A 288358-nucleotide genomic window follows, 5' to 3' on the forward strand; every position below is an offset into this window, starting at 1 on the left:
TTCATTCAACATCTGTATCCTACAACATGCATGTGTGTGTGATTGTAATGCAAGTCAGGTATCATGCAAACATACAATTGAAGCCCCTCAAGGCTTTGCCTTAGGGCAACTACATCTAGGGTGCACAGAGATGAGAAAAACAGATCGACTGTAGACTCACATTGACAGCAGAGGGACTCAACACCAGCTTACAGCCAAACCACACCAGGCAAGTGGTCGTCACAGCGAAGGTGGACACAAATACCACCTGGAAATCTGACACCTGTCAATCACAGATGTAAAATATATTATTAGCACCTGCATCAGGGACATGTTGACAGTATTAAGGGGACATTTTGACAGTATTACGGGGACATGTTAACAGTATTACGGGGACATGCTAACAGTATTAAGGGGACATGTTGACAGTATTACGGGGACATGTTAACAGTATTACGGGGACATTTTAACAGTATTAAGGGGACACGTTTACAGTATTAAGGGGACATTCTGACAGTATTAAGGGGACACGTTGACAGTATTAAGGGGACATTCTGACATTATTACGGGGACATGTTTACAGTATTAAGGGGACATTCTGACAATATTAAGGGGACATTCTGACAGTATTAAGGGGACATTCTGGCAGTATTAAGGGGACATTCTGACATTATTACAGGGACATGTTTACAGTATTAAGGGGACACGTTGCGCTTCCACAGCCCAGTACGTCCTGTGCCTCCTCCTCGCACTCTCCCTGAAGTGCGTGTCCCCAGTCCGGTACGTCCCGTGCCTGCTCCTCGCACTCTCCCTCAAGTGCGCCTTCCCAGTCAGGTACGTCCTGTGCCTGCTCCCCACACTTGCCCTGAAGTGTGTGTCACCAGTCCGGTGCCACCTGTGCTGGCCCCACGCATCAGGCCTCCAGTGCGCCCCCCCAGTCCAGAGCGTCAGGTGACGGTCCCCAGTCCAGAGCTTCAGGCGGCGGTCCCCAGTCCAGAGCTTCAGGCGACGGTCCCCAGTCCAGAGCTTCCGGCCACGTTTCACAGTCCGGAAACTCCTGAGACGGTCCACAGTCCGGAACCTCCTGAGACGGTTCACAGTCCGGAACCCCCTTGAGACGATCCACGGTCCGGAACCGCCTGCGACGGTACATGGTCCGGAACCTCTTGCGACGGTCCACGGTCCGGAACCTCCTGCGGCGGTCCACGGTCCAGAACCTCCAGCTCCAGGGCAGGAGCCTTCCTCTGCGCCAATGCCCAGTCCGAACACGGCGTCCAGTCCAGCTCCATGGCAGGAGACCCTCTCTGCGCCGATGCCCCGTCCAGGCACGGCGTCCAGTCCCGCTCCATGGCAGGAGCCTTCCTCTGCGCCGATGCCCAGTCCAGGCACGGTGTCCAGTCCCGCTCCATGGCAGGAGACCCTCTCTGCGCCGATGCCCCGTCCAAGCACGGCGTCCAGTCCCGCTCCATGGCAGGAGACCCTCTCTGCGCCGATGCCCAGTCCAGGCACGGTATCCAGTCCCGCTCCATGGCAGGAGACCCTCTCTGCGCCGATGCCCAGTCCAGGCACGGTGTCCAGTCCCGCTCCATGGCCGGAGTCTTCCTCTGCGCCGATGCCCAGTCCAGGCCTGGTGTCCAGTCCCGCTCCATCGCAGGAGCCTTCCTCTGCGCCGATGCCCAGTCCAGGCACGGTGTCCAGTCCCGCTCCAGGGCAGGAGCCTTCCTCTGCGCCGATGCCCAGTCCAGGCACGGTGTCCAGTCCCGCTCCAGGGCAGGAGCCTTCCTCTGCGCCGATGCCCAGTCCAGGCACGGTGTCCAGTCCCGCTCCATGGCAGGAGCCTTCCTCTGCGCCGATGCCCAGTCCAGGCACGGTGTCCAGTCCCGCTCCAGGGCAGGAGCCTTCCTCTGCGCCGATGCCCAGTCCAGGCACGGTATCCAGTCCCGCTCCAGAGCAGGAGCCTTCCTCTGCGCCGATGCCCAGTCCAGGCACGGTGTCCAGTCCCGCTCCATGGCCGGAGTCTTCCTTTTCGCCGGTGCCCAGTCCAGGCACGGCGGCCAACTCAGCTCCATGGCCGGAGTCTTCTTCGGCGCTGAGGCCCAGTCCGAGCGATGGCGTTCTACCCGGCTCCATGGCCAGACCCGTGGTCTGAGTGGGTACTTCGCCCCGCACCGGAGCCGCCACCGACGCTAGATGCCCACCCGGACCCTCCCCTATAGAGTCAGGTTTGGGGGGAATACCGTCACGCCCTGACAATAGAGAGCCTTTTATTCTCTATGTTGGTTAGGTCAGGGTGTGACTAGGGTGGGTTATCTAGGTTGTTTTATGTTTATGTTGGCCTGGTATGGTTCCCAATCAGAGGCAGATGTTTATCATTGTCTCTGATTGGGGATCATATATAGGCAGCCATTTCCCCACTGGGTTTTTGTGAGATCTTGTTTTGAGTCAGTGCATGTGGCACCTCAGTACTGCACGGTCATTGTTGGCTTCTTTTTTTCTTTTTAAGTTTTGCAAAATAAAAGATTTGGAACTCAGAGCATGCTGCGCCTTGGTCCGTTTATTCTACAGACAATCGTGACACATGTTGACAGTATTATGGGGACATGTTTACAGTATTAAGGTTAAGGGGACACGTTGACATTATTACGGGGACATGTTTACAGTATTAAGAGGACATTCTGACAGCATTAAGCACTATCTCAGTGGCCCCTGGACAACATTCCTGCAACAAATACACATTTGCTCAATGAGTAGCGTAAGCCTATTTGTTTTGTACTCACTGCAACATGATGGTTCTTGGCAATGGCAAAGCTGACAACTGCTGCCGGGACACTCTGAAACAAAGACACACACAAATACTAATCTCACAAGATGAAAGTTTCTCATAATACTTCATATACTACTCTGTAGCTCTCAAGCCTGGCACGCAAGATTACACAACTATAGTACATACTCTCAATATTTGCTTGCCTGCAGTGCTATGCTGTTTCATAGGCACCAGGTGTTAAACGTTTTTGTAACTGGGCAGATTTGTCTTTATTATAATGAACATGATTAGAAGCACGTGTCTCTGCTCTTGTAAGGGTTCTATTTTGAAGCTACTATAGTATCAAGTAATGATGATTATCATAATAATAACAACTATCATGAGGATCAGCCTGTTTTCAGACTCTGGTCAGCTGAGAGCCACTCACCGAGCCTGCAGCACAGCGCAGATAGTCCATAGCAGCAGGAAACACATTGCCCAAGTAGAGAGAGAAGCCTGCTGTGACCAACAGACTGCTCTGTGAACCACACACACACAACACACACACACACACACACACACACACACACACACACACACACACACACACACACACACACACACACACACACACACACACACACACACACACACGCACACGCACACGCACACACACACACACACACACACACCGCACAATGGTTAGCATGTAAACTGCCAAGAGGAGAGTTCACCAAAAAGTTGTCCCCCCCACCCCTGTTCTCTTTTCTCTCACCCCTGTGAGGAGGTTGTAAATTCCCCCCTTTGAGGGATGATTTTCTGCTCTAGTTTTTCTGTTTTCAAATCCGAATGTGAATGGAATAACCAGATGTGTGGGCTCTCTCTAACCAATCAATGGCATTGAGTAATCAATTACAGCAGCACTGGGTTTTTTGAATACCCCATTTGTCCATCCCTTTAACTCTTGATGTCCCGACCACTCACCCCAATGAGAACGCTGTAGAGCCAGGTCCTGTAGCTGAGGCAGGGGTGCATGGGCTTCTCAGAGTGGGCAAGCTGCAGGTCACTGGCCCTCACGTCCACCGTGTAGCTCTCCGGCCGCTCCCTCTCCGCACACCCCCGCCGGCCCACCGTACCCCCGCCACCCCCCCTCTCCAGCGTGGGCATCTGGGTGTAGCTGAACTCCTCCATGGCAGACAGATCGTCCCGCTGCATCATAGTGAGAGATGAGTGACAGCGCCCCCAGATAGTCCAATGGGACGGTCACACTGGGTCTGAGGAACCTGTGTGTGTCTGGCAGAGAGGACATGAACATTTTAATGCAGTGGGTTAAATCAGGGTCACACAAAATGTTTCTTGGTAGTCTTAAATAAATCTACTTTGAAACAAAAGTATCCACCTCACACACATGGTTATGGGCTTAAAAAAAAGAAGACACCTGTACAATGTCAGATATAGAGTGGAAATGTATTCCACTTTGAGTTAGCATCCCAATATTACACTTTATATACATCACCAAAGACTGAAATATAGCTAAACTTGTCTGTCATTTTTTAATTTTTTTAGGGATTCTCATTACTCTACTCTTCCTGGGGTCCGAACACATTAAGGCATTTACATGACATATAAAACAAAAGATAAAACAGTACATCATATAACATTATTACACCTCTACATATCTACAATACAAAATGGATAATACCACCATACAGTGTTATTTCAATGTAGGTGTGTGTAGAGTACTAGCGTTTGTGTGCATATTCACGTGTCTGTACCTGTGTGTGTGTCTTTTCCCAGTCCCCGCTGCTCCATGAGGGGTATTTTTATCTATTTTTAAAATCTGATTCTACTGCTTGGATCAGTTACCTGATGAGGAATAGAGTTCCATGTAGTCATGTCTCTATGTAGTACTGTGTGCCTCCCATAGTCTATTCTTGATTGGGGATTGTGAAGAGACCTCTGGTGGCATGTCTTGTGGGGTATGTATGGGTGTCTGAGCTGTGTGCTAGTAGTTTAAACAGACAGCTCGGTACATTCAGCTTGTCAACACTTTTTACAAAACAAGTAGTGATGAAGTCAATCTCTCCTCCACTTTGAGCCATGAGAGATTGACATGCATATCATTAATGTTAGCTCCTCGTGTACATTTAAGGGCCAGCCGTGCTACCCTGTTCTGAGCCAATTGTAATTTTCCTAAGTCCCTCTTTGTGGCACCTGACCACACGACTGAACAGTAGTCCAGGTGTGACAAAACTAGGGCCTGTAGGACCTGCCTTGTTGATAGTGTTGATAAGAAGGCAGAGCAGAGCTTTATTATGGACAGACTTCTCCCCATCTTAGTTACCGTTGTATCAACATGTTTTGACTATGACAGATTACAATCCAGGGTTACTCCAAGCAGTTTTGTCATCTCAATTTGCTCAATTTCCACATTATTCATTACAAGATTTAGTTGAGGTTTAGGGATTAGTGAATGATTTTTCCCAAATACAATTATTTTAGTTTTTGAAATATTTAAGATTAACTTATTCCTTGCCACCCATTCTGGTACTAACTGCAGCTCTTTGTTAAGTGTTGCAGTCATTTCAGTAGCTGTAGACACATTGGCTTTACTTAAAGCCAGTGGCATGTCATTAGTAAAGATTGCAAAAATGTGTAAGGGGCCTAGACAGCTGCCCTGGGGAATTCCTGATTCTACCTGGATTATGTTGGAGAAGCTTCCATTAAAGAACACCCTCTGTGTTCTGTTCGACAGGTAACTCTTTATCCACATTATAGCAGGACGTGTAAAGCCATAATACATACATTTTTCCAGCAGCAGACTATGAGCGATAATGTCAAAAGTCACACTGAAGTCTAACAAAACAGCCCCCACAATCTTTTCATCATCAATTTCTCTCAACCAATCATCAGTCATTTGAGTAAGTGCTGTGCTTGCTGAATGTCCTTCCCTATAAGCGTGCTAAAAGTCTGTTGCCAATTTGTTTACTGTAAAATAGCATTGTATCTGGTCAAACACAATTAAAAAAAAAAGTTTACTCAGGGTTGGTAACAGGCTGATTGGTCAGCTATTTGAGCCAGTAAAGGGGGCTTTACTATTCTTAGGTAGCGGAATTACTTTTGCTTCCCTCCAGGCCCGAGGGCACACACTTTCTAGTTGGCTTAGATTGAAGATATGGCAAATAGGAGTGGCAATATCATGCGCTATTATCCTCAGTAATTTTCCATTCAAGTTGTCAGACCCTGGTGGCTTATCATTGTTGATAGAACAATTTAAAGGGTTCCAAAAGGGTTTTTCAGCTGTCCCCATAAGAGAACCCATTTTGGTACCCAAAGAATCCAAAAGGGTTTTACTTGGAATCAAAAGGGTTCTACCTGCAACCAAAAATGGTTCTTCAAAGGGTTCTCCTATGGGGACAGCCAATGACGGACTGGCCACCTGGAGCACCGTGAGTTTTCCCAGTGGGCCGCTTGACAATTGGGGCCCATGCAACACAAAATATAAATTACCCCAGCCACTGCTTAAATAAAAATAACCAAGTGCTGTGTGTCTGACTGGCCCATGCGAGTGGGCTGCCGGCCCACTGTGTTACGGCTCTCGTTGGTAGAATGACCGGACCAAGGTGCAGCATGGTAGGCGTCCATTTTCTCTAGTAATGTTCCATCAAAAACAATAAACAATACAACGAACGTAAAGCTTCGTAGTGCAAAACATGCAACAAACAAAGACAAGATCCCACAAAACACAAACTTATATCTGATTCCCAATCAGAGACAACGATAGACAGCTGCCTCCGATTGGGAATCAAACACACCAACATAGAAACAGAAAACCTATAATGCCCACCCTAATCACACCCTGACCTAACCAAATAGAGAAATAAAAAGGCTCTCTAAGGTCAGGGCTTGACAGTACCGCCCCCCCCGTCCCCTCCCCAAAGGTGCGGACTCCGGCCGCAAAACCTGACTCTATAGGTAAGGGTCCAGGTGGGTATCTCTCCTCGCTGGCAGCTCCGGTTCGGGATGTAGCCCCGCTCCACACGCTGATCCCTCCGCTTCCGTGGAACCGGACCGTGGAACGTCGCCGGAGACTCCAGACCGCGAATCGTCGCCGGAGGAACCGGACCGCGGATCATCGCTGGAGGCTCCGGACTGCGGACCGCCGCTGGAGACTCCGGACTGCGGACCGCCGCTGGAGGCTCCGGACTGGGGACCGTCGCTGGAGGCTCCGGACTGGGGACCGTCGCTGGAGGCTCCGGACTGGGGACCGTCGCTAGAGGCTCCGGACTGGGGCCCGTCGCTGGAGGCTTCGGACTGGGGACCGTCGCTGGAGGCTCCGGACTGGGGACCGTCGCTACAGGCTCCGGACTGGGAACCGTCGCTACAGGCTCCGGGCCATGGATCGTCGCTGGAGGCTTCGTGCCATGGATTATCACGGCAGGCTCCGGGCCATGGATCATCACTGGAGGCTTCGTGCCATGGATCATCACTGGAGGCTCCGGGCCATGGATCATCACTGGAGGCTTCGTGCCATGGATCATCACTGGAGGCTTCGTACCATGGATTATCACTGGAGGCTCCGGGCCATGGATTATCACTGGAGGTTTCGTGCCATGGATCATCACTACAGGCTCCGGGCCATGGATCATCACTGGAGGCTTCGTGCCATGGATCATCACTGGAGGCTTCGTTCGTGGATCCTTTGCCGTCCAGGATGTCCTCCCATGTCCAGTCTTCCTGGCCACGCTGCTTGGTCCGTTTTTGGAAGGATCTTCTGTTATGGCTCTTGTTGGTAGAATGACCGGACCAAGGTGCAGCGTGGTAGGCGTCCATTTTCTTTATTAATGTTCCACCAAAAACAATAAACAATATAAAAAACGTATAGCTTCGTAGTGCAAAACATGCAACAAACAAAGACCTCACAAAACCCAAACGGAAACTAACAACTTATATCTGATTCCCAATCAGAGACAACGATAGACAGCTGCCTCCGATTGGGAATCAAACACACCAACATAGAAACAGAAAACCTACAATGCCCACCCTAATCACACCCTGACCTAACCAAATAGAGAAATAAAAAGGCTCTCTAAGGTCAGGGCTTGACAGTACCCCCCCCCGCCCCCACCCCAAAGGTGCGGACTCCGGCCGCAAAACCTGACTCTATAGGTAAGGGTCCAGGTGGGTATCTCTCCTCGCTGGCAGCTCCGGTTCGGGATGTAGCCCCGCTCCACACGCTGATCCCTCCGCTTCCGTGGAACCGGACCGTGGAACGTCGCCGGAGACTCCAGACCGCGAATCGTTGCCGGAGGAACCGGACCGCGGATCATCGCTGGAGGCTCCGGACTGCGGACCGCCGCTGGAGACTCCGGACTGCGGACCGCCGCTGGAGGCTCCGGACTGGGGACCGTCGCTGGAGGCTCCGGACTGGGGACCGTCGCTGGAGGCTCCGGACTGGGGACCGTCGCTGGAGGCTCCGGACTGGGGCCCGTCGCTGGAGGCTTCGGACTGGGGACCGTCGCTGGAGGCTCCGGACTGGGGACCGTCGCTACAGGCTCCGGACTGGGAACCGTCACTACAGGCTCCGGGCCATGGATCGTCGCTGGAGGCTTCGTGCCATGGATTATCACGGCAGGCTCCGGGCCATGGATCATCACTGGAGGCTTCGTGCCATGGATCATCACTGGAGGCTCCGGGCCATGGTTCATCACTGGAGGCTTCGTGCCATGGATCATCACTGGAGGCTTCGTACCATGGATTATCACTGGAGGCTCCGGGCCATGGATTATCACTGGAGGTTTCGTGCCATGGATCATCACTACAGGCTCCGGGCCATGGATCATCACTGGAGGCTTCGTGCCATGGATCATCACTGGAGGCTTCGTTCGTGGATCCTTTGCCGTCCAGGATGTCCTCCCATGTCCAGTCTTCCTGGCCACGCTGCTTGGTCCGTTTTTGGAAGGATCTTCTGTTATGGCTCTTGTTGGTAGAATGACCGGACCAAGGTGCAGCGTGGTAGGCGTCCATTTTCTTTATTAATGTTCCACCAAAAACAATAAACAATACAAAAAACGTAAAGCTTCGTAGTGCAAAACATGCAACAAACAAAGACCTCACAAAACCCAAACGGAAACTAACAACTTATATCTGATTCCCAATCAGAGACAACGATAGACAGCTGCCTCCGATTGGGAATCAAACACACCAACATAGAAACAGAAAACCTATAATGCCCACCCTAATCACACCCTGACCTAACCAAATAGAGAAATAAAAAGGCTCTCTAAGGTCAGGGCGTGACACACTGCCACTGCGGTTGGGTTTTACATCTGTCAGCCTCTCTCTCCCAGCCGATTACTTTTGGTCCAGTCCATTCTACCTGGGCACCGCCCCTTTCCCATCTCTGTTAAGTGGTGACATTTGGATAAATAGTGGAGTGGAGCAAGATGGACAAACAAAAAGAGAAAAATGTAAAGGTGGTGCTGATAAGCAGAGAGAGAAGAGGTTGAAGTCCCTTGAGGCTGATGCAGCCAAATGTTTTAAAATAACAAATTATTAATTTGTCGCCGTTACCAGTCAATCATCCCAGCCTAGTGAGCCTGAAGGCACTGGCAGCAGAGAGGAGAGAGAGAGCAGAGAGAGCAGTCCATTGAGCCCAGCAATAGTCAAGGTTTTGCAGCTGAAGCGGTAAGACAGAAAACAATAGGGAGAAGATAAGCAATGTTTGGGTTTAGCTAGCTGGCTATTTAGCTATATCGGGTGCCATTTGTTGAAACAAGCGCTTGTCAATGTCACTTTTTGTGAACAGACCAGTCACAGCCTGGATGGGGCAGGACATTAAAAAAGGTTGACGTACTGCACCAAACTTTCGAAATGTTGAAGTCATTGTTATGCATGAATGGTTATGATTATTGACAAGTTAGTACTTAGCATTAACAAATTAGAGACTAACCATTAGAGACTAACCACCGATGTACAGTGTCCAAAAGTTTTGAGAATGACACAAATATTAATTTCCACAAAGTTTGCTGCTTCAGTGTCTTTAGAAATTTTTATCAGATGTTACTATGGAATACTGAAGTATAATTACAAGCATTTCATAAGTGTCAAAGGCTTTAATTGACAATTACATGAAGTTGATGCAAAGAGTCAATATTTGCAGTGTTGACCCTTCTTTTCCAAGACCTCTGCAATCCGCCCTGGCATGCTGTCAATTAACTTCTGGGCCGCATCCTGACTGATGGCAGCCCATTCTTGCATAATCAATGCTTGGAGTTTGTCAGAATTTGTGGGTTTTTGTTTGTCCACCCGCCTCTTGAGGATTGACCACAAGTTTTCAATGGGATTAAAGGTCTGGGGAGTTTCCTGGCCATGGACCCAAAATATCGATGTTTTGTTCCCGGAGCCACTTAGTTATCCCTTTTGCCTTATGGCAAGGTGCTCCATCATGCTGGAAAAGGCATTGTTCGTCACCAAACTGTTCCTGGATGGTTGGGAGAAGTTGCTCGCAGAGGATGTGTTGGTACCATTCTTTATTCATGGCTGTGTTCTTAGGCAAAATTGTGAGTGAGCCCACTCCCTTGGCTGAGAAGCAACCCCACACATGAATGGTCTCAGGATGCTTTACTGTTGGCATGACAAAGGACTGATGGTAGCGCTCACCTTGTCTTCTCCGGACAAGCTTTTTACCGGATGCCCCAAACAATCGGAAAGGGGATTCATCAGAGAAAAATACTTTACCCCAGTCCTCAGCAGTCCAATCCCTGTACCTTTTGGAGAATATCAGTCTGTCCCTGATGTATTTCTTGGAGAGAAGTGGCTTCTTTGCTGCCCTTCTTGACACCAGGCCATCCTCCAAAAGTCTTCGCCTCACTGTGCGTGCAGATGCACTCACACCTACCTGCTGTCATTCCTGAGCAAGCTCTGTACTGGTGGTGCCCCGATCCCACAGCTGAATCAACTATAGGAGACGGTCCTGGCGCTTGCTGGACTTTCTTGGGCGCCCTGAAGCCTTCTTCACAACAATTGAACCGCTCTCCTTGAAGATCTTGATGATCCGATAAATGGTTGATTTAAGTGCAATCTTACTGGCAGCAATATCCTTGCCTGTGAATCCCTTTTGTGCAAAGCAATGATGATGGTACATGTTTCCTTGCAGGTAACCATGGTTGACAGAGGAAGAACAATGATTCCAAGCACCACCCTCCTTTAGAAGCTTCCAGTCTGTTATTCGAACTCAATCAGCATGACAGAGTGATCTCCAGCCTTGTCCTCGTCAGCACTCACACCTGTGTTAACGAGAGAATCACTGACATGATGTCAGCTGGTCCTTTTGTGGAAGGGCTGAAATGCAGTGGAAATGTTTTTTGGGAATTCAGTTAATTTGCATGGCAAAGAGGGACTTTGCAATTAATTCCAATTCATCTGATCACTCTTCATAACATTCTGGAGTATATGCAAATGACCATTTTACAAACTGAGGCAGCAGACTTTGTGAATATTAATATTTGTGTCATTCTCAAAACTTTTGGCCTTGACTGTGGACCATTTTTCTTTCACAAGGCTTTAACGACGGAACAAAATCTAAAAAAAATCTAAATGTTGGTTGTGTATTTCTTAACCTGTCTGGCTCTGGCGTTCCGCTAGCGGAACTCCTCCCACTTTCCACTGAAAAGGCAGAGCGCGAAATTCAAAAGATATTTTTTAGAAATATTTAACTTTCACACATTAACAAGTCCAATACAGCAAATGAAAGATACACATCTTGTGAATCTAGTCAACATGTCCGATTTTTTAAATGTTTTACAGCAAAAACACCACATATATTTATGTTAGCTCACCACCAAATACAAAAAAGGACTGACATTTTTCACAGCACAGGTAGCATGCACAAAGCCAACCTAACTAACCAAACTAACCAAGAAACAACTTCATCAGATGACAGTCTTATAACATGTTATAGAATAAATCTGTTTTGTTCGAAAAATGTGCATATTTGAGGTATAAATCAGTTTTACATTGCAGCTACCATCACAGCTACCGTCACAAATAGGACCGAAGCAGCCAGAGTAATTACAGACACCAACGTCAAATACCTAAATACTCACCATAAAACATTTCTGAAAAATCGATGGTGTACAGCAAATTAAAGAAAAACATCTTGTGAATCCAGCCAATATTTCCGATTTTTTAAGTGTTTTACAGCGAAAACACAATATAGCATTATATTAGCTTACTACAATAGCCTACCACACTACCGCATTCATTCATCAAGGCACGTTAGCGATAGCAATAGGCACGTTAGCGATAGCGAATAAACCAGCAAAAGATATATAATTTTTGACTAACCTTGATAAGCTTCATCAGATGACAGTCCTATAACATCAGGTTATACATACACTTATGTTTTGTTCGAAAATGTGCATATTTAGAGCTGAAATCAGTGGTTATACATTGTGCTAACGTAGCAGCTTTTTCCCACAACATCCGGATATTTTTCTGACACACATATGCTGACCAAATAACTATTCATAAACATAACAAAAAAATACATGTTGTATAGGAAATGATAGATACACTAGTTCTTAATGCAATCGCCGTGTTAGAATTAAAAAAAATAACTTCATTACGACATCCAGCTTAGGTATAGCGAGAGAGTACCCAAAATCTGGGCGCAAACGACTATTTCACATGTACGACAGATACATGAAATAACATCATAAAATGGGTCCTACTTTTGCTGATCTTCCATCAGAATGTTGTAAAAGGGGTCCTTTGTCCAGAACAATCGTTGTTTGGTTTTAGAACAGCCTTTTTCCCTCTCGATTTAGCAAGCACACTTGCCACTACTTCCGGCGCCGACCAAGATGGCCGCCTCGCTTCGCGTTCCTTGGAAAATATGCAGTATTTTGTTTTTTATGTGTTATTCCTTACATTGGTACTCCAGGAAATCTTAGGTTTCATTACATACAGTCGGGAGGAACTACTGAATATAAGAGCAACGTCAACTCATCATCGTTCCAACCAGGAATATGACTTTCCCGAAACGGATCCAGTGTTTTGCCTTCCACCCAATACAACGGATCTGATCCCAGCCGGCGACCCTATGCGACGCCGTAAAAGGGGCAAACGTAGCGGTCTCCTGGTCAGGCTTCGGAGACGGGCACATCTCGCTCCACTCCCTAGCATACTACTCGCCAATGTCCAGTCTCTTGACAATAAGGTTGATGAAATCCGAGCACGGGTAACATTCCAGAGGGACATCAGAGATTGTAACGTTCTCTGCTTCACGGAAACATGGCTAACTCAAGAGACGCTAACGGAGTCGGTGCAGCCAGCTGGTTTCTTCACGCATCGCGCCGACAGAAATATACATCTTTCTGGTAAGAAGAGGGGCGGGAGGGTATGCCTTATGATTAACGAGACGTGGTGTGATCATAACAACATACAGGAACTCAAGTCATTCTGTTCACCTGATCTAGAACTCCTCACAATCAAATGTCGACCGCATTATCTACCAAGGGAATTCTCTTCGATTATAATCACAGCCGTATATATCCCCCCCCAAGCAGACACAACGATGGCCCTGAACGAACTTTATCTGACTCTTTGTAAACTGGAAACCACACACCCTGAGGCTGCATTCATCGTAGCTGGGGATTTTAACAAGGCCAATCTGAAAACAAAACTCCCTAAATTCTATCAGCATATCGATTGTGCTACCAGGGCTGGTAAAACCTTGGATCATTGTTACACTAATTTCCGCGACGCATATAAGGCCCTCCCCCGCCCTCCTTTCGGAAAAGCTGACCACGACTCCATTTTGTTGCTTCCAGCCTACAAACAGAAACTAAAACAACAAGCTCCCGCGCTCAGGTCTGTTCAACGCTGGTCCGACCAATCTGATTCCACGCTTCAAGACTGCTTCGATCACGCGGATTGGAATATGTTCCGCATTGCGTCCAACAACAACATTGACGAATATGCTGATTCGGTGAGCGAGTTCATTAGAAAGTGCATTGACGATGTCGTACCCACAGCAACGATTAAAACATTCCCAAACCAGAAACCGTGGATTGACGGCAGCATTCGCGTGAAGCTGAAAGTGCGAACCACTGCTTTTAACCAGAGCAAGGTGACCGGAAACATGACCGAATACAAACAGTGTAGCTATTCTCTCCGCAAGGCAATCAAACTAGCTAAGTCCCAGTACAGAGACAAAATTGAGTCGCAATTCAACAGCTCAGACACAAGAGGTATGTGGCAGGGTCTACAGTCAATCACGGAATACAAAAAGAAAACCAGTCCCGTCGTGGACCAGGATGTCTTGCTCCCAGACAGGCTTAATTACTTTTTTGCTCGCTTTGAGGACAATACAGGGCCCTGACACGGCCCGCTACCAAAACCTGCGGGCTCTCCTTCACTGCAGTCGAGGTGAGTAAAACATTTAAACGTGTTAACCCTCGCAAGGCTGCAGGCCCAGACGGCATTGCCAGCCGCGTCCTCAGAGCATGCGCAGACCAGCTGGCTGGTGTGTTTACGGACATATTCAATCAATCCTTATCCCAGTCTGCTGTTCCCACATGCTTCAAGAGGGCAACCATTGTTCCTGTTCCCAAGAAAGCTAAGGTAACTGAGCTAAACGACTACCGCCCCGTAGCACTCACTTCCGTCATCATGAAGTGCTTTGAGAGACTAGTCAAGGACCATATCACCTCCACCCTACCGGACACCCTAGACCCACTCCAATTTGCTTACCGACCCAATAGGTCCACAGACGACGCAATCGCAACCACACTGCACACTGCCCTAACCCATCTGGACAAGAGGAATACCTATGTGAGAATGCTGTTCATCGACTACAGCTCAGCATTTAACACAGTAGTACCCTCCAAACTCGTCATCAAGCTCGAGACACTGGGTCTCGACCCCGCCCTGTGCAACTGGGTCCTGGACTTCCTGACGGGCCGCCCCCAGGTGGTGAGGGTAGGTAACAACATCTCCACCCCGCTGATCCTCAACACTGGGGCCCCACAAGGGTGCGTTCTGAGCCCTCTCCTGTACTCCCTGTTCACCCACGACTGCGTGGCCATGCACGCCTCCAACTCAATCATCAAGTTTGCGGATGACACTACAGTGGTAGGCTTGATTACCAACAACGACGAGACGGCCTACAGGGAGGAGGTGAGGGCCCTCGGAGTGTGGTGTCAGGAAAATAACCTCACACTCAACGTCAACAAAACAAAGGAGATGATTGTGGACTTCAGGATACAGCAGAGGGAGCACCCCCCTATCCACATCGACGGGTCAGTAGTGGAGAAGGTGGAAAGTTTTAAGTTCCTCGGTGTACACATCACGGACAAACTGAAATGGTCCACCCACACAGACAGCGTTGTGAAGAAGGCGCAGCAGCGCCTCTTCAACCTCAGGAGGCTGAAGAAATTTGGCTTGTCACCAAAAGCACTCACAAACTTCTACAGATGCACAATCGAGAGCATCCTGTCGGGCTGTATCACCGCCTGGTACGGCAACTGCTCCGCCCACAACCGTAAGGCTCTCCAGAGGGTAGTGAGGTCTGCACAACGCATCACCGGGGGCAAACTACCTGCCCTCCAGGACACCTACACCACCCGATGTCACATGAAGGCCATAAAGATCATCAAGGACAACAACCACCCAAGCCACTGCCTGTTCACCCCGCTATCATCCAGAAGGCTAGGTCAGTACAGGTGCATCAAAGCAGGGACCGAGAGACTGAAAAACAGATTCTATCTCAAGGCCATCAGACTGTTAAACAGCCACCACTAACATTTAGCGGCCGCTGCCAACATACTGACTCAACTCCAGCCACTTTAATAATGGGAATTGATGGAAATTATGTAAAAATGTACCACTAGCCACTTTAAACAATGCCACTTAATTTAATGTTTACATACCCTACATTACTCATCTCATATGTACACTGCTCAAAAAAATAAAGGGAACACTTAAACAACACAATGTAACTCCAAGTCAATCACACTTCTATGAAATCAAACTGTCAACTTAGGAAGCAACACTGATTGACAATAAATTTCACATGCTGTTGTGCAAATGGAATAGACAAAAGGTGGAAATTATAGGCAATTAGCAAGACACCCCCAAAAAAGGAGTGATTCTGCAGGTGGTGACCACAGACCACTTCTCAGTTCCTATGCTTCCTGGCTAATGTTTTGGTCACTTTTGAATGCTGGCGGTGATCTCACTCTAGTGGTAGCATGAGACGGAGTCTACAACCCACACAAGTGGCTCAGGTAGTGCAGTTCATCCAGGATGGCACATCAATGCGAGCTGTGGCAAAAAGGTTTGCTGTGTCTGTCAGCGTAGTGTCCAGAGCATGGAGGCGCTACCAGGAGACAGGCCAGTACATCAGGAGACGTGGATGAGGCCGTAGGAGGGCAACAACCCAGCAGCAGGACCGCTACCTCCGCCTTTGTGCAAGGAGGTGCACTGCCAGAGCCCTGCAAAATGACCTCCAGCAGGCCACAAATGTGCATGTGTCAGCATATGGTCTCACAAGGGGTCTGAGGATCTCATCTCGGTACCTAATGGCAGTCAGGCTACCTCTGGCGAGCACATGGAGGGCTGTGCGGCCCCACAAAGAAATGCCACCCCACACCATGACTGACCCACCGCCAAACCGGTCATGCTGGAGGATGTTGCAGGCAGCAGAACGTTCTCCACGGCGTCTCCAGACTCTGTCACGTCTGTCACATGTGCTCATGTGCTCAGTGTGAACCTGCTGTCATCTGTGAAGAGCACAGGGCGCCAGTGGCGAATTTGCCAATCTTGGTGTTCTCTGGCAAATGCCAAATTTTTTATTTTTATTTTTTTATTTAACCTTTATTTAACCAGGTAGGCAAATTGAGAACACGTTCTCATTTACAATTACAATTTACAATGTCCTGCACGGTGCTGGGCTGTAAACACAACCCCCACCTGTGGACGTCGGGCCCTCAAACCACCCTCATGGAGTCTGTTTCTGACCGTTTGAGCAGGCACATGCACATTTGTGGCCTGCTGGAGGTCATTTTGCAGGGCTCTGGCAGTGCACCTCCTTGCACAAAGGCGGAGGTAGCGGTCCTGATGCTGGGTTGTTGCCCTCCTACGGCCTCATCCACGTCTCCTGATGTACTGGCCTGTCTCCTGGTAGCACCTCCATGCTCTGGACACTACGCTGACAGACACAGCAAACCTTTTTGCCACAGCTCGCATTGATGTGCCATCCTGGATTAACTGCACTACCTGAGCCACTTGTGTGGGTTGTAGACTCCGTCTCATGCTACCACTAGAGTGAGAGCACCGCCAGCATTCAAAAGTGACCAAAACATCAGCCAGGAAGCATAGGAACTGAGAAGTGGTCTGTGGTCACCACCTGCAATATCACTCCTTTTTTGGGGGTGTCTTGCTAATTGCCTATAATTTCCACCTTTTGTCTATTCCATTTGCACAACAGCATGTGAAATTTATTGTCAATCAGTGTTACTTCCTAAGTGGACAGTTTGATTTCACAGAAGTGTGATTGACTTGGAGTTACATTGTGTTGTTTAAGTGTTCCCTTTATTTTTTTGAGCAGTGTATATACTGTACTATATACCATCTACTGCATCTTGCCTATGCCGTCATGTATACATCACTCATTCATATATCTTTATGTACATATTCTTTATCCCTTTACACTTGTGTGTATAAGGTAGTAGTTGTGGAATTGTTAGGTTAGATTACTTGTTGGTTATTACTGCATTGTCGGAACTAGAAGCACAAGCATTTCGCTACACTCGCATTAACATCTGCTAACCATGTGTATGTGACAAATAAAATTTGATTTGATTTTGATTTATAAAAAACAAGTGGCGCGAATCTCTCCATCGTCAACAAACTCAGAGAACAGAACACGGCAAAACTCCCGAAAAAATTTCAATAATCTGATTAAACTATATTGAAAAAACATACTTTACGATGATATTGTCACATGTATCAAATAAAATCGAAGCCGGAGATATTAGTCGTCCATAACGACAGCTTATCAGAAGGCAAATCCAGGTCCCTTCTGGCGCTCTCCAGAAAACAGGAAACTGGTGACACGTCATGCCAAGAGCTATTATTCAACCCCAGATCAAGTTACACACTCAATTTCTTCTCTCACTGCTTGTCGACATCTAGTGGAAGACGTATGAAGTGCATCTAAACTAATAATTATCAAGGACTTTAATAGGCAGGCCCTGCATCGATTTCAGATTTTCCACTTCCTGTCAGGAAGTTTGCTGCAAAAGGAGTTCTCTCCAATTGGAGAACTCCAATTGGAGAGACACGCTGGTGGGATAAAGACAGTGCCTTAAAGAAGGTCTCTGGAGCTTTTGGAAATCCAGATGAGGGTCTGTATGTTGATGTCCTTCTCACTCTTTCAACCATACAAGATCAGAAAAACATCAACACCATTGCATGGGTCAAGGCACAAGGATACATTGAGGGGTTGCTGAAGTATGAAACAATACTTACAGCTCAGATATTCCTCAGAATTATTCAGGTCACCTCACCAGTCTCAAAATATCTTCAAACAAGTGGAATGGAAATTCTGTCTGCGCATTGTATGGTTGTGTCTACAGAGGAGCAGCTGAAAGGAACGGCAAGAGATTTTGAAAAAGTCAAGGCAGCTGCAGACACATTTGTTCAGTGGGCCAACAGAAAGTTATAGAAACGGGATGATTAAACAGAGCTGGAGTTAGAGACCACACTGCCAACGAAAAGGGCCAGAAAGAAGAAAACCATGCCCGGAGAGATGGCACAAGATGAGACTGGGGCAGAGAGTGCATACAGGATTGGTGTCCATAATCAAATTCTGGATACAGTTATAGATGGCATCCATCGACAATTTCTGAGTAATGGCACTTTGTATGTCGACATGGCTCTTCTGGACCCTAAAAACTATAGTCAGCTAACATCCAGTGCCAGTGGCCTTCCACAGACAGCCCTTCAAGAACTAAGCAAATGTTTGACAGCAGAGCAACGGTGGCCAATTTACGGGGTGAGCTCATGAGTCTGGCAGAACAGTGGACTAGGTTAAAGCAATCGGGATTAGAAGAATACACAACCAGGACTATGGAGGATCATGGATCTGAAGGAAATTAAGACGAGGTGGAGATGGTGAACAAGAGCTGTTCATCTTGCGAGGACTGTCCAGTGTGTTGCTACCGTATTCTTAGTCAGTACAACCTATTGACCGACGCATACCACATCCTGGGCCTTGCTTACAAGTTCCTACTTACCCTGTCAGTAACCCATGTAGCTTGCGAGCGGAGCCCCTCTACTCTGAAATTCATCAAGAGTAGGCTCAGGAGCACTCTCAACAGCACCTGGAGGCTTTTATGCTCATGGCTACTGAGCGAGATGTTTTAATGGCCCTAGACTGTGACCTGGTTATAGATGGCACTGCTGAGAGAAGTGAGCTGCTGCAGAAATTGCTAATTTAACAAGCTAGGAAATATGTTTATTTAAATTTTATTCTATGACTTGCCTACTCACCAGTCTTTTCACCAACAAATTTCTTCCTGTATTATTTATTTTACAGGTCAGATGGTTCCATGTATCCTTGCCATCTTGCTGCCAGTGCCATTGTGCCAATACGTGCTCCTTCCAGCCAGCCTCCCTCTAGAGCAACACATCACCCTTGTTCTATTTTACATATATTTTACTAAAGTCATTGTTATAAATATTGTTCAGTAATCTTGTTTTTCTTTAAGTGTGGCGTGGGTTGTGTGGATGGTTGTGTATCGCTGGGGGGTTTTGGTGGGCCGGTCTGAGTCAAAAAGTCCAGGGCCATTTTTCATTCCCAGTTCGTCCCTGGGGACAGCCGAAGAACCCTTTAAGGTTCTAGATAGCATCTTTTTTTCTAAGTGTAGAAACACTGGCTTTTAGGCAGGTTTTTTGTTGTTGAATAATGATGATTAATTATGAAACTATGAAAAATATGAATAACATTCCACCATGAGACCGGTAGGTCATTTGACTGCAGGGAAGGGCTCCAACACTTTGTGAGATGTACAGAATCAGTATCTGAATCAATCATTTATTCAATCAATCATTTATTGTGTGACATTCAGACACTTTGAGAAATCAGAATTGGGATCAAACGATAACGTCATTATCTAATGGTTCTTTAGGGAGATAAAATGGCTGCACAAATGGAAATAATAAGTTATTTCGATAAATTATCAGTTGATAAATAAGGATTTAGCACATAGTGTCATAAGACAAAATTGTTTTATTTACCATTAATCTTGATTTCTTGAAACTTCTTTCCAATAAAATATAGAAGATCAACAAGATGTATTATGAGTTATATTCATCAAACTATTTCAGACTAATCAACATCTGAGAGCATTATATACCTCTGAGTGAAAATGGTGTGTAGTAAAAATAGGTATATCTTTGAGCGGATAGAGGATAAAAAGGGGATATCAAGGAACAAGAATAATACAAATGGAAGTACACGCAAATAAATGTTCACACATCAATGAATCCTACACAACTTCAAAAACAACACCCACTCTCCTACAGGTCTCATCTGACTCAAACACCCCCCTTTCCATCGTCTCCTTCCCCTCCTCTCCTCTCCCATTCCCTTGTCTTCCTCTCCCACTCACCTGTTTAGATGTCCGTCTTGTAGTATCTCCCCAACTTATCTACCCACAAGTTCTCTCTCAATGGACACACAGCAATTTTATAATCCCATATAGAAGACACTTGTTTTTGTCGGTTGGAAAGAAGTTTCTTCCCTCTCCCCCTCTCTCTCCCACTCTCACCCTCCCTCTCTTTAGAAGAGAGAACAAAATTCTGGAGCTAGCTGTTTTCAAAGAGGGGAACAAAAACCCATGCCTCTCAGGCTGCCAGCGCGTTCTGTGCCAGAGGCATACAGCCTGTGAATGACAAAGAGGGGAGAGGAGAGGCGGAAAGGAGAGGAGGAGGGGAGAGAAACAAGGGGAGAAGGGGCTCGCGCTATGGGGCAGAGATAGATAGGGCAGACCACCTTTCCCTTCTGTCCTTCCACCCATCTGCCCACACACTGAGAACATACAAACACACTTTAGCTAATACACACAGTCAGGCCCAGATACTTGGTCAAACACACGGACACACACAAATTCCATAAGGTATAGGGACAAACACACACACACACACACACACACACACACACACACACACACACACACACACACACACACACACACACACACACACACACACACACACACACACACACACACACACACACACACATAGCGAGAATAATCTCATTGTTTCAGTTAAATAACTCTGGGTTCTCCCCTCTAGAAGTTCCCCCTGCTCCTTGCCATTGCCTGACCAACAGTTGCTAGCTACACTTCACAGTCCAGTAAATCAAATTGTCCGGCAGGGCTTTAGAAAACAGGAGACACAGAGGCATTTGGTTCACGTGATTTCATGCCACATCTGCAACAGCTAATCTGATGGAAATTCATTCCAGTGTCTCACATCAGTTTCCCCATAATACTTTTCCCTGAATTACATCCTTTTGAATATAATTAGTGTGTGTTTAAAGTGTTTGTGTGTGTGTTTAAAGTGTGTGTGTGTGTGTGTGTGTGTGAGAGAGAGTGTGTGTTCCCGCAAGCAGGGATTCCATTCAGACTCTGAACAAAGCAGTATACTCTTGGTTTAAAATTGTTCCTGGACAGTCGTTTCCATGGATACTCTTCAACTCCTCCACCCCTCCACCTTCCTCCGTCCCCTCTACACACACTGGACAATTCAACAAACGCTAGACACGGAATGGCTGCTCCGTCTCAGTAAAGCATAGGCCTTTAGTTCAACACAGTACCATTCTGTGTCTAAGGTTATAGCAGAGCATAGAGTTGTTGATCTATCATGTCTGTGTTTTGAAGAAGTTTGAAGCAGTGGAGAGTAGAATAGAATATCATGTAATAGAATCCTTAAATGCCCCATAGGTGAATTTGCATGGCAACATAAGTAGGTCTACATACATATTGTGGGAGAGGACTAGTTCCTCTTAAAAACCTATATATCCTGCAAATAGAAAAACAAACAGAGGAAGCTAACCTGGGGTGTCCTTATAGTCCTGCCTTGTTGTACACATGAGGAGTAATGGTTTTATTTTGATTCATTATGTTGTTTGGCAGGCCAGATACTTGGCTGCTGCTACTGACAGACAGACAGACAGACAGACAGACAGACAGACAGACAGACAGACAGACAGACAGACAGACTGACTGACTGACTGACTGGCAGCCAGCATGGTGGCCTCAATTTGATAATAAATAACATCAACTGCACAATGAATCTAAACAATCTGTCACATAAACAGCCAAGGGAGAAAACACTGTGGAGACGGAAAAGAGTAGAGTTGGGAGTCCATTATGCAGCAGTTCATTGATGCTATAGCACTGTTCCGTAAAGTAGAACCACAGATTCTTGACTAGAGAAGAGAAGAGCGAAGTACAATGACATGCCTGTTTTCTCTGCACTGCTGTTACAATGGCACTGATTCTCTCTTCTCCCTTTTAAACTCCATCTCTCTTCTCGGCTGCCTCTCTCTCTCTCTTCTCTGTCCTTCTCGAATGCTGACTACTTATCTCTGACCACTTTTATTCTCTCCCTCTAGACACAGAGTTACTTTGCTAATAATATCACAATCCTGTTTGTATACTGCCTTATTTACACTGTGCATTGTATGTTCCCAGCATTGAATCCTGTCTATTGGGCTCCAGCAGTGCTCTGCAGACATTCTAGCCCAGAATCCAAACTGATACGCCCCCTTTCGTGGAGTGAGACGATAGTGAAACGGATCATATCACGTTGGAGACCAGGCTAAAGGCATTCACATCTAATGATCACAGATGGGTTGAACAGTAGCACAAGACAACGTTGTCAGGATTGTATTCTAAGGCTACATCCCGATTTTCCAAGCGTCTCCCAAAGTGTGCACTTGCACACTCACTGTCATGGATTTAAAACCATTGGATTGGCATAAGCATTGGCTGGAGGCAGTTTCCGCCACTTTTAAATCCATGACTGGAAGACTGCAAGTGCACACTGAGAGAAGGGTGGAGAATTGGGATGCAGCCAAAAAATAACTCATTCTCTGTAGAACAGCTTGCTAAGTGTGTGGTTGTATCACAGAACCAACTCCCTGGCTGGGATCGAAGACAACCATCCAAACCTTCCACCATGGGGGATCCAGCTAATGACAGAAGACCAGAGGGCAAATCCACAGGTTCCAACAACAACTGGAAAACATTTACTTAGGTTTGAAGGTTTCACAGCAGGAAAAATAGTTGAGATTGTTGTCGAGCCAAGAATTGTACCAGTCGAGAGAGGATTCATATAACTCTTTATATTAATCTTTATAGAGGAAACAGATATTAAGTCACACATTTACATGTGGTTTCACAATGTCTGGAAAACACAAAAGACGCTTCTCCGGTTTAAGATTTAAGACCGGTTTAAGACCCTGGTAATATTTTGAACCAGGCCCCTAACCATAAAATGTCTCAGAGTACGTGTGCTGATCTAGGGCCTGTTTTAGCCTTTTAGGTCATAATGAATAAGACAAAACAGACAGGAGGGCTTGATCCTAGATCAGCACTACCACTCTGAGACACTTTTTGAATACAGATCCAGGCCCTTCGTCGTTCTCCCCTGAAATGAAGACACCAGTACACTTCTACACAATTAGAGATGCATGCTGACAGTATCACTCCTATACCCATCCCACTCACTCCTACAGTCTCATGCCACTCTTAAACCAAACTGAACACAAACAAAACAGTCATTCTCGTGACATGCAACTTGAAACATACAGAACAATAACACATTGAAAAGAAGAGCGTTTTTTTTTTACAGCAATATTCAATGGTGAGACGCATGAGAAGAAACATCTGTAGGATATATACATTAACTTACAGGAAGAGCCAAAGCTCTGTGTTTTATTCACAATATTTACACAGTTCTAACAGCGGACGAAGGAAGGAAATGTGTTCCTGCTCTCCCAAACGTAGCTTGAAGAATTTCCCAATACCTCTCTCCTTTGCATGACTCCCTTGAAACATATGAACACATGACAAACAGTATGTCCATATATCACCGTTACATTTAACAGACCTAGGTTCAAATACTATTTGAAATCCTTTTAAATCCTTTTAAGTACTGGGCGATTGAGCTTCCCTGTCGCAATGGAACCAATAGATTAGTCGCAAAAGTGCAAAGCCCACCCATTTGACACTCCTGGCAGACTAGATTTCAAATGGTATTTGAACCCAGGTCTGCTCTTATGTTTAGTTTGGCTAGGTCCAGTCATAAATAGACTACAAAGCTATGTAGGATTGCAGAACAATGCTAAGAAAAGTACCAACAACGATTCTGTCCAGAATACAAGTGGACAATGGCAGGTTTGACTGCAGTCTGGAGACTAATGTCAAGGAGCGAAGCAATGTTGACTGGAGCTTTACAAATGATCCCAGACACACACACTCTTCTCACTGGGTCTCAGCGATATAGTCCCACTATTGCTTTGATCAATCAGCTTTACTACAGCTCTACGGACATTTCTGAGGTTCCAGAGCTGTCCACTTTGCCTAACTGCTCGGACCTAGGCTCAGTAGGCTGCAGGGGAATGGCAATGACGTGAGTCAGCACAGCAAGTGATTCAATAGCGTTACTGTCGATTGTGGTTCAGTACAGGTATGTATTGTACTGGGGACAATGGTGACAGACAGTTCCAGTCCCAGTAGCAGCTCAATCAATCAATCAATCAACCAACCAACCAATCAATCAACCAATCAGACGATGGAGCCCTTGGAGGAGGACAGGTGGATGGACTGGATGCGGATGCCCAGGGTCTTCTCCAGGTCCAGCAGTACGTTGGTGGCGGGGCTGCCTGGGGGCGTGTCGTACAGCAGCGTTTTGAAGGGCTCCAGCTCGATCAGCACCACCATGTTCTTCAGGAAGTAGCCCTCAATGTAGGCAGCCAACTCTGGGGCATCCAGGAACTGATAGAGCCAAAGGTTGGAGAACAGATGAGTGTTGCCTAGTTTGAGATGTATGCCAAACCTATTCATTTTTTCTCACACGCACACACATGCCTACAGTGCGTACTGCAGCAGCACAGACAAACACAGAGACACCTAGCAGGCAGGCAACCACAGGCAAAGATTGTTTACACATGATCACACACACACACGCACACCTACGGCCTCACACACACACATACATGGATAGACAGTAGACATGCACATGGCGACCCCCAAACCCAACCATCCACATATACATCCATTCTCAACTCAACTCGACCCTCTCACCTTGGTGTGGCTGTAGATCTCCACACAGGTTTCTGTGTTGATGTTCTTAGAGCAGATGACCTCACAGTGCCTCTGCAGCGCCTCCAGCTGGAAGAACTTGGCCGCTGACAGCAGCTGCACACACCAGAAAAGAGGAGTTATAGCCTGGTGGCATCTATTTGTGCTGCCTTAACTCCTGACCTATGGTCACAACGACATAGATCTGGGTCCAGGCTAGGTAAAGTATTACATATTGTTGGACATATATTGTATTACTGCTTCTAACGAACTGTGACAAATAGAATATTAATCTTCTCATATCAGGTATCTACATTGATGCATCCATATCAGTCTAGGATTCACTGCATCGTAGAGGTTATGACTCAGCATGACTGAAAATGTCCAGAAGTGAGCTACTGTACCAGTTTTACCTCCATAATCTCTGTGTTTCTAATGTGCAGATGCTCCGTCCCACCGCAGTACAGGTATTGCATCACCAGCTGTAACAGTAGTGAGAACTGACGTTTACACAACGTTCATAAAACCTAGACTCAGTCGACCTGGAAATGGATTTATCATGGGAAATAATGTGGGTTCTTTTTTTTTGTATGAACAGTCCATTTTGACAACGTATCACAACATTGTATGATCTATGCAGGGCCGTGCACAGACCTTTTAAGGGGCAGGTACAAAAAAAAAAAAAAGGGCACCCAAAATAAAATAATTTCTGCACGAACCGGATACAGACACAGCAATTATGACTTTGATTATTAAGTTACATAAAAGCAATAGATGGCCAAATCTTCATGGCTAATTAAATGACCTGTGTTGAGTCGTGAACTATATGTAGTTCAGATAGTAATTGAACTACATTTGACAGTAGCTTGGTGGTAGTTCATCTAAATTCAAATCAAGCTAGTGTTTTCAGTAGATAATTACTTTTTTGCCATGTAGCGATGTAGCAAACTACAGGAACTAAACAAGAGAATATGGGTAAAGTAGGTAAGAATTTACTTTCTTTTTCAGCATCAGACCTGCCTAATTCTCCCTTGAAACAGAGTTGTTGTGTTGATTAGGCTAAATGGACACATTCTGTTACCATCTGACCCAGAAATGATCTGTTCATGCAATTTGTAGTCTACGACATTTCAGATTTACATATTGAACATTTAAGTAGTTTGGATGTAGTGAACTACTTTTTCAAAGTAACTTTAGTTAAGTCAACTATGTGTTTCTTAAGTGTAGCTGTAGTGTAGCTTAACTTCTTCCAGGGTGAAGTGATTGGTAGCTTGGTAAACTACATTTTTAGAGTAGCTTCCCCAACACTGTAAATTACACATATTTAACAACGACTTGCGGGCAGTGGGTTCAGAGCAACAATAAAAGGGCACTTTAGAAACTGGAAGGGGAAAGGGGCATGTGGTCTGCACAGGTAGAGCCCGATCTGTGCACGTGTCTGGATGGTTTCTGGATCTATGTATAGATATGATCAGATTGTAAGGGGAAAACAGATATCTAAGTAAACAGAACAGTTGTTTTCTCTTTGAACATACCAGGAATATGTTGTATTTGACATGGCTGATTTCAATACATGTGTTTTCAGCAGCTGGTCTGTTCGCCAGAAGAGACTTAAACCTTGAGGAGAGGAGAGAGAAAGACAGAGATAAATACAACCCAGATAGAGAAAATGAGGAATTAGAAACCTTATCTTGGTGGACATTACCGTAATAAACCTTGATTCACAATCGTTTCAATCATGGTCTTCACACTTGACCAATGAAAACCGTAATCACTGTTGTGATCAAGTCATACACTGTATTCTATGTCACAGAGTAAAACACACTGACTGAAAAAACGGTGTATTTTACGGTATAGATAAGGTAATGGTTCCCATCCATTAAAATATGATCCAGGTTTTTACAAGGCCCCTCACACATACCACCATATCTCCAGAACACATCAACAGAGCATTGTCAAGGACATCAACCATCTTGTGACAAGCCCTCACTCACTGTATGACCTATCGGGTCAATCATCCTTAATGACATGTGACAGGATCTGAAGTGAGAGTATTCTTAGGGTCCCAAAGGCCAGAGAAAATGACATTATGGATCAACGCACTGACAATATAGATACAGTCTCTACACATATCTGCAGTCAGTCATATTTTTCATCATTGTGTAGCCAATGTGCAATCGCTGTGTGTGTGTGTGTGTGTGTGTGTGTGTGTGTGTGTGTGTGTGTGTGTGTGTGTGTCAATGGTGTAAGCAGAGTACAGACGGCGCAAGTATCCAGATCTATATGGTGAAACACAAGCACATTTGAAATATAGGGATCAAATGACCTCGGCATTAATGATTTTGAGTTATGTCTGGGTAGTTGGGGACAGGAGTTTTTAGTGACCTGATCAGTAAAAGCTCTGACTTTCCCTCAGATAGATTGAGGGGAATTTATACCATTTCACTTACACTTATCCAATCATTTCAGATCTAGGGGCAAGGGGAAATGTAGAAATATGCCCAGATGCAGTTTAAGCCTATCCAAGATTAGAAATCATGATTGGAGAATCTCCGTTGAAAGTGTGTTTTAGTCTGTGTCCGGAAAACTTGTCCTGTGTGTCTGTGTCTGTGTGAGAGAGTGCAGTGCAGCGTTCTGACCTGCCGGAGGCGGTGAAGAGCAGGACTTTGTGGGCGTAGAAGGGCTTGCCCTCCACCAGGAAGGTCACATCTGACATATCCTTGTTGTTCAGGAAGTGAGGGTCTGGAAGGCACACAGATTCATCATGTATTGCAAGTCACTTCTGAATACCCAGTTTAGTACTATCTTTAGCCACCAGATGGCACATGTCTCTATGTTCATGTGAATCTGTGCAGTGTGATACACTATATATACAAAAGTATGTGGACACCCCTTCAAATTAGTATAAAATTGAGCACACAGCCATGCAATCTCCATAGACAAATATTAGCAGTAGAATGGCCTTACTGAAGAGCTCAGTGACTTTCAACGTGGTACCCTTTCAAACAAGTCAGTTCGTCAAATTTCTGCACTGCTAGAACTGCCCCGGTCAACTGTAAGTGCTGTTATTGTGAAGCGGAAATGTCTAGGAGCAACAATGGTTCAGCCGCGAAGTGGTAGGACATACAAGTTCATAGACAGGACTGCCGAGTGCTGAAGCGCATAGCGTGTAAAAATCGTCTGTCCTCGGTTACAACACTCACTACCGAGTTCCAAATTGCCTCTGGAAGAAACCTCAGCACAAGAACTGTTCATCGGGAGCTTCATGAAATGGGATTCCATGGCCGGGCAGCCTAAGATCATCATGCGCAATGCCAAGTGTCGCCTGGAGTAGTGTAAAGCTCACCGCCATTGGACTCTGGAGCAGTGGAAACACCTTCTCTGGAGTGATGAATCACGCTTCACCATCTGGCAGTCCGATGGACGAATTCGGGTTTCGCGGATGCCAGGAGAACGCTACCTGCCCGAATGCCTTGTGGCAACTGTAAAGTGTGAGCTTGGCCCCTTAATTCCAGTGAAGGGAAATCTTAACGCTACAGCATACAATGAATGACATTCTAGACGATTCGGTGCTTCCAATTTTGTGCCAACATTTTGGGGAAGGCCCTTTCCTGTTTTAGCATGACAATGCCCCCATGCACAAAGCGAGGTCCATACAGAAATAGTTTGTCGAGATCGGTGTGAGCACAGAGCCCTGACCTCAACACAATTGAACACCTTTGGGATGAATTGGAACGTCAACTGCCAGGCCTAATCGCACAACTTCAGTGCTCGACCTCACTAATGCTCTTGTGGCTGAATGGAAGCAAGTCCCCGCAGCAATGTTTCAACATCTAGTGGAAAGCCTTCCCAGAAGAGCGGAGGCTGTTATAGCAGTGAAGGGGGGACCAACTCCATATTAATACCCAGGATTTTGGAATGAGATGTTCGATGAGCAGGTGTCCACATACTCTTGGTCATGTAGTGTATATGTAGAAGTCTAGCTATTGCTGCAAAGTGTCAAAATCCTAATTCTAGTGCTCACCCAGGCGTGAGGTCTGTTTCCTCTTGATCTCTGTGAGTTTGGGGATGGGGTATGGCCCGTAGCACTGGGTGAAGATCACTGACAGCTGCTGGCTGATTACCTCATTCTGGAACATAACAGACAGTAGGGGTTAGACATCAGACTGGTTTTATACACTCCATACCCACAATACATGTGTATTTAGATACAACACTCCATACCCAGTCTCTCCCAACACCCGCAATCCATTAGCAGGTCGGAGGTCAGCGTTTATGCGAGAATTTAGATCTGGGTTCCGAGATTACTCCATACCCATCATTTAAAAGGCATATTCATGTAGAGATATCCACTTCCACATTCACTAACAAATCTTCAAATATCCCAAGTCACAAAGGCGACTAACTGATCAAGCACAGTAGCTCACAGTCAACCATTAGTAAAGGCCACTTGCAGACATCAGGTGACCCACCCTTTATCCGTGGATGGGGTGAGTATCACACTGATGTACAGTAGCTATACTGCTGTTGTCTGTGCTGTATATCCACGCGACGATGATAAACATAATGTGTCGGGCTTGAGCGTGAGACGTCTCCAGGGACAGAATGGGCTTCTCCTGTCGGAGGGTGTGTCTGAGTCACTGCGTGTGGTACTAGAGCCTACGGCAGAGAAGGTAGAGGGGTAGTAGCATGCACACACTCGCATGCACACACACACACGCACGCACATACACGCACGCATACACAACGGACCGGTGCGCTTTATAGAACAATTCCCCTGTGTATTCAACAAATCTGCCTCCCTGCACCACGCTAGCATGACGCCTCCAACATCAATTACCAGCCACTTCACTCCACAAGGAGGTTCATGTGTTTTTTTAACTTTCCAGGCAGAGGCTGAGCTCGCGTAGTTGTACAAACAAAAGCTATTAAAATGTGTCACACGGATACCTGATGTATACTCTCCTGAGAGACACAGTAGAACTACTGAAACATAACACAGGCAAATTCTCATATCACATCGTGAACAGAAAAACAAATGTACAAATGTTCTCTGTGTCACTCCCTCTCTGTTGTGCATCAGCCTTCCCTTGTGTGTGTTAAACAAGGAGAACAAGGAGGTGTGAATAGACTGGCACACACTCAGTCTGGCTAGAGGAAGATGAATGTATTCTACCTTGAAGTCACACATCATTAGCAGGGATATGACAGGACAAACAGTGACGGGGTCCCTGGGGTGTCAGAGAGATGGGGTCACTGCCTCCGCCATAGATCAACCCTGACAGGGACAAGGGCGGCTGCTGGAATGGGACAGGAGAGGGCAATGTGTGTCCATGTGTGTGTGTTTGTGTGTGTGTGTGTGTGTGTGTGTGTGTGTGTGTGTGTGTGTGTGTGTGTGTGTGTGTGTGTGTGTGTGTGTGTGTGTGTGTGTGTGAGAGAGAGAGAGAGAGAGAGAGAGAGAGAGAGAGAGAGAGAGAGAACAAGAGAGAGAGAGAGAGAGAGAGAGAGAGAGAACGAGAGAGAGAGAGAACGAGAGAGAGAGAGAACGAGAGAGAACGAGAGAGAACGAGAGAGAACGAGAGAGAACGAGAGAGAGAGAGAGAGAGAGAACGAGAGAGAACGAGAGAGAACGAGAGAGAACGAGAGAGAGAGAGAGAGAGAGAGAGAGAGAGAGAGAGAGAGAGAGAGAGAGAGAACGAGAGAGAGAGAGAGAAAGAGAGAGAACGAGAGAGAACGAGAGAGAGAGAGAGAGAGAGAGAGAGAGAGAACGAGAGAGAGAGAGAGAGAGAACGAGAGAGAACGAGAGAACGAGAGAGAGAGAGAACGAGAGAGAACGAGAGAGAGAACGAGAGAGAACGAGAGAGAGAACGAGAGAGAGAGAGAGAGAACGAGAGAGAACGAGAGAGAACGAGAGAGAACGAGAGAGAGAGAGAGAGAGAGAGAGAGAGAGAACGAGAGAGAGAACGAGAGAGAGAGAGAGAACGAGAGAGAGAGAGAGAAAGAGAGAGAGAGAGAGAACGAGAGAGAGAGAGAGAGAGACCAAAATAATACCAAAATATACGCTTGCTTTATCGACTTCCAAAAAGCATTTGATTCTATTTGGCACACAGGACTGTTCTACAAAGTTATTGAAAGTGGTGTAGGGGGTAAAACATATGACATAATTAAATCAATGTATACTGGCAATACGTGCAGCATTAAAATTGGCAAGAAAAGAACAGAATTCTTTAACCAGGGGCGGGGCCTTCGTCAGGGTTGTAATCTGAGCCCTGCACTCTTCAATATTTACATCAACGAATTGGCCACTATTCTAGATAAATCCTCAGCCCCTGGTGTTAGTCTCCATAATTCAGAGGTTAAATGCCTACTCTTCGCAGATGACCTATGCCTGTTGTCACCCACAGCACATGGCCTACAGCAGAGCCTGGATCTGCTAGAGCAGTACTGCCAGACCTGGGCCCTGGCAGTAAACCCCAAAAAGACTAAAATAATGATTTTCCAGAGAAGATCCAGATCTCAGGGAATTAGACCAAAGTTCTCAATTGGTACAAAATATATAGAGTACTGCACACACTACAATTACTTAGGTTTAAAAATAAGCTCAACTGGACACCTTAATGAGGCAGTGAATGAACTGAGAGAGAAAGCACGCAGGGCATTCTACGCAATTAAAAAGCAAATTCAAATTGAAATACCTATTAAAATTTGGCTAAAACTAATTGAATATGTCATTGAACCAATTGCACTTTATGGCAGCGAGGTGTGGGGTCCACTTGCAAAACAAGATTTCATCAAATGGGACAAACATCCCATTGAAACCCTGCATGCAGAGTTCTGTAAGATTCTCCTACATGTCCAGAGGAAAACTACAAACAATGCATGCAGGGCAGAATTAGGCAAATATCCACTAATAATAAAAACTCAAAAAAGAGCAATTAAGTTTTGGAAACATCTAAAATACAGTGACCCCCTCTCATATCACTACCAAGCCCTGCAATACCAAGAGCTAAGCAAAGAAAAGAGTCCCCTCATCCAGCTGGTCCTGGGGCTGAGTTCACAAACCTGTTCTACTAACACACTGAAGCCTCAGGACCAGAACATCCAATCAATCAGAATAAACCAAATTACAACACAGTCAAAACAAAACTACATTGCTTATTGGGAAACACAAGCACAAGCACAGAGCAAAATGCAGTGCTATCTGGCCCTAAATCGACAGTACACCGTGGCTAACTATTTGACTATGGTTACTGATCAAAACCTTAGAAAAACCTTGACAAAGTACAGGCTCAGTGAGCACAGCCTTGCCATTGAGAAGGGTAGACACAGGAAAACCTGGCTCCCTGTAGAGGAAAGGCTGTGCAACCACTGCACAACAGCAGAACCTGAGACGGAGCTGCATTTCCTGACAAAATGTCAAAAACGAGAGAGAGAGAACGAGAGAGAGAGAGAGAGAGAGAGAGAACGAGAGAGAGAGAGAGAGAGAACGAGAGAGAGAGAGAACGAGAGAGAGAGAGAACGAGAGAACGAGAGAGAGAGAGAACGAGAGAGAGAGAGAACGAGAGAGAACGAGAGAGAACGAGAGAGAGAACGAGAGAGAACGAGAGAGAACGAGAGAGAGAGAGAGAGAGAGAGAGAACGAGAGAGAACGAGAGAGAACGAGAGAGAACGAGAGAGAACGAGAGAGAGAGAGAGAGAGAGAGAGAACGAGAGAGAGAGAGAGAGAGAGAGAGAACGAGAGAGAGAGAGAGAGAGAGAGAGAACGAGAGAGAGAGAGAGAACGAGAGAGAGAGAGAGAGAGAGAGAGAGAGAGAGAGAGAGAGAGAGAGAACGAGAGAGAGAGAGAGAGAGAGAACGAGAGAGAGAGAGAGAGAGAGAGAGAGAGAACGAGAGAGAGAGAGAGAGAGAGAGAACGAGAGAGAGAACGAGAGAGAGAGAGAACGAGAGAGAGAGAGAACGAGAGAGAGAGAGAACGAGAGAGAGAGAGAACGAGAGAGAACGAGAGAGAACGAGAGAGAACGAGAGAGAGAGAGAGAGAGAGAGAGAACGAGAGAGAACGAGAGAGAACGAGAGAGAACGAGAGAGAGAGAGAGAACGAGAGAGAGAGAGAGAGAGAGAGAGAGAACGAGAGAGAGAGAGAGAGAGAGAGAACGAGAGAGAGAAAGAGAACGAGAGAGAGAGAGAGAACGAGAGAGAGAGAACGAGAGAGAGAGAGAGAGAGAGAGAGAGAGAGAGAGAACGAGAGAGAGAGAGAGAGAGAGAGAGAGAGAGAGAGAGAGAGAGAGAGAGAGAGAGAGAGAGAGAGAGAGAGAGAGAGAGAGAGAACGAGAGAGAGAGAGAGAACGAGAGAGAGAACGAGAGAGAGAGAACGAGAGAGAGAGAGAACGAGAGAGAGAGAGAACGAGAGAGAGAGAGAACGAGAGAGAGAGAGAGAGAGAGAGAGAGAGAGAGAGAGAGAGAGAGAGAGAGAGAGAGAGAGAGTGAATAAGTGTGTGTGTGCTTAAGTGTGTTTGTGTATGTGTGTGTTTGTCTGTGAGTGCCCATGTGCATGTGTGTGTTCATCTGTTCTCTCTCCCAGCAATAATGCACACACCCTACTACATGACAGGCCAAAAGTTAGATTGGAAATGAAAGGCATTATATTGTGAGACTCAAAATAGGAGATTCTAGTTCTAATATATTACTGAGATAGTCTGTTGGATCTAATGCTGCAGTGAATCTTGAGGAGAAAAAGAGAGAAGGTGGGTTTTTCAAGAATGGGTACGTAAGTTAGAACCGGAGGGCATAAATCATAAATCAAGGCACTAATTGAAATGGATTGGGCCTCTGGGTGATTCTGTCAGTCACTGTGAAGCTACGGGCTGTATTATATAATCACAGGAAGACAAATAGGTTGAGTTCCAAATGGAACCCTATTCCGTATTTAGTGCACCATGTATCACCAGTGCCCATAGGAGGAAATTAGAACAACTATAGGTTATCTCTTCAGGGTCTGGCTGTGAGGCAGAGAGAAGACATTATTATCTTCACTATCAGGAGAGAAAAGGAGACAAAGAGGGGCACATGGAGATGGAGACACGGGACAGAGAGGGATTGTGTGTTGGGATCTGATGACAACCTTCACATTGTGAATTGCCCTTCGAAATTCCTCTAATGTGTGTATTTTTTGTATGATCTTCCTGCAAAGCTAATTTCCCTACGCAACAAATATGGTTGAAAGTTGACAGAAAGTGGAATGTGGATATGGAGAAAAGCAGTGACATGCGCCCGACTCAGATCATAATGAATAAGAGGTGGGATCTGATTCTAGATCAGCAATCGCCTGAGACACTTTTTGAATAGAGGCCTTGATATCCAGTCACCTTGCTGGCTCGTAGGATCTGAAACAAGAGTGGCAGGCCGTGGGTGATGAGCTCCTGTGTGTACTCCTCCTCCTCGATACAGCTGAACTCCTTGAGCAGGCCCTGGATCAGTGGTCTCCGGTGCTGCAGGAAACATGTCCGGAGAGACTCCAGCCAGGTGTGCAGTGTCCAGGGGACTCCTGAGACACACCAAGAGGCAATATGTATAAAAAAAAGGTTCCAAATGGGTTCTTCGGCTGTCCCCATAGGAGAACCCTTTTTGGTTCCAGGAAGAACCATTTTTGGGTTCCAGGTAGAACCCATTTGTAGAAAGGGTTCTACAGAACTCATTTGTAGAAAGGATTCTACATGGAAGGCAAAAGGGTTCTACCTGCAACCAAAAACAGTTATTCAAATGGTTCTATGGGGACAGGCGAAGAACCCTGTAGCCCTTTCCTGCTGCCAATGACCAAAAGCGCCATTTTTAGCCTCATGGGTGGAATGTTTAATAATTCAATAATAACATTTTTTTTTTTTTTTTAAACTGGACGAATATCCGGTGTTTCTATGTCAAACAGTTTTGTTCTATTTCTGTCTTCTGTGAATTACAGTACCAATCAAAAGTACTCATCCACGGGCTTTTCTTTGTTTTTACTATTTTCTACATTGTAGAATAATAGTGATGACATCAAAACTAGGAAGTAACACATATGGAATCATGTAGTAACCAAAAAAGTGTTAAACAAATTAAAATATTTGTAATATTTTCAGATTCTTTGAAGTAGCCACCCTTTGCCTTGATGACAGCTTTGCACACTCTTGGCATTCTCTCAAACAGTTTCACCTGGAATGCTGTTCCAACAGTCTTGAAGGAGTTCCCACATATGCTAAGCACTTGTTGGCTGCTTTTCCTTCACTCTGCAGTCCAACTCATCCCAAACCACCTTGATTGGGTTGAGGTCAGGTGATTGTGGAGGCCAGGTCATCTGATGCAGCACTCCATCAATCTCCTTCTTGGTCAAATAGCCCTTACACAGCCTGGAGGTGTGTTGGGTCATTGTCCTGTTAAAAAACAAATGATAGTCCAACTAAGCCCAAACCAGATAGGATGGCGATTCGCTGCAGAATGCTGTGGTAGCCATGCTGGTTGTGTGCCTTGAATTCTAAATAAATCACAGACAGTGTCACCAGCAAAACATCCCCACACCATCACACCTCCTCCATGCTTTACAGTGGGAACCACACATGCAGAGATCATCCATTCACCTACTCTGCGTCTCACAAAGACACAGTGGTTGGAACCAAAAATCTCAAATTTGGTCTCATCAGACCAAAGGATAGATTTACACCAGTCTAATGTCAATTGCTCGTGTTTCTTGGCCCAATCAAGTCTCTTCATATTATTGGTGTCCTTTAGTAGTGGTTTCTTTGCAGCAATTTGACCATGAAGTCCTGATTCACACAGTCTCCTCTGAACAGTTGATGTTGAGATGTGTCTGTTACTTGAACTCTGTGAAGCATTTATTTGAGCTGCAATTTCAGAGGCTGGTAACTCTAATGAACGTATCCTCTGCAGCAGAGATAACTCTGGGTCTTCCTTTCCTGAGGCGGTCCTCATGAGAGGCAGTTTCATCATAGCGCTTGATGGTTTTTGCGACTGCACTTGAAGAAACTTTAAAAGTTCTTGACATTTTCAGAGTTTTGACTGACCTTCATGTCTTAAAGTAATAATGGACTGTCGTTTCTCTTTGCTTATTTGAGTTGTTCTTGCCATAATATGGACTTGGTATTTTTCCAAATATCTTCTGTATACCACCCCTACCTTGTCACAACACACCTGATTGGGTCAAACGCACGAAGGAAAGAAATTCTACAAATTAACTTATTTGCACACCAGTTAATTGAAATGCATTCCAGGTGACTACCTCATGAAGCTGGCTGAGAGAATGCCAAGAGTGTGCAAAGCTCTCATCAAGGCAAAGGGTGGCTACTTTGAAAAATTTGTTTAACACTTTTTGGTTAATATATGATTCCATATTTGTTATTTCATAGTTTTGATGTCTTCACTATTATTCTACAATGCAGAAAAAATAAAAATTAAGAAAAACCCTTGAATGAGTAGGTGTCCAAACTTTTGACTGGTACTGTATCTTGTCAATAAACTACAAGATCTTTGCTTAACATTATAGGCTTTAAGTGGCTGAAGTGTGAGTGATTGAAGTGAGAACACACTAACAGAGCTCAGTGCAACTAGGAGACAAAAGGGAAACAAAACACAAGGTTGTTACACAAACAGCCAGGCCTTCATTCCAGTGGGAAAACGACAACAACACAGGCAGAAAATCTTTAGCTAACCTCATGTGACTGGGATGCAATGACCCTAGATTATTAGATATCTTAGATTACAATGTATAGGGTGAGAATGTATATCTAGTATACTGACAAAGGCTGCACGTATCTATACTGTAATTACTGTGAAGGCCTACAGAATGTATATGTTGTTTACAAATATGCAGTTGATTTGAAACTAAGTCCATGGGTGAAAAGTCAAACATCTGTAGATCATTTCCTGTTGCAAGGTCACAGACATGCATGACATGTTACTGATCTGGTCTATTGATTGTTTATTGAGCCTCTATACCGGAGGAGGCTGGTGAGGGGAGGATGGCTCATAATTATGGTCTTAATGGAGTGAATGGAATGGAAACCATTTGTTTGATACCATTCAGTCCGTTCCAGCCATTAGCCTGTCCTCCGACTTAAAGTGCCACTAGCCACCACTGATCTATACCATATAGATGGACTATCCCAATAAAGTGTTACCAAGTATGCACTCACCCAGGCTGCGTATGTCGATGGTGATATCCACATGTCCGTGTTCAGAGCTGTGGTACATGGCCTCTCTCAGGGCCTTGAGCTTGGCCTTGCCTGTCCGGACCAGGTCCAGCTGGGAGGGGCTCCTCTCCTCCAGGCCTCTCTCCTCCTCTGTCCCCTCAGCCAGGATCTCCTCCAGGGACAGCACGTCCCCCTTCCCCTTCTCCGTCTGGGACAGCAGCTTACGGAACACGTTCCTGTACGTGGAGGATAGCAGACAGAAATATTTGTTAGTAGTGATAGTTGTGAAAATGTAGTGATAATGCAAGGTATGATGATGTCAACACAAGACGATGCAATGTGAGTGTGTGGGGGGAGGGGGGTGTCTGGTGTGTGTGTGTGTGTGTGTGTGTGTGTGTGTGTGTGTGTGTGTGTGTGTGTACACATGCGAAAGAAAGGCAGAGAGACAGAGGCGCAGAAAGAGAGAGAGCAGTGAGAGAAAGACGTGTTTTCTCTGTAAAGTGTTTTGATCATACTATGGAAGTGTTACCTGTGTCCATGTGCTGCTGCTAGACTGTAGGAGTTCAAATCTCCCTGAGGGGCTGTAGAGATGCCGTTACGGTACAGAGTTCCCACCATGGGGTCTGCTCCCCGCTCCAACAGCAGACTGACCAGCTCAAAGTTACCTAGGGGGAATAGAATGTTGCATGTCAAGTTCCGGGTAAAGTTGAGCTGAGAATGTGTGTATGAGGATGGTTTGTTGCCGATGTTGTGTGCGTGTGTCAATCCATGCATGTGTACATGAGGCTGTAGGTGTGCGCTTGTGTGTGTGAACATTTTCGCTAGTGTGCCTACAGATGTCAAATCTTAATTTGACCACCTTTTTGTTGCTGAGAAGTGTGCAGGAAATGCAAACTTGCAGTGTATTCAAGGTTAAAAAGGCTTCAAAATGTTGTAATGTCCACTTAAATATCACAATTGAGTTTCCCAAATGAAAAATGTATCAACCCCTACCAAAAATGTCCATTAATTCGAATCCACATAATAATTCACATTTTTTGTTGCTTCAGGATTATTTTCCTACTGTAGCAAACTGACTCAAACTAAGATCCTACATCTGTATACCTGCAAGGTGTCTGTGTGTGTGTGCGCATGAGTACGCTAGATCTCCCAGAAAAAGGAAACCTATAACAGTGCTGAATTATTTCCCCAATGTGGGGCCCTGAGATTTCTCTGGGCAGGTGGTCAGCCCAAACCCCAGGACCTATTCATAACATCCCACTGCATCTTGTGGTTATTATCAGCAGGGCCGTCATGATGTTGGCCACATTGGTTGTGCAAGGTCGGCTGGAGGCTGTCAGACGCATGCTGTTCCAGCAGTGTACCTGCAGCGGAGGCCAGCTGTAGCGGGGTCTCTGTGTAGTTCTCCATGCCATCCTGTAGGGAGCCCTCTACGTTGGCCCGAGCATCCAGTAGCAGCTGTGGAGGGCAGTGGGTGAGGCAGGGTTAAGGCAGGGGGGAGAAACGGGGAGTCAGACTTATCCTCACTCTCTGAAGGGTTGGTATGAGCATCAGTGGCCCATCACCAAGATAGACTCAGACAGCACAACCTGAACCACATACTGGATAGTACAATTTTACAGCCTGGCAGAACAGATGGCTTGGGAAATGGAGTGTGAAATTATGAAACTGAAAAGCCCCCAACCAAATCTGAGTGAACATTACAGGTGCTTAGGGAAAGTTCTACCCCAAAGAGCCTGAACACTAAATCTGCATTTATTCAACCACAAATGCTGTTTTTCTTCTTTCTGCCCATGTGATTTCCATGTACTACAGAAACCCCTCGATGAGGCTGTGGGAAAAGTCCTGCTACACCTTTTCATTGAACGAGTAGAGCTAATTAGTTTTAGCTGTTCAGTGGAAAGATCGTTGAGATGTTGGTCCATTGTGTTTAATAACCATTAGCAATGTGGACAAACAGATTGTCCTGTTTCCATTAAGTTAATGCAGTGTGTGCCACGTGCACTTCACCAGGAGGAAGTAGAGAATCACACAATCGTTCAAACTAGTACATTTCATTTCAACCCGTTTCCATTGGGTTTTCAAGCTCAGGTCACTCAGCATTCAATGACATTCAACAGACATTACATACATAGGATTAGGAGAAAACACATTTTAGCTGTTATTATCACCATTTATGTCATGATAATAATAACCATGACACCAAGATTGGGGTCAATTCCATTTAAATTCAGTCAATTCAGGAAGTAAACCAAACCTCTAATTCCAAATTTTCTCAATGCTTTTCAATTAAGATAAAAAATAAAATAATATTCCTGAATAATTTAAATCTGAAATGGAATTTACCCCCACCCTTCATGACACTATATGATGCACAATGAGAGGAGAACAGACAGAAAACACAATGAGGTGAGAAAGGATGACATCACTACCTGCACAACAGGGACATGTCCGTGTAACACGGCGAAAGTGAGAGGTGTCCCCTGGCGCGTTTCGGGGTAGACTGAGGGGTGCTTGTGCACTGTGTTTGGCACCTGGGAAGTCATCAGGGAGGTTCAGGGGAGAGAGATATAAAGCCATTACAATTCTAGTCTATGCAGCAAAGACAAGCAGCTAAAGGAGGGAGTCTAAAGGAAGGAGAGCTGGGTCGTATTCATTAGGCACCAAACGGGGGGAGGGGGGGTGATTGAAACAGGGAGGGTCTACTTGGACTTACAGACAATAAAAAAAGCTAATTCTTGTTTTCTGTTCGCTTTTAAAACTTTTTCCATTGCATGCTCTAATGAATACGACCCTGAGGTAATTAGCTAGTTAGCCTGCGGCAAAAGCCGACATCCTGCAGATTTTGTTGCTAAACCAACTCAGTCGATTCTGTCTAGTTCTGCTTAACAGTGTAGTACTCAGATACTTTCCACTTTTCAATCTTTTCCAGCCTTGGTCTGTCTGTCTGGAGTCCAAGGCTGACCTAAGTTGACCTAACCTCAGTAACTAGACCACATTTCCTCTCAGGCAGACAGTCAATCAGGGGTTGAGACAACAACTGGGAGCACATGAATGTGAGGCTGTGAGCAGAGACCCGTGAACGAAGCACACACAATTCCCTCGAGCAACTCTCAGAGTCTCTGAAGCGGACACTCATTTTGAGCTTTTCTCTAATTGACTTTCTCAAATTTGCTTTGCTTTAATTTACTTTTCCTGACCTTAATTACTCTGAGGATACACAGAGGCAGAAGTAACACATGTTTATTCTATTTGACCTGGTGTGTGCAGTTCTTCAGAAATACCGGAAGCAACAAACAGTGTCCTGTTGCCTAATCAATCAAAACAGTCACGTGCTCCATTTAACTTTATTTAGATGAATCATTATGACCTCATTGTGATGATAACGAGCGTTCAAAATAACCAATGACATAAACCATCCTCAGCCTACTGGAGTGTTGTGTTGAGTGCTTTGTTCTGGGGTTACCACTATCATGACCGACATGAATTCTGACGTGATGGCTGGTGGGTTACACAGTCATGAGGTGACTCAACAAGACTAGGACTAACAGGCATAGGCCACCATTACATGTACATAACTAGGCTACAACCAAAGATCCCCCAAAGCTTCCATGAGAAATGCCTCAAACATAATAATATAGTATTTAATGTTCTCTTTTCATTCTTTGTACCAAAGGAATAGCTAAAAGGTGAGTTTACAGTTATGTCTGTGTAATTCAACTGTAAACAGTGTGTCATTAAATTGTGTACAGTAAACAGCATGGCGGCCCGTGCCTCATGATTATGACCGTACCCTCTTTTCACTATACATACAGCATGGCAACAGGAGAGGAGTGGGGACAGATGAGGGACAACACAATCTGGGTTTTCTCCTGTCTCACAACACATAAATTAGAATGATCACGCCAAACGAGACAATGAGCATAGGAGTTTGCAAGACAACACAAACAGATCTGGGAACAGGCTACATACAAATCATTCTACACAACATGGTGTTGTCATCATCACTGACCTCACTGTTGATGTCTGCTCCAGCGTCCAACAGCATCTGGACCATGGCCTCGTCCCCTCTCACACAGGCGTACATCAGAGGGGTCATTCCCTGTACATCAGAGGGGTCAGGGGTCGGAAGATACATTGGTCACATTACAGTTAGGGTTTTGTTTGACAGATAGTCCAGATGTTCAGGGTTATGTGAGATAATTAGGGCAGATATGAAGCAGATGTCAAGGACATCATTTTTGTATTGTATGACAGTGGATGGCTGCTTTACATCTGGGTTAGAATACGTACAGTATCTCCTGTGCCCCACAATACTGTGTGGGCTCGCGGAGCTAAAGCCTAGGCAACACCTCGGTGAGCGAACATAATTCTTCAGGTCTTAGACAAGGTTACTACTCATCATGCGAGCGTGGTTCACCAAACTACCGCAGTTACATGAGCACAAGTCAAAGCCATCAACACATGGCAATAATCCTCAGCTTGACCTGTATCTGACTTCTTGGATATGCTTACAGCACAATTGGACTCCATGTTTGAAATTTCCCCCTCCAGCCACTTTGATTAACTACAGTAGCGTGTGGCGTTGATCATGGAAAACTCAGAGTAATGTTCTGCAGCTCCCTAAGACACTGGGAACAGTGTGTTTCCACTGGGCTCCTCAGTCAGTCTAAACATCAAAGACAGGAGGCAGTCTGGAGGGAATGAGTTGCGTTCCTCAGCTCAGAACAGCCCCAGTTCTTAACAGCCCCAGGTTAAGGTTGGAATTAGTTGTCTCATTTGCAATGGTGCCCTGAGGACTAAAATTCCATCAACACAACAACAAAAATAAATAAAAATATTGACAGATATACAGCTGAAGTCGGAAGTTGACATACACCTCAGCCAAATACATTTAACTTAGTTTTTCACAATTCCTGACATTTAATCCAAGTAAAAAATCCCTGTTTTAGGTCAGTTAGGATCATCACTTTATTTTAAGAATGTGAAATGTCAGAATAATAGTAGAGAGAATTATTTATTTAAGCTTTTATTTCTTTCATCACATTCCCAGTGGGTCAGAAGTTTACATACACTCAATTTGGTAGCATTGCCTTTAAATTGTTTAACTTGGGTCAAATGTTTCGGATAGCCTTCCACAAGCTTCCCACAATAAGTTGGGTGAATTTTGGCCCATTCCTCCTGACAGTGCTGGTGTAACTGAGTCAGGTTTGTAGGCCTCCTTGCTCGCACACGCTTTTTCAGTTCTGCCCACAGTTCTGTTCTGCCCAGTTGTGTCCTCATTATGCCATCTATTTTGTGAAGTACACCAGTCCCTCCTTTTTTAAAAAATTATTATTATTATTATTTATTTTTTGGGGGGGGGAGTGGATCAGCTTAATATTGCGGAAAGAATGTTGCTTCCAATGTAATTGTCTGCATCATTTCCAATCCCCCATATTTTTTGGGGTAAATATATATATCCATTCACGTATGCATACATATACACATATATACATACACATACCTACATAGACATACATACTTTTTTTAAAGAGTATACCTTTATTATTATTCCCCGCAAACCCTACCACCGATCCCCCAATTGGAGTAAACTGATAAACATTTCTGTTTTTACCTTCAATTTATACATCTTATACACATTTTACAGACACAGTCTACTTTATAATAGTTCTCTCTTGTTTGTTCTTAGTCCTTCCTCTATTTCTGTTGTCCATCCAGTTTGATTTCCACTTGTAACTGTGCTATTTCACAATAGCTCCGCACCTATACACATTTCACAGATCCCGTATGCCCTACATTGTTTATCTTGTTATTAGTCCCACCCTTCAGCTCCACTCAACCTTTCCCATCTATCTTCCACCATCATCCATTTCGGATTTTTATTTGCCATATATTTTTCAACTGTGCTGTGATGCTTCACAAAAGATTTGAATCTTCCTATTCTCATAGCTTCCACGGATTGTAAATTAAAAATAAACATTTTTGCTAAAATAATTATTATATTATTGATTGATTGACTATGGCTTTTCAAATCCCCCAGTATTCCTATCTGTAGCGTTAGTTCTACGCAAATGTTGCAATTCTTCAACCATTCCTGGACCTGTGACCAAAAACGAGCTACATGCGGACAATACCAAAATAAATGGTCTAATGACTCTGCCTCCTCACAGCAGAATCTACAGAGCTGGGAAGATTGTATCCCCCATATATATAACATTCTATTAGTTGCAAGAATTTTGTACAATAATTTAAATTGAAAAATTCGAAGTTTTGAATCCGGCGTTGTTTTGCGTATCAATTCATAAACCATGTGCCATGGAATGGGTACATCGAAAATCTCTTCCCAACTATTTTGCAATTTATATGGCACAGCTGTAAGTTTTTTGGTCCTTAAATGAAATTGGTATATGTTTTTATTTATCACACTTTTATTTAACCATTTATGTTCTTTAATATAAGGCCGACATACAAGTTCCTTACTTTTATCCCCTTCCACCTGCCTCTTCCATTTTTGTGGTAATGCTGCAATTAATTGGTTGTAATTTTGGGTAGAGCAGACATTTCCATATGTCTGTGTTAGCTGCATGTGTGACATTACTCCACCAGTCCTATGTATGATATCATTCACAAAAATTATACCTTTTTTAAACATTTCTTCGATAAATACAGTTTTTTTTATCAATTACTATATTTGAATTTAACCACAAGATTTGTTGTACTATTTGTTCCGTCCTTTCAGGTGGATTAAACTGAAATTGCAACCAACTTTCTAAGGCTTGTTTAAAAAATAAAGATATTTTGGAGATTATTTCCTTTTCAAGCAACCGAAAGTGAGAAGGTGTAATCTGAATAAAGGGAAAAAGGCCCTTCTTGAACATAGGATGAGACATTCGTACCAATCTGCTAGAGAACCAGTTTGGATTTAAGTATAACTTTTGTATGACTGATGCCTTTAGTGAGAGGTCTAATGCTTTAATATTTAATAATTTCTGCCCTCCGAATTCATATTCGTTATATAAATAGGCCCTTTTAATTTTATCTGGCTTGCCGTTCCAAATAAAATTGAATATTTTTTGTTCATATAATTTAAAAAGCAGGTCACTAGGTGTAGGCAAAACCATAAGCAAATAGGTAAACTGTGATATGATTAAAGAGTTAATCAGGGTGATTTTCCCACAAATAGACAGGTATTTTCCTTTCCATGGTAGCAAGATCTTATCTATTTTTGCTAACTTTCTATAAAAATTTATTGGAGTGAGATCATTTCTTTCTTTTGGGATTTGTATACCGAGTATGTCCACATCACCGTCAGACCATTTAATTGGGTAAACTACATGGCAATGTAAAATGTGTATTTTTTAGTGATCCAATACGTAATATGGTACATTTATCCTAATTTGGTTTTAATCCAGAGAGGATAGCAAATGTATCTAGATCCTCTAAGAGGCCGTGGAGAGATTCTAGTTGTGGTTTTAAAAGAAAACATGAATCATCAGCGTACAATGACACCTTAGTTTTTAGGCCCTGGATTTCTAATCCCTTAATATTAATGTTTGATCTAATTTTAACAGCTAACATTTTGATGGCAATAATAAATAGATATGCCGATAGTGGACAACCTTGTTTTACTCCTCTAGATAGTTTAAAACTTTCTGAGATGTAGCCATTATTTACTTTTTTACACCTAGGGTTACTATACATACTTTTTACCCATTTTATAAGAGATTCCCCAAAATTGAAATATTCTAGGCATTTATATATAAACTCCAGTCGTACTTTATCAAAAGCCTTTTCAAAATCAGCTATGAAAACCAGGCCCGGTGTCCCCGATATTTCATAGTGTTCTATTGTTTCCAGTACTTGCCTTATATTATCTCCAATGTATCGTCCATGTAAAAAACCTGTCTGATTAGGATGACACCAGTCCCTACACCAGTCCCTCCTGCACTAAAGCACCCCCACAACATAATGCTGCCACCCCCGTGCTTCACGGTTGGGATGGTGTTCTTCGGCATGCAAACCTCCCCCTTTTTCCTCCAAACATAACAATGGTCATTGTGGCCAAACAGTTTTATTTTTGTTTCATCAGACCAGAGGACATTTCTCCAAAAAGTACAATCTTTGTCCCCATGTGCAGTTGCAAACCGTAGTCTGGCATTTTTTATGGCGGTTTTGGAGCAGTGGATTCTTCCTTGCTGAGCGGATTCTTCCTTGCTGAGCGGATTCTTCCTTTCAGGTTATGTTGATATAGGATACATTTTACTGTGGATATAGATACTTTGTGCCTGTTTCCTCCATCATCTTCACAAGGTCCTTTGCTGTTGTTCTGGGATTGATTTGCACTTTTTGCACCAAAGTACGTTCATCTCTAGGAGACAGAACGCGTCTCCTTCCTGAGCGGTATGATGGCTGCGTGGTCCCATGGTGTTTATACTTGCGTACTATTATTTGTACAGATGAACGTGGTACCTTCAGGCGTTTTGAAATTGCTCCCAAGGATGAACCAGACTTGTGGAGGTCTACAATTTTTTTTCTGAGGTCTTGGCTGATTTCTTTTGATTTTCCCATGATGTCAAGCAAAGAGGCACTGAGTTCGAAGGTAGGACTGGAAATACATCCACAGGTACACCTCCAATTGATTAAAATGATGTAAATTAGCCTATCAGAAGCTTCTAAAGCCATGACATCATTTTCTGGGATTTTCCAAGCTGTTTGAAGGCACAATCAATTTAGTGTATGTAAACTTCTGACGGAATTGTGATACAGGGAATTATAAGTGAAATAATTTGTCTGTAAACAATTGTTGGAAAAATTACTTGTGTCATGCACAAAGTACATGTCCTAACCGACTTGCCAAAAATATAGTTTGTTAACAAGACATTTGTGGAGTGGATCGAGTTGTAATGACTCCAACCTAAGTGTATGTAAACTTCCGACATCAACTGTAAATATATTATATCAAGTTATTACAACAAGTAATAATTGTCAATTGAAACAATTGCATACTTCAATTAAATGTAACAACAGAGTTTAAAACTGCCCTATCGGCACCGGGAATCCCGGTGTCATTTGTTTTGTAAAGTATTCCATAACTGCGGTGCCTTAAAACTAAAGGCGGATTGACCAACTTTGGGGAGACAAGCGAGATCTCAAGAGTTAACCAACCCTGCAAACATATTTTTATATTTCAACAGCGAAGTGAGATACACTACATAACCAAAAGTATGTGGACACCTTCGCGTTGAACATCTCATTTCAAAATCATGGGTATTAATATGGAGTTTGTCCCCCCTTTGCTGCTATAACAGCCTCCACTCTTCCGTGAAGGCTTTCCACTAGATGTTGGAACATTGCTGCGGGGACTTGCTTCCATTCAGCCACAAGAGCATTAGTGAGATCGGCACTGATGTTGGGCGCTTAGGCCTGGCTCGCAGTTGGCGTTCCAATTCATCCCAAAGTTATTTGATGGGCTTGAGGTCAGGGCTCTGTGCAGGCCAGTCAAATTCTTCCTCACCGATCTCGACAAACCATTTCTGTATGGACCTCGCTTTGTGCATGGGGGCATTGTCATGCTGAAACAGGAAAGGGCCTTCCCCAAACTGTTGCCACAAAGTTGGAAGCACAGATTTGTCTAAAATCGAATTATTTGCTGTAGCGTTAAGATTTCCCTTTACGGGCCTCCCAAGTGGCGGTCTAAGGCACTGCATCACAGTGCTAGAGGCGTCACTATAGATCCGGGTTCGATCCAGGGCTGTGTCACAGCCGGCCGTAACCGGGAGACCCATGGGGCGGCACACAATTGGCCCAGCGTCGTTCGGGTTAGGGGAGGGTTTTGCCGGCAGGGATGTTCCTGTCCCATCGTGTCCCATCACGGTCGCCAGTTGGACGGTGTTTCCTCCGACACATTGGTGCGGGTGGCTTCTGGGTTAAGCAAGCAGTGTGTCAAGAAGAAGTGTGGCTTGGCAGGGTCATGTTTCAGAGGATGTATGGCTCTCGAACTTGGCCTCTCCTAAGTCCGTACGGGGTTGGCAGCGATTGGACAAGATTGTAACTACCAATTGGATATCACACAATTGGGGAGAAAAAAGGGGCTACAAAAAATAAATCTAAATAAATTCCCTTCACTGGAACTAAGGGGCCTCACCTGAACCATGAAAAACAGCCCAATACCATTATTCCTCCTCCACCAAACTTTACAGTTGGCACTATGCAGTCGGGCAGGTAGCGTTCTCCTGGCATCCCCCAAACCCAGATTCGTCCGTTGGACTGCCAGATGGTGAAGCGTGATTCATCACTCCAGAGAACGCGTTTCCACTGCTCCAGAATCCAATGGCGGCGAGCTTTACACCACTCCAGCCAACACTTAGCATTGTGTCTGGTAATCTTAGGCTTGTGTGCGGGTGCTCGGCCATGGAAACCCATTTCATGGAGCTCCTGACAAACAGTTCTTGTGCTGACATTGCTTCCAGAGGCAGTTTGGAACTCGATAGTGAGTGTTGCAACCGAGGACAGACGATTTTTGCTCTCTACGCGCTTCAGCACTCAGCAGTCCCATTCTGTAAGCTTGTGTGGCCTACCACTTCGCGGCTGAGCCGTTGTTGCTCCTAGATATTTCCACTTCACAATAACAGCACTTATAGTTGACCAGGGCTGCTCTAGCAGGACAGAAATTTTACAAACTGACTTGTTGGAAAGGTAGCATCCTATGACGGTGCCACGTTGAAAGTCCCTGAGGTCTTCAGTAAAGCCATTCTACTGCCAATGTTTGTCTATGGAGATTGCGAGGCTGTGTGCTCAATTGTATACACCTGTCAGCAACAGCTGTGGCTAAAATAGCCAAATCCACTAATTTGAAGGGGTGTCCACATACTTTTCTATATATAATGTATGTTGGAAGCTTGTAGAGCAGAGCTTTGTAAACAAGAATCGAGTAATGAAGTGTTCTACGGGACTTTAGCGAGGTCCAGCTCCTCTTCTGATACAGGATGCAGTGATATGTATTAAAACTTATTCCTGCTGTTCATGGTGAGGCAAGATCTGTTGTTAAAGCAGAAGCCCACTTTATATCTTTTTAACTCGCTCATCAGCATGTTTTTTAAATGTTAAATCTTTATCAATCCAGACACCAAGATATTTTTAGGCGGGAAAACACTCGTCGAGAGTGCCATGAATTAGAGAACAATATTTAGTTTTGCCCGCATTAAGTAGGGATTTCTGTAACGCAATAAAATCAGATTGCAGCTCTAACAACGCCTGGTCTACAGTTGGAACAATGGTATAGATAAACGTTCCGTCTGCATACAGATAAATATTACAGGATTTAATACATAGACCAATATTATTTATATAAATAATAAAGAGACCCGGTCCCAATACCGACCCCTGCGGTACACTTTTCGTAATATTGAGGAAATTAGAATTGATCCCATCAGAAATCACACTTTGTGTCCTGTCTGTTAGATAGCTCTTAAACCATTTGCACGATTCCTTGTCCAGGCCCATTTCAAACAGTTTTTGAATGAGTAGGGAATCGTCAACGGTGTCGAATGCCTTGGAAAGGTCTATAAATAGGGCAGCACAATGTTTTTTATGATCTAGCCAATTCAACACATAATTTAAAACCAGACTAGCGCATATTTAGAATAGAGTGAGAAGGTAAAACATTTCTTAGCTGGGAGTTGGTCAGGGATTCTAGTACCTTGGCTAAGCAAGATAACTTTGAGCAGTAATTATGTAAATCAGAAGGATCTCTGGCCTTTATTCAGGGGGAGGACATGTGCCGCTTTCCAAATCTTAGAGAAAACACCAGCAGCAAAAATACAGGTTAAAGGTTCAACAATGAGTGGGGCAGGATTAGGGTTACATTTAGAGTTAGGGATTAGGGAAAATAGGATTTTGAATGGGAATCAATTCTAGGTCCACAAAAAGTCCTCACAAGTATAGTAAGACATAGCTCTCTGTGTGTGTGTTGTCTCAATGGACTGATGTGTGTAGGAGAGAGTGGGCAATACTGAGTTTCACACGTTTACCACAGAGCAGAAAAAAAGTGGCAGGTCAAATTGAGTTGAGAACATGGGTGGGTGGTTGTGGGCGTGGGCATCCATCCATGTGTACATGAGGCCGAAGGGGTGCGTGCGTTTGTGTGTGTAAGCATCTTTGCCAGTGCTTGCCTGCCTGCAAGGTGTCTGCTTTATTTTGCGTTATGTCAGCTCTATGTTCTGTTCCCCAGGCAGTGTGTGTGTATGTGTGCGTGCAGGCGCGTGCATGCATTTATGCATGTGTATGTATGCATGTGTGCCTATGAATGTGTGTGTGTGTGTGTGTCTGCATGTGTGTGTGTGTGTGTGTGTGTGTGTGTGTGTGTATGTGTGTGTCTAACTAACCTGTTCACTCATGCTGTTGATGCCGTCAGGCCCCAGCAGATTGACAGCCTGTTTCACCAGGTCGGTCCGGCCACAGTTGAGCATACGGAAGCCCAGGTCCTGGAGGAACTTAGCCTCTGTAGAGGCTGCATCCAGCTTGCGGGAAGCACAGAAACAGTCATCCGTCCTGATAGGGAAATCACAGGCAATGAAATCAATGAGCTGAATTTAGAGTGTGACACTGATTCTGGACAGAAATGATTTGTGTGTTAAATTACTTGTGTCAATGTGAGGACAAATAACAACTGTATAAGAGGTGTGTGTGTGTGTGTGCGTTCAAGTGTGTGTGTTTGAGTGCGCGCGTGTATGTGTGTGTGTGTGTGTGTGCATGAGCGTGCACATGGGTCCATCCGTGGTAGTCTGTGTGTGTTTGAGTTCATATTGTTGAGTGTGGGTGTATCGAGCCTGCGTGCCATGTGTGTGTGTTTCTATGCCGTACTTGAGCTGGCGTGGTTCACAGTCCACCCCTGGCAGTAGCAGCCTGGCGGCCTGCCGGATGTCGTCACTGTCCACTGAGAAGCTGCGGCGGTGCTCCGCGTGAGCCACCGACACCCTGATCCACTCCATCAGGGGAGGCAGCACTAGGAAAGGCCTGCACACACACGCGCACACGCACGCACGCACACACACACACACCCACACCCACACCCACACACACACACACACACACACACACACACACACACACACACACACACACACACACACAGGAGTCATCAATATCAGCTATGGGCTGACTGGTACAGGTAAAAGTTGTCCTGGTTTAGGTACAGATCTTGGATCAGCTTAGCTTACACAAATCTGACATTCTAACCATTGTCATTTAAAAGTGACTTGAGATCAGTGTCTTGGAGCACAGTTGTGCTACTCCTTTATTCAGAGACCCTAACAGCTGGTTCCCATTTAACTGTATTTATTCTTTAGAGGATGGAGAAACATATTAATATGTATATGCACCTGTCAGTCATAGACATTTTTACTATTAATATGAATATACATGTAATGTTAATATTGAATAATACTGATGTGACTCTAGATCACTGCATATTATCTCACACAAGATAGCTCAATGCCTTGAATGTCCAGCCCCAGCTTCGCTCCTACATGTACAGTGCCTTCGGGAAAGTATTCAGACACCTTGACTTTTCCCATATATTGGTAGGTTACAGCCTTATTTAAAATTGATTCAATTTGTTGTTTTTTCCCCCTCATAAATCTATATACAATACCCTATAATGACAAAGCAACAACAGGATTTTAGAAATTTTAATAATCAAATTTTAATAATCACTAATTAATGGAAACAGGAAGCATCTGAGCTCAATTTTGAGTCTCATAGCAAAGGGTCTGAATACTTATGTAAATAAGGTATTTCTGTTTTTTTTTTTTTACAAATTAGCAAAACATTCAAAAAACTATTTTTATTTTTGCTTAGTCATTATGGGGTATTGTGTGTAGATTGCTGAGGATTTTTATTTAGTTAATCCATTTTAGAATAAGGCTGTGGAAAAAGTGAAGGGGTCTGAATACTTTCCGAATGGCACTGTACATCTGTCATATATTTGTCACCTACAATCAATCTGTCATTCATCAGTATAGTGTTCTAGCCTGAGGGAGAATCCTGCTATTTAATTATTCAAATTTTCATCACTGCACACATGCAAATATAAATGACTCCCTTCAAAGTCCTGGGAAACATGTGACCTTGAGGCACTATGACACAATTTGTACCAGCGTTTCAAAAGACACAACACCACATCATGAAGTAGTGTATATTTTATCGGCCAATATATTCCACTACAAAACCAACAGAAAAGCTCAGACATAGTTCACGGGCTAGCTTTACGACGTGTTTCCGACCATTCTCTTTGAAGATTTCCAATTAAGTGTAGACCTAGGCAAGGTTTTAAAACACGATTGGAATCACGCAGCTTTCCCAATTCTCCTCTACAAATCTGTTCATTAGGAACATTTCTTTGTGGTGCTCAGAGCTGACTGGGGATGGAGACCTGGAAGACACATTAGCAGTTAGTTCTCCATTACAGGGCTGTAAAGTGTAGAGCCCCGGAGGAGGCCTGCTCTGCATCAACTGTCAGCTTATTCCCCCATTTCCCCTTCCCCTGACAGAGGTTTCCTCATATCCTCAGGACATTCTGGTCCTGTGAGGTTATAGAATGTATAGGAGCGTTTCCTCACCAGGTGACCTGGCCAGGAAAAACTCCATGCCAGTGTAAATATGAACAGTGTAGATAGATAGCTATAGATAGCAGTTTCGCAGTTTTAAGAGTAGACCAAATTCTAAGGTATAGGAGGGATCTCAGAATCGACATCATGGCAATGTTGGGTAACACATAATACCATTCTATAACATGGACTCCATACAGCCTATAACTTGTATTGAAATGTAATGACTATGTCAGAGAAAGCAATTTAGTAAAGCCATACGTGTTTCAATAATCATTTCCTGCTGATTCCCCCTGCATGTGATTGTTAGGGCTTAATGTACATTAACAAGCTGTCAATTGTCTCTATTTAAATATTTTCCTCGATAGGAAAACATCTGGTTAAGGGACGTGTGGGAGACTTGAGGCTCACTGTGAAAGCTAAATGCAGGAGGTGAGAGTCGCGTACTTCAGTATGCTTTGGTTCACGACAGAATGGAAGTACTGCCATGACATTTGTGTCTTACCCGTCTGATGAATGTCAATCCTAACGGTCTATCTACACCATCAACATAACAGCCCTTGTACAGTGCATTCGGAAAGTATTCAGATCCCTTGACTTTTTCCACATTTTGTTACGTTACTCCTTATTCTAAAATGGATTAAATCATTTGACAAAGCAAAAACAGGATTTTAGAAATGTTTTCTAATTTATTAAAAATAAAAACTGAAATACCACATTTACATAAACATTCAGACCCTTTACTTAGTACTTTGGTTGAAGCACCTTTGGCAGCGATTACAGCCTCGAGTCTTCTTGGGTATGACGCTACAAGCTTGGTACACCTGTGTTTGGGAAGTTTCTCCCATTCTTCTCTGCAGATCCTCTCAAGCTCTGTCAGGTTGGATGGGGAGTGTTGATGCACAGCTATTTTCAGGTCTCTCCAGAGATGTTCAATCGGGTTCAAGTCCGTGCTCTGTCTGGGCCATTCAAGGACATTCAGAGACTTGTCCCGAAGCGACTCCTGCGTTGTCTTGGCTGTGTGCTTAGGGTCGTTGTCCTGTTGGAAGGTGAACCGTCGCCCCCGTCTGAGATCCTGAGTGCTCTGGAGCAGGTTTTCAACGGGGATCGCTCTGTACTTTGCTCTGTTCTTTGTCTTGATCCTGACTAGTCTCCCAGTCCCTACCGCTGAAAAACATTCCCACAGCATGATGCTGCCACCACCATGCTTCACCGTAGGGATGGTGCCATGTTTCCTCCAGACGTGATGCTTAGCATTCAGGCCAAAGAGTTTAATCTTGGTTTCATTAGACCAAAGAATCTTGTTTCTCATGAGAGTCTTTAGGTGGCTTTTGGCAAACTCCAAGTCATGTGCCTTTTACTGAGGAGTGGCTTCCGTCTGGCCACTCTACCATAAAGGCCTGATTGGTAGAGTGCTGCAGAGATGGTTGTCCTTCTGGAAGGTTCTCCCATCTCCACAGAGGAACTCTCGAGCTCTGTCAGAGTGACCATCAGATTCTTGATCATTGCATTGACAAAGGCCCTTCTCCCCCAATTGCTCTGTTTGGCCAGGTGGCCAGTTCTAGGAAGAGTATTGGTGGTTCCAAACTTCTTCCATTTAGGAATGATGGAAGCCACTGTGTTCTTGGGGACCTTCAATGCTGCAGAATCGTTTTGGTACCCTTCCCCAGATCTGTGCCTCGAAACAATCCTGTCTCTGAGCACTACGGACACTTCCTTCGACCTCATGGCTTCGTTTTTGCTCTGACATGCCCTGTCAACTGTGGGACCTTGTATAGACAGGTGTGTGCCTTTCCAAATCATGTCCAATCAATTGAATTTACCACAGGTGGACTCCAATCAAGTTGTAGAAACATCTCAAGGAGGATCAATGTAAACAGGATGCACCTGAGCTCAATTACGAGTATCATAGCAAAGGTTCTGAATACTTATGTAAATAAGGTATTTCTGTTGTTTATGCATTTGCATAATTTGCCATTGTGGGGTATTGTGTGTAGATTGCTGAAGACATTTTAAATTTATTTAATCAATTTTAGAGTAAGGCTATAACGTAAGAAAATGTGAATACTTTGAATACTGTATATCCCATGAGGTGTGTGAGTGTGTCCGTCACTGTGTTCTTGCTTGTTTGTGTTTGTTTCTGTGTGTGCGTGTTACCTCTCTGTCTGCAGGGTAACCTTGGAAGGTTCTACGTTGGGGTTCTCCCACTCCATCTGGGGACAGTGCATGAAGTAGCAGAGGGTATAGAGCGCCTCAGGCTCCCAGTGTACTGAGCTGCTCTTCTGGTGGATGGGCGTCCCGTTGCTGTGGTTCTTCACATGCAGCGGCTGGAGGTGATGCATGGCCCGGGAGACCAGGTCACCTGCAGTGCACAATGAAAGGATGGGGGGGTTACGCACATCCAAATGAATATCAGGAGCGGGACAAAAAGAAGGTCATCAAGAAATGGAGGGAATGTCCACCTACACACACACAAGCATGCATACACATATACATACATATACTGTAAGGGGCGATAGATTATACTGGGAATGTCTAGACCCCATGGTGAAGAAACACCCTAAAAACAGACAGACAGACAGGGTTCATAACTATCTTCTCTAAAGGAGCTTTCGTCGAGTAAAAGCGTAGCCACGAATGGTTTCTATGAAATATGAATATTTATATACATAATACTCTCCTTGCTATTTACTCATGCTCTGCATAATCCTCCTGTACTTTAAGGGCCTGCAGTGGCAGTCAAACTCTCTGCTTAAAAAGATTTCCTCATAAAATTAGAATATTCTCCAGACGCTTAGTATGCAAACACTCTTAGCCAAAAACTGTTTCCCACAAACTTTTTTCCTGGGCTGAAGGGACACGACATATTGCCTTCTAATGCCACGCAGACGTGGAAGCCAGACAACGAGACAGCTGGGCCCAGATACAATCCCACTGAGAATCAGTAAAACTGAACGTGGGTTTCAAAGGCTGCAGTATTTAACTCATTGACACAACAGGTATTAGTCCTCACCCTTTTGCTACTGTATAGGGCAGAAACACACATTTTATATATTACTCTGCATTAGAAACATACTGTAGGCTATATACTTCTACATCTCTATCATGGCAGGACATTCTGAAACACCTGGGCCCTATCACGCCGTACACTTCTGTTACTATATATATATATATATATACAGTTCCAGTCAAAAGTTTGGACACACCTACTCATTCAAGGGTTTTTCTTTATTTTTTATTATTTTCTACATTGTAGAATAATAGTGAAGACATCAAAACTATGAAATAACACATATGCAATCATGTAGTAACCAAAAAAGTGTTTAACAAATCAAAATATACTTTATATGTGAGATTCTTAAAGTAGCCACCTTTTGCCTTGACGACAGATTTGCACACTCTTGGCATTCTCTCAACCAGCTTCATGAGGTGGTCACCTGGAATGCATTTCAATTAACAGGTGTGCCTTGTTAAAAGTTAATTTGTGGAATTTCTTTCCTTCTTTATGCGTTTGAGCCAATCAGTTGTGTTGTGACAAGGTAGGGGTGGTATACAGAAGATAGCTCTGTTTGGTAAAAGACCAAGTCCATATTATGGCAAGAACAGCTCAAATAAGCAAAGAGAAACGAAGGTCCATCACTACTTTAAGACATGAAGGTCAGTCAATCCGGAAAATTCCAAGAACTTTGATAGTTTCTTCAAGTGCAGTCACAAAAACCATCAAGCGCTGTGATGAAACTGGTTCTCATGAGGACCGCCACAGGAAAGGAAAACCCAGAGGTACCTCTGCTGTAGAGGATAAGTTCATTAGAGTTGCTTCTCAGATTGCAGCCCAAATAAATGCTTCACAGAGTTCAAGTAATATGACACATCTCAACATCAACTGTTCAGAGCAGACTGTGTGAATCAGGCCTTCATGGTAAAATTGCTGAAAAGAAACCACTCCTAAAGGACACCAATAAGAAGAAGAGACTTGCTTGGGCCAAGAAACACGAGCGATGGGCATTAGACCGGTGGAAATCTGTCCTTTGGTCTGATGAGTCCAAATTTTAGATTTTTGGTTCCAACCATTGTGTCTTTGTGAGACGCAGAGTAGGTGAACGGATGATCTCTGCATGTGTGGTTCTCACCCTGAAGCATAGAGGAGGAGGTGTGATGGTGTGTGATTTATTTTGAATTCAAGGAACACTTAACCAGCATGGCTACCACACTCTGCAGCGATACACCATCCCATCTGGTTTGCGCTTAGCGGGACTATCATTTGTTTTTCAACAGGACAATGACCCAAAACACACCTCCAGGCTGTGTAAGGGCTATTTGACCAAGAAGGAGAGTGATGGAGTGCTGCATCAGATGACCTGGCCTCCACAATCACCTGACCTCAACCCAATCGAGATGGTTTGGGATGAGTTGGATTGCAGAGGGAAGGAAAAGCAGCCAACAAGTGCTCAGCACATGTGGGAACTCATTCAAGACTGTTGGAAAAGCAATCCTCATGAAGCTGGTTGAGAGAATGCCAAGAGTGTGCAAATCTGTCGTCAAGGCAAAAGGTGGCTACTTTGAAGAATCTCACATATAAAGTATATTTTGATTTGTTAAACACTTTTTTGGTTACTACATGATTGCATATGTGTTATTTCATAGTTTTGATGTCTTCACTATTATTCTACAATGTAGAAAAAAATAAAAAATAAAGAAAAACCCTTGAATGAGTAGGTGTGTCCAAACTTTTGACTGGTACTGTATATAACAGAAAAACACATCTTATGTATATAATATTATTATGCATCAGACAAACATACTGTATATTTTCCTGACATAGAATGACATGGTGCTAGTCTTTGTCAACCAAGTAATACTGTAATGGCACATTCCATTGGTTTCACATTCACACATAAGGGTCTGTTCCACAATCACAACACATTGCATTCAATTAAATACTAAAGAGTGTTCTTTCAGAAGGATCTATTTCTCACCACTCATTCAGTGGCAACAACAACTAGCAGTTGTACCAATAAAGGGATGCTTCTATGGGGACAGTCATTCAAAAAGACAAAAACGGCTTGTTTAGCATCATAATTCTGCGGCTTGACTTCTGCCAAGATTCCATTTTGCCGTGACAATGAGAGATGTGGAGGCATCACTAAAAGAAGGGAATTGGATGGATCAACAGTCTATCTTCCAGCCAGCAGACCTGGGAGATGTCAGTGCTCGACTGATAAGAGAAACAGTGCAGCATTGTATGGAACAGTATGATGACATTGCACATGCATGCATGAAAGCCTGCACACACACACTAATTGTACAAATGGGAATACAGTGTAATAGTGCCCTAATCTTGGTACCAGTCTTTTTAGCTAACATTTCACTACTTGACAAATGACAGGAGTGGCAAGGAGTGGAATGTAATAGCTGAACAGAGATGGCAACCAGGCTAATAGTGCCCTCATGAGCAGTGGAAGGAGCGGGGAATGAGTTGGGCAGCTCAGGGCGATGGGGTAATAGCCATTCTCATCTCTTATTGACGCTGGCATGTGACATTTCCTGGAGTGGGGTGGCGGGCAGGCAGGCAGGCAGCCGTCGGGCTGAGGAGTGAGATTACCTAACCCAACAACCCAACAGCAATATTGTCTGGCACAGCACAGTGCCATAGGCTTCACAGACAATGAGCTTCTTCTAGAAGTGCAGTAAAACAACCACCCATCTGCTACAGATGGCTGAAAGTGGAGGAGAGATTGACTTCATCACTACTTGTTTTTGTAAGAAGTGTTGACAAGCTGAATGCACCGAGCTGTCTATTTAAACTACGAACACTCATGCATACCACACAAAACATGACACCAGCTCGGTACACCCATGCATACCCCACAAAACATCTTCACAATCCCCAAGTCCAGAGCAGACTATGGGAGGCACACAGTATTACATAGAGCCATGCCTACATGGAACTCTATTCCACATGAGATAACTGATGCAAGCAGTAGAATCAGATTTAAAAAACAGATAAAAATACCCCTTACGGAACAGCGGGGACTGTGAAGAGACACATACAAAGTACAGACACGTGCATACGCACACAAGCACTAGCGTACACATTCTATACACACGTACATTGCAATATTGTTGTATGGTGGTATTATCCATTTTGTATTGTAGATATGTAGTGGTGTAATAATGTTATATGACGTACTGTTTTATCTTTTGTTTTATATGTCATGTAAGTGCCTTAATGTGTTCGGACCCCAGGAAGAGTAGCTGCTGCCTTGGCGTTAGCTAATGAGGATCCCTAATAAATACAAATACAGATGGAAATACTGAAACTAGGAGAATCTGCTAGCTTTGTCAGGTCCTCTAATAAAAGAGCTACCATTTCACCATGAACACTGGACTGTCCTTTGTGTCAGCCTCAAGAGCTAGTCTACTCATGGGATTCAAGCCATTGCTAGTAATCAATATCTCATCCAACCAAGCTCACTCTTTACATCAACAATGAGTACCGAAGTAGGAGACAGACAGGCTAGAGATAGCTCTAGTCTATTCATAATGCTTTTTTCAAGTGTTCTACGGGGCCCCATACCCTTTATCGACAGGCTGAGGCTCTCTCATCAAAAGATAACTTCTCAGGAGTACAATCGCACTGCTTATATTTACAAGTGGGATTTATGAGTGTTGGCATCTGAGGGGTCAGTTACCAGCTATTCAGTGCCCACATAACAGCCAAGCACTCATTCAAGCGTGATGTGTAATGACTATTTAATGGGGTAGAGGCTGAGAACGTCTCACTGGAGCCATGACTAAACTATTAATTTACCAGTACTAGCTAGATAAAAATTTGAAATGGCATTGGCTATAGTTTGTCTACAACTTCTAATCAGGTCTTTGCAGTTGGAGAATGTGTAGTGTAGTCTACAAATTTGTGCAGGTGAAATCACAGCTATTTTTGGAGGATTTGCTGTCAATCAGCTATGATCGTGTTTAATTGTGAGTGGCCTGTGTAAGTCCAGCACGCTTCTCTCCAAGGCTCTGACAGAAGCACAGGAACATAGCAGGTTAAACTGTGGGTTTGATTTACCAGAATCAAGAAAACATTGCAGTACAGTAAATCAGAGCTCATCATCATAAATGATCCTAGTCATCCTGGGCACCACTACATCACAGACTACAGTCCTTCCTTAAATGCTCTTGGGCTGAGGAGGGCTGAGGAGTCATACTGCAGGCTCTGAGAAGGGAACAGAGTGGGCCTGTCTGTGAATCCCTCAGCGCTGGGCCTGTCTGTGAATCCCTCAGAGACCTAAAATCACCATGCCACAGCACTATAGATTATATAGATTATAGATAGATTATAGATGAACACAGCGCTATAGATTATAGATGAACACATTTCCATTTCACACAAGCTTACACTACACACTTGTGTGAAACAAGGGAAATATATGCACCTACCAAATGATTGTTATTATTTTATTAGTGCATGCAGCTGAATGCAGATACAGACACACCAACATGTTGTTGCAGGAGAGTGGATAGAAGCACACACAGTGCATTGAGTGCAAGCAGAGGGACCCAGGACATAAATTCCTACATGTGATTAACCAACAGATGGTTCTGCCTATTAGAGATCAAAATAAGATTAAAAGAAAAGAGAGGAGTGATTGCTTTCTTGACAGTACAGCTGACAAACATAATGATATTATCAAGATGAGAATGTTTCTGCTTATCTGTGCCTGTGTGTACAGTACAGGAAGAATGCCAAAACATTCTCAGTCAGAGCAACCTTCAGTGCTCATGTGCACAGATAAAGAATCCTACAGTGCAATGACACTCTGCTGCCAAGACGATTTCCTTCAGGGATCTACGCGTAGTACTAAGGTCCACTGCTGACTGCTAAGGTCTTGGCTTTACATTCACATTCAGCACCCTACTGCAAGAAGATGACCAATGTCCTGGTATGACTCATAACACCCAACATAATACTTGCTCTCTCAATTCAATTTGATTCAAGGGGCTTTTTTTGGAATGGGAAACATATGTCAACATTGCCAAAGCAAGTGAAATAAATAACGAACAAAAGTGAAATAAATCATGAAAAATGAACAGTAAACATTACACTCACAAAAGTTCCAAAATACTAAAGACATTTCAAATACAGTGGTGTAAAGATGTGCAAATAGTTGAAGTACAAAAGGAAAAATAAAGAAATATGGGTTGCCCTTCTCGCTCTCTCTCTTCTCTCTCTCTGTGAAAGGCCATTAGCAGTGTGAACTGTAGACAACCTGCACTTAGGCAGAGCTCTGCTAAATCAATGCTTGGAAGACAGAGAGGACCAACATACTGATTACATCAACTGTGACATCAGGACAAAGAAAAATGATAGAAAAAGGCCTGGGATTGACATTGACGTATCTGTATGTCCGGTGATGAATTTTAAAATGCCAAACATGACAATTCCATAAGGTGTCGCAAGAGAACAGAAACAGACTGGAACCCAAGCTAGGGCAGTACAGTATATTGATTGTAAACGCCACTGCCTGTTGGTTCTGGGTGGCAAACATACAATAACATTTGAATTTGATGTCATCCCAATACAATCTAGTCACTGTACTCCATGGTCAATGTTTTTTTATTATATGACTGCTTGAAATTACAACTATATTAAAACATGATGACATCACACAATCAAACCAAACAGGTAGGATGTTGGAATTAGAATGTTTGGTTGATAAGAGCCAGTGTTTATTGAAACCCATTGCCATAGTGATACTAAATTATAAAAACACATTTACTTTTGAATATGATGACATCACAATTGAATACAGCATGTTTTGAATGTAGAATGCCTGGTTGGAACTCAGTTTTGGTGGCAACTTGTGGCGGTAAAAACTTTTGCCAGCCGGTGAGCGCCTACAAGCCACTGATGCAGACCTTTGGAACATCTATATTTTAAAAAGTCTAATAAATCCATGTAATATAGCCTACACCTTCACAATAAATGCATTTATTTTAGACAGGTCTAAATAAACATGACATGAAGAAAATGTAGTCTATTTCAGAAGAACAGAATAGCATCCTCTGAGTTGTCCTTATGTTAGGTCCTGATCTGGCTATGCCATATGGCTGTGGGCTACACTAGTTCATTTAGCAGACAAGATTTGCTTAGAATTACATGGGATTGTTTTTATATTATTTTATAGTATTAAGAATACAATTGAACAAAGCTGAATAAAATAGAAAGGATATTTTCTCCAAACGATGTGAGGAAGTGTTCACATGCTACTATTTTGTGTTGAGCGGTTAACAAAGAAACAGGACCTCCTATATGCTTAATTTAGAGTTATATTATGTAACTTTTGTCATTCTACCAATATTGGGCTATATGCTTATATTTTTAATACATTCTAAGGCGGCATGATGCAACTCTAATGATCATTTGAAAGGCATGAGCGCTGCTTTGTTTTTTTGCGCAGGCTGCACACAATCAGTCTCTCATTCAACATTTGACAAGCACTTGATAATACCTAAAATTTCCCAGCAGCATCCCCTTTGTGTGGTCGTAATTCCCCTTTAAAAAAATCCATGACTTTTGCGGCCAGTGGCCGTTGTGCCCTGGGGCTGAATATACTAATTATACTTCCCTTCTCCAGGCTGCCTGCTCCGAAGCCCCTCTCACTCGCATGGCTCTCTCAGATAGCTACATTTTTATTAGCCATTTTTATTAGCCAATTCCCATCACGTGATCAGGTCTTTCTCACAGGCTACGAGTGAAGACAGACACATTGGGGACGTAACTGCGCCCGTCCTTATCCAATTCTGAGGCGCATTTTTAAGATACTGGAAGAACTGTCCACATTTACTTTTCGTCAGCCAACAAGATGAGTAGGCTTACAGCAAAAGCACTAGCCTATGTCAATCTACTATCCCCCACAGTACAAAAGTTGACCTATTGTATTCTGTGCAAAAAATAAATATTCCAAACATAGTCTGGGACAGTTGTGGGATGCGATAGATCCCAAATGAATACAACCACAAGCATCCCCGACGCAACAAATCAAAACGTTAAGCTTAAAATGTTGCTAAACTATTAGGCTAGTTCTTCACATTATAAGCGCAGCAATGCACACACGGCAGTAGGCTATAAGTGGGAATGTTCAAAAATGCAATTAGCGGGAAAACACCATTCTCAAAAGTGATTGCAAATGCGATTATGCATATAATGCTTTCATTATGAAAGTTAATTTTATGGTGAAAATGATGTTCCCCAAACTTGAAACACGCGCTGCGTATGTTTGCCAGTTAGGCTCTACACCCATTGTAAAGCGGATTAATGTGCTTAATTTTAAGAAGTTATTTGGCCACTTTAGTTGTGATACAAACCTTATCAAAACATATAGGCCTATAGGCTAGGCTACATAAGGTGTGCGACTATGAAGTTGCCTTACTGCACACAAGCTGGGCATTATTCATATATATATCGTTCACAAGTGATAGGCTAATATTGTCACCCCTCAGACTGTTGATTTAATCTTTACATATAATAATATAATAATAATATATGTGTGAAATTTGTTTTGATTTAGAATGGACCATAATCATGCACAAAAAATACATGTCATCTATGCACTTAAACACTGTTCCCGTGGTTCATTTTCATGCCAGCCAGATAGGCTATACTCCTGTTGTAAAGAGAAGCAATGTGCTTAGTATTAGGAAAATAGGCCTAGCCTATAGAAAGCTGATGGGATCCTCCTCTTTTTAATAGAAGCCATCACTCTTTTTTTCACTCAATTGCATAGCCTATAGAAATGTTGCGCAACATGAGCTTATGGGTTCTCATACATTTTTTATTAGATTTGCGATCACATTTGCATTGATGTCAGAGTGATTTGAATGCCAATAGAGTACTGAGTACCAGGCAGGTTTGGTAGGCTACTAATGACCATCAAAAGCATCAGAGTTTGGAGAAGCCTAATTACCGTGACTAAATGGTCAAATGGAATTTGACTGCCCTAGTGGCAACAACCCTAAGACTAGCTGTGCTCTGCTATCCAAAATAATAAATTTGAGAGAATCGACCATGGAGGGGACAGGGACACCAGTACCTTCTTCGCGTGGAGGTCTCACCCCCACATAAGCCCACCTCAACCCCGCTGAGCCCACTCTCTCAGGCCTTTGCTACAGTTTATTACTCACACAGTAAGAGCCCCTTTCTACCTAACTGACTATCCTACAATATTAAATCTGTCACTGTCTAAATAACAAATATTTTCATGACTTAATGTTTTTCCAGCCTGCTGCCTCTATCTGGCGTGATGCCTCACTGCAGGTGGCGGCCCAGTCACACTCTGAGGTCTCCAGTTGTGAGAAGTACTGGGAGTGCCAGTGCATACAGCTAGCTGGGATTCAGTACTACTACATCCATGTGGCTTTTGGCTTCCTGCCTCTTTCTTTTGGTGGTGGAAAAAGCAATCACTGAGGTCATAATTTTGACATTTTTTCATGAGGTACTTTTCACCTAGTGGTTGTATCTATAGATTTCCATATGAAAATAGCTTGTGTGCTGAGTATAGGATATCCTCAGCTGTCCACTATTGACATTTTCAAGAATAGGAGGCCATTGCTGTTTAATGTACAGAATTATATGATACATTTCTCTTCAGAGGAGGATTCAGAGGAGGAACTTTACCTCATTTTATCAATGATTGATAGATGATTCTCTGTGTTATTTTTGAATCATGTCAGAGACGAATGCCCGTTTTGTGGGCACTTTGACAGACTGCCATTTCAAATACACTAATGTGGATTTAACACAAAATAAATAAGACAGTACTAAGAAAGAGGACAATCAATACCTCTTAAATGGACATTAAATACCATTGGAAAAACACTGTACCTGGGATATGCAAATTGGCTTTGCTGCCGCTTAGCTACATTTAAGCTAATCTGAGATGTTATCATCTGTCTTTCTTCTCTCCCGTTTCCTCCCTCTCTCTCTCTCTCTGAAAATCTGATACCTAGTCTGCTGACATTTCTGCTTTTCTCCATGATTCATTTGGCAGATTGAACTTTGCAAATACTGTATGCTTTACAGTCATCCGGTCTATTTACAAGATAAACATCCTGCGCTAATATTATCTTTGGAAACAAGCTCGAGACGCATCGAGAGGCATCCTTAGCCTGCCGCGGATGCATCACTGTATTTGTAGTGTCAACAGAGCTGAATGAGTCCCGGAGTGAACCCATCAATACTCCATGTACAGAGCACTGCTGATGTGGCTTAGCGCTCTGTACGCTGGGGACTGGGACTCCATTCTGATCCAGAAGAGATTTGGATCAGTGTTAATTTTGATGATATGTTGACGCTGGACACACATGGTGCTTTGGGTCTCTCATTGTGTCATATGCAATAACAACGTCGACAAAACGTCGACCGAACGTCTGAAAGAGACTGCATTAGAGCCTTTCTGCATGTGTTCTTTGAATGACATGGCTCTATATATCTACACTGACTCGCACTTCTGGACATCACAGATCGTTTCTCGGTTAAGTCAGCTGAAATTCGCTGAGGACAAGCATTCAACAACACTCTCAGACTGAACGGTGTGTCTCTTCAAATTAAGGGTCCACTCACTCACCCCCAAAAATGGCAGAATGACTACAGTATTTTGAAATGCCAGGGGAAGAGATACAGTACTGTGTATGGGCCTAAGATCATTATACAAGAGCTCACTACTCTCAAGTGGAAAAGGTTTTCACAAAAAACATATACAGTGCCTTCGGAAAGTATTCAGAACCCTTGACCTTTTCCACATTTTGTTACATTACAGCCTTATTCTAAAATGGATTAAATAAAACAGAAATACCTTATTTACATAAGTATTCAGACCCTTTGCTATGGCACTCGAAATTGAGCTCGGGTGCATCCTGTTTCCATTGATCATCCTTGAGATGTTTCTACAACTTGATTGGAGTCCACCTGTGGTAAATTCAATTGATTGGACATGATTTGGAAAGGCACAAACCTGTCTAAATAAGGTCCCAAAGTGGACAGTGTATGTCAGAGCAAATACCAATCCATGAGGTTGAAGGAATTGTCCGTAGAGCTCCGAGACAGGATTGTGTCGAGGCACAGATCTGGGGAAGGATACCAAAACATTTCTGCAGCATTGAAGGTTCCCAAGAACACAGTGGCCTCCATCATTCTTAAATGGAAGAAGTTCAGAACCACCAAGACTCTTCCTAGAGCTGGCCGCCCGGCCAAACTGAGCAATCGCGGGAGAACGGCCTTGGTCAGGGAGGTGACCAAGAACCCAATGATCACTCTGACAGAGCTCCAGAGTTCCTCTGTGCAGATGGGAGAACCTTCCAGAAGAACAACCATCTCTGCAGCACTCCACCAATCAGGTCTTTACGGTAGAGTGGCCAGATGGAAGCCACTCCTCAGTAAAAGGCATATGAAGGCCCACTTGGAGTTTGCCAAAAGGCACCTAAAGACTCTCAGACCATGAGAAACACGATTCTCTGGTCTGATGAAACCAAGATTGAACTCTTTGGTCTGAATGCCAAGCATCACGTCTGGAGGAAACATGGCACCATCCCTACGGTAGGGACTGGGATACTAGTCAGGATCGAGGCAAAGGTGAACGGAGCAAAGTAGAGAGAGATCCTCGACGAAAAACCGCTCCAGAGCGCTCAGGACCTCAGACTGGGGCAAAGGTTCACCTTCCAACAGGACAACGACCCTAAGCACACAGCCAAGACAACGCAGGTGTGGCTTCGGGACAAGTCACTGAATATCCTTGAGTGACCCAGCCAGAGCCCAAATTTGAACCCGATCGAACATCTCTGAAGAGACCTGAAAATAGCTCTGCAGCAACATTCCCCAACCAACCTGACAGACCTTGAGAGGATCTGCAGAGAAGAATGGGAGAAACTCCCCAAATACAGGTGTGCCAAGCTTGTAGCGTGATACCCAAGAAGACTTGAGCCTGTAATTTCTGCCAAAGGTGGTTCAACAAAGCACTAAATAAAGGGTCTGACTACTTATGTAAATGTGATATTAAAAATAAAACAATTCAAACATTTTTAAAAACCTGTTTTTGATTTGTCATTATGGGGAATTGTGTGTAGATTGACGAGGGATTTTTACATTTTTAAAAATACATTTTAGAATAAGGTTGTAATGTAACAAAGCCTGAATACCTTCCGAAGGCACTAAAATAATATAGAAATGTAAAATGTCAAATGTTGGTCCCGTGTTTCATGAGCTGAAATAAAAGATCCCAGAAAATGTACATATTTTTCTCAAATTTTGTTCACAAGTTTGTTTACATCCCTGTAGTGAGCATTTCTCCTTTGCCAAGGTAATCCATCCACCTGACAGGTGTGGCATATCAAGAAACTGATTAAATAGCATGATCATTACACAGGTGCACCTTGCGCTAGGGACAATAAAAGGCCACTCTAAAATGTGCAGTTTTGTCACACAACACAATGCCACAGATGTCTCATGTTTTGAGGGAGTGTGCAATTGTTATGCTGACTGCAGGAATGTCCACTTGAGCGGTTTTTAGAGAATTGGCAGTAAGTCCAACCAGCCTCACAACCGCAGACCACATGTAACCACGCCAGCCCAGGACCTCCACATCCGGCTTCTTCACCTTCGGGGTCGTCCGGGACCAGCCACCTGGACAGCTGATGAAACTGGGTGTTTGCACAACTGAAGAATTTCTGCACAAACTGTCAGAAACCATCTCAGGGAAGCTCATCTGTGTGCTTGTCGACCTCACTAGGGTCTTGACCTGACTGCAGTTCAGCGTTGTAACCGACTTCGGTCGGCAAATGCTCACTTTCGATGGCCAATGGCACGCTGGAGCAGTGTGCTCTTCACGGATGAATCCCAGTTTCAGCTGTACCGGGCAGATGGCAGACAGCTTGTATGGCGTCGTGTGGGCGAGGGGTTTGCTGATGTCAACGTTATGAACAGAGTGCACCATGGTGGAGGTGGGGTTATTGTATGAGCAGGCATAAGCTATGGACAACAAACACAACAGCTTTTTATCAATGGCAATTTGAATGCACATCACCTCATGTTTCAGCACGATAATGCCTGGCCCCATGTCGCAAGAATCTGTACACAATTCCTGGAAGCTGAAAATGTCCCAGTTCTTCATGCTCACTAGACATGTCAATCATTAAGCATGTTTGGGAAGCTCTGAATCGACGTGTACGACAGTGTGTTCCAGTTCCCGCCAATATCCAGCAACTTCGCACAGCCATTGAAGAGGAGTGGGACAATACTCCACAATTAACAGCCTGATCAACTCAAAGGAGATGCTTCGCACTGCATGAGGCAAGTGGTGATCACACCAGATACTGACTGGTTTTCTGATCCACGCCTCTACTTTAAAAAAGAAGAAGATTTTTTTCCTAATTAATGAATTTAAATTGACTGGTCCTGTGTGGCTCAGTTGGTAGAGCATGGTGCTTGCAATGCCAGGGTTGTGGGTTCAATTCCCATGGGAGACCAGTATGAAAATGTATGCACTGGAAGTTGCCCTGGAAAAGAGCATCTGCTAAATGTAAGTTATTTCCTTATATGAACTGCAACTCAGTAAAATCATTGAAAATGTTGCGATCATATATTTGTTCAGTGTATTAATTTGATGAGGTTTGTTGACTGAGAAAAACATTCTCATTTACAGCAGGGACCTGGGGAACAGTTGCTGTACATCTTCACATACAGTACAGTATACAGTTCAATAGATTTAATGAACACGGGTCACTTTAATAATGTTTACATACTCTTTCACCCACTTTATACGTATACTCAGTGATCAGTTTATTTATTAGGTACACCCATCTAGTACTGGATATGACCGCCCTTTGCCTCCAGAACAGCTTGAATTCTTCAGGCCATGAATATTGCTCCATTGGTATCGAAGGATCTAAAGCCAGGAAAACATTTCTCACACCATTATACCACCGCCACAAGCATGTACCGTTGACACCAGGCAGGATGGGCCATGGACTCATGCTTCTTATGCCAAATCCTGACTCTGCCAACAGCATGACGCAACAGGAACCTGGATTCAAGGCAAGGTTCTTTCGGTGTGGTCGTCTGCTCCAATAGCCCATCCGTGAGAAGAACCGACGAGATGTGCGTTCCGAGATGCCATTCTTCACACTCCTGTTTGTAGCGTGCCTGGTAGCTTGCACAATTCTTGCCATTCTCCTTTGACCTCTCATCAACGAGCTGTTTTCGTCCACAGGACTACCGCTGATGTCACGTTCGTCGTTTGGATGAAGAGAGGAGGACCAAGGCGCAGCGTGATATAAATACATTCTTCTATTTATTATAACGAAACGAAGAATACTTAAACAGACTTACAAAAACAACAAACATGAAGCTATATAATGACAAGTGCAGCCACAGGCAACTTACACATAGACAATCACCCACGAACTACCTAATGAATATGGCTGCCTAAATATGGTTCCCAATCAGAGACAACGATAGACAGCTGTCTCTAATTGAGAACCAATCTAGGCAACCATAGACATACAAACACCTAGACATGACAACGCCCCATAAACATACAAAACCCCTAGACAATACAAAAACACATACATCCCCCATGTCACACCCTGACCTAACTAAATTAATAAAGAAAACAAAGAATAACTAAAGCCAGGGCGTGACAGCTGACTGGATGTTTTTTGTTTGTTGCACAATTCTCTAGACACTCTCATGCGTGAAAAGCTCAGGAGGCCAGCCGTTTCTGAGATACTGGAACTGGCACCGACGATCATACGATGCTCAAAGTCGCTTAGGTCACTCGTTTTGCCCATTTGAACGTTCAATTGAAAGGTAACTGAATGCCTCGATGCCTGTCTGCCTGCTTTATATAGCAAGCCACGGCCACGTGAATCACTGTCTGTAGGAGCAAACCATTTTCGTGAACGAGGTGGCCAATGAGTGTATACAGTGAACGGAAAAATGCCTCGATTTTCTCTATCTTTACATATTTTTATACTGAATGTTATCAGATCTTCAACCAAAACCTAATATTAGATAAAGAAAACCTGAGTTGAGAAATGACAAAAAAATATATACTTATTTTATTTATTTAATTAACAAAGTTATGCAACACCCAATTCCCCTGTGTGAAAAAGTAATTGCCCCCTCAATAACTGGTTGTACCACCTTTAGCTGCAATGACTGCAACCAAATGCTTCCTGTAGTTGTTGGCCAGTCTCTCCCATCACTGTGGAAGAAATTAAGCCCACTCTTGCATGCAAAAATGTTTTAACTCAGTGACATTTGTGGGTTTTTAAGCATGAACTGCTCGTTTCAAGTCCTGCCACAACATTTCAATTGGGATTAGGTCTGTACTTTGACTAGGCCATTCCAAAACTTAAAATGTGATGCTTTTTTAGCCATTTTCATGTAGACTTGATTGTGTGTTTTGGATCATTGTCTTGCTGCATGAAGGGTGACCTGACATTCTCCTGTAGAATTCTCTGATACAGAGCAGAATTCATGGTTCCTTCTATGCATCAAGTTGTCCAGGTCCTGATGTAGCAAAGCATTGCAAACCATCACACTAGCCATCACACAACCATGCTTGACCGTTGGTTTAAGGTTCTTACTGTGGAATGCAGTGTTTGGTTTTCGCAGACATAATGGGACCCATGTCGTCTGTGAGCTGAAGCACAGCTGGGTCATGCAGCAAGACAATGATCCAAAACATACAATGAAGTCTACATGGAAATGGTTAAAAAGCAACACAAGTTTTGGAATGGCCTAATCAAAGTCCAGACCTAATCCCAATTGAGATGTTGTGGCAGGACTTGAAACGAGCTGTTCAAGCCTGAATACCCACAAATGTCGCTGAGTTAAAGCAGTTCTGCATGCAAGAGTGGCCCAAAATTCCTCCACAGTGATGTGAGAGACTGATCAACAACTACAGGAAGCATTTGGGTGCAGTCATTGCAGCTAAAGTTGGCACTGGCCACTGAGTGTATATGCTGTATTCTAGTCATGGCTCATCCTATATCACTTCTGGATTATGTGTGTTCATTTAAAAAATATATATTTCTAGGTATTACTGTACTGTTGGATCTAGAAACACAAGCGTTTCTCTGCAAACTTGTGTACGCAACCAATAAGCTTTGATTTGATACCTACATCTTATTTTTTATTTCAAAAAAATATTTATTTTGACAGGGAAGACATATTGAGACCTAGGTCTCTTTTCCAAATGTGCCCTGTATAATACAATATAAAATATATATACATAATACATATATACACATTAGAATTCAAAAACACTTACAACAGATTTCATGGGGAAAGAAGACAGATGTTTCATAGTATTCCTGAAAGCATATGTGTATCTCCTTAAATAGTTTGAATAATGGACCGATTTTGAATACTCTGACATTGACTTCGTTATCAGGACTTCTGTGGTACATCTTGAAAGGCAAATCATTTTTTCATGGATGCTTCATGTGTAATTTCTCTGCTGGGGTAAAGTGAGACCTGAGTGGGCTAACTCTAATATGCTAACTCTACCCCCCACCCCCCCCCCCCACACACACATAAACACATAAACACAACATATGTAAAAGGTAGTGTAAAAACCCAATCTAAGTCTGAGTGTACTCACTGAGTTCTGAGATGCTGCCTACGCGTGTGGCTAGCAGGCACTGCTCGATGGAGCGTAGCTCCGACTGACTGTAGGCGTGGCCCTCCCCACTCTTCCCTGACCGATGCAGAGTCAGGCTCTCTGGTAGGCTTAGCACACCTGGAGGAGGGAGAGAGGGAAAGTAAGGGGAGAGACAGAGAGAGAGAGAGAGAGAGAGAGAGAGAGAGAGAGAGAGAGAGAGAGAGGGAGAGAGACAGGTGGTTAAGAGCAGACAAATGCGTAAAAACAGTAGACACTCATGATGGATCAATCCTTTTTGTATCACAAAATGTAAACTAAGCTAAAAGTAGAAAATTACAATAATCCTATGCAGGGAGAATAATACAACACAAGTGGGTACTTTTGTATTGAGGAGAAGAGACTTTTCCATTGCAGGAAAGCCTAATGTTCATGAAATATGTCAGTTTGTACTGCACTGCAACAGGTGAACGGTTTGGCCCAAAGCTCATGGTCAGCCATCTTTGTGGAGGGGACATTGAGGAGTGCATATCTTGTACTGTATTGTGTTTCTGTCTACGCAAGCAGTCACTGTGTGTGAGGAACAACACCTGGCAGTCTCTGTCGATGAGCTAGGGTGTAATTGTTTGTTGTTTACAACTCGAGGCATTGGAGCAGGGAGAGGATAGACTTCATCCCCTCAATTTCAGAAATGTCCCATTTGACTGCCTGTGCTTCATAAGAGTATTATTGCTTAGAGATTTAAAAAAGAAAATGTTATAAGATGATTTGTTATGATGTGGGATGGTGCCTGCTTTGATTTGACTGTCTACCAGGTAAACTCTGCCTGTTGCCGAATTTATGTCCAAACATTTGCTATTATGCTGCGTACGCGCTGGATTGGGTGCCGATTCATATCTAGTTTAAAGGCGCCAATTAGGGCACAGGGGTTTACTTTCTTCCTATTTTGTTACTTTGATAATATGCTGTACATGTAAGAGCTGTTTTATTTTAAGATGATTAATTGTACGGCAGTTGGATTTGGAATGCCATCGCATTTATTACGGCTACTGGGATGTATTTTAGAGAGATAATGTCTCCTCTCTAGTTAAGGGAGTTGGTATGACCCAATCCAGGTGAGACGGTTACCAACTGGTATTTATGTCTGTCTGTTTCAGGAAGGGGGTAGACTGCTGCTGATAGTAATCTCCCTGTCTCCGTCCGCCATTTTCAATACAAGATGCTTGTTGTGAGGCATTCCTAAGTGCAGCTCAGCGGTGAATAGCTGTAATATAATGTATAGAGTGTTTGCTAAACAGTTTAATAATCTAGCTTTTCTTGTTTTTGTGGATCCATTCTGGATATTCATGTCGACTTCCATCATGGAAGACACCTTACTTTATCACGATTCCACACCTGCTTATTGTGTTCTTTATTAAGATTTGAACCATCAGGTGGCCATGTTAAATTATAGTTCATTTAAAATACGTCTATTTAGCTCTGCAGATATCAGGGTATGTGCTTATATTTCTATGTTGTAACTATACCTCTCAGTTTGGCTCAGATGGAGTGTTCTACCTAAACTAATATCGTGGAGGCAGTTTCATCATGGCTGCTGCCACAAAGCACATTAGTCATTCTCTCCTGCTCAGGGGATGATGAGGCAGATTGCTTTCCGTCACATTTCAGACTTCCACATTTAATATTTTTCCACAGCAGCGCAGTGCTGCTACTGCTTCCCCCCACTCACCACTCACACCTGCAGTGTGTCAAATAAAAAAAATGGCTGTAACCAATGGCTCTATTCTCTCCAGGCAGAGGGGAAACACTTCCTCATTCTCAATATGCAGCTAATTCAATTGACTTGCTGCCTAGCCCTGCAGTATACAGTACACTAGTCAGCAGTCTCCAAGGAATAAACAGGCTTTAAGGGAATTTAGTAATCCTCGTCTGACCCATTGGACATGATTAGACTAATGTGTTACACATATTAAATGATCTGAGGCCTCTGTTTTGAGAGTACAAACATTTCTTCTTTTTTTGCTTTTCTCCTTCAGGGTCGCGATGGTCAGAATATTGAACTGATGAAACTCAGTCACCATGGAGATAGATGGAGGGCCGTGACGCAGGTAGAACAGGTGTTGTGTGATGCAGACCCACAGTGCACTGCTCAGTGTCCGTGACCCCTCACATTGTACACCTCAGTCAGGTACACTACCTTGGATCACGTACAAACACATGTCCGTCTAACAAAGGACACTAGACCCAGTCATCTGCTATATTAGCATAAGGTCAGATGTCTGATGCTGCACCAACCAAACCTAACTTTACAGTACCAACCAATGCCTTGGGGAAAGACCCTTACAGGTAGCCCGGTCCCAGATCTGTTTGTGCAAATCATGACAATGACTGTAGGTGTTGGCAATAGAGCACAACCAGATCTGGGATCAGGCTACCTTACAGTAGACCAATGGCAAAGAAACCAATTTTCCTTCAACAACCACCTGGGCATATCATGGAGGTCTCTGAAATACATTCTGTAATATCGTTCTCGATGACAATGTGGGCCCTTTAACTGCAGCGTGTGCGAAGCTCCAGGTAATCCAGCTTCAAGCACTTAAAGCAGTGTGGGGCTGTCCTGGCATCTCTCCCCGCGCCCTCGCCTGCCAGCACTTTCACACCATTATATACAGTACCTAGCTAAATGGGGATCTGTTAGGCTACCACATGTTCCTCCAACTTTGACATGCAGTGATTTATCAAAACACCAATCATTTGTGTGGGGAGTAACAACAGCCGCATTTTTCTGGGGGTAAGTTTCTAGTATCGTGCACTAAAACCTAGAAAAGGCAACGCCAAGAGGACTCAGGGGGATGCTATGAGTTCCAAAAACACTAAAGTGTGGGGGCAGCAGTCTAAGGCACTGCATCGCAGTGTGAGATGTGTTACTACAGACCCAGGTTCATTCCCGGGCTGTGTCACAACCAGCCATGGTCGGGAGGTCCATAGGACGGTGCACAATTGGCCCAGTGTCATCTGTCTTAGGGGTGGGTTTGGCCATGGGGGCTTTACTTGGCTCATCGTGCCCTAGCAATTCCTTGTGTTGGGCCAGGTGCCTGCAGGCTGACCCCAGTCGCCAGTTGAATGGTGTTTCCTCTGACACATTGGTTAAGCTGGCGGGTGGTTAGGCGGGTCATGTTTCGGCAGACTCATGACCACCTTCGCCTCTCCCGAGCCCTTCGGGGAGTTGCAGCGATGAGACAAGATTGAAAGATAAACAATTTAAAAAGGGGGGGAGGGGTAAAGTACAAAAAATATAAATAAATAAATAAAAACACTGAAGTGTCACCTTGATTCCCCATAACCTTTATTTAACTAGGCAAGTCATAAGCTTGGCTGTGCTGGCTGGCACCCTTTTCCCAGAGGACCACAACATGCAGGACATGACCTGAACATCCACTTAGCCCATTGGTGTCCAACAGCCTGTGCCAGACCTGAGACTGGAGGGAAGAAGAGAAGGAGAGAAAAGGGCCAGACATACTGATGAGCGAGTTAAGACTCCTTCCTGTTCTCTCTCGGCTCCCTCTGTCTATCTCTCCATCCCTTGGCCGTCCTTCAGTCAGACCAACACAGTTCTGCTGGAGCTGGACAGGCTTTACTCAGAAGATCATTGAAAAGTCAGGATTACCGAGGGGCTCTAGAGAGTTGTTTACTGTGAAACTTGGCCAAAGTAAAGACCTGTATCAATGTCCTGAAGCAAAAAAATGTGGTTTCCTCCGTTTTTGAGCCTGTAATTTTCCAATGTCCTCAAAATGTATTAATTGATTTATATGTAGGAGTGTTTGCTTGAAAAACACCTTGCAAATGTGCAAATTAGCTTTTGGCAGTAACTTCCCTGACGTTACTATGACGCAGGGTGCAGAATCATGCAGTGATGGTGCAGCACCAGCTGACAGTGAAGTGCAGGATGCTCACAGGCTTGGCTGTGGCAAGGTGACTCACTGCATTCTAATGCAAACCAGTGAAGCAACAGCCCGCAGTGAAGAACTGCTCGAGTTCTTACACACACACCAGCCACAACCACAATACAGTACCCACTTTCTCTCTCTCTGTGCGTGACAAAAAGCCATGCCAGCACTCCTCTCCTGATGATGTCCCTGTCGCTGTGCTGTGGATTTAACCTGACAATATTCAGCTATCGGAGAGCAGATGATTAACTTGTATTGTCTGAAGTTGTTGTTTTAGAAATGACAGAGGAATCTGTTTTGCAATGACAGAGGTCCCTCTGACATTTGGTGGCAGCAGTGGGATCCAGTAACTGCAGGGTATCACCTGTCCAGCCATTGAGTGTTATTGGTTTGAAAAACCAGGCATTTGAAAAATAAATTTCAGCCTTTGCATCTATTTGCCTTTAACTACACTCTTACAAAAAAAGGTTCCCAAAAGGGTTCTTCGGCTGTCCCCATAGGAGAACCCTTTTTGGTTCTAGGTAGAACCCTTTTTGGTTTGAGTTAGAACCCTTTTGGGTTCCATGTAGAACCCTCTGTGGAAAGGGTTCTACCTGGAACCAAAAAGGGTTCTTCAAAGGGTTTAATATATATATATATATATATATATATTAACCTTTATTTAACTAGACAAGTCAGTTAAGAACAAATTGTTATTTACAATGACGGCCTACACCGGCCAAACCCAGACGACACTGGGCCAATTGTGCGCCGCCCTATGGCACTCCCAATCACAGCCGGATGTGATACAGCCTGGAATCAAACCAGGGACTGTAGTGACACATCTTGCACAGAGATGCAGTGCCTTAGACCACTGCCCCACTTGGGAGCTATGGTAACAGCTGAAGAACCCTTTTAGGTACTAGATAGCAAAAAAAAATCTAACAGTGTACCTGTGCCAAGTGACTGCTATTGCTATTCAAATTATCCACATGTGTGAGCAACTGAGTTATAAGGTTTAATGCATGAGAGAGAGAGAGAGAGAGAGAGAGAGAGAGAGAGAGAGAAAGAGAGAGAGAGAGAGAGAGAGAGAGAGAGAGAGAGAGAGAGAGAGCGATAGAGAGAGAGAGAGATCCTCCAGGCAAGCCACTCTTTACTGAAGGATGAATACATTTATGTGTACAGGAGCCCCCCATCTCTCTATGATGAATCCTTAGTACTCAATAATAGGGATGTTTTAAAGTGGACAGTCTCATACAGCCTCATAGAAAAGATCTGGGACATTAAAAGCAATGGTTTGGAACACTGAGCCTGTTCTACTGCAACTGGGAGTACATAGTAGTTACAGTAACTTTTAAATGTAAAAAAACTATTACTGTTTACTTTGCCGATCTCACTAAAACATTGACTATGAACTCATTGCTGAAGTAATCAATGTTATGAGCACACGTCCATCTGAGCTACTATATAGGCTTAATAGAAGAAAAACAACAAGCAAAATGTAGGGAGAAAAGCGGGAACAGAGCACGGTTACTACAGTAGGCTGAGGTGCACCACTGCAGTATGCAGTCTCACTTTCCCCATCATTTGAAGAAGTAATATCACATGCCAATGCGGTCATAACTGTCCTAGCTGTGTTGTCTATCTCTACCGCCCCCTGTCTGTAGGGCTGAATGCCTAGCATGCAGGGGCAGGGACAGGCCCTGCCTCTCTGACTTTCCCAGACTTGACTGTTGGAGTTGTGACTTCGATGTTGCTTTACCCTGCACTTAAATCTATTTTAGAGGGATGCACGGAGCCTGGTTCTCCCCCAGAAAACTCTGCACGTCCATGGGACTAGTTTCCCTAGGTTTCTCCACAGAGCAGGGACGACACTGAAATAGAGAACTCTCTGTCTGCTAAGTCACTTTGTCCTCTGTGTACTGTGCGCAATGTTGCAGGGGATATTGAAGATGAATAATGTAACTTGTAATAATGTGAATTGTTCATGTGTCTTGAACAAAATAAAAAGAGATCGAGAGAAAGAGAGAGAGTGAGCGAAAGAAAAATGTCTATATGTAAAAACACATGAAAAAAGAAGAATAAGGTAGAGAGAGAGAAAGACAGAGAAAACAGAGAAAGAGACAGAGAGAGAGTATTTCCTATTCTACCTTTACATCTTTGCAGATTCAGGGCCCTAAAAAATCCTTGACGCTGAGAACGCGGACGAAATCACGGAATCCAGACATTAAAACGTAATTCAACAATATTCAAAAATGTTTTGAACTTAGTAGGAAATCTACTAAACGTATTGAATTTAATATTATAAAAAAATTATACTAATAATAATAATTTGCCCAAGATTATGATAAGATTTTAACAAAATGGATAAGTGTTTTCCTTAAACTTTCTGAAGAGGCAATGGCGCAGGAATGGCCCTGTCTGTGTATGCACGTTTGTCTACCACTTTGTGTAGCCGTTAGCGATGATGCTTATGTGATGACTGGTAGATGGAAAGGCACTCCCAAAAACCTTCTCAAGTCAATGTTAACTAGCTACAAAGTACCCTATGCCTACCTAGCAGAATGATATCATGATTATTTGCATCCATCCAGTGGCGATTTCTTTAGCCAATTCTGCAATCACGTGTGCTTCAGAAACACCTCTAACCAAGCAAGTCTCGTCAAGGGTATCTACACCCCAAAATTGACATTTCGTAGAGTTTTTACACAGACCTCAAAAGTAGTTTTCTGATATGGTTTAATCATTGTTGTGGACATAGAAAAACAACAAAATTGGATGTTCTATTAGAAATGTGTGATTCAAACCGGGAAAAAACCCCAGAGAAAACTGAATTCAGGAAAAAACTAAACGTAATCAGGCAAAAAAATGTAACAGATTTTATATGGCCCTACAGATTGTACTGTATCAAGTATGTGGACACCTGCTCGTCGAACATCTCATTCCAAAATCATGGGCATTAATATGGAGTTGGTCCCCCCTTTGCTCCTATGACAGCCTCCACTCTACTGGGAAGGCTTTCCACTAGATGTTGGAACATTGCTGCGGGGATTTGCTTCCATTCGCCCAAGAGCCTTAGTGAGGTCGGGCACTCATGTTGGGCGATTAGGCCTGGCTCGCAGTTGGCGTTCCAATTCATCCCAAAGGTGTTCGATGGGGTTGAGGACAGGGCTCTGTTCAGGCCAATCAAGTTCTTTCACACCGAACTTGACAAACCATTTCTGTACGGACCTCGTTTTGTGCATGAGGGCATTGTCGTGCTGAAACAGGAAAGGGCAGCCCCAGACCATTATTCCTCCTCCAGTTGGCACTATGCATTCATCTGTTGAACTGCCAGATGGTGAAGCGTGATACATCACTCCAGAGAACGCGTTTCCACTGCTCCAGAGTCCAATGGCGGCGAGCTTCACACCACTCCAGCCGACACATGGCATTGCGTATGGTGACCTTAGGTTTGTGACGTTGCTTCCAGAGGCAGTTTGGAACTCAGTAGTGAGTGTTGCAACCGAGGACAGACAATTTCTAGACGCTACGTGCTCCTAGACGTTTCCACTTCACAATAACAGCACTTACAGATGACCGGGGCAGCTCGAGCAGGGCAGAAATTTGACGAACTGACTTGTTGGAAAGGTAGTATCCTATGACGGTGCCACGTTGAAAGTCACTGAGCTCTTCAGTAAGGCCATTCTGCTGCCAATGTTTGTCTATGGAGATGGCTGTGTGCTTGATTTTATACACCTGTCAGCAACGGGTGTGGCTGAAATAGCCAAATCCACTAATTTGAAGGGGTGTCCACATACATGTATATATCTAGTGTATGTCTGTAAGGGGTTAACCCTGATACTGCGCATTGTCTCCAGTGGGATATGGAGCTGGCCCACTCTGGGCTCTAACATCGCCCTGCCAGAACAGATGGTGGCCATATGTATACAGAGAGGGATCAGACATGATGGAGCTAGCCTGAGAAACAGTGATGTAGAAAGTAAGAGAGGAGGGAAAACAGAACATACAGTGCAGTAGATGACAGCTTTATTCTCTCTCATGCGTTGATATTTGTAGTGGTAGAAATACAGCTGTGAGTGAAATGTCTAGAGTTGGATCTGAGTTAGAGGAGAGGGACACATGCCTGGGATGACTGTACAAGTGCTGGAGTATGGTCTTCGCCTGGGATACCCAGCAACCACAGTACGGTCTATGACGGCCACCGACCACAAATCTTTAATGGGTTAGTACTGTACCAGCCACAGGAATGTGTTTGGAGTTGGAGGTTACAACCACTCTGACGGAGTTAGATCACACATGCCCTGGGAGAAAAGATCTCTACACATACACGTGTCTGCTTGGATAAGTAATAGAACACGGTCTAGGGAGAGAGCATTTCAACACGCTATCAGCCACACACATATTGTAAACACGCACATACTGTACATACACATTCACACGCAAGCACACACACATATGTATGCACATGCACAAACGCATGCACACCACACGCACGAAGAAACATAGACTACGACACAGAAATAAGTATGCATCAAACTGTGCATAGTAGTAGTCTATACATCCCAGTAAGGAGAATAATGTGACATTTTTGCTTACAGTAACGCGTTCATTTGAAACTTCCATTTAAATTTCAACCAACCAGGATCTCACACAGACACACACAAAGGGTACTATCTGCACATGCACAAACAGACAGCAACAAAACTCATGAATTCCACCTGTCAAGCATTCAAAGCTTTCTGCCTCTTTCAACCTTGTTGCACTGGAAGAGTGGGTTGCCACCTGGAGAGAGCCATGCGAATGAAGAATACATTCAGTCCTTTGTACCCGTTTGCAAGCCAGTACAATTTCCATTACATCTGAAAACTCCCCTACTGCTCAGTGTATAAAGGGCCAGGAAAGAAACAGAATTTGGGGGAATTGTGTAGCACTGAAAAAAGGAACTTCCAATATGCCCTTGTGGCGACATAAATGGCAAAGGAAATGAGAGTGCATACATGTGTAACAATTTATATTCCAAAGGAATATATAGACAGTCATTTGACAATACACCAACCATTTGATTCCAATAGTTATGGCGTCACGAACCATTGACTTAGATGGAAAGCCTCTCTATACTTCCATACTGTCTGATCCTAGTACACCATTCACACAAAGTTAATCTAGTCTCCTCTCTCATCTTGACTAGCCTGTTTCCTAATCTGGTTGTGCTTTCTTGCCAACTCCCATGGTCATTGTTACACCAAACAACGGCCATAGGAGTTGGCAAGATGGAGTAAACAGATCTGGGGGGCCAGACTACCTCTTGACAGCATGTTGATGAGATATCCTGTCTGTTTCAATGAACAACATTCTGCGAGAAGGTTATCTAATGACTTTTCTGTGAGAAATCAATACGTCATTGCATCTTCTGTAATTAGCTATTCATCTTCAAAATGAGAACACAAAACAAACAAGTTGTATCTATATTAAATGACTGGGCCTGGGTGTGTGTGTGCATGCGTAAATAACTGTGCCTGACTGAAGGATAACTGACGGGTATAGCGATAGAGAGGCTGACAGATAGAATGAACAGAGCAATCCCAGGTCCCAGAGCAGATTGGCCACAGCCCCGGGTGGATGGCATCACACAGAGACAGCTGACAGCCTGAGATAAACCATGAGCGTCATGATACTGACACACACACACACACACACACACGAAATGAGGTCTGATTGACACACAACAGGGACACAACCCAACCTGCATTACACAATTGCCTCCAATCTGAGAAAAAACAGTTTTCTGTAAGCCCTGTTATTTTATCCTGAGGTAATAGCTAAATTGCCTTCTGTTATTCACCTCTTTTTATACCATTTCTTCTGTCAAGGGTAATACCCCTGCGTGTAATATACATGAGTTGCATGCTCCCCGCAGGATGCTTTGCAGACAATGCTAGCAATCAGAGGCAGCAGAGAGAGAACAAGAAGGAAGTCACTGAGCGGGTACTATGCTCTGATCATTCCTCTGTGACTGTATCTATCCCAAAGCATGCAGATACAGCTAGACCTGTCCTGGATATTCCTTCACTTGACATCAACCCCAACTGTTTTATCAGAGTGGACAAAGGGCAGGATGTGTGTGTGTCCGTGCCTGTGCGTGTGTGGTTAAAGCGTTGTTATATAAAATCACAGTCCCGATGACTAGAACAAATGTCTTTGAGAGGACAAATTAATCGTTGAGAAATGTACTTTGCAACCCATTTTACAATATTTAACACAACACTGTGCTATAGTAATTGCTCATATTGCTCCAGAGGCTCTGGTGCAATAAAAAATATGACTAATATCATAAAATGAGATTTGCTGCAGGGGGATATTTTCCTCTAGGTCATTGTACACGGAAGACATCATATCCAGACGCTTGTTAACATTGGGATCATTCAAGTCCCACTTGAATCCATGCTGTATATGAGAATAAAATATGAATGTGAAACAAAAAAGTTAATTTTAACTCAGTAGGTCTACTCATCCAACCCAGCATGAAAAGAAACCAGGGCAGTAACTACAGCATGATACTAAAATATGAATGATCCTGCTGGATTTTCTCCTAGGACCTAAAGGAGAAACTCCTAAAGGAACAGTATAATTTCAAATCAAATCTAATTTTATTGGTCGCATACACATATTTAGCAGATGTTATTGAGGGTGTAGCGAAATGCTTGTGTTCCTAGCTCCAACAGTGCAGTAATATCTAACAGTAAACACATCTCATAGTAAAGAATTGAATGAAGAAATATAGAAATATTAGGATGAGCAATGTCGGAGTCAGGAGTATATATACATATGTGTGATGGGATGTGTAGACATTATGTGGATTGAATATGCAGTATATCTGAAGAATACGTAGGATAGAATAGTATATGTACAGCAATAGTTGAATAGGATGGCTTTGACTAAAATACTGTATTATACATTTGTAATGAGTAAAAGAGTATGTAAACATTACTACAGTGACCAGTGTTCCATCATTCAAGTGACCAGTGTTCCATGTCTATGTACATAGGGCAGCAGTCTCTGAGATGCAGGGTTGAGTCGGTTAGTGACAGTGACTAAGTTCAGGGCAGGGTACTGGGCGGAGGCCAGCTAGTGATGGCTATTTAACAGTCTGATATCATGACAGATGTCCAACCTCTTGATTATTCCTCTTCTATGCCGTGTTGCTATTGACTAAATGTCAGAGCAGATAACTCAGGGTCGACAATGGAGAGGAACCCTGCCAGGAGGAGATAGCAATCAGAGGGGATGGTCCGGTGACTCACTAGAAAGACCACCATGTACTGAAATGTGAGATTGGGACGAGCACGACAGGAAGAGATTCATTTGTTTGGTGTCAGATGCTCCTATGTGATAGTGGCAGTGGCAGAAAATAGGCAGTATGGTGTTCTCTCTCTCCCTCCCTCCCCTCTCTCTCCTCCTCTCATGTCTCTTTTCATCTCCTTCTCTCTACCTCTCCCCTCTATCATGCACAGGCGTCAAAGGTTAATGGAGTTGAAAATGAGAACTGGATAGAGGCACAATAAAAAAGTAATTCTCTCACAGTTTCTTTATACTCTAGGCATATCCCTCTACCTCTCATGGATATGGTAAGAGAACATATAAACCCTATTCACACACTGCAATCTACATAAATCTACATCAGAATAAGCCCCTTTCATCCTCCTGCACTTATTTTGTATTCTCTCTCACACACACATCCGCCCCTCTCTTTTTCTCATAGACACACACACAAGCACATACCACGCTCCATAACATAACACCTTGCTGTGCAAGGGATATCGATAGGGCTGGCACAATTACTGTATAACCATGTAAGCAACGTGTTTAGGATGAAAACGTCATGAAAATAAAATAACCGTTATAACCATACAAAAAAAACTACCAGGTAACGTTATTCGTGCGGTTGAGTCCATTTCGGCGATAACGTGTACATTTAACAACGTGATGAATCTTTGTTGCCCCTTGCTGAAACAGTCATTTTCAATATTCTTAGCAATGATTTAGGAACCCGTGTAAGTATTAGCTAGGTAGCCACTTGTTGTTCTCCTAATGCAATAACTAGCTAGCCAGCTACCAAAACTAAGGTTCCAAGCAGCCAGCTAGCTTCATCTGGCTAGTATGGTTTGACCGGACGGGGTTATGTGTTGTGAAGCTAGCCACAATAGTTGAATTTGCGGTTCGCCTTCAAAATAAAGGTCGCTCTTTGAAAGTGATGCAGAAGGTTACAATTGGTGGAATGATGTTAAACAAGGTTGGAGTGTTGGAATGTGGAGCAATGAAATGGGGTTTCAGTTTACTCAGGCTGTGTAGTGAAATACGTATGCCTCCAATGCAATTCTAAAGTCCAATATGTCCAGTGTGTCCAGTAGGGTCTCCCGGGTGGGGCAGTAGTCTAGGGCACTGCATCACAGTGCTAGCTGCGCCACCAGAGTCTCTGGGTTCGCGCCCAGGCTGGGTTCGCGCCCAGGCTCTGTCGCAGCCGGCCGCAACCGGGAGGTCCGTGGGGCGACGTACAATTGGCATAGCGTCGTCCGGGTTAGGGAGGGTTTGGCCGGTAGGGATATCCTTGTCTCAGTATGTAAAAAATGTAATAAAATGTATGCACTCTACTGTAAGTCACTCTGGATAAGAGCGTCTGGTAAAAATGTAAATGTAAATGATTTCAACAGATTTTTGTCAAATTAACAAATTATTGTCTTTTGTTGAATTTATAGAAGAACATTCCAAACTCGTTTAGCACGATCTATTCCATTATGGCATGATTCCACTATTTGTATTCATTTGCATGACTTTCATTGAGAGACTTTATTTTTAAGGTAAACCGCAAATTCGCTATTGTGGCTAATCCTTATTGTGGCTAGCTTCACATAGGTGGGTCCGACCACCATTATTCAAATAAGAACTGTCTTATAAATTAGGGGTATTTTAGATGATGACAGTTAGCTAGATAGTTAGCTAGCTAACTATAGCTACAGAAACAGATTATGTCGTTTTGCTTTGTTTTGGGGGAAGATCATTGTTTGCATCAAGTGGCGCAGCGGTCTAAGGCACTGCATCTCAGTGCAAGAGGCATCACTACAGTCCCTGGTTTGAATCCAGGCTGTGTCACATCTGGCAGTGATTAGTAGTCCCATAGGGCGACGCACAATTGTCCCAGCGTCATCCGGGTTTGGCCGGGGTAGGTCATCATTGTAAATAAGAATTTGTTCTCAACTGGCTTGCCTAGTTAAATTTTAAAAATCCATCAGCTAGCAAACTTTTTTATGACCAGCACTGTCCAGAGCTTAGGGAAATGTGTCTGCGCTTGTGTGGCAGCGGCAGGTGCGCGAGACAAAACTTTACCAGCATCATAGCATACGTATCGGTGAATCGCTGTGACATATGAAATACGTGTGACAGTGTGATCAATGTGTATTAACTACGTAAAACATTTATGAAAGTGTTAAACTATTATGTGACATGCAGTCATATTCAGGTCCTGATTGGTCAACAAGCATATTTGGCACATCAAGTGTATCTTTTTTGCCCCGCAAAGACCCAAATGGTGTTCCATAATTGATGGGTACATTTCCTGCTTTTACTTCCTACTTTGCTCGTATGGGTCAGAGATATCGAAAGCTGGGGAGATTTTAGCATGTAAATCTTGGTGGGGCAAACTCCCCCATTTTTCTTTTAGATGAAGGCCAGCAAAGCCCCAAAACAACACACCACTAAACAATAAATTAATTGCCCTATAATGGTGACAAACGGTGCCCACAAACTGTTAGGGCCTACATAAAGCTGTCTGAACAGCATAGCCCTTCTTTTCAGCTCCAATGAGTGAGCGGAGCCTTGTCTGGCAGCCAAACAGTTAATTCAGCTTAATTTACTGCCTTTAAAAAAAACATAGCTGATATGGCTGACTTGCTTAAACAAATGTGGTTAATACTGACAATGGAGATATACAAACTATGGCATAAGGGGACGACAAGCGGATAAGAGGCAATCCGTAATTTCTATTAAGACAATAATGAGCGAGCTAGGATGGATGTAGTCAATATAACTATTGGTTCAGCACCTTTGAAATGTACAGTGACAGAATTCAGAACATGGGCTGTTCTTACAGTGTTCTCCCTGTACACCAAGTCAAAACCATAGTATAAATAAAGGGGGCATATAAGCAGACAATGAAACCTCTTACAATATTCAATGATTTCTCTAAAACAGGCTATAGGCTACATGTGCACCACCAAGTCAGAACAGTAGGCTAAGTTATAAGGTGGAAATGCTTATCCTTTTAACCTGTCTAGGATGAGCGTGCCGCTAGCGGCACACCCCCCCCCCCCCCCCACTGAAAAACCAGTGCCGCGAAATTCAAAAAAAATATTTTTTTTAAATATTTAACTTTCACACATTAAAGTCCAATACAGCTAATGAAAGACACAGATCTTGTGAATCCAGTCAACATGTCCGATTTTTAAAATGTTTTACAGTGAAGACACAATATGTAAAGATGTACATCTATTACCTAAAAACACATTAGCATAATCCACCATCTTTTATTTGTCCACCAACACCAGTAGCTATCACCAATTCGGCTAAACTAAGATATTTATAGCCCCTAACCAAGAAAAAAACTCATCAGATGACAGTCTGATAACATATTTATGGTATGGGATAGGTTTTGTTAGAAAAAAGTGCATATTTCAGGTAGATGGCATAGTTTACAATTGCACCCACCGTCACAAATGGACTAGAATAATTACTATGAGCAACGTGTTTACCTACTTACTAATCATCAAACATTTCGTAAAAATACACAGCATACACGAATCGAAAGACACAGATCCTGTGAATACAGACAATATTTCAGATTTTCTAAGTGTCTTACAGCGAAAACACAATAAATCGTTATATTAGCATAGCACATAGCACATAGCAGCCCAGCATTGATTCTAGCCAAAGTGGGCGATAACGTCAACATCGGCAAAAATATATTAATTTTTTCACTAACCTTCTCAGAATTCTTCAGATGACACTCCTGTAACATCATATTACACAATCCATATAGAGTTTGATCGAAAATGTTTATATTTAGCCACCAAAATCATGGTTAGACAATGTGAAATGTAGCTCAGCTGGTCAGAAAATGTCCTTGCGCCACTTAGACAGTGATCTACTCTTATACATAAATACTCATAAACGTGACTAAAAAATATAGGGTGGACAGGGATTGATAGACAATTTAATTCTTAATACAATTGCGGAATTACATTTTTTAATTTATCCTTACTTTTCAATACAGTTTGCGCCAAGCGAAGCTACGTCAAAAAACATGGCGTCCTAAGCCACTAAAATTTTTCGACAGAAACACGATTTATCATAATAAAAATGTCCTACTTTGAGCTGTTCTTCCATCAGTATCTTGGGCAAAGGATCCTTTCTTGGGAGTAATCGTCTTTTGGTGGAAAGCTGTCCTCTTGCCATGTGGAAATGCCAACTGCGTTCGGGATGAACTGAAAAGCGTGCCCAGCTATTCACAGCGTTTCAAAAATAAATGTCCCAAAATCGCACTAAACGGATATAAATTGCTATAAAACGCTTTAAATTAACTACCTTATGATGTTTTTAACTCCTATAACGAGTAAAAAGATGACCGGAGAAATATAACAGGCTAAACTAACGCTTGGAACAGGAGCGGGTCGGTGTCCTCCACGCGCGTTACGCACCAAGAAAAGACTTGCTAGCTACAGGGTTTTTTAATTTATAGTGCCTGTGAACGCGCAATCGACCCCATTGAAATCGTCATCACGTAAAGGCATCCAGGGGAAGACGTAAGCAGTGTCCGTATAGTCATAGCAATAACAGTGCCCTTTTAACTGACTCCAGAACAGTGGCCAACATTTCTGAAATCTGACTCCATGTCAGGGAAATTGCTGTAGAATGGGCTCTGTTCCACTTAGAGACAAAATTTCAACTCCTATAGAAACTATAGACTGTTTTCTATCCAATGATAATAATAATATGCATATTGTACGATCAAGGATTTTGTGGGAAGCCGTTTCAAAAATGACCCGATTAGCATAAATAGTCTCAACAGCGCCCCCATCCTCAACTTAAGCTTGGAAAATAGACCCTTAAACACAGACTTAGCCCACACACCCACTCCACTGAATAGCAGGCTAGTGATTGCTTAGCAACGCTTGCAGTTAGCCACTGATTCCTTCCACACCACTCATTGTTGAATATGCGATTTCCAACTTGTTGTATATTGTTTAGCCAATGAGCACCGATACGTTTTATCTATAATTTATCTTCATAATTTATCTTTATATGGCCAGGATTGAAAAGGATTTGCTAGTAGATTGTCAACTTGATTCATGATGATGACTGCTTGTCTATCTTGCTAAGATTTTGAAAGTATGATGTTGACATGATTAGTCCAATCAAAGCTACGGTAGATATAATGTGATTTGACGTCATTTTATCTGTGACCAATGACCTTGAGCACTTCTAATGTAACTCTATGGCAGCATCCAAGGGGCTTGAATATTTGTGCTCTCTTTGCGGTGTCGTAGTGTCCCCATGAGTGACAGAACACTGAGCAAATCACGGGGCAACTATAGAACATTACCAACCCCTATGCTCCGTATTTTCGCTGGCTGCCACACCACCACAGAAAGCACTGAGCTAGGCTGAAGCGGCTGCATTTTGGAGCTGCCTTACTCAAGAAAACAAAAAAGAGACCATGTTTGTATGCGGCTTTATTAACTCAATGATTATTTATTTTTACATTGTTTGCAAACTGATATGTGACACGTATTAATAACAAAATAACATGCAAACGAGGCAACCATTTTTAAAATGGTATTTTATCAAATGTTTTGCTAAACAGGTGGGGTCGCCACTGATCATAGGATAAATAGGGGGTGCTTATATTTGTACTGTTTCACTTCATGTATAAGTGGGTAACCTGTATGAGTGTGAGGTGTGTAAATGTGTTTTTTTATTATCCCAACTCCCCCTGACACGCCCTCGGAGAGTGGGGTCATGGCCAGGGATCAGCAATTATTGACAGTGACCATGGAGCCTCCCGGGTGGCGCAGTGGTCTAGAGCATTGCATCGCAGTGCTAGCTGCGCCACCAGAGTCTCTGGGTTCGCGCCCAGGCTCTGTCGCAACCGGGAGGTCCGTGGGGCGACGCACAATTGGCATAGCGTCGTCCGGGTTAGGGAGGGTTTGGCCGGTAGGGATATCCTTGTCTCAGTATGTAAAATGTAATAAAATGTATGCACTCTACTGTAAGTCGCTCTGGATAAGAGTGTCTGCTAAATGACTAAAATGTAATGGAGCAATTAGGGTTAAATGCCTTGCTCAAGTGCAGATTGACAGATTTTTCACCTTGTAGGTTCCGTGTTTCAAACTAGCAACCTTTTGGTTACTGGCCCAACATTCTAACCACGAGGATAACTGCCGCCCATATGGATAATGACGAGATACTTATGGATCCTCCCTAACAATTCGTTGTCAACAGAGTGGAACGTCTCTCGCCTATTCCTGTCTTTAAAGTAATGGATACATCATGTTATTTTAATACTTTTTTCAATATTCAATGAGGGGTGTTGACGTCAACGGCCAATGGAGAATGAGATGCAATGCTAGCCTCATGAATATGCATACACCGTCTCGAATTTCAACAGGGATAACTCTGATGTAAAGTGTTTTTCTCAAAGTTGCCAGGATGTCACGTGCATCACACTTATACTGAACAAAAGTATAAATGCAACATGTAGGTCCCATGTTTCATGAGCTGAAATTTAAGATCCCAGAAATGTTCCAAACGTACAAAAAGCTTATTTCTCTCAACTTTTGTGCACAAATTTTTTACATCCCTGTTAATCAACATTTCTCCTTTGCCAAGACAATCCATCCACCTGACAGGTGTGGCATATCAAGAAGCTGATTAAACAGCATGATCATTACACAGGTGCACCTTGGGGACAATAAAAGGCCACTCTAAAATGTGCAGTTTTGTCACACAACACAATGCCACAAGTTTTGAGGGAGAGTGCAATTGGTATTCAGACTGCAGAATGTCCACCAGAGCTGTTGCCAGAGTTGTCTACCAATGTCGTTTTAGAGAATTTGGCAGTACATCCAACCGGGCTCAGAACTGCAGACCATGTGTAACCACACCAGCCCAGGACCTCCACATCTGGCTTCTTCACCTGCAGGATCGCCTGAGACCAGTCCCCCGGACAGCTGATGAAACTGAGGAGTATTTCTGTCTGTAATAAAGCCCTTTTGTGGGGAAAAACTTATTCAGATTTGCTGGGCCTGGCTCCCCAATGGGTGGGCCTGGCTCCCAAGTGGGTGGGCCTGTGCCCTCCCAGGCCCACCCATGGCTGTGCCCTTGCCCAGTCATGTGAAATCCATAGATTAGGGCCTAATTAATTTATTTCAATTGACTGATTTCCTTCTATGAACTGTAATTGTTGCGTTCTTTTTTGTTCAGTATATATCAGTATACTCATAACAACCTAAGCACTACAATACTTCTCTTAGATAAAATAAGCCTCATGCATCAAAAAAGCAATTCATGTTTATCTTGGCTAAATTTGTCACTTTCATTGCCCCCTATACAAAAACTCCATATCTGATTAATAATTAAGGGTTTGCTTAACGTAGACAGATTTTGGGCAGAGATAGGGTTCTCGCTTCACCTCCCTCTCTCTGTATGGGTACACTCATAATAGGCGCCAGTCCACCCATTATGCCATCATTGACTTGCATGAGGATGCCCATTCTATTCATTCTATTTCTATATTGTTGCTATTCCAACAGTTATTACAGAAACAGTGGTCATTTGGCTGGCCAATTACCATTATCCGCAATTCCATGACCGTCACAGCCCTAGATATTGAGGAACATATCTGCTTCTTCCTTTGGGGGAAATACCAGAAATAATCACTGATAGCTGCAGCCATGCCAACAGAGCCCAACAGAGCACAGTCAGTCCCCCACTGTCTCCTGTGTCACTACAGAAAGGAGCACGCTAGCTCAATACACCTGCACAAACACACACACACACATGCTCACACACACAGACACGCTTTCGTTCCTGAATAACCTCCTGACAGAGACATGCACAATGCTGTCTTTCTTGTCCTCTCCTCCTGCTCTTTATGGAAGAAAAGGTCATTCAAAGCTGTGTATGTGCGACTGACAGAACATCTAGAGGAGAGAGTGTCTTACCTGAAAGCATTATTATCATAGAGTATTATCTTTAAAGATAATTTTTTCTTTCCCTCTTAAACGCATGGAATCATTAGTCTTCTCCGAGTTTCTTCGGGAACTGAGAGGTAATTTGTGAGCGAACGAGATCCAAATTGCTCGGTAATTGTTTAACTCACCTAGGGTAATCTATCATTTTGATTGTGTAAAATAGCTGGGTGTAATATTGTGAACAGTGGAAGTGGGCCACATTGGCAGAGAGTGATGAGACTGGGGCCTTGTGTTGCCGTTCCGTACCGCAGTCGACTTCTCCAGGGAACGACCCTGACTGTTAAGGACCACTTCCCCCCAATTCTCTGTCACTTTCATAATGGGAGAACACCATGTGAAGGTGAAAGGATAATCTAGATTTAACACGTCTACACGGCAGAGAATTTAGGAGTCATTTCAGAGGAAGAGCCCAAGTGAACTTCACTCTTTTGACAAAGAAATGTGGAAAATGTTTCCACATAGAGGAACAATGTTGTTTTCGGGGTGACTGAATGATTGTGCCGGATGTTAAGATGATGATACACATAAGCTCATAGTTTTAAGAGTGCAGTTTGAAGTTTGCATTTTATGTTGGTTTCAGAAGTCCCACAACGCATGGCAGCTAGTTACAGTATTGACCTCACTGTCCTTCCAACAAGTATTTCACACTGACACATTCAACTGTACAGTACACACACAAAGTAAAGAGGGTTGAGGATGCATAGCACCAAGAGCACAACATTAAACGTCAAACAATGACCCACACAAGCTTCTTTTTCTACAAAGGACTACTTAGTCTAATATATACAACCAAACCAGGATTGTTATTAAAGGTTAAAACCATCCTCCCCAACTGTAGTCTATTTCCTTAAACAAATCGCCCCGATAATGCCAAACCAAATATTGAAAGTATCACATTTTGGGAGCCTGCCCTGCCTTGACTACAGTAAGCTGTAGCAGCAGGTAAGTAGGGTATTTTCCCCCACATGTTTTCCCATCCTCTCCGCCAGGGCATACTGGCTCTGCTATGGGAACCAGGTACACTGGCACAGTGGAGGAAACTGTCCGGGAAGGGCCCAGGCATACCCAAACACACACTCATGCGTGTGCACACACACACGTGCGCACATACATGCATGTGCATGAACGCACAAACGCACACACACACCCTCTTCCTTAGCCCTGTTATTGCTTCACTTTACACAGTGCACAGTTCTACTTTGACCAGAATACACACACCCAAGGAATATGAATGTCAAAAGGGAGCCATTGTTGAACTGACTGTATGAGCCCAGTGTTGGACTAGTTCATTAGGAGTGGTGCTCCTTTTAAAACAGCCGAGGGTGGAAATACTGGACTCTTTGAGACTTGCAACGCTTCTGGATTGGCTCTCTATAGCCCAGTGACTGGATATCAACAGTAACACGTACATTTTTCATTACATACAATGGCTCTCCAGTGACAAAACTTGCTTTAAAAGGATTCTATAGTTGTATTTCAGGCCAAAAACTACTGAACTTTCCCATGGCTACAGCTTGTACACTACTAAAGTACTACTGAAGTCACACGTCTATCAACTACTATCATCTTCTTCCTCTTCATGGATGTACATGTGTAACCTGTTTGAAATGGCTAGCTAGCTAACGGGGTGCGCGCTAATAGCATTTCAATCAGTGACGTCACTCACTCTGAGACCTTGAAGTAGTTGTTCCCCTTGCTCTGCAAGGGCCATGGTTTTTGTGGCGCGATGGGTAACGGTGCTTCGAAGGTGACTGTTGTAGATGTGTGCAGAGGGTTCCTGGTTCGAGCCCGGGTAGGGGCAAGGAGAGGGAAGGAAGCAACACTGCTACACATGTATAGTCCATCATTATCATCATCAGGCTAAGGGTCAGTTATAAGATGTAATTAACAGTGGTCCAGAGCCCAGGCTGCTCTAGGCATTGCTGGGCCATTGTGGCCTTATAGCCCTGCATGAGCAGAGACTGGGATCTGCCAGCTCAACAGAGTTAAGCATTAAAACCTGACTTTTCAAAATGAGGTAGAGCCGTTTTGAATGCATGAGGCTACAGCTAAATAGTTTTTCTGTGGGTTTGAGAAGTTGGGAACAGTCTTGAGGTCACCTATTGGGTATTTGGCAAGGTCTTTTTTTTCTTCTCCAAAACATCAAGGCAGTACTACGGTATGTAGGCTATGATACCGAAGCCCTTATAAATAGAAAAAGTTTGGTACAGTCAAAAACAATTTTACAATAGTACCATTGTTACTCTTACCAATAGTTCTAGCATAAATTAAAGTTGAGATCATATTTGTTGTTTTGCAGGGACTGTAAAGCACTAGTATCCTCTCCAGGGTCCGGAGAGTCAGAGCTGCTTTGCCACAGCTCCCTGTAGTAGAAAAGTGCTTAAAACCATTGGACACAAATAGATGAAGCGTTAACTTGTTTTCCAAATGTTCGGCTTGCCTCATTCCACTGCTCTCGGCCAACTACCCACATAGTACGAAACTGGGTGAGGTTTATATAAGCTATAAGGACTGGGAGTTTCTAGTAGTGGCCAAGGACGGGCGTCATTCAATGCTTGGCTGCTATTATACAAATGTTATACGATGAGCTAAAGTATGATTTGATATTGATTGATTGTGAAATTAACGAGCGTTAGATACTGGTCCTTGTACAAGTAAATGACTGTGAAAAGTGGAAATGAGAAGGATATTAACTGGCACATGATCGACAGACAGACAGGCAGACAGACAGACACTGAGCAAGGTGAGTCATTCTGAAGATCACTGACATTTGGAGGCCTTGAGTGGTGCAGTAATACATGGCCTTAGATCTATCAGAATATAAAAGCACCATAACAACTCGTCTTCTAGATAAAAAGTAAAGGAGTTGTGACTTTGACAAAACCTCCCTTCCTTTTTCATTGAAGGGCTTGTTGTTCTGCTTGGTCATAATGATTTCTGTAATAGATTTTCTCTGTTTGTGTTATTCATTACCCTTAACCCATTAAAGCAGTCTCTTGCCTTTTTCACAATAGACACACAGATGCATTATATAATGCTGAGTTGGCTGCCAGAGAAATTACAGCCAAGCTCTTGATGGAAACTTTGCTTATGAATAGAGGGCCTCCGCCTCAAAGCCAAAGGCAGCCAGCCTTCAAGAAGGGTTTTCCAAAACACTTAGCTGCCCAATCCAATCAGAAATGCATACGTGAGTGCTTGTGTGCATGCGTGTCTACATAATAATCTGAGTGTGTTTCCATTCCAATTTACAGATGGCCCCCTGTCCATGTCCAAGGTTGCAAAATGTCTTTCACTCTCCTCATGTAGATTGATACTCACTGCCCTATATGTACCATTTGTTATGTCTCTAACTACTTTTTACTTTTTTATGAACTTGTTCACACACACATACTGTAGTCATTTCACTTCTCACAGCCTTGTCTTCTTAGTGAATAGATGATGACACAGCCTGTACAACTGTCACGGCCCATCAATATGGTATCTTCTCTCTCACCACAAATCAACCAAGACAGACAGGACGACAAGGCTTCCTGAACTCCGCTATTTGAAGCAGCAAAGTTCTCTGGTGATCTGTCTAATACACTGTCCCATTTGGAAACTACCATACACAGCTTCAGACAAAAATAAAAACCACTTCAGACAAGCAGTCAATGTGATCTGAAGGACACAGTAAAGCGGAGATGGAGGTATCGAGTAACACAGACACCTGCGGGATGGAGCTAGCTGCTAACTACAAATAAAAGCTTTAGCTGTGACCTGCTGCACTCAGTCCTCAAGGTTAAGTAGACATTCCCACAAGACCAAGGAACAAATGTTTGAATTGGCTTGAATTTACTCAAGTATTTTTAGCATTTCTCTGGCTTACTCTGTGACACAGGTTTGATTGTCTCGCTTGAGGACACAGCTCTTCTTATTCTGCCCACATATATTCAAAAGCACCTGATCAAATCTATGTTCTTGAAGATCACACACATATGCCCAATTTCAGTCAATTCAACCCACTCACGCAGGAAGGAACAGATTGTCAGTGTTTGAAAGTCGGAATATTACCTATCGACTATGGAATTTATCGAGCAGACCTTTTTTCCATGTCTCTCCTCCCAATGTGTTTTTATGACCATTTAGTTCAGTCTTCTGTGAGGCCATGAAGATTGAAACTCAGCAGGAACCTCCCTACACAACGGAGGATCATTCATATATCTCACATATTGTTTGCACATGTCATTTTATACCAATACATGTTATCTTACTATCAAAATAGAACATTCTTAAGAACAATGTTCCTGAAGAATGCACACCTATATTCAAAAACTCTAAACATCCTGCACACAACACCTTAACCTTATACACTTGCGGGAATTGGCCTATATGGATTAGGGCTGGGAATTGCCAGGGACCTCACAATAAGATATTATCATGATACTTAGGTGCCGATTCTATATGTACTGCGATTCGATACTGCGATTTTATTGAGATTCGATTTTGCAAAAATATTGCACACCGTATGTCTGCTGTTAAGCGACAAGTGAGAGCAATGAGAAAACAAGTTCTGATCAATCATGGAAATAAAAGTGCTGAAAACAAATTGGCTGCCTATTTAGTAAGAAGATGGAGAACAACCTATGAAGGAAAAATACTGGAGTTTTGGTGCAGGTACAGCCAAGGAGCACAAAATTAATATTGCAATATTGCGATATTGTCAAAAGGATATGATATATCGTCCTTCGACAAACCATCAAACAGGCAAAGTGTCAATACAGGACTAAGATCGAATCATACTACACCGGCTCTGACGCTTGTCGGATGTAGCAGGGTTTGTAAACTATCAGAGATTACATAAGGAAACCCAGCCACGAGCTGCCCAGTGACGCGAGCCTACCAGACAAGCTAAATGCCCTTTATGCTCTCTTCGTAGCAAGCAACACTGAATCATGCATGAGAGCACCAGCTGTTCTGGATAACTGTGTGATCACGCTCTCCATAGCCGATGTGAGTAAGATCTTTAAACAGGTTAACATTCACAAGGTCGCAGGACCAGACGGATTACCAGGACGTGTACTCAGAGAATGTGCTGACCAGCTGACAAGTGTCTTCACTGACATTTTCAACATCTCCCTGACCCAGTCTGTAATTTTTCAAGCAGACTACCGTAGTCCCTGTGCCCAAGAACGCCAAGGTAACCTGCCTAAATGTCTATCGCCCTGTAGCACTCACATCTGTAGCCATGAAACGCTTTGAAAGGCTGGTCATGACGCACATCAACACCATCATCCCAGACACCATGGACCCACTCCAATTCGCATACCGCTCCAAAAGATCCACAGATGTTGCAATCTCTATTGGCCTCCACACTGCCCTTTCCCACCTGGACAAGAGGAACATCTATGTGAGAATGCTGTTTATTGACTACAGCTCAGCGTTCAACACCATAGTGCCCTCCAAGCTCATAACTAAGGTAAGGATTCTGGGAATGAACACCTCCCTCTTCAACTGGATCCTGGTGGGGAGGGTAGGCAACAACACATCCATCACACTGACCCTCACCACGGGGGCCCCTTAGGGGTGCGTGCTCAGTCCCCTCCTGTACTCCCTTCTTCACCCACGACTGTGTGGCTGTGCACGACTCCAGCACCATCATTAAGTTTGCAGATGACACAACAGTGATAGGCCTGATCACAGACGGCAATGAGACAGCCTATAGGGAGGAGGTCAGAGAATTGGCAGTGTAGTGCCAGGACAACAACCTTTCCCTCAATGTCAGCAAGACAAAGGAACGAATCGTGAACTACAGGAAATGGAGGGCAGAGCACGACCCTATTCACATCGACGGGGCTGTAGTGGAGCGGGTTGAAAACTTCAAGTTCACTAAGGATCTGAGAGCACGACAACGCCTCTTCCCCCTCAGAAGACTGAAAAGATTTGGCATGGGCCCTGAGATTCTCAAAAAGATGTAGAGCTGCACCATTGAGAGCTTCCTGACTGGCTGCAACACCGCTTGGTATGGCAACTGCTTGGTATCCGGGCTCCTTCTTTATCTGTGGTATTACATTACAGTTAGCCAAATATTAAATTTCCTTACTCTGTTGACACTCAGATGGGCAGATAGGCACATTGAGATGAAGAGATCAACAGGAGAAAATGCTGAGAGACATGTATTGATCACCTTCCTCACGGTTGGCAGTCCTCTCCACCCACTCCTAATAAAACACGGGATTACCCTGTCAGACAGACAGAGCCAGAAGACAGCCCAGATCCCTCGGAGACAATTAATGAAAACCCATGAGGCACAGGTTGATTTAAAGCACCCCATGGTGAGAAACACAAGTTCTGCCTACCCTGCTATCTGTGGATACATGTTATAGAGAGAGAGAGTGTGTGTGTGTGTGTGTGTGTGTGTGTGTGTGTGTGTGTGTGTGTGTGTGTGTGTGTGTGTGTGTGTGTGTGTGTGTGTGTGTGTGTGTGTGTGTGTGTGTGTGTGTGTGTGTGTGTGTGTGTGTGTGTGTGTGTGTGTGTGTGTGTATATGTGTATATGTGTTGTGTGCAGCTAGACTGATCTAGCTGACAGGGCCTAAAACCCCACTCTGCCTCTCTGCAGAACAATGCTCATATAGAAACTGGCGCTAGTTCGCCAAACCATTCAGGATTAATCCATTATGACCCACCACAAACACTCTGTTAATGGCTTTTCATTTGACTGATGAAGAAAACAACCACAGAGGGAGCAGAGAGTGAGGCGTTACTAGGCCCTCCAAGACAATTTACTCTTAATTATGTTTTGATTATGATTGAGAAGGTCTGCTTTCCAGAATGAAATAAGACTACGCACACACTGCAATGCACTGCTCTTACTGAGGAGGATACATTATCGTAATGACATTCCAGCACAGTGGAGAATTTTTTTGGGCCCAAATAAAACATGTGTGTGGCTCAGTTGGTAGAGCATGACGCTTGCACCGGCAGGTTCGATTCCCGGGCCACCTATACATAAAAATGTATGCATGCATAACTGTAAGTTGCTTTGGATAAAAGCGTCTGCTAAATGGCGTACAGTATTACCCTCGCTGTTCATTGTTTAGATAGTATGCAGGCAACATGCGGTAATGGAGAATAACACAAGCAGTTATGGGGTGTATAGTGCTTTAAATGAGGCCCAACTTCAGTCCCTGGTCCTTTCTCTAGTGATCAATAAAGTTCATTTAGAGATACTGACTCTCTAAACTGCCTCTGTTCATCCATATCCTGAAGCAGAAGGGGAGATGGAGGCCTGCTAATATCTGTACCAGTGGTTCATGCAAAGGCCATTGCACTCCTTGAATTTTTCCAATTTTTGTTTTGTTACAAAGTGGGATTAAAATTGATTTAATTGTCATTTCTTGTCAACGATCTACACTAAATACTGTCAAAGTGGAAGAAGAATTCTAACATTTGTAAAATAAAATATGAAAAATAAAACAGTAATATATGTTAATTAGATAAGTATTCAACCCTCCGAGTCAATACAGGTTAGTATCACCTTTGGCAGCGATTACATCTGTGAGTCTTTCTGGATTTGTCCCTGTCCTTAGCTCCACTCTGTTTCTATTTTATCCTAAAAACCTCTTCAGTCCTTAACAATGACAAGCATAGCCATAACATGATGCAGCCACCACTATGCTTGAAAATATGGAGAGTGGTACTCAGTAATGTGTAGTATTGGATTTGCCCCCAAAACATAACACTTTGAATTCAGGACAAAAAGTTAATTGATTTGCCACATTTTTTGCAGTATTACTTTAGTGCCTTTTTGCAAACAGGATGCATGATTTGGAATATTTGTATTCTGTACAGGCTTCCTTCTTTTTCCTCTTTCAGTTGTGGAGTAACTACAATGTTGTTGTCCTATCACAGCCATTAATGCTCTGTAACAACTGATTTAAAGTCAACATTGGCCTCATCTTCAAATCCCTGCGCGGTGACCTTCCTCTCCATCAACTGAGTTAGGAAGAACGTGTGTATCTTTGTAGTGACTGGGGGTATTGATACACCATCCAAAGTGTAATTAATAACTTCACCATGCACAAAAGGATATTCAATATCTGCTTATTTTTTTACCCATCTACCAATAGGTGCCCTTCATTGTGAGGCATTGGAAAACCTCCCTGGTCTGTGTTGTTCAATCTGTATTTGAAATTCACTTTAAGACTGAGAGACTTACAGATACTTGTATGTGTAGAGTACAGAGATGAGGTATTCATTCAACAATCATGTTAAACACTATTATTGCATACAGAGTGAATGGTATTCACGAGTCACTCTGTATGCAATAATAGTGTTTAACATAGGCCTAAGACATGAGGTCTTACAAGATATTCAATGCTGCAGGACTGCTTTGAGAATCCTGATTGGAATATGTTCAAAGATTCATCCACCCAGGACTCATCCATCAATATTGAGGAATATACATCATCAGTCACAGGCTTCATTAGGAAATGTGTTGATGATCGTGAGAGGAGAAGACTCTCTCCTTTATCCCATTACTCAACAATATGAAAGCAGAACTAATTAAATGGAACAACCTTCCCATAAATCTAACAGGTAGAATAAACCTATTCAGAATGGCACAGCTCCCAACGTTTTTATTCCTGTTCTCTGTAATATCAATTACCCCACCAAAGACATTCTTTAAAAAAGTATACTCAGACATAATATACTTTATATGGGCAAATAAAACTCATAGAATAAAAAGTCAATTACATCTTCCTAAGTTTGAGGGTGGTTTTAACCTTCCAGACTTGGAATTGTATCAACTTGGCATCCAAGGCTTTTACTTGCTACATACAGTGCCTTCGGAAAGTATTCAGACGTTACAGACTTATTCTAAAATAGTAACGTATTCAGTAACGTATTCAGACGTTACAGACTTATTCTAAAATTGAATACATTTTTTTTCTTCTTCTTAGCAATCTACATACAATACCCCATAATGACAAAGCGAAAACAGGTTGTCCGAATTTTTTCAAATGTATTAAAAATAAAAAACAGAAATACCTTATTTACATACTGTAAGTATTCAGACCCATTGCTATGAGACTCAAAATTGAGCTCAGGTGCATCCTGTTTCCATTGATCATCCTTCAGATGTTTCTACAACTTGATTGGAGACCACCTGTGGTAAATTCAATTGATTGGACATGATTTGGAAAGACACACACCTGTCTATATTAGTTCCCAAAGTTGACAGTGCATGTCAGAGCAAAAACCAAACCATGAGGTGGAAGGAATTGTCCATAGAGCTCCGAGACCGGATTGTGTCGAGGCGCAAATCTGGGGAAGGGTACAAAACATTTCTGTAGCATTGAAGGTTCCCAAGAATACAGTGGCCTCCATGAATCTTAAATGGAAGAAGTTTGGAACCACCAAGACTCTTGCATATAGCTGGCCGCCCGGCCAAACGATGGAGCCTTGGGCAGGGAGGTGACCATGAACCCGATTGTCACTCTGACAGAGCTCTAGATTTCCTCTGTGGAGATGGAATAAGCTTCCAGAAGGACAACCATCTCTGCAGCACTCCACCAATCAGGCTTTTATGGTAGAGTGGCCAGACAAAAGCCACTCCTCAGTAGAATGCACATGACAGTCCGCTTGGAGTTTGCCAAAAGGCACCTAAAGACTCTCAGACAATGAGAAACAAGATTCTCTGGTCTGATGAGACCAAGATTGAACTCTTTGGCCTGAATGCCAAACGTCACGCCTGGAGGAAACCAGGCACCACTCATCACCTGGCCAATACCATCCCATGCATCATGCTGTGGGGATGTTTTTCAGCGGCACGGACTGGGGGACTAGTCAGGATCAAGCCAAAGATGAACGGAGCAAAATACAGAGAGATCCTTGATGAAAACCTGCTCTAGAGCGCTCAGGACCTCAGACTGGGGCGAAGGTTCACTTTCCAACAGGACAATGACCTTAAGCACACAGCAAAGACAATGCAGGAGTGGCTTCGGGACAAGTCTCTGAATGTCTTTGAGTGGCCCAGCCAGAGCTCAGACTTCAACCAGATCGAACATCTCTGGAGAGACGTGAAAATAGCTGTGCAGCAATGCTCCCCATTCAACCTGACAGAGCTGGCCACTTCCATTCCTCTGCAGAGAAGAATGGAAGAAACTCCCCAAATACAGGTGTGCCAAGCTTGCAGCATCATACTCAAGAAGTCTCGAGTCTGTAATCGTTGCCAAAGGTGCTTTGTAAATGGTCTGAATACCGTATTTTTTTAAATTATATTTTTTTACATTTCTAAAAATCAGTTTTTGCGTTGTCATTATGGGGTATTGTATGTAGATTGATGAGAAAAATAATAATTTAATCAATATTAGAATAAGGAAGTGACAAAATGTGTGACAAAATGTGGAAAAAGTCAAGGGGTCTAAATACTTTCCGAATGCACTGTATAGTTAAATGCACTAAAGAGGAACAATGGTTCATATTGATGTTGCGCATTGCTCATGCCCAGAATATTTTCATGTGTCTATTTTCAAAGGATAAAGCGAAGAACATTAACAACTTCATAGTTAAAAACTTCTTATGGCTGCAATCCCGCTAACGGGATCGATATGACAACAGCCAGTGAAAGTGCAGGGCGCCAAATTCAAACAACAGAAATCTCATAATTAAAATTCCTCAAACATATCATTTTAAAGGTAGTCTTGTTGTTAATCCCACCAAAGTGTCTGATTTCAAATATGCTTTTCAGCGAAAGCACTACAAACGATTATGTTACGTCACCACCAAACCACAATAAGCACAGCCATTTTTCCAGCAAAAGATAGCAGTCACAAAAAGCACAAATAGAGATAAAATGAATCACTAACCTTTGATGATCTTCATCAGATGACACTCATAGGACTTCATGTTACACAATACATGTATGTTTTGTTTGATAAAGTTCATATTTATATAAAAAAATCTGAGTTTACATTGGTGCGTTATATTCACTAGTTCCAAAAACATCAAGTGATTTTGCTTAGCCACATCGTTTCAACAAAAATACTCATCATAAATGTAGATGATAATACAAGTTATACACATGGAATTATAGATATACCTCTCCTTAATGCAACCGCTGTGTCAGATTTCAAAACAACTTTACGGAAAAAGCAAACCATGCAATAATCTGAGACGGAGCTCAAAACAATAGCCAAATTAGCCGCCATGTTGGATTCAACAGAAACCAGAAAATACATGATAAATGTTTCCTTACCTTTGATGAACTTTATCAGAATGCAGTCCTAGGAATCCCAGGTCCACAATAAATGCTTGATTTGTTCGATAATGTCCGTTATTTATGTCCAATTAGCTACTTTGGTTAGCACGTTTGGTAAACAATTCCAAAGTCACAAAGCGTATCCACTATAACGTGACGAAATGTCCAAAAGTTCCGTAACAGTCAGTAGAAACATGTCAAACGATGTACTGAATCAATCTTTAGAATGTTGTTAACATACATCTTGAATAACGTTCCAACCGGAGAATTACATTGACTTCAGTTGAGCGATGTAACGGAGCTGCCTCTCACGTGAACACGCGTGTTCAATGCGTTGTCACCTCATGGCAGTGGTGAATCATTCCTGTCTCCTTCGGCCCCCCTTCACATTAGAGTCATCAGACAAAGTTCAATTGACTGTTGACATCTAGTGGAAGCCGTAGGAAGTGAAAACTCATCCATATCTCACTGTAATGGGAGCTTGGTTGGGAGCTTGGTTGAAAACCAAGCTAGACCACTGCGCCACCCGGGTCTAGGGCACTGCATCGCAGTGCTAGCTGCGCCACCAGAGTCTCTGGGTTCGCGCCCAGGCTCTGTCGCAGCCGGCCGCAACCGGGAGGTCCGTGGGGCGACGCACAATTGGCATAGCGTCGTCCGGGTTAGGGAGGGTTTGGCCGGTAGGGATATCCTTGTCTCAGTATGTGAAAATGTAATAAAATGTATGAACTTTACTGTAAGTCGCTCTGGATAAGGGCGTCTGCTAAATGACTAAAATGTAAATGTAAATGTAAAATCTAGCAGCCTCAGAAAAAATCCAAACAGGAAGTGGAACTTCTTAGGTTTTTGCCTGCCATATGAGTTCTGTTATACTCACAGACATAATTCAAACATTTTTAGAAACTTCAGAGTGTTTCCTATCCAATAATAATATGCATATATAATATGCATATGTTAGCAACTATGTCTGAGGAGCAGGCCGTTTACTCTGGGCACCTCTGTGCACCTTTCATCCAAGCTACTCAATACTGCCCCTGCAGCCATAAGAAGTTAACAACATGGGAGAAAATTAAACGTATTCTACAAGAACCAATATCACTCACTAAAAACATAACCCTATGGAACAATCCTTGGGTAGCTTTTCAGAATTCACAGATAAATTGGTTTACATGGAATACTGAAGGTATAGAAACCGTAAATGACTTGGTAATAGGAAATACATTTATTTCCATGACCGCATTAAAAAGCAATTTTCCAATGACCAACGTAGATATTTTACATGCAACTTAAAAGTTTTATATCACAAAGTTAGAGCAATCTTGAGGGAATCCAATTTGAGTTAGAAAATGATTTTCATATGATAGGTAAGTTAAACAAAACCTTGCGGAGAGCCTATCCAACTGACAATGTACGCTAAATCCAGTATCAACTAATATATTGAATTTATTATACAAGAGACAAAATTCACAAATGATATAGCACAACGGCAGAATCATGTCTTAAGTGTAAAACTAACAATGACTCAATAATCCATGCTTTCTGGGAATGTTATGAAGTCCAAAAGTTATGGGTGCAGTTGGAAAGTTGTCTGTCAGAATTATTACAATGTAAATTAACTTTTAATCGGTCTGTCTGCATATTTCAAGACATGGCATATGAGGGTGTAGTGAGATACCCAATGGGTTGGACGATACTTCTCTCACCAATCATCTTGAAAAAATGGATACAAAAAAATGCAAATCAACCAATCCTCCATCGTTAACACAATGGAAAGGTCAACTGTTTAATTATCTACATGTTGACAGTGTGTGGGCGACAGAGAGAAACAAAATCGTGCAGTTTGAGGCCATTTGGCGGAGAGTGATGCGGGCGCTGGAGATGGGGGTGTGAGCATGTGGGTCTGGGCAGCTGTGATGTAGTTGATGTTTGTGTGATGATGTCATTTCTATGTTTTGTATTGTTAAAAATAAATGTTTAAAAAAAACGTATTGATGATGGTGTACCTACAATAACAAAATCGGGACATACCGCAATCAAAACCCTGGACGAACATATATTCATACCATGCTGAGGGCCCGTACTGCAGCATTCAATGTCAGCCGAATGAACCCTGATGACTCTATGGCGCTCAACGCATACAAGGTAAGCAGGTACGAGCTCCACAAATACATCAGGGATGCAAAAAGACAATACAGACTCAAACTTGAATTGATGTTCGACAACTCAGACTCGCGAGGTATGTGGCAAGGACTACAGACTATCACGGACTACAAAGGCAAATCCAGCTGTGTGGTGCCCACCGAAGCCTCCCATCCAGCCGAGCTTAACACATTCAATGCTCCCTTCGAGGCAGACAATACCGAGCCACCCAGGAAGACTCTCGCTGCTCCAGACGACCAAGTGCTTTCGCTCTCCGAGGCTGACGTGAGGAAAACTCTCAAAAGAGTGAATTCTCATTAAGTATCCACAAAGTGTATGCTGGCAAGCTGGCGGGCGTCTTCTCTGACATCTTCAACCTGTCCCTGTCCAGGCTGTAGTCCCCACATGCTTCAAGGAGACCTCCACCATCCCAGTGCCGAAGAAAAACAAGGTGACATACCCAAATGACTATCGCCTCGTCGCACTCAACCCAGTTATCATGAAGTACTTCGAGAGGCTGGTCATGGCCCACATCAAGGCCAGCATGACAGGCACAATGGACCCACTCCAATTTGCCTGCCGCACCAACAGATCCACGGAAGATGCCATTTCCATCGCTATTCACACGGCCGTAACACATCTGGACAAGAGGAACACCTATGTGAGAATGCTGTTCATTGACTATAGTTCAGAATTCAACACTATTGTTCCCTCTAAGCTCAACATCCATCTCAGAGCCCTGGGTCTGGACACCACCCTCTGCAACTGGATCCTGGACTTCCTGACAGGCAGAACACAGGCTGTGAGGATTGGAAACAACACCTTCTCCACACTGACTCTTAAAACAGGGGTGTGTCCTCAGCCTTCTGCTGTACTCCCAGTTCACTCACGACTATGTAGATTTGCACAACACCAATTCCATCATCAAGTTTGCTCAGGTTTACTGATAACGACAAGTAAGCCTATAGGGAGGAGGTAAGTGAACTGGTATTGTGGTGTCAGGACAACAACAACCTCTCCTTCAACGTCAGCAAAACAAAGAAGTTGATTGTTGTCTTCAGGAAGCAGAGGAGGGAACATGCCTCGATCCACATCAACAGGACTGTAGTAGAGAGTTGGCAGTTTTAAGTTCCTCAGCGTCCACATCCCAGAGGACTTGATATAGTCCAACAACACCACCACTCTTATCAGAGCAACGGCGGCTTAAGAAATGTGTGTCCTCTTCAAATACTACCGCTACACCACCTGAACGGTTGCATCATGGCCTGATACGGGAACCCCACAAACACCCAGCCACGAGCTGTTCACTGCCTTAACTTACGGTATCTGAGCATTAGATCTGATACCAACAGACTCAGAGACAGTTCCTGTCTACAAGCTATCAGACTGCTGAACACTTGAACTGGACTGACCACCTGCACTGACTCTCCTCACATTATCTCACATACACACACACACACCCACTCATCCACTCACACACACATCACAACTGCTGCTACCAGACTCTTATTATGATTGCATAATACGTGTAAATATTGGACTATCATTTGGAACTTCCTGTATTTTACTTACATTGAAATGATTATTCTATTCTACTGAACCATTACTTTATGTTCATATTCTTATCTTTTAATTAAAAAAAAAGAAAAGTCCCTTTTTCAGGAACCTGTCTTTCAAAGATAATTCGTAAAAATCCAAATAACTTCACATATCTTCATTGTAAAGGGTTTAAACACGGTTTCCCATGCTTGTTCAATGAACCATAAACAATTAAGGAACATGCACCTGTGGAACGGTAGTTAAGACACTAACAGCTTACAGACAGTAGGCAATTAAGGTCACAGTTATGAAAACCTAGGACACTAAAAAGAGGCTTTTCTACAGACTCTGAAAAACACCAAAAGAAAGTGCCCAGGGTCCCTGCTCATCTGCGTGAACGTGCCTTAGGCATGCTGCAAGGAGGCATGAGGACTGCAGATGTGGCCAGGGCAATAAATTGCAATGTCCGTACTGTGAGACACCGAAGACAGCGCTACAGGGAGACAGGACGGACAGCTGATCGTTCTCGCAGTGGCAGACCACGTGTAATAACACCTGCACAGGATCGGTACATCCGAACATCACACCTGCGGGACAGGTACAGGATGGCAACAACAACTGCCCGAGTTACACCAGGAACGCACAATCCCTCCATCAGTGCTCAGACTGTCTGCAATAGACTGAGAGAGGCTGGACTGAGGGCTTGTAGGCCTGTTGTAAGGCAGGTCCTCACCAGACATCACCGGCAACAACGTCGAGAGCCTGGATCTCAATCCCATTGAGCATGTCTGGGACCTGTTGGATCGGAGGGTGAGGGCTAGGGCCATTCCCCCCAGAAATGTCCGGGAACTTGCAGGTGCCTTGTTGGAAGAGTGGGGTAACATCTCACAGCAAGAACTGGCAAATCTGGTGCAGTACATGAGGAGGAGATGCCCTGCAGTACTTAATGCATCTGGTGGCCACACCAGATACCCACTGTTACTTTTGACTTTGACCCCCCCCTTGTTCAGGGACACATTATTCAATTTCTGTTAGTCACATGTCTATGGAACCTGTTCAGTTTATGTCTCAGTTGTTGAATCTTGTTATGTTCATACAAATATTTGCACATGTTAAGTTTGCTGAAAATAAACGCAGTTGACAGTGAGAGGACGTTTCTTTTTTTGCTGAGTGTATTTCTTATTGTTTGGGACCCTGAGATCTGACCACATGACCTGACCGTGAAAAACTGTGGGCCCTAGTAATACTCTATATAAAGCACAAAACGAACAAATGTACTAATAAAACAGGAGAACTTCATGATCTGTATATAATATTTATGGTCTATTATTTATATAATCCACTTGTATTTTCATGAGTAGCAACAACAGTAGAAATCTCTCAAGGGTTAAAACCAACAGACAGACTTCATTGGCACACAATTGCAGCAGGATTCTAAGTCTCCACCTGTGTCATCAGAGACTGCTATCTCATGAATGACAGGTAAGCCGACACCTCGGAGGAAAACGGTTCTCCACCAGAAGGCAACCACATCACTCGGGGCAGATGTTTGTTTGTGTTTTTACTCCTGTTCCTATCTTCTGATAGAAGGCCCTCCCAAAGCTCTGAATGATTCCCTTAGGGATGAAACTACTCTCTCTCCCTCTCTCTGAAATGTATCTTCTCTTATTCTCAAGCAAACATCATATTCAGCAGTTTGCTTTATCCAAATCCTAATTGATGCATGCAGTACACATATGGTTGCAAAATTCCAGGAACTTTCAACAAATTCCCTGGTTTTCCAGAAATCCTGGTTGGAGGATTCTGGATTACCTATTTATTCCCTCCTGATTCCGTGAATCCTCTAACTAGGATTTTGTAAAAAACAGGGAATTTATTGAACGTTCACAGAATTTTGCAACTCTAAATATACATACAGTGCCTTCAGAAAGTATTCTCACCCTTCACTTTTTCCAAATGTTGTTGTGTTCCAGCCTGCATTTAAAATGGATTCAATTGGGATGTTGTGTCACTGGCGTAAACAGCATACCCCATAATGTCAAAGTGGAATTATGTTTTAGAAATGTTTACAAATTAAGAAAAAATGAAAAGCTGAAATGTCTGTAAGTATTCAACCCCTTTGTTATGGCAAGCCTAAATAAGTTCAGGAGTAAAAATGTGATTAACAAGTCACATAATAAGTTGAATGGACTCACTCTGTGTGTAATAATAGTGTTTAACATGATTTCTAAATAACTACCTCATCTCTGTACCCAACACATACAATTACAGTGCCTTCAGAAAGTATTCATACCCCTTGACTCATTCCACATTTTGTTACAGCCTGAATTCAAAATGTATTATATTGATATTTTTTCTCACCAATCTACACACCATACCCCATAATGACAATCTGAAAACATGTTTTAGAAATGTTTGCAAATGTATTGAAAATGAAATACAGAAATATCTCATTTACATAAGTTTTCACACCTCTGAGTCAATACGTATTAGAATCACCTTTGGCAGCGATTACAGCTGTGAGTCTTTCTGGGTAAGTCTTTAAGAGCTTTGCACACCTGGATTGTACTATTGTTCTTGTTCTTCAAGGTCTGTCAAGTAGGTTGTTGATCATTGCTAGACAGCCATTTTCAAGTCTTGCCATAGATTTGCAAGCCAAATTAAGTCAAAACAGTGGTAAGCAATGTCAGAAGATTGGCCTTGTGTTTCAGAATAATGTCCTGTCTGAAAGGTGAATTTGTTTCCCAGTGTCTGTTGGAAAGCAGACTGAACCAGGTTTTCCTGTGCTTAGCTCTATTGTGTTTATTTTTATCCCAAAAAACTCCCTAGTCCTTGCCGATGACAAGCATACCCATAACATGATGCAGCCAGCACCATGCTTGAAAAATTGAAGAGTGGTACACAGTGATGTGTTGTGTTGGATTTGCCCCAAACATAACACTTTGTATTCAGGACATAAAGTTAATTTCTTTGTCAAAATGTTTTGTAGTTTTACTTAGTGCCTTGTTGCAAACAGGATGCATGTTTTGGAATATCATTATTATGTACAGGCTTCCTTCTTTTCACTGTCATTTAGCTTAGTATTGTGTAGTAACTACAATGTTGTTGATCCAGCCTCAGTTATCTCCCATCACAGCCATTAAACTCTGTAACTGTTTTAAAGTCACCATTGTATTCATGATGAAATTCTTGAGCGGTTTCCTTCCTCTTCGGCAACTGAGTAAGGAATGACGCCTGTATCTTTATAATTGATACACCATCCAAAGTGTAATTAATAACTTCACCATGCTCAAAGAGATATTCAATGTCTGCTTTTTTTTACCATCTACCAATAGGTGCCCTTCTTTGCTAGGCATTGGAAAATCTCCATGGTCAAACAAAAGCAACTAGCTAAAACATTACTGTTATTCAGCAAATACAAGTTAATGGTTTAAATGCAGTTTCTGCTTGTATAACTTTGTTCTGTGGGGTTAACATGGAGTCAAGTGAATACTGTTTTTTTGTGTTTTAAAAATTTGGCTAGTTGAATCATTGTTTGAAAATAACTGCTCGACTGAGAGAGAGAGAGAGAGAGAGAGAGAGAGAGAGAGAGAGAGAGAGAGAGAGAGAGAGAGAGAGAGAGAGAGAGAGAGAGAGAGAGAGAGAGAGAGAGAGAGAGAGAGAGAGAGAGAGAGAGAACAACAAATAAAGAGAGAATGGGTGAATGAGGAGTGGTGAAGTGCCAACAGAGGAAAGAGTGAGTTGAGAGCAAAAGGGAAAATCAATGAGGTGAGGGAGAGAGTGATGGCCAGTTATCAAGCATATACAGTAGAGTGAGCCAACACTGGCATAGATTTGATAGAGTCACTTTCCCCAACATTATACTGTAATTTATGGAGATCTAAAATGACAGGCAACTTGATTGTTAATCAGTCCCAGATCTCAGTCGACGTCTCAACTCCCTCTACAAAGCGTCTCCTCTAATGACCTTGGCAAGAAACAGGCAACTGAAGAAAAGACAAACCGATACGATCTGCAGCTTGAAACTGTGTGTCCGCAGCCCAGTGCCTGATGCCCTTTGGTGGAAAATGTGATAGTCTGCCCATAAGAAAGAGGCCAGAGGCTGGTTGCAGGAGCATATGAAATATAATCAGACCTTTGTCAGCTCCCAGCTCCATGCTACTCACTATCAGCAGGTTTTACAGCCGCACAACTCAAAAATAGGCACGGGGGCAATTCCACGGAAACAGAGTGACGCCGAAACACACGTTTTTATTGTAAAAAGTGAAAAAGTAAGTATTGGCGAACAGTACAGTATAGTACAACACAGAACAGTACAGTAGAGCTCAGCATAGTACAGTAAAGTAAAGAAAAGTAGAGTATAACAGAGTATAGTTCAGTAGAGTAGAGTAGAGTAGAGTAGAGTAGAGTAGAGTAGAGTAGAGTCCAGCATCGCAAACACAGTTTGTGATAATTTGTTCCGGTTAGTGTAAAACAAGCAAGCCCTAGGACGGTTTGAATCTAGGTTTAAAAACTTAAACTGAACATTTTACTAAAAGCCAAAGAACACCATCCCAACCGTGAAGCACGGGGTGGCAGCATCATGTTATGGGGGTGCTTTGCTGTTGGAGGGACTGGTGAAAAAAGGTAAATTATGTGGATATATTGAAGCAACAGCTCAAGACATAAGTCAGGAAGTTAAAGCTTGGTCGCAAATGGGTCTTCCAAATGGACAACGACCCCAAGCATTCTTCCAAAGTTGTGACAAAATGGCTTAAGGACATTAAAGTTAAGGTATTGGAGTGGCCATCACAAAGCCCTGACCTCAATCCTATAGAAAATTTGTGCCTACAAACCTGACTCAGTTACACCAGCTCTGTCAGGAGGAATGGGCCAAAATTCACCCAACTTATTGTGGGAAACTTGTGGAAGGCTACACGAAACGTTTGACCCAAGTTAAACAATTTAAAGGCAATGCTACCAAATACTAATTGAGTGTATGTAAACTCCTGACCCACTGGGAATGTGATGAAAGAAATAAAAGCTGAAATAAATAATTCTCTCTACTATTATTCTGACGTTTCACATTCTTAAAATAAAGTGGTGATCCTAACTGACCTAAGACAGGGAATCTTTACTAGGATTAAATGTCAGGAATTAAGAAAAACTGAGTTTAAAAGTATTTGGCTAAGGTGCATGTAAACTTTCGTCTTCAATTGTACATGGAATTAAGATGCAAAGATGTCTGCAGAAAGAATGGGGTATCAGATTTGACAACTTGAGTTTGAAAACATCTCTTTTGATTATTGAACTACAGTAAGTGAAGTGGATCAACACCCAGTAACAGAATGACAGTAACAGAATGACAGTAACAGAATGACAGTAACAGAATGACAGTAACAGAATGACATCATGGGAGACAACTTCTGCATTGTCTCCATGCTGCTGTTCGTTGCTACTTGGCTACATGCCAAACGTTCTCTATTTTTACTTTTAATAACCGGTTTCTGGAAAGAAATACTGTCGGCGTGCTCAACCTGTGTCGTTCATTCAGCCGATAGAAACTTTCAACCGGTTTTCCCCACTAAGCAATGAGTCTGAATCAAAGCCCGAGCCTTCCCAGGTCTCTCCACCCATTTCGGGGTCTGAGCCGCCAAAGCCTCCCACCATTAGTTCTGACAAATTGAAAAGCCTCGTCATTGGCAACTCCATTACCCGTAATATTAGACTTAAAAATAATCAGAGCGATCATACATTATTTACCAGGCAGGGCTACCGAACTAATGGCTAATCTGAAGATGGTGCTGGCTGAAGCTAAAACTGGCCCTCTTTCTGGGACTCACACATAAGCAGGACCAAGCTTGGCCTGCTGAGAAGTGACGTGCTCTATCCTTGCTAGAGGGGTGCTCTCATCTTATTTATCAACATAGACAGGGCTCTAACTCCTCTAGCTCCACAATGAGATAGGGTGCAGGCCAGGCAGCAGGATGTTAGCCAGCCTGCAAGCTTGGTGGAGTCTGCCCCTAGCACAGTCAGTGTATTCAGCTCAGTTTTCCCCATTGAGACGTGTCTGTGCCTTGATCTAAGTGTGGCAAAACTAAACATGGCAGTGTTTGCCTTAGCATCTCCTCATCCTCATCCATTCCTGTCATTAATGAAAGAGATTGTGATAATACCTCACATCTCAAAATAGGACTACTTAATGTTAGATCCCTCACTTCCAAGACAGTCATAGTCAATGATCTAATTGCTGATTATAAACTTGATGTGATTGGCCTGACTGAAACACGGCTCAAGCCTGATGAATTTACTGTGTTAAATGAAGCATCTCCTCCTGGTTACACTAGTGACCATATCCCCTGTGCATCCCACAAAGGTAGAGGTGTTGCTAAAATTTATGATAGCAAATGTCAATTTACGAGAGAAAAAAGACTGCGTTTTCGTCTTTTGAGGTCTAGTCTTGAAATCACATTTTTGGTGACTACAATATTCACATGGAGAGGTCCATAGACCCCCTCCAAAAGGCTTTAGGAGCCATTATTGACTCTATGGGTTTTGTCCAACATGTCTCGGAACCTACGCATTTCCACAACCATACCCTGGATCTAGTTTTGTCCCATGGAATAGATATTGTGGATCTAAATGTTTTCTTCATAATCAGACCACCATTTTATTACGTTTGCAATCGAAACAAATAATTCGCTCAGACCCCAACAAAGGATTATCAAGAGCCAAGCTATAACTTCTCGGACAACGCAAGATTTCTGGATGCCCTTCCAGACTACATTCACCTATCAAAGGACGTCGGAGTGCAAAAATCAGTTAACCCCCTAACCGAGGATCTAAATGCAACTTTCCCTAATACCCTATATGCAGTAGCACCGCTAAAACCCCAAAATATTTGTCACAAGAAACTAGTTCCCTGGTATAAAGAAAATACAGAGCCATGAAACAAGCTTCCAGAAAAATAAAGCAGAAAAGCCCTCACTGCTCCTTGATCAATCTACTTTTCCAACCTGACTGAGGAGAATAAAAAAAAGTACAAATATTTAGTTTTATATTCAAAGCTAACTAAAAAGCAGCATTGCCCAAGTGAGGTTGGCCTTCACTTCAGCAGTGATGAATTCATGAACTTCTTTGACAAAAAGATCATGATCTTTAGAAAGCAAATTACAGACTCCTCTTTGAATATGCGTATTTCTCCAAAACTCAGTTGTCCTGAGTCTGCACAGAACTGCCAGGACCTCGGATCAACGGAGACAATCCTGTATCTCTCGACATATTCATGAAAATAGTCATGGCCTCTAAACCTTCCGGCTGCCTACTGAACCCTATTCCAACTAAACTACTACAAGAGCTACTTCCTGTGCTTGGCCCTCGTATGTTGAACATAATAAACGTCTCCCTATCCTCCGGATGTGTACCGATCTCCCTAAAAGTAGAAGTATTAAAGCATTTCCTGAAAAAGCCAAACCTTGACCTGGAAAATATAAAAACTATTGGCCTATATAGAATCTCCCAATACCTCTCAATTTAAAAAACAAAAGCTGTTTCTCAGCAACTCACTGCCTTCCTGAAGACAAATAATGAATACGAAACTCTCCAGTCTGGTTTTAGACCCCATCATAGTACTGAGACAGCACTCGTGAAGGTGGTAAATGACCTTTTAATGGCCTCAGACCAAGGCTCTGCGTCTATCCTTGAGCTCTAGACCGTAGTGCTGCTTTTGAAACCATCAATCACCACATTCTTTTGGAGAGATTGGAAAGTATAAATCGGTCTATGTGGATAAGTTCTTGCCTGGTTTAGCTCTTATCTATCGGAAAGATACAGTATCAGTTCGTCTCTGTGGATGTTTTGTCCTCTGACAAATCAACAGTACATTTTGGTGTTCCTCATGGCTCTGATTTAGGACCACAATTGTTTTCACTATATACACTACAAGGCCAAAAGTATGTGGATACCAGCTTGTCGAACACCTCATTCCAAAATCATGGACATTAATATAGAGTTGGTCTCCCCTTTGCTGCTATAACAGCCTCCACACATCTGGGAAAGCTTTACACTAGATGTTGGAACATTGCTGCGGGGACATGCTTCCATTCAGCCACAAGAGCATTAGTGAGTTAGGGCACTGATGTTGGGCAATTAGGCCTGGCTTGCAGTCGGTGTTCCAATTCATCCCAAAGGTGTTCGATGGGGTTGAGGTCAGGGCTCTGTGCAGTCCAGTCAAGTTCTTCCACACCAATCTTGACAAACCGTAATGGACCTCGCTTTGTGCACGGGGGAATTGTCATGCTGAAACAGGAAAGGGCCTTCCCCAAACTGTTGCCACAAAGTTGGAAGCACAGAATCATCTACAATGTAAGTGTATGCTGTAGTGTTAAGATTTCCCTTCACTTGAAGGGGCCTTGCCCGAACCATGAAAAACCATCCACCAAACTTTACAGTTGGCACTATGCATTCGGACAGGTAGCGTTCTCCTGGTATCCGCCAAACTCAGATTAGTCCGTCGGCCTGCCTGACGGTCATCACTCCAGAGAACGCATTTTCACTGCTCCAGAATCCAATGGCGGCGAGCTTTACACCACTCCAGCCGACGCTTGGCATTGCGCATGGTGATCTTAGGCTTGTGTGCGGCTGCTCGGCCATGGAAACCCATTTCATGAAGCTCCCGACGAACAGTTCTTGTGCTAACGTTGCTTCCAGAGTCAGTTTGGAACTCGGTAGTGAGTATCGCAACCACTTCGAGGCTGAGCCTTTGTTGCTCCTAGAGGTTTCCACTTCACAATAACAACACTTACAGTTGACCGGGGCAGCTCCAGCAGGGCAGAAATTTCAGTTACTGACTTGTTGGAAAGGTGTCATCCTATGACGGTGCCAGTGTAACGGATGTGAAATGGCTAGCTAGTTAGCGGTGGTGCGCGCTAATAGCCTTTCAATCAGTGACGTCACTTGCTCTGAGAGTAGTAGTGGTTCCCCTTGCTCTGCAAGGGCCACGGCTTTTGTGGAGCGATGGGTAACGATGCTTCGTGGGTGACAGTTGTTGATGTGTGCAGAGGGTCCCTGGTTCGCACCCGGGTCGGGGCGAGGGGACGGACGTAAAGTTATACTGTTACATTGATGCTGTTGACCCGGATCACTGGTTGCTGCGGAAAAGGAGGAGGTCGAAAGGGGGGTGAGTGTAACAGATGTGAAATGGCTAGCTAGTTAGCGGTGGTGCGCGCTAATAGCCTTTCAATCGGTGACGTCACTTGCTCTGAGACCTTGAAGTAGTGGTTCCCCTTGCTCTGCAAGGGCCGCGGCTTTTGTGGAGCGATGGGTAACGATGCTTCGTGACTGTTGTTGATGTGTGCAGAGGGTTCCTTGTTCACGAGGGGATGGACTAAAGTTATACTGTTACACCACATTGAAAGTGACTACTGCAATGTTCCACTCTCCGGCTACCTGGATAAACAACTAAATAAACTTAACTAGTGCTAAATACGGCTTCTAGAATCTTGACTAGAACCCAAAAATGTGATCATATTACTCCAGTGCTAGCCTCTACATTGGCTTCCTGTTATGGCTAGGGCTGATTTCAAGGTTTTACTACTAACATACAAAGCATTACATGGACTTTGTCCTTCCTATTTCTCAGATTTCATCCAGTTGTACATACCAACACGTATGCTAGGGACACAAGACGCAGACCTGCTTATTGTTCCTACAATTTCTAAGCAAACAGCTGGAGGCAGGGCTTTCTCCTATAGAAGTCCATTTTTATGGAATGGTCTGCCAATTCATGTGAGTGACACAGACTTGGTCTCAGCCTTTAAGTCTTTACTGAAGACTCATCTCTTCAGTAGGTCCTATGATTGAGTGTAGTCTGGCCCAGGGGTGTGAAGGTGAACGTCAAGGCACTGGAGTGACGAACCACCCTGGCTGTCTTTGCCTGGCCGGCTCCCCTCTCTCCACTGTGATTCTCTGCTTCTGACCCTATTACGGGGGCTGAGTCACAGGCTTGCTAGTGCTCTTCCATGCCATCCCAAGCAGGGGTGCATCACGTCTTGCCAGGCTTATTTCGCTATACTCGACTTGAGTGGGTTGAGTTACTGATGTTATCTTCCTGTCCGGTCTTGCGCCCCCCTTGGGCTCGTGTGGTGGGGGAGCGCTTCATGGGCTATACTCCACCTTGTCTCAGGATAGTAAGTTGGTGGTCTGTTGATATCCCTCTGGTGGTGTGCATATCCGAACCTGAGCCCTAGGACCATGCCTCAGGACTACCTGGCCTGATGACTCCTTGCTGTCCCCAGTCCACCTGGTCGTGCTGCTGCTCCAGTTTCTGCTGTTCACCGGGTCTGGTACCTTATCCCGGACCTGCTATTTCGACTCTCTCTCTCTCTCTCTCTCTCTCTCTCTCTCTCTCTCTCTCTCTCTCTCTCTCTCTCTCTCCTCTCTCTCTCTCTCTCTCTCTCTCTCTCTCTCTCTCTCTCTCTCTCTCTCTCTCTCTCTCTCTCTCTCTCTCTCTCTCTCTCTCTCTCTCTCTCTCTCTCTCTCTCTCTCTCTCTCTCTCTCTCTCTGCTGATGTAAAAAGAGCTTTATAAATATATTTGATTGATTGATTTGATTGATTGATTTTGTTCTGTACTATAGAGAAATTCAAATTATGAATGTAATTCTCTTCATGGTGTTTTATCCTGAATAGGTACACAAAGGTAGAAAAATGTAATATCCTCCTTTTCATGTTTTGGTATTATTCTAATGAGCTCCGCCCCCAATCAAAACCAAATTTGGTTGGTCCAGACCGGGCCACATATGTGCCAATCATAGACGTCTATGTTTCACAAGTTTGGACATCACACTACAGCACTGTAGATTACAGTACAGCACAGAACAATTGAGTTCAGTACAGTAGATAACAGTACAGTACAGTACAGTAAAGAAAGTAGAGTATAGTACAGTACAGCACAGCACAGAACAGTTGAGTTCAGTACAGTAGATCACAGTACAGTACAGTAAAGAACGTAGAGTATAGTAGAGTACAGCACAGGACAGAACAGTTGAGCTCAGTACAATACAGTAGATCACAGTACAGTACAGTACAGTACAGTAAAGTAGAGTACAGTACAGTACAGTAGAGTACAGCAAAGAACAGCACAGAACAGCACAGTAGAGCAAAGTAGAGTACAGTACAGTAAAGAAAAGTACAGTCTAGTACAGTAGAGTAGAGTACAGTCCAATCCGGTATAGTAAATTATATTATATTACATGATACTGTGCTCTACTGTACTGTACTGAACTGTACTTTACTGAACTATAATCTATTTTCTTTACTGTACTGTACCCTACTGTGCACTACTGTACTGTACTGTACACTACTCTACTGTGTTCTACTGTACTGTGCTGTACTGTGCTCTACTGCAACTGTGGTTTGTGACTACTATGATTTCCAATTGTAGCCAATTCAATTGCAGTCATTCTGTTCCTGATTTTTTGGTCACTCTTACCGATTTGGTAACAGAGTGACGCGTTTTAATCACTTAATAACTCACCTCTGTGCATCTAAGTAAATGGTGCAGTGGAGGATAGTTTGAGGTATAATACAAGCTTTTCACACAGTGTTGGCTTAGCCCAGAGCTAATGGAACTCTATGGCCAGGGCTAAGCGATGTATCACACAAATTTGAAAGGATAACACCAACCTTAGCCCAGGGCATAGCTAGCTGTTAACATCAACTCTTTGGGCTAGCCAAACACACATTTTGTGATACTTTTTTGGGGTTAGTGTAAAATAAGCTATGCCTAGGACAGTTTAAACCTAGTTTAAGGATTGCCCAGGACAAAAAAAAGTATTTAGGAACTACTATTGCTAAAGTTTTGTACTTATTCTCTGCAAAACTGGTGAATATTACAACATGTTTAACACGTTACGTAATCAGAATACTTTTATGAGTAAAGGAGTAAAGTAATGCCTTACTTTTTCAAATTGGGTAATATTATTACAGTTATTAACATGTGTAGTACTTTCAAAATAATCTCTACCGGACACAAAAATGTATAGAGGTCACACCTCTGATCTTTGCCATTGATCACTTCTGTGACAGGAAAGCCCACAGAGAACTTTCCTGTCTAGTGGCAAGTGCCTTCTAGTGCCTTCTAAACATCTCTATTGGTCCGTGTAGCATACGTGCAGTCTATAACCAGAACTGGTGGCTCGAGAGAAAGATTTTGAAAGAAAATATATGATAGTGCAGCACTTGTAGACTAGCACAGGAAAGCAGCCCCACAGATGAAAGGAGAAATTAGTGAACAAACCTAAGTTAGTTAGCAGCCTATCTTTGGTAGGGCGTGAGTGGCTCGCCTTGCTCTCTCTGACTGTCAAACTTTTTCTTAAATGTAACGGAAAGTAATATAACGGGTTACTTTCCACACAAAGTAATATTGCAAAGTAACACATATACTTTCGTTAACTGTAATGAGAAATATGTACTAATCCCAACACATATCTTGACAGTGTTGACACCACTAAAGACACTGTGACCTCACTAGCTGGAGGCCTTCCCAAGGGTTGGCCCACAGCTGTCCATTTAGAGCTAACGATGCTCTCCACCACTTCAACCAACGCCTTTATGAACTGAAGGGATGACCTCATCACAAAGCTGACTGGCCACGACCACACCAACTCGCCTGGTCTCAGACCTGTATGCTCTTTAGCCAACTTCTCTATCAGAAAAGCTGGCTAAAACACCTACCGATCTGGGACCAGGCTACTGTTTGACCAGTCGTTGACATAACAACAAGGCGTGGAACTGGCGGGGCAAAGAGCAGTTGGAGAACAACATGTTGGACGGACACGAGCGTAGGCCAGAAACCTCATCACACGGCTGATAGGTAGAGTTTGGGATTGGACAATAAAGCCCTTTATCTATTTCCCAGAGTCAGATGAACTCTCTGATACCTTTTTTGTGAAGTTGAGTCCCTCATCAAGGAAGTTGGAGATAGTGTCTCAAGCCAATGATAACTAGGATTAGCACATTAACTGGATTCCTACAGGAACAGCTAGCTGTTCCCATAGACTTCCAGTCATTGCGCAAACGCTAGTTAACAATTGCGCTAACGCAATTGACGCAGAGACATAAAAAATGGTATCCACGAGCAATGTTCTTCTAAACTGAAGTGCGGGCTGATATTTCTTCTGCACGGGAGTCCCAGAGAGCTGTGCTTCCACGTACCAGCGCAGAAGAAATATCAGCTCGCACAGAGAAGCACGAGATTCAACTTCAGTCAACAATCAAGAGTTTTCCAACTTATTTAACACTGTCAACGTTTCCCTTTACTGTGGGAATTGTGATCGAATCAACGCAATATTAGCCACTTTCAATGCAACATTCCGAAACAAACTATGCAAGAGATTTTGTTATTGCCAGAACGCATTGGAGTAGGATTCTATTGCATTGACACGCACAGCTCAGCCCGTACTTTACACAGAATGGGGGAGCAAAACCAATCAGAGCTGTGGTAGGCCTACAGTGCATTCGGAAAGTTTTCAGACCCCTTGACTTTTTTGTTACGTTACAGCCTTATTTTAAAATTGATTAAATAAAAATGTTTCCTCATCAATCTACACGCAATACTCCATAACGACAAAGCAAAAACAAGTTTTTAGACATTTTTGCAAATGTATTAACAATAAATACAGAAATAGCTTATTTTCATAAATATTCAGACCCTTTGCTATGAGACTTGAAATTGAGCTCAGGTGCATCCTGTTTCCATTGATCATCTTTCAGATGTTTCTACACCTTGATTGGAATCCATCTGTGGTAAATTCAATTGATTGGACATGATTTGGAAATGCACACACCTGTCTATATAAGGTCCCACAGTTGACAGTGCATGTCAGAGCAAAAACCAAGCCATGTGGTCGAAAATATTTCTGCAGCTTTGAAGGTCCCCAAGAACACAGTGGCCTCCATCATTCTTAAATGGAAGAAGTTTGGAACCACCAAGACTCTTCCTAGAGCCGGCTGCCCAGCCAAACTGAGCAGTCAGGGGAGAAGGGCCTTGGTCAGGGAGGTGACCAAGAACCGGATGGTCACTGACAGAGCTCCAGAGCTCCTCTGTGGAGATGGGAGAACCTTCCAGAAGGACAACCATCTCTGCAGCATTCCACCAATCAGGATTTATGGTAGTGGCCAGATGGAAGTCACTCCTCAGTAAACGGCACATGACAGCCAGTTTGGAGTTTGTCAAAAGGCTCCTGATGAAACCAAAATTGAACTCTTTGGCCTGAATGCTAAGCTCCACGTCTGGAGTAAACTTTGCACCATCCCTACGATGAAGCATGATGGCGGCAGCATCTTGCTTTGGGAATGTTTTTCAGTGGCAGGGACTTGGAGACTAGTCAGGATCGAGGGAATGATGAACGGAGCAAAGTACAGCGAGATCCTTGATGAAAACCTGCTCCAGAGAGCTCAGGACCTCAGTCTGGGCTGGAGGTTAACCTTCCAACAGGACAACGACCCTAAGCACACAACCTTGAACCCAATCGAACATCTCTGGAGAGACCTGAAAATATCTGTGCAGCGACGCTCCCCATCCAACCTGATTTGAGAGGATCTGCAGAGAAGAATGGGAGAAACTCCCTAAATACAGGTGTGTCAAGCTTGTAGTGTCATACTCAGGAAGACTCAAGGCTGTAATCGCTGCCAAAGCTGCTTCAACAAAGTACTGAGTAAAGGGTCTGAATACTTATGTAAATGTTATATCTCAGTTTGTTTTTAATAGATTTGCAAAAATGTCTAAAAACCAGTTTTTGCTTTGTCATTATGGATAATTGTGTGTAGATTGAAAAAAAAAAAGTAAATCCATTTTAGAATAAGGCTGTAAAAAAACAAAATGTGGAAAAAGTCAAGGGGTCTGAATACTTTCAGAATGCACTGTATTTGCAAATAGACCATTGTCATACATGGATCTGTGCCATATACTTTAAACTGGACTGTGTTTACAGCATGAGCGTTTGTGAGTAGATTTGCTTGTTTTGAGATCAAAGCGAGAGCTGCATGTAGCCACGTGTGCACATTTGTTCATATTCTTTGCTAGTTAGTGAGTTATTAGCCCAGTTATAGATCATTTGTAGTCAGTGTGGGGGAGCGGTTGCTTCCTACAAGAGCACCAAACATGTACATTTCTAGACATATTTGAAAAGCCAGTTGGAGAAAGAATTTTTTTTTGTCTTAAAGAGGCAGTGTTGTATTTTGAGACAGGCTTGATTAAGTCAAGTAGCCAATAGACAGCAGAGGGTACATAATTTGTCTGATTCTCTGTAATAATGGAATGGGAATATTAATGTTTTTTATTTTGTAAAGTGGTTTCTTGTATCAAACAACACAATAACATTTTAAGTCACTTCATTGTCTGATGAACAAGTGGATTAACAGGTTAATGTCAAGCTCTGCATGTTTTTTTCAAAAGTCTCATGGAATGTAGGCAAACATTGAACACCACACATTAGCTGCTACTGTAGGCTGAATGACATGACCACTGTCTAAAACTGTAACTTAAAGCGGGTACAGTCTCAGTGTTTACAGTAAACGCACGCTGGAAGTTGCACAGAATTTTCACAACGTTCAGGTTTGCACTCATCAGACCTGAAATTTGCTCATTGCCAAATAAAATGAGAGGGAACATGGATCCACGAGTTCGTCTGAATATGGGGAAGTAGATAAAGGGCCTCATTACCAAAATCCCGAACCATCCCTTTAATGGGTAGAGCATGCAGACTGTGTGGTGTAGGGGGCTATCTGATCAGTTCATGGGAAAATCAGACACAGCAAACAGAGACATCTTTGAGAATATTTTAGAATAAATCTGATCTCCCCTTTATTGTGACTAACTTTAAGCAAGCAAGCTCAATTTAAGCTAGCCAGCTAGATGATTTGGGGTTCTGAGTTAAGAATAAATTAAAGAAAATCATGCAAATGCAGAGAGAATAGTTACTGTGGCTGATGTGTGACCTTCCAGACAGATTCTCAACTGTGAAATTGAGCATTGCAGCAACAAAAAAGTCCCAGGAAAGGAACATGATATTTGATCCTGGTCATTATAGCTACCTGTCTGGGGTAGCTACAGTGCTCACACTGAGCCAGCTAAAAGGTAAGAATGTTCTCACAAAAAAAACGACCAGGGAAAATATGGGCAGTTCAAAGGGTTACACACTGACTCTTTAGTCCACTTTGTAGAAGGGAACGGTTTCTGACCTCCAGGTATCCAGGGCCATAAAACCCAGACTCGGTGCATAAATCACATTTAAAAGGGAATGCTTGCCTGTTAAAAGTCTGGCATCAGGAAAGTTGCATCAGGTCGTTAACACAGATGGGAGGTATAATGTACTTTCATCTGGTCAAATTAAAAACATACCACAATTCCAAGTACAAACGTACAGAAAGTACCCCATTCACTGCCATGAATATGATTTTTTTGTCACATGAGGTTCCCTTCACACTACTTGTGGTAAACATCAATGCCAGAAATTAAACCAATGAATCGCAACCTTGCATAGACACACCCCATATTCTGCTGGCTAGAACCAATTAAAATGGCTTATTTTCTGGCGTCGTTTTTTCTGCAAGCAGTGTGAAAAGACCATAAACGATAAAGCGTGTTCCTCTTTTTATATGAGTAATGGTAGCACACCCTCTGCATCAGTAGAAGTTAAATTCAACATTGTGGGTGGGCTGGGATCCTCTATTATAGTCTCCATGATTTTCTACTCTGCACTGTTATTGTTGTTCTGTACCTCACTCTGTCCCATTGTACTGAACAGAGAGTGTTGAATGGCCACTGTCTGCCAATGCCATATTAGGCCATGCCCATAGTGCCCTAGGATAGAGTAAGTAAGTGTACTGTTAAAGTGGCATGTGGCCTGCCTGTACCGCACATGTCCCCACATGTGACCTCACATTGATCAGCCACACTGCAATACACATGGACTGCATCTGAAGGCCCTTCGCCCTCTGGATATATTAGCCATTTGAGTGGTTAGACATCTAAATACAAGTAGAATCATTGACGGTGGATCAATGTTTTCTATTGGGTTTTTGAGGTATGTAGTTGGCCTGGCAGTGACTGTGTGAGAGTTTAAATGGAAACATTTAGATTAAGAGAAGCACCGAGAGCCATTAACCCAGCTGGCTGGTGTGGTATGATGCAGCCTGCAGTTGAACTCATGGCTCTGTTTGAATCCACTCCAAAGGCTCAGAGAGCGGCTCTCCGGCGTGAATTTAAAGCCAAACAAATGAAAGTTTTTATTGATTCTAAAACTACTCCCAGGTGCCACAGTAAAATGAGTCTCTCGTGGCAGAGCAGGAGAGAGAGAGAGAGAGAGAGAGAGAGAGAGAGAGAGAGAGAGAGAGAGAGAGAGAGAGAGAGAGAGAGAGAGAGAGAGAGCTAGAGAGAGCTAGAGAGAGAGAGAGAAAGAGAGAGGGGGGGTAAAAGAGATTATAGCACTTGCAACAGTGCAAGATTTCATTAACTCCAGGAGGCTACCACCATTTCAGTAGTGTGTTGTTCTGTACTAGGTCTGTTGCTCAAAGCTAGTTCAGGCTATTAATGTGAGGACTATACTGCTGAACCCATAGGAAAAAAAACTGCATTGATCTCTATGGCTGAACCAGCAATGAGCAAGCACAGGATTAAGGATCATAGAGGCAGTGTGTCGCATTAATCTCCTTCCCCACAGGGAACACTAAGCTACAGGTGAGAGAGGATATGAAGGCTGTGGCTCTCTTCACAAGGACAGATGGAAACTCTTTGATTACATCTGAGCTCTCTTCCTTTCTCTCTCCTTTACACTATCTCTCTTGCCATCTCTCTCTCTCTCTCTCTCTCTCTCTCTATTATCTCTCTCTCACTTTCTTTCTTTCATTCATTCTCTCTCCATCTCTGCAAGCTTTTATTTCTACATCGGCATAAAATGTAACATGATAAAAGGTCATTATGAAATATGTTTGTGTCTGTATAGCCTAAATGTTTATTGTTACATATAGGAAGGCCATTAACCAACACATCACTATAATGTCACAATCACACAGAAATATTACAATTTTTGAATCCTCGCTGTATGTGTTATTTCAAAATGTGCCTATTTATTGTTGGACAGTTTTAATACCGGCCATGAAACTCAAGTCTTTTTATTATCCGGACCCATAAAGAACAAAAACAGCCTGTTTTGAACAATTTCCCAGAGTACGACTTCAACATATCCAGTCAAACTCAATAAATACACAGCTCTGTTGTTTCTTCTAACAGTTCACATCCAAAATGACAGCGCATAAGCCTGGCATCAGCAAATTGACCGCTGTCATCACACACAGTGTGCTTGGGGGGGGGGGGGGGGGGGGGGGGGTACTTGCTTGGGGATAAGGGAATGATGTTGCCCTTTGCTTTATGTGGCTCAGTGCCATCTGTCCTTCAATATACCAAGGGTCTAAGAACACCCAATGCCAACAAGTACACAAACCAAGCCACCAAGCTTGTGGGACCCCTCTGTTGTCCCCTCCCAGATCCCAATAGGTCCAGGGGCCACTGTGCATTAGTGACTGGCTATCTTATCCATAGCACAGCATATTCATCTGGAAGCTATCCATCTTGGCAATTATAGCAAGTTTTCAACTTATCATGCACAAAGTCATACCCTAAGAGCACTGTAATCATTAGCAGTACTGAACACATAAATAAACTGGTGCTTTGGAATACTGCTCTGTTTTCAGAGCAGTCAAAGAATGGGGAAGAGTTTAGTAAAAGAGCAATCTAATTATTTGACATCGCTGAGCTACCATTCCTGTGAATGCCAAATATCCCTCCCTCTTGGACAGCATTCATTATGACATCACTGTGGTTTTGGGTCTTCTCAGACTTCCCAATCCCAGAGATGGGCTGTAATACTCTTTTAAAGACCCATCATTACGAGTAATGGAGCCATTCACTTCAGAATCAAAAGCCTATTTAATGATACTATAAATATGTGTGGGGTTTGCTGAGCATGGCTAACAAGGATAAAAAACATCCAAATGAGTCAAAACACTGAGGCATGCAAAACACAGTAGGATGGTCTGGAGTGGGCTACCCAACAGTGTTTGTTTTGAATGTGGCGAGAGGTGATGATGTAATTTTGTTGGGATTCCTGGGATAGATTCCATTGACTGTGTGGTACTCAAAGCATGGGTTGGGCATTACCAGTGTTTATCCACTTGGCAAAAACTGGTTGAATCAACTGCTTCCACGTCATTTAAACTAAAAAAATCTATGTGATTACGTTGAATTAACATGGAAAACTGATGGATCAGCAAAAAGTCGTCAACATATGGGGATTTCAGCATTTTTTTCACCCAAGTTTGAAACAAAATCCAATGACATGCCGATATGTTTTGCGGATTTCATGTTGGATTCAAGTTATTTGACAACTCAACCAAATGTAAATTAAAACTAGACATAAAACTGACATCTGTTCCCAGTGGGTACATCTTAGAAGGTGATTGACTTGGCATGTTCCATATGGCAATATAGCCATGCTGTTAAACTACTTATGCCTTCTGAGACTTCTGTCACAAAACACATTTCTTTCAAGGAACTAGCGTACTCATAGCTTGCTTCATATATTGTCATTAGCTTTGTTGCTAAGTGTGGCAGTATCGAAAATAAGGCAAAACACTAGAACCAGAGACGTTAGTGGTATACTTTCCCTTCGAAGGCAAATGAAGTGGATTGAATTTTCAAATAAAGCATTTCTTAATGGCTCCTTAATGTCGCATGAACTCCATTGAGGCTCTGCCAGTGGCACAGAGTGAATTCAGTGGAAAGTAAAGAGCTTAATGGGCCTACTGGGCATATCTTGAGTCATTTTCCCATGATGCCTTATGATGCCTTACACTTGGCTGAGGAGATACAATATGTGATCAAAGAGAGCAGCCCATATGAGACATGATTTCAGAGAGGTATTCTATATCGTTAATCCTCATATGCATGCATCGTCATTCAAATTGCAATGTAGGAGAACCCCCTGCCTCTCGGAGGCAATAAAAGCTTTAGAGTGATTTATTTTGGGATGGAGAGAGACAGGGCAGCGCAGGGAAATAAGGATCAATGTAATGTAATGAACAGCAGTCACAACGTAATGGATGGAAATAAAAAAAGACTGTCGTCTCATTTTTCTCATGTTCTCTACAATGTTTCCAGGAAAGAGATTCCAGTTAGACAAGTCAAACTGTAAAACATTGTACAGCAGCCCTGGGGAAAAAAAACATACTGTATACCTACCAGATTCCAGAGGTCTTTGACAAGACTGTATTGATTCAGTTCATATAGGTATACTGTAGCAGTCTCTCTTATCTCTGTTTTACTGCAGACAGACAGAAGAACAGACAGGAAAGCTACAACTGAAAAACACCCTATGTTAGTTACATACCCCAAAGACAAAAAATAATGAAAAAACAACTTGTACAGTATTTTCATAGAAAGCCCAACTCCTTTTTATTTTTTTTATTTTATTTTTTTACCCCTTTTTCTCCCCAATTTCGTGGTATCCAATTGGTAGTTACAGTCTTGTCTCATCACTGCAACTCCCGTACGGACTCGGGAGACACGAGCTTCCTCCGAAACACAACCCAACCAAGCCGCACTGCTTCTTGACACAATGCCCACTTAACCCGGAAGCCAGCCGCACCAATGTGTCAGAGGAAACACCGTGCACCTGGCGACCATGTCAGCGTGCACTGAGCCCGGCCCGCCACAGGAGTTGCTAGTGCGCAATGGGACAAGGACATCCCAGCCTTAGACCACTGCGCCACTCGGGAGGCCCTAGAAAGGCCAACTTCCAGTGTTACTCTACCACAGATGGAGATCTGTGGTGCAGCGATAAGTATGTACCTGCTTACGTACCTCGAAATTAACTTTTAGCTTGTGAGGTTTTTCTCTTACTAGACACGGTTGAGCATGGTGCTGGGTGAGTGCACCAGAAGTGAACTGAGCTTGGCCGAGCGTCCCAGGACACGGTGGCTGCCACTCTGATTAATTTTCACTTCATCAAACCCTATCATCTGGGACTGCATGGCTGAGCTGGGGAGGGTTTTATACAGGCCTCCAACCACAAAATGTACTCCTGGGATTCTGAGGTGCCAGAAGAAATGTATAATAACTACCCTCCACACCACGAAGCATAGCTACTTCAGAGGAAATGTATTGGCAATATCTCACTATCACACCCAGAAGGAAAATAATTACTTAGAAAGCTTGACTGCTATCTTATGCCATAACGGTTATGACTGCCTATGGCAGATGTTATAATGTCTTATGTAGCTGTTATGAAGGCTTTATAAATGCACACTTAAGCAGAGCTTTAAGTGTTACCCTACCACTTGGACTTCTGAACCCCTTATTTAGGAGTTGAACTTTGAGTCTGTTGTAGATCCTGTCTGAGTTGATTATCAACTGTCACTTTTCTGATGAGAATGGATGGTGGATGTGACTTTGCCAGCTGGAGGGGCTGTGACGTAGAGTGATGTATCAGTATCTGAGGTCCCTGGACAGATCAAAATCACAAATTGTACTGCTCATGGTCTACGCAGTAAGATTATATACACAATTACCTTCTCTGGAGGGCATATAAATCTTCCTAAACCCCCTCTCAGCCTTCACGGCTGCCTTAAACAATGTCTGGAGAACAGGCAATTCGGTTATTCCTCACATCAAGAATTCAATACGCACTGTGATGATAACAGACAGGACAGTAGGCTATGCTTTCATATTCATATTGGGACTATGCTACTGATAGTTACCATGTACTTTATTTCATTGTGGCTCTCACAATGAAATTCCTATTCCTTATTGGATGAGAAGCAAATAACGCCTTGATATAAACAACATGACAGTTTAGTGAGGAAGTACAGTGTGTATCATAAGTATTGACCCATCAGTGGATTTCTTCACATTAAATTGTGTTACAAAGTGGGATTAAAATGGAATACATTTTCATTTTTTGTCAATGATCTACCCAAAGATTTATCAGAAACATAACACTAATATACCTTAAATTGGATAAGTATTCACCCCTCTGAGTCAATACATGTTAGAAACACCTTTGGCATGCGTGTCTTCTTGGGAAAGAGCTTAGCACACCTGTATTGTGCAACATTTGCCCATTTATTATTTTCAAAATGATTCAAGCTCTATCAAGGTGTTGGGGATCATGGCTAGACAGCAATTTTCAAGTCTTGCCATAGATTTGTAAGCAGATTTTAAGTCAAAACTGTAACTTGGCCACTTAGGAAAATTCCCTGTCTTCTTGGTAAGCAACTCCAATGTAGATTTGGCCTTGTGTTGCAGGTTATTGTCCTGCTGAAAGGTGAATTCCTCTTACAGTGTCTGGTGTAAAGCAGATTTTGCCTGTGCTTAGCTTCATCCCGTTTCCTTTTATCCTGAAAAACTCCCCAGTCTTTGCCGATGTCAAGCAAACCCATACCGGGATGCAGTCACCACCATGCTTGAAAATAAGGAGGCAGTTACTCAGTGATGTGTTGTGTTAGATTTGTCCCTAACATAAAGCTTTGTGTTTTGGCCAAAAACTGTATTCCTGTGCCATGTTTTTTTGCAATACTATTCTGTATATTTGTATTCTTACTTTCACTCTGTCAATTAGGTAATTATTGTGGAGTCACTACAATGTTGTTGATTCATCCTCAGTTTTCTCCCATCACAGCCATTGAACTCTGTAGCTGTTTTAAAATCACTAATGGCGTCATGGTGACATCCGAGCAGTTTCCTTCCTGTCCTGCAGCTCAGTTCAGAAGGACACCGATATCAGAAGGATGCCTGTATCTTTGATGTGTCTGGGTGGTTTAATACATCATCCACAGCATTATTATTAACTTAACCATACTTAAAGAGATCTTCAATCTATAATTTATTATTGTTACCCATCTACCAATCACTGCCCTTCTTTATGAGCCTTGTGAAAAGCTCCCTGGTCTATGTAGTTGAATCTGCGCTTGAAATTCAATTTTCAATACTAAACTGAGGAACCTTACAGATGTTGTATGTATAGGGAACAGAGGAAGGAGTAGTCATTCAAAAATCATGTCAACCCCTACTATTTCACACAGAGTGAGTCCATGTATTGTAACTTATGTGATTTGTTAAGACTCCTGAACTAATTACTCCTGAACTAATTTAGGCTTGCCTAAACAAAAGGGGTGAATACTTATGCAACGACTGTATTTTTGTTATAACATTTTTATTTGATTTGTAAACATTTGTAGAATTTCTTTTCATTTTGCCATTATGGAGCATTGTGTGTAGATCAATGACAAAAACAAATCACAATTAAATATATTTCAATCCCACTTTGTAAAGCAACAAAATGTTTAAAAAATTAAAAGGGGGGTAAATACTTATGATACCCACTATCTCAGTTTTTCTCCCTTGTGGCTGGGCAAGGAGGGGGTAGTTGGAACAGCCACCTTAACCAATCCCTCTGGGATTGTCTTTCTTTAGAGGTTTGTCTTTCTCTAGTTTTCTCCAGTGTCTAGCTTTGCTTCTGATTGTTGGCCTATCAATATCGAATATGGCCAGAGGGCCTGACAGGCACACATCACAGCGAAACCGAGCCCATCGTTCTCTCCGTTAGAGCAGGAACTGGTCTGAACAATTCTATTCTGAGGGGTGGGAGGGGGTTACAGAACAACAAGAGAGAGTTCTCTGAATCTGATGCTGTGGAATGTTAAACCATTGAATCGAGTAAGGATCCGTTCACTTCCTGGGGGCATGCGGTTGGTGACTCAACACCCCCCACAGCCCCTCAACACGTGGTAGCCTCCGCGGGTGTAATGGACACAGTGAGGTCCACGTGACAACTCGGGACCCCCGGGAGAGCGGAGAGAGAGCACAGGAGTCAACATCAATCGTCCGCCCTAAGGACCCTCCTCCTTTGTTTTGGTTTTCACACAGCTGGAGGTGCTGAGAGAGGACAGACGGGCTGAGGGTCTATCACAATGCCCTCACACCCCATTAACACAGGAAACTGCCCTGTGGCTATGACTGTGCACATCCATATACAGGGTGTCACAATCCATCTCCATCCACCGCAGCCTATAGGACAATGTGACGACAAGATTACATAAGAAAATAAGCATAAGACTACATGGTGCTAGTATTAGCCTACAGCCATACATTTCCAATTGTCTTTTTTGCTCTCTTCTCAAGCCGTTGTCGTAGTAGAACACAACCAGTTTAGTAGCTACCGCAAGCATAAAACACCATACCACACAACTTAATAGTACTGCGATCCCTGTCTCATTTTTTCCTAAGGACCTCCTCTTCTCAGTCGCAGCCCTGTGTCCTGCCCTTCCTGCTAGACCTCTTGTTCTCCTCGTCAATTGCAGGCCTGAGCTTGTGCAGTCATCTCTGCTTTTAGGCATAGGATGGCCTACTTTTAGCCACAGATTGCAGCGCAAATAGACCAAATGGGATAGATACAGATTCCCCCCGCCAGCACGTTGCAGACAACCCCAGGAGATCACTCCAGGGTGCAGGGCTTGGTGCTCTTCTTTCTGTCTCTCATTGTTTCTCTCTTTTGCTCTCTTTCCTTCTATCTCAATCATCCTTTCTGTCTCTCTCCTTCCCTCCCCCTTCTCTCTCTGTTTCTGTCTGCCTCCCCTTATTTATCCCTCAGCTATGGATCTAGTAGCAATGCGATTCATGCACCAACCAGTCAAAGTCTGTCGCTCTCAGACTACTGTTCTGAATGAGATTACCAACTAGGAGGTGTGCAAAAGGTTATGGACAACTGTTTCACCATCTATCATAGTCTTCTGAGGACCAATAAAATAGAATAGAATGGAATAGGGAACTTCAATATAGAGGAGTATTGATCCGGCGCCTTCAGATCTGAATGTGACATTTACTAGAAAGCTATGGGATAGAAGTATGGCGGTTCTGACATTTCAACACAGTCCCTATTCCCTTATCCCTGTGCCCCCTGCCGTCCTGCAAGGAATAATATTACCATAAGACATTAGGAGGAACGTTCCGGAATCACTGGAGTTCTACTGGACTAGCTAAGAGCCTTCCTTCAAACCTCATAAAAGGAAGAGACACAATTGTTAGCATTCATCAAGGTAATTAGCTTGCCGCTCTTCACATGCTTCCAACACATTGTCTTTTGTCTTCACAGATGAGCCAGCCAGACACGGCAGTCAGCTCCAAGGCCCTCAGTCAGGGACTCCATCCGAGAGAGCTTCGTTAGTTTAATCGTGTGACTCTAGAGTTTTCTTCCCAGTGACAGCTTCACTCGTACGGGGCCACAGACAGACACAGGAACAGGAAATCTGATGAAGGTGTTCATTCATTTGGGGGATGTGAGTTAGAAAGGCTTTAACAGAGGAGTTTGTGCGTCTAATTATTCAGCTGATAATTAAAACAGCTGCACTTATTATGGCTGATAACACCAACGTAGCAAATACTGTATAAGTACAAACGACACAAAGTCACTGACTGCTCCTTTTTCACTGGTTTCCAAATAAGGTTTTTTCCTCTCAAGAATACACTATATATAATTTCACCACTGTAACTCCAGCCTGGTCTCTAGCTGTGCAATCCTGTCGGTAACTTGTTCTTAGTGAACCTTCTTCCTTGATCTGTAACTCCTTTGAAGAGGACACTTCAACAATGCAGGAAGTGAGGCAGACTTTCTCACACACACACACACACACACACACACACACACACACACACACACACACACACACACACACACACACACACACACACACACACACACACACACACACACACACACACACACACACACACACGTCTGGCTCTTCTGGCTTAAACAGAGCGACATGCTGAGACAAGACCTGACACACCTGTCACAACCTAACCTGTCCCAGTCCTGGTGAATCACTGTACACATTTAGTTTCTGCGTCTGTCTGACGAGTGATATTGAGAAATCATGACAATTGACACGTCATCTCATCTGCAGCACAGTGGTGTGTGTCCAATAATCAGAAATATCTAGGGAGCTTTGGTCGCTCTCTGTCTCTTTCTGTCTGTCTCTTTCTCTCATTCTTTCTCTCTTTATCTAGCCTACCTGTGTGCCAAAAATCTGGCTTTGCATGAATACCCCTTTACAGTCTCTCTTGAGTCCAATTATTGTAATTTCTGGACTCTGCTGAATAGATTAAGTTACCACATACAACTGCGCTATATTTACTTTCCTTATTGAACATGTCCATGTAACGCACTGAGATTCTCAAATACTCTTCATTAAATGGATCCCCCGAAGCGGTTAGCCTCAGTTGCTGGGGACATCTATACTGTATCTGTTCAGGGATCCTGCTAACCAAAAGTTTGAATACCTGCTAGCTTAGCTGCTAACTAGCAATCAAGCTAGCAAGATTTCCTTGACAGCTTGAACACAACACGCGACGTGGTTAGGCCTTGTGGCTGGGTTAGACCTTCGGCATCCAAAGTCAAAGGTGGGAGTCATGGAGAGGACAGTGTTTCTCTATTTGTATTTGTATTTATTAGGGATCCCCATTAGCTGTTGCCAAAGCAGTAGCTACTCTTCTTCCTATCTATCACTCCAGTGTTTAATTGCTAAATTGTAATTATTTCACAACTATGGCCTATTTACCCCCCTTATCTTACCTCATTTGCACACACTGTATATAAACTATCCAGCAAAATTAAGGCAGTTTATACCATTTAAAAAACATTACAATACATTCACAGATTCCATAACACACTGTGTGCCCTCAGGCCCCTACTCCACCACTACCACATATCTCCAGTACTAAATCCATGTGTATGTATAGTGCGTATGTTATCGTGTGTGTGTTTGTGTGTGTATTACAGTTGCAGTTGGGCTATTTCACTATACAGTATAAAGTGTGTGTGTGTGTGTGTGTGTGTGTGTGTGTGTGTGTGTGTGTGTGTGTGTGTGTGTGTGTGTGTGTGTGTGTGTGTGTGTGTGTGTGTGTGTGTGTGATGAGGAGAGGGGTGCCATTAATTATAATGCAATAGAGAGAATAGATGCCTGAAGGTACTGAACTAGAGCTATGTGGTGCCAACAATGGGATGTTCCATACACATATACATGTATACAATAAATGTAAACCCGTAGACCTTCTGAATTGTTTAATTACCACTCTAAAATGTCAGACTTGATTTGCCCCCCCCCCCCCAAAAAAAATGTATCCCAGCTATGAAAGCTGCCAGAAAGCATGGGAACATTGCTTACATCCACTACGACAGGCTAGTAGGAATGAGAGAGCCTCAGGGTCAATAGCTTCAAACCCACATCACACACACACATATTTATTTTGTCTATCTCAGATAAACTACAAAGGAAAGGGCTAAGAATAGCCCATATTAATATATGAAGCCTTAGAAATAAGGCTAAAGAAATCAATAACTTGCTAACATTCATATATACTAGCCATCTCTGAAACTCACTTAGATAATTCCTTTGATGATACAGCAGTAGCAATACAGGGATATGGATATGGGGGAGGTGTTGCTGTATATGTTTGGAGCCATATGTGACTCGTTTCAGGAAACTAGGTGTATGTCGCACATCACTACTTCACAGGAGAGGCATTTGAATGTAAACATTTTGTTTTAATCAAAATGCGTTTTTGGGCAGAAATGCCTTCTGGAACATGTGAACTTTCATGTGCCTTAATAACAAATGTGTATTTAATCTGTGAATACAAATAAAATTGTTAAATTACCAGCCTAGTTGGTTTAGACACTGAAAAAGACAGGATGGGCTAGACATGCAGCAAAATGAGTTCGGATTGGTCTGCAATGTTCTGTCTATAACATGAGCTGCTCAGTATGTGATGGTATGTGTAGCGTTTTTTTATCGATATCACAAAGAACTGCAAAAAACACCTGTCTCCGGATTATATCTTCAAACAAAGGACAACCATGGCATCCGTGACAGAGAGGGAGAAGTGTTCATCCATGTATACGCGTAAGAAAGTCTAGATAGCTACATTTTCAGATATTATATGTTTCTAATTTTGTCTGAAAGTTGTTTTCATTGCAAGTTAAAGTGTACTGTTAGCTAGCTAACGTTCACTGGCTGGCTGGTTTGCTAGTTAACGTTGTGTATGATCTGTGTACTAATAGTATTTGTGTCACGTTCCTGACCTGTTTTCTGTTGTTTTGTATGTGTTTAGTTGGTCAGGGCGTGAGTTGGGGTGGGTAGTCTATGTTATGTGTTTTCTATGTTGGGTTAATGTGTTGCCTGGTATGGTTCTCAATTAGAGGCAGGTGTTTGACGTTTCCTCTGATTGAGAGCCATATTAAGGTAGGTTGTTCTCACTGTTTGTTTGTGGGTGATTGTTCCTGTGTCTGTGTTTACCACATGGGACTGTTTCGTTTGTTCGTTCGTTTTAGGTAGTCTGTTCCTGTTTGTGCGTTCTTCGTCTATATGTAAGTTCGTTTGTTTCAGGTCTGTTGCCTTTTGCCGTTTATTGTTTTGTAGTTTGTTCTAGTGTTCATTAGTGTTTCGTCTTTCATTTAATAAATCAGTATGTATTCATCACCCGCTGCGCCTTGGTCCGTTCATTCACCACAAGACGAACGTTACAATTTGTATCTCAGAGCCATTTGCATTGCTAGTTATAACCTAATGTTAGCTAGATAGCTAACATTGAACCTAGTTGGTTAGCTTTCGCTATCTGTAGATTCATGCAGGGCAGTAACGTTATGAGTTGGGATTGTGGTTCATTATTTAACTAGCTAGCTATGTTTAAACTAAAGACTCCACTGTGCAAGCAACCATTTCACTGTACCATTTACACCTTCTGTAACCTGTGCATGTGACAAATAACTTTGATTTGTGTCTACCAGTGACAGTAATGTGAAGAACAACATGAACCTGTCACACCTTGATCTGTTTCACCTGTCTTTGTGCTTATCTCCACCCCCCTCCAGGTGTTGCCCACCTTCCACATTATCCCCAGTGTATTTATACCTGTGTTCTCTGTTTGTCTGTTGCCAGTTAGTTTTGTTCGTAAAACCTACCAGCGTTTGTTTCCCTGCTCCTGCCTGTTTCTTGCTCCTGTTTTCTAGTCCTTCCCAGTTTTGACTTTTCTGCCTGCCCTGACCCTGAGACTGCCTGCCATTTTGTACCTTACCCCACCATCCTGGATTATTGGCCCCTGCCTACCCTGACCCTGAGACTGCCTGCTGTTCTGGACCCTTTATACCCTCGCTGGATTATTGACCCCTGCCTGCCTTGACCTGTCATTTGCCTGCCCCTGTTGTTGTAATAAACTCTTGTTACTTCGACACTGTCTGCATCTGGGTCTTACCTAAATGGGATAGAACCGCACCAAAGTCAAATTAGAATACAACGTTAGGCCAGCGAGACAGTGTCCAAGTTCTAAAATTCTCGGGTAAAACGCCCTGCTTTTATTTCGTCACACTCACAACTGTAAGCTATTTTCTTTAATTAGCTCACCATTAACTTGTAAATAATAAAATTTGTTGTCAGTTTATTTTCCTGTAATAATAAATACAAATTAGCTAAAGTTAAGACATTGTCAGCTATATGATATGGTCATTATTTGAACTGGCTAGCCAGCTAACCAAAACATTGTTTAGAAAGTTGCTTTAGTTGCCTGGTTTGCTAGATTGACATGAACTAAATTACTTTTTAAACGGATGGGTTTATTGGTGTTAAAATACACCAGCTTTGCTATTTTGGACCACCTGGCTGCTGATGTCATGCAGCCTGTCGTTTTTGTGTTTATACTTTTTCATAACGACAATGACAAGTTTGATGTCAGATGACAATAGAATGTTCATGATGCCACTGTAACAATTGTATACAGACATGTTGATAGATGTAGTATAAACCAGCCTTTAGTCTTGAAATCTTTGGTTGTTTAGTACCCTATCATACTCACTCTGTTTAGCACATGGCCTCACATGTGAATCCTTAAAGAGATGGGTGGGGCTAAAGGGTTAAGAGGTTGTGAAACATGCTGAATGGGTGCAGACAAAGAAGAGCTCTCCAGTAGGTGTACCAAAACATTCAAGGGCCATTTTCTCAAAAGCGGGGTTGCCATTTAATCAACTATCAAAGTTGAATTACTTTTCCATTGTTCCTCAACTGTAGTGTATGATATACCATTTTATAACTCTGAGTCTCTGCTTTTATCCAATGTAAAAAACACAATTTCACATATTCATAAACACCGGTCACATATTCATGTAAAGCTTAAAGACGATCTCATGTGAAATGTTGAAGTGTTATGGTTGCAAGTTTCCTGCTTCATCTAAAGTCTCTTGTTTTGGGGTGCTGCTATAGGGCACCAAGTGCTAAAGTCAGTATTTGGATATGATAATGTTGTGACTAACCTTAAGAAAACAAGAAGAAATGATATTACCAAACAAGGATAAATGACATAAAACAAAATGGAAAAATACTTTAGAGTATCAAAACCCAAATCATCTAAATCATTCAATGAAGTTGAGGGGTCATTTATAACAAAACCTTTCGATATTGGCAATCATTTCAATGACTATTTCACTAGTAAAGTGGAAAAACTCATAAGTGAAATGACAACAATGAACAGTGAACCATCATATTTCTGTATAAAAGATCTAATAATGAAAGAGAAGGATTGCTGTTTTGAATTTGGTCAAGTTAGTGTGGGAGAGGTGGAAAAACTATTGTTATCTATCAATAATGATAAGCCACCAGGTATAGACAACCTTGATGGGAAACTAATGAGAACGCTAGCAGACTGTACTGCAACCCCTATTTGCTATATCTTTAAGCAAAGCCTAAAGGAGTGTGTGTGTCCAAAGGCGTGGAAGGAAGCTTGAGTAATTTCACTGCCTAAAAATAGTAAAGCACCCTTTGCTGGCTCTAACAGACGCCCAATCAGTTTGCTGCCTGTTCTTAGTAAGCTGATAGAGAGGATTGTCTTTGACCAAATACAATCCTATTTTTCAGAGAACAAGTTAACTACTGACTTTCAGCATGCATATAGAGAAGGGCACTCAACTTGTACTGCACTGACTTAGATGAATGACTATTGTTTAAAATAAATGGATAATAAAATGATAGTTGGAGCTGTATTTTTAGATTTCAGTGCAGCCTTTGATGTTATCATACATTGTTATTGAAGAAACTCACTTCCTATGGCTTTACATCACCTTCCATCACATGGTTTATCCAATATAACCCAGAGTGTTCTTCAATGGAAGCTTCTCTAACATCAGATAAAGTATGTACAGTGCGGTGTCCCTCAGGGTAGTTGCTTTGGGCCTTTACGCTTCTCTATTTTTACAAATGATTTCCCAATGGTCATACCTGATGCTAGAATAACTATGTACGCGGATGATTCCACACTCACATGTCAGCACCCAAAGCCAGGGAGCTCACTGAAATTCTAAATAAGGAGTTACAGTCACCCAATATCAGAATGGGTGATTAATAATAAACTGGTCTTGAATGCATCTAAAACTATAAGCATTGTATTTGGTTCAAAACATTCTCTAAGACCTAAACCTGAACTGGAGTTGTACATAAAGGGTGTGACTATTGAGCAAGTTGAGGAAGTTAAACTCCTAGGTATAACATTGGATGGTGTAACGGCAGTCTAAGTCGTCCTCCTCCTCAGACGAGGAGAGGCGAGAAGGATCGGAGGACCAATGTACAGCGTGGTAAGTTTCCATGATTTAATAACAAGAAAACTAGACAAAATACAAAACAACAAACGTACTAACAGTCACAGTCCCGTGTGGCACAAACACTGACACAGGAAACAACCACCCACAAAATCCCAGCACAAAACAAGCCACCTATATATGATTCTCAATCAGGGACAACGATTGACAGCTGCCTCTGATTGAGAACCATATTAGGCTGAACACAGAAACAGACAAACTAGACACACACACATAGAATGCTCACCCAGCTCACGTCCTGACCAACACTAAAACAAGCACAACACATAAGAACTCTGATCAGGACGTTACAGATGGTCAATTGCCAAAGTTGTTGTGAAGATTGGGAGCGGCATTATTTACACAAAAATCAACTGTACTAGTTGTTCAGGTTCTGGTCTTGTCCCATCTTGATTACTGTCCGGTAATATGGTCAAGTGCAGCAAAGAAAAACCTAACAAAGCTGCAGCTGACTCAAAACAGAGCAGCACACCTTTCCCTTAACTGCACATACAGAACTAACATCAACAACATGCATGCCAGTCTTTCCTGGTTGAGGGTTTATGAGAGATTAACTGCTTCTCTTCTAGTTTTTATGGGAAATATTACTGTGACAAAAATTCCAGATTGTCTGCATAATCAAATAACATTCAGCTCAGACAACCATACATACCCGACAAGACATGCCACCAGGGGTCTCTTCACAGTCTCCGAAATGAATTCACGGCAATGCACAGTTTTATACAGAGCCATGATCGCATGGAACTCCCTTCCATCTCCAATTACTTAAGCAAACAGAAATATTACCGTTAAAAAACGGATTAGAAAACAACCCATGGCACGGCGGGGACTGAGAGGACACACACAAAAGCATAGACACAGTAACTACACCAAATTTTTGTTGTATTCTTTGTCATTTTTTTGCATTGCTTGTATATCATTGTATTTTAAATTTGTGTGACTTTCCTTGTCTATCAGTGTTTTGTTACTTGTCACGTTTGCTTTTTGTGGACCCCAGGAGGAGTAGCTGCTGCAAAAGCTAAACAAACAAATAAAGTCTATGTTAATGACTAAGCCATTAGGCAAATATAAGGCAAAACATACAGTAAGCTGAGCGGCATTATTTAGGTTATTTAAGACAATTACAAATATATTCTTAAGTGTCCTTCCCTCTCCCCTAGGGGGACACATGGACGTACTCAGCTCAAATGTAAAGCTTTTGAGTTGGTTGAGGAATGCAGTGAAAGGCAGGAGAAGCGCTACCGACTCCTATATAACTACATGAAAGGCTATGCTGTACCTGCTCTCCATCCGTTTCCTCACAATGAGCCTTTTATTCTGTCTCTCACCGATTCTCAGCAAGGGTGAAATAAGAGTCACGCAGGAATGAGCATGTGTTTGCAATAAAAAATATCATGAAGAAAAGACATACCTTCGAGGAGTAATGTGTACCATATGTCGTCGGTACTAGACAAGGCTGGGCTGAGCTACTCAATGTCTAAGAGTGAGGGGCACAAGAGCTGCCTGAATGAATAGGGTTTCTGACAGGCTTTCCCTTTTCTTATTTTGTGTGTTTGTGTAAAAACGATCTTTTTTAGCCTGTCAAAGAGTCAATCCACACACGCAGACCCACATGCATGCAGACTTACACACATTTCCACAGACCCACAGTAACGCAAGTTTTTTTCTCTCACACACACGCACACGCACACACACACAACACACTAAACCTAGAGATTGACGCTGGATAGGGGGATATCTGCCAAGGCCTAGGCCAAGGCCTATGGGTCTCAGTGTGCAGACTGCAGGGTTGAAGGGAGGAATGGGTTCCCAGCAAAGTTCTCCATGTCTGGACTGACAGTAATATTAGACCTCTGCCAGACAGCCAAGACAGGACAAGGTCACCCAAACTCAGGGTTCTATTCATTAGGGAACACAATAGCGAAACATTTTCCAATAGACAATAAGTGTTTATTATTGGACAAGTTCAGATAGTTTCTCCCTGTTTCAGTTCATTTTCTTCATTTGGGTGCCTAATTTAATTAAACTCAATAGATCTTTAAATAATACGACTCAGCTTTAATTAATACTCTCAATCAAAGCAATGATACAAAGGTGCCTCATCATGAATGCACTGAGAAAGGAGTCGGAGAGATATCCTCTCTTTTCAGGAGTAATCTTATGGAAGTCATCCGACTAGAGTGGAGGGAGTTTTCTGACTAAAGCAAGGACCAGAGCTGTTATAGTCAGTTATAGCTATCCCAGTGGGATAGCAGTCCTTGGGAGCAGAATCATCAGTTCCACTGGGCTCTAGGAAGTGACCCAGAAAAAAAAAAGTAACATTTATGTTTTCTCTCTCGAACAAACACACACACACAAACGTACACACAGGGCATGTCTACAGTGACATCGTCACTAGGTAAAATAAATTACCTTAATGTTGTTCCCCGTGCCCTGAACCATCTCTACCTACGATAACACTATAAATCAGAAATCACATGGGAATGTTTATTTCTCTGAGATGGTGAGATGCCTGGAGCGGAGATGTTTATCTTCCATATGAACCACATCAGGCCCTGTGTTGTACAGCTGATGCGTAATTTATTTCCCCTCTGCGGGGGAAGCACACATAAAGTGATTTACACAAGGCTAGAATAATAGTGTCCTGATACCTTTATTTCACAAAGCCACAGGATAGAGCCCCAGTGCCATAGCCAAGGATTACTGGATGTACAAAACATTAAGAACACATTCTTAAAAATCCTTCTTTAACCTGTCTCCTCCCCTTCATTTACACCGATTGAAGTGGACTTAACAAGTGACATCAATAAGGGATCATAGCTTTCACCGGGTCAGTCTGTGTCATGGAAATGTTTGGTACACTTGGTGTATACTAGAGTGCTTCCATCGGCCAGCATACCAGCAAGCAGTAAAAGGTTAAGAACACATCAGCATGTAGCAAAATATATGATAATGAAGTAAATTATCCTAAACCTATCAGTGGTGTCAATTAGGTATCTCGCCATGTTTATTTCAGTCAATTGGTTTCAACCATCTCTGTTGTTATTGGTCTGTTTACAACTCTCTCAACCAGTCTTGAGCTCCCATATTCATGAAGTATAAATACAAGGCTGCAAACAGCTGCATCCTTTTAGAAGTGACTGGATGATGGAACATAGATTAGCTAGCATTGCAAATCATCCCAGCCATCTTTGGATAACACATGGGTGTTCTGTAGAGATAACAACCACACAGACACACACACACACTCCCTGATTCTCTGACTGATTGACCTCGGATGGTGCAGCGGTGGTCCGGGTTGAATGGAGTCTGCTACACCAGCATGTTCCACTTTAGGATTAGCATAGGCTCTAAAGATTGTAAGCATAACCTGCTCTCTACCCACTCAAACACAAACCATCACATAGCTGTTGATGGGTTTGATGGGTCTCTGATTATCATTGTGTCTATTGACACTAAGGAGAGAGTGAATCGGGTCTAATTGTATGGAACTGAACCTATGGTGTATTATGTAGTAATGGGTATTGGGCTGGCATTGCAGGTCCTCACTGTTTCTCTCAATGGTTAGAAATAGGATGGTGAATTTGTTGTAATCAAGACGATCTATTGGTATCCCGGAACCAGAGGTGGGACCAAGTCACTATTATTCGAGCCATAAGCAAGTCTCAAGTCACAAGATCAGAGTCTAAAGTCGAGTCCCAAGTAAAACAAGTCGAATCTCGAGTCAAGTCCAAGTCGTGCGTTCTAAGAGCAAGTCAAGTCGAGTCAAGTTTTTTCAAGTCAAGTTTCAAGTCAAGTAAAAAAATGTATCTATACATGCAACGACTTGTTCAAGTACAAATCTTTGTCTATTTCTTGAGGCTACCAAACAGCCATTTTCATTATTCTATCTACAACATGTTTTGATTGTGTAATTGTAAAATAGGGATCTTGTAGCAGTGGTAAGGGCATGAAATCAGCAGAAGGCAAGGCAGGTTGAAGTGCTCAGAGTGCGGATGCTCAAGTCTTGGTGTTCCAATAATGAAAGTGCAGGACTACCAAGCTATCACCATTGAAAAGCACAGGTCATACAAAATATGCAAGTAGATTTACCAAATATACATAGGCAATAGCCCAAAAGAATTAGCCTCTGTATCAGTCTTAACCTTTCCTATCTGAACGGATACCGATGGGCTGTGTTTACACAGGCAACCCAATTCTGATATTCTTTTCACTAATTGGTCTTTTGACTGATCAGATTAGCTTCGAAAAAAATATGATGTGAAAATATCTAATATGATTGGTCAAAAGACCAATTAGTGGGGAAAATATCAGAATTGGGCTGCCTGTGTAGATGCAGCCTTAGAGGGAAAGACCGCACAGCCTCCTCTTGAAAAAACAAATCGAATATGTTTAACAGTAGCTCAACCAGGTACATATGCACCGCCCAGGACCATACAATTACCTAATTGGCAATTGCAATGTAAAATGCGATTTCCACATCCATTGTTACATTCCTCTTAATCAGACATTGATTATTAAATATGTCATCACCATTCATACATGGAACAATAATTGTCTCTTTTTCAACGTACTGACTCCAAAGGATGGCGCGCTATTAAGCACAACCAGAATGACAGAGACATAGGACACTTACACACGGAACTATGAACAAACTATCGACATAACCCGGGAAATACAAACAAAGGAAACCGTACATTGAATTAAATACAAATACCTCATGAGTCTTGCAAACGTTCATGTGCACATTAAATATCCCACCCACTAAGACGGTAAGAAATAATAATTGAAAACAAGGGCGCAACTTTCACTGGGGATGGGGTGGACATACATTTTTCTCTCCCCCAGTTTTAGCATTGGAATGTGCTACAAAACAAGGATCGGTGTGCTTTAGGCCCATGCGGATGACTCCGAGGGGTCGCGTAGGCTGTTTATCAGACTGGATTTTAAAAAACGATTATCCTCCCACTTCTAAAACCAAAGTTGTCTCCCTGAATTAAAATGTTTCATATCAAACATGAAACAGAAATGCCTAAGTGTTGTAATAAACGGTACAGAGATGGAATGATGAAACGCTAGCAATTATTGATTTACCACATACGCATTTAAACGTGTGAAAGCAACAGCAAACATTTCAACAAGAGAACAAAGCACTCTCCACTGGCGGGAGTTTGTAGAGCGCAAGTGAAGAGTTGCGTCTATGGTGCACCGTAATAATTGTACCCCGCGATGAAATCGGGGAGGGGACTAAGGACTTGCAGTATTTACTTTGAGAATTTAGACATTATGATTAGGAATTAGAACAGTAATACTAATTTAATATGCTCTCTATGGTCTGGACAAACAAAAAAATGTTGCTTAACAACCTGTTATCAATGTGCTCTGTAAAGAAAAAAAAGTGATCTAAACTGCACATGTGCGGGCTGTTGGCCGTTAGGTGCACCTGATTCAGCTGCCTGTTCTGCGTGCTGGGTAGGCGAACTGTTGCCATTTTGAACCATTTCTTGCTGTCTGAAACGTTGCATTCCCAGCGGGCCCAGAGAGCAAATCAAGTGAACTATAGGTATACCACTGGCGAATCGGATGGCTCAAATGACTGTGTCTGCAGTAATGTAGCAGGCATAAAAGAAAGCTACAGCAAAGTTGATACTGTGAGATTTCAAAATGTTTAAAACCATGATTATAGAGACTGTCAATGAATACAGCAAAGCGCTACTGTTTTATGAGTGAGGTCTTACTCAGCACTGTCAACACTTTGTATTCAACACGTTTAACACAAATAAATAAATTAGGCCCTAATCTACAGATTTCACATGACTGGGAAAACAGATATGCATCTGTTGGTCACAAGAAAATGGGCGTCACAATGGGCCTCAGGATATCGTCACCATATGTTTGTGCATTCAAATTGCCATCGATAAAATGCAATTGTGTTCGTTGTCCGTAGCTTATGCCCACCACCACCATGGGGCACTCTGTTTACAAACCGCTCGCCCAAATGACGCCATACACATGGTCTGCGGTTGTGAGGCTGGTTGGACGTACTGCTAAATTCTCTAAAACAACATTGGAGACGGCTTATGGTAGAGAAATGAACATTCAATTATCTGGCAACAGCTCGGTTGGGCATTCCTAGAGTCAGCATGCCAATTGCACGCTCCCTCAAAACTTGACACATCTGTGGCATTGTGTTGTGTGACAAAACTGCACATTTTAGAGTGGCCTTTTATTGTCCACATTGCAAGGTGTACCTGTGTAATGATCATGCTGTTTAATCAGCTTCTTTATATGCCACACCTGTCAGGTGGATGGATTATCTTGGCAAATGAGAAATGCTCACTAACAGGGATATAAAGGAATGTGTGCACAAAATGTGAGAGAAATAAGCTTGTCATACGTACGGAACATTTCTGGGATCTTTTATTTCAGTTCATGAAACATGGTTCCAACACTTTACCTGTTGCGTTTATATTTTTGTTCAGTGTATTTCAATGTATGCTCACTCAGCTGTACCTCACAAGTAATACAACAACGGATATATTACCAGTATCTCAAATTTAGAAATATATATTTTTTTAAATGGCCCAAAATACAATGCATTGGTAGGGCAATTCAAGCAAAGCCAATATGCAGTGATAATTTATTGGGCCTATAGCTTACTGTACAAACCTCATTGTTACAGTACTGTTTTTAATTGGTTAATGGTGCATATGCTTAACTTTTTTTAAGTCAAGCTGAAAAAAATTTGACTTGCATTTTGACTCAGAAAGTGATCTTGACTCAGAACAGGTTGATGACCACTCTTCTAAAGTTTTCCCTGATTAACCTTTCCCTGATAAACAATTAACGTTTCCCTTTACTTGTGATTGTGATCAAAACAATGCAATATTAGCCACTTTCAATGCAACATAGCGAAACAAAACGAAGTATGAAAGAGATTTTGTTGTAGGAAGAACACATCGAAGTAGGATTATAATGCATTGACAAGCACTACTCAGCCCATACTCTACACAGACCGGGGCGGCATAAACAATCAGAGCTGCAAATAGGCCTATATGCAAATAGACCATTGCCATACATGGATCTGTGCCATTTACTTTGAACTGGACTGTGCTTACAGTATGAGCAGTCGTGAGTAGATGCGCTTATTTTGAGATTGAAGCGAAAGATGCATGTAGCCACGTGTGCACATTTTGTTCATATCCTTTGCTAGTTAGTGAATTATTAGCCCAGTTATAGATCATTTGTAGTCAGCAATAGGGGAGTGATTACTTCCTACAAGAGCACAAAACATGTACATTTCTAGACATCTTTGAAAAGCAGGTCAGGTAAAAAGCTTCTTTTGTCTTAAAGTGTCAGTGTTGTATTTTGAGAAAGGCTTGAATAAGCTAAGTTGCCAATAGGCAGAAGGTAGCATAATTTATCTGATTCTCTGTAATAATGGTATGGGAATAATAATGCATTATAATTTGTAAAGTGGTTTCTTGCATCAAACTAGAGGTTGACCGGTTATGATCTTTCAACGCCGATACCGATTATTGGAGGACCAAAAAAAGCCGACACCGATTAATCGTCCGATTTGTATTTATTTATTTGTAACAATGACAATTACAACAATACTGAATTAACACTTATTTTAACTTAATATAATACATCAATAAAATCTATTTAGCCTCAAATAAATAATGAAACATGTTCAATTTGGTTTAAATAATGCAAAAACAAAGTGTTGGAGAAGAAAGTAAAAGTGCAATATGTGCCATGTAAAAAAGCTAACGTTTAAGTTCCTTGCTCAGAACATGAGAACATATGAAAGCTGGTGGTTCCTTTTAACATGAGTCTTCAATATTCCCAGGTAAGAAGTTTTAGGTTGTAGTTATTATAGGAATTATAGGATTATTTCTCTCTATACCATTTGTATTCCATATACCTTTGACTATTGGATGTTCTTATAGGCACTTTAGTATTGCCAGTGTAACAGTATAGCTTCCGTCCCTCTCCTCACCCCTACCTGGGCTCGAACCAGGGACACATTGACAACAGCCACCCTCGAAGCATCCTTACCCATCACTTCACAAAAGCCGCGGCCCTTGCAGAGCAAGGGGAACAACTACTCCAAGTCTCAGAGCGAGTGACGTCACCAATTGAAACACTATTAGCGCGCACCCCGCTAACTAGCTAGCCATTTCACATCGATTACACCAGCCCAATCTCGGGAGTTGATAGGCTTGAAGTCATAAACAGCGCAATGCTTGAAGCATTGCGAAGAGCTGCTGGCAAAACGCACGAAAGTGCTGTTTGAATGAATGCTTACGAGCCTGCTGCTGCCTACCATCGCTCAGTCAGACTGCTCTATCAAATATCAAATCATAGACTTAATTATAACATAATAACACACAGAAATACGAACCTTTGGTCAATAATATGGTCGAATCCGGAAACTATCATTTCGAAAACAAAACGTTTATTCTTTCAGTGAAATACGGAACCGTTACGTATTTTATCTAACGGGTGGCATCCATAAGTCTAAATATTGCTGTTACATTGTACAACCTTCAATGTTATGTCATAATTACGTAAAATTCTGGCAAATTAGTTCGCAACGAGCCAGGCGGCCCAAACTGTTGCATATACCCTGACTCTGCGTGCAATGAACGCAAGAGAAGTGACACAATTTCACCTGGTTAATATTGCCTGCTAACCTGGATTTCTTTTAGCTAAATATGCAGGTTTAAAAATATATACTTCTGTGTATTGATTTTAAGAAAGGCATTGATGTTTATGGTTAGGTACAGTCGTGCAACGATTGTGCTTTTTTCGCAAATGCGCTTTTGTTAAATCATCCCCCGTTTGGTGAAGTTGGCTGCCTTTGTTAGGAAGAAATAGTCTTCACACAGTTCGCAATGAGCCAGGCGGCCCAAACTGCTGCATATACCCTGACTCTGTTGCAAGAGAAGTGACACAATTTCCCTAGTTAAAATAAATTCATGTTAGCAGGCAATATTAACTAAAAATGCAGGTTTAAAAATATATACTTGTGCATTGATTTTAAGAAAGGCATTGATGTTTAAGGTTAGGTACACGTTGGAGCAACGACAGTCATTTTTCGCGAATGCGCACCGCATCGATTATATGCAACGCAGGACACGCTAGATAAACTAGTAGTATCATCAACCATGTGTAGTTAACTAGTGATTAGGATTGATTGTTTTTTATAAGATAAGTTTAATGCTAGCTAGCAACTTACCTTGGCTTCTTACTACATTCGCGTAACAGGCAGGCTCCTTGTGGAGTGCAATGTAAGGCGTTGGACTAGAGTGTTGGACTAGTTAACCGTAAGGTTGCAAGATTGAATCCCTGAGCTGACATGGTAAAAATCTGTTGTTCTGCCCCTGAACACCGTTCCTAGGCCGTCATTGAAATTAAGAATGTGTTCTTAACTGACTTGCCTAGTTAAATAAAGGTGTAAAGAAAATATATATTTTTTAAATTGGCCAAATCGGTGTCCAAAAATACTGATTTCCGATTGAAAACTTGAAATCTGCCCTAATTAATCGGCCATTCCGATTAATCGGTCGACCTCTACATCAAACAACACAACAACAATTCAAGTCACCGTCTTGTCTGAAGGACAAGTGGATCACCAGGTTAATGTCAAGCCCTGCATGTTTTTTTCAAAAGTCTCATGGAATGTAAGCAAACACTGAACAACTCACATTGGCTGCTTCGGTAGGCTGAATGATAGAACAGCTATTTCCATGTTAAAATGTGATGGGATGCATTTTCTCCATTGTTTTTGATGGTAGGCCACTCTGGTAGGCCTACATTATGATCTAATAGCCACAGTATCCTACATGGTCACTGTTAAAACTGTAACTTAGAGCGGGTACAGCCTCAATTTGCACAATGTTCAAGTTTGCGCTCAGCAAAATTGATGTGATGAGTGATGAGAAAAATTTGAGAAAACGTTGCTCCAGTCCACAACTCTGCCTGGAAGCCTTTCTGTTGATGTTGATCTTTAACCAGATTAGAGGTCTTATCTGACTAAATCTGGTGTTTGTTGAGGGAAACAAACATACCCGAAATACGAGAGAGAGAGTGTGTGTGTGTGTGTGTGTGTGTGTGTGTGTGTGTGTGTGTGTGTGTGTGTGTGTGTGTGTGTGTGTGTGTGTGTGTGTGTGTGTGTGTGTGTGTGTGTGTGTGTGTGTGTGTGTGTACGAACATTACTGAGAACCATTGTTCGTGGTTCACTTATCATGAATCAAGGAGCAGAAACCTAGAGTCTTGCCCCAACATGCCGCAATATCTGAGAAAATATGTGCTCCTCTCTTTCCTACAGGCCTCAGTAAGATGAAATACACATTGTCACTGGCAATAAGCCTAAAGCAACATTGTAGTAAAAAGTAAATGATATCATAAAAAATTATATTGTTGGCTATATTCTGTTTAAAAGATATAATATAAGTAAGTTAATGTAATTTATTTTTATGCACAACAATTTTAACCAAAATACCTGTCTACATGCGGAACTAGACAGAGCCTCCAAGCTACAGGAGTAATCACTAGCAGCAAGCCTATAGAGAATGAGTGTGTGTGACAGCACAGCTTTGTCTGACTAATCGGCATTGTGGACCCTGACTCCCTCCAGCTATATTCAGAAGTACTGATCGGTTGTTTACTTCATCATGCCAAAGCCTCTCTAAAAACAATCCAGATTTTCCACACACCATGAGCCATTCACTATGGGTCGAATCCTAAATTAGTCAATGGGTATCAATGCGATATCAATGGGAGACTAAGTCAGAATTTTACTTTAGTGGAGTTAGGATGCTCTCCGATGTTTCAAATCCCTGGGGGATAACTAATGTGGTCTCCCTATTGCATTTACTTGCTTGCTGGTATAGCACTGCAGACTGCAGGTTTTTCATAGGATTATACACTGAGTGTACAAAACATTAAGAACACCTTCCTAATATTGAGCTGCAACTCCCGCTTTTGCCCTTAGAACAGCCTCAATTCGCCAGGGCATGGACTCTACAAGATGTTGAAAGCTTTCCACAGGGATGCTGACCCATGTTGACTCCAATGCTTTCCACAGTTGTGTCAAGTTGGCTGGATGTCCTTTAGGTGGTGGACCATTCTTGATACACATGGGAAACTGTTGAGCGTGAAAACCCCAGCAGCGTTGCAGTTCTTGACACAAACCAGTGCTCCTGGCACCTACTACAATACCCCATTCAAAGGCAGTTAAATATGTTGTCCTGCCCATTCACCTTCTGAATGGCACACATACACAATCCATGTCCCAAATGTCTCAAGGCTTAAAAATCCTTAACCTGTCTCCTCCCTTTCCTCTATACTGATGTGAATTTAACAAGTGACATCAATATGGGATCATAGCATTCAAATCAAATCAAATTGTATTAGTCACATGCGCCGAATACAACAGGTGTAGTAGACCTTACAGTGATATTCTTTCTTAGAGCCCCTAACCAAAAATGCAGTTAAAAAAAATATGGATAAGAATAAGAAATAAAAGTAACAACTAATTAAAGAGCAGCAGTAAAATAACAATAGCAAGACTACATACAGGGGTGGGGTACCGGTACAGAGTCAATGTGCAGGGGTACAGGTTAGTTGATGTAATATGTACATGTATGTAGAGTTATTAAAGTGACTATGCATAGATGGTAACAACAGAGAGTAGCAGCGGTGTAAAAGAGGGGGGGTCAATGCAAATAGTATGGGTAGCCATTTGATTAGGTGTTCAGGAGTCTTATGGCTTGGGGGTAGAAGCTGATTAGAAGCCGTTTGGACATAGACTTGGTGCTCCGGTACCGCTTGTCATGCGGTAGCAGAGAGAACAGTCTATGACTAGGGTGGCTGGAGTCTTTGACAATTTTTAGGGCCTTCCTCTGACACCGCCTGGTATAGAGGTCCTGGATGGAAGGAAGCTTGGCCCCAGGGATGTACTGGGTCATTCGCACTACCCTCTGTAGTGCCTTGCGGTTGAAGGCCAAGCAGTTGCCATACCAGGCAGTGATGCAACCAGTCAGGATGCTCTCGATAGTGCAGCTGTAGAACCTTTTGAGGATCTGGGGACCCATGCCAAATCTTTTCAGTCTCCTGCGGGGGAATAGGTTTTGTTGTGCCCTCTTCACGACTGTCTTGGTGTGTTTGGACCATGTTAGTTTTTTGGTAATGTGGACACCAAGGAACTTGAAACTCTCAACCTGCTCCACTACAGCCCCGTCGATGAGAATGGGGGTGTGCTCGGTCCTCTTTTTCCTGTTGTCCACAATCATTTCCTTTGTCTTGATCACATTGAGGGATAGGTTGTTGTCCTGGCACCACACAGCCAGGTCTCTGACCTCCTCCCTATAGGCTGTCTCGTCGTTGTCAGTGATCAGGCCTTTCACTGTTGTGTCATCGGCAAACTTAATGATGGTGTTAGAGTCGTGCCTGGCCCTGCAGTCGTGAGTGAACAAGGACTACAGGAGGGAACTGAGCATGCACCCATGAGGGGCCCCTGTGTTGAGGATCAGTGTGACGGATGTGTTGTTACCTACCCTTACCACCTGGGGGCTGCCCATCAGGAAGTCCAGGATCCAGTTGCAGAGGGAGGTGTTTAGTCCCAGGTTCCTTAGCTTATTGATGAGCTTTGAGGGCACTATGGTGTTGAACGCTGAGCTGTAGTCAATGAATATCACTCTCACATAGGTGTTCCTTTGTCCAGGTGGGAAAGGGCAGTGTGGAGTGCAATAGAGCTTGCATCATCTGTGGATCTGTTGGGACGGTATGGAAATTGGAGTGGGTCTAGGGTTTCTGGGATAATGGTGTTGATGTGAGCCATGACCAGCCTTTCAAAGCTACGGGTCGGTATTCATTTAGGCAGGTTACCTTAGTGTTCTTGGGCACAGTAATCGTGGTGAGTAATCGCAGTCCTGATGTCCAGAAATAATTTTCGGTCATAAGAGACGGTAGCGGCAACATTATATACAAAATAAGTCAAAAAATAAGTTACAAACATTGCAAATAAACAAAGAGAAAAACACAATGGGTTGGGGTAAAACGTCTTCCTTCTTCGGCGGCTCTTTCACCTAGATTCACCTGGTTAGTCTATGTCTTGGAAAGAGCAGGTGTTCTTAATGTTTTGTACACTCAATGTATATCCAAGGTCTTCTTGGATACAATGGTGCTTATGCTCAGTGTCTATCTGTCTGGTGCACAGTGACTCCGCAGTTGCACTGGCTCCCATAGAATCTGACTGAGACAGAGTGCGATGTGCTTAGTGTCAGTCTGCCAGCTGCATGTGTCATCACGCAGTGTATGAGAAAGGGAGACGGCTAAATGTTTTTCAGAAATCCTCCATGGCCTGTGAATAATGTCAAAGATAAACCTTAGACACTAAATCCATCTCCACCTTGGGTTCTGGGTTGGCTGGTTTTGATCACGTCTTAGTGCCTGATCATCTGAAATAAAGTTGGCAAAAATCCCTCCTCACCTCAAATGTCTGTGAAACCACAGTACCACACACCATGTAACATTAACATTGCCTACACTCATTATTAAACCCATTGCTGCTCTCTAAGCAAGGGGCTTGTATGTGTATGTGTATGTGTATGTGTGTGTGTGTGTGTGTGTGTGTGTGTGTGTGTGTGTGTGTGTGTGTGTGTGTGTGTGTGTGTCGAATTCCCCACAAGAATAGCAAACAAACAAACATTTGATCAAATGAGGACAGTTTGTTAGTCCCTACAAGATCAAATGCTATGCTAAGGGGGTTAGGGTTAAGGTTAGAATTAGTGTTAGAATTACGTTTAGAGTTAGGAGCTAGGGTTAGGTTTAGGGTTAAGGTTAAGTTTTAAGGTTTAGGGAAAATAGGATTTTGAATGGGACTGAATTGTGTGTCCCCACAAGATTAGTTATACAAGACTGTGTGTGTGTGTGGGTATGTGTGTGTTTTTCTATGCCACAGATATCCCAGCCCCAGACATTACAGGGTCTGCTACAATCTGGTACCATAGCAAACCCCTCTCATTCCTGTTGGACCACAATGCTTACCACAGCACGTCATACTGTGGTCAACAGGCACCAATCTTACAGGGAAATACTGGATAAGGCACAAAGCAGCCCTGAATGGAACCCCTGAATGGAACTTCAACCTACACATTATCTCACAGCTGCAGTCTCCATAGACTATAGAGACACACACCCAGACATAGCATACTAAACTGACATAAAACATCTTATTTACTTGTCTAAAATTAAATACGCCTCATGTGTCTAACTTGCACTGTAGAGAAATCCCAGCTAGCACATTTGGTTCTTTGGAAGTTGTGGAAACGTATGTTTTTGATTTCACATTGGTTGTGGGAAGGAAGCTATATGTTTCCTGACCGGTAAAACTAAACGTTTTTTAAACATTCTGAAAACAGAAGTAAAGATTTTGCCTGTTCTGGAAAAGTTTATTTTTAGGTTGCAGGTATTTAGAATTTTGGGGTATTTTATTAGGATCCCCATTAGCTGTTGAAAAAGCAGCAGCTACTCTTCCTGGGGACCACACCAAACATGAAACATAATACAGAATGACATAATACAGAATATCAATAGACAAGAAGAGCTCAAGGACAGAACTACATACATACCAGGAAGGTTCTGAGAACGTTTTATTTCCTTGAATGTTTTCCAGGGAGGTTTTATTAATGATATGAGAATAGAAATTTTAGGTTAGGTTTTTGAATAACTTCCTTAAAACTTTCTATGAATGTTTTAATAACTTTTAATAACACTGCTAGATTATTTTGGGTTTATTTATTTTTTATTTATTTTTTACTCCCAGCACAGATAGGGCATTTGGAAATGAACTTCCTTAGCTGAGGCATTAATCATGCAAACACTTATTTTTTTATGTGACAGTGAGATTCAAACCTAGAAACTTCTCTTCTCAATCCGTGGAATTAGTCCACTGTGTCACCAGCATGGAGCTAGCGTGTCCTGTTTTACGCAGACAAAGCTGTTCATTTTTGTCTATTTAAACAGACCTCATTTCAAAGGAAACAAGCACTCATTAAGATCAGGTGTGGTCAATTAGTGGGCACAGCCAACACACCTGAACACACTTAACAAGATAGAGGATAGAGAGAGTTTTGTTGATGCTGAGAACGTAATATACACTGAACAAAAATATAAATGCAACGTGCAACATTTTCAAAGGTTTTACTGAATTACAGTCCATATAACGAAATCTGTCAATTTAAATAAATTCTTTAGGCCCTAATCTATGGTTTTCACATGACTGGGAATACAGATATGCATTTATTGGTCACAGATCACTTTTAAAAAAGGTAGGGGCTTGGATCAGAAAACCAGTCAGTATCTGGTGTGACTACCATTTGCCTCATGCTATGCGACACATTTCCTCTGCATAGAGTTGATCAGGCTGTTGAATGTTGTCCCCATCCTCTTCAATGGCTGTGCGAAGTTGCTGGATATTGGCGGGAACTGGAACACTCTGTCGTACATGTCGATCCAGAGCATCCCAAATTGCTCAATGGGTGACATTTCTGGTGAGAATGCAGGCCATGGAAGAACTGAGACATTTTCAGCATCTAGAAATTGTTTACAGATCCTTGCGACACGGGGCCATACGTTATCATGCTGAAACATGAGGTTATGGCGGCGGATGAATGGCATGACAATGGGCCTCAGCATCTGTGTGCATTCAAAATGCTATCAATAAAATACAATTGCGTTTGCTGTCCGTAGCTTATGCTTGCCCATACCATAATCCCACTGTCACCATGGGGCACTCTGTTCACAACGTTGACATCAGCAAACCGCTTGCGCACATGACGCCCTACACGCCGTCTGCCATCTGCCCAGTACAGTTGAATCTGGGATTCATCCATGAAGAGCACACTTCCCAAGCGTGCCAGTGACATCGAAGGTGAGCTTTTGCTCACTGAATTCGGTTACGACGACAAACTGCAGTCCGGTCAAGACCCTGGTGAGGACGTTGAGCATGCAGATGAGCTTCCCTGAGATGGTTTCTGACAATTTGTGCAGAAATTCTTCGGTTGTGCAAACCCAGTTTCATCAGTTGTCCGGGTGGCAGTTCTCAGACGATCTCACAGGTGAAAAAGATGGATGTGGAGGTCCTGGGCTGGTGGTATGTGGTTGTGAGGCTGGTTGGATGTACTGACAAATTCTCTAAAACAACGTTGTAGTCGGCTTAAGGTAAATAAATTAACATTCATTTTCTGGCAACAGCTCTGGTGGACATTCCTGCAGTCAGCATGCCAATTGCACGCTCCCTCAGATCTTGAGACATCTGTGGCACTGTGTTGTTTGACAAAATTGCACATTTTAGGGAACTTATCAAGACAACATGCCTGGTCATCCGTACTGCCTCTGATCTGGCGGACTCACTAAACACAAATGCTTAGTTTGTAAATTATGTGTGAGTGTTGGAGTGTGCCCCTGGCTATCCGTAAATTTAAAAAACAAGAAAATCGTTCCGGTTTGTTTAATATAAGGAATTTGAAATGATTTATACTTTGACTTTTACTTTTGATACTTAAGCATATTTTAGCAATTACATTTACTTTTGATACTTAAGTAGATATAAAACCAAAAACTTTTAGACTTACTGAAGTAGTATTTTACTGGGTGACTTTCACTTTAGTATTTTTTTATGAAGTTACCTTTACTTTTACTCAAGTATGACAATTGGGTACTTTTTCCACCACTGAGGAAACGTTATGCTAAAGTACTGAAATTCCCATAGAAGAACATTTCTCAATGTTCTCAGAACAATTTGACAGGATACCAAAGGCAGAGAGGGGAACCCAACACCTAAGCAGAATACAGAAGCAGTATCTGCTGAAATCAACCCTTGAGGTGTGTGGGAGCAACGTGGACCCATGGGTAGACATAACATTGTCAATGTAAGTCAGGGACACTCCAATTAGTAGGATATGTTAGGCTTCGCCTGGTATGTATTAATTTGTGGATGTCCATCCATTTCGTATGATATGTTATGAACTGCAGTTTGTATGATATGTTACGAATTACAATTTGTTGTGGCTAACATTAGCTAGTTATCTAGACAGCTAACACTAACTTTAACGAAGTGGCTAACGCTAGCTAGGCTAGGGATTAAGGTTAGGAGTTAAGTTAAAGGGGTAAGGTTAGGGGAAGGGTTAGCTAACATGCTAAGGAGTTGCAAAGTAGAAAAAAGTAGTAAGTAACAAAGTTTCTAATTAGCTCAAATGCAAAAGTTGTCCGTGATGAGATTCGAACACACAACCTTTGGGTTGCTAAACTACCCATCCACCCTGATCAACCACCCTATTAGTTTTTGCCTTAACTAACCTGTCTTATGTAACCATACCAAACGTAACATATCATACTAATTTGAGTGTCCCGGATTTACATTTACTATGTTATGTTTAGTCTATGAGACCAGGCTGGTCGGAGGGGAGGGCCAGGGTTGCCATATGCCTGATGTGCCAATGGAGAACAGCTACCCACTAGGCAAAATCTATTGGATTTGCAGAAAGTCATCAACATGAGGGCATTTCGTCTTTTTTTCACGCAACCTAAATCCAATTACATGGTAACAATTTTTGTTGAAAACTAACTATGAACTGTCGTCTGTGCCCAGTGGGTAGTAGCTCAGTAAACGTGAGAACAGGGGGAAGGAATAGGATAGTTAGGATAGTAGTTGTGTAAGTAGAAGTAGTGTGTGGTAGGGGTAATGGTCCCTGTGGTGGTGGTGGTAGGGGTAATGGTCCCTGTGGTGGTGGTGGTAGGGGTAATGGTCCCTGTGGTGGTGGTGGTAGGGGGAATGGTCCCTGTGGTGGTGGTGGTAGGGGTAATAGTCCCTGTGGTGGTGGTGGTGGCAGGGGTATTGGTCCCTGTGGTGGTGGTAGAGGGAATGGTCCCTGTGGTGGTGGTGGTGGTAGGGGGAATGGTCCCTGTGGTGGTGGTGGTAGAGGTAATGGTCCCTGTGGTGTTCCAATGGCTCCCATGACATAAAATGCTTACCACATACACTTCATCAATACGCCTTTATTTCACACTGGAAAGTGGGAAATGTAAAGGATTATAAAATAATAGCTCTTTATAATAGCTATTTTCAATGAATGACAGCTGGTTTTCTTTTGCTATAACATGCTGCTATCTTGATCTTGGACATTTGAATAGTAAGATGTTAACTAAAACTAGCTTCTGGTAGTATTTACTGACCACATGACCTGACAAGGCCCTCTGAGACCTTAGCCTATAAGGCCAAGAGTTTTCCCTGATCAGATTGCATGGTCAGGAAGAACTCTGGTCCCTATAACAAATACACTCTAACTTGCAGGACAAATACCCTCTCTCTGACCAAGGAGCCCACTCTGCCAGCACAGGGGGCCACTCTATGGCTTTAGAGAGAAGGTGAGGAGGGGATGGATGAAGAGGGGAGTGGTGGGCGGGGACAGGGAGGGGGAGTCATACTAAATGCAAAAGAAACATGGAGATTTAATCACCACAATGGATTTGGAGTTCTGTTTATGAAAATCACCAGCGCAGGAAAATAGCTCTGGTTGCAGTAGAGATGCTATAAAGATATGCATACTGAGTCTAAGAGAGAGGCCAACATTGCCATAATACTGGAATAATCACCTCAATTACTCCTACTAGGCAGAGAGAGAATGGCTGGAACAATACGAGGGGTTCCGGTTAGCATTCGGTTAAAAGGTCAACCATCACTCAGATATGTGAAATATCGTTAGACATTGGAAATGAGAATGCTGTGAGGTAGGCTACATAACCTTCTACAGTTAGGCACAGTGCATTTGAGGTCTTCGCTTGTCACAACTGTAATGGGTGTGATGATGTGCTAAGGACCACTGGCAGTACATTGAGCCATTTGACCTGTGCTCTTTCTCCTACCCCTTAGCTCTCTTTAAAACAGCATCAGTAGGGTCCTCTCCTCTGTCTTCAACTCAGTCCCATTCACATCACTCAGAATAACCCATGATAACACTTGCCCTGGGGCTTTGTATTACATAACCTTGTTGAAGTATGGAGCCACAGACACATATATCACAGATGTAATAAAGCCTGTTATTACATTAGGTTATTATTACATTAGATCACAACTGATTAAATATATTGCAGCATGGAAGACCAATGGAGAAGTCTGAAGGCAAGAGCTTATGTTGAAATTAGATTTGTTTGTTGTTGTTGAGAAACAGCCATTGCGAAAGCATGTAACGTCAGTGTCTGTTGGGGCCCCTCTATGCTTGTACGTCAGCATAGGACATTTGAATACAGTTACTCAACAATGAAGTTACCCAGGACCCAGGATGATCCTGACACGTCAGGCAGACACGGGAACAAATACATAATTCATATGTGAGGTCATGATTATCCCTCCATCCCTGTCCAACGCAAATGTTGTATGCGAGAGTGAACTGCTAAATTGATAATGACTATATTACAGCCGGTGATATCACTTCACTGTTTTTGGCACAATAACAAATAATACGTTACAATTACGCGCAAGGTTGATGCGTCACAGAACTTATCAGGTACACAACTTACCACTCGCATTCTTCCCACAAATGAGGTGTTGATATTGCTGCAGGAACCCCCATAACTCCGAGTCGTTGTTGATGGCCTGTTCGAGGGACTCGACTGTGAACTTAGGGATTCCATTATCTTTTTCCACGAGTGCGCTGCGCAGTGCCCGTGCGTACACCTCTCGGAAAAGACTCTCCATGCACCCTGTCAGGTAGATGGCCGCGTGCTCGTGGATCCTCACCGCAACCCGGCTGTCCACCATCCACCTGAAGAACTTCCCCACGTTGAAAATGAGTCCGCACCGGAGCGACTTTCCGCGGCTGAACTTGTCCTCGGTGCTCATGTTGTACATGGACAATGCACTGAGTGCCGCTGTGATGCAGTTCACAGAGACAGTCCAAGACATGACAACCTTAACGGCACTTTGAATCTCATATTTGGTGCATTTGGCATAGCGCAAACTCAGGCGCTGCGCTTCCTTCGCGACCCTCACGAGCGCACGGCTGATGAGGACCGAGAGCCTAGCCAGGATCTCCTGTGACACGACCCCTAGTCTCAACTCTGCGTCCTTGTTTAGTGCGCTCTCTACTTCCCCGAGGCTCCATGGCACGTCCTCTAGCTCGGGTAGTTTAGCGCACTGTCCGAAGCACTCCAGGTTCTCGGCGTCTTCGACCAGGACGGTGTTGACAGTGTCTAGGCTGTTGTGGCGACTGTGCATGGAGTCAGTTAAATGCCAGAAATTCGCCCCATGCGCATACGGTATATGTGCCTCGGAACAGCACAGTGAAGCACTGGAAGACCTGAAGGAGTCCGCTGCTCCACCATAACCCGAATCAAGCGTCAAATCCTCCAGGGTCCTCGTAACTGACTTATTACTACTCCTTGCCATAACTGCACCTCATACTGTAAAGAGGGCTTTGGAATTAATGGCACAAAACGTCGCCTAATAAAATAAAATTAATGCAATTAAAGCCCTAGTGCAATGTATTCTGAAGAGTAAACCTTTTATCCTGTTGCCTTCATTGAAAAAACATCAACTTGCTATTCCCCAGTCCAAACTAAAACTTCAAAGTCGTTGCATCGTAGCACTTCGTGCAGCTAGTGGTCTGTATTTTACGCAGTAAGAGCCTGATAGATGGAGGCGGGGCTATGGAGAATGGAGCGCTTTAAACGGCCAATACACTCTCGGGAAAACTGAGTTTTTGAATTAGGACCGCCTCCAACTATTAATTTACATTAGGCTACTCAGTTCAATGTACAGCCCATAGGAGAAGTGAATATTAAGTACATATAGAATTATTTTTAATGTAATATTCTTAATTTTTTGTTATCTTATATTGGAAAATATAACTTCATAAAATAAGCTATGGTTGAGTTCCCCTGCATCAACCAATGGTTGCGTGCTACTTCATCGATTGTGTCATTGAGTGACAGATTGATATAATATATGACGTGGGTAGCTTATACCTAAAATACCTATCCAAGTGTTGTAAGATCTGGCATGCATCAGCAATGCCTGGGCAGAGGAATACCACAGTCCTTTCATTTGCTGTAATTTGAACATGAGTTCAAACATCATTGCTAATGGTCTGATTCTAATGGACTGGATAAACTGGATAATGTGGTTATCCACATAGTGCAGCAAATGTGTCATTCTATGGATAGTTAAGTCCCTTATATATTTTCTTCTGGCAGTAATGATGGTAACATGACTCAAGACTATTAATAATGGATGACATGCATAATGTATCCCCTCTCTGTGGTCTGCGTCCCTTACATGGGGATAGCGAGAGCTCATTGATAGGAAGACATCTGCATTCTTTGTCAAGGTCGTACGTTATACTGCATCAAATGCTAAAGATGCATCATTTGATTGACTGTGTGTGTGCGTGTGTGTATGCGCACGCGCATGTGTGTGGTTAGAGCCTTTGACAGGCTGAAAATTATAATTTTACAGGCACACACAAACTGCATGTATAAGAGAGAGGGAGAAAAAGAGAGAGAGAGCGAGAGAGGTTGGTTACCCTGTACATAACATATTGTGAATGTCAACATGTGTAACAACAGAAAATGTCCCTGAGCTGATTGATAGCCCTATGCCATAGATAGCTTTGGGTGCATCTTAATATCACCTTTCTCCTGAAGTGTACATTCCCACAAATGTAAAAGCATTGGATTGGTTGATGCATGAGCTAGTGGGATGTTCCACTTGTCCGATGACTCACCCTGAATTTAATTTGGCTGCTCTATCGATCGCTACATACATTCAGTCTGAAACTGCCATCCTAGAAGTCATTTGTGGGACTTCAAAATGAGGGGCGTTGTGCAAAACTAATTCATCAGCAATTGGATCATCTCTAACAAATCTAACCAATCAGAGTGTCAAAGTTGATAACATCATCACAGAGTTTCTAAACCCAGAGGCCCAATATTGAGAGAATTCCAGAAACGCTTGAGAAGTTTGAGAAGTCAATGAGAGAAGTGAAAAAGGTTTCCTTATTTGTAATTTTTTTCTAAATCTAAAGGCACAACCTAGACTCCAGCCAATGTCTTCAGTAGTTGAAGTTGTTATTACTCCAACCTCATGAGTGACAAACTGACACATTTTCATTTTTGTAAAAAATAACTTTATATCAACGGAGTGCATTTGATTTGATGGCCTGCACATGCGCAGTTCGATGCGAGGCGACCGTTAGACACGATGACGTGTTTCTACCCATGAGCTTAGCTAGCCAACGTCGCCATGACATCATCTACAAGTGTGATTGGGGATTTCTACTGGAGAAGCAGTTTTAGCCTATCTTCATACTGTACTGTCTTTGACGCTATCAGGTTTCTGGGACCAATACGAACGGGCAGAATGTCTTTGCATTCTAAAAATCGTCGGGGAGGGAGGCAAATCCAGACTCATCGTGGAGAAGCGTCACTTGGCCGTAGCGATGTGGAAGCGTAGCCAGGCAAATGTTCCACCATATTTCTTATACCAGTCATTTATTTTCAAATCAGTGAGGGGAAGTAAACCAGTGCACACTTTGGAAGGAAAGACAGATAATTGGGACATAGACTTTCTCAACTAACTTTAATTGGTCCTGATATGGGGCACTGTTGACATCTGTGGGATTGAACACACACACACACACACACACACACACACACACACACACACACACACACACACACACACACACACACACACACACACACACAACAGTCAACTCTGTTGTTCTATTATATACTATTTATTCAACTGCGCGACCAAGACACTACTACCCACTTTATATTTCTATACAGTCTATTATTACGATGCATACTACCGCTTCTATTACTTGTTCTTTTTTCCTTGACTCTTTTTATTGTTATTATTGACTGATGTACTGCATTGTTAAAGATCTAGCACATAAGCATTTCACTGCACCTTTCCCACCTTCTGTAAACTGTGTATGTGACAAATTACATTGATTTGATTTTAATTTGATTGAGGAGAGTATTGTTGGTACATTTTGTGCTGAAGTTGTGTGCTGCTTATCCCTGGAGCAACACTGAACCCTGGTGCTCAGTTTGCAAACCTCAATCATTATGTCAAAGATCTAGCCTCACCACACATTTCCAGACTAGGAAGACTTAGGCTACTATAAAGAGATTCCCTTATTATTTTACATATTCAAAGTTCACACAGTCATGTTGTCATTGAACTTTTCCTTCATAAAATGATTATCAACTATACTATATGCAGCCTAATGTATGCTACTAAAGATGGTGTGTTGTTATTGCATATTACAATCTAGTGTCTAGATATTCAAACGGCATGTTTCCTCACCCAACTACCCACCCATCCCTTGTCTCATGAATAAAAACTACTACAGTTTGTAATTGTTTCACACAATCATCATCCACATGATGTTTTCACACCTCATGCTTCAGGACAATGTAATTAAAGTGTAAGCCCTACTAATGCAATATGGTGTGACAATTGGTTTCTTCTTTTAAGGTGTTTAGGCTACCTTATGATCTTTGCTGATACGTTTTTGATTGAAATCTGATCACATCTGAAATTCTGCATCTGAAATTCTGCATGCATAATATCTAGGCAAGAATAGTTATTTGGTTTGAATCCATTTTGAAATGACGGCATTTTAACGTAAATACATAGTGGTACATAGTCTAAACACAGAGAATTTGACATTCATCACATGCATAGACGTGTGATGGTGATGGGTTGCCCACTAGGCCTACAGATACACTTGCATAATCATTTTTTTTTAGTACATGTGTTCATCCGGGTCCTGCGTAACTAATCATGACGCGGGAAGGCGGCACACATTTTTATCAACAACATCCAAAATAAGATCGATATTCAGACTATGGTGTTTAAAGTAAGCTGTAAATAACTTGTTAAACATAAAATATTGTGTTGTGTCGATATTTACCGTGAATAAATTATGCCCGTGGAAAAACACAAGATAGGAGTAAGCACACTACAGAAACGTGAGCGAGCAAACGTTACATAACTGGTGACATTGACCAATCAGATTCGTTCATTCTTATCCACGTATCTCTTTGGGTGGAGTCGTTGTCAAAGAAAGTTAATTTCAACAGGGAACATTTTCTTTGAATATGGGAATACATTCAAGTGATAGTGGAAGACAGTTTCATTTCTCATTAAAACGCTCTACCTACTGTACTTTAGTTCACTCGCTCGCGCTTACTGAACCAGCGCTCTTCTTCCTTATCTGGAAGATAGCTAGATACGACAACGCAATTATACATTTTTTTGAGCTTCTAGGCTAGCCAGCAGGTCGAACATCGTTTTTAACAGGTTAATAAAAAACAAATATTATAACATTATAAAACCATCTAGGCGACAGAACCGAAACGTAGTTTGGGCATGCAAGGGCTATTGTTTTAGCTCCTACGCGTTTTGTTTTGACATCAGCGCTATAACCAACGGTTCGAGTCGTGGACATAACTAGAAGAGACAGCAGGTGAAATGGTCGGCAACACGATCCACTGGTTCAGGAAGGGACTGCGGCTCCACGACAACCCCTCTCTAAAGGAGTCTATCCGGGGAGCGGACACCCTTCGCTATGTTTACATCCTAGACCCCTGGTTTGCAGGGTCCTCCAACGTGGGAATCAGCAGGTGGAGGTAGGGGTCCTAATAGTAGAATGCACAAGGTGCAATTTCATAATTGGGTAGTGCATCATCAGTTCCTCTAGAATGCACAAGGTGCAATTTCATAATTGGGTAGTGCATCATCAGTTCCTCTTGTCATGTTAGTCATTGCATACCTTAGAGAGATATTTATAACTTGTCAGAAATGTCCAGAGCAACTAGCCCATGTCAGCTAATGTTTTTTTAATTTACTATTTTTGTTTAACTGCAACATTTTATTTGCACTCCATGACAACATTTATAGAATTGCAGGAAATACGCTTTAAGCTTGCACAATTCTCTCAATTCTCACAGTTTCCCATAGAAAGCGTTTGGGAACCTCTGTATTAGAGGACGTGTTTTAATTGAGTGGCTCGTATTGCACTCACCCAACACAGATTTGTTTACCGCAGATGTAGGTCACACAGGTCCCTGCTTTTTGCATTGCCACATTTGTGAATTTGCCTAGGGGCTCTGATGGATCCATCATGGTTTCCTTTTCGATAGATTATGACCTTGTGGGCATGCCAGACGCCACTTATGCACATTTGGTCAATAGGTTAAGGAAAACCAAATCTGGGTTATCATAACACCAGAAGGAGGAATCCTAGTGCTGTAGGTGGTTATGAATGACAGTGTGTGTGTATGTGTGTGGTGTACTGCTTAGGCAGGAAAGTAGGGCTTTCCTAGCACCACACTTATGCACACAGTTATAGTAAATATTGACTGTCAATTATTGCATTACAAGTACACCTGTGTGCCACACAGGAAACAAGGGCATTCCAGGGCACCAAGGACTGTTGATTACTGATTTACCTTGGATTCCCTCCCTTTCATTTAGCCCACATACTATGCTGCTTTAATTTGGCCACTTATAAGAATGTTCATTTAAAGCATAACCTCCTGTTTAGCGCAAGAGAAGGGGAAAATGACCTGACTGCATTACCCATGTCGAAAACATCCCTGTACGCAGGGTATTCTCAGTAGTTTCTATTACCATCGAGAGAGTAGGCCTACATTTCAGCAGGGTTTAAGAACATGCATAGCAGTAAGGATTATGTAAGTCCCCCTCCCCATCCTGGCTGAGTGCGGGCAGGCATTGGAAATGGGGCACTGTGTCATTGGGGTGGTTATGACATTCTGCTCTCCAGTCCTCGCAGCTTTGACCTACATTCAACCCACTGCTCAACCCCACTTCCTCCTGAGAACTAGCCTCCTCTTATAGTAGCTGCCCTATTAGCCGGTGATTGAACCAGGCAGCTCACATAGCTTTACCAGCCAGAACAGAATGGCATAGACTGTCCTAGCTATAAGAAATAACACTTCTCCTCTGGGACCAGCACCAGCCTGCTGGAATATATATAGGCCGAGTCAATATAAAGTTCCCAGTGTGTAGTCTGTGTGTAGTCTGCTCCAGGTGAGTGGCACAACTGAGTCTCAGACGGGATTTAGCCTACCCAGCAATGTTCACTTTGTGGTCACTGTGCATTACCCTGCTGTTCAAGCGTATGCATGATGATGACAATGCTTGCAGGGCCCCTAGTCATCATATGTTGCATAATAGGTTATATCACTTTTTCAGAGATCATATTGTAAACCCTGCTGCTTGTGATAAACGCTCTACCAAACCTGTTTCATTCAAGTTCCAAGTACAACACTCACTGTGTGAATGGAGGAACGCAACACAAAACGAGGACACCATTCTTAGATAAGGGTTTGGATGAAGTGATGCCTCCTTAAAGGGACAGTCCAGTCACCCAACACAGAACACAATGTTCAGACAGTCACCCTCTCTTGACTTGGTTGATATCCAAGTTGTCATAACAAATTACACCTAGTTAAAGGAGTAATTTATTGGCTACATGATACAATGATGACTCATGTCATGTTTGCTTCAGCAGGAGTCAATATTATTTTGTGGTCAACACTTCCCATGTAGTTTGAGGATCATATGACAGCAGAATGAGAAGGTCTAATAAGAAGGTATATCTCTCTGGTCACCCCCAAAACCAATTCTTCCTTTGGCCGCCTCTCCTTCCAGTTCTCTGCTGCCAATGACTGGAACGAACTACAAAAATCTCTGAAACTGGAAACACTTATCTCCCTCACTAGCTTTAAGCACCAGCTTTCAGAGCAGCTCATAGATTACTGCACCTGTACATAGCCCATCTATAATTTAGCCCAAACAACTACCTCTTTACCTACTGTATTTATTTATTTTGCTCCTTTGCACCCCATTATTTCTATCTCTACTTTGCACCTTCTTCCACTGCAAACCAACCATTCCAGTGTTTTTTTTACTTGCTATATTGTATTTACTTCGCCACCATGGCCTTTTTATATTTTTATTTATTTATATATATATTTTGTTTGCCTTCACCTCTCTTATCTCACTTCACTTGCTCATATTGTATATAGACTTATTTTCACTGTATTATTGACTGTATGTTTGTTTTACTCCATGTGTAACTATGTGTTGTTGTATGTGTCGAACTGCTTTGCTTTATCTTGGCCAGGTCGCAATTGTAAATGAGAACGTGTTCTCAATTTGCCTACCTGGTTAAATAAAGGTGAAATAAAAATAAATAAACAAGGTTGGTAGAGGATCAATCAAGCAGTCCTTCCCCATTGGCCCAGGCTTATCACTTATGCTAGTGTACCCACTACCTCGGCAGAGAATGACTGTTCACGTTAGCCATAGATGTTCTATAATGTTGATACAGGCTTTGTGTTCACTTACTCAGAAATGTGAGGCATTACAGTTTAAAATCTCCACATTCTAATGAGGGCTTGTAGTTCCACTAGCCATGCTTTGCCAGTTGATGGAGCCATCTATCGTTTTGTTCAACTGTGGACTTTGCTGTGAGCCGAGAGCGCCCTCCTGTTGTCATGTAAATACTACAAGGCTGGGATGGTACAGAGACCTTATTGTTCTACATGACTTACTCACAGCGTAGTATGTACCATTCAGTCAGACAGATCTTCCACTCAATGTTTCCACTAGGTGTTTTAAATGATAGGCTACCAGCAGAGGAGTTGGCCTATGTAAAATTTAGAGTGCTTTAATAATCTGGTGGTGAAGAACATGTTTTCTCAATAGAATCTCCCTGAATAATGCTCTCTGCACTGAGAGAAGCAGCTGACATTCCCACGATTGCAATTCCTTTCCACTAGCCTTCTTTTTGATTCAATCTCCATTTTACATTCACTTCAAATGCTTTGTTGCAATGATGTAAAGCCCTTTGATATGGTGCAACTCTACTTACCACATGTATTTGAGCCACGGCTCACATGATGAATGTATGGATCATATGTTCACTTGTGCTTAATGAGAGCTGGAACATCCATCATGTGACCTTGGGATAATGACTAAACTAAATACCATAAAACATAATAAAAATAGGCGTCAGGTTTTTTGTGAATCCTGAGCAGGAGGCCTTGTTACACCTGTAGCCTATTTCCTCTCTGATTATATGATCAGATTATTGATCATCTTCTGTTTGATTCCAGGTTCTTACTCCAGTGTCTGGAGGACCTAGACGCCAGCCTCCGCAAGCTCCACTCCCGTCTGTTTGTCATCCGAGGCCAGCCTACTGATGTCTTCCCCAGGCTGTTCAAGGTACAATTAACACTGTCACACTTGTACTGTAGTTGTAAGCCATCACACTACCGTATCATAGTTAACCCATCACACTTACAGAACTGCACAGCCACTGTGTACTGTACACGTATGCCTCATAAAAGTACAGTATGCCCCATAGAAATTCGGTCTTGTGTGATTAAACTAGTCAGTGGAAGTACGGTACAGTAACTGTGTCATATCGTCTCAAATGTCTTGATATACAGTGCATTCGGAAAGTGTTCAGACCCCTTGACTTTTTCCGAATTTTGTTACGTTACAGCCTTATTTTAAAATTGATTAAATAGTTTTTTCTCCTCATCAATCTACACACAATATCCCATAATGACAAAGCAAAAACAGGTCTTTATACATTTGTGCAAAAAATAATAAAAAAAAGAGAACTGAAATATCAAATTTACATAAGTATTCAGACCCTTTACTCAGTATTTTGTTGAAGCACCTTTGGCAGCGAGTACAGCCTCAAGTCTTTGGTATGATGCTATAAGCTTGGCACACCTGTATTTGGGGAGTTTCTCCCATTCTTCTCTGCAGATCCTCTCAAGTTCTGTCAGGTTGGATGGGGAGCATCGCTGTACAGCTATTTTCAGGTCTCTCCAGAGATGTTCGATCGGGTTCAAGTCCGGGCTCTGGCTGGACCACTCAAGGACATTCCGAGACTTGTCCCGAAGCCAGTCCCGCATTGTCTTGGCTATGTGCTTACGGTCGTTGTCCTGTTGGAAGTTGAACTTCCACCCCAGTCTGAGGTCCTGAGCGCTCTGGAGCAGGTTTTCATTAAGGATCTCTCTCTCTACTTTGCTCCATTGATCTTCCCTCGATCCTGACTAGTCTCCCAGTCCCTACCACTGAAAAACATCCCCACAGCATGATGCTGCGACCACCATGCTTCACCGTAGGGAGGGTATTGGCCAGGTGATGAGCGGTGCCTGTTTTCCTCCAGATGTGATGCTTGGCATTCAGGCCAAAGAGTTCAATCTTGGTTTTATCAGGACAGATAATCTTATTTCTCATGGTCTGAGAGTCCTTGAGCTGCCTTTTGGCAAACTCCAAGCGAGCTGTCATGTGCCTTTTACTGAGGAGTGGCTTCCACTGTATTCAGTCTTCACTTGATCTGTATATGAACATTAGCATTATTTGAATTCCATGGTATTTTCTATGAACTTCCTACGTGTTCTTTATCTTTACCAAAGTAAAGGTTCCCTATTTACCATGGCGTCTGACTGTGGCGCGACTGACCTTGTCTTTCTCTTGACTTCCCAGGAATGGCAGATTAGCCGGCTGTCTTACGAGTACGACTCTGAGCCCTTCGGCAAGGAGCGTGATGCCGCCATCCAGAAGCTGGCCAGCGAGGCCGGGGTGGAAGTCACGGTCAAAGTCTCCCACACGCTCTACGACCTGGACAAGTGAGTGTCTCGTACAGATACACGTGTACACACACACACACACACACACACACACACACACACACACACACACACACACACACACACACACACACACACACACAGAGTCAAGGAGATCTAGCTACTGTAGTTCCTGGCTGACATATTTTAGATCTTGTGAGAATGTTATTACCATGTTGTTATTAAGTCATCATGTTGTGCAAACATGATGTATTAGCAACATATTCATAACACTAACATTATAGTTTAATTTGTGATGCACTAAATTCCTCTCTCTGTCCATGTGTCTCTGTAGGATCATCGAGCTGAACGGAGGCCAGTCCCCTCTCACCTACAAGCGTTTCCAGGTGCTCATAAGTCACATGGATGCCGTGGAGATGCCCGCCGAGACCATCACCGCTGAGGTCATGCTGAAGTGTGCCACGCCCATCAGTGACGACCACGACGACAAGTTTGGCGTGCCCTCCCTGGAGGAGCTTGGCTTTGAGACAGAAGGCCTGGCTACAGCAGTATGGCCGGGGGGAGAGACGGAGGCCCTCACTCGCCTGGAGAGGCACTTGGAGAGGAAGGTGGGAAGGAGTCCCTTCTTTATATCCCACCACTACTGAACCAGGGTGGTGGACACATACAGTACCCGTGTTGGAGTCAATTTTCTTCCTGAAAATGTGACTTTGTTATAGAAAAATTCCTTTATTTCCTGAACTTAGTGTGTCATGTGCCTGTGAGATAGACGGGTTTCACTGGGGTCCTGACTCAAACCCTAACCCTCTATGTTCCAGGCGTGGGTGGCCAACTTTGAGCGTCCCCGGATGAACGCCAACTCCCTGCTGGCCAGCCCCACGGGCCTCAGCCCCTACCTCCGCTTCGGCTGCCTCTCCTGTCGCCTCTTCTACTTCAAACTCACTGACCTCTATAGGAAGGTTAAGAAAAACAGCTCTCCGCCCCTCTCACTTTATGGCCAACTGTTGTGGCGTGAGTTCTTCTACACTACGGCCACCAACAATCCCTGCTTCGACAAGATGGAGGGCAACCCTGTGTGCGTGCAGATTCCCTGGGACCGCAACCCAGAGGCGCTGGCCAAGTGGGCCGAGGGGAGGACAGGGTTCCCCTGGATCGACGCCATCATGACCCAGTTGAGGCAGGAGGGCTGGATCCACCACCTGGCCAGACACGCTGTGGCCTGCTTCCTGACCCGGGGAGACCTGTGGATCAGCTGGGAGGAGGGCATGAAGGTAGATACTGGGGCATGGGGAGAGAGGAAATCTGATGTATGTATGTATGTATGTATGTATGCATGACTGTTTATCGTTGTTCTGTTTGTATCTCAGCATGTGTGTGTTTATGTACCTGTCAGGTATTTGAGGAGCTGCTGCTGGATGCAGACTGGAGTGTGAATGCAGGCAGCTGGATGTGGCTCTCCTGCAGCTCCTTCTTCCAGCAGTTCTTCCACTGTTACTGCCCCGTGGGCTTTGGCAGGAGGACAGACCCCAACGGAGACTACGTACGGTGAGAAGATCTTCCCTGCACCTAGTTGTCCACTGCTAATTTTAACCAGTGTGGTACACTGTAATATACCTTAGTGTTTTATTTCACCATGCCTGTGACAAGGCATGTAGAACATGCAGAAAACCATGACAAACAATTCTGTATACGACCTGCTGGACCACAATGTCTCATTATACACTCCATAGGGTTTTAATGAGATTTCCATGCTGTAGCAACTAGAAATGTCATGGGAAATGTGTTTTATTATTGTTCATTTCAGAAGTCACCATGGTCCTTTTTTAAACGGTCTTTTCTCCATTTGTTTTTTCCAGGCGCTATCTTCCCATACTGAAGGGCTTCCCGGCCAAGTACATCTACGACCCCTGGAACGCACCCGAGAGCGTGCAGAAGGCGGCCAAGTGCGTGATCGGTGTGCACTACCCCAAACCCATGGTGCACCACGCCGAGGCCAGCCGCCTCAACGTGGAGAGAATGAAGCAGATCTACCAACAGCTCTCCTGCTACCGCGGCCTGGGTGAGCACAGAGCGCATGACTGGCTGAATGTACAGCTAATCGCTTTGAAGTCCGCTTCAAATCAGCTATTTTCAGACACTAACCATTTCCATGATAAGCTATTCACAAAGTGTCAGAGTAGATGTTTTGCCTTTTTAAATATAATGAATAAAAGTGGGGGGGGGAGAGATCAGCACTCCTACTTTGAAATTGATTGTGAATACAGTGACTTTGTTTTCTTTTATATTGTTATGTTACCATTATCAATGATTATTTATGGGGCTGAGGTGTGGTAGACTGACTGTCCAACTCTGTCTCCATTTCACAGGGCTGCTCGCGACAGTGCCTGCCAATCCTAATAACAGTGGACACGGTGCAGGGGTCATGACGGGTCCAATGCCAGGGCACTCCACTGAAGAAATCCAGAATGAGGGAGCCGCTCAAGCAGGTAACAATCCTCCTTAGTTCCTTCCTTGACTGCCACAGAGAAACTGGGATTTTTCCAAAGATCAGTGTTAACCTTATCTACACTGAGATTGACTGCGACTTCATCAATCTCTGATATGGGCTGTGACATGGGTGGGAAAGGTGTGTCATGTGATAGTAACATCATGCCTGACAAGTACTAAGGATGATAATAAAAGGTTGCAGATTGGAATAGGCTTTTAATTGACCTCCCTGATGGAACAAAGGGTAGATCAGAATAGTAATACCGATCAGAAATTGAAAGGATTAGTCAAAGCAGATGCGTACCAGAAATGTTTGCATTTTTCCATAACCAATTTCATAGGGAAATAATCAGATTACAGTTGAAGTCAGAAGTTTACATACACCTTAGCCAAATACATTTAAACTCAGTTTTTCACAAGTCCTGACATTAATTCATAGTAAAAAGTCTCTGTTTTAGGTCAGTTAGGATCACCACTTTATTTTAAGAATGAAATGTCAGAATAATAGTAGAGTGATTTATTTCAGCTTTTATTTCCTCATCACATTCCCAGTGGGTCAGAAGTTTACAACCTCAATTAGTATTTGGTTGCATTGCCTTTAAATTGTTTAACTTGGGTCAAATGTTTCGGGTAGCCGTCCACAAGCTTCCCACAATAAGTTGGGTGAATTTTGGCACATTCCTTCTGACAGAGCTGGTGTAACTGAGTCAGGTTTGTAGGCCTCCTTGCTTGCACATGCTTTTTCAGTTCTGCCCACAAGTTTTCTATAGGATTGAGGTCAGGGCTTTGTGATGGCCACTCCAATACCTTGACTTTGTTGTCCTTCAGCCATTTTGCCACAACTTTGGAAGTATGCTTGGGGTCATTGTCCATTTGGAAGACCCATTTGCGACCAAGCTTTAACTTCCTGACTGATGTCTTGAGATTTTGCTTCAATATATCCACATAATTTTCCTTTTTCATGATGCCATCTATTTTGTGAAGTGCACCAGTCCCTCCGGCAGCAAAGCACCCCCACAACATGATGCCGCCACTCCCGTGCTTCACGGTTGGGATGGTGTTCTTCGGCTTGCAAGCCTCCCCCTTTTTCCTCCAAACATAACGATGGTCATTATGGCCAAACAGTTCTATTTTTGTTTCATCAGACCAGAGGACATTTCTCCAAAAAGTACGATCTTTGTCCCCATGTGCAGTTGCAAACCGTACTCTGGCTTTTTTATGGCAGTTTTGGAGCAGTGGCTTCTTCCTTGCTGAGCTGCCTTTAAGGTTATGTTGATATAGGACTCGTTTTACTGTGGATATAGACACTTTTGTACCTGTTTCCTCCAGCATCTTCACAAGGTCCTTTGCTGTTGTTCTGGGATTGATTTGCACTTTTCGTACCAAAGTACGTTCATCTTTGGGAGACAGAACGCATCTCCTTCCTGAGCAGTATGACAGCTGCGTGGTCCCATGGTGTTAATACTTGCGTACTATTGTTTGTACAGATGAACGTGGTACCTTCAGGCGTTTGGAAATTGCTCCCAAGGATGAACCAGACTTGTGGAGGTCTACAATTTAGTTTTCTGAGGTCTTGGATGATTTCTTTTGATTTTCCCATGATGTCAAGCAAAGAGGCACTGAGTTTGAAGGTAGGCCTTGAAATACATCCACAGGTACACCTCCAATTGACTCAAATTATGTCAATTAGCCTATCAGAAACTTCTAAAGACATGATATTTCCTGTAATTTTCCAAGCTGTTTAAAGGCACAGTGAACTTAGTGTATGTAAACTTCTGACCCACTAGATTTGTGATACAGTGAAATAATCTGTCTGTAAACAATTGTTGGAAAAATTACTTGTCATGCACAAAGTAGATGTCCTAACCGACTTGCCAAACTATAGTTTGTTAACAAGAAATTTGTGGAGTGGTTGAAAAATGAGTTTTAATGACTCCAACCTAAGTGTATGTAAACTTCTGACTTCAACTATATATATGATATGGGCCTCCCGGGTGGCGCAGTGGTCTAGGGCACTGCATCGCAGTGCTAACTGCGCCACCAGAGTCTCTGGGTTCGCGCCCAGGCTCTGTCGCAGCCGGCCGCGACCGGGAGGTCCGTGGGGCGACGCACAATTGGCATAGCGTCGTCCGGGGTAGGGAGGGTTTGGCCGGTAGGGATATCCTTGTCTCATCGCGCTCCAGCGACTCCTGTGGCGGGCCGGGCGCAGTGCGCGCCAACCAAGGGGGGCCAGGTACACGGTGTTTCCTCCGACACATTGGTGCGGCTGGCTTCCGGGTTGGAGGCGCGCTGTGTTAAGAAGCAGTACGGCTGGTTGGGTTGTGCTTCGGAGGACGCATGGCTTTCGACCTTCGTCTCTCCCGAGCCCGTACGGGAGTTGTAGCGATGAGACAAGGTAGTAATTACTAGCGATTGGATTCCACGAAAATTGGGGAGAAAATGGGATACAAATTAAAAAATATATATATATATGATATAACATTTCTATTATCATTGATTTTGATTCAGGCAGAGGACAGGTCGTTGTGAAGCGTCGCAATGAGGACCTCACACCAGGCTGTAGCAACAAGGCCCGGAGGCAGACCAGCAACTAGTGCCTGAAGAGGAGAAGGAGGGGATTCCAGCCGAATTGACCAGCGCCTCAACGTTGCGTTCTCCTTCTCTGACTCGTCAACTCTACAGAAGCACATCTACCTCAGTTATGTGAGCAGCAGCAGTAATGGAGGAGGAGCGAAGGATGTAAGCATTCCACAAACTTTGCCAGCTTTCTGTGAAGTCAGCCGGCTAAATGGAACATCCGACCACATGATGCCCAGAGAACTAATGGTTTGTGACCTTCTGTCTCTGTGGAGAATCTCAAACCCACAGCTCAAATCACAAGTCCACATTGACACTGTCCCCAGTGTTACTAGAGGGAGGTAATGGTGTCTCACAAGATGACTCTCTTTAACATGCACACCACCAAACTGTCTTGAAAAGAAGTGTTGGCATCACTATAATTAATACAAAGAACATGGATGCACAAGTTATATTTGCTGAAAGAACACTGGGTGGTGGCTGTGTTTGAGCCTGAGGTCATGCTATGTGCAGTATAATATACAGTCTTAGCCATTGGGAATGGAATCAGCCTCAAGCTGATAACACGATTACCCAACTTGGAATTGTCAGGTCAAATGACCCTAGTTATTCTATGGGGTATAATGCCGCTTTCAAGTGCTGTCGGATATTCAGAAATCAAAGGTTCTGAGGAGCATTTAAAGGCAGAAGTGCATAATACATTTTGTAAACTAATTTCTTTATTACCCTTTTGTAAATGTTTTAAGGGAATTATATAACCCTTTCTGTATATAAGTGTGTGTGTGTGAATGATTCAACTCAGTTTGTACAGTAATAATTTGATATAGCATGTTTTTGTTTTCTTTTTCTTGTAACCCAATTGTTATTTGTGTGTGAAAACTGACAAATTGACTGTTCTTAATGTATCTGTAGTAAAAGGTAAAAAAATGAACACTGGTTCAAAGTAATATTTATTTTAGTGTAATGGTTTGCTTATGGCATACACATGCAAATATTGGTTGTCTTAAGTTCAATGACCAACTCAGTGGCCGTGTCGTTAGTGTCAACCCAGACATTGGAAGGTTGTGAGTTCGATACATGGCCAAGGTCATACCAAAAATGTGACTGCTTGGCACTCAGCATTGAGATAAATTAGGGGTAAGGCCCTGCAATAGACTAGCGTCCTGTACATGTACATCATGCTGCCTCACGCTACAGAAATAGGAGCCCGGCTCCAGCTCGCACAAGGCTACTTACTTTACAACTTAAGTTCAATAATAGAAATAGTACAAAGTAAATGCAATGAATCTAAAGTAATAGTGGTGTACCACAGTTTTGCTGGGCCCCTGTAAGGTTTGAGCAAGGGATTTTTTGGGGGGGTGACTTCCTATAATGATAACATTTTCTTTAGCCTGTGGTAAAATGTATATCTAATCATTCTATTTTACACATATTTCCATAGGGCAGAGAGAAAATGTTGCTGTTTCAAAGCTAATTTCGTGCTATTTTGCAATGAGGCTGAGAGGATAGGTTTGCAAAATTCTGGGACGTTTTAGAGCTAATTTCCTGTAATTAAACATTTTTGCCATGTTTTGTGACCTATTCATATGCTACAATATAAACTCAGCAAAAAAAAGAAATGTCCCTTTTTCAGGACCCTGTCTTTCAAAGATAATTTGTAAAAATCCAAATAACTTCACAGATCTTCATTGTAAAGGGTTTAAACACTGTTTCCCATGCTTGTTCAATGAACCATAAAAAAATGAACATGCACCTGTGGAACGGTCATTAAGACACCAACAGCTTACAGACGGTAGGCAATTAAGGTCACAGTTATGAAAACTTAGGACACCAACGAGGCCTTTCTACTGACTCTGGCCTTTCTACTGTGCCCAGGGTCCCTGCTCATCTGCGTGAACGTGCCTTAGGCATGCTGCAAGGAGGCATGAGTACTGCAGATGTGGCCAGGTCAATAAATTGCAATGTCCGTACTGTGAGACGCCGAACACAGAGCTACAGGGAGATAGGATGGACAGCTGATCGTCCTCGCAGTGGCAGACCACGTGTAACACCTGCACAGGATCGGTACATCCGAACATCACACCTGCGGGACAGGTACAGGATGGCAACTACAACTGCCCGAGTTACACCAGGAATGCACAATCTGTGAACGCACATCTGTGCTCAGATTGTCTGCAATAGGCTGAGAGAAGCTGGACTGAGGGCTTGTAGGCCTGTTGTAAGGCAGGTCCTCACCAGACGTCACCGGCAACAACGTCACCTATGGGCACACCGTCGCTGGACCAGACAGGACTGGCAAAAAGTGCTCTTCACTGACGAGTCGCGGTTTTGTCTCACCAGGGGTGATGGTCGGATTCGTGTTTATTGTCGAAGGAATGAGTGTTACACCGAGGCCTGTACTCCAGAGCGGGATCGATTTGAAGATGGAGGGTCCGTCATGGTCTGGGGCGGTGTGTCACAGCATCATCGGACTGAGCTTGTTGTCATTGCAGGCATTCTCAACGCTGTGCGTTACAGGGAAGACATCCTCCTCCCTCATGTGGTACCCTTCCTGCAGGCTCATTCTGACATGACCTTCCAGCATGACAATGCCACCAGCCATACTGCTCGTTCTGTGCGTGATTTCCTGCAAGACAGGAATGTCAGTGTTCTGCCACGGCCAGCGAAGAGCCCGGATCTCAATCCCATTGAGCACGTCTGGGAACTGTTGGATCGGAGGGTGAGGGCTAGGGCCATTCCCCCAGAAATGTCCGGGAACTTGCAGGTGCCTTGGTGGAAGAGTGGGGTAACATCTCACAACAAGAACTGGCAAATCTGGTGCAGTCCATGAGGAGGAGATGCATTGCAGTACTTAATGCAGCTGGTGGCCACACCAGATACTGACTGTTACTTTTGATTTTGACCCCCCCTTGATTCAGGGACACATTATTACATTTCTGTTGGTCACATGTATGTGGAACTTGTTCAGTTTATGTCTCAGTTGTTGAATCTTGTTATGTTCATACAAATATTTGCTCATGTTAAGTTTGAAAATAAACCCAGTTGACAGTGAGAGGATGTTTCTTTTTTTGCTGAGTTTATATACAAAAGTATATACCTGTTGCTGACAGGTGTATAAAATCGAACACACAGCCATGCAATCTCCATAGTCAAACATTGACAGTAGAATGGCCTTGCTGACGAGGTCAGTGACTTTCAATGTGGCACTGTCATAGGATGCCACGTTGCCCCAGACAACTGTAAATGCTGTTATTGTGAAGTGGAAACATCTAGAAGCAACAACCGCTCAGCCGCGAAGTGGTAGGCCACACAAGCTCACAGAACAAGACCATCGAACACCTTTGGGATGAATTGGAACGCCGAGTACGAGCCAGGCCTAATCGCCCAACATCAGTGCCCGACCTCACTAATGCGCTTGTGACTGAATGGAAATCCCCGCAGCAATGTTTCAACATCTAGTGGAAAGCCTTCCCAGAATAGTGTAGGCTGTTATAACAGCAAAGGGGAACCAACTCCATATTCATGGCCATGATTTTGGAATGATGTTCGACAAGCAGGTGTTCACATACTTTTGGTCATCTAGTGTACCTGGGGAGGGAGGGAGGGGGTGCGACCTCCAGTGCCTCCGATTGTTTCATAATCAGTGGTAAACATGGACAGTCACGTAGCAACCGGAGAGAGCGGTTCCAGATGTGGTTGCAAATTCCAGAAACTCATTCTCTCCACACACAAAAACGTTGGATTCAACAAGCAAAATACTTATCCTCGCCCTCCTGTCTACAGTTGCCTTTGGCTTTGGTCATACTCGGTAGAACAATGCAGTGGTTATGCATCGAAATTATCCTCATCCAATGCGTTATTAAGCCTGCTTGCGTATCTGAGCGAGTTATATAAACACTTGTAAACTCGATGTTAAACCAGACAGTTCATGTTGTACCTTCTACTAATGTATCGACGATGTGCGCGGACAAAGTACAGAAGAAACCGTTGCGGCTCATCGCCGCTGCATGCAACAACATGGGAATAGGAAAAGATGGACACTTGCCATGGGATTTACCGTAAGAGAGAAATTATTATTTATTTATCCCTTTTGGATTTTGATTTGATGTATGCCTTACGGTTTCAAGTTTGGGCTATTTAAAAGCCAGCATTACACGTTACATGCTTGTGTGATTGTAGTATATTCAATGATAACAATTCCTTTTTTCGTTTTCATAGATTTAGGCTACTAGATATTTCTAAACATCTATACGTGGACCATTAATTGATGCGTATACTACATTTAATTGTGTCCTAAATGCGTGGGGTACTAAGGGTAACTAGCTCCCCCCTAAGAACAATGTCTTATCGCTGTCACGTTCCTGACCTTATTTTCCCTTGTTTTGTATTTATTTAGTATGGTCAGGATGTGAGCTGGGTGGGCATTCTATGTTATGTGTTTCTATGTTGGGTTCATTGTCAACTAGCCTGATATGGTTCTCAATCAGGGGCAGGTGTTTTACGTTTCCTCTGATTGAGAACCATATTAAGGTAGGCTGTTCTCACTGTTTGTTTGTGGGTGATTGTTGCTGTGTCTGTGTTTGTGTTTGTTCGCCACACGGTACTGTTTCGTTTGTTCCTTCCTTCCTTCCTTCCTTCCTTCCTTCCTTCCTTCCTTCCTTCCTTCCTTCCTGTTCGTGCGTTAATTTTTATATGTTCTCAAGTTCAGGTCTGTTCACGTCGTTTATTGTTTTGTAGTTTGTTTAAGTGTTTTTCCGTCTTCGTTTACATAATAAGTATGTATTCAAACCACGCTGCATATTGGTCTGATCCTTGCTCCTCGAGGAGGAAGACGAGCGTTACAATCGCTGACACAAAAAAGTAATGTTTGGGGAAAAAATGGTATGCGGATGAAGGTAATGCTTAGGCGAATAAACTATAAAAGGAAATAAATGGCTATTTGATGTAAAGTTCCTCTTTACAACTCACCTGCACATACATTTTCTTTGTCATTTCATTGTTCATTTTCCTTACAATCCATTATGTACAATTACACTAAATATTATTGGAATAATGCAAGATTTTAAATCCCTGCAGTCTTTAAAATGACATTCAGGAGCAAAATGTTTTCAATAGTTGTTTTTCATTCATTAAAAAAATGGATTCATTGGAATATAACTAATAACATTTAATAACAATAAATTATAGCTGAATTAATTCAGTGTAACATTGATGTTGCATCTCTTATGCTCTGCTATTGCACAATTCTAATTTGTACATAGATCACAAATGAATCTATCCCCAGTAAAATTGGAGCACAACTCATAAACCCACCTCCTGTGCTGCTCACACCTAATCCAGTCCCTACTTGTGACTGGAAACAGCTCCTCACAGAAAAGACACCCCGCATCCCCTCGTTGGTAGTGTTGCAACAACCTCCTTTGAGACCTTTTTTTTTAAGAACCTGATTCGTTTTCTTACTCTCTCTTTTCTTCTTGTTGATGTTTCTGTCGAGCATTATCTTCCAGCAACCTTTAGTAAGGTGAGGCTGTCAGTCCAGCTTTAGACTCTACCTTCCTCTTCCTCGGCCTCACCTCCTGGAGCCTTGGCCTCAGGGACAACTCCAATAGAACTGCTGCAGTTGTTGGTTGTTGGTTTAAGCAAAAACAAACAAACAACAAGAACACACGAGTTTTGGTACAATAAACACTTCTAATCACTATATGCAAATATATATTCCCTAAAATGAGTGCTGACATTTGGAACAAGGGTAGGCTGCAGGGTGGAGGTTGTGGCGGGGGTAGATGTGGTGGAGGTAGAGGTTTTGGCATTAGAGCTGGTGGCGGTTGGTGGTTCTTTGCATTGAAAATAAATGACAAAAACAATACATCGGTGTTAGTACAATAAACACGTTCTACCACGTACATGCTGCTTCTGCTACATTTCCTTCATTTAGATTACTTTTTCTTACCGCCAATGGGCTCAGGCTCCTTTATAACCTCAGCGGCCACGACGTCCGCCTCTGTGAAGATGTCCTTCTCCAAAGGCCACAGCCCACTGGCCCGGAAGCCCTTCACTCCTCTCTCCACACTGGCCAACTTGTTATAGGCCTTTGTGAAGAGGCCAGCCATTTGGTATATACTTACCCTTTTCATAGGATGCGTCGTCATCCACTGATCTGCTGCCCTGTTGTAAAAGGTCTTCAGACCCTTGAAGACGGTACGTGGGGTGGCAGAGTGATGAGAATCACTCCCTGGCCTCTTGCTGTCAGAACAGCCTCCAGGGTCTTATGGGAGTGCTGCCCATCGAGGATGAGGATGCGGGGTTCCTCAGGGGTGCAAACAACACTGTGGGCGAAGTGGTGGAGCCAGTCGACAAAGATGGTACTGTCGACCCAGCCTGAGTCCCTCACCCTTCCAACGGACCCTGGAGGTGCTCCAACCAGCAGCTGTTTGTTCATCCTCTTCCGGGGGAAGATGAAGAGTGGCGGCACATACTGCCTCGTTGCACTGATAGTACAAATTACTGTGACTGTGAAGCCCCTCTCTGCGCTGGTCATCCATGAAACCTTTTTTGCTCCCTTGATGGCCACCACAGGCAACAGTTTCTGGACATTTTGTATTCCCGTCTCATCCATGTTCCAAGTCTTTGTTGGCCCGACGTCCCTGACACTGTTTAAAATGTCCTCGTAGGCCGTAAAAAAAACTGGTCAACCTTAAGCTTATTAAAGCCCACAGCCCTCGCAAGACTGGTTGCTTGAGATATTCGAACTGACAGTTGACGGTTGTGCTTCATTATTTAATTTTTTTATCCGTTATTTTAAGCCACTGAACCTATCCACCCCGGCATACCCCTTTCCTTTGTTGAAACTGTGTTTGATTCCCATCCTCTCTGCCAGATCGAAGGCAAGTCTTCTCACATCCCATGATGTTAGGCCAAATAGGGCTCTTTCAAGTTGTGGAAGTGGTTGACAAGGTCACTTTCATGCGTGGAAGAGAAGACGAGCGCCCTGAAGCCTGGGTTTTTCACCTCCTTTCCTCTGTGGTGCCGTAGGGTTCTTGATGAAATGTTGAACACCCTGGCAGCCCCCTTTAAGGTCTGGCCATTTTCTTGTAATGTTCTGTATTTATTTTCTTAGTCAACCTTGTGTTCTGTTTCGTTGTGTTCTTGAACGTAGCCCTGTCTTTCATTTTTGTTCATTGATTTCACCTGTGTTAGTTACTCACCTGGTCTCATCAGCTCCTTATTTAGTTTAGTTCATTCTGTTTGTGCCTTTGTGAGGTATTGTTCGTTTTGACTCTACTGAGCCTTTACCTAGCTCGTTTGTGAGAACCAGTTGGAGCCTTCAATCCTAGTTTTGATTCACCTGCCTGTTTGCCTACCTGTGTATGACCTTTGCCTGCGACCACGATTCCTGCCTTCTGCGAAGGCAAAATGAACACCTGCTGCGCTCTGCATGTGAATCTACACCTTTTTCTTCCTGATTATTCATTACATTTCTATTACGTTCAGGGCATGCTATATTACCTCAGTCATAGCTTCCATGGTCTGTTTACTTCTTGTATGTTCTCATCTGAAAATAGAAACATTAAATTATGTAAGGAACTGACCCCTAATCTAACAGATGGCCCCAAACCCTCCCTAACCACACAGGACTCTGTACCTTAAGACAAGACAGTTTCTTTCAAACTGTCTGACTCAAAGTATCAGTTTTAACCTGCAGGGGGAGAGGTGCCAATTTAAAAGCTCCCTCTTAAAAACATAGCTAGAAATCTAGCTATATGACATATAATGCTGTGTAAAATAGCTAAAAGTCTATAAAGTAACTAACTGTAAATCTATCATCCACTAGTGCAAACATTTACAACTGCAATTAAGTCATGTATTTTACCTCCGACGATCTTGTAAGGTTGCTAGCTAGCACTGCTAGCAGTTTATAATAACTAGCATTTACTGCTAGTGGAGGTTGCTAGCTAGCAGGTTAGCATAAACTGTCTAAATGACAGAAACACATTAATAACATAAAGGGGTAACTAGTTCCCAGGGGCCAGTTACCCCCTAGATGGGGGTGCCGAGTTGCCCCCAAGACACTCATCCAATATATTACTATTTTTCTCTCTAAACAAGTGGATTATTTAAGGCTTTCCTACTTGTATATAAAAAAAATGTTTAAACTATACATCTAACTTCATTGGACTATAGCTACAACTTTTTCATAATAATAAAAAAATAAGATCAACTTACCACAATTGTTTTGTTGTGATGACCCAGAGGACATTTTTGGATGAGCAAGAACAGTGGCAGCCAGGGAAGTGTTGATAAAATCATTTGGTGATATCTTGTGGTCTTAATGTGAATTACAAGGGGGGGGGGGGGGGGCAGTTTCCCCAGGGAGCTAGTTACCCCCTAGTACCCTAATTACATTTTGACCAGTCGTCAACAGGTGGCATGTGAAGTCGGATCCCATTATGCTTTTTGGGATGGACACAGTTACTTGATAACATTTAATAACCGGGGTAACACTTGTCTACATGTATTTCAATATGAATACATTTTTTTCAAGTTTCTGGTTCTTGAACTGGCTTAGGTCCATACATAGGAATATTTGGCAAGAGTTGATAGTATTGGTCCAATTGTAATCAATGTATAAAAATATTGCGTTCACAGGACAGAATTCAAATTCTTTTTGGACACTACAACAAATGTCTCCCTACCAGGTAATTTTGATTGATTTCCTTTCTGACTTAAAGGCTTTTAACAGTGCTCCAACTCAATGATGAGAAAGTATAGAGCACAGAGACATGCAGACAAAGAAGCTGTTGAAATGCAATAGAACCTTGCACTTTTTCTCTAAAAGGTATAATAGATACTACAACCGGAGTTATTCAGCTACTGATAGCTTAACAGCAATATTTACTATAAGTAATTAAATAGTTACTTCTTCCAAATGGTATTTACATTGTAAGGTGAACTCAATAATCCCTTTCACAGGAAAATTTAACATGATGGTGTGGGGCAGGGGCTGCTGGTTCTCCAACCCAGACAGTCTGTTCTCTATGCTGCCCAATGTCCTCCATGTGGTCCTGAGTACCACCCTGAGGTAAGCCAAAAGTCACACTACTACCAATCACACACACAGTCCACAACCTAAAAACATGTTTCATATACAGTTGAGGTCGGAAGTTTACCTTAGCCAAATACATTTAAGTCAGTCAGTTTTTCACAATTCCTGACATTTAATCCTAGTGAATATTCCCTGTCTTAGGTCAGTTAGGATCACCACTTTATTTTAAGAATGTCAAATGTCAGAATAATAGAGAATTATTTATTTCAGCTTTTATTTCTTTCATCACATTCCCAGTGGGTCAGAAGTTTACATACACTTAATTAGTATATGGTAGCATTGCCTTTAAATTGTTTAACTTGGGTCAAACGTTTCGGGTAGCCTTCCACAAGCTTCCCACAATAAGTTGGATGAATTTTGGCCCATTCCTCCTGACAGAGCTGGTGTAACTGAGTCAGGTTTGTAGGCCTCCTTGCTTGCACATGCTTTTTCAGTTCTGCCCACACATTTTCTATAGAATTGAGGTCAGGGCTTTGTGATTGCCACTCCAATATCTTGACTTTGTTGTCCTTAAGCCATTTTGCCACAACTTTGGAAGTATGGTTGGGGTCATTGTCCACTTGGAAGACCCATTTGCGATCAAGCTTTAACTTCCTGACTGATGTCTTGAGATGTTGCTTCAATATATCCACATAATTTTCCTTCCTCTTGATGCCAACCATTTTGTGAAGTGCACCAGTCCCTCCTGCAGCAAAGCACCCCCACAACATGATGCTGCCTCCCCCGTGCTTCACTGTTGGGATGATGTTCTTCGGCTTGCAAGCCTCCCCCTTTTTCCTCCAAACATAACGATGGTCATTATAGCCAGTTGTGCACCGGGGCCTCCCACTCTTTCTATTCTGGTTAGAGCCAGTTTGCGCTGTTCTGTGAAGGGAGTAGCACACAGCGTTGTATGAGATCTTCAGTTTCTTGGCATTTTTTTCACATGGAATAGCCTTCACTTCTCAGATCAAGAATAGACTGATGAGTTTCAGAAGAAAGTTTTTGTTTCTGTCCATTTTAAGTGTGTAATCAAACCCACAAATGCTGATGCTCCAGATACTCAACTAGTCTAAATAAGGCCAGTTGTATTGCTTCTTTAATCAGAACAACAGTTTTCAGCTGTTTTAACATAATTGCAAACGAGTTTTCTAATGATCAATTAGCCTTTTAAAATTATAAACTTGGATTAGCTAACACAACATGTCATTGGAACACAGGAGTGATGGTTGCTGATAATGGGCCTCTGTACCCCTATGTAGATATTCAATAAAAAAATCAGCAGTTTCCAATTACAATATTCATTTACAACATTAACAATATCTACACTGTGTTTCTGATCATTTTGATGTTATTTTAATGGACAAAAAAATTGCTTATCTTTCAAAAACAAGGACATTTCTAAGTGACCCCAAACTTTTGAACTGTATTGTGCATATAGAAAAGTTGCATTTTAGAAATGATTACTTATTTTGGGTGTCACTCACTCCTCACAGCACTCTCCCGGAGCATGCCCACTTCCTGTGTCAAGATTTCGACAGCATGATCAGCTTAGCCTTGCTGCAACCCCTATGTGACCTGGTGGAGACCATCTGGGTTGTGGGTGGTCCACAGGTCTATCAGGTGAATGTTGTGTCTCTGTGGGAAGTTTGTGGTGCAGTTTTACCTGGGCCCGTATTTATAAAACGTCTCAGAGTAGGAGTCCTGATCTAGGATCCGTTTTGACTTTTAGATCATAATGAATGAGATTACATGGAAAGGGGGACCTGATACTAGATCAGCATTACTCTGAGATGCTTTATTAAAATTGGCCCAGGACTTTAAATCCAATAAATGGGTTAGGAATAAATAAGTGGATAAACATTTATTATTATAGGACAATCCATCCACTATATTTGTCTATACTGTAGCTCATTACAGTACCTTTCCCTTGTCATCAGGAGGCTCTGATGCATCCCTGGTGTGAACTCGTCTTCCTCACTGACATCATGGCTGACTTCGACTGTGACGTCTTCTTCCCGCAGTTTGACCGAAGCATTTTTAAAAAACAACAGAGGTAAGGAAGCATATTTTATTCTCTGCTCTCCTGGCCCTAGGCTGCAGCACTGTTTGCTTCATCTTTGGACTGTTTTGATAAGTGGATCTATACTCTGTTCTGATTGACCAGGTCCACAAGTCAGGCCAAGTGTTTGAAAGCTTTTTGTGTCTTCGTCAATCTGTCTAAGTTGTCCCTTTGTTTCCCTTAACTTCAAACTAGGTTTCCTGGAGTACCAAATGAGATTCAAGAGGAGAATGGGGTTACATTTAAGTTTGAAGTTTTCAAGAGGGAGATCTGTAGTGCTGAGGTGATTTAAAACTAACTTAATGCATGAATGCAAACACTGACTATTCTTTGTCAGACGTTGGGTGCCTTTTTGAACTATTCAGTTCTCCAGTGCAATTCTAATAGTAATCATTATCCAGTTGTACAATACACATGTCCCACTCACTCTGCTTCATCTCATCTACCAGTGACTCAATCTGCACAGTTCCATAACACTAATGAATCAGATAAGTCAATGTGTCCATCCCATTCAGATTTGTCTTACTGTAGGTCATGTGTTGTCAGATACAGAAGGGTTTTCATATTTGGCACAAATGATCGATCCACTGCTGTCCCATATAATATCCTCCCTTGTCTGATGTATCATCCTTGCTATCCTCTCTCCTCATCTGTAATATTCTGCTAGGACCAAACCAATATGGTTCTGTCTGAGTCAGAGATCATGTCAGACGAGTGGTCTGGGGTGACTCATAACAACATGGGCACTAAGGATGGGGGGTTGTTCCTGATAGTTCCTACGTAACAGAGGGCGATATTTATGTCTGAAGATTTCATAACATATTGCGATTTACGGCATGAAGTCGCCACCCAAAGGCTGGAAATCAGCCTGGAGTGGTTTTTACATTTATAATTATGATGCAATCAAAAGAGTATAAGAGTGGTTAGTATGAGCCAGGAAATTAATATTTTATTCCAGATAAACAAAAAATGTCTTGCTTATTCTGAATTATGTTTCTTGAAAGGTGTAGGAGAGCTGTTATTACATTTATTGCAAATGTTTACAATTGAGGAATCTCTGCAATGTAGTGATGTACGTTGTAATGATACTTGCATGTTTTCCCCAAAGGAACTGTATGTATCTTCTATTGTAAATTCTTCAACTTGGCATGATATTGTATTTGTCATCATGTCTAATTGAAACACTTGTCAATCAGTAAATATTCATTCAACTCCATCTTTCAGTATACAATGTTGGAGTAAATGATCCACTAGATGGAGACATAAGACAAGACATAGAGAACAAAGTGCCCCCTGAAACCAATTTCTTTCCCTTTCTACAACAATAAAAACATGATCGAATGTCATGGATGTGGGTGAATGTGATGTGTGAACCAGTTTCTTAGAACTTGACTTTGCAAAAACAGTAAGACCGATTACTGTCAGACAGAAAGACAGATTACTGTAAAACAGATTATGACCTGATGTCCTCTATATAATTGTGTATCAAAGTACTTAAGAACATCCAATCAGACAACCTTTTTATAACACAAAGAAAGTGACTATGGGGAAATTGCTCAAGATATGAGACCCAAGAGTGTTTAGTCCGTGCCATTTGATTGAAAGCTACAGGTCTTGTCAGAGTACAGTATAAATCTTCTTCCCATAAGAAACAGGGTAACCTTTACTGAGGGAAACTATGGGTGCGTCCCAAATGACACCCTATTCTCTAGCTTATGTAGTGCACTACTTTCGTGGAGCACTACATAGGGAATAGGGTACCATTTGGGAAGCCCATTATGTCTGGGAGATCCTGGTATTATAACAGCTGAGGAGGAAGATTCTTAGCGGTGGTCACAGCACACATTAATTCTCCAAGCCCTACTGACCCCAGACATGGAATATTTACCACCTTAATACTCTGCCATGCTGTCGCCGCAGCTGGTAATCATACATTTTAATTGCAGGTGTCATCTATTTTCATATTTTCCCAGAGTTATGCCCCATAAAAGCAATGTGTAACCCAGGCTAATAATAACTGGTGTCACGTTTGAAATGGAAAATAACAATTTATACTCCCTCTTATTAACCTCTCCTGCTTTGGGATATAATTCAGACTGACATAGTCACCGTAGAGCAGCACACAGGGATCATCATTGAGAGGGAACAAGGACAGAGAGAGAGAGGGAGAGAGGGAGCGAGAGGTGAAGACATCATTTGCATTTATACACCTAGCAGGGTCTAGTTCATTACACTCAAATGGAAGCAAATCTTTTAACAGAGAACATACTGTCAGGGGTGGAAAGACTACTGAAATATCCTTCTCCAGTAGAAGTACTGTTACTTTAATGACATTTTACTCAAGTAGAATTAACATGACTGGCGAAAAAAATACTAAAGTAAAAGTTTAATAATGTAGCTAATTTAAAAAGTACTCAGCATAAAAGCAATTTAGTTACTTTTAAAATAAAAACATTGACCTTGATAATTAGCTACTTTCGATAAGGGTACTTGAACGTTGTTACACATTATATTTTCCATGCATTAAATTCAAAAAGCATGCGAGGAAATGTAAAGTAGGAACTAAGCTAATTTATTTTGAGTTGCAACAAGGCACATTTGTATAAAAAACTAAGAATGTCAAAAATATACTATTACTGTTTGAAAATAAATGAAACATTCAAAGCAAATATTTTTACAAAAATCTGTACAAATGCATAAACAAAGCTGCCACACTTCTAAATAAACATTTATAATTCTTTCAACCATTCAATCCCTCATTCCCCAATCTGTTAGTTTTTTTTCATGAAAAGTTCAGGTAGTACCATTAGAGGTCAGTAGATGGTACTCTGTTTTTAAAGATTGCAGCAATTTGGAGATTACTGAATGCATCTTGGTGTGACAATTTATGAGGGAGAAGTCACTGACATTGAAACCGACTGTAGAAGATGAAGTGAACCTTTGGGACTCCAATGTCTCCGAACATACCCTTCTAGCTGTCTTGTTTTGAAATTGTACATGACTCAGAAGTAGACACATCTAATATCCATTCAATTAAAATATCCTTTGGAAAACCCAAATTCATTAACATGTACTTATCATTTGGCTATTGCCATGACTACAGGCCCATGTTGTTAATGATACAGGATATGGGGGAATGATGAAGCGGTCTTGTTACAGGTTTTTTTTCTCGCTTTGGTGCAATTTTCACAAGTATGTGGTACATTTTCACAACTCTCAGTACAAAACTCAAAACATAATCAAAACGGCAGTTGTTACGAAAACTCGATGTGCATTTTCAATTGACTAAGTACACCACACAAAATCATACAGTCACTTTTTCATAGAGAAATGCAAATGTTTCACAATTGCAATATATGCTCACATAAAGTAATTGCCTTTTGCAATGCAAAGCTCACACTCCTTTTGATATGATTATTTTTATAAGACATTGTGCTATTACTTAATCCGAATGCTTTCAATTGATGATCACTTAACCGTTCGGTAAACCTATACATGTAAACTGGTTTGTCTGCTGCAGATTATGAGAACTACATCATGAAAATGTATGTTTGTAAAGTAGAAACATAAAAAGAATGGTATATACTCAAATGTACTACTAAGATGATGACTATTAAGCTTTTACTTCATAGTAATTTTTTTTATTATTTTTAAATCTGATATTGACAAGATCAGATATGTGCTATGTAACACTGCTTACCTAAAATTGCATTGGCCTATACAGTAATAAATGCCATTTACATAGCAGACACTTTTATCCAAAGTGACAACAGTCTACACATTTTGGTATGTGACCCCAGTGGGAATCAAACCCACAACTCTGGTGTTGCTAGTGCCATGCTCTTATGAACTGAGCCACATACATGATCACTACAATGCAAACATACAATATAATACAATATACAATTACAATACCGGTGGAAGATGTATGACTGCCATCCCCATGAGCGTACCACTCTTCTTCGGGCCGTGGATGAGGCATGCAATGATTTCAATCCAAACCAATGCCAGGCTTGGATTCGCCATGCCAAAAGGGTTTCCTCAGGTGCATGAACAATGAGGATATTTACTGCGATTTCCATGAGAACCTATAGCCAAATGCTCAAGACCGGCTTGATTCAAACTAGTGCCTGCTAAACATTAAGTTTCTTTCATTTTTTTTATTTGATTACATTGTGAAAGATGTCTTCAATGATCACACCTAGAATGATCACACCTAGAGATTATGGATATTTGACCTAAAGTCAAAATTGAGTGTACATTATAGCCGAATGTGAAAACTAGCATACTACATTCAACGGGCAATTTTGAAACATGTGTCTTATATGTTTTGCTGTCGGATTAACTGTTGTTAAAATAAATACAGTGAGAAAATATCATTTTGTTGTGTTTTGGTGATTAAACCAATGCACTCACTATATTTCAAAGTAAACTTACATTTGGATCAATGGTTGTGTGGTGAAAAATGTCTCCAAACAAAATGAATGCACAATGAAATGTTTTGAATGTTAGACTGGCTGGGTTACAAGTGTTACCAGTTTGGAATGTGTACGTGTGAAAATAGTACCAAAGTGATTTAAAAAAACAGTAAACTGTATCTCTCCCCCCTATGGTCAGACTATGGCAGCATCTGAAATGGCACCCTATTCACTTTATAGTGCACTACTTTTAAACAAGGCCCATAGTGCTCTGGTCAAAAGTAGTGCACTCTATAGGGAATAGGGTGCCATTTCAAACACAGGCTTAACCCAGTCTGTTGGTTTGGCAGTGACCCCATCCTCTACATTTTATCTGAGCTGGGGACCTTGAGGCATAAAGTCATGACTTCATTAGCTGTGCTGCTCACTCCCCATTAAAATGCACTCTGAGCATGTTTCAAGGGCTCCTGCAGGCTTTAGCACATTAAGAAAGGCCTTTAAAAGAAGCTTACAGTACAATATGTGTTGCTAAGGCTTGGGGTACATGCTTAGCAAGGCTGCATATAGATTTTTGCCTTGAAATCAACATGTGCACACTAATATAAAACCTCTCATATCTATTGTATGGCATGCGAAAAGCAGACCAAATTTGATTCTGTATATAATAAATGCAATTCAATATAAGAGAAGATTGCAGTTAAAAAAAATGTTTTATCATTGTAGGTCAACTCTTCCATAAGGTGTTGCAGTTGCAGTGTTTGCCTATTACACTGAAGATGACAGTGAGATAGACCTATACACACAGGTAATACATGCATTCCCAATGAACTGATACTTGATTTTAGCACTTCAAATACTGGTAATCCTATCTGCAAAGAAACAAAAACTCTGTAGAAAACACATGCCTCCTAAAGGGACGAAAGCAATACTGAGACATTGAGACACTGAGATCAAATCATATTGTGTTTGTCACATGATTCATAAACAACAGGTGTAGACTAACAGTGAGAATCCTACTTAAGGGCCCTTCCCAACAATGCAGAGAGAAAAATATAGAAATAATAGAAAAATAATAACACAAGGAATAAATACACAATGAGTAATGATAACTTGGCTATATACACAGGGTACCAGTACTGAGTCGATGTGCAGCGGTATGAGGTAATTGAGGTAGATATGTACACAGCACAGGAGGTTGGCAGCACCTTAATTGGGGAGAACGGGCTCGTGGGTAATGACTGGAGTGGAATCAGTGATATGTATCAAATACATAAAATACATGATTTCCAGGTGTTTGATGCCATTCCATTTGCGCCGTTCCGGCCATTATTATGAGCCGTTCTCCCCTCCGCAGCCTCCTGTGACATATATAGTGCATTCGGAAAGAATTCAGACCCCTTGACTTTTTCCACATTTTGTTACGTAACAGCATTGTTCTCAAATGGAATTTAAAAAAATATCCTCATCAATCTACACACAAAACCCCATAATGACAATGCAAAAACATGTTTTTAGAATTGTTTGCAAATGTATTAAAATAAATATCACACTTACATACGTATTCAGACCCCTTACTCTTCTTGGGTATGACACTAAAAGCTTGGTACACCTGTATTTGGGTAGTTTCTCCCATTCTTCTCTGTAGATCCTCTCAAGCTCTGTCAGGTTGGATGGGGAGCGTCGCTGCACAGCTATTTTCAGGTCTCTCCAGAGATGTTCGATCGGGTTCAAGTCCGGGCTCTGGCTGGGCTACTCAAATTGACTTGTCCCAAAGCCACTCCTGCGTTGTCTTGGCTGTGCACTTAGGGTCTTTGTCCTGTTGGAAGGTGAACCTTCGCCCCAGTCTGTGGTCCTGAGCGTTCTGGAGCAGATTTTCATCAAGGGATCTCTCTGTACTTTGCTCAGTTTATCTTTCCCTCGATCCCAGTGTATGCTGTTGAAAAACAACCCCACAGAATGATGCTGCCACCACCATGCATCACTGTAGGGATGGTGCCAGGTTTCCTCCAGACGTTGATGCTTGGCATTCAGGCCAAAAAGTTCAATTGTGGTTTCATCAGACCAGAGAATCTTGTTTCTCATGCTGTGGGGTGAGTCTTTAGGTGCCTTTTAGCAAACTCCAAGCAAGCTGTCATGTGCCTTTTACTGAGGAGTGGCTTCCGTCTGGTCACTCTACCATAGGCCTGATTGGTGGAGTGCTGCAGAGATGGTTGTCCTTCTGGAAGGTTCTCCCATCTCCACAGAGGAACTCTGAAGCTCTGTCAGAGTGACCATCGGGTTCTTCGTCACCTCCCCGTTCAAGGCCCTCCTCCCTCGATTGCTCAGTTTGGCCCGGCGGCCAGCTCTAGGAAGAGTCTTGGTGGTTCCAAACATCTTTCATTTAAGAATGATGGAGGCCACTGTGTTCTTGGTGACCTTCAATGCTGCAGAAAGGTTTTGGTACCCTTCCCAAGATGTGTGCCTCAACACAATCCTGCCTCAGAGGTCTACAAACAATTCCTTTGACCTCATGGCTTGGTTTTTGCTCTGACATGCACTGTCAGCTTTGGGACCTTATATAGACAGGTGTGTGCCTTTCCAAATCTTGTCCAATCAATTGAATTTACCAGATATGGACTCCAATCAAGTTGTAGAAACATCTCAAGGATGATCATTGGAAACAGGATGCACCTGAGCTCAATTTCGAGTCTCATAGCAAAGGGTCTGAATACTTATGTAAGTAAGTTATTTCTGTTTTTTATTGTTAATACATTTGCAAACATTTCTAAAAACCTGTGTTTGCTTTGTTATTATGGGGTATTGTGTGTAGATTGATGATGATTTTAAAAAAATCAATTTTAAAATAAGGCTGTAACGTAACAAAATGTGGAAAATGTCAAGGGGTCTGAATAGTTTCCGAATGCACTGTAGGTAGGGATAAAGTGACTAAGCAACAGGAGTGTGTGATTAGTCAAAAGATTTTGTGCAAAAAGGGTCAATGCAGATAGTTAAATAGTTAACCAATAACTACCCGGACTATCATAGATCATGTTATCCACAGTGATACTGGCTGGTTTTAATACATAGGCAATTCCTCACACACATTCAATTGACATTGCATTTTATTCAACGTTGCATCATAAAATATCAAAATATAATTATTATCAAAACAGTATTTAAATACAGGGATAAGCTCAAGTGTTGCCTCTTTCAAGGTAACCTCATCCCCAGGCTAAATGCACTTAGGGAGGAGATGTCTGCTGCATGAGACTACTTTCAAGGCAAGCTTTTCTCCTGACCTTAATAATACCATGCAGCATGAAGCCAAACTCTGATTCAAGTCTCCTTCCTCTTGTGATATGAGAATGTTAACCATGACATCATCACATGGATCTGCGTTTTAGACCATGAAATCAAGGTCAATCAACCCCCATTTAACAGGGCAACAGGGATGAATAGTGGTCTCTCCTCCTCCACAACTGCAGTTTACCTGAACTAATCTCAAAGTCCGTCTTAGTGCCTGTCCGTACATCATAACCTCTTAAATGTAATGGCAAAATGTAGATTTCCGCCCTAAAAAGACATACCCAAAAGTAACTGCTATTCATGTGTAATTACATGATTCTGACGTGCAAAAACATGGTATATTTGGAAAGAAGACATCTGGGCGAATATGAGGAAATGAGCAGAAGATAGGAGTTACATAGTTCAGAATACACAAGATCAAGCACACACAAAATAACTGTTTTTTAAATTATTTTTTATATTCTTTTTCTTTTTCTTTCATTGACAAGCTATAAGTGAATTATTAATGCCAAGAGCTGGAAACAAATCAGATGGCTTCCACAACATGTGAACAATATAAGAAAAAAATGGGATTGATAGACCTAACAACTATAAATGGGCAGATGTTGTTGTAAGTGACGTCAGGTGTGGTGTGACACCTAAACCTCTCCGAAGTGGCATATGTCTGTAAACTATATAATTACAGTGCTATTACATATTTCCAATCCCTAAATGCTATTTGTTCAGTATAAAACACAATTTCTACCATATCAACCTCACACTAACATTGTAGTGGTGTTATGGGGTATTTATTCAGTGTCCTTTCATGTGTCCTTTCAACCTATCTAAAATGTCTGAATGTGGTAATTGCACAGTTTTTGCACACTGGATGTGCTTAAAAGTTATTGTTCACTATAAAAACTACATTTCTACAACACCAACCTCTCTCCAACATTGTGGTGGTGTCAGGGGACATACAGGGGATATGGATGCCTAAGCAGGCAACATCATATTTTTATGCGCAAAGATATAGTCACTCGGGGGACATTCGATGTTGCCATTAAGTCATACATAATCAGATAACATTGGCAATAGGCACGATTTGTTTCTACCAACCTAAGGAGTCTATTGATATCCCCATGTAGCTATAGTTCAAACACAGACCAAATCGAAGCTTACCTTGTAAGATGTTGGCTGTTTGGTGAAAACGTGTAAAATAAACATTTTTTCCCCCAAATTTTTTATTTATTTATTTATTTTTATCCCCTTTTCTCCCCAATTTTCGTGGTATCCAATCGCTAGTAATTACTATCTTGTCTCATTGCTACAACTCCCGTACGGGCTCGGGAGAGACGAAGGTCGAAAGCCATGCGTCCTCCGAAGCACAACCCAACCAAGCCGCACTGCTTCTTTAACACAGCGCGCCTCCAACCCGGAAGCCAGCTGCACCAATGTGTCGGAGGAAACACCGTGCACCTGGCCCCCTTGGTTAGCGCGCACTGCGCCCGGCCCGCCACAGGAGTCGCTGGAGCGCGATGAGACAAGGATATCCCTACCGGCCAAACCCTCCCTAACCCGGACTACGCTAGCCCAATTATGCGTCGCCCCACGGAACTCCCGGTCACGGCCGGCTGCAACAGAGCCTGGGCGCGAACCCAGAGACTCTGGTGGCGCAGTTAGCACTGCGATGCAGTGCCCTAGACCACTGCGCCACCCGGGAGGCCCTGTAAAATAAACATTTTGACTCTCGGGCCTGGTGGTCAATAATGGTAGGCCACAGGCAGAGAAATAAGATATCCTCATGATCTGTGGAGTCCCGGCTTTCGGTGTGTATCAACATATTGCATGTTTATGTTGTTTATACTTCACAACGCTAACCGGAATGTAGGTAGCAGCCATCTTGAAATGAGGTCATCGGCTCGGCCTACCCTTATAATGTGTACATGCCCATATATGGTAGTAAGTCATACCAAAGATTTGAAGACACCGATCAATAGCCAAAATACTCAGCTTTCCGCAAACACACTACTTTGCTGATAGGGGCTCCCGTTCTCATACCAGCAATAATTGAATAAAAACAATCTAATAGGGTTCCCAAATATGAGAACTTTGCATACAATAACTATATTTGTATGGTCAGCTCCAGAACGGTTGGAGTCTCTATAATCTGAGCCAGCTCTGAGGAGGCCTTCAAAGAGTTCAGCCAGGATGGCCTCAGGGTAGTAGAACAAGGCTGGGCAGTTGAGCACCGTGTCCCGATCTTGGCATCTGAGCAGCCCAGAGTCTCCTTCGAGTAGGCCAAATTGAGACGCATGTTGTCCCGGTTGAGCTTGGTGACAAAGCCCCTGAGCTTGGAGAGGAGGTGGAGCAATTCAGCAGTGGTGAAGCCCCCTGTCTCGAGGAACAGCAGGTTGTCGCTCAGAACCTCTGAGGGCTTGAGGAGCACGAAGTGGTTCTGACTGAGCAGCTTCTGCAGCCAGATCTTCATGTTGGTCGCATCGACCCTCAGCTCCAAGTGGATAATTTCCTCGTTCTGCCCCGCAGGGCAGCTGAAACTATGGGGGTGCTGGCCATCAGCTTTGTGACGATGAGCTTGTTCAGGTGCAAACTGGAAGTAGTCGATGTTGCCCCTCTGGTTGGCGTGATGGCTGGAGCAGGTGAAGAAGGAGGCAGGAACTTCTCGATGATGACAGTTAGATGGGTCAGATGGATCTCCACAGCTCTCTCTAGGCCTGCTGCTGTTCCGGGCTGCAGAGGACCGCCTCGGGGTAGAGCTCAAGGACACAGGCGATCACGAGGCCCTCTGCCCCAATGTCTCGCAGCAGGCTGGCCATCTCACTCATGTAGGCAGGGCTCGGGTGCAGGGCCCAACCCTGGTGCCTCTTCTGGATGTCCACTGAGAGGTCATAGATGGCTTCCACAGTCACATGGTTCTCTGCTCAGGATGAATTGTGATGATACTTTGACGATGTTTGGAGGACAAAACTGTTCTTTAAATTCACATGCAAGTTCTTTCACATCCCTTGTACTTTCCAAATAGAAACAACAAATAAGTACATAACGGTATATAAGCTAGTTAGCCAACAGTAGTACCTGAGGGTTATTTAAGCAATAAGGCCTGAGGAGGTGTGGTATATGGCCAATATACCACGGCTAAGGCTATGCTTATGTACAACACATTGCGGAGTGCCTGGATACAGCCCTTAGCTATGGCCATATACCACAAACTCCAGAGGTGCCTTATTGCGATTATAAACTGGTTACCAACGGAATTAGACCAGTAAAGAGTAATTTTTTGTCATACCATTGATATATACGGTCTGATATACCATGGCTGTTGGCCAATCAGCATTCAGTGTACGAACCACCCTGCTTATAATTATAAATATCTTAGCCAGTGGATGTGACGTTTTGTTATGAAACTGAACTTTGCTTCTTTGGTGGACTGGCTGTATGGTACTATCTGCAACTGCACCACAGCGCAACCAAGTGTACATGAACGGTAATGCACAGTTGAAGAGAGATACTGCAAACATCTAAACTCATCTCTTAAGGGACTCAAACTAAAAGGCAGACTAAAATTATTCAAGCTGAAAATGCATACTAAAATAATAAAGAAGGAAAATATCCTTTTCTCCCTCAGAGCTTCAGTCTTGCACCATACACTTCCAGTAATTAGGGTGTTTTGGCGAATGTACATTTCAAATCAAATAGCAGTCGATGCATCTCAGAAGCAGCAGAAAACAGAACAGACACTGATCACTGTAATCAGCACAGAGCTGAATTGGAGTGAACCGAGAGAGGCAGAGTTTCTCACAGTTGGGGCTTAATCACACCGCTTGATCACCAGCTCCACAAGCTGTTCTAACCCAGCTCAGGAAATGTCTGCAGATTTCCAATCTAATGACTGAGAAGAAATTGAGACTCATTATTGTAAGTCTGCATCAACATAAAAGGCACCTGAGGATAATGGCTTATATACAGGCAGCCAGGCAGGTACTATAGAATATAAATTAGATCTATCAAATCAGCAGTACCTATTGTATATTGTATTTAGCTCATGTAATCATGGTTTTTGTAGTGAGGTCAGGGATGAAGATGGTGGCTGGACCATTTTTGGGGACCGGCGCCCATTGACATCATTGTAAAAATCACTTCAATTAGCTCTTTGATCGCACAACTTTATTTTCTATTGTATTACAGATTGATGCTTGAACTCAATGTTATCAGTCTATAAAATGTCCTTGCTTGTATTAAGAACAAAAGCATTAATCAATACCATTATGATCAGCCTAAATTTGAATGCTTCTAAATTGCTAGAGACAATCACATGCTTCAGTGTCACAACTGAAGAAATGACAAAAATGAGATATGACAAAATGCCTATGACAAAAATAGCGAAGTGCACAATGCGCCCAGTATGTAATGAAATCAACCTAAAATCAACAGCATGTTGTGCGGCAGAATGACGTACCTACATGCCTTTCTGCCCAACCATAACCCTGCCCAGGATATACAGTTGGCCTCCCCAAGTACTTTGGCTTTTGGATTTGCCTTTGGTTCCATTAAACCACGCACACTAAATGACTACCATAAAACAACAAAAGTGATCAGCTCGAACTAGATACAGAGCAAGTTATAACCTCCAACACTTTGAACACTGGGAGGAACATAACCATGCATGTATGCACTTGCATACATGCACTCATGCAAGAAGACAAACAAACACTCACACACGCACACACACACATACACGTCTCTCTCTTACTCAGAAGCCCTTGGCATGGTGATAAACTGCTCCCAATGACTGAGTCAAACCAGTCCAACCATCAGCACTAGAAAGTGACAGCAGGGAACATCTTTTATTTCCTCACTTATTGTTTTGTCTTCTTAATGCCCTTCTCACTCACACTTTTGATGGCTTTCCACCTACACCTGACACTTTTCCCATGCTCAGGTCCACCCTAGCAAGATAATGAAAGATAAAGTGTGTGTGTGTGTGTGTGTGTGTGTGTGTGTGTGTGTGTGTGTGTGTGTGTGTGTGTGTGTGTGTGTGTATGTGTGTGTTTGTGTGTGCATGCGTGGGTGTTCGTGTGTGTTGCTTGTGTGTGTGTGCGCACACGTGCATGTGTGTGTGTATGTGTGGGGGGAGGGGGGACAGCTGAGATATGAGCTAATGGGGAGGATCTCAGTGACAACCCAGAACAGGTTACTCTGAGCTGGCAAAGTTGAAAAGCACATCCCCAGTGTGTGACAAACAGGAGTACAATACGGCATAGAATGAAAAATTTGAGGGAAATAGGATTTCTGCTGTTCGTTCTAGTTGGCACAGCCTACTCTGAGGCGCCAGAGGTACCAGAGTCCATCTTCAGACTAGAGGGAGGTGAAATAGAAATGGGCTACTGCTTTGGAGTCGACTATATCACTGTTTTAAGATCAGCTCCAGAGGGAGAACAGCTGATTGGTAATTCCTCAGACGAAGTGGCATCCCCTTCGCCTCCTGCAGACTTCGAGGGCCGCGTCAGACTCACCAACCAGCTCCAGCTCCTGGGCCTCCAGATCAGTCAGCTGAGACAGTCTGACTCGGGCGTGTACAGGAGGGAATGCTGGAAGGACAAGGCACTGGCCAACAAACATGAACACAAGCTGTCTGTGTGCGATGAGGAAATCAGCTCTGTGGATATCTCTGTGCGGCCCGACGGAGGGGCTGAACTGAAGTGTAACATCCCTGCCACAAGCCTGGAGGGGAAAACCATTCGATGGTACCATGAGGTGTTCCCCAACTATAAGGCTACCTGCTTCCTGGACACCAGTGTGTCTTCGGTACCCCTACAGGAGGAGCTACGGGAGGTCATTGCAGTGAAGAAAGGAGGCATCTCACTCAATGTCTCTGGTAGCGTGCTGAAGGACAGCCATCACTTCTACTGCCTGGTCATGGATGGACAGAGATGCCTCAGCTTCCAGAAAATCTACAACCCCAACAATGATGAGATCGACCCCAAGACTGTCTTCACGTCTGTGGGAGAGAAAGTGGTTCTCACCTGTCCTTCGGAGGAGAAGAACCAGGATCAGAGATGGGAGGCACCAATGGGCAATGTTAACTCAAAGTCAGTAAAGTCGGCCATCTTGGTCAGTGATGATAATGATGATGATGAGAAGAACTTCTCATTGATCGTTCATGTACTTTCTGCTAACTACTCTGGTGAATACAAATGTTTCTCTGCCTCACTACTTGTTGCTGAGTACGCCTTGGTTCTTTGCCCCAGTGGAGAGCCCACTGAGAGACAGTTTTCGGATGGAGAGGATGTTGTTCTAGAATGTGCCCAAGGCAGAGAGGAGTCTCACAGGGGTGCAATGGTGGAGTGGTATCGCAGAAAACCTCTGGAAGAAGAACACCTGATTCTGGACTCAAAGAATAAAACTATCGTCATTCCTGCGGACCTGAGGGGCCGGGTGGTTTTCTCTGAGCAGGATTCCTCTCTCCAACTGTTTGACCTTATCGAGGGGGACAGGGGGGAGTACTGGTGCGTGGTTCTGGGGAGCCCAGACTATATTGACGATGACAACTACATAGACAGTGATGATGATGATGATGATGATGATGATGATGATGATGATGATGATGAATACCCTGATGGCAATGATGACGATGGCAACAAGGACAGCATCTGGCAAGACTTCAAGGACTACATGGAAACATGCATTTCTAAACAGGTGACGTCTCTGACTCCAAAAGAGAAACCAGAGGATAAAGACAGAGCCATAAACACTGACTTTACCCCACCAAAGAAAAGGGACCCAGACACTGACACACCTGTGGAACAAGAGGCAGACAACACCATTGTTATTGCTGTGTGTGGAGCGCTGGCTGGGCTTCTAATCGTGGCAGTGATAGCAGCTGTGGTGGTTGTACGTCGGAGAAGAGCCACCAATACAGAGAGAGGTGCAGCCATGGGGTCTGGACTGAAAACGATGGGCACTGGGCTGAGTGAAGAAGAGAAACTGGACCCAGATGGACAAGGTCCATAACAGTCCGTCTCATCATTCCTCTATTCTGAACCAGTGGAGAGTGCCTCATGTACTCAAGCTTTTTCCTGGGGATCAATTGCATAAAGCAGTGCCTTAATGCTTAGTTCAAAAGATTATTTACTGATTTGACTGACAGGTGGATCAATGGTTGATCCTGTGTTATGATTCTGTTTTCATTGAAAAGCTTCACTTACTAACCAAAAGAGTTTTGTCAGGAACATATGACCTGAAAGTATGTGGGTTCAAACGGACACTGTTTCCTGCTAGTCTGTAACTCGCTGTCTTGCTGCTTATTTCCAAATCACAAATGTGTTTTTATGGAATGCAGTGTTTTACTGTAACAAGTGATTTACAGTAGGAGAGTTACACACACTCCATACAAAATATCTGTATTTTAATGAGAGACAACGTGGCAATAACTGTAAATATTAAAAACAGATAAGCAATAACAACGCTATGTTCAAATCTAATCTAAAGAATTTGAACATATTTTCTTTTTACAGCTAGGAAAAAATATCTTTGGCACAGATACATAACTGAAATGGGGCATGACTGTAATATGAAAACGCTTTGGGCCATTTATGACATGATGTGATGACTAAACCAGTCGGCTTGCTCTCTTGTCAAGTACAGTATGTGCATAATGGCATCGGTATGCGAAAAATAAACAGGCCTGAGAAACTTTCCATGGTGGTTGAGAGGTATTTTTCTTACCTACTATACAGTCCTTTAGGTTCAATTTGCCATTAAGTGTTAAGATAGTGGTATGCATGAACACCATTGTGGTTGATAAGGGATATATTTTATTCTACTACATTTATTTAGAAGTCTATGTTGTTTCTCTATGTATTATGGGTGGGGTTAGGTTTTAGTCTTGTATCTGATATGAGTATTTGATTTTACAGTGGGTTGATATTGATACACTCATTATCAAAATTCTATATTTTCTGTTCGTTATGTCTACAAGACCATTCATACAAATATGCATAGCATTACTGACTTAAACAACTTTACGGTTTTGCCACATATCTGGAATGAAAAAGAATGTCATCAACTGAAAAAAGTACAGCTCATTCTAAAAGATTTCTGCTGAAGTGATACGTGTATCGTTTTCATCAGGATATATATTTAGTCCTATTTTTTTGCAAGGTGACCCTCAGGTTTCATAAAGGATACAATAATACATTACATTATGACATTAAAAAACTACCAGTCATAAATACTCAGGGGACAAGCTGTACAACTCACCTTCACTAGAACAAAGGGCAGTCGCAGTGCATAATCAGGAGTATAATTCACTGCTAGATACACTGGTTGGACTATGACGTTAGGACATTCACACTGTATGAGTTACAAGGTTTCAGAATTATGTTGATAATGGTTTTGAGGGTACGCAAGGGGAATTCTTATTTTTCAGCCAAATTGTTCAAGTGTGCAAGAGAGAGAGAGAGAGAGAGAGAGAGAGAGAGAGAGAGAGAGAGAGAGAGAGAGAGAGAGAGAGAGAGAGAGAGAGAGAGAGAGAGAGAGAGAGAGAGAGAGAGAGAGAGAGAGAGAGAGAGAGAGAGAGAGAGAGAGAGAGAGAGAGAGAGAGAGAGAGAGAGAGAGAGAGAGAGAGAGAGAGAGAGAGAGAGAGAGGGGGATGGAGGGAGAGAGAGAGAGGGGGATGGAGGGAGGGGAGAGAGAGACAGTGAGGGAGAGAGAGATAGAGAAAGAGGGAGAGATTCTATATCACTGTACTAGTTGGGTGGCAAGTAGTCTGGCGGGTAGGAGCATTGAGCCAGTAACCAAAAGGTTGCAGGATCGAATCCCTGAGCTGACAAGGTAAACATCTGTTGTTCTGCCCCTGAGCAAGGAAGTTAACCCACTGTTCCCTGGGCACCGATGATGTGGATGTTGATTAAGGCAGTCCTCCGCACCTCTCTGATTCAGAGGGGTTACATGTGGAAGACACATTTTGGTTGAATGCATTCAGATGTACAACTGACTAGGTATTCCCATTTCCCTTAGTGCATAAAATTAATATGTGGTTGGAGAGAAAACACTAAATACAGAAGAACAAATGTGTAATTGAGTTTTTAACACAGTCAGGCGGATCCATTTACCAGTTTTATCTGTTGGTCTTCCATCACTGTTGTGTGTTGGTCTCTCAGGGGACGATATGTGTGTATGAGTGAGTCCATGATTAATTAGGCATGAGAACCAGAAGAAGCTGTTGGTCTCTAATATCTCTGCAGTTATCGATCCACGTTCTATGCAGGCCTCCCAGTGACGATTTGTGTGTATAACAGGAAAGAAACGCTTTATGTGCCCTCTGATGTGTTGCCATTGCAGTGTGTGATTGTATGTGTGTTTGGTTGTGTGCGTGCGTGCATCTCTCTGTCTGTCTGTGTGTGTGTCTGTGCGCTTGTGTGTATACAGTATGCAACAATGGCGATATTAAAACAACACATGGAACAGAGTAAGAGAATGATAAAAAGAGCAATAATTTACAGTTGGAAGTCGGAAGTTTACATACACTTAGGTTGGAGTCATTGAAACTCATTTTTCAACCACTCTACAAATGTATTGTTAACAAACTATAGTTTGGGCAAGTCGGTTAGGACATCTACATTATGCATGACACAAGTAATTTTACCAACAATTATTTACAGACAGATTATTTCACTTATAATTCACCGTATCACAATTCCAGTGGGTCAGAAGTTTACATACACTAAGTTGACTGTGCCTTTAAACAGCTTGGAAAATTCCAGAAAAGGATGTCATGGCTTTAGAAGCTTCTGATAGGCTAATTGACATAATTTGAGTCAATTGGAGGTGTACCTGTGGATGTATTTCAAGGCCTACCTTCAAATTCAGTGCCTCTTTGCTTGACATTATGGGAAAATCAAAAGAAATCAGCCAAGACCTCAGAAAACTAAATTGTCGACCTCCACAAGTCTGGTTCATCCAGGGGAGCATTTTCCAAACGCCTGAAGGTACCACGTTCATCTGTTGTTTGCAACAATACGCAAGTATAAACACCATGGGACCACGCAGCCGTCATACCGCTCAGGAAGGAGACGTGTACTGTCTCCTAGAGATTAACGTACTTTGGTGCGAAAAGTGCAAATCAATCCCAGAACGACAGCAAAGGAGCTTGTGAAGATGCTGGAGGAAACAGGTACAAAAGTAACTATAACCACAGTAAAATTAGTCCTATATCAACATAACCTGAAAGGCTGCTCAGCAAAGAAGAAGCCACTGCTCCAAAACCGCCATCAAAAAGCCAGACTACAGTTTGAAAATGCACATGGGGACAAAGATCGTACTTTTTGGAGAAATGTCCACTGGTTTGATGAAACAAAAATAGAACTGTTTGACCATAATGACCATCGTTATGTTTGGAGGAAAAAGGGGGAGGCTTGCAAGCCAAAGAACACCATCCCAACAGTGAAGCACGGGGTGGCAGCATCATGTTGTGGGGGTGCTTTGCTGCAGAGGGACTGGTGCACTTCACAAAATAGATGGCATCATGAGGGAGGAAAATTATGTGGATATATTGAAGCAACATCTCAAGACATAAGTCAGGAAGTTAAAGCTTGATCGCAAATGGGTCTTCCAACTGGACAATGACCCCAAGCATGCTTCCAAAGTTGTGGCAAAATGGCTTAAGGACAACAAAGTCAAGGTATTGGGGTGGCCATCACAAAGCCCTGACCTCAATCCTATAGAAGATTTGTGGGCAGAACTGAAAAAGCGTGTGCAAGCAAGGAGGCCTACAAACCTGACTCAGTTACACCAGCTCTGTCAGGAGGAATGGGCCAAAATTCACCCAACTTATTGTGGGAAGCTTGTGGAAGGCTACCCGAAACGTTTGACCCACGTTAAACAATTCAAAGGCAATGCTACCAAATACTAATTGAGTGTATGTAACTTCTGACCCACTGGGAATGTGATGAAAGAAATAAAAGATGAAATAAATCATTCTCTCTACTATTATTCTGACATTTGACATTCTTAAAATAAAATAAAGTGGGGATCCTAACTGACCTAAGACAGAGAATTTTTACTAGGATTAAATGTCAGGAATTGTGAAAAACTGAGTTGAAATGTATTTGGCTAAGGTGTATGTAAACATCCGACATCAACTGTACATACGGTAACTAAATACTCCACTAACTCGTCAGTGAAATCATGCAGAGAAATTAAGCTAGCCCAACTGTTAACCCAAACCATTCTTTTTCTTTACTTGGGCCTGTACTTCCTCTCCAGAAAACATTTGAGAAACTTAATACAATGATTTTCTCCTCTACATCTCTCGCCATCACAATCAACAGATAAAGGTGTCCGTGCTGCTTGGTGTCCCTGGTGAGTCCCTGGCGGCTGACTTGCTGGCTGAGCCTGTGGTGCTGCTAGCAGCGCTCAGTTGTAATTTGCCAGGTCCATTACTCCTGCCTGTGAATGTAATGGCTGTGAGCCCTGTGAGTGTGAAATAGTTGGTGAGAGAGAGGAGAATAGTTTGGCTGGGCTGTTGGTGTCTGGAGAGCGATGTGCTGTGTTAATGGCCCCAATTATGCACCAGAAGCCAGCGCTGATGGGTCCATGGGGACAGAGAGAGGGGGGGGGGGGGGGGGGGGGGGTGAGGGACCGATGGGAGGAAATTGCCCAAACAATATGAGCCAGGCTGGGATCTGAACACACACACACGCTAACCATTTCTATTACTGTTCTGGTCTCTCCCGTCAGGTGTCTAGTCTGTCCCGGGGAGACAGAGATTTATGTTTGTTTTTCAATGAGAACAAGCCTACCCCAGAGCCTCTAAATACAGTATACTCACAATCACTTTAAATTGGCTTCACTATAGTTTTGTTTTTTAGTATACAGTATATCAACTAGAGATGTGGAAATGTTAGAAAGGCTTATTTTCCTTCTCATCATCAGACATCAGAAATAAACCGTACCTCAGTCGACACAACTATTAGAAAAGGAAAAGCAAGTCGCAAGTAATAATTTGGTTTCTAACCCACAGCCTGATTGTTATCATTGTCTTGATGTTCCTGGGGTAAGGCTCAGGCTGCCTCTGTACCAGAAATGTTGCTGCCTCTGTGCCAGAAACCTTTTTTTGTTTGATTTGATGTGTCATTATGAAACACTCGCACGAGAATCCCCAGCCGAGCGACTAGAGACGCAGGGACCGGTTAGACAGGGAACGTCTTAGTCAGGTAATTGTCTATTTTGACATGTCAGAAGTACTAGCATCTTCTTTAACTGTCACGATGGGTGCCAAGAGGAAATTTCACTGCTAGAACATTTCTGATCCCACGCATTGACATAAAGTTACCCACATACAGTGGATTCACTGTAATTGCTATTTTTTACTCTCAAGCTGCAGGCTTGCATTTCTAAAGAAAAGGTCTGAGTTTGGTACTCAACAGTATTCAAATGTAGACTTGAAAGATAAAATCATTCAAAGATATGAAGTATCATGCAAACAACCCACATTCCATTATGGTCAATCTATGCCTTACGTTTTATCCGGCTGAGAAGTAGCTAATGTTCCTGAACACAAAGAGAGTCAAAATTGGATCATCTATATTCAAGTGAGCTCCTATTCAAAAAAACTATTTTAGTCATGTTTAAATGCATCACACATAAATAAGCACATGCCAGAAGAGAGACATTTAATGCACACAGACACATGAATGCATGTATGCACACACACCATCATCATCACCTAAATTGCACCCAGCCCAGCCAAGCTCAAATGAATAGATGAGACGTCCAAAAATTGCAGAAAGCTGGGAGCAAATGCATGCCACTGTGTATCAGTCAGATGATTGGCTAATGCAGTCGTCACTTATTATTTGGAATTTTCAAAGATAGAAGCCAGTGAATGGATCAGCCTATGTGTCAGATATGTTTATGTGTGCGTCCCAAATGGAACTCTATTCCCTACATAATGCCCTATAGGCCCTGGTCAAAGTAGCGCGCTATAAAGGGAATATGGTGTCATTTGGAATGCAGATCCTCCCTCAGTTGACAGTGGAGAGGCCAGGAGGGAGACAATGAGATGGGTGGGGTCAGGGGCTCTGTGGACACCAGAGGACAGCACAGGGCCAGATATGAAACAGGCTGTGATTAGGATTCTGATTGAGGTAAGCATTATTCCATAGAATCTGTGACCTGAAATTTGACATACTGTAACAAACAGTACACAATCTCTACACAAACTTTGAAGACACTCAGAACTTAGATAAGAAGCTGAGACTAAGAGACTGGACAATTAAATGAATGTCACATTATATAAAGTTTAACTATATTAATAAGCAATATATATTTCAAACTATTAAATATATTTGTAGGCTATAAACTATATTTGTTTCTATATTACGACAATAGTACTGTATAATGCTGGAAACCAAGCACCAATAACATTGCTCAGGTTTTCTAATACGTTCCTAGAACAGTTTAGGAGCACATTACATTAGAGGAAAAGTCTGCCTGTGTGCCCTTGTGGTTGTTTGCTCAATCAAATTTTGCTTCCTCTGTTGGCATACTGGTAGGTTGAAATTAGATTTTCTTTCACCTGCTTATTATGTGGCAGCAGAGCCTGCTCCGAGGGGTGCTTTTTACTCACTCAACTCAGACAAAGCATAGAGGGAACTCAGGGAAGTTAACTTTCCTTCACAGATCAAATCCATCCTCAGAAAATGTCGGAGAGCTGTACTTTCCCCTGTCACATTCTGACTGACAGCTTATCTGATTGACAAAAAACATTGCAGATAGTTACTGAGCCCAGATCTCATGAGAAAGGTTATCCAGACCTGAGAGCAATCAATTGGTGATTGGTGGGGAAATTTGAAAGATCTTGATAGTTATGTGTGTGTGCATGTTTGTGTTTGTGCATGTGTGTAGTGAGCTGGCACAAGCATTGTGGGGGTGCAAGCTCGAGAGTGGGCATGAGGCAACAGGGTGACCCAGGGGAGTCTTACATCACACACAGAAAAAAAATCCCTCTTCTCTTATTGATGGTCTGAACCCCCACTATAATGCAAGATTAGTCGTCTAAGAGGTGTGGGCGTTATGCTGTTTAGAGTTGAGGATGGATGGTACGATAGCAGGTATGCAGGAATGGGGGACCAGAGAGATACAGTTGAGTGCAAGGCTCCCTCTCAGTGTTCTTGGCAGCTAAAACTCTTTTCTGTATGCTTGCTTGCCTTGTACTGTACAATATAGCTTTGGCTGAGAATCTGCCTTGGCCTATCTTTGTGTTTGTGATGTTGTAGCAGGGCCCCAAAGCCCTGCTCTGGGATCACTTTTGTTTTGCTTTGTTTTGCTCTGTTTTCTGGAGACGTTTAAAGGTTAAAACAAAGGTCAGAAAAGGGCACACAAACTCTGGTGGTCATAAAGAGCACTGTCAGAGGGACAAACATTTCTAAGATGAAAGGGCAGCTCCAAAAACGAATCCTGTACGGCAATATAAATAGGAAATAACCACGGTTAACAAAATCGACCACCTGGGAGTAATTGAGCTGCCAAAGGTGAGCTCGAACCCCAAAATAACCCCTCGGGGCAAGAGGAGCTAGAGGACCCTTTCCCCCACAGGCACAGAGTAAACTGAGCAAGCCTGCTAGACTGCTATCAGGGCAACATAGGTTATGATAGCATGCATCATCCACAGAAAATGAAGAAAAATAGGGGTCATAGTGTCACTGTAATATCGTGGGGAGGCTGTGTGTGTGCTGACATGAACAGAAATGCCTGCCATTGCCGCTCCATTTGAGGGGTAAGTAGGCTAGTGGGTCCATGGTAAATCCCTGTGGAGAGCATGGCAGTGATGTATTGTAAACTGCCTCTGATGATCTGGATGTGCGGAGGCATTCCTCCTGGCTGCATTGATGAAAATAGATGTTGGAGATATTCTGCACACTGCAGAATTACAATATACTGTATACATCCACATAACGCTAAACAAAATGGACACAGGCACTAAATACAGAATAGTTCCAATAGTTATCAATAGCCCATCAGGTTGTTTTGCTTACCATATGCACCTGTTTCCACAAATCTAGTATAGAATTACAGTTATTATAAAATGTGTGGTGATTCAAATCCTATTATATAAATACATTGAAAGAAATTCACTTTGGAGTCAGCCTTGGGCATAAAATGACACTGGGGTGGCTTGCCTACTGCTTTCCCTACTCACGCTCTCTCTTGCTGCTCCATCCCTTCGCGCCGTTCCACAAGCCGCTCGCTGCCTGCTCTGACACTCAGTTCCCATTCTGCTCATCCCACACTCCGCTGCTGGACACACAGTCGAGAACAAGAAGATGCTGACGGAGCTTCTGTAACAAGGGTGCCACCAATGCATTTGACGTTACCGAGCTGATTTGGCAGAGAGTTTATATGGTAAGAAGCAGAGTTTATTTTATTGTTGTTTTGTATTTTGCTCGCTATTCGTCTTGTTTCATACGGCAGTATTTTTGTGACTTTGAAGTGTGAGCTGGTATTATCTATACTGTCAGATATCGATCGTAGCCTATCTGCTGGACCGGTGATAAATATCGATGGACTTTGCTTGAACTTATTCTTACCTGGACTACACAGGTACCGAACCGTGCACCGTAGACTCCCTACGGTTATGTTGGAGGATGTTGGCGCCGAGTCCACGCCACTGATAGTTTACATAATAATGTGATTTCTTATATCTTGAAGAAGTAGTAGGCCTATATAGACAACATGTCATAACATTGTATATTTATTTAAAGTGCACTTTCCTTGGAACGCAGGTGCACAACGCTTTCCACCCTGTTGCTCTGATAGGGAAGACAGATATAACGTTTTTATTTGAATAACACTACATTTAGACATAACTTTTTTGTTTAAAATGCACCTTTTATAATGTCATTTTTTAAAACTTTGTAGCCTATCTATTGTCGAACAAATTGATTGTGCACTGGGGTGAATGTAGGCTGCCTCTTTTTGCATGTTGCATGATCCATTCATATCCTATTGAATCATAATCATGCCTTTGCAGTCATTGTAAATACAGGTGCTGTAAGTCAGCACCCACAAGAGAAGATCCACAATTGACCTCTCCACATCTAAAAGTGCCAGTGTGCACTTCTTTTTCCTTTGAGCTCGAGGAGGCATGTAGGACTAGATTCATCTTCTCTCATATTGCGGGGGTTCATCTGTAGCCTCTGGTTAGTGGAGCTCCCCTCTCTCTGAGAGTGCTCTCTTCTCTCTTAGCTGCTTTGCCTGTGGCTGTGCTGTGCCGTGCTGTGCAAGTTTACGCTGTTCCAGATGGTACATGGCATGCTCCCTGTGTTAGGGAGAGAGAGAGAGGCTGTTTCAAGTGTGACTGGACAAGAATATGTGTGAGAATGTGTTGTGAAATATTTGTATGATGTTGAATGTGTTGTCCAAACCTTGGTGTGTTGCATGTATGCTGCCTGCCCTCTAGGACATTTACAGCACTCTGTGTCAAAGGAAGGCCAAGAAGATCATAAGGACCTAAGCCACCCGAGTCACAGTCTGTTCACTCTGCTACCATCTAGCAGACAGACAGTACAGGTGCATCAAAGCCAGGACCTTAAGACTGAAAAACAGCTTCTATCTCCAGACTGTTGAACAGCCATCGAGCCCACCACCCCCTGTAGTAGGAGGCAAAAATAGACTCACTCACACAAAACACACACACACCAGGTCACACACACACACCTCATACACTAGCGGACTCCTGTACTCACATTTACAGCATCAGTCAGAAGTTTGGACACACCTACTCATTCAAGGGTTTTTCTTTATTTTTACTATTTCGTACATTGTAGAATAATAGTGAAGAGATCAAAACTATGAAATAACGCATATGGAATCATGCAGTAACCAAACACGTGCTAAACAAATCAAAATATATTTTATATTCTTCAAAGTAGCCACCCTTTGCCTTGATGACAGTTTTGCACACTTTTGAAATTCTCACAACCAGCTTCACATGGCATGCTTTTCCAACAGTTCCCACGTATGCTAAGCACTTGTTGGCTGCTTTTACTTCACTCTGTGGTCCAACTCCTCCAAAACCATCTCAATTTGGTTGAGGTTGGGTGATTGTGGAGGCACTCCATCACTCTCCTTCTTGGTCAAATAGCCCTTACACAGCCTGGAGGTGTGTTGGGTCATTGTCATTTTGAAAAACAAATGATACTCCCACTAAGCGCAAACCAAAGGACAGATTTCCAACGGTCTAATGTCCATTGCTCGTGTTTCTTGGCCCAAGCAAGTCTCTTCTTCTTATTGGTGTCCTTTAGTAGTTGTTTCTTTGCAGCAATTCGACCATGAAGGCCTGATTCACGCAGTCTTCTCTGAAAAGTTGATGTTGAGATGTGTCTGTTACTTGAACTCTGTGAAGCATTTATTTGGGCTGCGATTTCTGAGGCTGGTAACTCTAATGAACTTATCCTCTGCAGCAGAGGTAATTCTGGTAATTCTGGTAATTTTTCCTTTCTTGTGGCGATCCTTTTGAGAGCCAGTTTCATCATAGCGCTTTATGGTTTTTGCGACTGCACTTGAAGAAACTAGAAATGTTCCGAATTGACTGGCCTTCACGTCTTAAAGTAATGATGGACTGTCATTTCTCATTGCTTATTTGAGCTGTTCTTGCCATAATATGGACTTGGTATTTTACCAAATAGGGCTATCTTCTGTATACCACCCATACCTTGTCACAACACAACTGATTGGCTCAAATGCATTAAGAAGGAAAGAAATTCCACAAATTAACTTTTAAGAAGGAACACCTGTTAATTGAAATGCATTCCAGGTGACTACCTCATGAGCTGGTTGAGAGAATGCCAAGAGTGTGCAAAGCTGTCATCAAGGCAAAGGGAGGCTACTTTGAACAATCTCAAATATAAAATATATGTTGATTTGTTTAACACTTTTTTGGTTACTAAAAGATTATATATGTTAATGTTATTTCATATATGTTATTTCATAGTTTTGATGTCTTCACTATTATTTACAATGTAGAAAATAGTAAAAATAAAGAAAAACCTTTGAATGAGTAGGTGTGTCAAAACTTTTGACTGGTACTGTATATACTCACACATGCATACGCCCATCAGTGGTGTAGTGTTATTTTTTTTTTAGATGAGGGAGCGGCAAAATGTTTAAATTAAATCATAATTTTGTCAATCAAAGTTTATACCGACAGCCAATCTAATAGCCTATCATTGTAGAATATACATAGAAATGCATCCTTCAATTGCACTATGCCCACACGTATTGTCAAAAGAAAATGCTATATTTTTAATACCCTCAAACACCAAGTTAGGCATAGGTTACCTACTTTCAAAATAGGCCATCATCACTGTCAATCGTGAATGATAATTCTTCACATTTTACTGGTCCATGACAATCATGTGGATTGATCTCAATCAGTTTCATGGGCAAATGCATTTAGATGCATTTAGATCTTCTTGAATAACTGTTTGGTGAGTGAATTAGAGCAGATGGTGTTAACAAACTATTAGACTTCCTGTATTTTGTTTTTATTCAAAGCGTATAACATTCCTAGTGCCTAGTGGCACGCTCTGTTGAGTTTTGGCGCATGATATATATTTTTTGGAGGAGGTGTTTTTGGTATAGCAGTAACGTTATAGGTCTACTATACTATGGTATTATATTCAGTTCTGTTATTTAAAAGGCAAATGAATCATTATGTGATCTTGTGAGACATTGATTCAGCTTCGTTCTAACTTTACAAAACGGTCACCATTGTGAGTTGTGATCATCTTCTATTTGTAATAATAATAATACGTGATGAGTAGGACTATAGAGCGTAGGCAACTGATATAGATGAAATTGAAGCTCCCTTAGTGGTGCCGAAAGGACAGCGCCAGGATCACACAATGATGTTAAAGAAGTTGAACCAACTTGTGGTGCTGAAGGATAGCACCAAATCCGGTTTTAGACCTGGACATAGCACCGTTTCAGCTGCTCTGCTTGTTTTACATGATGTGTTAAATTGCTTAGATTATAAAAATGATTGTGCTGCCTTATTGTTAGACCTTTCCAAGGCCTTTGACACTGTTGACCATCACACTCTCATTCAAATGTTGACTGAAATGGGCCTGGATCAGACTTCTTGCAAGTGGTTTGAGAATTATGTACCAGATAGGACACAATGTGTGATTTCTGATGGTGTTAAGTCTATGTTCTGGGATATTACCAAATATGTACCACAGGGGTCGGTATTGGGACCTGTTCTCTTTACTATTTATATAAATAAGATTGGTCTATCTGTTAAAACTCGTAATATTCATCTTTATGCAGACGATACTGTTATGTATACCATTGTTCCAACTGTAAACCAGGTGTTGTTAGAGCGGCAAACTGACTTTGTTGCTTTACAAAATGCTCTGGTTGGTTTTGAACTTGTACTTAATGTGGGCAAGACTATATATACAGTGCATTCGGAAAGTATTCAGACCCCTTGACTTTTTCCACATTTAGCTACGTTACAGCCTTATTCTAAAATGGATCAACAAAGAAATCCCCTCATCAATCTACATACAATACCCCATAATGACAAAGCGAAAGCAGGTTTTTAGACATTTTTGCAAATATATTAAAAATAAAAAACATAAATACCTTATTTACATACATTTTCAAACCCTTTGCTATGAGACTTGAAATTGATCTCAGGTGCATCCTGTTTCCATTGATCATCCTTGAGATGTTTCCACAACTTGATTGGAGTCCACCTGTGGTAAATTCCTGTCTATATAAAGTCCCACAGTTGACAGTGCATGTCAGAGCAAAAACCAAGCCATGAGGTCGAAGGAATTGTCTGTAGAGCTCCGAGGCAGGATTGTGTCGAGGCACAGATCTGGGGAAGGATACCAAAACATGTATGTAGCATTGAAGGTCCCCAAGAACACAGTGGCCTCCATCATTCTTAAATGAAAGAAGTTTGGAACCACCAAGACTCTTCCTAGAGCTGGCCGTCCGGCCAAACTGAGCAATCGGGGGAGAAGGGCCTTGGCCAGGGAGGTGACCAAGAGCCTGAGGGTCACTCTGACAGAGCTTCAGAGTTCCTCGTGGAGATGGGAGAACCTTCCAGAAGAACAACCATCTCTGCAGCACTCCACCAATCAGGCCTTCATGGTAGAGTGGCCAGATGGAAGCCACTCCTCAGTAAAAGGCACATGACAGCCCGTTGGAGTTTGCCAAAAAGGCACCTAAAGACTCTCAGACCTTGAGAAACAAGATTCTATGATCTGATGAAACCAAGTTTGAACTCTTTGGCCTGAATACCAAGCGTCACGTCGGGAGGAAACCTGGCACAATCTCGACGGTGATGCATGGTGGTGGCAGCATCATACTGTGGGGATGTTTTTCAGTTGCAGGGACTGGGAGACTAGACAGGATCGAGGGAAAGTACAGAGAGATCTTTGATGAAAACGTGTTCCAGAGTGCTCAGGACCTCAGACTAGGGTGAAGGTTCACCTTCCAACAGGAAAATGACCCTTAGCACACAGCCACGGCAACGCAGGAGTGGCTTCGGGACAAGTCTCTGAATGTCCTTAAGTGGCCCAGCCAGAGCCCGGACTTCAACCCGATCGATCATTTCTGGAAAGACCTGAAAATAGCTGTGCAGCGATGCTCCCCATCCAACCTGACAGAGCTTGAGAGGATCTGCAGAGAAGAATGGGAGAAACTCCCCAAATACAGGTGTGCCAAGCTTATTGCATCAGACCTGAAAATATCTGTGCAGCAACGCTCCCCATCCAACCTGACAGAGCCGGCGTGCCAAGCTTGTCATACCCAAGAAGACTCAGAGCTGTAATCGCTGCCAAAGGTGCTTCAACAAAGTACTGAGTAAAGGGTCTGAATACTTATGTAAATGTAATATTATTTTTTTTTATTTTAATACATTTGCACATTTTCTAAAAAACAGTTTTTGCTTTGTCATCATGGGGTATTGTGTGAAGATTCAGGTGTGTCCAATTTATTCATTTTGATTTCCCTGTTAAAACAGGTGTGTTTTGTGTTGTCCTTTGCAGAAGCTTGAATTGTTTACCGTGTGAGGTCATTTCCTGAGTGACTTTTCGAGACTTAGTGTTTGGTGTTTTTTTAAGTGTACTGTTATCCTGAGGCTACCGTTTCTCAGCAAAGTATTATGTTTATCCTTAACCACTGATTCCTCGTCTTGTCTCTTCTCTGCACCTGACTGTGACAGTTTTAATACTCATTACTACATCCTGTATTAAAAGGTTGGCTGCTCCTCATCAATGTCCCGTAGATCACTTAACTTTTTTGTTTACAAAGCTCTACTCCGACTTCCCTAACTTTGTAGTTGAAGTATAAAAACATGAGTTATCAAACCCGTTCACAGGGTTGGTTAACTCTTAAGGTTCCTCGGGTCTCCACCAAATTAGGTAAATCCGCTTTCAGTTTTAATGCGCCTCACTGCTGGAACAATTTGCAGAACTCGTTATAATTACATGTTCTGGTGCTGCTCGGGCAGTTGAGGGTGTTAATTGAGGACCTAGTAGCTGAGGACTGTAACTGTTTCATAAATGTTGTGTGTTGTATTGATTGCTGTTCTGTTTTACATTGTATTGGTTGTTGTGATTAGGGCCCCCTTGGGAATGAGACCATGGTCTCAATGGGTTTTCCCTCAATAAAGAATAATAAAGACGGAGATTCGGCCAGTTCAGAAACAAACAACAATAATTTGCAGTAGGCCTACGACTACATGTTATAGCTATTTATAGGCTATAGCCTAATGTAAATACAAATATATATATAGCTTAACATCATTGCACTGTTTGCGAGAAGAGCTTTATTTGAGAGTAGGCATTTTATTGTATTGCATAGTTTACACGCTGTTTCATAAATAAACTTTGATTGATCACGTAGTTACAATATACCCTATTGCAGAACTATCAATTCATATAATTTATTTGCATAGATTATACATGTTATCAAATCAATTGACAAAGTTGTCACGCACTGATCTGTTTCACCTGTCCTTGTGATTGTTTCCACCCCCTCCAGGTGTTGCTGATTTTCCCCAGTGTATTTATCTCTGTGTTTCCTGTCTCTCTGGGCCAGTTCGTCTTGTATGTTTCCAAGTACACCAGCGGTTTTCCCGTTTTCCTGCTTTTTGCATTCTCCTTTTTCTAGTCATCCCGGTTTTGACCCTTGCCTGTTTCTGGACTTTGTACCTGCCTGCCTGACCATTCTGCCTGCCTTAACCACGAGTCTGTCTGCCACTCTGTACCTCCTGGACTCTGATCTGGTTTTGACCTTTTGCCTGTACACGACCATTCTCTTGCCTACCCCTTTGGATTAATAAACATTGTAAGACTCCAACCATCTGCCTCCTGTGTCTGCATCTGGGTCTTGCCTTGTGCCTTGATACAAGTAGTGAACATAAATCATTACTATGTACAATTGCAGGAAATAGTTTTTTAAAACAGCCATAAAATCAAGCCTTTGTTGTGGTGTATTCATTCATCTCAATAAACTGTAACCTACAGTAAATGCATTATTACCTCCAACTTGGCCCAGTTCACATTTCCAATTACCCACCCTGACATACCAAGCTAGAACGGGCCCTGCATCTCAACCAATAGCCAATGTAGGCTAAATATCCCAAGCAGGGCTACAGCAACTTTGTTTGCACTGCGGAGGCCCGTCGGAGGCTTGAACACATTGGCCAATCAGAATGTTGAAAAAAAATCTACATTCACTGTGTGTCTGCCTTGATTTCCATAAAACCCCACGGACCACTCTTGCGAAGTGGAACCCAGAATGATATGTGACCACTTGGTTATGGCGACACCCAAGCCAGAGTGGCCACCGCAAAGCCCAAGGAGCCTGACCCTTTCTGGAAGTAGAGAGAAGACAAGGAAAAAAACACTATTTACCTACCTCTAGGCTGCTACATATACACATTTATTTGGTTTCTCATGCTATCGTTTTTCATGGAATTTTTGTGATAATTAAATATAATTTATTTAGAATTTCTCAGAATTAATTTTCCAGAAATAGTTTCACCAGCTCCATGTATTCTCAAATTGAAAGAAGTGAGGGAGAGCCGCTCCTCCAAGCTCCGACAGCACTACACTGGATTCTCAACATAGCTCACTGTAATATATCTACTGCTGTACATATCATACTGTACAGATATACTGACAATATTTTGGTGTATATATGCATATATTGCATTTGAATTACTGATACAGTGTTATTTTGGTTGTTTATTAGATACGTTCTGACATTCTTCATTCTTCATTTCTTGTTTCTAGTTTTAATTTATTATTATTTGTGTACTTGTTTGACATTTTACTACACTGTTAGGAGCTAGTAACATAAGCATTTTTCTGCACCCACTATGACATCTGCTAAACTGTCTACGTAACCAATAATTCAATTAATTCAGACTTTTAGTTGTCAGCATTGTCCATTGTCAACGCTTTCACCTGCATCCCAAAAGCCTCTCTTTCCCCCTATCCCTCACTTCAATGACCACCTCCCCATCTCTGGACTTTAAAGCACAAAAGCCATTATCTCCTGTTGTCCCTTTTATTTAGACGAGAAAAACACCTGCTCAGGTCCCTCTGTAATTCTTCAAAAACAACACCCAGCATGAGATACACTGTGTATTCTAAAACCTATCATCCCCCGAGGCATTTCTCCTCTGTAATGCTGTTATGCTATGAAAAATAGATGAGGTCAGCAGACAATTCAAAACACAAAGTCCGTTTTCGAGCTGTTGATGGAATATTTGGGAGGAATCCCATAGCGGCAAAATGCCAGATCTTGAGAGGGAAGACAAGTCCCTTACAAATCAAATTGCTTTAATCCGTAAACTTGGCATCTGCTTCTGTTGTCTCGGGAGGACAAGGAGCGCAGGGTCTGTGAGCTCTGATTATGAATGGCAATGAAAACCAAACTAGTCACTGAGGATTCACATGATCTCCAATAGGCAGACAGGCTGTACGGGCTGTACATGTACTGTCATTACGGCTGATTGCCTTTTCTTTCCCTGAGAATCAATGGTATTAAGTAGCCCGGTCAAAGTTACTCATTATTTGATCTCATTCAATCATTCATGCTCAGATTAGAATTTTTCATGAAAATCATAGACATTTCAGACAGACAGATCAGTCTTACAAATCACTACCATTTATTTTGTTAGAGTTAAAATAATCAAATAAATAATATTTTATTTTATTACTCTTGTGCTAGATTATGTCTACTATGATGTGGGCAATTTTTGATCCCATTGTTTACAGTGAATGTCTATGGCAGGGAGGGATGCTGCCTGTTTGTGATGAATGGAACGTCAAAAGCTTATCTCTGGGCTGTAAGATATGTTCCTGGGGACATTAACCTGCCACAAAAACATAAACATCATCAATGAACATGAGGAATTAAAAGGGAGAAGGGATGGTGGAGGGATGGAGAGAGAGAGAAAGAGAGAGAAAGAGAGAGCGAGAGAAAGAGGAGGCATTTCCAATTTCTCCTTCTATTTATACATTTAGTACTATCTAGGTATGGCTTTGATGATATTGGCTCATGTGTGGAGCTATTTGGATCTATTTCACTAAGTGCTAAGAGAGCAATTTGGAGTGTTTGTGGAAGCATAGCTGGAAGGGGTTTTAATAATCTGGATCGGCAGGTGCTATTACCTACCATTAACCTGAAGGTGGGAAAATAGAGGCTTTTTGCTCTAATGCCTTTTATAGCTTCGGTATTTTAACCCAGGTCTCTCTTTCCCAATGGTAAACAAACTATGATTTCACTGCAGAGACTTCGGGTTTAGATGAAGACAGCCATCAGTTATCAGTGTACATATGCTATATACTGTACTGTTTAAATATTAAGGTTGAGTTCTTCTGGTAATATGTGTTTAAATGGTCATATGTTATTGTAGCTCCCTTGTATGTACTGATAATAAGCTATGGTACAAATCTGCTCTGGTCAGAATGTCTGCAGAAAGATGAAAGTCAAAATGTCAAATCAAAAAGGCCTACGCTTCTGCACCACTCTTGTTTACCTGAGGAGAGTGTGACCTCTCTGTGTTTCCCCCGGTGGCTGCAGCATGTAGGATGTAGGGGCGGAGGAGGAGGCAGGATGGAGTGCTCCTGGAAGACAGTGCTGTTGCTGGTGTGTGCCTCTCTGGGGGTCCAGTACACAGCCATCCGCACCCTGAGGGACTCCCTGTCTGGTCCCTGCCACGGTGGCGTCTACCACTGCCAGAGCCGACAGCCCAAAGGTAGGACAAATCTCCAGCATGTAGCCACTAATGCACAACAAAAAGCACAAGTGGCTGTACTCTACATGGCTTAGGGAGCACACATTCCACTGTTTCTACTTTGTGTGTCTACTAAGGAGTCCACTATTTCCAGAGCCCACAGCCCAAAGGTTGTGTCAAAACTATGCCAAGCACACACGCAGAAAAACAAGCACAAAGTGGCTGTGCTTTATATGGCTTAGGAAGTACATGTTCTACTGTATGTTGTAGCCTACTTTGTGAGTGTCTACCACAGCCGGAGCCTGCTGTCCAAAGGTATAGGCATGACTCTGCCAAGCATGTAACCACTAATACAGAACAAAGTGGCTGGACCGTATATATAGCACATAACAACACATAACAAACACATAACAACACAGAACAACAAACAGAAGTAGCTATCTGTTCTACTGTACAGAAGAACTGAAGCTATCTGTTCTACTGTACAGAAATAGCTATCTGTTCTACTGTACAGAAGAACTGAAGCTATCTGTTCTACTGTACAGAAGAACTGAAGCTATCTGTTCTACTGTACAGAAATAGCTATCTGTTCTACTGTACAGAAGAACTGAAGCTATCTGTTCTACTGTACAGAAGTAGCTATCTGTTCTACTGTACAGAAGTGCTGTAGCTATCTGTTCTACTGTACAGAAGTGCTGTAGCTATCTGTTCTACTGTACAGAAGTAGCTATCTATTCTACTGTACATAAGTAGATATATGTTCTACTGTACAGAAGTAGCTATCTGTTCTACTGTACAGAAGTACTGTAGCTATCTGTTCTACTATACAGAAGTAGCTATCTATTCTACTGTACAGAAGTAGCTATCTATTCTACTGTACAGAAGTAGTGTAGCTATCTGTTCTACTGTACAGAAGTAGCTATCTATTCTACTGTACAGAAGTAGCTATCTATTCTACTATAGAGAAGTAGATATCTGTTCTACTGTACAGAATAAGCTATATGTTCTACTGTATAGAATAAGCTTTATGTCCTACTGTACATAACTTGCTATCTGTTCCACTGTACAGAAGTAGCTATAGGTTCTAATGTACAGAAATAGCTATCTGTTCTACTGTACAAAAGTACTGTAGCTATATGTTCTACTGTACAGAAGTAGCTATATGTTCTACTGTACAGAAGAAGTTCTCTCTTCTACTGTACAGAAGTATCTATCTGTTCTACTGTACAGAAGTAGCTATCTATTCTACTGTACATAAGTAGCTATCTATTCTACTGTACAGAAGTAGCTATCTGTTCTACTGTACAGAAGTACTGTAGCTATCTGTTCTACTGTACAGAAGTACTGTAGCTATAACTTCTACTGTACAGAAGTAGCTATCTGTTCTACTGTACAGAAGAACTGAAGCTATCTGTTCTACTGTACAGAAGTACTGTAGCTATATGTTCTACTGTACAGAAGAACTGAAGCTATCTGTTCTACTGTACAGAAGAACTGAAGCTATCTGTTCTACTGTACAGAAGTACTGTAGCTATATGTTCTACTGTACAGAAGTATCTATCTGTTCTACTGTACAGAAGTACTGTAGCTATATGTTCTACTGTACAGAAGTAGCTATCTGTTCTACTGTACAGAAGTACTGTAGCTATCTGTTCTACTGTACAGAAGTGCTGTAGCTATCTGTTCTACTGTACAGAAGTAGCTATCTATTCTACTGTACAGAAGTACTGTAGCTATCTGTTCTACTATACAGAAGTAGCTATCTATTCTACTGTACAGAAGTAGCTATCTATTCTACTGTACATAAGTAGATATATGTTCTACTGTACAGAAGTAGCTATCTGTTCTACTGTACAGAAGTACTGTAGCTATCTGTTCTACTATACAGAAGTAGCTATCTATTCTACTGTACAGAAGTAGCTATCTATTCTACTGTACAGAAGTAGTGTAGCTATCTGTTCTACTGTACAGAAGTAGCTATCTATTCTACTGTACAGAAGTAGCTATCTATTCTACTATAGAGAAGTAGATATCTGTTCTACTGTACAGAATAAGCTATATGTTCTACTGTATAGAATAAGCTTTATGTCCTACTGTACATAACTTGCTATCTGTTCCACTGTACAGAAGTAGCTATAGGTACTAATGTACAGAAATAGCTATCTGTTCTACTGTACAAAAGTACTGTAGCTATATGTTCTACTGTACAGAAGTAGCTATATGTTCTACTGTACAGAAGAAGTTCTCTCTTCTACTGTACAGAAGTATCTATCTGTTCTACTGTACAGAAGTAGCTATCTATTCTACTGTACATAAGTAGCTATCTATTCTACTGTACAGAAGTAGCTATCTGTTCTACTGTACAGAAGTATCTATCTGTTCTACTGTACAGAAGTACTGTAGCTATATGTTCTACTGTACAGAAGTAGCTATCTATTCTACTGCACAGAAGAAGCTCTCTCTTCTACTGTACAGAAGTATCTATCTGTTCTACTGTACAGAAGTACTGTAGCTATATGTTCTACTGCACAGAAGAAGCTCTCTCTTCTACTGTACAGAAGTAGCTATCTGTTCTACTGTACAGAAGTACTGTAGCTATCTGTTCTACTGTACATAAGTACTGTAGCTATATGTTCTACTGTACAGAAATACTGTAGCTATATGTTTTACTGTACAGAAGTAGCTATCTGTTCTACTGTACAGAAGTACTGTAGCTATATGTTCTACTGTACAAAGGTACTGTAGCTATATGTTCTACTGTACAGAAATAGCTATCTATTCTACTGTACAGAAGTACTGTAGCTATCTGTTCTACTATACAGAAGTAGCTATCTATTCTACTGTACAGAAGTAGCTATCTATTCTACTGTACATAAGTAGATATATGTTCTACTGTACAGAAGTAGCTATCTGTTCTACTGTACAGAAGTACTGTAGCTATCTGTTCTACTATACAGAAGTAGCTATCTATTCTACTGTACAGAAGTAGCTATCTATTCTACTGTACAGAAGTAGTGTAGCTATCTGTTCTACTGTACAGAAGTAGCTATCTATTCTACTGTACAGAAGTAGCTATCTATTCTACTATAGAGAAGTAGATATCTGTTCTACTGTACAGAATAAGCTATATGTTCTACTGTATAGAATAAGCTTTATGTCCTACTGTACATAACTTGCTATCTGTTCCACTGTACAGAAGTAGCTATAGGTACTAATGTACAGAAATAGCTATCTGTTCTACTGTACAAAAGTACTGTAGCTATATGTTCTACTGTACAGAAGTAGCTATATGTTCTACTGTACAGAAGAAGTTCTCTCTTCTACTGTACAGAAGTATCTATCTGTTCTACTGTACAGAAGTAGCTATCTATTCTACTGTACATAAGTAGCTATCTATTCTACTGTACAGAAGTAGCTATCTATTCTACTATAGAGAAGTAGATATCTGTTCTACTGTACAGAATAAGCTATATGTTCTACTGTATAGAATAAGCTTTATGTCCTACTGTACATAACTTGCTATCTGTTCCACTGTACAGAAGTAGCTATAGGTTCTAATGTACAGAAATAGCTATATGTTCTACTGTACAGAAGTACTGTAGCTATATGTTCTACTGTACAGAAGTAGCTATATGTTCTACTGCACAGAAGAAGCTCTCTCTTCTACTGTACAGAAGTATCTATCTGTTCTACTGTACAGAAGTACTGTAGCTATATGTTCTACTGTACAGAAGTAGCTATCTATTCTACTGCACAGAAGAAGCTCTCTCTTCTACTGTACAGAAGTATCTATCTGTTCTACTGTACAGAAGTACTGTAGCTATATGTTCTACTGCACAGAAGAAGCTCTCTCTTCTACTGTACAGAAGTAGCTATCTGTTCTACTGTACAGAAGTACTGTAGCTATCTGTTCTACTGTACATAAGTACTGTAGCTATATGTTCTACTGTACAGAAATACTGTAGCTATATGTTTTACTGTACAGAAGTAGCTATCTGTTCTACTGTACAGAAGTACTGTAGCTATATGTTCTACTGTACAAAGGTACTGTAGCTATATGTTCTACTGTACAGAAATAGCTATCTATTCTACTGTACAGAAGTACTGTAGCTATCTGTTCTACTATACAGAAGTAGCTATCTATTCTACTGTACAGAAGTAGCTATCTATTCTACTGTACATAAGTAGATATATGTTCTACTGTACAGAAGTAGCTATCTGTTCTACTGTACAGAAGTACTGTAGCTATCTGTTCTACTATACAGAAGTAGCTATCTATTCTACTGTACAGAAGTAGCTATCTATTCTACTGTACAGAAGTAGTGTAGCTATCTGTTCTACTGTACAGAAGTAGCTATCTATTCTACTGTACAGAAGTAGCTATCTATTCTACTATAGAGAAGTAGATATCTGTTCTACTGTACAGAATAAGCTATATGTTCTACTGTATAGAATAAGCTTTATGTCCTACTGTACATAACTTGCTATCTGTTCCACTGTACAGAAGTAGCTATAGGTACTAATGTACAGAAATAGCTATCTGTTCTACTGTACAAAAGTACTGTAGCTATATGTTCTACTGTACAGAAGTAGCTATATGTTCTACTGTACAGAAGAAGTTCTCTCTTCTACTGTACAGAAGTATCTATCTGTTCTACTGTACAGAAGTAGCTATCTATTCTACTGTACATAAGTAGCTATCTATTCTACTGTACAGAAGTAGCTATCTATTCTACTATAGAGAAGTAGATATCTGTTCTACTGTACAGAATAAGCTATATGTTCTACTGTATAGAATAAGCTTTATGTCCTACTGTACATAACTTGCTATCTGTTCCACTGTACAGAAGTAGCTATAGGTTCTAATGTACAGAAATAGCTATATGTTCTACTGTACAGAAGTACTGTAGCTATATGTTCTACTGTACAGAAGTAGCTATATGTTCTACTGCACAGAAGAAGCTCTCTCTTCTACTGTACAGAAGTATCTATCTGTTCTACTGTACAGAAGTACTGTAGCTATATGTTCTACTGTACAGAAGTAGCTATCTATTCTACTGCACAGAAGAAGCTCTCTCTTCTACTGTACAGAAGTATCTATCTGTTCTACTGTACAGAAGTACTGTAGCTATATGTTCTACTGCACAGAAGAAGCTCTCTCTTCTACTGTACAGAAGTAGCTATCTGTTCTACTGTACAGAAGTACTGTAGCTATCTGTTCTACTGTACATAAGTACTGTAGCTATATGTTCTACTGTACAGAAATACTGTAGCTATATGTTTTACTGTACAGAAGTAGCTATCTGTTCTACTGTACAGAAGTACTGTAGCTATATGTTCTACTGTACAAAGGTACTGTAGCTATATGTTCTACTGTACAGAAATACTGTAGCTATATGTTCTACTGTACAGAAGTAGCTATCTGTTCTACTGTACAGAAATACTGTAGCTATATGTTCTTCTGTACAGAAGTAGCTATCTATTCTACTGTAAATAAGTATATATCTGTTCTACTGTACAGAAGTAGCTATCTGTTCTACTGTACAGAAGTGCTGTAGTTATCTGTTCTACTGTACAGAAGTAGCTATCTTTTCTACTGTACATAAGTAGATATCTGTTGTACTGTACAGAAGTAGCTATCTGTTCTACTGTACAGAAGTAGAAATATGTTCTAATGTACAGAACTGTAGCTATCTGTTCCACTGTACAGAAGTAGCTATCTGTTCTACTGTACAGAAGTAGATATCTGTTGTACTGTACAGAAGTAGCTATCTGTTCTACTGTACAGAAGTAGAAATATGTTCTAATGTACAGAACTGTAGCTATCTGTTCCACTGTACAGAAGTAGCTATCTGTTCTACTGTACAGAAGTAGCTATATGTTCTACTGTACAGAATAACTGTAGCTATATGTTCCACTGTACAGAAGTAGCTATCTGTTCTCCTGTACAGAAGTAGCTATCTGTTCTACTGTATATATTTTGTTCTCCAGTTAAAGTAGAATATTCCTTGAAAATTACTATTATGTAGCTAGACATTCTAACTGGTGTTCTTCTTTACGTGACAATTTCAACTGATGGCCAGCAGTCACTCTAAATGTTACCAGTAGAGGGCATACATAGATGTTTATATAACTCATTATTGAATATATACAGTACCAGTTAAAAGTTTGGACACACCTACTCATTCAAAGGTTTTTCTTTGTTTTGACTATGTTCTACATTGTAGAATAATAGTGAAGACATCAAAACTATGAAATAATACATAGGGAATCATGTAGTAACCAGTAACCATTTTCTCAACCAGCTTCATGAGGTAGTCACCGGGAATACATTTCAAGTAACAGGTGTGCCTTCTTAAAAGTTAATTTGTGGAATTTCTTTCCTTCTTAATGAGTTTCAGCCAATCAGTTGTGTTGTGACAAGGTAGGGGTGGTATACAGAAGATAGCCCTATTTGGTAAAAGACCAAGTCCTATTATTGCAAGAACAGCTCAAATAAGCAAAGAGAAACGACATGAAGGTCAGTCAATCCGGAAAATGTCAAGAATTTTGAAAGTTTCTTCAAGTGCAGTCACAAAAACCATTCAGCGCAATTATGAAACTGGCTCTCATGAGGACCGCCCCAGGAAAGGAAGACCCAGAATTACCTCTGCTGCAGAGGATAAGTTCATTAGAGTTACCAGCCTCAGAAATTGCAGCCCAAATAAATGCTTCACAGAGTTCAAGTAACAGACACATCTCAACATCAACTGTTCAGAGGAGATTGTGTGAATCAGGCCTTCATGGTTGAATTGCTGCAAAAAACACTACTAAAGAACATCAATAAGAAGAAGAGATTTGCTTGGGCCAAGAAACACAATCAATGGACATTAGACTTGTGGAAATCTGTCCTTTGGTCTGATGAGTCCAAACTTGAGATTTTTGGTTCCAACCACCGTGTCTTTGTGAGATGCAGAATAGGTGAACGGATGATCTCTGCATGTGTGATTCCCACTGTGAAGCATGGAGGAGGAAGTGTGATGGTGTGGGGGTGGTTTGCTGGTGACAATGTCAGTGATTTATTTAGAATTCAAAGCATTCTGCAGCAATATGCCACCCGATCTGGTTTGCGCTTAGTGGGACTATCATTTGTTTTTTTAATAGGACAATGACCCAACACACCTCCAGGCTGTGTAAGGGCTATTTGACCAAGAAGGAGAATGATGGAGTGCTGCATCAGATGACCTGGCCTCCACAATCACATGACCGCAGCCCAATTGAGATGGTTTGGGATGAGTTGGACTGCAGAGTGAAGGAAAAGCAGCCAACAAGTGCTCAGCATATGTGGGAACTCCTTCAAGACTGTTGGAAAAGCATTCCAGGTTAAGCTGGTTGAGAGAATCCCAAGAGTGTGCAAGGCTGTCATCAAGACAATGGGTGGCTACTTTGAAGAATCTATTTTGATTTGTTTAACACTTTTTTGGTTACTACATGATTCCATATGTGTTATTTCATAGTTTTGATGTCTTCACTATTATTCTACAATGTAGAAAATAGTAAATATAATGAAAAACCCAAAACTTTTGACTGGTACTGTACATTTAAGGTTCACAAGTTTGATTTTGTCAATGTTTTTCCCACATAAAAGCCTTAGTTTGTTTGTGTGGGGGCATTAGTCAGTGACACTCGAGAGAGAAAATGGTAGGCTAATCCTTCACCAAGGGAATTCCCCTTTTTCATGGAGGAGAGGATGAGAGAGATGTAATATCTGTGATCCATTTTGATTTGACAATTATCTTCCAATTTATCTTAATTAATCAGCTTTCGTGTGGTGGCTGTATGCACCTTTCGTCAAGCTCGTCTCCGCATAAAAGTAACGTCCCATTTGCAATCAACTCCTCATCAGCAGTAATTACACATGGTAGCAATCTGCTCTATATTTAGAGGAACCATTTCACTAGTCCCTGGGTAAACATCGGCAGACAAGCATCTTACTCATGCATGTTTACCTTCTGAATTATTAAGGAAATTGGCTTGATAGAATGAATCTTCACTTGGTTTTTCTCAGTCCACTGTTATGATGATGAAACCGGATTCTATTTTATTTTACAAGCTTCTTTCTTTCCATGTGTCTATGTGTTAAGAACTTAGGGTTGATTGCAGAACATCTTTGTCTGAAGGTGTTCTCCTTAAAGGAATAATTAAACAAATAATCTCCTTAAAGGAAAAATACCAAAACTATCTTTTGGTATTTTTTTTATTAATCCACTCCTGATACAGTCCCACAATGTTTTGCATGTCAGCAGTCAAGTTTTCAAGATTTAGGATTTTTGAGAAGCAAATATGATGTGGCAAGTTACACAAAAATAACAAAATATAGTTTTGGAGTGGATCAGTCAACAAATTAATATTCAAAGTTGTATTCATAAAGTAGTGGACTAAAGAATAATAGTCAACCAAGACCATTAATATTGTACAGTGCATTCGGGAAAAGTATTCAGACCCCTTGACTATTTCCACATTTTGTTACGTTAAAGCCTAAAATGTATTAAATGTTTTTTTTCCCTCATTAATCTACACACAATACCCAAATAAAAAAACAAAACCATCCTGTTTCCATTGATCATCCTTTAGATGTTTCTACAACTTGATTGAAGGCCACCTGTGGTAAATTCAATTGATTGGACGTGATTTGGAAAGGCACACACGTGTCTATATAAAGTCCCACAGTTGACAGTGCATGTCAGAGCAAAAGCCAAAAACCAGCACAAGTCGAAGGAATTGTCCGTAGAGCTCAGAGACAGAATTGTGTCGAGGCACAGATCTGGGAAAGGGTCCCAAAACATGTCTGCAGCATTGACGATCCCAAAGAACATAGTGGCCTCCATCATTCTTAAATGGAAGAAGTTTGGAACCACCAAGACTCTTCCTCGAGCTGGCCGTCCGGCCAAACTGAGCAATTGGGGGAGAAGGGCCTTGGTCAGGGAGGTGACCAAGAACCTGATGGTCACTCTGACAGAGCTCCAGAGTTCCTCTGTGGAAATGGGGGAACATTCCAGATAGACAACCATCTCTGCAGCGCTCCACCAATCAGGCTTTTATGGTATAGTAGCCAGACGGAAGCCACTCCTCAGTAAAAGGCACATGACTGCTCGCTTGGAGTTTGCCAAAAGGCACTTAACCTGTCTAGCCCCGGGGTGCCGCTAGCGGCACTCCTCCCACATTCCACTGAAAAGGCAGAGCACGAAATTCAAAGAAAATATATTTTTTAAATATTTAACTTTCACACATTAACAAGTCCAATACAGCTAATGAAAGACACAGATCGTGTGAATCCAGCCAACATGTCCGATTTTTAAAATGTTTTACAGGGAAGACACAATATGTAAATCTATTAGCTAAACACCTTAGCAAAAGACACCATCTTTTCTTTGTCCACCAACACCAGTAGCTATCACCAATTCGGCTAAACTAAGATATTGATAGCCTCTAAACAAAAAAAAACCTCATCAGATGACAGTCTGATAACATATTTATGGTATAGGATAGGTTTTGTTAGAAAAATGTGCATATTTCAGGTAGATATCATAGTTTACAATTGCACCCACCGTCACAAATCGACTAGAATAAATACATAGAGCAACGTGTATTACCTAATTACTAATCATCAAACATTTCGTAAAAATACACAGCATACACTAATCGAAAGAAACAGATCCTTTGAATACAGACAATATTTCAGATTTTCTAAGTGTCTTACAGCGAAAACACAATAAATCGTTATATTAGCATACCACATGTGCAAACATTACCAAAGCATTGATTCTAGCCAAAGAGAGCGATAACGTAAACATCGCCAAAATATAGAAATTTTTTCACTAACCTTCTCAGAATTCTTCAGATGACACTCCTGTAACATCATATCACAACATACATATACAGTTTGTTCGAAAATGTGCATATTTAGCCACCAAAATCATGGTTAGACAATGACAAAAGTTGCCCAGCTGGTCAGACAATGTCGTGCGCCATATTAGACAGTGATCTAGTCGTATACATAAATACTCATAAACGTGACTAAAAAATATAGGGTGGACAGCGATTGATAGACAATTTAATTCTTAATACAATCGCTGATTTACATTTTTTAAATTATCCTTACTTTTCAATACAGTTTGCGCCAAGTGAAGCTACGTCTAACAAAATGGCGTCATAAGCGATTAACATTTTTCAACAGAAACACGATTTATCATAATAAATTGTTCTTACTTTGAGCTGTTCTTCCATCAGAATCTTGGGCAAAGAATCCTTTCTTGGGTATAATCGTCTTTTGGTCGAAAGCTGTCCTCTTGCCATGTGGAAATGCCCACTGCGTTCGGCATGAACTGGAAACGTGCCCAGAGATTCAAAGTGTCTCAGAAATAAATGTCCCAAAATCGCACTAAACGGATATTAATTGCTATAAAACGGTTTAAATTAACTACCTTATGATGTCTTTAACACCTATTACAAGTAAAAACATGACCGGAGAAATATTACTGGCTACACTAATGCTTGGAAAAAGAGCAGGTCGGTGTCCACCGCGCGTCCGGCGCAGCTGGAAAAGAGTTACTACCTACACGTTGATCTGATTTATAGAGGCTGTGATTGCGCAATCGACTCCATTCAAATCGTCATCACGTAAAGACATCCAGGGGAAGACGTAAGCAGTGTTAGTATCCTCATAGCATTCACAGCGACCTTGAAACTGACTCCAGATCAGGGGCCAAGATGTGTGAAATCTGACTCCATGTCAGGGAAATTGCTGTAGAATTAGTTCTGTTCCACTCAGAAACAAAATTTCAACGGCTATAGAAACTAGAGACTGTTTTCTATCCAATAATAATAATAATATGCATATTGTACGAGCAAGAATTGAGTAGGAAGCTGTTTAAAAATTACACGATTTCCAGAAAAAGTGACAACAGCACCCCCTATCCTAATAAGGTTTTAAAGGACTCTCAGGCCATGACAAACAAGATTCTCTGGTCTGATTAAACCAAGATTGAACTCTTTGGCCTGAATGCAAGCTTCTCGTCTGGAGGAAACAAGGCACCATCCCTACGGTGAAGCATGGTGGTGGTAGCAACATGCTGTGGGAGATGTTTTTCAGTGGCAGGGACTGGGAGACTAGTCAGGATAGAGGGAAAGATGAATGGAGAGAGGTACAGAGAGATCCTTGATGAAAACCTGCTCTAGAATGCTCAGGACCTCAAACTGGGGTGAAGGTTCAGCTTCCAACAGGACAACAACCCAAAGCACACAGTCGGGACAAGTCTCTTAATGTCCTTGAGTGGCCCAGCCAGAGCCAGGATTTGAACCCGATCGAACATCTCTGGAGAGACCTGAAAATAGCTGTGCAGCGACGCTCCTCTTCCAACCTGACAGAGCTTGAGAGGATCTGCAGAGAAGAATGGGAGAAACTCCCCAAATACAGGTGTGCCAAGCTTGTAGCGTCATACCCAAAAAGACTCAAGGCTGTAATCGCTGCCATAGGTGTTTCAAAAAATTACTGAGTTTAGAGTCTGAGTAGTTATGTAAATGTGATATTTCAGTCGTTTTTTTAATACATTTTGCAGAAACAATTAAAACCTGTTTTTGCTTTGTCATTATGGGGCATTGTGTGTAGATTGATGAGAAAAATGTAAAACATTTTAGAATAAGGCTGTAACGTAACAAAATGTGGAAAAAGTGAAAGGGTCTGAATACGTTCCGAATGCACTGTACAATATTATGGGTCTTGGTTGACTATCCTTTTTTATTCTACTATTAATACTTTAATACTTAATCAACTGTATCGTTTTCTAGAAGCAGTTTATGTAGTTTATGAAATTCTTCACAGTACAATAGAATTTTATGTGTATTACATGGGGTACAGATCCTCTCCTTGTCCCTTTGTACATCTAGACTCCAGGTGGAGAGCTCTGTGTGACGACAGCATGTTGCCCATGGAGATGTCGGCCGCGGCCTCCCGGCGCCACATCCTCCTGTTCACCACCACGCGCAGCGGCTCCTCCTTCACTGGCCAGCTCTTCAACCAGCACCCTGGAATCTTCTATGTCTTCGAGCCCCTTTACCACGTCCAACAGGCCTTCACCAACTCCAGCAGCAGGCTGCGTCGGGCCCTGGACCGCCGGGCCCTGCTGGGGGCCTACCGGGACCTCCTCCTCAACCTCTACACCTGCGACCTGCGCTTCCTGGAGAACTACATCCGCCCCGAGCCCCAGGAACACATCACTGGGTCCTTCTTTCGCCGTAGCTCCAGCCGAGCACTCTGCTCCCCCCCTGTGTGCCCCGAGGGTGGGGAGGGGGCCTCTGGGGGTCAGCCTGATGAGACCTGGTGCCCCAAGAAGTGCGGTGCGCTGAACCTCACCCTGGCCTCCATGGCATGTCTGTCGCGGGGTCACGTGGCCATCAAGACAGTTCGTGTTCCGGAGGTGGGAGACCTGCGTACCCTGACCGAGGACCCACGGCTGGACCTGAGGATCGTCCACTTGGTGCGCGACCCCAGAGCCATCCTGGCCTCACGGATGGTGGCCTTCTCTGAGCAGTTCCGCACCTGGAAGATCTGGAACGCTACAGGCAGGAAGCCACGCTACGTGGACCTATCGCAGATTACCAGCACCTGTAGGGACATGGCGGAGTCGGCAGAGACGGGGCTGCAGAGGCCGGCGTGGCTGCGTGGACGCTACCTCCTGGTCCGCTACGAGGATCTGGCCCTCAACCCAGCGGAGAAGGCCCGGGAGCTATACAAGTTTGTGGGACTGGAGATGGACGAGAACGTGCGCTCGTGGATCGCACAGAACACCAACAACAGCGTGCCTTCTACATCCGAGTGGAACTATAAGTACTCCACCACCAGAGACTCCAAAGCCACAGTGGAGAGCTGGAGGCTAAGACTAGGGTTTGATATAGTGAGGACTTTGCAGACTCTCTGCAATGATACACTCTCTCTTCTAGGCTACAGGGCGGTCCACTCTGTGGCTGATCTCAGAAACATGTCGAATAGTTTGGTGGAGCCCAGAACATTTCAGACTCTCTTATAACTGTGACCATGCAGGTGGTTGGATGTAATGCTACACGAGCTTCATAGCGTAACTGTTTTCACACAGGCAGTCCAATTTGGATCTTTTTCCACTAATTGGTCTTTACAAATCCTCTCCCCTGTAACTATTCCCCAGGTCGTTGCTGTAAATGAGAATGTGTTCTCAGTCAACTTACCTGGTAAAATAAGGGTTAAATAAAAATAAATATATTTTGACCAATCAGATCAGCTATTTTGCCTATAATTGGGTAAAAGATCAGCATTGGACTGTCTGTGTAGACCTAGCCAATGACACAAAGTTGTACATCACCAAAGATGATCTATTATATTGACAAGACAGTCGAGTGACCCCTCTAACAATGGAAATACATGTTCTCAAAGATGGAAGGCAGGCGGGAGGAGACGAGATCAGGTAGAACCATTCTAGCCAATGAGAGTCCAGATACGTGTGCTAACAACATACACAACTCCAATACAAAGTTGTTTGTTTTTTCAAATGGCACGTGCGTCCACTTATATCAGTGCATTTGTAACAACCTAACCATTACAAAACTTTTATTAGATCAAATAAGCCTCATGAAGCAAATCAGCAGTTTTTGTTGACCAAATTCAACACAGCCCTCTCATTGGCTAGAACGGTCCCACTTGCTGATCTCGCCTCCTCTCGCCTGCCTTCCATCTTTGAGGACATGTATTTCCATTGTTAGAGCGGTCACTTGACTATCTTGTAAATATAATAGATCATCTTTGCCTGTGTAAACGCAGCCTCGTTGACTTCATCGCATTTAATATCTCCAAGCATGTTTTGTTTATGCCCAGTTGTTTAAGATATTTCAGAAAATGTTTCAGTGGAATTGAAATGTATTTCTTTTACAGTTTGCATGTGGTTTGAAAATTGCACTCCAAAAACTGACAGAAGTCAACTACTAGGCCAGTATGTTACATGACAGTACAGAAGGAAAACTCAGTTTTTTGAGTGGTCTTAGATAAAGCTGCTTAATATACAGTATGTTTAAGCGCTGCTTCATTCAAAGATCCTGGCTCTGCTCTTATTTATTTACCCTTATTGTATCAGGTAAGTTGACTGTGAACATATTGTCTTTTACAGCAATGACCTGGGGAAGCTACATATACTGAACAAAAATATAAACATGCAGCAATTTAATTGACTTTATTGAGTTACAGTTCATATGAGGAAATCAGTCAATTTAAATTCATTAGGCCTTAATCTATGGATTTCACATGACTGGGCAGGGGTGCAGCCATGAGTGGGCCTGGGATGGCATAGGCCAACCTGTTTGGGGAGCCAGTCCCAGCCAATCAGAATGAGTTTTCCCCCACAAAAGGGCTTAATTACAGAAATAAATACTCCTCTGTTTCATTAGCTGTCCGGGTGGCTGGTCTCAGACGATCCAGCAGGTGAAGAAGCCGGATGTGGAGGTCCTGGGCTGGCGTGGTTACACGTGGTCTGCGGTTGCGAGGCTGGTTGGAAGTCCTGTTAAATTCTCAAAAATTATGTTGGAAGTGGCTTATGGTAGAGAAATTAAATTAAATTCTCGGGCAACAACTCAGGTGGACATTCCTGCAGTCAGCATGCCAATTGCACGCTCCCTGAAAACTTGAGACATCTGTGGCATTGTGTTGTGTGACCAAACTGAACATTTTAGAAGGGCCTTTTATTGTACCCAGCACAATTTGCACCTGTGTAATGATCATGCTGTTTAATCCGCTTCTTGATATGCCACACCTGTTAGGTGGATGAATGATCTTGGCAAAGGAGAAATGCTCAATAACAGTGATGTAAACAAATTTGTGCACAAAATTTGAGAGAATATTTTTGTGCGTATGGAACATTTCTAGGATATTTTATTTCAGCTCATGAAACACTTTACATTTTTTGTTTATATTGTTGTTCAGTATGCATACTCAAGGACAGAGTTATACTTCACCTTGGAATGTTATGTTTTTATTCATGTAAATATTGTTTTTATGTTATTTTTCCTGGAAATTCAATGCGTCTATGCCCAACATTTTGTAACCATGTTTTATTTCCTAGAAAAGAACTGCTGATGTTGCCCTGGTGCCAGCGCTTAGTAAATCTAGCCTCAAGTCAGACTAATGGTGTTACGTTTTCTGAGAATGGTGCTGTTGCCTAGATGCAGGTCATCCATTTACGCTCACCTAAAGGGATGGAGGGGATTATTTGTGAATTTAAAATTATAGTGCTTGCCTGATGAAGCCTCTTTGGAAATGCTCTGAATGCTGCTTGGAAACTGCTTAAAGTAACTGTCCAGTGAAAATCAACCTTTTAAAAATGCATATTCTGTTAACTCATACCAAGATTTACTCGTATTTGTGGCCAAAACATACATTGGAGAAAAAAAACACTTCAAAAACCCCAAGTGGCACAACTGTCTAAGGCACTGCATCTCAGTGTTAGAGACATCACTACAGACACCCTGGTTCAAATCTAGGGTGTATCACAACCGGCTGTGATTGGGAGTCCCATAGGGTGGCGCACAATTGGCCCAGTGCCGTCTGGGTTTGGCTGGTGCAGGCCATCATTGTAAATAAGAATTTGTTCTTAACTGACTTGCCCAGTTAAATAAAGTATCTGAAACAGATTGTTTAAAATCATCATAGAGGATGATGTCATCCTGAGGAGGATGAGCTGGCCAATCAGCGATCTACTTGCATGAACATTTTTAATGACTGGTATACAGCATGTGACCGAACGCCTTGATCCGGTTTTATGTAGCAAAATTTGATATTATGTTTTTTACATTGGATAAAAGTAGAGACACAGAGCTAGAAAATGGTATATCATACATTGCAGTTGAGGCCTTGTAACCCCACTTTTGAAAAAATGGCCCTTGAATGTTTTGGTACACTTGGAGAGCTTTTCTTTGTCTACACCCATTCAACATCGTTCACACCCTCTTAAGCCTTAGCTCCACCCATCACTTTAAGGATTCACATGTGAGGTCATGTGGTAAACACACGCTATATCGAATAAAATCAAAGTTTATTTGTCACATGCACAGGATACAGAAGGTGTAAAAGGTACAGTGATAGTTCTTGCATACTTGGATAGTAGCAATATCAAAAACAGAATGTGTCCAGATACAAATCTTTTATAAGTATTTTATTGTTATTAGATGAAGCTTACCCGACACACTTGTCTAAGTTGAAGGGTCATGTGAAGATAATGCTACAGTATAATCACCCCTCACCCACATCAGGCTAAGTGGATGGGTCACTATTGTCTAGACAAGTTCATGTTCATGAAATACAATTGATGGCCGTAATCACCCCCAGACACACCTGCTAATTTGATGGGTCATGTAATAATCAGCCCGAAGTGGAGTCTTTTGTTTAGACATGTAGCTAGCTAGCTAAACAATGAACCAGCCCCAACTCATACTACTACCAATACAAACATTGTATCATAGCTGTAGTATGAATCTGCAGATAGCTAAAGCTAACAAACTAGGTTCAATGTTAACTAGCTAACATAACTAGCAATGCAAATTTGTTTCTGATTCAAATAATATTACTACACAGATCATACACATGACGTCAGCTACCGAGGCAGCAAGATAATGTTTGCTAGCGAACTAACAGTATGCTTTAGCTAAAAATAACTTTCTGACAAAATTAGAAACATATATCTGGAAAACGTAGCTAGACTCTTACCCGTAAACATGGTTGAACGCTTCACGGAGGACTGGAACCATTAACTCCGTTTGGCCAGCTTTGTGTCAAGTCACTCCGGTTCACACTGACCATGGCGTGTGCAGAAAGTAGCCCATCACTTTTTTCAACTGATCTGTCAGTAGCGCCTGTTAAATTCAGGGCATCAATGTTATTGAGAAAAGTACCAAAACTTTTGTAGTTCTCGATGGCTAACGTTATATCTTTCAAAAATGGCGAGGTAGAAAGGACTGTCAACACATACTGAACAGCTCACCTAATAGACAGAAGCGTGCTACATTGCAGACCAATCCACACTCATCTACCGGAATGTCCAGCCTATACATTATCTCAGCCAATCATGGCTAGCGGGAAGGTTCCTGACTTTTTCCATGGCTAAATCAACTAGGCTCGTAATTTAATTTTTAAATTATATTTATGGATAGAATACAAGTTTGTCAATAAGGCACATGAAAGTTCACATGTTCCAGAAGGCATTTCTGCCCCAAAAAATGCATTTTGATTAAAAAAATAGATTTTTACTTTCAAATGCTGCTCCTGAGAAGTAGTGACCTGCGACATATGCTTAGTTTCCTGAAACAAGTCACATATGCCCACACTATTCTGTTGCTGAGTACACCCACACCATTCCAACACAGAAAAGCTGCTTTTTAACACACTTAATTTAAAAAATCGAAGGAAAACCATTTCACCCATATTGTAATTAATTATAGGTCATATTTCATAGAAATCTGGAAACACTGGACAGTTACTTTAAAATGTCACAGGTAACCACACCATGAAGATCAGAGCCTCTAGCCTACTTTGTATTGCAACATAATTTAAAATGTGAGTTAGAACACTTCAGACAGAGGCCGTTGTGGTTGATATATACTATTGTAGTGTATATACTATAAGTGTTGAAATAAGTTATTTAAAGAAAAGGTATCAGTGCTTTGTCTTAAATTTGTAAACGTTAAATCAGTTTTGTCCAAAATCATAACGTGCTGTTTATAGATTTAATATTTTCTAAATAAATTGATTTAACATAAACAAGTTGTGTTTATTTGATCAAGTTAGGCTGATTGGGCTGAAGTCAGTCAAACAATAGTCCTTCAATAAAAAATGTAAAATAATATACACTGCTCAAAAAAATAAAGGGAACACTTAAATAACACAATGTAACTCCAAGTCAATCACACTTCTGTGAAATCAAACGGTCCACTTAGGAAGCAACACTGATTGACAATAAATTTCACATGCTGTTGTGCAAATGGAATAGACAAAAGGTGGAAATTATAGGCAATTAGCAAGACACCCCCCAAAACAGGAGTGATTCTGCAGGTGGTGACCACAGACCACTTCTCAGTTCCTATGCTTCCTGGCTGATGTTTTGGTCACTTTTGAATGCTGGCGGTGCTCTCACTCTAGTGGTAGCATGAGACGGAGTCTACAACCCACACAAGTGGCTCAGGTAGTGCAGTTCATCCAGGATGGCACATCAATGCGAACTGTGGCAAAAAGGTTTGCTGTGTCTGTCAGCGTAGTGTCCAGAGCATGCAGGCGCTACCAGGAGACAGGCCAGTACATCAGGAGACGTGGAGGAGGCCGTAGGAGGGCAACAACCCAGCAGCAGGACCGCTACCTCCGCCTTTGTGCAAGGAGTAGCACTGCCAGAGCCCTGCAAAATGACCTCCAGCAGGCCACAAATGTGCATGTGTCTGCTCAAACGGTCAGAAACAGACTCCATGAGGGTGGTATGAGGGCCCAACGTCCACAGTTGGGGGTTGCGCTTACAGCCCAACACCGTGCAGGACGTTTGGCATTTGCCAGAGAACACCAAGATTGGCAAATTCGCCACTGGCGCCCTGTGCTCTTCACAGATGAAAGCAGGTTCACACTGAGCACATGAGCACATGTGACAGACGTGACAGAGTCTGGAGACGCCGTGGAGAACGTTCTGCTGCCTGCAACATCCTCCAGCATGACCGGTTTGGTGATGGGTCAGTCATGGTGTGGGGTGGCATTTCTTTGTGGGGCCGCACAGCCCTCCATGTGCTCGCCAGAGGTAGCCTGACTGCCATTAGGTACCGAGATGAGATCCTCAAACCCCTTGTGAGACCATATGCTGACATATGCACATTTGTGGCCTGCTGGAGGTCATTTTGCAGGGCTCTGGCAGTGCACCTCCTTGCTCTAAGGCGGAGGTACCGGTCCTGCTGCTGGGTTGTTGCCCTCCTACGGCCTCCTCCACGTCTCCTGATGTACTGGCCTGTCTCCTGGTAGGGCCTCCATGCTCTGGACACTACGCTGACAGACACAGCAAACCTTTTTGCCACAGTTCGCATTGATGTGCCATCCTGGATGAACTGCACTACCTGAGCCACTTGTGTGGGTTGTAGACTCCGTCTCATGCTACCACTAGAGTGAGAGCACCGCCAGCATTCAAAATTGACCAATACATCAGCCAGGAAGCATAGGAACTGAGAAGTGGTCTGTGGTCACCACCTGCAGAATCACTCCTGTTTTGGGGGGTGTCTTGCTAATTGCCTATAATTTCCACCTTTTGTCTATCCATTTGCACAACAGCATGTGAAATTTATTGTCAATCAGTGTTTCTTCCTAAGTGGACAGTTTGATTTCACAGAAGTGTGATTGACTTGGAGTTACATTGTGTTGTTTAAGTGTTCCCTTTATTTTTTTGAGCAGTGTATATATATACACACTACCGTTCAAAAGCTTGGGGTCACTTAGAAATGTCCTTGTTTTTGAAAGAAAAGCAACATTTCTGTCCATTAAAATAACATCAAATTGATCAGAAATACAATGTAGACATTGTTAATGTTGTAAATGACTATTGTAGCTGGAAACGGCAGATTTGTTATGGAATATTTACATAAGCGTACAGAGGCTATTATCAACAACCACCACTCCAAACAAATAACTGGCCATTTTGAGCTTGTAATCAAACCCACAAATGCTGATACTCCAGATACTAAACTAGTCTAAAGATGGCCAGTTTTATTGCATTTTTAATCATAACAACAGTTTTCAGCTATGCTAACATAATTGCAAAAGGGGTTTCTAATGATCAATTAGCCTTTTAAAATGATACATTTGGATTAGCTAACACAACGTGCCATTGGAACACAGGAGTGATGGTTGCTGATAATGGGCCTCTGTACGCCTATATAGATATTCCATTAAAAATCAGCCGCTTCCAGCTGCAATAGTCATTTACAACATTAACTATGTCTGCACTTTATTTCTGATCAATTTGATGTTATTTTAATGGACAAAAAATGTCCTTTTCTTTCAAAAACAAGGATATTTCTAAGTGACCCCAAACTTTTGGAACGGTACTATATATATATATATATATATATAAAAATTAAAACTACAGACAAGGACATTGTGGTAGAATAATTTGTATCTGAGCTTGGTGCTAATCACTTTATTTCCGCTCCTATCAGTCATGGATTGTCTTCAAAACAAACCTGAATCTAATCATTGCTGATGTGGGAAAAGAAACAATCAACAGTATTGAATTTGAGAGAATCCAAGTGTACAGAATTGATGTGCAATGCTAAAATGTTGAGAACAATACAGCCTATGATCCAATTAGTTTAACTAACAGCCTCTCTATGGCAGGCTGCATCTCACAGGCAGGAGAGAAGACAGCTGTGGGTCCTGCCAGTCATCCCATTAGTAATTGGCCTAAGTGCCCAAAACAGTGAGAGGGAATGTGCCATCTTCAGACACCAGCCCATTTATTTCACTGGAGAGACACTTTCCTCTTCTCTACTCCTTGAGATTAATTCCGCGAGTAGTTTCTGAAGGAACGTCAATGTCAGTAAGACCAAGGAGCTGATTGTGGACTACAGGAAACGTGGGGCAAGCACGCCCCCATCCACATCAACGGGGCTGTAGTGGAGAAGGTCGGTCCAAATCACTAAGAACTTAAAATGGTCCACACATGCACACAGTCATGAAGAAGGCGTAACAGAGCTGTATAGTTTTGGCATGGGACCTCATCCTCAAAAAGTTATACAGCTGCATTATTGAGAGCATCTTGATTGGCTGCATCACTGCTTGGTGTGGCAACAGCAGCGCCCTCGATCGCATGGCGCTACAGAGGGTGGTACGGATAGCCCGGTACATCCCTGGGGCTGAGCTCCCTGCCATCCAGGACCTCTATATCAGGCGGTGTGAAAAGAAGGACCGGAAAACTGTTACAGCCACAAAAGCCATAGATTGTTCCATCTGCGTCCGCACGGCAAGTGGTACTGGAGCAACAAGTCTGATACCAACAGACTCCTAAACATTTTCCATCCCCAAGCCATAAGACTGGTAAATAGCTAACAAAATGGCTACACGGACTATCTGCATAGACTCTTCTATTGTATTAATATTTTTGCACTGACTATGGACACTCACAAGACTCTACACACATTCACTCACACACACACACACACACACACACACACACACACACACACACACACACACACACACACACACACACACACACACACACACACACACACACACACACACACACACACACACACACACACACACACACACACACACACACACACACACACACTTTATTGACTCACACATAACACACACATACATTCATCCTGACTCTACACACATGCACACTCAAACACATACAATCATCATATATGCTGCTGCTATGCCGTTTATCATATATCCTGATGCCTAGTCACCTTACCCCTATACATACAGTACAGTATCTACCCCTACCCCTCCAGTATCCCTGCACATTGTAAATATGGTATCGGCACTGACCCTGTATACAGCTTACTTACTTTCTCGTGTTCTTCTTATTTCTATTTCTCGTGTGTTTTCGTTCTACTTTACTTTATAGTAATCTATAGTACTACGGATATTGACTACTGTTGAGAAAGGGTTTTTAAGAAAGACATTTCACTGTACTCGTACACTCTTGAAACTCAATAATCATTGTAGCTCGTACTATTGATTGGCTTGTGATTTCCTACCATTTCAAGTGCACACATGGCAGATTTCCCTATTCTTAGCTGCCTCAGTCGCTATAAATGCCAAAACGAGAGGTCTTGTGGTAACCTCGTCCCCAGGTTCATTTGCTAACGCATATAGAGCCTGGTAACACTGTGCAACAAAGTGGGACTTGAAAGGGCCGTGGCTTAAAACCGAGGAGGGCGAAAGACTGATGTATTAGATGGGACGCTAATCGCTAATCAAAATAAATGTTCCAATCACATTGACCATATTATTTTTGGGAAGCCCAATTGATTTTGAGTTCGGGTATATCATATATTATATGTGAAAATTATTTCTAAGATACATTCTTTCCAATTTTCTTGTTTAAATCACTTGCGCTGCTCACGCCTTGAAATCCAAAATGTAGGCGGGAGGTTTTAAGGATTGCGCTAGATGGTGATTAAAATCCCCAAAACACTGCCATAGTCTCTTTCTGAGGTGCTGTGAAACCAGATGGTAGGACAGAGAGAGAGAGCTGGCTGGTGGACGAGATTAGCCCTGTGGTAATGTATCTTCAGGCCGACCCCGTAGCTGTTCCATAGCTGCTGACTCCAGGGATATTTCACAGCCATCCTGAGAATTTATCTACAGGGGAAACTGAATAGAAACAGGACTTAAGATGCGTGGCGAGAAAGAGAAGAGTCGTCTTTCTTTGAACTTAATCTCCAAGGCTACACAAACCGACCATAAAGCAGGGTTTATGATACCCTAAGAGAAGTGTTTCATTGGTTTTTCCATTCTACTCTGACAAACAAAGCTGCAAGTGGCCTTACTCAGCCCGCTAGCTAATTGCCTATCTCTTCATACTCAACACCACGCCCTCTCACCCACTGGAGACTGCGTCTAAGATGGCTGACTGTTGTTTTCAAGGTAATCTACTCATGTTTGCATAAGCCAATTCATGGACTGTCTATATCTGGGATGCATCCGGTATATACAGACCAACATCCCATGTGTACTTGCACAGGGAGCAGCAGCGCAAGCCGCAATGACATCATCAAGTCATCAGAAAACAATGAAGATGTTATTTATTTAACTAGGCAAGTCAGTTAAGAACAAATTCTAATTTTCAATGACTGCCTTGTTCAGGGGCAGAACGACAGATTTTTACCATGTCAACTCGGGGATTGGATCTTGCAACCTTGCGGTTACAAGTCCAGCGCTCTAACCACTAGGCTACCTGCCGCCCCACATTGGATGAATATAAAATGTTAATATCTTCGGCTGTGAGTGATGGGGAAAAAATAGACCTCTTATTTGAGTAATTCAATGGATGATTTGTGCACCCCAAAACAAATTGTGATTCAGGGTTGCGCATCATTTAAACTGCAGTACCGAAGAAAAACTGTAGGAGCAGTCAAAACTGTTTCTAGACCAGAACCCTTGCCCCTTGCCTTAACCCCGCCGACAAATTTGGAGCTAATGAGGCTGGCCACCAGAAATGGCTGTCATCAGATGCAGTGCTGACATTGTAAAGTGCGAGTGCAGTGTGTGTCTGTGCATGTGTGTGTGTGTGTGTGTGTGTGTGTGTGTGTGTGTGTGTGTGTGTGTGTGTGTGTGTGTGTGTGTGTGTGTGTGTGTGTGTGTGTGTGTGTGTGTGTGTGTGTGTGTGTGTGTGTGTGTGCGTGTGTGTGTGTGTGTGTGTGTCAGTGGCGTACTGTAAAGAGGACACTTTACAGCCAATGGAGGGAGAGAAGAGAACAATCTCTGCTCTTCAGAGAAGGACACAAATTACCTCCTTCTCGAGAAACATTGATCAAACAAAGTTCACACGATGGTGAAAGAAGAAAGCATATTGCCTTTCCAGTTACAACAGCTGGGGAGACCAATGGTGAAATGCTACCAGGAAACAGAAATGAGTACCTTGCAAATATCGGTCCATAGAAAAAAATTATACATTCTCATTGCTTTAATATTTCTAGCATTAGGCTACGCTTTGTTCATAGACTTCCTAAAGGGTCTTATTTATTTTAGACATAAAGCCAAACAAAAAAGGATCTCTCCTGGACAGTATATAGAACACAAACTGTTTTCCAGACGCTATTAACGTCCCAACAGTTCGTATTTTTTGGTCCCGCTTTAAATGACGTTCAGCTTATAAAGACTTCATAAAGCCTTCAAAATGCCTTCATAAGCACTACATACATGTGTTACAAAGCATACATGTTCAATGTGTTTAAAGGGATCATAAATGTGGCATAACTGTGTGACATAATCCCCACTGTCAAATCGAACATAACCCACGATGTCGAATATGTTATAAACATGTGTGATATGTGCTGAAGGATGGCATATGCTTGTTAGTCACATTACACCCAATCTCATTCCCAGACACTTCTGCCCAAATGTGTGGAAAATCTGGTGGACCAACTCATCAAACATGGCCTTCATTATTAGTTAGGGTTAGGTTTAAAATATAAAAACATTAGGATAAATTGTGGAAATAGGAACGCTGACAAATACTTTACTTAGGTCCCTCCTATAGAATTATATGGTCACTCCCAGTAAGGCCAACTCTGAATGGTTAATATCCCAGGCTTATACATGCTCTGAGTGCAATAGCCTGGGTACGACGTTACACCAAGATCCACTTACCTTGATGAAAGCCCCCAACCTAAAGACATTGAAAGTGTCTTTCTTCTGGAACCAAGTTACATTTTCCTCAGTACACAAACAACAAAAACTAGAACACTTAGGCTGAGACATTCACACACAAAATGTTGGCACCATTGAAACAGGTTGTAATCAAACCCTGGTCTCCAGCATGGGAACAGAAGAGGAATACATGGTGTGGTAGTCTCAGGTTGGACTACTCCAAATCATCTTGGCTCTCTCTCTCTCTCTCTCTCTCTCTCTCTCTCTCTCTCTCTCTCTCTCTCTCTCTCTCTCACACACACACACACACACACACACACCTGTGTGTGCGCGCAAGCTTTGCAGGTCCATTAAACTATTTAAATACATCTCACACCCTACAGTAACATGTGGATCATGAGAGAACCTTCTTAAATGAGCAGAATGTTAATAACCTATTTATAGATACTTTATGTAGTGTCCTTAGTTTGACGTGAGACACCTTCGGTCATTCATAACACATCCATAAAGACTCTATATCGCATGACGCTGTACTTCATTTAAAGTCAGAACACTTTCGTCATTATAACACAGACATAAATGCCTTACTTCATATGACGCTGTACTTACTACAAAGTCAGACACCTTTGGTCATTCATAACACATACATAAAGGCTTAATGATGTAAACACAAATGTATTAACGCTTAGGGAATTATCACTAACAGCAAAAACAAATAAACATTAAAGACATGTTTAAACCATACATTTCCTTTTATTTGTACATTTTTAAAACATACAAATACATTAAGTTTCAAAAAGTCCAGCAATGCATTACACAGGGCTGTGAATAGTGTAGCTTGTCCCTGAGCTGGCGGATGAATGGTTCTTGCCTCTGCCTGCTGGAGGTAATGCATGTTGATTCCAACCTTAAAAGTAACAACAAAGAAAGTTAGCAGGTCTGTTAGGAAATGCCTTTGTCAAACCATCTGGATAAGGCATTTTTGTGCTGCGCCAGAAACTCTAAATGGGGAGATGGGAAACTCTATTCGATTTTATTATTATATTCCTTTGTCACTTACAAATCTCATGATGTGATTATGAGACTTGGCTATATCTAGGGGGATATTTATTTAGCTAAGCCTGCTAGTGAGCAAACTTTCAGCTAGCCGGCAATTGCTGTGAAGTCACAAAATTATTTGAAATAATGATTGAGATAGCTCCAGTATGTAATCTAACTCAACTACTACAAACTCATTTAAGCTACAATAAACAAAGGTTAAGTTACTTCGTTTTCGCTGTCCAGTGGTACCACAAGTGGGCATTTGATTTGCGAACTCCTCACATGATCAGCGTCTCATCAGCAACACTAAAAAAGTACTTCCGGGTCACGGAATTTCCAAATAAAAGCCCCCCACATAATAGTAGAATTTCAATAACCTGTATTTATTCATCATATATGAAAAATAAATGTCTAAACATTAACAATGATTCATATTGGTTCCTATTTAAGTGACATTAAATTTGGGTTTTAAAACATGTTCCAAGGTCACATAAATGCCCCCAATGTAAATCAATGTATATGGAATACATATTGGCTTAGAGCCAGTAGCGGTGTGTGGGTAAAATCCCTGGGGAAGACAAGCCAAGCCAGTAAAAAAGCCATATATCCATGGATTTTGTGATATTTGCATTGTTTGCTTTATAATGGCTGCCTTTGAGTTTTAGAATTAATTTTAAGATTAATCTATTGGTTTTTAAATCAATCCACGATTGTGCACCCCAATACATTTAAATGATGTACTCAGTAGGTCCATCATGTCTTCTGGCACTGGCCTTTTAACTATCCCAAAGCCTATGACCAAGAGGCATGGAAAGGCAGCCTTTAGTTATTATGACCCCGGCTTCTGGATTAGCCTGGGAGAGAACCTGAGGGGGGCCGAAACTGTGGACATATTTAAAAGAGATCTTAAAACAAAAAACGGTATCTTTGCGGTTCTTTAGGGTGCTTTTAATTTGTTCAGTTTGTGCCATTCTTTGTTTTTTATCTTGTGTTTGCTGTGTAGTAAATATTTCAGCTTTTATTTTCATTGTTTTTTATTCGTTTTTTTCCTGGGTTTGATAACCCATTCATTCATCCACCGTGATATACAGTACAATAAGGCTGCGACACCTAAAAGACAACAGTCACCCATAGACGGAATAAATTCAACTACACATACGTTTGTTTCTTAACAAAACCAGAGAGCAACATCTGTCCGATGAAGAGCAAGAACTATTCTGGGTGTCGCAGTAAAAGTACGTAGGGAATACCCAGTAAGGTCTGTATAATGTATATTTGATGTCATTTCATGGGGCTCCGAATAATACGGAGTGTTGCTGGCCTTTTACTCCACCCATTTCATTTGCGGCCAAAATGCAAATCACTGTATATGGAATATACAATCATCACGTGGCTTACAGAAAACCCCCTAACCAAACAACAGTGCAGGGCATGCTCACTGAATTCATGGGCAACTATGCTCAAAAATGTAAGTTTCTTAGATTTTTCCCAGATCTCAAAAGTCATCCCCTGATGTGGTTTAAATATTGTTGTGAACACAGTTACCCCATTGTTGTTGTTTTTCTATTTTAAAAAATTGGGAAATCCCAAACCTGGAAAAACTCAACTCAGAAATGGAATTTGGGGGAAAAAAGTAGGCAAAAAATAAAAATGTACTTTAAAGGACCTACTAACGTTTTTCTGCTGTACATGACTGCACTTTAGAGTGTGTGTCATCCTGCAGCACAGCATTTTGGGGAAGGTTGAGGTCAAGTCCAATATAGACTATGCACCCAAGAGGGAAAGAGGTTGACCGATCCTATAAATGTTTTAGAGTAATATAGTATAATATATACATAGCGACTTAGAGTCATTCATGAATGCATTTTTACATATGGGTGGTCCTGGGAATCGAGCCCACTATCCTGGCATTGCAATGCTCTACCATGATGCATGACAGGGTTATAAATGCTTTGTGAAACTTCAATTTAATATGATTTATAAGGTCTTTATTAAATCAGTGTTTATACCACCCTTTATAAAGCACAGGTTTATGTAATATTTGACATAGTGGGTTAAGTCACATTTGACATTGGTGGTTCTGTCACATAGTTATGCCACATTTATGAACCCTTTATAAAGCAGGACATACAGTTATAGATGATTTGTAACATATTTATGTAGTGTTTGTGAAGGCTGCACTTCATTTAAAGCGGGACCGCATTGGTCCAATGGCCTCTATAGGATTCGAGCATGTCATTTACTGAGGGATTAAGGAGCAGTTAAGAGAGTCATTTCACACAGAATGAAGCCACTCTGTGGCTCGGTATCTTCATTACAGAAGCCACACAGGCCCTGAGCAGACATCAGCTTCTGTCTTCCCCATCACTCACACCCTGTTATTTTCCCCTGCTCAGAGATGCACCCATCGTCCTGAGTCTGCCTCTGCCTCCCAACCTCTTCTTAGCCCACTCATACTCCTACACCCCGACTCTACTTCATTCCTCACCTACTGCACTGAGTGAAATCCTCATGATGGATTTAATGGGAAGTTAATAGGAAGACTCACACACTGAGAAGGCACACACGTCACACTCACACACACACACCAACATGCACCATAGGCACTGAAAGACCTCACTATCAGATAATAGTTTCTAAAGTTTCATTTGTATTATTCAATTGTCTTGTACTCTGGTCTATGTTCCATCACTGGCAGTTGTTGTATGTTCTTTGCGTTGACTCACATGAACCAGGCTTTTCATAGTAAGCAGTGTAGTTAGCAGAGCAGCGGATTGCATACAACTCCTCAAGCTTAACGAAGCTTAAGCCAGCAATGTCAAATGTAGCACTGTCAGCGATAATACACCCTACAAAGCTCACAAAGGCAGCACGATATCTTAACAATGTACTCAAACACTTGCAACACTCTATATCACTGGATGCATTAAAAGCTTTCTTTATACATACAGGTCAACCACAGCAACCCATATAAATACTACAAACCCATCTTATGAGTGCTGTGGCCCTCTCTAAACTGTCAGCAAGAGTTAAATCATAGGTCCACATCATTACAATAATTAAAGGGCCAATTGGTCCCATCCCTTAGTGTCCCATTGAGTGGAACGCTTGCTGCACAATAAGGGCATATGGTGATTGCTAAATTGCTGTGATAATGCGAAGCATAATTTGGCATATTACAATTTTAGGTAATAGGCTTCATAAAGCTATTTTAAGTATTTTATATGTGCTATGAGGAATTCATACATTACAAAGCAAACAGGAGTGATGATAAGGACTTACAGTGCTTTCGAAAATAATTCAGACCCCTTGACTTTTTCCACATGTGGTTACGTTACAGCCTTATTCTAAAATGTATTACATCGTTTTTTCCCATCAATCTACACACAATAACCCATAATGACAAAGCAAAACGTTTTTTAGAACATTTTGCACTTTTTTTTTTTTTTTTTTACTGAAATATAACATTTACATAAGTATTCAGACCCTTTACGCAGTACTTTGTTGAAGCCCCTTTGACAGTGATTACAGCCTCGAGTCTTCTTGGATATGACGCTACAAGCTTGCACACCTGTATTTGGGGAGTTTCTCCCATTCTTCTCTGCAGATCTTCTCCAGCTCTGTCAGATTGGATGTGGAATGTCGCTGCACAGCTATTTTCAGGTCTCTCCAGAGATGTTCAATCGGGTTCAAGTCCGGGCACTGGCTGCACTGGGGACTTGTCCTGAAGACACTCCTGCATTGTCTTGGCTGTGTGCTTAGGGTTGTTGTCTTGTTGGAAGGTGAACCTTCACCCCAGTCTGAGGTCCTGGTCGCTCTGGAGCACGTTTTCATCAAGGATCTCACTGTACTTTGTTCCGTTCATCTTTCCCTCAGCCTTAGTCTTCCAGTCCCTGCTGCTGAAAAACATCCCCACAGCATGATGCTGCCACCACCATGCTTCACCTTAGGGATAATGCCAGGTTTCCTCCACACGTGACACTTGGCATTCAGGCCAAAGAGTTTGGCGCCCCCCCCCCCCCCCCCCCCCCCCCCCTTGGGTTGTGCCGTGGCGGAGATCTTTGTGGGCTATACTCGGCCTTGTCTCAGGATGGTAAGTTGGTGGTTGAAGATATCCCTCTAGTGGTGTGTGGGCTGTGCTTTTGCAAAGTGGGTGGGGTTATATCCTTCCTTTTTGGCCCTGTCCGGGAGTATCATCGGATGGGGCCACAGTGTCTCCTGACCCCTCCTGTCTCAGCCTCCAATATTTATGCTGCAGTAGTTTATGTGTCGGGGGGCTAGGGTCAGTCTGTTATATCTGGAGTTCTTCTCCAGTCTTATCCGGTGTCCTGTGTGAATTTAAGTATGCTCTCTCTAATTCTCTCTTTCTCTCTTTCTTTCTCTCTCTCGGAGGACCTGAGCCCTAGGACCATGCCTCAGGACTATCTGGCATGATGACTCCTTGCTGTCCCCAGTCCACCTGGCCGTGCTGCTGCTCCAGTTTCAACTGTTCTGCCTGCGGCTATGGAACCCTGACCTGTTCACCAGACGTGCTACCTGTCCCAGACCTGCTGTTTTCAACTCTCTAGAGACCGCAGGAGCGGTAGAGATACTCTTAATGATCAGCTATGAAAAGCCAACTGACATTTACTCCTGAGGTGCTGACTTGCTGCACCCTCGACAACTCTGTGATTATTATTATTTGACCATGCTGGTCATTTATGAACATTTGAAAATCTTGGCCATGTTCTGTTATAATCTCCACCAGGCACAGCCAGAAGAGGACTGGCCACCCCTCATAGCCTGGTTCCTCTCTAGGTTTCTTCCTAGGTTTTGGCCTTTCTAGGGATTCTTTCCTAGCCACCGTGCTTCTACACCTGCATTGCTTGCTGTTTGGGGTTTTAGGCTGGGTTTCTGTACAGCACTTTGAGATATCAGCTGATGTACGAAGGGCTATATAAATACATTTGATTTGATTTGATTTAATGTTGGTTTCATCAGACCAGAGAATCTGGTTTGTCATGGTCTGAGAGTCCTTTAGGTGCCTTTTGGCAAACTCCAAGCCGGCTCTCATCTGCCTTTTACTGAGGAGTTACTTTCGTCTGGCCACTCTACCATAAAGGCCTGATTGGTGGAGTGCTGAAGAAATGGTTGTCCTTCTGGAAGGTTCTCCCATCTCCACAGAGGAACCATCAGGTTCTTGGTCACCTCCCTGACCAAGGCCCTTCTCCTCCGATTGCTCAGATTTGCCGGACGGCCAGCTGTGTCACTGTGTTCTTGGGGACCTTCAATGCTGCAGAAATTTTTTCGACCTCATGGCTTGGTTTTTGCTCTGACATGTACTGTCAGCAGTGGGACCTCATATAGACAGGTGTGTGCCTTTCCAAATCATGTCCAATCAATTGAATTTACCTATAGGTGGACTCCAATCATGTTTTAGAAACATCTCAAGGATGATCAATGATAACAGGATGCACCTGAGGTCAATTTCGAGTCTCATTGCAAATGGGCTGAATACTTATGTAAATAAGGTATTTCATTTTGTCATTATGGGGTATTGTGTGTAGATTGATGAGGGGAAAAAATGATTGAATCCATTTTAGAGTAAGGCTGTAATGTAACAAAATGTTGAAAAAAGGGAAGGGGTCTGAATACTTTCCCAATGCACTGCATATAGTGACTGTGATATAGAGAAGAGGTAAACAAAGGGACACGTATTGCACATCCCTGTACAGATTGATGTAGCCTGGTTGCCAGGCTGTTTCTGCTCTCCTTACATGTTTGACAATTCCATAAGGAGATGGCAAGAGATAAGAAACAGACTGGCACTCAGGCAAGGATTGATGTTGTGACTATTAAAATACTGTGGTTATTGAACATAACACTGGTCCACTGAACTGGGAATAATACCCAGTGGTGGAAAAAGTACTCAGTTGTCATACTTTAGTTAAAGTGAAAAGTACAAGTAAATGCCATACATCAAATTCCTTATATTTAGCCAACCAGACTGCATAGTTTTCTTGTTTTAAAAATGTATGGACAGCCAAGGGCACACTCCAACACAGACATAATTTACAAATGCAGTATTTGTATTGAGTGAGTCCGCCAGATCAGAGGCAGTAGGGATGACAACCCGTTATATTGATAGGTCCATGATGGTCCTGGGCCCCCATTCACAAAGCATCTGAGAGTAGGAGTGCTAATCTAGAATCAGTTTTGCCTTTGAAATCATAAAGAATAAGATGAGGGACCTGATCCTAGATCAGCACTCGTACTCTTAGATACTTTATGAATACCGGCCCTGACCATTAGGAGAGGTAAGGAGGTAGCTTATGTATGGCACCTGAGAGTCTAGAAATCTCAGACATACTGTATCTGCGATACTGTGAGAAGGTGTGTTACAATCCCAACCTAGACCCTACGCCAGGATAAAGTGAATAAGGGGGCTGTTGAAATCAGGGACGGGGCAAAAACAAATTGGGCTCTTGCATTGGAATTGTATTGAATTATGCTTATATAATCACGCTATGCCCCAATATACATGGGGCAGCAGGTAGCCTAGTGTTTGGAGTGTTGGGCCAGTAACCGAAAGGTTGCTGGATCAAATCCCTGAGCTGACAAGGTAAAAATCTGTTTTTCTGCCCCTGAACAAGGCAGTTAACCCACTGTTCCCCGATAGGCTGTCATTGTAAATAAGAATTTGTTCTTAACTGACTTGCGAAGTTAAATATATAAAGTTAAAATGCCAAAACTTAGAGATCATTGAGCGCTTTTGACCTCTGATGCGCTGTGTGAGCACAATGGATAGTGCCCTACAGCTAGGCCATTTTGGTAATGAATATAGGCTACAAGATAAATAGGCTGTTTGCAATAGGTGAATTGGCCTATGTGAATTAGAGGTCGACCGATTAATCGGAATGGCCGATTTCAAGTTTTCATAACAATCTGTAATTAGCATTTTTGGACTCCGATTATGGCCGATTACATTGCAAACCACGAGTATACTGCGTGGCAGGCTGACCACCTGTTACGCGAGTGCAGCAAGGGGCCAAGGTAAGTTGCTAGCTAGCGTTAACCTTATCTTATAAAAAACTATCAATCTTAAGATAATCACTAGTTAGCTACACATGGTTGATGATATTACTAGTTTAACTAGCTTGTCCTGCGTTGCATATAATGAATGCGGTGCCTGTTAATTTATCATCGAATCACAGCCTACTTCGCCAAACGGGTGATGATTTAACAAAAGCGTATTTGCGAAAAAAGCACAATCGTTGCACCAAAGAACCTAACCATAAACATCAATGCCTTTCAAATCAATACAGAAGTATATTTTTTCAAACTGCATATTTAGTTAAAAGAAATTAATGTTAGCAGGCAATACTAACTAAGGAAATTATGTCACTTCTCTTGCGTTCAGTGCAAGCAGAGTCAGGGTATATGCAGCAGTTTGGGCCGCCTGGCTCGTTACGAACTGTGTGAAGAGCATTTCTTCCTAACAAAGACCGTAATTAATTTGCCAGAATTTTACATAATTATGACATAACATTGAAGGTTGTGCAATGTAAGAGCAATATTTAGACTTAGGGTTGCCACCCGCTCGATAAAATACGTAACGGTTCCGTATTTCACTGAAAGAATAAACGTTTTGTTTTCTAAATGATAGTTCCCGGATTTTACCATATTAATGACCTAAGGCTCATATTTCTGTGTGTTTATTATATTATAATTAAGTCTATGATTTGACATTTGATAGAGCAGTCTGACTGAGTGGTGGTAGGCAGAAGCAGGCTGGCAAGTATTCATTCAAACAGCACTTTCCTTTTCCTTTGCCAGCAGCTCTTCGCAATGCTTGAAGCACAGCGCTGTTTATAACTTCAAGCCTATCAACTCCCGAAATTAGGCTGGCAATACTATAGTGCCTATAAGAACATCCAATAAAGAAATACAAATGGTATAGAGAGGAATAGTCCCATAATTCCTATAATAACTACAACCTAAAACTTCTTAACTGGGAATATTGAAGACTCATGTTAAAAGGAACCACCAGCTTTCACATGTTCTGAGCAAGGAACTTAAACGTTAGCTTTTTTACATGGCACATATTGCACTTTTACTTTCTTCTCCAACACTGTTTTTGCATTATTTAAACCTGTTTCATTATTTATTTGAGACTAAATTGATTTTATTTATGTATTAAGTTAAAATAAAAGTGTTCATTCAGTATGGTTGTAATTGGCATTACTACAAATATATATATATATATATATAAAAATCGGCCGATTAATTGATATCGGCTTTTTGGTCCTCCAATAATCGGTATCGGCTTTGAAAAATCATAATCGGTCGACCTCTAATGTGAATGGTGTAAAGCCTGGGTGTCGGAGTGGAAGTCAAGCGCAGGCAACAGCAGGTGCAATAACCAAATGTTCTTTAATGAACATGCAGAAAACTAGGCCACCCAACTAACACACTGGGTGACCACTTAAACAACCCCAGACACGGGGAATACAAAACAGTACAGCAAACACGATGCACGGAACAAACACCACCACTTACAAACAAACAATCCCGCACAAAGAAACCTGTATGCCGGCTGATTAAATAAGCCCAACTAATTAACCCTCATACAAAACAGGTGCGCCCAATAAACACATAGGGAGGGGGAGAAAAGGATCAGTGGCAGCTAATAGGCCGGTGACGACGACCGCCGAACGCCACCCGAACGGGAAGGAGAGCCTGCCTCGGTCGAAGTCGTGACAGTACCCCCCCTCTGACGCGCGGCTCCCGCAGCGCGCCGACACCGGCCTCGAGGTCGACCCGGAGGACGAGGTGCAGGGCGATCCGGATGGAGGCGATGGAAATCCCTCAACATAGACGGATCCAAAATGTCCCCCACCGGTACCCAGCACCTCTCCTCCGGACCGTACCCCTCCCAGTCCACGAGGTACTGCAGGCCCCTCACCCGGCGTCTCGAGTCCAGAATGGCCCGTATCGTGTACGCCGGGGACCCCTCGATGTCCAGAGGGGGAGGAGGGACCTCCGGTACCTCACCGTCCTGCAGGGGACCAGCTACCACCGGCCTGAGGAGAGACACATGAAACGAGGGGTTAATACGATAATAGGAAGGGAGTTGTAATCGATAACACACCTCGTTTATTCTCCTCAGGACTTTGAAGGGCCCTACACACTGCGGACCCAGCTTCCGGCAGGGCAAGCGGAGGGGCAGGTTTCGGGTCGAGAGCCAGACCCTGTCCCCCGGTACAAACACGGGGGCCTCACTGCGGTGGCGGTCAGCACTCCTCTTCTGCCGTCCACTAGCTTGTTGGAGTGATTCCTGGACGGCTCTCCATGTCTCCTTGGAGCGCTGCACCCATTCCTCCACCGCAGGAGCCTCGGTCTGGCTCGGATGCCATGGTGCCAGGACCGGCTGGTACCCCAATACACACTGAAAGGGGGACATGTTAGTAGAGGAGTGGCGTAGTGAGTTCTGGGCCATTTCGGCCCAGGGAATGTATCTCGCCCACTCCCCTGGCCGGTCCTGACAATACGACCGCAGAAACCTACCCACCTCCTGGTTCACTCTCTCCACCTGCCCATTACTCTCAGGGTGATAACCGGAGGTAAGGCTGACCGAGACCCCCAACCGCTCCATAAACGCCCTCCATACTCGGGACGTGAATTGGGGACCCCGATCAGAAACAATGTCCTCCGGCACCCCGTAGTGCCGGAAGACGTGGGTGAATAATGCCTCCGCAGTCTGTAGGGCTGTAGGCATACCGGGCAACGGGAGGAGACGACAGGACTTCGAGAACCGATCCACAATCACCAGTACCGTAGTGTTCCCCTGAGACAGGGGAAGATCGGTCAGAAAATCTACGGACAGGTGCGACCAAGGCCGTTGTGGAACGGGGAGGGGTTGTAACTTCCCTCTAGGAAGGTGCCTAGGAGCCTTACTCTGGGCGCATACCGAACAGGAGGAAACATAAACCCTAACGTCTCTTGCCAAGGTAGGCCACCAATACCTTCCCCGAAGGCTCCCCACTGTCCTCTTCACCCCAGGGTGACCCGAGGAGGGTAGAACATGAGCCCACCGAATCAATTTGTCCCGGACACCAAGCGGCACGTACTTCCGCCCCACCGGACACTGAGGAGGAGCGGGTTCCGCCCGTAACGCCCGCTCGATGTCCGAGTCCACCTCCCACACCACTGGTGCTATCAGCCTAGAGGCGGGAAGGATGGGAGTGGGTTCGGTGGGCCGATCGTCCGAGTCGTAAAAACGGGACAGTGCATCCGCCTTTACGTTCTGGGAGCCCGGTCTATACGTTAAGGTAAACTGGAATCGGGTAAAGAACATGGCCCACCTTGCTTGACGTGGATTCAGTCTCCTGGCTGCCCGAATATACTCCAGATTCTGGTGGTCGGTCCAGATGAGAAAAGGGTGCTTAGCCCCCTCAAGCCAGTGTCTCCACACCTTCAGGGCACTGACCACTGCTAACAACTCCCGGTCCCCCACATCATAGTTACGCTCCGCTGGGCTGAGCTTCTTCGAGAAGAAAGCACAGGGGTGGAGTTTTGGTGGCGTACCAGAGCGCTGTGATAGCACGGCACCTACCCCAGCCTCGGACGCGTCCACCTCCACTATGAATGCTAGAGAGGGATCCGGATGTGCCAACACGGGCGCATCCGTGAACAGCGCCTTCAACCTGTTGAAAGCTCTGTCCGCTTTTGCTGACCACTGCAAACGCACCGGACCCCCCTTAAGCAGTGAGGTAATAGGAGCTGCCACCTGGCCAAAACCCCGGATAAACCTCCGGTAGTAGTTGGCAAAACCCAAAAACCGCTGCACTTCTTTTACCGTGGTCGGAGTCGGCCAATTACGCACGGCCTTAATGCGGTCACTCCCTACCACCACGCCCGAGGCGGAAATGCGATAACCCAGAAAAGAGACGGCTCGTTTGGAGAACACACACTTCTCAGCCTTGACATATAGGTCATGCTCCAGTAGTCTACCAAGCACCTTGCGTACCAGAGACACATGCGCGGCGTAAGTGGCTGAGTAGATCAGAATGTCATCGATATAAACAACCACTCCCTGCCCGTGCAGGTCCCTGAGAATATCGTCTACAAAGGATTGGAAAACGGCTGGAGCATTCTTTAACCCATACGGCATGACGCAGTACTCATAATGGCCCGATGTGGTACTAAATGCGGTTTTCCACTCGTCTCCCTTCCGAATACGCACCAGATTATACGCGCTCCTGAGATCCAATTTTGTGAAGAACTGCGCTCCGTGAAATGATTCCATTGCCGTAGCAATGAGAGGTAGTGGGTAACTAAACCCCACTGTGATGGCATTTAGACCTCTATAATCAATACACGGACGCAAACCTCCCTCCTTTTTCTTCACAAAAAAGAAACTCGAGGAGGCGGGTGAGATGGAGGACCGAATGTACCCCTGTCCCAGAGACTCAGTGACATATGTCTCCATAGCCACCGTCTCCTCTTGGGATAATGGGTACACGTGACTCTTGGGAAGCGCAGCGTCTACCTGGAGATCTATCGCACAATCCCTTCCCGGTCGATAAGGTGGTAATTTAGTCGCTTTCCTTTTACTGAAAGCGATTGCCAAATCGGCATACTCGGGGGGAATGCGCACCGTGGAACCCTGGTCTGGACTCTCCACCGACGTGGCACCGATGGAAACTCCCAAACACCCTCCAGAACACTCCTTTGACCACCCCTGGAGAACCCCCTGTTTCCACGAAATTTTAGGATTGTGCCGGGCCAGCCAGGGAATCCCTAGTACCACCGGAAACGCAGGCGAATCAATAATATAAAAGCTAATACGCTCCTTATGATTCCCCTGCGTCACCATGTCCAGGGGAACCGTGGTCTCCCTGACCACCCCTGACCCTAATGGCCGGCTATCTAGGGAGTGCACGGGAAAGGGAGAATCTATCGGCACAAGCGGGACCCGTAACCTAAAAGCGAGTCCGCGATCCATAAAGTTCCCAGCTGCGCCTGAATCGACTAGCGCCCTATGCTGGGAAGAAGGGAAAAATTTAAGGAAAAAAATCAAGACAAACATGTGACTAACAGGGGGTTCTGGGTGAGTTTGGTGCGGACTCACCTGGGGTGATCGAGAAGTGTTCCGCCTGCCATCTCGACTCCCAGACGGACCCCCCCAGCACCGATCGGCCGTGTGTCCTCTCCGACCACAGCTGGTGCAGGGAGAGCCTCCTCCTCCGGTACCCCTCTGCCCAGCCCCTCCCACCTCCATCGGAATAGGAGCGGAGGGGCTGGGTGGTGGAACGTACAGGACCCTCTCAGAACGCCCGCGGGCAGCCAGCAGATTGTCCAGACGGATAGACATGTCAATCAGCTCATCCAGGGAAAGAGCGGTGTCCCGACATGCTAGCTCCCTGCGGACGTCCTCCCGGAGACTACACCGGTAGTGATCAATAAGGGCCCTGTCGTTCCACCCAGATCCTGCAGCCAGGGTCCGGAACTCCAGCGCGTAATCCTGGGCGCTCCTCCTCTCCTGCCTAAGGTGGAACAGTCGTTCTCCCTCCGCTCGGCCCTCTGGAGGATGGTCAAATACGGCCCGAAAACGGCGGGTGAACTCTGGGTAGTGCTCCTTCGCTGAGTCTGGGCCATTCCAGACTGCGTTCGCCCACTCCAGAGCACGACCCGTGAGGCAGGAGACGAGGACACTCACCCTCTCCGCTCCCGAGGGAGTGGGTCTTACGGTGGCAAGGTACAGCTCCAGTTGGAGTAGGAACCCCTGGCACCCCGCCGCCGATCCATCATAATCCCTCGGGAGTGTCAGATGGAGAGCGCTGGAGCCGAGGGATGGAGAGTCCTGGGCTGGAGGAGCCGAAGGTGGAGAGAGGAAACCACTCCTCTCCCATCGATCCATACGTTCCATTATTGACTCCATCGCTGATCCAATACGGTGGATAACCGTGGTGTGATGGAACACCTGTTCCTCCATTGATGGGAGAGGGTTGGCCGCTGCTCCTGCTGACTCCATATTTTTTTAGGTGCGGGATTCTGTAAAGCCTGGGTGTCGGAGTGGAAGTCAAGCGCAGGCAACAGCAGGTGCAATAACCAAATGTTCTTTAATGAACATGCAGAAAACTAGGCCACCCAACTAACACACTGGGTGACCACTTAAACAACCCCAGACACGGGGAATACAAAACAGTACAGCAAACACGATGCACGGAACAAACACCACCACTTACAAACAAACAATCCCGCACAAAGAAACCTGTATGCCGGCTGATTAAATAAGCCCAACTAATTAACCCTCATACAAAACAGGTGCGCCCAATAAACACATAGGGAGGGGGAGAAAAGGATCAGTGGCAGCTAATAGGCCGGTGACGACGACCGCCGAACGCCACCCGAACGGGAAGGAGAGCCTGCCTCGGTCGAAGTCGTGACAAATGGAGCCTTACAGAGCTGTCTTACTAAAATAATGCAAACTAAATGCTGAAAGTAGTAGCCTAGCTATTCATGCATGCGGACAAAAATACTGAAGAGCAGTTTGGCTTAGAATACCAACACAACTGTGAATGTGAACAAATACAAACAGAGCAAAATAGCGGTAGTAGGCCTAATAAAGAAAATATCAGATCGATAAAGGCATGACACATTCTTTATTTAGGCTACTTATATTAACAAAAACAAATGCAGTTAACAAAAGGTGAATGGAGATCCAAATAACCAAAACATGTCCTACAGCCTACTACAGTGAGATGCAGCCATGCACAGCTGTCTAGCCAAATGCGGTGCGTCAAGTCCTTTTGTACCAATAGCATTCAATAGCATTCTTCTTGTTAGAATACCCAGCTTAGGTGAAGGCATCGTCTGCGTTAGCATTGAAACCAACACAGAACTTTTGACATGGGAAACAAAATGTAGGATCTGCAGTAATCGAGTATTCCAGCCACTCTCATTCAATTTACCAGTTGCTGTTAAATTAAAGTTTTTGGACAGAAAACCTGCTTCTAGGATAGGATTCTAGGCTAACCTGGGCTGGCTCCTCTGTTTCAAGATCTTCAGGAACAGTCGAAAATGGAGTCAGCTGTGGAGCCATTATCCTAGCAACATTTCTGGAAGGGTGTGTAGGCTCTGCACATCATCGCTGCTGAGCTTGGCAGGTGGCCTCGGTGGTTTGATGCTGCTGCTCATCTCTCTCCTTCTCCTTTGTTTGAGTACTTTGGCGAAGCCAATTTCTGATATCCATTGTGGCAAATTACCTGGTTCGAGTTAGCTAAATAGGCTAGGGCTAATAACATGAACACTTTTTACAGCTAGCTCGGTAAGGAAGAAGCAGCTTCAACGGTAAACTTGACCCCGCCCTAATAAATCTAAATCAAATATTATAGGCGGAGGCATATCACCCTATTCACTTAGCCTTCCACAGAGATAAGAGATGAGAAGAGTTTTTCCCGCTTTTTATTTAAACCCAAAGGAGTCGTACATAACCGCCCAGTGGCTTTCCATAGCTTCCCTACACACACTGCAGCACTCTCTGTCCATTGTGCTGACACACCGCAGCGGAGAGATAGAGATTTTTTTGGGAGCCAACCAGTCACGCAATCATTTGAACTTTTTTGCTCTTTTTATATAGGGACATAAAACTAAAACTGAAAGGGCTAAAGTTGGAACCTTAGGGGACTAAGCCCCCTTTAGCCCCCTCGTCGAACCGGGCTCGTCACAACCACCTGAATCTCAACAGATCACACGAAGTCGGAAGTTTACATACACCATAGCCAAATACATTTAAACTCAGTTTTTGACAATTCCTGACATTTAATCCTAGTAAAAATTCCCTGTCTTAGGTCAGTTAGGATCACCACTATTTTAATTAAGAATGTGAAATGTCAGAATAATAGTAGAAAGAATGATTTATTTCAGCTTTTCATCGTATTCCCAGTGGGTCAGAAGTTTACATACACTCAATTAGTATTTGGTAGGATTGAGGTCAGGGCTTTGTGATGGCCACTCCAATACCTTGACTTTGTTGTCCTTCAGCCATTTTGCCACAACTTTGGAAGTATGATTGGGGTCATTGTCCATTTGGAATACCCATTTGTGACCAAGCTTCAACTTCCTGACTGACGTCTTGAGATGTTGCTTCAATATATCCACATCATTTTCCAGCCTCATGATGCCATCTATTTTGTGAAGAGCACCAGTCCCTCTGCAACAAAGCACCCCCACAACATGATGCTGCCACCCCCTTGCTTCACGGTTGGGATGGTGTTCTTCGGCTTGCAAGTGACCCACTCTTTCCTCCAAACATAATGATGGTCATTATGGCCAAACAGTTCTATTTTTGTTTCATCAGACCAGAGGACATTTCTCCAAAAAGTACGATATTTGTCCTCATGTGCAGTTGCAAACCGTAGTCTGGCTTTTTTATGGCGATTTTGGAGTAGTGGCTTCTTCCTTGCTGAGCGGACTTTGAGGTTATGTTGATATAGGACTCATTTTACTGTGGATATAAATACTTTTGTACCTAGGTCCTCCAGCATCTTCACAAGGTTCTTTGCTGTTGTTCTGGGATTGATTTGCACTTTTTGCACGAAAGTACGTTCATCTCTAGGAGACAGAACGCTTCTCCTTCCTGGGTAGTATGACGGTTGCGTGGTTCCATGGTGTTTGTACTTGCGTACTATTGTTTTTTCAGATGAACGTGGTACCTTCAGGCATTTGGAAATTGCTCCCAAGGATGAACCAGATTGTGGAGGTCTACAGTTTTCTTTCTGAGGTCTTGTCACGCCCTGACCTTAGCTACTTTTTTATGTCTCTATTTTGGTTTGGTCAGGGCGTGAGTTGGGGTGGGCATTCTATGTTTTGCATTCTATGTTTTGTATTTCTTTGTTGTTTGGCCGGGTGTGGTTCTCAATCAGAGGCAGCTGTTTATCGTTGTCTCTGATTGAGAACCATACTTAGGTAGCTCTTGCCCACAGGGGTTTTGTGGGTAGTTGTTTTCTGCTTTTTGTGTTCTGCACCAGACAGAACTGTTTCGGTCGTTCTCTTTGTTGTTTTTTTGTATTTCAGTGTTCAGTTTTTATTTAATAAATGATGAACACTTACCACGCTGCGCTTTGGTCACCTTCTTCTTCGGACGTCCGTGACAGGTCTTGCCTGATTTCTTTTGATTTTCCCATGATGTCAAGCAAAGAGGCACTGAGTTTGAAGGTAGGCCTTGAAATACATCCACAGGTACACCTCCAATTGACTCAAATTATGTCAATTAGCCTATCAGACGCCTCTAAAGCCATTACATAATTTTCGGGAATTTTCCAAGCTGTTTAAAGGCACAGTCAACTTAGTGTACGTAAACTTCTGACCCACTGGAATTGTGATACAGTGAAATAATCTGTCTGTAAACAATTGTTGGAAAAATTTGCCTAAACTATAGTTTGTAAACAAGAAATTTGTGGAGTGGTTGAAAAACGAGTTTTAATGACTCCAACCTAAGTGTATGTAAACTTCCAACTTCAACTGTACCTCTGCCATGTAACCAGGAACTCCATGCCCCCTTATAACACGTCCATGCTACGGAGGAAGGTGGATGCTGCAGCACTTTATCCCCTCTCTCCCTCTATGCTAATATTCCAACACGCTGAAGGGGATAGGCTCACTTTACATTGGACTCCTTTTATTTTTTATTTTTGTGTCTTTCCCCCCTCTGGAGAAAGGTGCACCAGAACTGTCAGCAGTTCCTCATTGAATTCCACACTACTCTCATCTTCAGAGGGAAACTCATACATAATTCACAGGCGAAGGGCGCAGAACGGAACTGAACCTAACTGGGTAAAATTCTTCAACTAGCTTTACCTCTTGGGCTCATTTCAATATGCTGCTTGTGCATTAGAGAGGCAGGGTATGGCTCATTTCAACAGGCTGCTTGTGCATTAGAGAGGCAGGGTATGGCTCATTTCAATAGGCTGCTTGTGCATTAGAGAGGCAGGGTATGGCTCATTTCAACAGGCTGCTTTTGCATTAGAGAGGCAGGGTATGGCTCATTTCAACAGGCTGCTTTTGCATTAGAGAGGCAGGGTATGGCTCATTTCAACAGGCTGCTTTTGCATTAGAGAGGCAGGGTATGGCTCATTTCAACAGGCTGCTTTTGCATTAGAGAGGCAGGGTACAGCTCATTTCAATAGGCTGCTTGTGTATTAGAGAGGCAGGGTACAGCTCATTTCAATAGGCTGCTTGTACATTAGAGAGGCAGGGTACAGCTCATTTCAATAGGCTGCTTGTGTATTAGAGAGGCAGGGTACAGCTCATTTCAATAGGCTGCTTGTACATTAGAGAGGCAGGGTACAGCTCATTTCAATATGCTGCTTGTACATTAGAGGCAGGGTACAGCTCATTTCAACAGGCTGCTTGTGCATTAGAGAGGCAGGGTACAGCTCATTTCAATATGCTGCTTGTACATTAGAGAGGCAGGGTATGGCTCCTTTTAATTATGCTGCTTGTGCATTAGAGAGGCAGGGTATGGCTCATTTCAATATGCGAAAGGGATAGACAAAGAGGGAGATAAAACCAACCGTACAAGATATTATAAGAATATTTATTTTTTATGCTGCTGATCCAAACTCAGCGGAAGTAGTAAGAGTACAGTTTCAATGGACCTGTGAGTACATTTAGTTGAAAAATATGCCATACAGTCTAATCCTGGACTCTCAGCAACCAATGGAATATCTGATTGAACCTGAAAGACCAACTGCTCATACTGCAGACCTCTCTTCTCTCCTCACTCCTTTTCTCTCCTCTCCTCCCCTCTCCTTTCCTCTCCCCTACGCCCCCTCCTCTCCTCTTGTTCCCAGTCTCACAATTGTCCCATCGGCACCCCTGGTAGGCACGTCGGCTGATGCTAACAAATGACGGGCCTCCCCCCTGACAGCGGCTCCATCTGCCTGTGTCAGAGTAATTGAATTTCATAAATATAATCAGAAGGTCTGTTATGATGGGGCCCAGTATACTGCTGCTCTCTCCTCTCTCCTCTCTTCTGTCCCCTGTTTTCCAGAGTACACATCACAAATACAGCAACCAGATTAACACCAGAACAGGGAACGGGCCCGCAAACACACGCTATTGATGTTCATCCATCAGACACAACGTCATTTTGTGTCCCAAGAATAATGAACACTAAACCAATTCAGCCAGCCCATTTGTCAGCCGATCTAATGGGAGGAGGAAGTAACAAGTGACAATGCCCTGGCTAGATTAATTGGTTAAATAGAATCATGATGGTTTGTTTTTGTGTATGAGACTGGGAATCGTGTTGCTTAAAACTCCACCAGACAAATTGTTATTGATGAAGTGAATAAATATACTGTACCACAACACGAGTGCCTACTGTTGGTTAAAACAATCACAAGTGATGAATGGAAAGTGAATTGGAAAACAATAGCATGGTTCATTCATAAATCAAATCAAATTTTATTTGTCACATACACATGGTTAGCAGATGTTAATGCGAATGTAGCGAAATGCTTGTGCTTCTAGTTCCGACAATGCAGTAATAACCAACGAGTAATCTAACCTAACAATTCCATTCCACAACTACTACCTTATACACACAAGTGTAAAGGGATAAAGAATATGTACATAAAGATATATGAATGAGTGATGGTACAGAACGGCATTGGCAAGATGCAGTAGATGGTATCGGGTACAGTATATATATGAGATGAGTAATGTAGGGTATGTAAACATAAAGTGCATAGTTTAAAGTGGCTAGTGATACATGTATTACATAAAGATGACAAGATGCAGTAGATGATATAGAGTACAGTATATACATATACATATGAGATGAGTAATGTAGGGTATGTAAACATTATATTAAGTGGCATTGTTTAAAGTGGATAGTGGTACATTTCTGATCAATTTCCATCAATTTCCATTATTAAAGTGAGCTGGAGTTGAGTCAGTATGTTGGCAGCAGCCACTCAATGTTAGTGGTGGCTGTTTAACAGTCTGAAAGGACTTTTGCACTATTTGGACTATTTGACTATTTGACCATATTCAGCTACCATATTTGACCATAGTCAGCTATTATGCCCATCGTCCAATCTTCAGCACAAGGCGGTCATTGAATGGGCTACAGTCTCAAACAACATGATCTGCTGAATCGGAGCCACTTTCAAAAGCATCCATGTGCAATAGTAACAAACCTAATTAGCTGTAAACGAGTCCTGCCTTGGCCCGAAACGCACCCTGAGATTGGTAATCTAAATTTATGCTTGTTGACGATCATCATTGTTCCTGAGGCCAGTTTTTAGTCCATGAGAATGCTAGCTATATTGACTAGGCTTCTACAGCTTCCATCTGTTGATTTAAAACCCATTTGGGGTGCAAATAATCCAAACAAAGATACAATTGACGGGTTCTAGCGGGTTCTCAAAGACTGAGGGCCTACTCTAATTAGCACAGATAAAGGGAGCCAAAGTCCTTTGAGAATGTCAGTATCCTGATAAGAGATAATCTTCTCTGCTCCTCACATTGTCCTCAGAAGCAGACAGAGATCTGGTGGCTCTTGATGCTAGCTACTGTAAGCAGAGCGACCGTTGATCTTTCTTGCTGTTTCTTTAGGTGCCAACACCAACAAAGCACATCATATCTCCTCTTATAGAAAATCAAAGGATGAATTCTGAAACACCATAGCTTTTTTATATTATAAAAGGCGGTTGAAAATGTTGTCTTTGCCTGATTTCATTCCTACCAAAGAGCAGAATGGGAAAATGTGTACTTAGACAGTGATAGGCACCTGTCAATGACTCCCAAACAGGAGAAACCGGGGTCCTTATTGCAATGTAATTATATACGTAATGTACACTGTAACAAGTATTGTCATTCATTTTAATAATTCATAGTTACATTGTACTAACAACATTTAACTGGTCTAGTGTAATTGCAGTCTCTAATTACAGCGGTGTAACAATGAATGCTTGTTACGAATATTCTTGATTCCCATAGCATCTGAACACAGCATACTGAAAACTGACCACCCCATTGACACAACTCTGCAACAAATGGCTCTGGAGTCTCACACCTAGGCCCAAGTAAAGCTTTCTTTTCAAATTCATGGTAGCTTATGAGCGCTATGGCAAAAGTGGGTGGGTTCACATAAACAAAACAAAAAAAGTTAAATAATTGAACAGTATCTTGACAAGCTTGACAATGGGTCAATTACTTTATTAACCATCAATTAACCATTTTTAGACACATTAATAAACAGTTATGGTTAAACTGTGAGATAGTCATTCCGTGCTTGTCAAATTGTGTGATGCAGCAGGACAACGTGAACGCGTTATACGTTTCTACATTCATTTCCTGCTGGAATTCGTATCTCCTCCTTCTCTAATATCTCTGATAATGGTTTATAAATGCACTTAAAATGGCCATAAAACAAACCTTTAATCCACCATGTAACCTTGCAAGGTTTTCATGGTCTAAGAACATTCTTACTTTTGGATGGGATGGATAGGTGTACTTATTTAACTCAGGAATGAAGGCATTGTGTCAAGATCTACCCATCTCCGCAAAACACGCTCGAAATAACAACGGCCTCCAACGTGACCCTTTCATGTGACAGTGCACAAAGAATCAGGATCGAGAAGGTCAGTGTGCAAAATCCAGACATAAGAGATTGTCGCGAAAGAAGCAAAGTGTTGTAGACGAGACAAAAACATCAACACAGCTAGTTAGTTTTCTGACTTTGACTAGCTAGTCATAAAGCTGGAAAATAGCTATGCTATGGTCGCTACTCGCTAGCTAAGGAGCTAGCTAGCTACCTAACTGGGTTTGATGGTCTTATCTTCCCTGAACCTTGTGCTCAGGGTATCCGTACCAAAGCAACAACTGTATCGAGCTAAATCCTCTGTAGCAACTAGTAATTACATTGTCTATAAGGAGATGTTACATATACTCTGTGTTGTACTAGTCTGTTTATCCTCCCACTTGGATGGCACTTCCAGAAGCTTTCAAATTAGGGCCAGGCTGTTAGGATGGAAAATGTACTATATAATTCACATTAATTAAAGTAAATACCCCTCAAGATACACTTCACTTCAACTAGCTAAATCGTCTGTAACATCTAGTAATTACATTGTACTTATGCCGATACTACACGTAATCTGTGGTGTACGATTCAGCCTCCAATCTTTACAAATTTGTGACAATTGTTACTGAATTGGATGCAGCTGAGAAGAAACAAAGCACAAAATGTGTGAATTTAGTGGAAACTTGCCCATTTGTAACAAGCATGGTAACAAGCATTCATTGTTTAACCTCTGAAATTACAGACTGCAATTACCACCAATTATATGTTATTACAGTGTAACTATTAGTTATTATATTTAACTACAATACTTGTTAGTGTAATTACACATGTAACTACACTGTATTAAGGACCCCTTAAAATAAAGTGCTGCTACCAAGAAACCATAGTATTCAGTGATGGCGCTTAGCTAACATATATGCCAGGACAGTCTAGATTTGAGCAGTCATCAGTGAGTGTAGGAAGGTCTCTGCTGTCAACCTGATATGTTTAATTTCCAAAACAATTTATAATTTGTCAAAGCATCTGCTGTGCTTGGGGAGAGTGGCAACATATGGCATGTTTAATTAGTGTAAACCATCTCATCTCCCTCCCCATAGATGTGTTAGACCTGGTGGAGACCATTCCTTGCAGAGCGGCCTCTAGGTGAAGGATACACAGGCATTTCCAGCCCAACTAACATTGTTGAGTTCACCTTGCTGAATTTATTATCATGCTTCCTGGCCACCTGAGCCTTGGTATCTCACACAAGCGCATATACACACGCGCAGACACACATCCAAAGACGCAGACACACACACACAAGCACAAACAAGTGCACACACATGCCACCATGCATCGGGACTGCCGCCCGTGGTGACTCCTTGCTGTCCCCAGTCCGCCTGGCCTTGCTGCTATTCCAGTTTCAGCTGTTCTGCCTGCGGTTATGGAACCGCCACCTGTCCCAGACCTGTTGTTTTTCAACTCTTAATGATCAGCTATGAAAAGCCAACTGAAAATTATTCATGATTATTATTTGACCATGCTTGTCACTTATGAACATTTTTGAACATCTTGGCATAGTTCTGTTATAATCTCCACCCGGCACAGCCAGAAGAGGACTGGCCACCCCTCATAGCCTGGTTCCTCTCTAGGTTTCTTCCTAGGTTTTGGCCTTTCTAGGGAGTTTTTCCTAGCCACCGTGCTTCTACACCTGCATTCTAGCTGTTTGGGGTTTTAGGCTGGGTTTCTGTACAGCACTTCGAGATATTATCTGATGTACGAAGGGCTATATAAAATAAAATTGATTGATTGATTGATGTGCATGCATAAACACATGCACACACTTATATATCCACATTTCCTCTACAGGAAATGTGATCAAGAATGACCAAGCATGTCCCCAAAGTTTGGAAAAGCACATTTACAGAACCTGTTTTGTATGAAAATTATATCTGTGAAGCAACATGTTACACCCCAGATACCTTTCTGACCCCAGGACTATTGTGTCTGTTTTTTTGTATTACTTAAGTAGTATTTTTTTAAAGCATTTTTGGTAATTCTTCTAAAGACAGTGGTCCCTCCAATGCAGGTATTCCCAAACTGGGATACAATGCCGGCGGTGGTACGCCAAAAAAAAAAGTTATTCACATTGAAAAAATACAAAAGTACAAAAAATGTGAATAAATGTAAAACATTTAAAAAAAATAATCTTCACATTTTCAAACAGTCCATTTATATTTTCCAGCAGGGCTATACATTTGGGTGAGTTTTTTTTCTCACCTGAGTAGCCTCGTTTCACTGCCAAAAATAAAATTAGTGTTCAGCGAAATAACAACACAACGTCAAATACAGGTAGCCTAGTCAAATAATTAACATCCAATCACATTAACCGTTACTCTCTCGTGGGAATTCCACTAACGGTCCGTATGTTGCCAAATGTAGCTGTTGCTCATGTTGGTATTTGAACAGATGACGCAAAAGTCATGACAGGGAGACATAGTGGAGTGATAACATGTGTGCAAGCAGTTGCTCCCGACGCCACTTGGGTACACTGCAGTATCCACCGAGAGGCTCCTGCTGCCAAGGGAATGCCTGACAGCTTGAAAGATGTTGGACACTACAGTGAAAATGGTTAACTTGGTTAAAGCAAGGCCCCTGAACTCTCGTGTATTTTCTGCACTGTGCAATGATATGGGCAGCGACCATGTAACGCTTTTACAACATACAGAACTGCGTTGGTTATCAAGTGACAAATTATTGAAACATTTTTTTTAATTGAGACACGACCTTAAAGATTTCTTCATTTTCACTTGTCTGACCGCTTGCATGATGATGAGTTTCTCACACGACTGGCCTATTTGGGTGATGTTTTTTCTCGCCTGAACGATCTGAATCTAGGATTACAGGGACTCTCCGCAACTATATTCAATATGCGGGATAAAAATGAGGCTATGATTTAGAAGTGGGAGCTCTTCTCTGTCTGCATTAACAAGGACAACACACAGGTCTTTCCATCATTGTATGATTTTTTGTGTGCAAATGAACTCAAGCTTACGGACAATGTCAAATGTGATATAGCCAAGCACCTGAGTAAGTTTGGTGAGCAATTACGGAGGTACTTTCCCAAAACGGATGACACAAACAACTGAATTCGTTATCCCTTTCATGCCCTGCCTCCAGTCCACTTATCGATATCTGAACAAGAGAGCCTCATCAAAATTGCAAGCGGTTCTGGAAAAATGTAATTAAATCAGAAGCCATTGCCAGATTTGTGGATTGGGCTGCGCTCAGAGAATGCTGCCTTGGAAAATCGCGCTGTTAAGACACTGATTCCCTTTGCAACCACATACCTATGTGAGAGTGGATTCTCGGCCCTCACTAGCATGAAAACTAAATACAGGCACAGATTGTGTGTGGGAAATAATTTAAGACTGAGACTCTCTCCAATACAACCCAACATTGCAGAGTTATGTGCATCCTTTTAAGCACACCCTTCTCATTAACCTGTGGTGAGATATTCACAATTTTCGATGAACAAATAAGGTTTTATATGTAAGATGGCTAAATAAAGAGCAAAATTATTGATTATTATTATATTATTATTTGTGCCCTGGTCCAATAAGAGCTCTTTGTCACTTCCCACGAGCCGTGTTGTGACAAAAACTCACACTCATTCTTATGTTTAATAAATGTATCGTATAGTGTGTGTGTGGCAAAAATGGCAACATTTGAGAGTGCGCTAACCCTGGTGCTAACCCTGTACGCAGCTGGAGGTTGAATGTTTGAAGGGGTACGGGACTATAAAAGGTTTGGGGACCACTGCTCTAATGGATTTGAACATTAAACTGATGAAAGATAATTCATTTGCTTACTGGGACACAAAGCAGGTTTTTAAGGAAGCTTTTAGAATCTGAGTTCTTGTCAGTAGTAGGATTTTTTTTAAATGGTCTTGTTCTTGTCTCAAATTGTGATTGTGTATATCCTCCCATGCCAATGGCCAAATACTGTATATTAAAGAGAATACAGAGAAGCGTTGGCTCATGCTCATGCTCTTTTAAAATCTGATACAAATTATTGAACCTTGTGTCTGCTGGCAAGTCAGGTCCATAGCTGTGTGTGTTTTTCTTTTCTTGCCAGTTGCAAGCAGGCTTGAATGTTGAAATTAAATTAAATAATATTTACAGCAGTAGGCTTACTTGACTATGTAATGTAGTAACATACTGTAGAGACTATAGTAGGCTGCCTATTTAATTGCCCAATACAGATGTTTTTATCTCAATATCAAATAATTTCCTTACTGTGATTGTTTAAAAAAAACTCCTATACTAAAAGGGTATTATCATCATTTTCACAGTAGTATTCCAACCTTATAGTGTGGAAATATGTATAAAACACAGGAAAATCCCATTTTTAATACAGCTAGACTAATAGCTTGATGTGGGCTACCTCACAACATAAGGAAATAAGCTAAATAAATAAGTGTCTGTGCGTTTGTTTCAATCTCCAACAGTGAAGAAGATAGCTACTGTACTCTTGGAAGTCAAGAGTGGCTATGACATGTAAAAACAAACTGATTCTGTCATGACATACCCAATGTAGAAAGTAGCCAAAATCTGCATAAACCGTTCAAAGGAGAAAATAAAAGCACAGAATAAATAACATCAGTCACCTCCTAAGGATGAGAGAGAAATATTCAACAGCATAATTTACAGTACAGTGCAACAAATTCTATCAAATTAACTCCACAGAAATGTCCAAAATGCATCATTATCGACTGACCACAATGTCAGGAAATAGCTGAACACACTCATTCATTAAAATGTTCACTCACTCAATGAAAGGAGAGACTAAACCAGGTACAGATGTAATTTGATCACTATTTTGTTGCTGAGAATTTTCCTGCATGGCAGGAAATGCAAACTTGTATTGTATTTCCACTATAAAATGTCAGACTTGATTTGCCCTATGAAAAATGTATCAACCCCTACAATTTTTTTTTGAATTATAATAATAATCCACATAATAATACATTTTTCCTGTTGCTGCAGGATTATTTTCCTGCTGTAGCAAACTGCCTCAAATTAAGATCCTACCTCTGTAATACACACTGCCATTTACAAACAATAGGGCCAGGATTTATAAGATAGAGGGAATCTCAATAGGTCTATTGGTGTAACGTATACACTGGAAGTAAGAAAAGCAAGTGCAGGTGGTGAGTTTAATAATGAACTGAACATAGAACAATATAACAAACACGAGTAGCATATAGACATGAAACACATAATACTGACTGGGGAAATAACCTAAGGGAGTGGTAGATATAGGGGAGGTAATAAGTGAGGTAATGGTGTCCAAGTGTGCCTGATAATGACGTGCAGGTGCACGTAATGATTGATGCCAGGTGTGCGTAATGATGAATCCCAGGACCTGTGATTAGTATACCAGCAACGTCAAACGCCGGAGGGGAGGAGCGGGAGTAGACATCACTGGGAAGCTGTAAACTATACATCACCTCGTTGACCCGCCGGAGAACCTTGAACGGCCCCACAAACCGGGGACTCTGCTTCTTGCAGGGAAGGCAGAGTGTGAGGTTCCTAGTAGAAAGCCAGACATGATCCCCAGGGTGGTACACGGGGCTCTCACTGTGGTGGTGGTCTGCCTGCTCCTTCCGACGGTGGACGGTGCACTGGAGTCTCACGTGAGCATCGCTCCACACTTCTTCTGCGCCTGAACCACTTGTCTACTGTAGGAGCTTCGGTCTTGCCCGGGGTCCACGGAGCCAGGGCCAGCTGAAAACCCAGAACATACTGGAAGGTGATCAACCCAGTGGAGGAGTGACATAGCGAGTTCTGGGAATACATCCGCCCATGGAAGGAATCGAGCCCACTCTCCCTGCCGGTCCTGACAGTGACTCCTTAGGAACCTCCCCAGCGCCTGGTTCATCCTCTACACCTGCCCGTTGGACTGTGGCCTATACCCAGAAGTGAGGCTGACCGTGAACCCAAGCTTCTCCATAAAGGCTGTCCATACCCGTGATGTGAATTGGGGGCCACTGTTGGAGACGAAGTCCATAATTCCAGACGACCTGCAAGAAGAGTGCCTCAACAACCTGGAGAGCAGTAGAGAGACCAAAAACAGGGATTAAACGACAGGATTTTGAACATCTATCCACAACCACCAGGGCCCACCTAGCTTGACGTGGATTCAGCCTCCTCGCTGTCCTTACATACTCCAGGTTCCGATAGTCGGTGAGGATGACAAATAGTTTCTTGGCGGCCTCCAGTCAGTGTTTCCACTCCTCTAATGCTTCACCGCCAGGAGCTCTCGATCACCGACGTCGTAATTCCTCTCTGCAGGGGACAGTTTCTTAGAGTAATATGCACGGATACAAGTTCTGTGGATTACTCTGTCGTTGAGACAGAACTGCCCCCACACCCAGCTCTGATGCGTCCGCCTTCACCACAAAGAATATTGTGGGATCTGGGTGTTTGAGCAATGGGGCGGAGGTGAAACGTCCCTTGAGTAGACGGAAGGCCCTGTCGCAGGTCCTGGTATACCTCCGGGATGTTAAACTGAAGGGCAACGATAGGACTCTCAACCGACGTGGAATCACAGGGGATGGAGAAGCAGGTCCTCCGGCATTCGGGTGACCAGTCTGTGATTCTCATCCTCGACCATGAGATGGTGGGGTTATGGCGTTGAAGCCAAGGGAGTCCGAGGATGATCTTGTGAACTGGTGCACTGGTGATTAAGACGGGGATGTTCTCCTGATGAATGGACTCCACAGTGAGGCTGAGTGGTTGGGTGATGTGTGTGATGGTTCCGGATCCTAATGGCCAACTATCGAGGGCTTGAACCAGGAAAGGAGAGGAGAGCGGGTATGAGATGATGTGAAGAGAGGAGGTAAGGGTCTGGTCAATAAAGTTCCCCACAGCACCGGAATCAACTAACGCTGTAGACAAAGTATGTGACGGACAGTCAACTAGTGTGATGGACACCAAAGAGATCTTAGCAGAAAGTGATGAAGATGTAATCCTCACTCCTTCCCCAGGAGGTGGAAGCTCACGTGGCCCCGCTGCTCTTGTGGATCCTGGATTGGGGAGTGCCGTACACCACTGGAGCTGGTGCCCTCCTTGACAACAATACAGACAGAGCCCTGTTTAAGTCAAAACTGTAATTAGGCCACTCAAGAACATTCAATGTCGTCTTGGTGAGGAACTCCAGTGTATATTTGGCCTTGTGTTTTAGGTAATTGTCCTGCTGAAAGGTGAATTTGTTTCCAAGTGTCTGTTGGAAAGTAGACGGAACCAAGTTTTCCTTTAGGATTTTGCCTGTGCTTAGCTCCATTCTGTTTCTTTTTATCCCAAAAGACTCCCTAGTCCTTGCCGATGACAAGCATACCCATTGCAAGGACCGACGCTGGACTAGAGAAGCAGGTACAGAGAGTCAAATATTTAATCGGAACAGACATGGAACAAGACAGGAACAGCGTCAGCGCACGTATACAAGGACATATGACAATCAGTGCTGAAGCGGGGTACAGGGCGGGGGAACAGACAGATATAGGGGAGGTAATGACAGAAGTGATTGAGTTCAGGTGAGTCCAATAATCGCTGATGCTCAAGGCAGGTGTAGGTAAAAAGGGGAAGGCAGGTGTAGGTAATGATGGTGTCAGGAGTGTGTAATGCTGAGGAGCCTGGCGCCCTCGAGCGCCAGTGGGAAGAGCAGGAGCAGGCGTGACAGTGCCACCCGACGTCCCACCTGGGCGAGCCTGATGAGCCTAACATGATGCAGCCACCGCCATGCTTGAAAATCTGAAGAGTAGTACTCAGTGATGTGTGGTGCTGGATTTTCCCCAAACATAACGCTTTGTATTCAGGACATGAAGTTCATTTCTTCGTCACACATTTTCTGCACTATTCCTTTAGTGCCTTATTCCATACAGGATTTATGTTTTTGAATATTTGTATTCTGTACAGGCTTCCTTCTTTTCATTCTGTCATTTATGTTAGTATTGTGGAGTAACTACAATGTTGTTGATCCATCCTCAGTTATCTCCTATCACAGCCATTAAACTCGGTCACTGTTTTAGTGACTTGGTGTATTGATACACAATCCAACAATCCAAATTATTAATTCATTGAATAAGTAATTATTACATGCTCAAAGGGATATTCAATGTCTGCTTTTCTTTTTTTGACTACAAACAGGTTTACACTATTATTGCACACAGAGTGAGTCCATGCAACTTATGTAAGTTGTTAAGCAAATGTTTATTCCTGAAATTATTTGGGCTTGCCATAACAAAAGGGTTGAATACTTATTGACTCAAGACATCTCAGCTTGTCATTTAAATGTTTAATATTTCTAAAAACACAAGTACACTCAAACTATGGGTTATTGTGTGTAGATCAGTGACATAACATCTCAATGTAATCCATTTTAAATTCAGGCAGTAACACAACAAAATGTGGAAAAAGTCAAAAGGGTGTAAATACATTCTGAAGACACTGTATGAGTATCATTCCCACAGGTATTGTGCCACATTCTATTTGTAGACAGAAGGAAATCAGTTTTCATATCACTGGGTTTGAGATCATTGTCTGAAAATGTCCATGTACATTTCCTTATATTCATCTAACATTTTACTTCTACCTGTAACGGGTGACGCTCTCCTCATCCTCGGACGAGGTGAGGAGAGAGGGATCTGAAGACCAAAACGCAGGCTTTGGGAAATAAGCCATCTTTTATTTAATAACGATGATGGCAAACACGAAACGAAACAAACACTTTCAAAACTACAAAATAACAAAACGACGTTGACGAGACCTGAACATAAACTTACATAACTAAACATAAACTTACGTACAGGAAACAGACGACATCGAAACGAAAACGAAACAAACAAACGCTACAGTCCAGTGTGGTACGAACAAACATACTGACACAGGAGACAATCACCCACAAACAAACAGTGAGAATGCCCTACCTAAATATGACTCTTAATTAGAGGCAAACGCAAACCACCTGCCTCTAATCAAGAGCCATACCAGGCAAACCGAAACCAACATAGAAACAGATAACATAGAATGCCCACCCAACCTCACATCCTGACCAACTAACACACAAAAACTAACATAAATAGGTCAGGAACGTGACAGTACCCCCCCCACAAGGTGCGAACTCCGGACGCACCAGCACAAAGTCTAGGGGAGGGTCTGGGTGGGCATCTAACCACGGTGGTGGCTCAGGCTCCGGGCGCGGTTCCCACCCCACCATAATCCATCCTAGCCCCCTCCCTTCAAGAATGTCCACCCTCTTACTTCCCCCACAAAATCCTCCTAATAACATATCTAATAATGACCATACCGGGACAGAGAGATAAACCAAGACAGAGGGATAGATAAGACTATAGAGGTAGATAAAGATAGAGAGGGAGATCAGGATAGAGGGGCAACTCCGGACTGAAAGGCAGCTCCGGACAGAGAGACAGCTCTGGACTGATGGGCAGTTCTGGGAATCCAGCCTTTTCAGGCTGAAGGACAGCTCATGGCTGACTGACGAATCTCGATGCTCATGACTGGCTGACGGCTCTCGACGCTCATGGCAGGCTGACGGCTCTCGACGCTCATGGCAGGCTGACGGCTCTCGACGCTCATGGCAGGCTGACGGCTCTCGACGCTCATGGCGCTCTGACGGCTCTGGCTGCTCATGGCGCTCTGACGGCTCTGGCTGCTCATGGCGCTCTGACGGCTCTGGCTGCTCATGGCGCTCTGACGGCTCTGGCTGCTCATGGCGCTCTGACGGCTCTGGCTGCTCATGGCGCTCTGACGGCTCTGGCTGCTCATGGCTCTCTGACGGCTCTGGCTGCTCATGGCTCTCTGACGGCTCTGGCTGCTCATGGCTCTCTGACGGCTCTGGCAGATCCTGTCTGGTTGGCGGCTCTGGCAGATCCTGTCTGGTTGGCGGCTCTGGCAGATCCTGTCTGGTTGGCGGCTCTGGCAGATCCTGTCTGGTTGGCGGCTCTGGCAGATCCTGTCTGGTTGGCGGCTCTGGCAGATCCTGTCTGGTTGGCGGCTCTGGCAGATCCTGTCTGGTTGGCGGCTCTGGCAGATCCTGTCTGGTTGGCGGCTCTGGCAGATCCTGTCTGGCTGACGGCTCTAGCGGCTCCTGTCTGGCTGACGGCTCTAGCGGCTCCTGTCTGGCTGACGGCTCTGTAGGCTCATGGCAGACGGGCGGCTTTGCAGGCTCATGGCAGACGGGCGGCTTTGCAGGCTCCTGGCAGACGGATGGCTCAGACGGCGCTGGGGAGACGGATGGCTCAGATGGCGCTGGGGAGACGGATGGCTCAGATGGCGCTGGGGAGACGGATGGCTCAGATGGCGCTGGGGAGACGGATGGCTCAGATGGCGCTGGGGAGACGGATGGCTCTGGCCGGATATGGCGCACTGTAGACCTGGTGCGTGGTGCCGGAACTGGAGGCACCGTGCTAATGACAAGCACCTTCCTACTAGTGCGGGGAGCAGGAACAGGGCACACTGTATTCTCAAAGCCTACTCTATCCCTGATGCGTGGTACCGGCACTGGTGACGCCGGGCTGAGGACAAGCACATCAGGATTAGTAGGGGGAGAATATACAGTGTGTACAGGGCTCTGGAGACGCACTGGTAGCTTAGTGCGTGGGGCCGGAACTGGAGGCACCGGGCTAGATACACGCACTACAGGGAGAGTGCGTGGAGGAGGAACAGGGCTCAGGATACGCACTGGTAGCCTAGTGCGTAGTGTATACACTGTAGGTACTAGGCTGGGGCGGGGAGGTGGTGCCGGAAATACCGGACAGTGGAGGCGTACTGGCACTCTTGAGCATTGAGCTTGCCCAACCTTACCTGGTTGAATACTCCCGGTTGCCCGACCAGTGCGGGGAGGTGGAATAACCCGCACCGGGCTATGTAGGCGAACCGGGGAAACCATGCGTAAGGCAGGTGCCATGTATGCCGGCCCGAGGAGACGCACTGGAGACCAGACGCGTTGAGCCGGCCTCATGACACCTGGCTCAATACTCAATCTAGCCCTACCAGTGCGGGGAGGTGGAATAACCCGCACTGGGCTATGCACTCGTACAGGAGACACCGTGCGCTCTACTGCGTAACACGGCACCTGCCCGTACTCCCGCTCTCCACGGTAAGCCTGGGAAGTGGGCGCAGGTCTCCTACCTGCCCTTGGCCCACCACCTCCTAGCCCCCCCCCCAAGAAATTTTTGGGAATTACTTACGGGCTTTTTCGGCTTCCGTGCCAGACGCGTTCCCTCATAGCTCCGGTTCCTCTCTCCGGTAGCCTCCGCTCTCCTCAGTGCCTCCAGCTGTTCCCATGGGAGGCGATCTCTACCAGCTAGGATCTCCTCCCAAGTGTAGCAACCCTTTCCATCCAAAACCTCGTCCCATGTCCATTGCTCCTTTCTCTCCTGTCCCTTACTCCGTTTCGTTTTCCCTTGCCGCTTGGTCTTAGCGTGTTGGTGGGTGATTCTGTAACGGGTGACGCTCTCCTCATCCTCGGACGAGGTGAGGAGAGAGGGATCTGAAGACCAAAACGCAGGCTTTGGGAAATAAGCCATCTTTTATTTAATAACGATGATGGCAAACACGAAACGAAACAAACACTTTCAAAACTACAAAATAACAAAACGACGTTGACGAGACCTGAACATAAACTTACATAACTAAACATAAACTTACGTACAGGAAACAGACGACATTGAAACGAAAACGAAACAAACAAACGCTACAGTCCAGTGTGGTACGAACAAACATACTGACACAGGAGACAATCACCCACAAACAAACAGTGAGAATGCCCTACCTAAATATGACTCTTAATTAGAGGCAAACGCAAACCACCTGCCTCTAATCAAGAGCCATACCAGGCAAACCGAAACCAACATAGAAACAGATAACATAGAATGCCCACCCAACCTCACGTCCTGACCAACTAACACACAAAAACTAACATAAATAGGTCAGGAACGTGACACTACCTAACTAGGGTGGCAGGTAGCCTAGTGGTTTGCCTGTTGGGCCAGTAACCAAAAGGTTGTTAGATCAAATCACTGAGCAGACAAGGTAAAAAATTAAACATCTGTTGTTCTGCCCCTGAGCAAGGCAGTTAACCCACTGTTCCTAAGCCATCCTTGTAAATAGGAATTTGTTCTTAACTGACTTGCCTTGAAAATAAAAAATCACAAAATGTACAAATTACACAAAGTAGTTGATTTGGGACAAGTATTGCAGTCCAAAGTAGTTTGCTTTATTGGCATAAGAGCCTGGGGGAAAAAAACATATTTCTAACAATTGATCTATATGAAAACTTTTTGACTAAAGTCAGAAACCCTAGACACCAGACATGCAGCATGGTTAGGCTCAGACTGCATCCAACCATTTCCTTAGTAGTGTGGCTACTGGTTCAGATCTTCAGTTTCAGGAGAGATAAATCTATTTTGCAGTCAGAGTTGTTTAGAGATGAATATAGCTATAAAAAGGCTCTCATTCTACAGCTCCCAAAGATGAATACAGGCTATGTCAAGCATGCAGAACATGAAAGGGCCCCCTTTATTCTGATGAACACAGAAAGCTACAGGAAATGGATTGCTCTGAAAACCACACTTTCACTGTTTTGAAAAGGCCTTTAAGTCATATGATGATAAGTGTGAAATCTCATTCAACATTGGCCCTATTCCCACTACGAGAGATGAAGGAGAGTCTGAGGAGCAGAGTGCCGAAAGAGATTTCTACTTTTCAATTCACATTACAACCTTGCCTTATTGAGCTCCCGAGTGGCGCAGCGGTCTAAGGCACTGCGTCTCAGTGCTAGGGGTGTCACTACAGACCCTGGTTCAATTCCAGGCTGTATCACAACTGGCTGTGATTGGGAATAGCATAGGGACATTGAAAATAATAATGAGTTATTTCCTGGTTAAGTAAAATTACCTTTTGTTGTGGTGGGCCATAGCAAGCTATCTGCTTCAGTTTTTGAGGGGATCGATCTCTGTCGAGGGAGGAGCTGGTTTTTACATATTGTGTATCTTTATTTCTCCTGAACACATTTCCGTTTGCAAGCAATGTCAATTTTTGTCTAAATACTTACTTTGATGTTCGCTAGCTGGACAGGCAAACACCGCCAAGTACTAAACTGTAAACCAACCAAAACTCATGTACTATCCAGGTATGATCTCTGCTGATCACATCTGCCAATCAAGTTTTCAGTATCGAATGTACTAAACATAGCTGGTGACAGCTCAAAAGAGATCTCCATCCGACTAATCAGGTGAAGTCTTTTTTATTTATTTGTAATCTATTTAGTTATAGAAATGAGATACCATGAATGCAAGCTGTAAGATGACTCCCAATTTAGAACCCAGCAACCTTAGTAATGTAGCTAGCTTGCTAGTTAGCTAGCTAGTTACAACAAGAAGATCTGTTGCTAGCTATCAGGAGCAGATCGTTTTAATCACTAGCTAGCATGTCTTTCCTGGAGCGTTTTAGACATCAGTTTATTCCAAGTGATATTTTAAGACTACAAAAATCTATAGGGAAGGTGGTGTAAAGCTAATACAGTCATCAAGGCAGGACTCACTAATTGAATTCACACTGACAAAACAGAAATGCCACATTATTCCCTGTCAATAGTTGAAGTAGGATGATTGCAGAGCCCCTGCCTCAGACTGTCAGGTTGTTTATTTGCTAGCTCACAAACTACATTCCTTTGCTGTGATGATTTATTTGATTCATTCTTGTCTCTCACTTTTGTTTCACGTATTTTTAACTCTCCTGTGTCCTGCTCCCAGAGATCAACCAAGTGCTCTTCACCAAGCATGAGCTGGTTCACTCACCTGTGAGGAGAACCATCCTGCTGCAGTTTAAACTAGCCCTGCCGTCACCATTTAAACATTGGAACCGCATATGCATTTGCCTGTTGTTTTTTCTTTGTGGGTTTTGTCTCACACAGTCTAGTGCATTTTAGAGTTGAAGAACACCAACTACAGATACAAGTGCTTGTTTGAGCATCTTGAAGACTAAATTCAATGTAGAATCAGGTTTAACACTTGGCAAACAGATTATTTCACTATTATAACATACAGTGGTGAGAATTCTGTTGTCCCCGTCAAGAGCCCAGGCTTTTGCCATAGATGGTAGAGTGCTCGTCTCTGCACCACACAAGCTTACAACCATACAAGCATTCTGCTAAGGCACTTTACTCTCTCTACATTGGTCAGCTACATTGGTGCCCAGGAAGGGATCCTTTCGATGGGCACACAAATGCTGCTAGAGAGAAGGTGGGAGGTGGAATAGTGAAGCATGCGTTGATTACATTTTATAGTTTTCATCAGAGGCCCAGGCCTTTGGCATAAATGGTAAAGATATTTTTTCTGGACTGCAACATTGTAAGATTGTGCCCTCCACTGCACTTGATTGGTAGGTTACACTATATTTACATACTTCAAATAAACTCAGCAAAAAAAGAAACATCCCTTTTTCAGGACCCTAATTTGTAAAAATCCAAATAACTTCACAGATCTTCATTGTAAAGGTTTTAAACACTGTTTCCCATGCTTGTTCAATGAACCATAAACAATTAATGAACATGCTCCCGTGGAATGGTCATTAAGACACTAACAGCTTACAGACGGTAGGCAATTAAGGTCACAGTTATGAAAACTTAGGACACTAAAGAGGCCTTTCTACTGACTGAAAAACACCAAAAGAAAGATGCCCAGGGTCCCTGCTCATCTGCGTGAACGTGCCTTAGGCATGCTGCAAGGAGGCATGAGGACTGCAGATGTGGCCAGGGCAATAAATTGCAATGTCCGTATTGTGAGACATGATCCTGACACGACCCTCCAGCATCACAATGCCACCGCCGTACTGCTAGTTCTGTGCGTGATTTCCTGCAAGACAGGAATGTCAGTGTTCTGCCATGGCCAGCGAAGAGCCCAGATCTCAATCCTATTGAGCACGTCTGGGACCTGTTGGATCGGAGGGTGAGGGCTAGGGCCATTCCCCCCAAAAATGTCCGGGAACTTGCAGGTGCCTTGGTGGAAGAGTTGGGTAACATCTCTTGGCTTTTGGCCCGTCAACTTTTAGAAGGTTAGTAGGAAAGTGAATAATTTAAACCACCTAAATATAATCACATTTTCTGAACATTTAGTATTTGAAACTCAAACATTAATTTCCCAAATGTTTTTTATATAATCCTACAGCCTCTTTCTTATTCTCCATACCTTATATTCCAATGCATCCAACGTTATGCATGCCCACCATGGTACTGGGCAACTGCAATTAAAGAACTCATCTTGTTTAGAAATCAAACTCTACTTATTGCAGAGCACATTGTACAACTGTTTTTAGAGAATATTGTATTACAGGGTATGCCATGTATATATTGGGTAATATGCATATGCAGCTGTCATTTTTAAAGTGGAACTGACAGAATTTTAGCAACATGAACTCTCTTCATATACACCCCCAGGAAGAAATTGACACAAATTGACACATTCCCACTTTTCTGACAGGTGAGCACTTAGATATGATCATTTTCATGCTTTCATAAATTCTTACAATGTTTGTGAATTACGTATACTAAGGCATTTGTGAAAATATAGCAATATAAAATGAGAAAGTGGGCTTGCGTTCGGACAACTAATAGACACTGCAGTAAATAAAACCTAATAAAAACATCTCTCTCATCCAGGACCGGAGTCTACGCAGACCGGTGGGTCAAAGCCAATCAACAGTAGGACTTTATGCAAACAAGCCATTAACCACACAGGCCTGCCATCATTCACTTTGAACTGGACTGTGTGTTTACAGGCAGTTGGGCCTGCCGTCATTTACTTTGAACTGGACTGTGTGTTTACAGGCCGTTGCAACAGGCGCGGCTTTAGATCATTAGAACGCATTCGCCAAAAGCCACAAAATACACCTGGATGGAATTCTGCAGATATGTAAACACCACGGGTGTCCTCTTACATTTGGGAACTTTACAGTCTTATTGATCAAACAACCATGAAAAGGTAGGCTCTCTCTCCCTCTGTTATGCACATGAACAACAAGAGCAACAACTAATGCTAGCCAGAGCTAGATGTGCTAAAATCCAACACTCTACTCAGCAAACTGGATGTAGTCCATCCCAGTGACATCCATTTTATCACCAAAGCCCCATATACAACCCACCACTGCAACCTGTATGCTCTCGTTGGCTGGCCCTCACTACATATCCGTCGCCAAACCCACTGGCTCCAGGTCATCTATAAGTATTTGCTAGGTAAAGCTCCACCTTATCTCAGCTCACTGGTCACCATAGCAACACCCACCCGTAGCACGCGCTCCAGCAGGTATATTGCACCGGTCATCCCCAAAGCCAACACTTCCTTTGGCCGCCTTCCCTTCCAGTTCTCTGCAGCCAATGACCAGAATGAATTGCAAAAATCTCTGAAGCTGGAGTCTTATATCTCCCTCTCTAACTTTAAGCATCAGCTGTCTGAGCAGCTTACCGATCACTGTACCTGTACACAGCCAATCTGTAAATAGTACACCCAACTACCTCATCCCCATATTATTACTTACCCTCTTGCTCTTTTGCACCCCAGTATCACTACGTGCACATCATCATCTGCACATCTATCCCTCCAGTATTAATGCTAAATTGTAATTATTTTTGCCTCTAGGGCCTATTTATGGCTACCTCCCTACTCTTCTACATTTGCACACACTGTACATAGATTTTTCTATTTTTTCTTTTCTTTTGTGTTATTGACTACACGTTTGTTTATGTGTAACTCTGTGTTGTTGTTTTTGTTGCACTGCTTTGCTTTATCTTGGCCAGGTCGCAGTTGTAAATGAGAACTTGTTCTCAACTGGCCTACCAGGTTAAAAAAAGGTTAAATAAAATAAAAAATAAAAAAATTATACAACAATAGTGATTGGGAGTCTCATAGGGCGGCACACAATTGGCCCAGCGTCGTCCGGTGTAGGCCGTCATTATAAATAATAATTTGTTCTTAACTGACTTGCCTAGTTAAATAAAGGTTAACAACAACAATTCAAATAATGACTGACATATTTTCATTAAAAACGTTATTTTTATGAATTTATTTTATACAATTTCATCCTTCCACAAGATATAGTCCCGACCCAGAGGTTCGTTCTAAATGTTCTTATCCATTGATTGCCTGCTAGCCAACTATGGCTAACTTACAGTCACATCAAAAAGTGCCAGAATAAAAGCAAAGTAGCTGCATTTGCATTCGTTGAAGCTGTTTTCTTGTGAAATTTATTTGGATACAACCAAAACAATGAGCTAATGAAGCGCATTTTTGCGTGGAATAGAACATGTGCTCACTCATCATGACACTGTTGTTCAGAGCAGCTATTGATTGATATTGACACAATTTATATTTATTTCTATATATCCATAAAAATGATGCCAGCTGATTGTTGATTTCGACTGGCTGAGAAACTCTGCCTGTCTGTCCGTCTCATCCCGACAGTTCATTACTATAGGACAGTTGGGGGTCAAATTTGAATATTGAAACAATGTTGCAAATCTCCGCTGTTGAAAACTAAATGTTAGTCTAAAAGAAATGTGAGATAATGTCTAGATGCTTTTTATAGTGGAGATCAAGTTTATAAATTGCTTGGCTGGGCTGATGAGACAGTGGATTGCGCAGTTAGATGGAACAGAGTAAATAGGCATTTTAACGTCATAGATTTAGCCAGTGGAAACTTGTGGAATAGACACTGGCTGGAATGTGGTTTTAACCAATCAGCATTCAGGATTAGACCCACCAGTTGTATAATGTATGTCATGCAATGCTGGGTAAAATATAACCAATTTTTAAAACCTTGATATTTTTTACAGATATTACGATTGTCTGTTTCATATGTGCAAAGTAGTTCAAACGCTGTCAGAGGGTAGTGAGGTCTGCACAACACATCACCGGGAGCAAACTACCTGCCCTCCAGGACACCTACACCACCCGATGTCACAGGAAGGCCAAAAAGATCATCAAGGACAACAACCACCCGAGCCACTGCCTGTTCACCCCGCTATCATCCAGAAGGCGAGGTCAGTACAGGTGCATCAAAGCAGGGACCGAGAGGCTGAAGGCCATCATCTATCTCAAGGCCATCAGACTGATAAACAGCCATCACTAACGTTGAGTGGCTGCTGCCAACATACTGACTCAACTCCAGCCACTTTAATAATGGAAAAATTGATGTAATAAATGTATCACTAGCCACTTTAAACAATGCCACTTGATACAATGTTTACATACCCTACATTACTAATCTCATATGTATATACTGTACTCTATACCATCTACTGCATCTTGCCATCTTGATGTAATGTATCACTAGCCACTTTAAACAATGCCACTTTTATATGTTTACATACCCTACATTACTCATCTCATATGTATATACTGTTTTAGGTACATATTCTTATTCATTCCTTTACACTTGTGTGTATAAGGTAGTTGTTGTGGAATTGTTAGGTTAGATTACTCGTTGGTTATTACTGCATTGTCGGAACTAGAAGCACAAGCATTTCGCTACATTTGCATTAACATCTGCTAACCATGTGTATGTGACAAATACAATTTGATTTGAAGATTGACTTTAAACCTCTATCCTTGCTTACATTACAAATACATCATTCTATCTACATGGTTTAATTTGGGTTCCTATGCAAATGATGCTTCTTTAACATAATTTAATGCTTCTTTAAGTCTGCAACTAGTTACTTGAAATGAGACAATCATGTCAAAACATGATTCAAAATTGTATCCACTGACAGAAAAAGCTAATGAAACACTTCTGCTTCCTGAGAAGGCACGTTAACGTTTACAGTATTACCTGGCTAGGATAGTCAACTGTAACATTAGCTAGCTTTCATACATTGGCTAAATGGTCAATGGAGTTACCTCCTCATATGATCAAGATAATTCATATTGCATTCTGCATATTTCAAGTACACTCGAAAGTAGATATTTATCTTGTCTTTGGGAGCTAACATTAGTTCCTCTTTACACACTGACAGCATATGTACGAGGGGAGTTCTGACTTGTTCCAAGTTCAGCAGTTTGCCTTAGCAAACCGTGCTGAAATATACTTTTTCTGAGAAAATGTGCAAGAATTGAAGCTGCCATTTTTTTTTTAATTTAATTTTCATATACAAAAAAATCAGCTCCTCCATCGACGTAGATCGACTAACTACACTATTGAATAATGCAACAATTCGCAAGCATGTGTAGACAATTAAAGGGTTTATTTTCTTGTCCGTACACATTACATTAGCTGACAATACACAGCTAACTCCTGCTAGCGAATATAAAATATTAACACTCCCATACAAATATAAAAGTACAGCAGCATTAGGATACAGTGTCATTCATATTATAATATAACTTGGCTTCAAATGTCTGCATCCTTCTCACATCAACATGCTGGCTATTTGCTGAATGCTGACTCTTAGCTGAACCACAGCTAAAATAAACAAAAATACAAACAACTTGTAATGTGCTGGTCCCATGTTTCATGAGCTGAAATAAAAGTTATTCAAAATTTTCGATTCGCACAAAAAGCTGATTTATTTCAAATTTTGTGCACAAAAGTGTTTACATCCCTGTTAGTGAGCATTTCTCCTTTGCCAAGATAATCCATCCACCTGACAGGTGTGGCATATCAAGAAGCTGATTAAACAGCATTACACAGGTGCACCTTGTGTTAGGGACAATAAAAGGCTACTAAAATGTGCAGTTTTGTCACACAACACAACGCCACAGATATCTCAAGTTTTGAGGGAGCATGCAGTTGGCATGCTGAGTGCAGGAACGATCACCAGAGCTGTTGCCAGATAATTTAATGTTAATTTCTCTACCATAAGCCGCCTTCAACGTCTTTTTAGAGAATTTGGTAGTTCGTCCAATCGGCCTCACAATCTCAGACCACATGTAACCATGCCAGCCCAGGACCACCACACCCGGCTTCTTCACCTGGTCAGAGACGAGCCACCCAGACATCTGATAAAACTGTGGGTTTGTACAACTGAAATATTTCTGCACAAACTGTCAGAAACCGTTTCATGGAAGCTCATCTGCGTGCTCAATGTCCTCACCAGGGTCTTGACCTGACTGCAGTTTGGCGTCATAACCGACTTCAGTGGGCAAATCCTCACCTTCAATAGCCACTGCCACGCTGGAGAAGTGTGCTCTTCATGGATGAATCCCAGTTTGAACTGTACCGGACAGATGGCAGACCGCATGTATGGCGTCTTGTGGGTGAGCGGTTATTGGAATTATTGGAAGCTGAAAATGTCTCAGTTCTTCCATGGCCTGCATACTCACCATGTCACGCATTGAGCATGTTTGGGATGCTCTGGATTGACGTGTATGACAGTGTGTTCCAGTTCCTGCCAATATCCAGCAACTTTGCACAGACATAGAAAAGGAGTGGGACAATATTCCACAGGCCATAATCAACAGCCTGATCAACTCTATGTGAAGGAGATGTGTCACGTTGCAAAAGGTAAATGATGGTCACACCAGATACTGACTGATCCACGCACCTACCTTTATTTAAAGGTATCTGTGACCAACAGATATATATCTGTATTCCCAGTCATGTGAAATCCATAGATTAGGGCCTAATTAATTTATTTCAATTGACTGATTTCCTTATATGAACTGTAACGTAGTAAATTTTTGCCATTGTTTCATGTTGTGTTGATATTTTTGTTCAGTGTAGATAGGAGCTATTAGTCGTACACTGTCATATTAAAGTTACCTTAGAACAAACTAGGCTTCATTTGACCAATATCATGGAAGTCATTAGGCATAGGCATTCTGTTTAAGCATTCATAGGTATTCTGTTTAAACTGCCCTGCTCAGAGGGGGGGAAACTGTTGGGCCGGTGTCGTGTGCTACCTCTGGATGTAGTGGTCAAGACATGACACGTTCACCAGTTTACATTGCAGTAAAATGTGTAGCCGGGGGAATTACTGCGAAAAGTCTAGTAAGTGTGAAGACCCTCATCGAAGATCAGAACTCGAAAAAGGAAAAACTTAAGATAAAAACATCTGACTGGACGAATACTCTACCATACGCAGGGCTAATATGAGGAAGAGAGGATAGAGTTGGAGGGGGGAGAAAAACCATAGCCTACCCACCTATTATGTTTTAGCTTGCATCTTTGATGTCATCAAGTGCACATTCATAATCATTTATACAATTAGAAGCAGGATTTAAACCTAACTACTGAATTCAGACAGGGCACCATGGTTAAGGAGAAGTAATAGGCACAGGGTTATATTTTATGAATGGGATCTTCTTCGAGTTCCAGGACTTGCCCTTGGCATACGCATTTCAAGGAAACACATCAATGTTGGGCAAAAGCTCTCTCCTTGCCCATCTCTTCCGCAAACCTGCCTTTAACATCTGTCGTCCATACTTGAATTATCTTATATTCTCTTTAGCAAAGACCCCATACTGTGACTCTGATATCCCCCTGCAAATAGCCTACATCTCTGAGCCGCTCCTCCTTCCACACAGAGGGACAGCATTTATATCTTGCCATACCCAAATGCCACACACATACACACAGCCTCTGGGCTTTCCACACAGATGTCGGATCTTAATTTGATCATCCTGTTGCAGGAGAACTTTCCTGCAATGCAGGAAATGAAACCATGTTCATTTTAAGGACATTTTAAACTTGTAGTGTATTTGAGATTTAAAAATGCTTCTGAAGTTCGTAATTTTCCATTTTTTTCCTTATTTTTTCATAAAAAAATGTATCAACCTCTACAAAAATGTATTATAATGTATGTATCAACCCCCATTAATTATAATCCACATAATAATTCACATTTCCTAGATTGCAGGATTATTTTCCAAATTGGTTTAAATTAAGATTCTATATCTGTACAAACTGTGTTGAGCGGTGACAAAGGCTGTTGGTGGTTCCATCCTGCTCAGGACTTTATTCAGCATAATGACCGTGCTGTTGGAGCACGACCCACACCATTGGCAACACGAGTCGGAGGGCAACCGTGACTTTGCTGGAGGAGAAGCCTGCTGCTCTTCCCCAATTAGGCCACCGAGCCAGCCCAGACACCCGCTGCTCTGGAGAGAAAAGGGACTTGAAGCGTGTTTTCCGCAGCCTCCCACTCATACGGTCCATTAAATGTTGAAGACGAGACAAGGGAGAAGACGAGATTGGAGGAACATGTCCTTATGCATAACAAGTCTCCCTGTAACACTGACTGAGGGTTGGTTCTCCATTACTATTATGTGTGCTAAAGTTAAGGCTGGAACAAATAGGGTCTCCAGGGATGTCTACACAACATAAACTGTCAGCTCTATGTTTTTTCCAAGGGAATCTAAAACCACACAGAGCGCAAATTGTACATTTGACAGATTATTCAATGAAACATTTGAGCAGCAGGTTGAATTAGGCTAGCTATTAGATCATTATTGATAACATAAGTAAATTAGTTAATGAGTCCATGAGTGAAAGAAACTGAAATCAGTGTAATCTATTGCTATGGTAGCTGTATTGTACTCTCTTTTTCTCCAGATTAATATTGTTTATTACATTCCTTATTTGCTGAGCTTGTCAAGCAGGCTAACAGAAACAGTAAGATCGTATCAATATCCTGAGAGCTGGACTGCATACAGCAGGGAAGGACCATGAATACATCAACATAACAACAACAAATAAACCTCTCAGAACATATTTCAAGAACCAAACTTTTATGATGACTTCTGAGCTGTTGTGGAAACCAGGTTTTGTGTATCTCAAGCAATCAGAAAGCTAAAAGGCCTCTGGGAGCATCGCAATCTTGAAATGTTATCTGAAAGGTTGTCTGAGAGAGTGGGTGCTAAGGAAATGGAAGGCTGTGTGGAGTCTACACAGGGGTGGAGTTAGGACACCTGAGTCAACATCTTCAGTTAATTTCAATGTCTAATATCCAGATATTTAACAAGTCTCATATTATATTCAGTTTGATTAGTATTTTACACACTTTAACACCATGAAGGTGGATGTAGATCAGTCAAAGACGGTAGAGACATTGGAGATACATTTTAGAATACTGTGTCACAATAGCCACAGACAGACGACACACTAAATGCACTCATTTGGTGGCAGGGTGGGATCTTTATAACTGTTGGTTTTAATGACAGTGATACTTTGTCGCGGTCCTCTTTGACATAAATGCGTCATCCAGCTGTAATGTGTCCCACTAACGAGGTTAACCCCTGAAACGAGCATAATGACGAGAGGATGGGGCCCCAGGTCCATTTTGATCTTTCAGAGGGCTCCTGACTCATTCTGTTCCAGAGTTAATGTGATTGAAGTCTGACAAACAAACACCCTTCCCCCCAGGGATACTGAAGGGTTGTGAGTTACACAATCCAACATCAACGACCTTGTCCCATTGGGGACTGTGATACCTTGCAAAATGGACAGAGGAAGGCTAAAGTTAAGGATACAGAAGCCAGTATTTTTACTTACTTGGTATAAGGTGCTAAAAGTTACCTTTATAAGTTGAGTAATGTTTGTGTATAGCAGAAGAAAGTAAGCTCAAATGTCATTCTTAGACCTGAAGGATGTCCTTTTAGTGAAATGGTTAAGACTTTGGGTTAGCAAGCAGGATACCCAGGTTTGATTTCCACTGGTTACAATAATACTATTTCTGAATCTGTATTGGATACCATCTCCACCTGTCTTTGCTTGGAAGCCGTTGTACACATTAGCTAGGTTTCCATCAAATTTTTTGACAGATTTTTATGTGAATATGATCAAATCTGCATTTTTTTTTTATTGCATTTCCCCACCAGTGGTGTGTTGCCATCAGACTGACTAAGTTGCGGATAAAAGGCTGTGCATGATGACATAGTGCAAATAAAAAGCACCTTTGCATTTAAGTTTTCATGTACTAAATAAAATACATGAGTTTAATGTGTTTACATTGCATTTTCCATTTCACTGCTAGGTTTGTCACACAAACTACTATGATAAATGGCAAACTTGCCCAATCTGGTTTCCAAGCATGCTCCCTAGACAACAGTTTGCGGATAAAGTGCTGGACAGGTAAGGTTATATGATGAGATGGATAACAGCAGGATCATTTTTATTTGTTAAATGGCAGCTAAGCACCAATCATCATGTTACCAGCATACAAATTAAGAACCTTGATATTTACTGGAAAGGACCATCAAGCTCATCACCTTGCACTTTCACCACCCAAGCCTAAACTGTGCATGCTTATCCAAGTTGCAGTCGGAGGGCCACACATAGCATTGCGTGACTGTACCTCGACATGTACCTCGACCAGACTATTCTATCAACAATTGCGAAGAAATCGTTTCCACCGCAATCAGTCACATAATTAATATTATCAACACAAAAAGATCTGCCATGTCGAACAAACAAATTGTCGACATTTATAAATTGTACCTACACTTCCTGTTTCCATCACACACACTTTTTTTTATACACCATGACTCTGCTCGGTTAAAAACTGTGGATGGGAACATGGTTTGTGAGGACATTCATTCACTAGATTGATTTGCAATTTGTGCTTTGTAAAAACCTATAAACAACTGTCCAGGTGAAATAAGAAGATACTGTATATTAGTACTTCAGGGTATCATCAAGATGTGGTAGCTGTTCCTGACAGTACAGTAATAATAGCTATTAAAGCCCACAGGCAATTATTTTAATTAATATCATAACAGACAGGAAAACATTTCCACATTTTGTTCTGAATTCACTGATACAATTGGTCGACCGACCACTATGAATTTTGATTATCATCCCATTAATGATCCCAATTTGGTATCCATATGGGACCATTTTTTAGAATGAAAATAATGTGACCAGTCTCAGTCTTATCATGCATCACCATCATTCTGTGCTAAGAGTTTAACCTGCCAGCAAGAACCTAAGCAGTTTCCATCTCTTTCCCTTCCAATACAAACAGTCCCTTCAAATCAAGCAGTGCACCATACAGCAGCCCACTCTCACAAATCTTCCCCAGAGACAGTGAACGCAGTCTCCCTGCTGCTGTGGGACTCAAAGCAGTCGACTGGTGGGGTGGAAATTGACATGGGGAATATTTAGGGAGGCAGGTGAGTCTGCTGCTGCTTGTACACTCCATCTTCCCTCGTACCCTCTGTTGGTGCTATCCACTAGAGAGCCTGATGCCTCCTGCCGTTTGTCTCACCACTGCCTTTGGAACAGGACTCATTTGATGGGGAAACAGCCTATTTCATTATATTGTTGTGGTGACATTTTTATGATTTAGAAAGTCTCCAGGGGACAGCAGCTTAAGTTCTTGGGTGTGTTGATCCAAAACCTTCCAATAGAGAGGTAGTGTTTTTGTCCTGGACTCTTTCTCTTTCACTCTCTCTCTCGCTCTCCCTCCCCCTGAGATATGTGTATCACCCTTGCATAACAAAGTGCAGACTATGACCTGCTGTGATGGGACTGTGCTGTTGTCTCCTGATAGCTGTGGTGAGAAATCTCGGCTAATCACTGTCTGTGTGAATATTTAAGTGAGTCCACAATCTATGTAACACCTCATTCAACCATGAAGATGCCATGAAGACAATATGAATAATGGAACTCTGGCTCTGACCTTCTTGTTGACCTGTCTTGGAGGAATGGACCTGAAAAATAGTTAACAGGGAGATTGAATTACCATAAGCCAACCAAGCCAACCAATCACATAATTTACCAGAAAGAGATCATGGTGTAGGATCATTAAAGACCTGAGTTGTACTATTGAGTTGACCAATGAACAGTCTGTACAGTACACCACCACGGATGGAAAAGAGTGGGACAACCATAAACAATCCAACCCCGTTGGAATGTCTAGTCCAGCAACCCTAGTGTCAATTAATGCATGTTGTTGTGTTTTATTTAATGAGACTTTAATGACTGTGTATAATGCACTGCACCTGGTTGCTGACGGCCTGGCACCGACCCAAACAATGAGACCAACATCATTCAGCGTCCCCCCGCCCAGAGCCTAGAATGTATTACACTCTGAAATCAGGTTGAGAGGGAAATGTATTCGACAGTGAACCTATTTTAGCAACGAACAAGGAGGAAAAACAGCTTTTCACAGTTTTAGTTCATATAAGGAAATTTGTCAATTGAAATAAGTTAACTAGGACTTCATCTATGGATTTCACATGACTGGGAATATAGATAAGCATCTGTTGGTCACAGATACCTTAACAAAAAGGGAGGGCCGTGGATCTGGTGTGACCACCATTTTCCCCATGCAGCACGACACATCTACTTCATATAGGGTTGATCAGGCTGTATATTGTGGCCTGTGAAATGTTGTCCCACTCCTCTTCAATGGCTGTGCAAAGTTACTGGTATTGATAAGAACAATAACACGGTGTCGCACGCATCGATCCAGAGCATCCCAAACATGCTCAATGGGTGACATGTCTGGTGAGTATGCAGGCCATGTAAGAACTGGGACATTTTCAGCTTCCAGGAATTGTGTACAGATCCTTACGACATGGGGCCATGCATTATCATGCTGAAACATGATGTGATGGTGGCGGATGAATGGCACGACAATGGGTCTCAGGATCTCACCACGGTGTCTGTTTTTTTTAAATTGTGTTTGTTGCCCGTAGCTTATGCCTGCCCATACCAAATCAAATCAAATTTTATTGGTCACATACACATGGTTAGCAGATGTTATTGGGAGTGTAGTGAAATGCTTGTGCTTCTAGTTCCAACAGTTCAGCAATATCTAACAAGTAACTGAACCATTTCACAACTATCTAATACATACAATCTAAGCAAAGGAATGGAATAAGAATATTTACATATAAATATATGGATGAGCAATGACCGAGCACCGTAGGCAAGATGCAATAGATGGTATAAAATACAGTGTATACATATGAGATGAGTAATGCAAGATATGTAAACATTAT

General features: G+C 42.7%; 5 protein-coding genes and 1 pseudogene across 8 annotated transcripts in view; 3 read left to right on the top strand and 3 right to left on the bottom strand.

Moving 5' to 3' along the window:
* Positions 1 to 20594, bottom strand: part of mlc1 (modulator of VRAC current 1) — a 23412-nt gene extending 2818 nt beyond the window's left edge. The window contains exons 1-6 of one of the 2 annotated variants that reach the window (XM_055939836.1): positions 20404 to 20594; positions 18260 to 18374; positions 3707 to 4015; positions 3171 to 3260; positions 2757 to 2810; positions 161 to 262 (exon numbers count right to left, since the gene is read on the bottom strand). In XM_055939836.1, the coding sequence (XP_055795811.1) occupies positions 161 to 262; positions 2757 to 2810; positions 3171 to 3260; positions 3707 to 3940 (480 nt within the window). In that variant the 5' untranslated portion in view covers positions 3941 to 4015; positions 18260 to 18374; positions 20404 to 20594. The remainder of the gene's footprint in view (positions 1 to 160; positions 263 to 2756; positions 2811 to 3170; positions 3261 to 3706; positions 4016 to 18259; positions 18375 to 20403) is intronic. The other variant, XM_055939835.1, reaches the window with a different exon arrangement.
* A 2533-nt stretch (positions 20595 to 23127) lies between these two features.
* btbd11b (BTB (POZ) domain containing 11b) lies at positions 23128 to 157135 on the bottom strand. Of its 2 annotated transcripts, XM_055939837.1 has the most exons (17): positions 156024 to 157135; positions 70558 to 70695; positions 54050 to 54254; positions 50148 to 50300; positions 49670 to 49835; positions 41296 to 41385; positions 39716 to 39817; positions 38648 to 38741; positions 37813 to 37948; positions 37287 to 37519; positions 34470 to 34648; positions 29132 to 29237; positions 27747 to 27849; positions 26643 to 26724; positions 25521 to 25589; positions 25111 to 25224; positions 23128 to 24801 (listed from the first exon to the last, which is right to left on the bottom strand). In XM_055939837.1, the coding sequence occupies exons 1-17, from the start codon at positions 156889 to 156891 to the stop codon at positions 24592 to 24594; spliced, it is 3048 nt and encodes a 1015-aa protein (XP_055795812.1). In that variant the 5' UTR covers positions 156892 to 157135; the 3' UTR covers positions 23128 to 24591. The 2 variants fall into 2 exon arrangements, with proteins under 2 accessions (XP_055795812.1, XP_055795813.1); XM_055939838.1 differs by lacking the exon at positions 39716 to 39817.
* Positions 157136 to 160536: 3401 nt separating this feature from the next.
* On the top strand, positions 160537 to 172152 carry LOC129866855 (cryptochrome-1-like). 2 transcript variants are annotated; one of them, XM_055939840.1, is made up of 9 exons: positions 160537 to 161147; positions 164664 to 164772; positions 166054 to 166196; positions 166492 to 166765; positions 166976 to 167428; positions 167551 to 167702; positions 168014 to 168216; positions 168524 to 168643; positions 170132 to 171083. In XM_055939840.1, exons 1-9 carry the CDS (start codon positions 160990 to 160992, stop codon positions 170203 to 170205), a joined length of 1686 nt encoding a protein of 561 aa, XP_055795815.1. In that variant the 5' UTR covers positions 160537 to 160989; the 3' UTR covers positions 170206 to 171083. The 2 variants fall into 2 exon arrangements, with proteins under 2 accessions (XP_055795815.1, XP_055795814.1); XM_055939839.1 differs by lacking the exon at positions 170132 to 171083 and adding an exon at positions 171153 to 172152 and having other exon boundaries at positions 160538 to 161147.
* Positions 172153 to 172250: 98 nt separating this feature from the next.
* LOC129866856 (dihydrofolate reductase-like) lies at positions 172251 to 183711 on the top strand. The gene is made up of 6 exons (XM_055939841.1): positions 172251 to 175279; positions 179868 to 179917; positions 180192 to 180300; positions 181800 to 181926; positions 182244 to 182359; positions 182561 to 183711. The coding sequence occupies exons 1-6, from the start codon at positions 175131 to 175133 to the stop codon at positions 182655 to 182657; spliced, it is 648 nt and encodes a 215-aa protein (XP_055795816.1). The 5' UTR covers positions 172251 to 175130; the 3' UTR covers positions 182658 to 183711.
* An 8411-nt stretch (positions 183712 to 192122) lies between these two features.
* Positions 192123 to 193379, bottom strand: LOC129867695 (transcription termination factor 2, mitochondrial-like; annotated as a pseudogene).
* An 11493-nt stretch (positions 193380 to 204872) lies between these two features.
* On the top strand, positions 204873 to 230512 carry LOC129866857 (carbohydrate sulfotransferase 1-like). Its single transcript, XM_055939842.1, has 3 exons — positions 204873 to 205470; positions 215182 to 215356; positions 227261 to 230512. The coding sequence occupies exons 1-3, from the start codon at positions 205468 to 205470 to the stop codon at positions 228397 to 228399; spliced, it is 1317 nt and encodes a 438-aa protein (XP_055795817.1). The 5' UTR covers positions 204873 to 205467; the 3' UTR covers positions 228400 to 230512.
* The last annotated feature ends 57846 nt before the right edge of the window (positions 230513 to 288358 follow it).

Source organism: Salvelinus fontinalis, chromosome 12 (genome assembly GCF_029448725.1).
Source record: "Salvelinus fontinalis isolate EN_2023a chromosome 12, ASM2944872v1, whole genome shotgun sequence".
Lineage (NCBI taxonomy): Eukaryota > Metazoa > Chordata > Actinopteri > Salmoniformes > Salmonidae > Salvelinus > Salvelinus fontinalis.

What these genes read in the sequence shown, in the direction of transcription:
- btbd11b (XM_055939837.1), bottom strand. Translation starts at nt 156,891, where the DNA reads ATGGCAAGGAGTAGTAATAAGTCAGTTACGAGGACCCTGGAGGATTTG. An exon ending in ACAGCTGGCCTCCGCTGCAG is followed by an intron (nt 37,949 to 38,647) that starts GTACACTGCTGG and finishes TATTCCCCCTAG; the next exon opens with GTAACTTTGAGCTGGTCAGT. An exon ending in GAAACACAGAGATTATGGAG is followed by an intron (nt 25,225 to 25,520) that starts GTAAAACTGGTA and finishes TGGTGTGTGCAG; the next exon opens with CTGCTGTCAGCGGCCAAGTT.
- LOC129866855 (XM_055939839.1), top strand. Translation starts at nt 160,990, where the DNA reads ATGGTCGGCAACACGATCCACTGGTTCAGGAAGGGACTGCGGCTCCAC. An exon ending in GTGGGAATCAGCAGGTGGAG is followed by an intron (nt 161,148 to 164,663) that starts GTAGGGGTCCTA and finishes GTTTGATTCCAG; the next exon opens with GTTCTTACTCCAGTGTCTGG. An exon ending in GCTGGGAGGAGGGCATGAAG is followed by an intron (nt 167,429 to 167,550) that starts GTAGATACTGGG and finishes TGTACCTGTCAG; the next exon opens with GTATTTGAGGAGCTGCTGCT.
- LOC129866856 (XM_055939841.1), top strand. Translation starts at nt 175,131, where the DNA reads ATGTTAAACCAGACAGTTCATGTTGTACCTTCTACTAATGTATCGACG. An exon ending in CACTTGCCATGGGATTTACC is followed by an intron (nt 175,280 to 179,867) that starts GTAAGAGAGAAA and finishes TTGCGTTCACAG; the next exon opens with GACAGAATTCAAATTCTTTT. An exon ending in GTCCTGAGTACCACCCTGAG is followed by an intron (nt 180,301 to 181,799) that starts GTAAGCCAAAAG and finishes CACTCCTCACAG; the next exon opens with CACTCTCCCGGAGCATGCCC.
- LOC129866857 (XM_055939842.1), top strand. An exon ending in CCAGAGCCGACAGCCCAAAG is followed by an intron (nt 215,357 to 227,260) that starts GTAGGACAAATC and finishes TTGTACATCTAG; the next exon opens with ACTCCAGGTGGAGAGCTCTG.